The sequence below is a fragment of the Salvelinus alpinus genome, chromosome 19 (genome assembly GCF_045679555.1).
Source record: "Salvelinus alpinus chromosome 19, SLU_Salpinus.1, whole genome shotgun sequence".
Classification (NCBI taxonomy): Eukaryota; Metazoa; Chordata; class Actinopteri; order Salmoniformes; family Salmonidae; genus Salvelinus; species Salvelinus alpinus.
Window position 1 is genome coordinate 29,185,020 of NC_092104.1, and position 288,358 is coordinate 29,473,377.

General features: G+C 43.6%; 5 protein-coding genes and 2 pseudogenes across 8 annotated transcripts; 3 read left to right on the forward strand and 4 right to left on the reverse strand.

The window, feature by feature from the left end:
- Positions 1-14,797: 14,797 nt before the first annotated feature.
- Positions 14,798-20,283, reverse strand: plk2b (polo-like kinase 2b (Drosophila)). The gene is made up of 13 exons (XM_071352836.1): positions 20,042-20,283; positions 19,772-19,879; positions 19,534-19,650; positions 19,175-19,304; positions 18,806-18,989; positions 18,484-18,682; positions 18,157-18,304; positions 17,824-17,921; positions 17,426-17,639; positions 17,058-17,217; positions 16,625-16,754; positions 16,220-16,330; positions 14,798-15,885 (listed from the first exon to the last, which is right to left on the reverse strand). Exons 1-13 carry the CDS (start codon positions 20,231-20,233, stop codon positions 15,694-15,696), a joined length of 1,983 nt encoding a protein of 660 aa, XP_071208937.1. The 5' UTR covers positions 20,234-20,283; the 3' UTR covers positions 14,798-15,693.
- Positions 20,284-23,652: 3,369 nt separating this feature from the next.
- On the reverse strand, positions 23,653-26,691 carry LOC139545256 (adenine nucleotide translocase lysine N-methyltransferase). The gene is made up of 6 exons (XM_071352838.1): positions 26,556-26,691; positions 25,699-25,889; positions 24,742-24,846; positions 24,287-24,427; positions 24,157-24,207; positions 23,653-23,948 (listed from the first exon to the last, which is right to left on the reverse strand). Exons 2-6 carry the CDS (start codon positions 25,867-25,869, stop codon positions 23,778-23,780), a joined length of 639 nt encoding a protein of 212 aa, XP_071208939.1. The 5' UTR covers positions 25,870-25,889; positions 26,556-26,691; the 3' UTR covers positions 23,653-23,777.
- Positions 26,692-28,108: 1,417 nt separating this feature from the next.
- Positions 28,109-44,868, forward strand: LOC139545257 (ras-related protein Rab-3C-like). Of its 3 annotated transcripts, none has more exons than XM_071352839.1 (5): positions 28,109-28,306; positions 30,479-30,703; positions 33,877-33,995; positions 39,447-39,571; positions 39,875-44,868. In XM_071352839.1, exons 1-5 carry the CDS (start codon positions 28,289-28,291, stop codon positions 40,063-40,065), a joined length of 678 nt encoding a protein of 225 aa, XP_071208940.1. In that variant the 5' UTR covers positions 28,109-28,288; the 3' UTR covers positions 40,066-44,868. The 3 variants fall into 3 exon arrangements, with proteins under 3 accessions (XP_071208940.1, XP_071208941.1, XP_071208942.1); XM_071352840.1 differs by lacking the exon at positions 28,109-28,306 and adding an exon at positions 28,701-28,845; XM_071352841.1 differs by lacking the exon at positions 28,109-28,306 and adding an exon at positions 28,701-28,770.
- A 21,677-nt stretch (positions 44,869-66,545) lies between these two features.
- LOC139545842 (metaxin-3-like) lies at positions 66,546-74,882 on the reverse strand (annotated as a pseudogene).
- Positions 74,883-75,041: 159 nt separating this feature from the next.
- LOC139545843 (thrombospondin-4-B-like) lies at positions 75,042-78,839 on the forward strand (annotated as a pseudogene).
- Positions 78,840-79,528: 689 nt separating this feature from the next.
- Positions 79,529-139,266, reverse strand: LOC139545258 (serine incorporator 5-like). The gene is made up of 12 exons (XM_071352842.1): positions 139,089-139,266; positions 123,956-124,123; positions 108,905-109,083; positions 108,726-108,808; positions 99,538-99,631; positions 91,902-92,113; positions 91,710-91,802; positions 91,165-91,291; positions 90,408-90,477; positions 90,249-90,285; positions 89,471-89,615; positions 79,529-82,474 (listed from the first exon to the last, which is right to left on the reverse strand). The coding sequence occupies exons 1-12, from the start codon at positions 139,122-139,124 to the stop codon at positions 82,330-82,332; spliced, it is 1,389 nt and encodes a 462-aa protein (XP_071208943.1). The 5' UTR covers positions 139,125-139,266; the 3' UTR covers positions 79,529-82,329.
- A 56,451-nt stretch (positions 139,267-195,717) lies between these two features.
- Positions 195,718-275,728, forward strand: LOC139545259 (SET-binding protein-like). 2 transcript variants are annotated; one of them, XM_071352843.1, is made up of 6 exons: positions 195,718-196,433; positions 206,340-206,903; positions 256,614-259,048; positions 259,219-259,420; positions 263,879-264,920; positions 270,778-275,728. In XM_071352843.1, exons 2-6 carry the CDS (start codon positions 206,502-206,504, stop codon positions 271,245-271,247), a joined length of 4,551 nt encoding a protein of 1,516 aa, XP_071208944.1. In that variant the 5' UTR covers positions 195,718-196,433; positions 206,340-206,501; the 3' UTR covers positions 271,248-275,728. The 2 variants fall into 2 exon arrangements, with proteins under 2 accessions (XP_071208944.1, XP_071208945.1); XM_071352844.1 differs by having other exon boundaries at positions 195,718-196,104.
- The last annotated feature ends 12,630 nt before the right edge of the window (positions 275,729-288,358 follow it).

Genomic DNA, 288,358 nt, shown 5'->3' on the forward strand with positions numbered 1-288,358 from the left:
CTACGCATGTATGGCAATGAGCATTTGTACGCCCTTATTCTGCCTCTGGTGTGGTTTCTAAAAACACATTGCACGGTTCAGTGGCTGAAGGTATTATAGCTTATTAGTGAGACTGTTGGATGTCCAATCAAGTATCATTAATGTAACCTGTGTTGTTAGTGAGAATGTCCAATCAAGTATCATTAATGTAACCTGTGTTGTTAGTGAGAATGTCCTATCAAGTATCAGTAATTTGCATGTGGGGGCTGGGGAATATGTACTGTATTATACCTTATATCTTTAATCATTGAACATACACTGCTCAAAAAAATAAAGGGAACACTTAAACAACACAATGTAACTCCAAGTCAATCACACTTCTGTGAAATCAAACTGTCCACTTAGGAAGCAACACTGATTGACAATACATTTCACATGCTGTTGTGCAAATGGAATAGACAAAAGGTGGAAATTATAGGCAATTAGCAAGACACCCCCAATAAAGGAGTGGTTCTGCAGGTGGTGACCACAGACCACTTCTCAGTTCCTATGCTTCCTGGCTGATGTTTTGGTCACTTTTGAATGCTGGCGGTGCTTTCACTCTAGTGGTAGCATGAGACGGAGTCTACAACCCACACAAGTGGCTCAGGTAGTGCAGCTCATCCAGGATGGCACATCAATGCGAGCTGTGGCAAGAAGGTTTGCTGTGTCTGTCAGCGTAGTGTCCAGAGCATGGAGGCGCTACCAGGAGACAGGCCAGTACATCAGGAGATTTGGAGGAGGCCGTAGGAGGGCAACAACCCAGCAGCAGGACCGCTACCTCCGCCTTTGTGCAAGGAGGAGCACTGCCAGAGCCCTGCAAAATGACCTCCAGCAGGCCACAAATGTGCATGTGTCTGCTCAAACGGTCAGAAACAGACTCCATGAGGGTGGTATGAGGGCCCGACGTCCACAGGTGGGGGTTGTGCTTACAGCCCAACACCGTGCAGGACGTTTGGCATTTGCCAGAGAACACCAAGATTGGCAAATTCGCCACTGGCGCCCTGTGCTCTTCACAGATGAAAGCAGGTTCACACTGAGCACATGAGCACATGTGACAGACGTGACAGAGTCTGGAGACGCCGTGGAGAACGTTCTGCTGCCTGCAACATCCTCCAGCATGACCGGTTTGGCGGTGGGTCAGTCATGGTGTGGGGTGGCATTTCTTTGGGGGGCCGCACAGCCCTCCATGTGCTCGCCAGAGGTAGCCTGACTGCCATTAGGTACCGAGATGAGATCCTCAGACCCCTTGTGAGACCATATGCTGGTGCGGTTGGCCCTGGGTTCCTCCTAATGCAAGACAATGCTAGACCTCATGTGGCTGGAGTGTGTCAGCAGTTCCTGCAAGAGGAAGGCATTGATGCTATGGACTGGCCCGCCCGTTCCACCGACCTGAATCCAATTGAGCACATCTGGGACATCATGTCTCGCTCCATCCACCAACGCCACGTTGCACCACAGACTGTCCAGGAGTTGGCGGATGCTTTAGTCCAGGTCTGGGAGGAGATCCCTCAGGAGACCATCCGCCACCTCATCAGGAGCATGCCCAGGCGTTGTAGGGAGGTCATACAGGCACGTGGAGGCCACACACACTACTTGAGCCTCATTTTGACTTGTTTTAAGGACATTACATCAAAGTTGGATCAGCCTGTAGTGTGGTTTTCCACTTTAATTTTGAGTGTGACTCCAAATCCAGACCTCCATGGGTTGATAAATTTGATTTCCATTGATCATTTTTGTGTGATTTTGTTGTCAGCACATTCAACTATGTAAAGAAAAAAGTATTTAATAAGAATATTTCATTCATTCAGATCTAGGAAGTGTTATTTTAGTGTTCCCTTTATTTTTTTGAGCAGTGTATATCTCGTCATTAGTCTAGTCACAGGCAAATGGATAATCCAGAGCTCAATGCATCTGCTGAACACAAACCCTTGCGCACACACGCAAATACAGTACCTACTCACACACGTGACGGCACATCCAAACCGTGAGTCAAACAACAAGGTAATTCCACACACACACACACACACACACACACACACACACACACACACACACACACACACACACACACAGATATAGATATAGAGTCATCCTGACAAACCACTGTCTGGTGAGTAACCCTGTTTGTCTCAGAGTTCCCCTCTTCTCAGCATCAATCTGTCAGCATGGATTAGGGGTTCAGACTGTGGCGTAGCATCCAAACATTTACACAGGTGAGCATTGAGAGCATCAGGGTATGACAACAACACTGTTGCATAGAAGGTAGACTAGGCTCACCCGAGAGAAGAAGAGGAGGAGAGCAAAGTCCTTATATGGATGAAGATGAGACAAAACAGAGAGGAATCAAAAACTGCATTGCACCTACAGTGTAACAGTGTGGTTTGTATATGCATTTACTATTCTGTTCTATTATGTTCTGTTCTATTCTGTTCTGTTATATTCTGTTCTATTTTGTTCTATTCTATTCTGTTATTTTGTCACGCCCTGACCTTAGAGATCCTTATTTATTCTCTATGTTTGGTTAGGTCAGGGTGTGACTCGGGTGGGAGAATCTATGTTTTCTATTTCTTTGTTGTTTTTGCATAGTGTGGTTCCCAATCAGAGGCAGCTGTCTATCGTTGTCTCTGATTGGGGATCATATAATAGTTGTCATTTTCCGTTTGGGTTTTGTGGGGTGTTGTTTTCCGTTTAGTATCTGTGCCTGACGGAACTGTTCGGTTTCGTTTTTGTATTTGTTATTTTTGTTTGAGTGATTCTTGACAATAAAGATCATGAACACCTTCCACGCTGCGCTTTGGTCTCATTCCGACGACAGCCGTTACATATGTTCTGTTCTATTATGTTCTGTGCATTGGATGAACATCTCATTGAAGAAAATCAAAGCAGAGGGGGAGACAACATCTCACTGGGGAATTGGAGTCATCCTCCAATTCAAAAAAAATTCCACAGCTGTTTTGCTACTTTACGTTAAATGATGTATATGGTGTTATACTGCTCAGGTCAGACCAAAGGGCTAAAACACACACATCAACTAATAAGGATCATTAAAGACGTCACCACCAAGACACCAGGTGCGCTGCAAGTGTCTGTCATTCACAACATTTCCAGGATTAAATCTCTTCTTGTTCCTCTGGAGAATACACACCCTCTCACCTCCCCTTGCCCCTCAACCCTCTCTGGGAGCATTGTTCCCCTATCATCTGCCTGCCTGGCCAAACAGAGGATATCCACTGGGATGTGTGGCCTGGCTTAAACATTTCACACAGACAAACATTTACACCAAGCATTGTCAGCTTGCATGGTCAACAGTAAACTTCCAGTACTCTACTTATTCAGGTTAAACTATATTTATAAAAGTATGTGGAATCCCCTTCAAATTAGTGTATTTGGCTATTTCAGCCACACCCGTTGCTGATAGGGGTACAAAATCGAGCACACAGCCATGCAATCTCTATAGACAAACATTGGCAGTAGAATGGCCTTACTGAAGAGATCAGTGACTTTCAACGTGGCACCATCATAGGATGCCACCTTTCCAACAAGTCAGTTCATCAAATTTCTGCCCGCGTAGCACGTAAAAATCGTCTGTCCTCGGTTGTAATGCTCACTACCGACTTCCAAACTGCCTTTGACAGCAATGTCAGCACAATAACTGTTTGTCGGGAACTTCATGAAATGGGTTTCCATGACCGAGCAGCCGCACACAAGCCTAAGATCACCATGCGCAATGCCAAATGTCGGCTGAAGTGGTGTAAAGCTCGCCGACATTGGACTCTGGAGCAGTGGAAACTTGTTCTCTGGACTGATGAATCACACTTCACCATCGGTCAGTCCGTCGGACGAATCTGGGTTTGGCGGATGCCAGGAGAACGCTACCTGCCCGAATGCATAGTGCAAACTGTAAAGTTTAGTGGAGGATTTCCCCGCAGCAATGTTCCAACCTCTAGTGGAAAGCCTTCCAGAAGAGTGGAGGCTGTTATCGCAGCAAACGAGGGACCAACTCCATTTTAATGCTCATGATTTTGGAATGAGATGTTCGACGAGCAGTTGTCCACATACTTTTGGTCTTGTAGTGTTTATGGCAAGAGAGATATGTTAGTAGAGTTGTCAATACCAGGGGTCAATCCTATTTCAATTCCAGTGGAGGCTGCTGAGGGGAGGATGGCTCATATTAATGGCTGGAACGGAGTGAATGGACCATGTGTTTGATGTATTTGATACCATTCCACTGATTCCGCTCCATCCATTACCACGTACCTGTCCTCCCCAATTAAGGTGCCACCATCTCCTGTGTTCAATTCAGTCTGTTCTGAAAAGAAGGGGGCATAATTTATCTGTGTTCATCAATTGGTTTGACCATGTTTGATTTGGCAGTAAAGTAGAGCGACTAACAGAACCACCGGATGTATCCTTGTGCTGGGGGTGGGTGGGTGGAGAGTTGCTATGGAAACAGCAGTGCTTCTTACTCTCAGCTCGATGGCAGGCTGAGTGGAAACAGCCAGTCTATTATCGTAAACAATTTATTGATTGACTTCATCAATTGAGTTGTCAGTCTGACGCAAAAGCAGTGTCCTTCACAGTACTGGCCCATGTCCCTGCCAGCTACCCTTCACATGTCTCGCTCATTTCCCTTGACAGTACTAGCGCCATGTCCCTGCCTGCTACCCTTCACATGACTCGCAGGAGACTGCTGAGGGGAGAACAGCTCATAATAATTTAAATGTTTTCTTTTATTATTTCACCTTTATTTAACCAGGTAATCTAGTTGAGAACAAGTTCTCATTTACAACTGCAACCTGGCCAAGATAAAGCAAGCAGTTCGACACTTACAACAACACAGAGTTACACATGGAATAAACAAGCGTACAGTCAATAATACAGTAGAAAAAAAGTATACATACAGTGTGTGCAAATGAGGTAAGATAAGGGAGGTAAGGTAATAAAGTAGGCCATAGTGGCGAGGTATTTACGATATAGCAATTAAACACTGGAGTGTTAGATGTGCAGAAGATGAATGTGCAAGTAGAGATACTGGGGTGCAAAGGAGCAAAATAAATAAATAAATACAGTATTGGGGATGGGGTAGTTGGATGGGCTATTTTACAGATGGGCTATGTACAGGTGCAATGATCTGTGAGCTGCTCTGACAGCTGGTGCTTGAAGTTAGTGAGGGAGATAAGAATCTCCAGCTCCAGCAATTTTTGCAGTTCGTTCCAGTCATTGGCAGCAGAGAACTGGATGGAAAGGCGGCCAAAGGAGGAATTTACTTTGGGGATGACCAGTGAAATATACCTGCTGGAGCACGTGCTGCGGGTGGGTGCTGCTATGGTGACCAGTGAGCTGAGATAAGGCAGGGCTTTACCTAGTAAAGACTTGTAGATGACCTGGAGCCAGTGGGTTTGGCGACGAGTATGAAGCGAGGGCCAGCCAACGAGAGCGTACAGGTGGCAGTGATGGGTAGTATATGGGGCTTTGGTGACAAAACGGATGGCACTGTGATAGACTGCATCCAAATTCTTGAGTAGAGTGTTGGAGGCTATTTTGTAAATGACATCACCGAAGTCGAGGATCGGTAGGACAGTCAGTTTTACGAGGGTATGTTTGGCAGCATGAGTGAAGGATGCTTTATTGCGAAATAGGAAGCCGATTCTAGATTTATTTTGGGATTGGAGATGCTTAATGTGGGTCTGGAAGGAGAGTTTACAGTTTAACCAGACACCTAGGTATTTGTAGTTGTCCACATATTCTAGGTCAGAACCGTCCAGAGTAGTGATGCTGGGCGGGCGGGCAGGTGCGGGCAGCGGTCGGTTGAAGAGCATGCATTTAGTTTTACTTGCATTTAAGAGCAGTTGTAGGCCACGGAAGGAGAGTTGTATGGCATTGAAGCTCGTCTGGAGGTTAGTTAGCACAGTGTCCAAAGAAGGGCCAGAAGTATACAGAATGGTGTTGTCTGCGTAGAGGTGGATCAGAGAATCACCAGCAGCAAGAGCGACATCATTGATATATACAGAGAAGAGAGTCGGCCCGAGAATTGAACCCTGTGGCACCCCCATAGAGACTGCCAGAGGTCCGGACAACAGGCCCTCCGATTTGACACACTGAACTCTATCAGAAAAGTAATTGGTGAACCAGGCGAGGCAGTCATTTGAGTCTGCCGATAAGAATATGGTGATTGACAGTCGTAAGCCTTGGCTAGGTCGATGAATAAGGCTGCGCAGTATTGTCTCTTATCGATGGCGGTTATGATATCGTTTAGGACCTTGAGCATAGCTGAGTTGCACCCATGACCAGCTCGGAAGCCAGATTGCATAGCGGAGAAGGTACGGTGAGATTCGAAATGGTCGGTGATCTGTTTGTTAACTTGGCTTTCAAAGACCTTAGAAAGGCAGGGTAGGATAGATATAGGTCTGTAGCAGTTTGGGTCTAGAGTGTCTCCCCCTTTGAAGCGGGGGATGACCGCGGCAGCTTTAATGGCATTTAATGGCATTAATGGCCGGAATGGCGCAAATGGAATGGCATAAAACATCTGGAAACCATGTGTTTGATGTGTTTGTTATCGTTCCACCAAGTCCGCTCCAGTCATTACCACGAGCCCGTTCTCCGTAATGAAGTTACCACCAACCTCCTGTGGTTCACACAGGGAGCACCCAAAGCTTTTCGGTCAATGATTGAGAGTGGCCAGATGCACAATGGATACTGAAGTTCTGGGAGGAGGAACACAATATTGTAACTGACTGCCCAGTCTAGAGGGGATCTACGCAGGACAATGTTTCATTGGGTTATGTAAACATTTTTCTACAGCAATGACATCAGCAGGACATACAGCTATTTTAAAGAAAGGATGGTTAGACGTCAGCTCTTGTGTAACCCGAACAGCAAAGCTATGTTTCCTCTTCAAATCTCTTCTTTACCCCAAAACGACTCTACAGGAGAAGGCTACAGGCTTCCGTGGCTTATCCCAATGAAATGATTCAGAGAATTGATTGATGGGAACCTCTATCGCGTGTTTGTCTAAATGTGTGTGCATGTGCTTCTGTGTGTGTGTGTGTGTGTGTATGTGTGTCTTAGTGTGTGTGTGTGTGTGTGTGTGTGTGTGTGTGTGTGTGTGTGTGTGTGTGTGTGTGTGTGTGTGTGTGTGTGTGTGTGTGTGTGTGTGTGTGTGTGTGTGTGTGTGTGTGTGTGTGTGTGTGTGTGTGTGTGTGTGTGTGTGTGTCTAGCTCTGAAATGCCATATCTGTCAGGCCTCACCAGGATTTTGGAGGAAGCCTGAGGGGATCTCTCTCCCCAGATAGATGTCACCATGTGGAGCAGAGCTCTGGCCGTGTGTCTGTGCCAACTCCAGAGGGAGAACCACTGATAACATTTCACATGGCATTTCCCTTTACTAGTGCTGTGCCATGGGGTCTGAAGAAATGCCAGGGGAGCATTGGTTGTGTCAGAGATATTTAACTTAGCTATCAGTTTCTTTGATATGCCTGGCTGCTTTGAGTTGGCTCAGGAGTTTCTCATGACCATGTGACCTGCACAGGAAAAACCTAGGAAAAACTATGTTCAGGAAAAACTCCTGTCCCTAGTTCTAACTAAGTAGGATTGTAAATATACTGATGTAGACTTGCCTATGGTTCATGTTCTATAATTTACTGTAGAGAAGGTGAGTGTTGACATGTGCTCCATGGTTTCACTGGCTTGATGAAAACCACTGGGATGCGTTACAATGATTATATGTACACTAGATGACCTCTTTAAGGAATACCTTAAATACCTTAGATAAAGTAATCCTTCTACCCCCCCCCCCCCCTTAAAGAGTTAGATGCACTATTGTAAAGTGGTTGTTCCACTGGATATCATAAGGTGAATGCACCAATTTGTAAGTCGCTCTGGATAAGAGCGTCTGCTAAATGACTTAAATGTAAAATGTAAAAATGATAGGGGGCTCTGTGTTGAAGCCATCGTGTCTCCATCTTGGCACTCCCCCACCGTTGTAAAAAATATTTTGGAAGCTATAGAAATGCATATATTAATGTTTACATTTGTTTTTGCCACATATTCTATTACAGGCACCTTGATGCATACTTTTCATTTATATCATGTGAGCAAATACATTTTTTTTTAAATATATAAAATGAATTCTATGAATTCTATGAATAATTATTATTATATTATTATAGAATTATTATGGAGAGTTGCTCCTACTGGGGAGTGCCGATATGGCCGACCGGTGGCTTCAAAGCCTCTGGATGGCCGATACATAGCATCAGCAATCCAGAGGTTATATACATCATTGATGTGTTAGCGACTTGTTGTGGCTTTGTGGAAAACATGTGTGAAGGACCAAGGAGAGGGAGAGAGAGGGAGTGACGGAAGGAGAGAGAGAGGGAGTGACGGAAGGAGAGAGAGAGGGAGTGACGGAAGGAGAGAGAGAGGGAGAAAGAGATGCATAGAAATAGATGGAGACTGGGCCATATATCATCCAGTGTAACAATATCACCATGTTATTTAATGTACCCAAACCTTGTGCTGTGAAAAGAGATGTTACCTTGCAGAGTCATTTGTTAACATCATCATTGCAGCTAAGAATGACAGATAGGCCTATATCACATTGTGTCACTGTACTATAGACATATTTATCAGAGCATGAAATAGATACTTTCATCATAACTATTGTACATCAAAACATGAACTGTTACCATGGCAATTGAGTCACACTGACCTCCAACATCAATACACTGGAGGACAGTCAGGGTTGATATACTGAACACACTGAATGCTATATTATGCTTGTTTTTAAAGGCAGAGTCTCTGAAGTTATTGTGGAGTTACTCTGGACATTGAGCAGAGCAGAACCCAACATGCCTCAGAGGGAGGTGTAGTGTGTGTGTGTGGGTTGACCCACACCTTGAAAGCCACGGTGAGTCATGATATAGAGATCTCTGGTCCCCCACCTCCGGAGTTACCTCCATGTGTGTTGTGAAGCGAACCTCAACATGAAGCTGTGTATTTAAACCCTTGTCTCACTTGTAGCGTCAGTGTTAGATGCTCCACCAGTCTGTATTTAGCCACACTCACAACTGGCAGTGTTCCTCTGGAATGCCCACCAACCCCTTGCACATAGCTGCTCTGTTCGCTCCCAGCCAGGGGAAGATCATGTTGTTTCTCTCTTATTATCCCTCAGGCAGATGGAGGCTAATGAATGTGTGTTGGAGAAATTAGCATTAGCTGTAAACAGTGATACCTGCCACTGATAATTGTGTTTGCTGCGTAATTGTCTGGCCAGATATCAAGTTTGTCTCTGCTAGACAAACAATTTAATGCCAAAGCCAAATAGCTTTCAGCTGTGTGTGCTTGCTTAAAAACACCATTCATGTTTTGGGAATTAGAAGAAAGCGAGGGCGACTTGAGTTTGGCTTGACAGAACATTATTAAAACAAATGTAGATTTCATGATGACAAGCAAGAATGGAATGTCACTTCCACAATAATGGATTAACACATTAGAAGGTTGGTCTATCCACGCCCAGTAGTTGACTTTCAACCCTCCTAATTCCAATGTTGACTGTGACATTCACCCAGTAAAAACACTCCCACGTAGCTCATAAACACTGTTGAGTCAGAGAAACACAAGATAAATAAATAGATGATGGTTTTAGATCGATAATACACACTTTTGTCTCCCTGGGAATTTGACCTCAAACTGTCGCCATACTAATATTGCTGTGGCATTTCTATCCTGTTTAGTTGATAAGTGCCAGGCTGATGTGTTCAGCCTGATGTGTTCAGCCTGATGTGTTCAGCCTGATGTGTTCAGGCTGATGTGTTCAGCCTGATGTGTTGAGGCTGATGTGTTCAGTAGTGAAATACAAAAGAAAATGATGTGTGCTTTAATGATATTGTAGAGATTGAGGGGCAACAGCCAAAGTTTGTCCAAACCTATTGGCAAAGGCCATAGGGTGTTCACATGCAGGGAGGCTACTACAGCATATGTTGGAAGAACAGGCTTGTAACACACTGCTGTATAAGAACAGTAGCATATTTTCTCCCTGTTTTATGTATTGCTTTCTGAGGGAGAGAAGTTGACCTCTGTGTGGCATGCAGTAGCAGATGCCAGGCTGTTGCCTGGCATCTAATGAATGTCATTGATTGTTGAGATCCTGTGACAGCAGCAGAATCATTACTTGGGTGGACGGAGAGGAGGGGAAATTTCAGGCAAGTTGCAACTCAATGTGCTGCTAAAACACATCTACAGTATTGTGTTCATAAATCACCACCACAATGTATACAGCAAGCTTGTTTAACACCAGTAAATTAGCCTAACTTTAACATTTAGTCCAACTAACTATCAATACTAGGCTTAATCCTTGTGTTTTGTGCTCGTGTTGTTCACATTACAGATGAATCTGCCTCATTGACAGGAAAAGATAAATGCTAGCATGTGACAGATGTATGTCCTGGAGAGGGGAACAGGATATCCCTTCACTTCAAGGAAGTCTGCTCTGCCTCCTGACGTCATACAATGGGAGGAAAAGCAGACCCACCTCTGGAGAGCGGTGGTCAGCCTTGTGCACCTCTCACACCATACTGCTACATTATGCATATTTATGATGCATACATGTTAGATATCAGTCACGCCTGTCATCCGTCAGCCTACAAATACATTGATCTTCTTGTCATAAATACTCATGAACCATGACAGCTGTTACGACACTCCTACAACGCAGGTTGTGTACCAAGTCTTTTCAATTTATTAGTTTGTGATAGATTGTTTCATTCATCCACTACTGTGGATGAGCTGTCAATCATCATTGACTGAAGTGTCAGTCAATGGAGCGGACGTCATCTCTGGGGATACATCGGTTAGGCTGAAGTTACCCATATGCACAGATCTAGGATCAGCTTACACTGCCCAATCCTAAAGTTAACCAATAGAGGGAAAACTGAAAACTGACCTTAGGTCAGCGTCCAAGGGAAACTACATCGTACTCAGTTAGGCTCAAGGGATGCTGCCATTTTACTGGCTGGATTTAGCAAGAACTGATTGGCTGGGTATTGGCAGACTGTCATGGCATTGTGGGTACTCACGTGCATAAGCATACCCATTTTACTAGCCCTGGTTCTCGTTGCCAAGCAGGCCCAGAGGGTAGAGCCAAGCTGAACAGCCATCCCTCCTGCAGTGCCAAGCTGCATGAATGGGCAGGACTAGATACATCCATTAGCTCTGTGTGCCCTGTAAAATACCAGGAGAGAGTACAGTAGAGCTGAATTCTCACATCTAGAACTGTGCTCTGCTCTCTGACATGCACAGGCTTGCATGGAGAGTTTACAATATGCATGAGCCAGATTAAAACCTATTCACTTGTTTTCACTTTTATTATGAGTGGAATGGTTTATATTAACGGTTTGGGATTTGTGATTAAACAATATCAAGGTTAATGCAATATGATCAGAATGTGATTTTGAAAATCTTTTTTTGTTTATTGAGAAGTCTTAATAACTCACACAATGGAATAGGTACAAACTTACAGTTTCATGTCTGGTTCAAAGTTTAGCCTTATATTTATCATCTACATATGTGGCTCTGGTTCAAAGAACGTACAGTTACATACAGCAAAGAGGAACTTAGTAATTGCTTCCTTCCCTCAGTGTGCACTTACCAGTTTAAAAAAATGAGTGTACTGTGGGGAAGAAAGTTACTCCAACTGTGAACTGACGTAATGTTCCCCATTTGGTACTTACTGTTCAGTCTGTAACAATAATCATACGGTATAAAATCCAAGACTCAGAACTTGTGAATTAAACATTATCAAAGGCAGCTTTAATCTTGGAGTCAGGGTAGCAGCATATGAAAATACACTGTTCTATTTGTGGCACAGGCTACTTTAAAGAAGCTGTGAGTCATACTTTCGCCCAGAGAGAACTTTGTGACGATAGTTGAGGGAGAAAGATCCCCTTTGGCACCCTAGCTTAGAGATTCTCTTGCTAAGCCTGTGCACATGTTAGGATTTCTCTGCTGACAATGTGACATGAAGCAGCTTGTGTTTGAAGAAGCTGAAGAACCTGCATAATCTGAAGTGAACAGATTGTTGTCAGACACTGACACTCCCAAGAACATCTTCTGAGCTTAGTCTTTATGTTAGGACTGAACTCCACTATCTAAATGGATTTTTAAATGAGCTAGGCTGCTGTAAATTATTAATGTAGGTTAAGAAATCCTCTAAGATTGTGCAACTGGGCCAGTCTCTTATGCTGACTCAATAACAGTTGGATTAAGGTATCTCTAGAAACTGGTCAGTTTGTTATTTTACCCTCTAATTGTTGAGATTAGGATGGAAAGCCACTCAACTGATCCTAGATCTGTGTCAACCATTGAGGTGGTATCATGCAATCATGCATTCTATCCAACGTACTATTCCTTTTCTGCAGGATGTTCGACCTCCTGAAATGTGTTTGGATGTGGAGAAGAGGGGGTATATTGGTCTTGGCGTACATGGCATGCATCACATCATTTGATGTCAGCGTTTGGAGTTTATTTGTGTGACTCTGACCGAAGGAACCACCGACTCCAGAGGCTGTCGATGTCAAACCACATGAACTGAGACCTGGAAGTGTCATAAATAATTCCTGTTCCTTCCTCTTGTACTTCCTGCCTTGTCTCGTTGTGTGTTCGTGTTTATGTATGAGGAGCATGTATAATTTACATTCAAGACAGTCACTCAAGCATCCCGAGTGGCACATTGCAGTGCTGAGGTGCCTCTACAGCCTGAGGTTTGATCCTCCGACACAATGATGCGGCTGGCTTCCGGGTTAAGCGAGCAGTGTGTTAAGAAACAGTGCAGCTTGGCGCCTCTCCCAAGCCCATTGGAGAGTTGCAGCGATGAGACAAGATTGTAACTAGTAATTGGATATCACAAAATTGGGGAGAAAAATGGGGTACATTTTAAAAAGACAGTCATTCAAGATGGATATCCAAGATAATACATGTTTACCCTGTCTTTACATAATGCCTAGAGGGGCAAAGATATTCGACCACTGCAGATGACTCATCATGTACAGTAATTGAGGTTAGCTGTATACATATTTTCTCTTAACAAACACACGCACACGCACACACAGGATTCAGTGCCTTGGCTGACAAGGCAACCATTTTAAAGACACTCCACTTTCAGCTCTGAATACCTCATGGTTCACTGACGCTCTCAGGCTCTGCTGTTAATAACAGAACCTGTCAACAACAGACAAGTAATTTTTCAGGAAGGGAATAAATAAGTGGTGGGAAATGTAATCCAGCTCAATGTTAAAACACTATCTCAGTAAACGCTATTATTACGTTATCATTATCATCAATTCTATGCTATGCAATGCTGAACATCTGTGAATTGAAAATGGAGGGTGAGCTAGGGACAGGCCTCGTCAGAACAGAATGGGAAGATGAATAGACAGGCAGAGCTGAGGTCAGAGGCAGGCTGACGAGGAGAACCACGTCAAGGACCAGGCTGTCACTAGGACTGTATGTCTCTCTCTCTTACGTAACCAAAGTCTTTCCCATAGAAATAGAATTCTTGATCGAGCTCTACCTGTTTCTATGGATACGAAGTCAAACAAGGTGAAAGCAAATATCATACAATTACGAATGAGTAATTCAATAGGATCTCTATGGGAAAGATGATCTTAAATAGTCAAACAGGAACATCAAGCACTGATGCAATAATAACCGTGGCATAATTTTACTACATTGATTTTTATGAATTAATTTAACCGTTATTTTATCAGGGAGTCATAGTGACACCAAGGTCTCTTTTACAGATGAGCCCTGAATTACAGAAATGACAGAATATACACATATCAAAATATAAATACCACATGCAAGCAGAAAGAAAAACAGTCATAAAAAAACAAACTAATTTATCAGTAATAAGGTCCTCAATCAGCTTTCTGAATTGCCCTAGAGGCACTAAAACATCACATTTAAGAACATTTTGAAGATTGTTCCACAAATAAGGTGCAAGAAAACTAAAACCTGATTTACCTAACTCAGTAGAGACCAAAATAATTTCCAGAGTTAACATCCCTGAGACTGGGTGTGGTAACTCATAAGTCTAAAGTGTAGTGATGATGTTAGGTACAGTGGGAGTTTTTGTAAAAGGGGGGTTGTCCTTACAAAGCAACTTTGAACGGCTATCAATTGAGAAAGCAAAAGAATGGACAATCTGAAAGTATAAATTCAATATATTCTCAAGCATTACACTCATCCACCCTTACCTTCATATACCTTTACCATCCACCCTCACAACAACCAATTCAATCAGCTATTTCCGGTGAGGAAATAGAAGTATTGTGTTATTTTCCAGCTCCAATGTCAATGTGACCAATGCTGCACTCTGAATCATTGTCAAGCTTCCACAATTCACCAAAGTGCTTTAACAGACCCTCACATCCCTCCTCTGTTCCCTGACATGTGAATGCGCTGGAAACTGGTAACATGATGGGAAACTAGTAAAAATGTAACTGTAGGAATGTAAATGCAAGTGAGTTTAAAGTATAATGTATTGCCTGAGGCTTTGTGGAATTCATTCTGTCAGTATTTCAAAGTTCTTTATCAAAACACCCAGGAAACATTTTACACCTGGGGAGAGTTTCACTAAGACAGGTAGTTTTTTGTATCTCTAAGAATAGCAACCATTTCATAGCAATCTTTAAAACACAATTCAACCATAAACGCTTGAAATGAAGACAGACCATTTGATATGTGCAAACCCCAATAATGCAGTCATATCACAGAACATATTTTTTGAAAAAAAGTTGTAGATTTATTAAATACTTCACTTTTGTACACAATAAGTAATTTTTTTCCCAATGTCTAACAGTGTAATGGCTCTTCTTGTATGATCAACATCATTCTCCCCCTCCTTCACAGTAAAACAGCCATGTCCATCTGTCCTCACAGAGAATGAATCACAGTTTGAAGTTAGCTAGTGTTTCTCCCCACACACAGCCTCCCCTCCCTCTGCAGAAGTGCTGTGTACATTACAGTCCTCTAGTGTAGGGTTTCCCAAACTCGGTCCTGGGGCCTCCCCTGGGGCCACTGTTTTTTGCCCTAGCATTACACAGCTGATTCAAATAATCAAAGCTTGATGATGAATTGGTTATTTGAATCAGCTGTGTAGTGCTAGGACAAAAAAAAAAAAAAAAATGCTCCCAGGGGAGGCCCCAGGATCAGGTTTGAAGCATCCATCAGCCCTTATGGTTCTACTTTCATTAGAAAAATAACAATAACATAACAGTTTTATGTGGGTCCAGCCCAGTGTTACTGTCCTCTTCACTTCCACACTCTTCCTCAAAAACAGATGGTTTTCACATTCGTACCTCCATCCCCTCATCATAACATAACATCCAATCATCTTATCCTCCGATTATCAACATACACATCAGCCCTTTTCTGTTCAAAGTCCTTGTGCTCAATACACTGTCCTTTCCAGAGCCTCTCCATCCAGATTCAGCTGCACCTCTGCTGATAGATTGGCAAAGATTACCAATCAGTAGTCCATTGCTTTACACAGGTCCGACCCCATTCACTGTCCCACCACCTGCCGCTGCTACCTGGTTCAGTTTCAGCGCTGCAGTAGCATGTTGATGTCTGTCCGGCTGTATAAACGGTTCCCCGCGTGGTGCTGCTTCCTGGTTCAGTTGCAGCGCTGCAGCAGCATGTTGAGTGAGTACTCCATGCGTTGGCGCAGGTCTGCGGGGCAGCCGGAGGTGAGCAGGGAGCTCAGTCTGAAGGTGGAGGACACACGCTCCTCGTTGATGTATGTCAGCATGTACTCCTCCCTCTGGGTGCACAGGATGATCTTGGTGTGGTCGTGGTAGAAGTTGACCTGTTAGAGAAAGATATGGATATATATGGTTTAATAAAGTACTGAAAATACAACAAATAGCATAATACCAACATTACTGTAGATTGTCTCATATTTGACCCCCCTGGGAAACTGATGAACAGTGTGCCTGAAATGTGGAATAAGTACATTTGGGTTCTTATCTGAAAATATATCTATGAGTCTATAGAAGACAATAACTGATTTGAATATTTAGCTGATGTATGTGTTATGCATTTACATTAAGTGTTCTGTGGATTTACCATAGCTGCACTGTGTCATGTGTTTCTTGGTTGAGAGTAATGTCTATTTTGGCTGTGATGATGTGTGCGTTTACCTGAAACGTGCCGTCGTTGAAGAGCATCATGAGGGCACGGTCAGACTTGAGCCACTGCAGCAGGTAGAGTCTGGGCATGTGCGTGTCTGGCTGGCTCACCAGGTCTCCACCCTACACAGCAAACACAGGAACAGGTTTAATCATTAGACTGAGAGAAGACTAGGAAAAAGGAAAGAGGAGGAGGAGAGAAAAGACGACAGAGGGAGAGAGCAGTACAGGAAAGGAGAGGGGGCAGGAAAGGAGAGTGGAGTGGAGGACAGGAAAGGAGGATTTTTTGGGGAAATGGTAACAGTAGGAAGAAATTACTGAGAGGATAGATAGAATAGAGAGATTGTCAAAGATAGGATCATCAGGAAAGGAAAAGAGGAATAGAGGATGAGAGGAGAGGCTAGAGGCTAGACTTACATCCATCAGGTTCTCTTCCATGTAGTGGGCAAAGTACTTGAGGACGGTCACCTGACCTACAAAGTGCTCAGGCACGTCAGATGTGGAGAACACAGAGCACTGACCCAACTCAGCATAGTAGTGGACAGTCCTACAGATAGAGAGAAGAGACAGAGGGAAAAGAGGGTTAGCAACCAAAATAAACACGTGCAGGTTTCTGAAGGACAAGATGCATGCCAAACAGATGTATTTATCAGTATGACCTTCTCTGTCGCTTACTTTTTGTTGACTTTTACATCTGAAGCCGGCAATACTTTCCACTTCTGTTTATTTACACCCATCAAGCACTTTGATGTTCAATCTGACAGCTGAATGTTAAAACCCATAGAGCCTAAACAATCTCCAACTAAGGTATGAGTGATGTGTTGTGTAATAAAGAGAACAGAGTACGCACTTCTTGTCTGCGAGGAGGCTCATGTGTGTCCCGTTGTTGAACAGAACACCCACTATGTGGTCTGAGAGCTGGTAGCCAAAGCCATACTTGTTGGAGTAGTCCACCCACTTAGTGACCCACTGCAGGTTACTGCACTCTGTCCCTTTGGGGATGTCATCCGCTAGAGACAGAAAGGTAGTTGTGATTAAAACACAATTCAACCATATGCAATAACAAAGGGAGTCCCACTTTATCATATTAAGTTACATTGTTAATGTTGGAATCATTTCTTTACATGGTAGTAAGTACTACAGTATAATTACATTGTACCTGCCTTATATCAACAAAATCATGTCTCATCTCCAGGAATATAAGTGCATTAGGCTTACCTTTGGGCATGTTTTCCAGGCATCCTCTGAGAACGCTGGTGATTGTCTCAGCCACACTGCCAGTGGTGCTGTCCTCAAGACATTCGCTACTGCTGCTGCAGCTACCCAGACTGCCCCTGACAATAAGCCGGATGGTGTCTCGCGTCGTCGGGGGCAGGCCCTCTGTTGCCGGGGCGACAGGCCTCCCATTAGATGGTGACGGTGGCCTTCCATCCTGAGGTGAGGAGAATGAGGGATGGGTCAAATAACATGGCCTCACACTTTCCTTTATCATGATTCTGTATTTCCTCATAGAATTGCTTTTCCATAATCTGACTTTTCACTACTCCCCTAACTTCACTTTCTATTTGATTTCATCATGACTACCATGGTCAAATAGAGAGTGATGAGCTTCTCACCTCAGTCATCTGTTTGCTCTGCTGCTGCTGGCTGATAACCGTCTTCTTCAGGTCATGTCGAAGCTTGTAGATCTCCTCTTCCTCTTTGGTGAGTTTATCTACCAGAGACAACACACAGTCAGCAAATATTCTGGATGGCCTCACTCTGCAGCCTCTCATTCATACCAGATGTGTGATTAGATAGTAAATATGCCAAAAACGCTCATGATACATCAGTGGATTTACGACACCACAGCTTTAATCACCACTTGTTAATTAGCAAATTTGAACTGATTTAATAATTGGCGACATTGGCTAAGGCTGTCTTATGAGGAGAATGATTGATATACTCACTCAGAGTCTCGTAGTATTTGACCTTGTCTCTCTTCCCGCCGAAGAGGGCAGCCGCAGCCTTCTTGAAGAAGCTCTTGGCAGGGCTGGAGACGTGGAACTCTGGAGCGGAGTGGCAGCAACTAGCAGGAAGACGCTCTGGCACAAAACCCTGGAAGGACGGAGAGGGGGAGAGCGAGATGTTAGGAGAATGAAAAAGTGCAGATAGACGAATAATCATATCATAAGTAGGAAACAGAATGTTAAAACAAAATGTGATTTGCAGTTTCATGCTCCATACAGTACAGAGAGAGCAAGAGAGAGAGGCTGAGTGAGGGCTCGCTAACTCACCTGTGAGAAGAAATCATGGCGCAGTATGTGGTCCAGGTGAGGTCGGTCCTCCGGGGCCTTGGCCAGGAGGCTGGAGATGAGCTGTTTGGCCTGGGGCGACAGGGAGGAGGGCAGGGAGTAACGCGCCTCCCGGATACACCTGTACGTCTCCTTCAGATTGGTGGTCTCGAACGGTGGTCTGCCCAGGAGCATGGTGTACCTGGAGAACGGAGGGGAGATTTAGTTGGTGACTGGTTGTCATAACAGTGTATTTACATATGGAATGGAATTTTACAGAGCAGTCTATTGACAAAAAACTCTAAATAAAATAGAATGTACTCACATGACACAACCCAGGGCCCAGACGTCTGATTCACAGCCGTGGCCCTGCTTGTTGAGCACCTCAGGGGACAGGTAGTTGGGTGTCCCACAGATGGTCTTCCTCCTGTTACCAGCAGGCTCTAGCTTGGCAGCCAGCCCAAAGTCTCCCACCTTCAGCTCCATCGACTCACTCACAAAGAAGTTACCTAGGAGGGGAGAAGACGATTACAAATATTATACCATTTACTGAGTCATCAATAACATAAATTGGTTGGTTTACAGATTGACAGGTGAAGGTTGCAGGTTTGAATCCCTCTGCACAGTGCTTGGCAAAGCCAATTGAATGATAATGACTCTGGCTTCTATTGTGTCTCTTGCCATAGATGCTTACCAAGTTTGAGGTCTCTGTGTAGGATATCTTGTTCATGCAGGTACTTCAGCCCTGAGACGATCTGACGGAGGTAGTATCGCACTTCAGGCTCTGTGAGCACTTTGCGTGCCTTCAGGATATGTGCCAAAGACTGTACAAAGATAACATGGGAATAAATATTAGATCAGTCAAGGCAGTCTATGGAAAATAAGAACATCTCTTTCACATTAGCCAGAGATGGTATTATTTTTTGTTTCCCCATTTTATGTCTGCTGCCCAGTAAGGGCTGTAGTTTTGAGGTGCTGCTACTGTATGCAGGAATTTCTCAGTCCAGTTCAGTAATAAAGGCTTAGTATTCAAGTGTAGCAGTTAACACTCACTCTTCTACTGCAGTATTCCAGGAGGATGTAGATGTTATCTTTATCCTCGAAATGATGGTAAAAGTGCACGATGTGTTTATGGTGGAGAACTCTGTGTAGCTCGATTTCCCTATCAATCTATGGAGAAGATATATCATAGTGATTATTAAAAGCAATTAATTAACCAAAAGTCCTGGACATTCAGTTTCAATCTATATAGACATTATAATACATGATGAATAGTGGTGCGCGCTCTTACCTTTTCCCGTTGGTGCGGTTTGGAGACGCGCGTGTGGGGAATAATTTTCGCTGCATAAACTTTACTCGTGGACAGGTCGGTCATCTCATAGCACTTGGCGAAACCTCCCTGAAAATAAAATAACACAATCATATTGATAAGCATATTTACCAGGTTCCTTTAAAGTGTCCATGCTTTGGAATAACAGTGTACTATTCCCAAAGTAGACAGTTATAAAGAACAGTTTATCTTTGCGTAATTTGCGTGTTTCTGTAATTCACTGATGGCTACCTTTCCCAGAACTTTCCCACGGCAGTAACATTTCCCGGTGGCAGGATCCGTGATAATCTTCGACATCTCTGCAGGTGCATGACCGTGGTCCTCAGTTCTCTTTCTCCGCAGTTCACAGGAACCGGGTTGGTTGGGCTCGTACATCCTGTTGCTATTCGTCGGCTGTTGAGAGATATTCCTCAGTAATTCCATAGTGAGGTGATGACTTCGTTGCTCGTACTCTGAATGCAGTCAAGAGTGCTTGGGTTTATATGCAGCCTGGTCTCATTGACTAGCCAGAATGACATCGTAGGCCCCGCCCCTTTGTCTGGCTGGCTCTACGACGTCACTCTAGAGGTCAGGTAGAGCTCCCTCACAGTCAGGACTGGCATGTCAATGACTGGTGTTTATATGCTAACGATAAAGGAAAAGGCTTGGATAAAATGAAAAATATTTACCCAATCTTGCAATGCTAAATATTAATAATCATCATCATTATAATCTTCATCATTACCATTACATCATCATCAACACCATATACTCAGTGTTAAGGTGTTTATATACCACACTTATATCAAGCACAAGCAAAATCTTGATAACAACTAATCAAATCTGATAGTTGGGTGAATCAGTGATGAAAACCAAATGGTTAAATCATGTGTTCTGTATGTACAGTATTAATCAATCAATCAATCAATCAATCAAATGTATTTATATTACCCTTTTTACATCAGCCAATGTCACAAGTGCTATACAGAAACCCAGCCTAAAACCCCAAACAGCAAGCAATGCAGAAGTTTATTTATTTATTTAACTAGGCAAGTCAGTTAAGAACAAATTCTTATTTACAATGACCGCCTAGGAACGGTGTTCAGGGGCAGAACAACAGATATTTACCTTGTCAGCTTGGGGATTCGATCTAGCAACCTTTCTGTTACTGGCCCAACACTCTAACCACAAGGCTACCTGTTGCACCATGTAGAAGCATGGGGGCTAGGAAAAACACCCTAGAAAGGCAGGAACCTAGGAAGAAACCTAGAAAGGAACCAGGCTCTGAGGGGTGGCCAGTCCTCTTCTGGCTGTGCCGGGTTGAGATTATAACAGTACATGGCAAAGATCTTCAAATGTTCATAGATTACCAGCAGGGTCAAATAATAATAATAATCACAGTGGTTGTAGAGGGTGCAACAGGTCAGCACCTCAGGAGTAAATGTCAGTTGGCTTTTCATAGCCGAGCATTCAGAGTTAGAAACAGCAGTATGTGTTGTAAAATCATATACATTGCTACAGCACATATAAATTCTACAAAATTGTGAGTGTAAATTAATACAACTGTGGCTTTCTGCCACTCTGATTTTAATTTGAGGTTCTAGCACCATCAGGTGGTTATTTTACAGTCCTCCAGGTTGGAATACAGTTTTACGATCTGCCAGTATGTCAGAGCAGATTACCATAGTTCCTGGGCACAGCCATGGGTACTCTGTGGTGTACAGCAGAGCCCTCTGCAGGCTTTAGATCTGTGGGTTATGATCACATTGACCCAGGCTCCCAGTGGAGACCGTGTGCCGCCTTGATTTCCAAATGGCACCCTATTCCCTACATAACACACTACTTTTGACAAGATACCGATGGGCCCTGGTAAAAAGTAATGCACTATATAAGAAATAGGGTGCCATTTGGGATGTACAACCTTCCCACCTCCTGTGTGACTGCTTCTGTCTGCTGACTAAGGGGGAGACATGCACAACAGGAGTTGGCTTAAGAATTTGCCCGTGCTTCCCTCACTGGTCTACTACTGTTCCTCTGCTCTCTCCTGCCTGCTTGGCATGTGGAAAGACAATACAATTAACGTGCCTTTTTAGTTAGAGGGGATGATATGATATGAAGTCAGACAAATGCTGTGCTCTCTACTGTATGTCCTGCTCTAATCTCTATATCATTGCGCACTGGCCAGTGCAGTGATCAGCTTGGATAACTAATGCTCTTCTAGCTTTTTCCATAGTAGCCTCCTGTAACTCAGTGGAAGTGAAAATGACTAGGCCAACAGAATGGACATTTTATAACACAATAACCCAGCTGGGAACAAAAAACATTGTCAACATCATCCAGAAAATAGAATTGTATTAATTTCTCTCAGTTTGCAACCTTACTTTCACACCACAGTGGGAAAGACTAATTTACATAATTACTTCAAATGCTCTGCATATTTGTTCTCACAGGACATACAGTATCTGGCACCTGGTTTAATTACAGTGTAAGGACATGTTTATAATTCCCTTCCTTTACATGTGACCAATGAAGCTTGGCACACACCTCACCCTTCATATATTGTTCAATAAATCAACAAACTGCTCTTGCTAGTATTACAATGTGTGGATGAAGCTCTTAATTTGGCATTAGTGAAAACACGAGATGAACTGCTACAAAAAAGACCCACTAAAGCTAAAGAACACTCTGTAATGTTCACCTCCACATATACTTTGAACTCGCGCAAAGTGGGAGATGCTGTCAAGAAACACGGGCATGTTTTATGATCAGACCCAGCTTTGCCAACTGAATTTAAGAATCCACGATTTATTGTATATAGGAGGTAGCAATTTACACGAGAAATTGGTCCATGCCAACTGCCAGCCACAAAAGAAAATGAGCCGGGCTCTTTAACGCCCTCTTCCGAATGGTAACTATAAATGCAGAGGTTGTGCACAGTGCAACAATATAATGAAGTGTGAATGTTTCTGCCACCCACATACAAGAAAACGGTTCCAAATAAATGACGTTATTACATGCTCTACCACCCATGTTATTTACCTTATTAAATGTCCATGTGGCCTGTGTTCTGTAGGTAAAACCTCTGGTTCTCTCAAACAGACAATTAGTGAACGTAATAGTTCAATCAGGAGAAACGACAGGTATTATCTAGTCACAGTACATTTTAAAGACCAAGAACATGACATTTCTACCTTTTGATTTTGTGGCATAGAGAAAGTTAAGATATCAGACATGGGCGGCGATATAAATAACACTCTGAGCAAAAGACAATGTTTTGGGATTTTCACCTTCCAGACATTATTTCCTAATTTCCTAATTTATGTTGTAAATGTGAACATGAATTAATGCCACCATTTCAAATTACTCTGATGTTTTTCTTGCGCTGTAACCAATGATTTATGAAAACTTGCTTGATGGGTTGATGTCCTCATTGTGGTTTTACAGACGTGTTTAATATGTTTTATGTAAACACTTAAGTAAGCGTTACCAAATATAACAATGTGCATTTCATAAATATTCTAATAATTTTCCCTCAACTCCAATCCCATTCGATGCATTGAACGGATGTCAGTGGAGCTATGTCTACATAAGGGTGTAAAAACATTTTTTTAACACAAAAGCTCTGAGGAAGGCCATGAGGCCGATATGTAGAACTTAGTAAAGAGCAGTGATACTATCAAGAGCAGTGGTACTATCAAGAGAAGTGATACTATCAAGAGCAGTGTGCGGGTTTCTTCTTTTTTCTCATCGTGTTCAACTGTTACCATGCCCCTGCAACAAAGACAGCTGAGATGTGCGAGAGCCTTTTGAATTTTGAATAAATCAAAAAAGAAAAAGTACACAAAGACAGAAGCAGTTGGCGATACTGGGTTTGTGGTTTGATTGGCATATATTGGCATCGTTAATTAGCATATATTGGGTTTGTTGTGAACCAGTGAATGACATTAGGATTAATCCAGTCATCGATGCACAGTATAAGGTCATAGGGTCATGCCTGGCCCAGGGCTGAGCGTACAGTGCTGATGTCATAGGCCCAGGCCTGGTCGAGGCCCTCGCCCTGCGATGCTTGGTGGGGCCACTGGGGGAAGGGGAAGCGGCAGGCGACGACACAAGCGTCATCAGGAAGCTCCCTCAGAAGCTTCTCACCCAGCACCTCCATCTGAGGACCAATCAGAGATGCTGGTTTTAGTCATCAACCAATCAGATCAATACTCTCTTGTCAAATGATCCAGCACACCCAATAATTTCTGAGTTAAGACTGTTTGAATATAATTTAGTTATTAAAAATCTAATTGTAGAACTAATCGTATTATAAGAGCAGGAATTGTTCTTTCTCTGCGGAGGCCTTGCATGGATAGAACGCTTACCAATCCTGGGGCTAGGAATACAGTCACGTTGTTGTAGTTTGACAAATCAGTCTGTCAAATGAAAGAGAGAAAACACATTTAGTAAAGAGTATGTGTCTAATAAACACAATGTTAAAGAACTATACTGTACCTTCCAGAAGTCCTTGTTGACAAAGTTTGCCTGGCTGGGTGCTACTCCTGTCCAGCGTGCCTTCACTCTAGCATATGCCAGCAACATGGAGTTGATCTCAAATCCAGTACACTGGAGGCCAACAGAGTAGGCAGCAAACACCTAAGACAAGAAGGTAGAGGAAAGTTGAGTCATACAACTACCTATAACTTCACTGCAGCAAAAGAGTGACTCCACTATAATTTGTCTGTTGCTTGTTGTTCTCGCCACACAAGATCCATTGCTAGAACAGAGAGAAAAGTGTCAGAGAGAAAAGTGTCAGAGAGAAAAGTGTCAGACTCGGAATGTGTCCCAAATGGCATCTTATTCCCTATATAGTCCACTAAGAAGTACACAATATAGGGGAGAGGGTGCTATTTGGAACACAGCTTCTATTGTTCATAGCAGAGAGTTTTAATTCACCAGAGCCAACTCACCAGTCTCCCGTCTCCTGATCCCAGATCAACTAGTTGGCCTCTGCGTCCCTCCAGCAGCTGCATGGCGTTTACGATCTGAGCTTTACTCGAGGGCAGGTAAGGCACCTGTATGAAAATAATATTGCCAGTCAATAATATTGGCCATAATATGGGAGACGGTTAGCCTGGTCCCAGAACTCTTTGTATTTTTTCTAACTCCATTGGTCATTGTCCAGCCAAACATGACATCGATTGACAAGAAGTTGGCATGTAGCACAAACAGACTGGGACTCAGGCTAGGGGACGGGGTATGTGGGAGACGCCACTGAGTTGTATATCTCCTTAATTGGTTCTAGGTAGGACATACTTATCCCTTGGGGTTTTACAGTTGTAGACTAATACAGCACTACTTAAAAAAAACAAAGGCAAGGGGATTGAATGGAGCCTGCCTAATGTCATCAATTCAGCTACATAGGTGGAAAAAGCCTTGCAAAGGGCCTTGCACATACAAGATGAGACATCAATGACCCAGCCAAGACCAAAACAAGACCCAGCCAAGACATTCATAAAAAGGGTTGTAAACATGTGGCAATCCAATCTATCTTCCATTCTTTATGGCCCTGACCGTCCGCCCCCCCCCCCCCCCCAATCCCTTGGTTTGTATTACCCCAATTCGTGATCAACTGTGCCTGACGATAAAGTGCTCTTGTCTGATGATGATGAACTGATGGTGAAGAGAGTAGCACAGTATCCATTAATCAAAAACACTGCATCATGGCGTAATTGGAAAAAACATCCAACAAATATTTAACTTACCAAATTGTTCTTCTAAAAATATTTGACACCCCTTTCTCAATTTGAAGGCACCATGAAACGACCATGGAGCATTCCAAGACAAGCAGCAAAGCATTCTTAAGAGTATTACTATTTGTTGATTTCACTGCCCTTCCTGAGCACATTCATGTGAATGAGATATACCTTGAGTCTTCTTGGCACTTTGCGGAAGCCAGGAAGGGCAAACATAGTCCACATCCCGTAGAGGCCAGCGAGCAAAGCCCCAGTAGCAACTGTCAGGATGGGGTTGTCCTTACTGCTATGGACCATCCTGGAGCCTTGATCCTGGAGAATGAATTCTGTGGAGTCCTCCATGATAAACTGTTTCTATTAGGCTACATAAAGCAGTGGTTAGCATCCATATTTGTACTGTACTAGGCCAATCAAAACAGCAGAGGCAACAGTCAGGTGGACAGGGATAGGCTTAATGTCTTGATTCATTGTTTATTTTTGACACAATCATAAATAAATACCTGAACACAAAAGTTGCTACCGGTATTCAAAGTAGTTGTAAAGCAATGCAAATAGTTTCTCTGATATTGACATTTGCAACATGTCATTGCCATCGACAATTAATAAAGTAATTCAATAGACATGCAAGAATTCAAGCCCCCAGCAGAGGGTGCAATAGTGTTATATGATCGTGCAAAGCACTTTCTAGAAAACTTTTGTTTACGAAACTCGTCATCAAAATCTTTTCAAACATAACAATTGTTCAAAGGGAACCTGCTACTATATCAATGCATGCGTTAATATTGGTGAGTTGATCATTACCCAAGATGTTTCGCAAGATATTCCCCACATATGTTATACACGTTGATTCTGTAAGCCTATGTATGTTTTATAGAACATTTTGCAGACACATTTGGAGACGAGAAAACATGTGTTGTAATATTATTGTACGACATAAATTGGTTACTTAAGATAATTGCACAAATTGTTGCACAAATAGGCTACAATTTAGTAAAACACGCACATTAGGCTTTGCAACTGCGACCTACCTGACGCGCCCCCGTCTCAGCAATCCCTTATTTTATAGGGCAATGAGCCATCCAGGCGGTCAGTAGACATCAATCAAAAGGCCAAACGCTTAATTCCCGCCCATGAGTCATTAATAAATAACACACCCAATCACATCCGTTCCCGGTACATGGATAGGTAATTTGCATTCCATAACTGAGGTTTCCAACAACTAAAGAATGGGTAGTGGCCACGCTACAGCCAATGAAATTGCCTGTCTATCTTATTATGTAACCGTTGTTGTGTCTGGTAGTGTTGTTAAGTAACCCAATATAAAATTTTAATCAGATATATTGTCTGAAACACTTATATTTTACATAACACAGTCTAGTCAGATGTTGGGCAAAATAATTCGGCTTTATAGGCAACATGGAAGACTTCAAAGTCATATTTATTTTCATAATGGCACTGGACGTGTCATTACTTTTTCCTGTTTCTCCAGTTTTGCCTTTCGTCTGCAGCACCTTCACAAATCAGCTTTGGGTGTGCAGTAGATTCAGCCTATTATCATAATGGCATGTGCAAAATACAGAAGGTTATTGTGACCAGACTAGTCTGACAACCTGATTCCTCCCAGCATTTTGTTCTCCTCAGGACTGTAAGAAATAGCAACATAGATTAGGTGTGGTCTAGTTGATCACAATAGTAACCATGGGATAGCCTGGTCCCAGAATGGTTTGTACTCTTGCCAACTCCATTGCTGGCATTGTTTGTCATGGCCATGAGTGACAGGGAGGTGGCATGAAAGCACAAACAGACTGACACTCAGGCGAGTCAGACCAGAAATAGCAACAGAGAACAGGTGCGGTCCAGTTGTCTAGAACAGTAGCCATGTGAGCCTGGCACAGATGATAAATGGGCTGAATGAAATGTGGAGGGGCTGTTGACTATGATGACATATTATTGTATATTGGTAATGGAAAGGGGGATACCTAGTTAGTTGTACAACTGAATGCATTCAACTGAAATGTGTCTTATGCATTTAACCCAACCCCTCTGAATCAGAGAGGTGCGGGGGGCTGCCTTAATCGACATCCATATATACACTACCGTTCAAAAGTTTGGGGTCACTTAGAAATGTCCTTGTTTTTGAAAGAACAGCACATTTGTTGTCCATTAAAATAACATCAAATTGGTCAGAAATACAGTGTAGACATTGTTAATTGTAAATTACTATTTACTATAATTACTATCCAAGTTTGTGTGACATTGGCACAATATTTCCCACATTTTCTAACATCCCCCATCCAAGGTTTAAAGTCAATATTGCAAATCTCATAAAGGCTATACCTAGATGTTTGAATTTGCTGTATTTTGCTGTATAGGCCTACCCCTATATAATTTTTTATATTATGATCTTATCTATTTTCCATAATGATGATAAAGGTATAATTGTAACTGACACATTGTTGCACATTTTGACTCCATCTGCTTAACCCCGGCACGCCGCTGCCAGAGAGACGCTATCAATCACGTGCACCAGCACCTCCTGTTCTGTTTACTGTTCTCTGAAGCGGAGCATGATTTCTGGGCGGGGGCTGAGAGACTGACGGCAGTGATGCTCAGAACGAGTAGCCATTATTGACTTCACAAATAATTAATTTCAGAAATAAGGTCTTGTAAAATCGGTCGAGGTTTACTGTTTTCATTAACATTTGGCTCATATCACAATACATTTTGTTTTATTTATTTATTATTGGGTAGCACAGCCTACATGGATTTATACGGAAAGGTAAGATCTTACCAGCATCTATCTGTATAGTATCCAGGTTTAATTAGGCTATACAGGACTCCAAATACACATCATCATTACATTGAACAAATTAATTTGTGAAATGTAATATTGTTTATTCTAAAAGCAAGCATAGTTAAATACTTCATTAAATACTTCATTAGTTAAATGAAAATGGTCACAATTTTTTCTTTTTAAGGTTTATGCAGTCTTCATACAGTAATGCAGGCCTACAGCTGTTGTCAAAGTGACTGTGTTGTATGCTGAATGATGTAGTCACATCGCTTTAATATTCCAATCTCCTGGGGCGCCTTTTGCATTATAAAGACTACAAGCCCCATATTGTGAACTTTGACGTCGTTGAATGTGCTTACTACGCTTTCCAACGGTTCAGCTTCGGGAAAACACGGGGACAGCTCCGAGGTGCTGAAATTGTCTCGGCTCAAACAGAACCGTCTCCTACAGTAAGAATTTATATAACAACAGTCTGATATATAAACTAGGAAAAGCCACTGACTGACACGAAGCCTTCGAATGAGGTTTGTTTGCTATAATGTCGTCAGATATGTTTTCTACATCATGTCAATTTTTCTAGACTGTGATATAATTCCGGAAAGAACTTGATTGACCTAGGGCGGCTACTATAGATTACAGTGTATTTGCGATTATCCAACATTCTGTGATGTTTTATCCAATTTAAGAGGACTACATCTGTGTAGCAAAATGGAAGAGAGTATTTTCGTCGTCATCATAACATTTTAAAATGGAAATTAGCGCATTAAACACCTAAAATGATGTGTCATTGTATAGCTTATTGCATAAGGTAAAATGACATTTCGTTTACGAAACATTGTACAGTGTTGTTAATAGTGCAATTGTAGACTTGCTTGATGTAAAACCGAAAGCGTGTAACAGAACAAACAGAACAGGCACATGCTTGACATGGCAGATTGCTGAGGCACAGTGAAAACATTAAGGCTATTAGGAACAAAGATGTCTGCTGTAGCCTAGTTGTATTTTTGTAGAATGCTGACAAATGATGACGAATTTTGCAAGAACGATTAAACATTCCACATTTTGTATTTGCTAGAGTCAGTAATTGGATTGTTGAATTGATTGGCATACCCCTTGATAAATCCAAGCCTAATTGATCAAACACCTTGTGAAGGATCTGATTGATGTTCATTGGCAGGCACATAGATGTGAGGATGTAGAACACAGGTGGACTCTTCAAATCCCCAGGGTGTGTAGTGCTTTTCTGGTTTATTCCACACAGCCATCTGCCATCAGACACACAGTCTGTGCTTTTAACACCTAACTGAGAGACTGGTGTGTCAATCTGGTCTCAGAGCATTTCATATTAGTCTTTACGTTAATCAGAGACACTCCATTTAGTATGAAATGTTACGTTTTGTATGGTATGTATTAATTTTGTGGTTGTTCACCACCCATTTCGTATGATATGTTACGAATTACAATTAGTATTATATGTTACGAATTTGCCAAATGTACAATATGTTACAAATTTGCAAAAGGTAGAATATGTAAACAATTTACAAAACGTATGATATGTTACTAGGTGGCTAATGTTAGCTAGCTGGCTAATATACCTAGGCTAGGGGTTAGGTTTAGAGGTTAGGGTTAAGGTTGGGATTAAGTTTAGGAGTTAGGTTAAAGGGTTTAGGTTAATCTAAAAGGGTTAAGGTTAGGGTTAGCGGAAGGTTTAGCTAACATGCTAAGTAGCTGCAGAGTAGCTAAAAAGTAGTAAGTAGTTGAAAAGCTAATAATTAGCTAAATGTTAAAGTTTACCCTGATGAGATTCGAACTCACTACCTTTGGGATGCTAGACATTTGCGTTATATGACCAACCACTCTACTTTTGTTTTTGCCTTAAGTAACCATCTGTCCTATGTAACCATACCAAACGTAACATCATATTAATTTGAGTGTCACAGGATTTACGTTTACTATGTTACGTCTAGTCTATGAAACCAGGCTGGGTGTGTGTGTGTCTATGTGTGATTATTTAAATAATTTATTCTTCTTTTACACGTCCTTGACGTCCCTCCTCCATGCAACATTTCTAAACCTTAAATAGTACCATTTCTAATTCCAATGAGTTGATTTTAAGTTTGTCATGACCTTTTACACTGCAACTCCTGATGTTACCAGATGGCTGCCACTCAGGGGACCACTCAAGGGAAGGAGGGCGCGGACCAGAACTTTGATTACATGTTCAAGCTGCTGATCATTGGGAACAGCAGTGTGGGTAAAACCTCCTTCCTTTTCCGCTACGCTGACGACGCCTTCACCTCAGCCTTCGTCAGCACTGTGGGCATCGACTTCAAAGTCAAGACTGTCTACAAGAATGACAAGAGGATCAAATTGCAGATCTGGGTAAGTCTGTCTCTAAAGTCCAGGGTACTTACTATTGTAATAGATCATGTCTAATGTAAGTATAGCTTTTCAACTACAGTGTGCACAAATATCAGCTATTCATTCAACTGCAATATTGATCTTATCTTGCCTTGGTTAAGGAACAGTAATTTTGATCATTTGATCTAAATACTCAACAGTATTAAGCTTAAAATGTCAATGCCAGTTTTAGTAGATTACCAGTGCTGTAAAATGGCTACATTCAAAACAGTTTAACAATGGCCAGAAAAGCCATTAAGCAGTGCTGAGCTTTTCAAAATGATTCTGCCTTTGCAACCACACACCAACTTACTTTTTTGCATGACATCATGGAGAAACTCAATATTTTGTATCTCTCATTGAAATCTATTTTGATATCACCAGCGTATTGCCGCTAGCTCATAAGTAGTATGCATATGAGGAGACATCCTGACCTACAGTAGTCATAGGAACTAGCTCCTGTTAGAAGTTGTCCGCAGGCACAGATCTAGTTTACATTACCCCAACCCTAACATTAACCATTAGAGGGAAAAATACATAAGAGACCATAAATCAGCCTCTAGAGGCAAATTCATTCTTCTCCTACAGGGGCTCGGCATCAGCCTAGAGTAGTCAATCTATTTCAGACATTGTCAGTCTATCTCATCATTACAATTATGCACTCTCATTCATTCCCAAGGGGCTCGTAACTATTGAAATAATCAGTGTCTTCTCATGTCATTTGTATTCTAGCCTCCCAAGGAGTTTTTGGAGGACTAACCTAACAGTGGGCTAATGGAGGTTCTATTGAACATGAAACAAAAGCCTTTACTAATTATTAAGGGGGGTCTGGAGAAATAAACTCCCCTGTCCAATCTCCCTTTCTTTTAACCGAATGACCCTGGTCTGTAAACCACATTAGACTATCAATCCATAGCCAGGCCCCTTCCCCTGTCCCCTACTCTTGATCAATAACTATCTAGCACTGTGACAGGTTGGAACTAGATGGCTCATGGTTGGCCAAGCATTCATTCCCTGCTTGGCCAACCAAACCTTTTTGTCCATTCCTGTTACGTTTACCAGGCAACTGGTATACTGACTTCTACATTGTTATAGATTTCTATGAGCCAACTAGGATCCAGTCACAATTACATTTGAGGTGGCTTGTGCCGCTTATCTGTATGAACAAGGCCTAGAGTGATTGAATGCGAGACAGGGCAATGTAGAGAACAGAGACAGATGGATGTGTCATCGTTTGCAGGATGCTAGTAACCCTTAGCTGAAGGACATCATCACTGAATAACACTCCTCTCAGACAGTGTGTTCTCCTCCTGTGCTTGGCCGACTTCGCCTAAGGCTCTTTTAATTAGGAGGTTCGGAGATGGAAGAGTTTGTTTCTGAGCAGCTCTGAGGCAGCGAAGGCTTCAGTTTAAAGCCTGCTTCCTCCAAACACCCACTCTTTCTCTCTCTTAGAGAGGCAATGCTGTTTGCTGTCATATTTACTGTCTGTTCCACCAATTAATTGGTCCCAGACAGTACTGTAGCAGTTAATCAGCTGATTTGCATGGGACACAAATCACACACACTTTAACAGGAAGCAGAAAAGCAGGGTTGAATGTAAACAGTTTAAATTACGAGTAATAAGGGTAATTGTTTTTTGTCAGTGAAGGAAAGACACGGAGGTTCTAACAGAGGCAGAATTGCCAGAGAGCATTCAAATGAATAGCTCTAGGTTGTCTAATTGGGCTTTTTGAGAGAACTGTTCCTTCAGTGTTCATTTTATAATAATGGATGTTTGAGTACTGTACTATTCCTGACGAGCCACAGTATACCAGAATTGACCAGTAAGATTCAATCCCTACTGTCACTCTGCACTGACTGTACTAAATGTTCTGTCCATTTCTTGGGCTTATTCACACTGTGGTCCATGGTGATGCATAAACAAACTCAGTCAGTTAGTTTCTAATGGAACTCCTGTTCACTGGACTCAGCAGAATTTTTCTGTCTTGCTGTGTCTTTTAGCAAAGAACAAGCAAAGCTGCACACTCAAATAACCCAGAGATAAAAAAGGTAATCGTCAAGCACTTTGCCCTGAATCGATAGTGTAATGAAGTGTGTGGATGCATACAGTATGTCCTCAGTATTCAGCCAAGAGGAAAGTCAGCAGTCAAAGCATTGTCTAGATTCATGCTAATGTAATGTCAAACAAGAGAACCATTAGCACAATGTGTGAAAAATGCTCAAATGATTTCCTTTCAAAACATTATATAGACTCAGTAATTATATAGGCCTACTGTGCATATTGTATTGTACAAAAAAAGAACACATCTGTACACCCTCATGCATGTGTATATGCAGGTGCACATACAGTTCATCAATGTGTTAGTGTGTATTATTGTGGGTTTCCATTGCTCAGCCCAGCTGCTGTATGAAGGAGATGGAGGGAGGCAGCCTTTGAGCTGTGTGTGCTTTTGAAGGTCAGAGATGTCCTCTGGCTACCACACAGACACAATTATAGCCATATTCACAGAGCAGAGCAGGCCTCTCTGTAGCTAATGTAACCCAGCACTGTTTTGGCTTAGAATCCCCTACAGAACACAGATGACAGATAGTTTTAGTGTTTTCGCAAAAGGACAATGGGATTTTATCCCCTCCAACGACCTACTTCAAACATGAGTTGGAAATCAGACAAAATGTCCGTTTGCCATTTTCCTTTTGATGAATCAGACAGTTTGCTACATGACTGATATGCTATCTGGAGTACCAGCTATGACAGTCAATAGCCCCTATACAATATGTTTACTGTAAGCACATAGACATTACATAATACAGTATGGCACTTCCAGTAGGCCTCAGCCACCACAGTGGCTTTACTGGGGAGACTTGAACCTCTAGAATCTGCGAATAGATAATGACCTTCCTATCAATGACAGCAATGCAGCATACATGATAATCACAGCCAGCCAAACCAGTCAGCGATGCATTATGCATATGATAATCACAACCAGCCAAACCGGTCCAGAATAAATACACACATGAAGGATGGGAGACTTTCTCTGTGACTAACTGTTAGTTATCTGTATGACTGTGTGTGTGTGTGTGTGTGTGTGTGTCTGTGTGTGCATGCACGTGCATTTGTTTGTGACCAGCAATAATAATGTTCTGTATCTCTCCAGGACACGGCGGGACAGGAGCGGTACCGGACCATCACCACTGCGTACTACCGCGGAGCCATGGGCTTCATCCTTATGTATGACATCACCAACGAGGAGTCCTTCCATTGTGTGCAGGACTGGTGAGTTTTACTGGGGTACAAAACATTTTCACCCTCTAGAAGGAAAATGGGTGCCGAATAGCATACGTTTCTTTTCTCATCGAAAACCAATACGTACCAGCAATACATCTTTCATCAGGACGTTGGTAAGATGGCAATGTTGTGTCAGTACATCATGCATCATGAAATACACGAGGGAAGGAAGCAACTTGTGTTATGTTATGTTATGGATTAAGTACTGTTTATCTTAACCACATTCTCAGAAAGACTACATATCTTTATGGACAAGGACAACAGAAGAGGTGTGTTGTTGTTGGGTTGTATAGAGACAGGATGAGTATAAGATATCTCCCTGTGAATTCTCCCTGTGAATTCTCCCTGTGATTTCTCCCTGTGATTTCTCCCTGTGAAGAAACAGACCCAAATAGCTGACCTTCATCCCTTTCTGTATCTCCTTATCTAAGCGTATTGATTAGAGCGCTTGTTGTCAGAGAGCCACTAGCCCACCTGTGTGGGGGTCCCTGGGAAGGTCGTGCAAAGTCATGAATCGCTGTTTTTGTAAACCACACAAGCTATTTCCATCTGAACACTGAATACCTACACTAACCTGCACTGTTTGTTTCCTGTACCCTGGATTCAACATGATTTATTCAGGACTAGAAATAAGAACACAAGAGGAGTCTATTTCATCAGTCACAAACAATAGGTTTCTGGGATAAAGTCTACCAGAATGTTTTGATGGATGCACTTGACAAGACTATGAACTGTCTCAAGGTGAAACAAAAAGAGTGTTGGCATTGTGTGTGGGGCATTGTGTGTAGAAATGAGACTGGTTTAACATCTCTTTTCACTTTGGTTGTGTACATGTAATATGAACAAAAATAAGTTACAGTTCATATAAGGAAATCAGTCAATTGAAATAAATTCATTAGGCCCTGATCTATGGATTTCACATGACTGGGCAGGGGCGCAGCCTTGGGTGGGCCTGGGAGGGCATAAGCCCACCCACTGGGGAGCCAGGCCCAGCCAATCAGAATTAGTTTTTCCCCAGAAAAGGGATTTATTACAGACAGAAATACTCCTCAGTTTCATCAGCTGTCCGGGTGGCTGGTCTCCGACGATCCCGCAGGTGAAGAAGCCGGATGTGGAGGTCCTGAGCTGGCATGGCTACACGTGGTCTGCGGTTGTGAGGCCTGTTGGATGTACTGCCAAATTCTCTAAAACAGCGTTGGAGTCAGTTTATGGTAGATGAATGAACATTAAATGATCTGGCAACAGCTCTGGACATTCCTGCAGTCAACTTGCCAATTGCTCGCTCCCTCAAAACTTGAGACATCTGTGGCATTGTGTTGTGTGACAAAACTGCACATTTTAGAGTGGACTTTTATTGTCCCCCGCACAAGGTACACCTGTGTAATAATCATGCTGGTTAATCAGCTTCTTGATATTCCACATCTGTCAGGTGGATGGATTATCTTGGCAAAGGAGAAATGCTCACTAACAGGGATGTAAACAAATGTGTGCACAACATTTGAGTGAAAATAAGCTTTTTGTGCGTATGGAAAATTTCTGGGATCTTTTATTTCAGCTCATGAAACATGGGACCAACACTTTACATGCATTTATATTTTTGTTTAGTATAGTTACAGTAGCTAATGACTGATATTATCCTGGAGCTGTTCAAATCAGTGAGCTTTTTCTCTAGACCAGGTATTCCCAAACTGGGGTACGCAATGCCGTCGGGGGTACACCAAATAAAAATGCTTTTTTCCTTCACATTTTCAAACAGTCCATTTATATTTTCCAATGGGGCTATACATTTAGGTGAGGTTCTCACCTGAGTAGCCTCGTTTCACTGCCAAAAATAAAATTAAACCATCTAGTGTTCAGCGAAATAACAACACAATGTCAAATACAGGTAGCCTAGTCATATAATTAACATCCAATCACATTAACCATTACTCTCTCACGGGAATTCCACTAACGGTCCGTATGAAGCCAAACGTAGCTGCTGCTCATTCCTTTTGCTCGAAAATTGATAAATGGTTTAAATCACCTGGCAAAAGCATGTAAGCCCCTACAGACGTAGGTTACATGCAGACGCTTTCTTCCGTCTTGTGTTCAGCAGCTGCCTTTGGTCAGAAGAAAACAAATCTTGACTGCCACACATAGTCCCATGTTTTGAAGACTGGTTAAGAACACTATCCTGTGGATATTTTGTCTCAAATTTCGACCAACTGAAGGACCCAACACCACAGACAATTAGCGGAGTTCAAATGAAGTTTATTCAACATTCTGACTTGTAAAGGGACAGTTTGGAATTGTTGAACATAAATGTGCATGGTGTTTCCTACATAATTTGAAAGCATCACCAAGTTTCGTACTTACATCGTGGCTAGTAGTGCTGAGCGATTAACCACCAGTAAGTATGGCCCGCGTCCATAGAGACACATACCAGCTCTACTGGTAGTACTGCTACTACCAGCAGTACTACACCTGCCGACGACACAAGTTGTTCTGCTTCCATGAGCACATCCAATGCTAGCATCAGTAATTCTACATTTGTTGTTAGCCCAGCTAGCATGGACACTGCCAGTTGTGAATCTGATGCAGCTGAAGAGCTACTGCCCCCTTACCCGGGAAAGAACCGAACAGACAGGGACGTTGGACCATCGAAGAGGCGCAAATATGATGAGAACTACATTGATTTGGGGTTCACTTATATTGGGAGTTGTGCCTCTCCTTAGCCACAGTGTATTATATGTGCAAAGGTACTATCTCACAACTCAATGAAACCTTCACTCTTGCGCAGACATTTAGAAACAAAACATGCCAATTTGAAAAATAAGCCACAGGAGTTTTTTGAGCGAGAATTAAGACGACTTTCAAGTAGTAAGACATGTATAAAAGCAACAGATACCATTAATAAGAAGGGGCTAGAAGCATCTTATATGGTGAGCTACTGAGTGGCTAGGACAGGCAAGCCCCATAATATTGTGGAGAACTTAATTCTTCCTGCTGCTGCGGATATGGCTGGGACAATGATGGAGGGGGGGAAGGCCCAAAAAACTATACAGACAATGCCTTCATCAAACAACACTGTTTCACGACGCATCAGTGACATGGCAGGAGATGTTTTGAAACAATTACTGCTTCGCATACAATCCAGTGAATTCTATGCGTTACAGCTGGATGAGTCAAAAGATGTCGCGGGCGTGGCACAGCTCCTGGTATATGTCCGTTATGTTTATGGGAGGTCAATTAAGGAAGACATCCTCTTCTGCAAACCACTGGAAACCAGGACAACAGGAGAGGATATTTTTAAAGTACTGGACAGCTTTGTGACATCAAATGGACTTTGGTGGTCAAGATGTGTTGATATCTATACTGATGGCGCAAAAGCCATGACAGGGAGACATAGTGGAGTGGTAAAGTCCGTGCAAGCAGTTGCTCCCAACGCCACTTGGGTACACTGCAGCATCCACAGAGAGGCTCTTGCTGCCAAGGGAATGCCTGACAGCTTGAAAGACACTACAGTGAAAATGGTTAACTTTGGTTAACTTTTTTTAACCTGATCTCTCGTATATTTTCTGCACTATGCAATGATATGGGAAGCGACCATGTACCGCTTTTACAACATACAGAAGTGCGGTGGTTATCAAGGGGCAAAGTATTGACATGTTTTTTTAAATTGAGAGATGAGCTTAAAGTTGTCTTTACTGACCATCATTTTCACTTGTCTGACCGCTTGCATGATGACGAGTTTCTCACACGACAGGCCTATCTGGGTGATGTTTTTCTCGCCTGAATGATCTGAATCTAGGATTACAGGAACTCTCCGCAACTATATTCAATGTGCGGTACGAAACTGAGGCTATGATTAAGAATTTGGAGCTCTTCTCTGTCTGCATTAACAAGGACAACACACAGGTCTTTCCATCAATGTAGGATTTTTTTGTGTGCAAATGAACTCTAGCTGACGGACAATGTCAAATGTGATATAGCGAGTTGGGTGCGCAATTACGTAGGTACTTTCCCGAAACGGATGACACAAACAACTGGATTCGTTATCCCTTTCATGCCCTGCCTCCAGTCCACTTACCGATATTTGAACAAGAGAGCCTCATTGAAATTGCAACAAGAGGTTCTGTGAAAATATAATTTAATCAGAAGCCACTGCCAGAGTATCCTGCCTTGGCAAATCGTGCTGTTAAGACACTGATGCCATTTGCAACCACGTACCTATGTGAGAGTGGATTCTCGGCCCTCACTAGCATAAACTAAATACTGGCACAGACTGTGTATGGAAAAAGACTGAGACTCTCTTTAATTTTTTAATTCACAATTTTTGATGAACAAATAAGGTTTTATATTTAAGATGGCTAAATAAAGAGCAAAATTATTGATTATTATTATATTATTATTTGTTCCCTGGTCCTATAAGAGCTCTTTGTCACTTCCCACGAGCCGGGTTGTGACAAAAACTCACACTCATTCTTATGTTTAATAAATGTATTGTATAGTGTGTGTGTGGCAGGCTTACAATGATGGCAAAAAACAGCATTTGAGAGGGTTGCTGACCCTGGTGCTAGAGGTGGTACGCAGCTGGAGGTTGAATGTTTGAAGGGGTACGGGACTATAAAATATTTGGGAACCACTGCTCTAGAGCATAGAGCAGACAGAGCACAACAGTGCTTTATCATTCTATCCAACAACCTAAACATACTTCTTCTAATGGTAGGTTTTTATTCCATTCTCTATTATTCTTCCTGGTTACAAGGTTTAGGGCAAATATGCATTGTTTCCATGGCAATGGCTCCTTCCCTGCCAGGCTTCATGTGAATGAGCTCCTGTCCTGACACAAACTAATTTCCTGTGTATGACACAATTGTCTCCTAATAGTGACGAAGCTCTATGCTCTTCACAGAAATAGACACTGCTGCACCTCTTCTCTCCTCTCCTGGTTATTGATAATTGAAACACAGAACTAATAATTGTGAGAGATAAACATAGACATCGGTAATCATTTTGACACTAAATATAGGCTAACCTAGAGGTCAAGTATATGTAAACATTCAATGCAAACCCCGGTTAAGAAAAGCTGTTTTTGACTGGGATGTCATTTTGTGTTATAGCAGTCAATAGCCAGATGTGAATTGACCTATATCTCCTATGACCAGTCTGATCTGGACTGAGCAGTACTGACATCACAGTACATTATTGTGTTCCGCTGGTGCTCTGGCCTGCTTTCTGTGTGGCCACAGGGGAAATGTGTTCCTGAAATGTTTCTCCCAAAATCTATTTAGCAGATTCCAGTCCTACTGTAGCACCTCATCGTCCTGATCTGATGATATAGGAGGTGTGTTGTTTTCACTGTATCAGCTTATCACTTATAGCTTCTAGTAGATGGATGCAGTGCTCTGTTTTGAGTTTTAGTTCCTGTTTTTTTTCTGTTTGTGTGTGCATGTGCAGGTCGACCCAGATTAAGACCTATTCGTGGGACAACGCCCAGGTGGTGTTGGCTGGGAACAAATGTGACATGCAGGAGGAGAGGGTGGTGGCTGCAGACAGTGGGAGACAACTGGCAGAACAACTGGGTGAGCTGCTGTCATTTCATTGATCAGGGACACTTTATATAAGCAGAGATAAAAGAATGAACACATTGAATCATCAACAGTCAGATACGAAGATCTATAATGCGTCAGCTCATACTGATTCGCAGCACCAGTGCCTACATGGGCTTCTGTAAGTCCATTGACTTATTGTAAGCATGACCTACAGTATTTGACAGCCTTACATTTCCACTAAGACATAACGTCAAGAGATTTCTGAATGTGGATAATTTACTTCTTGTAAACATCATCAACAATATATTATTTTCTCTCTCTATCCCTTCACAGGTTTTGAGTTCTTTGAGACAAGTGCCAAGGACAACATCAACGTCAAGCAGACCTTCGAGCGCCTCGTTGACATCATCTGTGACAGGATGTCCGAAAGCCTGGACACTGACACCGCCGTTACCATGGGAACACCCAGCGCCAAACTGACAGACAGCGCCCCGCCCCTCCAGCAGCCCGCCTGCAACTGTTAGTGGCTCCCCTCAGTTACTGTGTTGCCAAGATACCCAGTCCCTTAGATCTAGTCTGCATCCCAAATTACATCCTATTACCTATTTCAGAGTTTCTTTAATCTTAAACTATGGGTTGGGATGCAAAATGGGGCCTGGGCATGTGAGAGGTGAGTCGCATTATAGAATACATCTATAATCACACACAATTTCTTCTTAATATCGTTGGAGGACGATTTGGTTCACGGGATGATGGTACATTTTTTATTTGGGTCTCGAGCTGAAAAAGTTTAAGAACCCTTGCCTTATATAATGCACTACTTTTGAGCAGGGCCCACATAGTGCTCTTGTCAAAAGTAGTTCACTATGTAGGGAATAGGGTGCTATTTTGGATACAGACATAGTCTTAAAGGTACAATGCTGACATTTAAAAAAATCTTAATATCATATAATTTCTGGGTAACAATAAAATACCTTACTGTTAAAAATAAACAAAAATTGCTTCTTATCAAAGAGCAATTTCTCAAGCAAGAATTTTGCTCTGGCAAGTGGTCTTGGGAGTGGTCTGAGTGGGGAGGGGAAAACTGAAAACTAGCTGTTATTGGCAGAGAGGTTTGGAACTCTCTGTCTTATTGGTCTATTAACTAATTTAATGCCTGGTGTTGTCAATAGGCAGGCCAAAACTCCATTCCACCAAATCAGGCTGAAATTTCAGGCAGCCTTTTCAAACTGCTCTTACACTAAAAGGGCATTATCATAATTTTCCCAGTCACAGTATTATTCCAACCTCATAGTATGGAAATATATATAAAACACAGGAAATCACATTTTTTACTGTACTGGGCCTTTAAAGCAGGGGTGCACAACTACAGTCCTGGATGGCTGCTGTGAAGGCTGACTTTCCTCCTTGCCTTTTAGTCAGAGATTGACCAGTGTAGCTGCTGTAGGTGCACTGTCTGGCCAATCAGTGACAGTAGTTGATCAATTAAGTGCCAGGATGGAAGGAAAACCAGCAGGATTTCATCCCTAGTGGACTGGAGTTGTGCACACTTGTCTTTCTGTATCCTGCACTGTAACTGAAAACTGTAATTTATACAGTCATTTTGAGTATTATCATTAGTAAAACACTCTGAAACTTTTTACTACAGCATACTGTATATTATGGTACATTGTGGGAAAACGTTTTGGTCGGAGAAGTAATTGCTTTGTTTCGAATGGTACTGTAATTCCACCCCACAGAATAAAGCACCATACCGTATCTTTTGAGGGCCAAAAACCTTTTGACCACTAATGGGTGCATGGTATTGTTGTGCATCTCAAAAATGCTATTTTTGTTTTTGTTTCATTAGTCCACTGTTGAATCAGTCCCTAAATGTTCTGCATGTCAGCAATCAAGTTTAAGATATTGAAAACACATCATACTGTGACACTTTCAGTATTTTGAAAGTTCTATATGTTGAGAACTTGATTGCTGACATGCAAAAAAATATGGGACTGTATCATCGGTGGACTAATGAAAAACATACAAAAAGGTAATATTCCCTTTAACATATTTTGAGGCTTGCAGCTGCAAGTGAAAATGCTGTACCAATTTGACTGCTATGTGGTGATAGTGACCCATTCATTCATAATGTATAGGGGACAGATTAGAGTGGCAGCAAGTCAAACCTTAAATGGTTGAGCATTTTGCCAGGTCCTTTTGGTCTGTTTTGCCCTGTAGTCGCTGTCAGTTTGGAAACCTTGGTTAAGGCCTCTAGATGGGCAAGTGATACAAAACACCAAATATTAATTAATATGATATAATGTGTAAACACTTTACATAGCAGCCAACTTGCTTGCACCACTCCCTTCTAATTACAGTAAAATACTGTAAAGTACAAACCCCACCCCTCAATGAATTTCATTCATCCATTCATTCAGATTATGGTAGAATTAACTTTTTTGCAGTATAATAGGGTACATTTTACGGTATTGTACTGTATGCGTCATTACCAAGTACTTGCTTTGATACCGTATTTATATAATAGTAGGTGTACTGTAATATGAAATACAGAATTAGACTTGCCACTGAGCTGCCTGTAAGTTACTGTCAAATTCACAGCAACTCCTTTACAGTGTGGTGTGTTATCCGATCACTTTTATCATTGAACATCAATGGCAATCAACTAGCCTTGGTGCCAGTTTGTTTCTGCTCTCTTGCCAACTCTTTATGGAATTGTGGCGTTGGCAAGAGCACAGATCTGTGACCAGGCTAGCAACCAATGTATGTCCCTCTCCATAGCTGTGTTGAGGAACAGATACACACTTCACACCTTTACCTGGAAACACAGAGGGTCAATATAAGTCTGAGTCGATGTAGGCCTGTTATAGTGTGGCTGATAATAGGACATTTCAAACATACATTATTCTCTTTAGCTTACCATACAATATTCACAAAAATGATGCTTGTAAAGGCTTTTAGAATTCAATGTGTGGTCAATGCACGTACTGCACAGTAGCTTTCCAGCTGGCTTTAAAGACTTGTTATCAATTCTAATTCTGTGAGGAGAACCCATAGCTATCATTGTTTTTACTGTCCGTCGTAAAACTTGCCGGACACACAGATATAAATCAGTGCTTTAATTTATTTATCCTTCTATTTATGTATTTATTTTATATGTATTGTTGTTACATAGTCTTCTGCCACAGCCAAACTATATTATTAAGTGTACTGTATACAAACTGGTAGGTAGTAGTTGATTTCTGTTTGCAGTTTGTGTATGCGTGCGTGACCGTGTGCCTGTGTGTTTTAGGGAAAATGAATGAGTGTGGCTGTGTGAGTACTTTCAATCATCTACCTTGGATAAAAACAAATGTGGCCTTTTAGTATCTCCAACATGGCCTCTTCTCCTTTGTGCTCACTTGCCGCATTCATTTCATATTTCATGAATATACTATACATGCATTGTGTCTATGTGAGTACTGTATTATACTGTACATGTGTTTTGTAGTAGTAGTCCTGATGTGTGATCTGATGAGTGTCTGCATTTCTGCAAAACTGAATAGATCCTCTTTTCCTAGCCTTAATAAGACTATTACAAGTGTGCTGTCAAATAGCTAATAACCTATGTTGTGTTTTTATACCCAGACCCTTACATTTAGCTTTACCCAAACAATAAACCCTTCCCTCATTTCCAGCAGATTGACATTTATTGTCTTGAATCTTGCCCTGGATGCAGAACTGAGCGGTTTCTGCTAGATAGGCCAGCTGCAAAGTCAAAATTGTCTATGTCGTAGAAATTTATGAAAACAAAAATTTGATTTTTGGTCTTAATTTAAGGTTAGGGTTAGGCATTAGGCTTAGCAATGCGGTTAAGGTTAGGGTTAAGGTAAGTTTAAAATCAGATTTTATGAATTTGTGGCTGTGCCACCTAGTGACCACTCTGCAGAGCTGCCTCCAGCACATGATTTTTCAATAAATACCAACCTGCTCATTTCCACTTCTCAAGAGAAATGAAAACATATAATTCACAAATTAAACACAGCCAAGATATGATATGTTATGATTGATGGATACTGAAGCCATGATAGAGTCTGTCTGACTGGATAAACAGCAATATTCTATGAAACAGACAACACATCCATATTTCATATACCTGCTACAGTATATGGGTTCCCTTTTATAAGAAACTAATACACCTTTTCCACATCCCTGACCAGCTTAGGGATCATGTTATTATTGTCTCTCCATCCTTGGATGAAGCAAATTATCCTTTACATCGAGAATGTCCTGTAAATCCCAGTAAAGATAATCTCTTCTACATATTAAGTGAATAGTTACATTGATCCTTTAGCTTCAAATTACCTAGAAACAGAATAGTAAAAATATATAATTGTGCCAAAAACTGTCTGTAGTTTGTTTTGCACCGTCTAGAGTTTCTGCATAGAAAATGAAGGTTCAGAAAAGAAAAGTTGCATGAAGACATTGAATTATCTATATTTCTATCTATAAAGGTGTATATTGTCTATGTTTAAGTGCATCCTCATAGCTTTGTCTGTGGGGTGCAATGGGCCAACAAGTGCAATATTTTATGAATTATTTCCTGTACATAGTCCTCCTAGTACATTATACCTGCAGTAGAGTGACTGTTCTAATGTTCTTGTTGTACTGTATGGCACTGCAAGCATTACACACACACTAAATGTGTGTGTGTGTGTGTGTGTGTGTGAGACTTATTGTATGTGTTGACCTTTTCTACTGATGTATTCATGTACTACTTACTATATACTGTTCCTGTTAGCTAACTGTTGGTGAACTCGTACTATACGTCAAAATGCAGTGTTGTGAAAGATAGTCAGGGAAATTAGTATATGCCATATGCCGTACTGATATTAAGTCTGTGATAAAAAAGGGAAATATCTCAACTCAAACATGATGTCTGTGTGAGACATTTATTATTTACCTGTACATCAATAATAGGCATTATCCTGCTGAGTCTGAGACTACTGACATCGCTCCATTCAAATCCCCTGTCATCTACTTCATCTGTGATCATGTATATTCATGACCGCCACTGGCAGGTGAAAAGCCACTTCAACATGTCATTACTGATGAAGGCTTAAGATGATAATAATGAATAACAATAATAATAATAATTATTCATTGTACTTATGAAGTGCTTTTAAAGAACTTGAAGAGGCTTTACATGAAACTATAGTACACTCACGCTCTGGTCACCTCATTAAAGTGGACTGATATTAAATTGGATATATTATTTGTACCTTTAAGTGCAAGCAATGTACAAACTATGTTTTTGGGATGATAGGAAATAAACAAATTGTACTCATGTCATGTGTGTATTGTGTTTGTGTGTGGAGATCCATTGGCTACCTCTTGAGATCGGTGTTCAGTTTGTCAGTGTGTTTGTGTGTGGAGATCCATTGGCTACCTCTTGAGATCAGTGTTCAGCTTGTCAGTGTGATCACTCTATTTCTAGAGAAAGTATGCCTCCTAAGAGACAAACTGGGGAAGTTAATATTTTACAAGTTCTTCCCATTCAAGAAGAGTTCAACTGGTTTTGCTGCCCGTGTCCTGTATTACCTAACCTTGGCAAACTGAAAAAATGATTATTCTATGCCCAGCATAGGGTTATGGATATGACTATGGGTTGAGGTCAAGGAAAGGATTAGGGTTGTGATTGAGGTTAGGGTATGGGTTGAACAGGGATGTGAACATGAAGCTAGGGTTAAAGTTAGGGTTGTGATTGAGGCTAGGGTATGGGTTGAACAGGGATGTGAACATGAAGCTAAGGTTAAAGTTAGGGTTGTGATTGAGGCTAGGGTATGGGTTGAACAGGGATGTGAACATGAAACTAGGGCTAGGGTTTTGGCTACGGTTGAACCGGGGTGTGGACATGAAAGTAGGTTCAGGCTAGGATTAGGGTTGAACCGGGGTGTGGACATGAAGCTAGGGTTAGAGTTAGTGTTGTTGTGTTTGAAGCTAGGTTCAACTCTAACCCTCAACCCTGACTCTAACCCAAGCTTCATGCCCACCTCCCAGTTCAACCTAACCCTAGCCCAAACTACAAACAAAACCCTAACCCTAACCTCATGTGGTTTTGGTAATGTCCGTTTTCACCACTATAGGCCTGGCTTTCTCCACATACATCTAGTCTGAAATCAAACATGTACAGGCCGGGACAAGTCCTCCAGAAGTCCACTTACCACTGATCTAGACTACCCAAGCCTAAATCCTAACCTTATAGATGGACTAGGACATACACTATATATACAAACGTATGTGGACATCCCTTCAAATTAGTGGATTCGGCTATTTCAGCCACACCGGTTGCTGACAGGTGTATAAAATCGAGCACACAGCCATGCAATCTCCATAGACAAACATTGGCAGTAGAATTACCTTACTGAAGAGCTCAGTGACTTTCAATGTGGCACCTTCATAGGATGCCACCTTTCTAACAAGTCAGTTCATCAAATGTCTACCCTGCTAGAGCTGCCCCGGGCAGCTTTAAGTGCTGTTATTGTGAATTGGAAATGTCTAGGAACAACAACGGCTCAGCTGCGAACTGGTAGGCCACACAAGCTCACAGAACGGGACCGCCGAGTGCTGAAGTGCCTAAAAAACATCTGTCCTCAGTTGCAACACTCACTAGCGAGTTCCAAACTGCCTCTGGAAGCAACGTCAGCACAAAACTGTTCGTCGGGAGCTTCATGAAATGGGTTTCCATGGCCGAGCAACCGCACACAAGCTTAAGATCACCATGCACAATGCCAAGCATCGGCTGGAGTGGTGTAAAGTTCGCCGCCCGTGGACTCTGGAGCAGTGGAAACGCGTTCTCCAGAGTGATGGATCACGCTTCACCATCTGTCAGTCCGACGGACTAATCTGGGTTTGGCGAAAGCCAGGAGAACATTACCTGCCCGAATGCATAGTGCCAACTGTACAGTTTGGTGGATGAGGATTAATGGTCTGGGGCAGTTTTTCATGGTTTCATCCTTATTTCCTGTGAAGGGAAATCTTAACGCTACAGCTTACAATGACATTCTAGGCGATTCTGTGCTTCCAACTTTGTGGCAACAGTTTGGGGAAGGCCTTTTCCTGTTTCAGCATGAGAATGGCCCCGTGCACAAAGAGAGGTCCATACAGAAATGGTTTGTCGAGATCGGTGTGGAAGAACTGGCCTGCACAGAGCCCTGACCTCAACCCCATCGAACACCTTTTGGATGAATTGAAACGCCGACTGCGAGCCAGGCCTAATCGCCTAACACCAGTGCCCGACCTCACTAATGTTCTTGTGGCTGAATGGAAGCAAGCCCCCGCAGCAATGTTCCAACATCTAGTGGAATGCCTTCCCAGAAGAGTGGAGGCTGTTACAGAAGCAAAGGGGGACCAACTCCATATTAATACCCATGATTTTGTGAATGAGATGTTCGACGAGCAGGTGTCCACATGGTTTTGGTCATGTAGTGTGCTACGTAGATGGACCCAAAGACGCTACACAGGTGGAAGACACTTCACTGCCCAGAGTAAACAAACTGACACCACCTGATACCTTCTGGCTCAGACAGACAGACTACAGGCTTTATAAAATGCATGAACAGTGGAGTTGTTTATTCTTGACATCTCAGCTTGAGCCTTTCAAATCAAGTTTATTTTATATAGCCCTTCGTACATCAGCTAATATCTCGAAGTGCTGTACAGAAACCCAGCCTAAAACCCCAAACAGCAAGCAATGCAGGTGTAGAAGCACGGCGGCTAGGAAAAACTCCCTAGAAAGGCCAAAACCTAGGAAGAAACCTAGAGAGGAACCAGACTATGAGGGGTGGCCAGTCCTCTTCTGGCTCTGCCGGGTGGAGATTATAACAGAACATGGCCAAGATATTCAAAATGTTCATAAATGACCAGCATGGTCAAATAATAATAATCACATTAGTTGTCGAGGGTGCAGCAAGTCAGCACCTCAGGAGTAAATGTCAGTTGGCTTTTCATAGCCGATCATTAAGAGTATCTCTACCGCTCCTTCGGTCTCTAGAGAGTTGAAAATAGCAGGTCTGGGACAGGTAGCACGTCCGGTGACGGAATACATATTTTAATGTCTCTAGTAAACAGTTAGCAGTGCTGGCTTCATGTAAAAACCTCATCCCAGAACTATGCTAAGGACTTCTCTTTTCTTTCTCCAGAGGAAATAACTATTATCTCACTCCCAACATAATGACTGTTTTTTCAGGCACTGCACCACCTCTGTTACTTTCTTTCACAAAAGAGAGAGAAATTATTTATTTCTTTCTGCATTGTTTCCATGGTGCATGTGAAGTAGTGAAACGTGTGGCTGGTCAGAAAACAGTTCATGGCTTCAATGTGGAAGGCTAGAGCAGAAAGGGTTGAGCATGTGGAAGGCTAGTACAGGAACACACTGACACCAGGCTAGAGCAGAAACACACTGACGCCAGGCTAGGACAGAAACACACAGACGCCAGGCTAGAGCAGAAACACACTGACGCCAGGCTAGAGCAGAAACACACTGACGCCAGGCTAGAGCAGAAACACACTGACGCCAGGCTAGAGCAGAAACACACTGACGCCAGGCTAGAGCAGAAACACACTGACGCCAGGCTAGAGCAGAAACACACTGACGCCAGGCTAGAGCAGAAACACACGGACGCCAGGCTAGAGCAGAAACACACAGACACCAGGCTAGAGCAGAAACACACTGACGCCAGGCTAGAGCAGAAACACACTGACGCCAGGCTAGAGCAGAAACACACGGACGCCAGGCTAGAGCAGAAACACACGGACGCCAGGCTAGAGCTGAAACACACGGACACCAGGCTACAACAGAAACACACAGACACCAGGCTACAACAGAAACATGGACACCTGGCTAAAGCAGAAACATGGACACCTGGCTAAAGCAGAAACACCAGGGGCTGGAACAGAAACACAACGAAACCAGGCTAGAAAAGTCCTCTATCAGCCTAAATGACAGATGAATATGGTTATTTCCTAGGTCAGAGCTTTTTATCACTTTCATTTTCCAGACTGACAACCAAGACAAAACAAAGAGGACATTTACCCACCCACAACACAGACAGAGAGAGGAGGTGCAATTGGCAATTTTGTAAATTAGGTTGTTCTTCATTTCACAGAACAGACTCAAATGAAATAGGTGAGGTTAGATTAGACTTTTATTGAGTTGAAATGAAAGCATTAATTTGCAACCATGCACAAAGAATGAACCAGGAATATGATAATTTATTATAATTTCAATCTCGTAATGATATGTTTTTGATACCATCACAAAACCTCAGGAGAATGATCTTGCTAATGTTGCCTTAACTTGAAGTATTGACCAGCTAATGACAATGTGCCAAATCCTAACACCTAACTGTGACTTTCTGATCTTGGAAAAAGAGTCAATAGTGTTATTACAATTCCAAACATGAGCTTAATCTGAGTTAGTTGGTTACAGTTTACAGCTATACAATCCCGTGGTTTTATCAAGACACACAGTACCAGTCCCTCCCAATACTGTCTCCCTTTGTTCTGTCAATGCATTTCCCCCAAAATATGTTTTTTACACAAACCAACCACACACAATGGATAAAGTGCTAACTATTTATGTAGTGCTTAAAGGAAATGCATCCATGAATTGAATATGAGCATTGAAGAGTCCCTGTTAATCCTGTCAACAAAGGAAGTAAAAAAACTAAAACACCAGCAAAGGCACAGGACACAACATGGAACATGTAGGTGAATGGAGACAGTATTACAGCAGCTGATGTTGGATGTCACCAGAACCAGATAAATATATAGCTCTGGATTTCACTCTGAGACAAACATACAATAATGACATACTTCAAACATACAGAAATGGCATAGTTCTGACATCTGCAGACAGAGAGGAAGCGGGTGGGCGTACAGTATGTTAGCAGAGTTCCTTGCCATTAACTAATGCAAGGCATGTTCCTAAATATAATGTTCTTCCCAACTCATGACAAACAAGGCGACGGTGATGTACAGTGGCTTGCGAAAGTATTCACCCCCCTTGGCATTTTTCCTATTTTGTTGTCTTACAACCTGGAATTTAAATAGATTTTTTGGGGGTTTGTATCATTTGATTTACACAACATGCCTACCACTTTGAAGATGCAAAATATTTTTATTGTGAAAAAAACAAGAAATAAGACAAAAAAACAGAACTTGAGCGTGCATAACTATTCACCCCCCGCAAAGTCAATACTTTGTAGATCCACCTTTTGCAGCAATTACAGCTGCAAGTCTCTTGGGGTATATCTATATAAGCTTGGCACATCTAACTGGGATTTTTGCCCATTCTTCAAGGAAAAACTGCTCCAGCTACTTCAAGTTGGATGGGTTCCGCTGGTGTACAACAATCTTTAAGTCATACCACCACAGATTCTCAATTGGATTGAGGTCTGGGATTTGACTAGGCCATTCCAAGACATTTAAATGTTTCCCCTTAAACCACTTGAGTGTTGCTTTAGCAGTATGCTTGGGGTCATTGTCCTGCTGGAAAGTGAACCGCCGTCAGTCTCAAATCTCTGGAAGACTGAAACATGTTTCCCTCAAGAATTTCCCTGTATTTAGCGCCATCCATCATTCCTTCAATTCTGACCAGTTTCCCAGTCCCTGTCGATAAAAAAACATCCCCACAGCATGTTGCTGCCACCACCATGCTTCACTGTGAGGATGGTGCTCTCGGGGTGATGAGAGGTGTTGGGTTTGCGCCAGGCATAGTGTTTTTCCTTGATAGCCAAAAAGTTCAATTTTAGTCTCATCTGATCAGAGTACCTTCTTCCATATGTTGGGGAGTCTCCCACATGCCTTTTGGCGAACACCAAACGTGTTTGCTTTTTTCTTTAATCAATGGCTTTTTTTCTGGCCACAGTTCTGTAAAGCCCAGCTCTGTGGAATGTACAGCTTAAAGTGGTCCTATGAACAGATACTCCAATCTCCGCTGTGGAGCTTTGCAGCTCCTTCAGGGTAATATTTGGTCTCTTTGTTGCCTCCGATTACTGCCCTCCTTGCCTGGTCTATGAGTTTTGGTGGGCGGCCCTCTCTTGGCAGATTTGTTGTGTTGCCATAATCGTAAAAAAAAAAAATGTCTAATGGATTTAATGGTGCTCCGTGGGATGTTCAAAGTTTGGGATATTTTTTATAACCCAACCCTGATCTGTACTTCTCCACAACTTTGTCCCTGACCTGTTTGGAGAGCTCCTTGGTCTTCATGGTGCCACTTGCTTGGTGGTGCCCCTTGCTTAGTGGTGTTGCAGACTCTGGGGCCTTTCACAATAGGTGTATATATACTGAGATTATGTGACAGATCATGTGACACTTAGATTGCACACAGGTGGACTTTATTAATCTAATTATGTGACTTCTGAAGGTATTTGGTTGCACCAGATCTTATTTAGGGGCTTCATAGCAAAGGGGGTGAATACATATGCACGCACCACTTTTCCATTTTTTTTCTTGAATTTTTAACATAATTGCAAAAGGGTTTTCTAATGATCAATTAGCTAATCCAAGTTTATCATTTTAAAAGGCTAATACAACGTGCCATTGGAACACAGGAGTGATGGTTGCTGATAATGGGCCTCTGTACGCCTATGTAGATATTCCATTAACAATCTGCCGTTTCCAGTAACGTTAACAATGTCTACACTGTTTTTCTGATCAATTTAATGTTATTTTAATTGACAAAAAATTTGCTTTTCTTTCAAAAACAAGGACATTTCTAAGTGACCCCAAACTTTTGAACAGTAGTGTATATAAAGTAACCAAACTGTAGTGTCAACTCAATTCAGTCTTAACTAAAGAATGAAAACACAGGAGTTGAGCAGTACCGTTATAAAAGGTACAAGGCTGAATTAAATGCATTGGATTACAATTATACAAAGTTAAGATCACAACTACTTTATCTGTTAATGAAGAGGCAGGATTATAGCTAATTAAATGAGGTCATTTCTACAGAGATATGATAGCATACATACACTCACCGGTCAGTTTATTAGGTACACTACCCTGTTCACAAAAATGGATCGCTCCTACAGACAGTGAGTCATGTGGCTATATAAAGCAGGCAGAGGCATTCAGTTACTGTTCGATTGAATGTTAGAATGGGCAAAGCGAGTGACCTAAGGGATTTTGAGCGTGGTATGATCGTCGGTGCCAGGCGCACCGGAGCCAGTATCTCAGAAACTGCCTAGGGTTTACAGATCATTTTTATTTATTACATTTATTTAACTAGGCAAGCCAGTTAAGAACAAATTCTTATTTACAATGATGGCCTACACCGGCCAAACCCGGACAACGCTGGCCCAATTGTGCGCCGCCCTATGGGACTACCAATCACAGCCGGATGTGATACAGCCTTGATTCAAACCAGGGACTGTAGTGATGCCTCTTGCACTGAGATGCAGTGCCTTAGACTGCTGCGCCACTGGGGAGCCCAGTGGTGTGACAAACAAAAAACATCCAGTCAGTGGCAGTCCTGTGGGCGAAAACAGCTTGTTGATGAGGTAAAAGGGCAAGAATCGTGCAAGCTAACAGGCGGGCCACAAACAGACAAATAACGGTGCAGTACAACAGTGGTGTTCAGAATGGCATCTCGGAACGCATAACTTATCAATCCTTGTCACGGATGGGCTTTTGCAGCAGCCGACCACACCGGGTTCCACTCCTATCAGCGGAAAACAAGAAGGACCTGCTCCAGTGGGCACGCAATCACCAACACTGGACAATTGAGGAGTGGAAAAACATTGGTTGGAACATGAAAGCAAGTTTAGTTTACTTGAGTCGCCTGCGCAGTCCCCAGACCTCAACCCAAAATCTGTCATTCTGCACGAGCAAGGCAGTTAACTTCATTGGGATGGGGGCAGTATTTTCACATCCGGATGAAAAGCGTGCCCAAAGTAAACGGCCTGTTTCTCAGGCCCAGAAGCTAGGATATGCATATAATTGGTAGATTTAGATATAAACTTTAGAGTGTTTCCTAAAACTGTTAAAATCATGTCTGTGAGTATAACAGAACTTATTTGGCAGGCGAAACCCCGAGGACAAACCATCCAGGGGGGAAAAAAATTGAGGTCACTGTGTTTTCAATTCGTTTTCTATGGGAAACTATATTTATGAGGAACCTGGTTGCAGTTCCTATGGCTTCCACTAGATGTCAACATTCTTTAGAAATTGGTTGACGTTTTTCTTTTGAGAAATTAAGAAGTAGAGCTGTTCATTGTGAGTGTCAAGCCAAGTGGACTCTTAGGTTTGGTGCGCGTCACCAGGAGCTCGCTCCATGTTGTTTTTATCCGCTATTGAACACGGTATATTCCGTCTCAAATTTTATCGATTATTTACTTTAGGATATCTAAGGTTGGATTAGGAACGTTGTTTGAAATGTTTGGACCAAGTTTACAGGTAACTTATTAGATAATTTGTAGTCATGTTGGGCGAGTTGGAACCGGTGTATTTCTGAATCAAACGCGCCAAATAAATTGACATTTTGGGGATATAAAGAAGGAATTTATCGAACAAAAGGACCATTTGTGACGTTTCTGGGACCTTGGAGTGCCAACAGAAGAAGATCTTCAAAGATAAGGCATTTTTTATATCGCTATTTCTGACTTTCGTGTCGCACCTGCCTGGTTGAAATATGTTTTTCATGTGTTGGTATGCGGGGCGCTGTCCACAGATAATCGCATGGTTTGCTTTTGCCGTAAAGCCTTTTTGAAATCTGACACGGCGGCTCGATTAACTTCTTACGGCTGAGATCCTATTAACGGGATCGACTTAACAGCCAGTGAAAGTGCAGGGCGCCAAATTCAAACAGAAATCTCATAATTAAAATTCCTCAAACATACTAGTATTTTACACCATTTTAAAGATAAACTTGTTGTTAATCTCACCACAGTGTCCAATTTCAAAAAGGCTTTACGACGAAAGCACACCATCTGATTATGTTAGGTCAGTACCTAGTCACGGAAAAACAGCCATTCTTCCAGCCAAAGAGAGGAGTCACAAAAAGCAGAAATAGAGATCAAATTAATCACTAACCTTTGATGATCTTCATCAGATGACACTCATAGGACTTCATGTTACACAATACATGTATGTTTTGTTCGATAAAGTTCATATTTATATCCAAAAATCTTAGTTTACATTGGCGCGTTACGTTCAGTAATGTTTTGCCTCCAAAACATCTGGTGATTTTGCAGAGAGCCACATCAATTTACAGAAATACTCATAATAAACATTGATAAAAAAGATACAAGTATTACACATGGAACTTTAGATAAACTTCTCCTTAATGCATCCGCTGTGTCAGATTTCAAAAAACATTACGGAAAAAGCACACCATGCAATAATCTGAGTACGGCTCTCAGACACAAAAACAAGCCATACAGGTACCCGCCATGTTGTGGAGTCAAGAGAAGTCAGAAATAGCATTATAAATATTCACTTACCTTTGATGATCTTCATCAGAACGCACTCCCAGGAATCCCAGTTCCACAATAAATGTTTGTTTTGTTCGATAAAGTCCATAATTTTTGTCCAAATACCTTCATTTTGTTCGCGCGTTTAGTTCAAAAATCCAAATTCATGACACGCAGGCACACTTAGTCCAGACGAAAGGTAAATTGCAGTACAGTTCGTAGAAACATGTCAAACGATGTATAGAATCAATCTTTAGAATGTTTTTAACATAAATCTTGAATAATGTTTCAACCGGAGAATTCCTTTGTCTTTAGAAACGAAAAGAAACGCAGCTAGAACTGACTCAATCAGTTCTCATTCCCTCATCCTTCACAGTAGAAGCATGAAACAAGGCTCTAAAGACTGTTGACATCTAGTGGAAGCCTTAGGCACTGTAGTGACCCCATAGACACTGTATATTGGATAGGCAAACCTACAAACCTCAGATTTCCCACTTCCTGGTTGGATTTTTTCTCAGGTTTTTGCCTGCCATATGAGTTCTGTTATACTCAGACATCATTCAAACAGTTTTAGAAACTTCAGAGTGTTTTCTATCCAAATCTACTAATGCTATGCATATCTTAGCTTCTGGAACTGAGTAGCAGGCAGTTTACTCTGGGCACCTTATTCATCCAAGCTACTCAATACTGCCCCCAGCCATAAGAAGTTAACAAGTTAAGCTTTATTTTGATGTATTGCACTTGTGATTTTATGAAAGTTAAATATTTATAGTAATTTAATTTGAATTTGGCGCTCTGCAATTTCACCGAATGTCGTCAAGGTGGGACGCTGATCCGAAAGAAGTTAACCCACTGTTCCCCAGGCACCGAAGACGTAGATGTACGTAGATGTCGATTATGGCAGCCCCCCCCCCCCCACCTCTCTGATTCAGAGGGGTTGGGTTAAATGCGGAAGACACATTTCAGTTGAATGCATTCAGTTGTACAACTGACTAGGTATCCCCCAGTGATGCCAACTGCTGAGGGCCCAAAAAGGTAACACGGAAACATGCAAAAAATCTCTGTTTGGGGGAAATGCAGGTTTTAACTAACTAAACAAAGAATATGAGCTACATGATCGGTCTCTGTGTGTAAAATAAGTGGTTAATGTGAACCTAACTCACAACTAAAAAAAGTAAAGAAAGCAATCCAATGTTATTTGTTGCCAAGACTTTACTGCAAATGACACTCAAGTCTTGACAGAATAATACACTAATATTGCAGTTAGCCATGACAGCCTTTATAATAGAACGCTTGTGACCACACATGAATATTGAACTTGGGAAAAAAACATCTTAAAGTAGAATAGAATGAAATAAACAGGAATTCTATTTTTGCTCTATTATAGTGGCCACTATAGACGTCGATCAAGTGCACAAGGCTACATGTGTGCAAAAATAACATTCACTGAGTAAAAGAAAGTATAACCCCCCTCACACACACGCGTGTTACTGTCAAGTTCAACACAACAAAAACAATATATTTGGGCTACACTGCATATTATTACATTGTACACTTTCTGCCCGTGGACATCTGTTCTACAATGTGCCAGCAAAAATGAGAAAGAGGGAAAGTGTGTGGTGTTCCTTTCACCTCTATAGTGGCATCCAGCTTAAGCCAGGCCCAGCTCCAACTACACTTGATCCCTGAATCCACTTGTTTAACAAGCAACTAGAGGTCGACCATTATGATTTTTCAATGCCGATACCGATTATTGGAGGACAAAAAAAAAGCCGATACTGATTAATCGGACGATTTCTTAAATGTATTTGTAATAATGACAATTACAACAATACTGAATGAACACTTATTTTAACTTAATATAATACATCAATAAAATCAATTTAGCCTCAAATAAATAATGAAACATGTTCAATTTGGTTTAAATAATGCAAAAACAAAGTGTTGGAGAAGAAAGTAAAAGTGCAATATGTGCCACTTAAAGCTAACGTTTAAGTTCCTTGCTCAGAACATGAGAACATATGAAAGCTGGTGGTTCTTTTTAACATGAGTCTTCAATATTCCCAGGTAAGAAGTTTTAGGTTGTAATTATTATAGGACTATTTCTCTGTATACGATTTGTATTTCATATACCTTTGACTATTGGATGTTCTTATAGGCACTTTAGTATTGCCAGTGTAACAGTATAGTTTCCGTCCCTCTCCTCGCCCCTACCTGGGCTCGAACCAGGAACACATCGACAACAGCCACCATCGAAGCAGCGTTACCCATGCTGTTCCAAGATGGCGTAGCAGTCAGATGTCTTTGTCTTCGTCCTGTCGTGTCCCTTGTATATATCTTTAGATCTTTTTCTTCGCATATCTTTTAAAAATATTTTCCTAAACCTTAACTTCTAAATACTCTCCTGCAACCCGCATCACCCAATGTGGAGTGGATCTGCTTTTTTTCTGAAGTATTTCTATTTACTTCGGATCTGGAATCCCTCAACTGAAGCTAGCCAGCTAACTACCTACCAGCTATCAGTTAGCAAACCATTGCTAGCGGTCATCAGCTAACCTTTAGCTCGGGAAAGCGCTCACCAGTTCGAACAACGTGACTCAAACCAGAGCATAACGGACCGATTTCTCTCCATATCCTCGGATTCCTACCGCAAACTCTGAACATTTTCATCTGGATCTTTGCAACTAGCTAACCGCTATCCCGGGTGACCACTCCTGGCTAGCATTTCCATCATGGAGCAAGCACCAATTAGCCTGAAGCTAGCCCGTTCAGGGCTCCTGTGCTACCACCGAAGCCCACTCCTGAGCTACAATATCCGGACCCCTTCTACTGCTGGTACGGGGCACGGAACCCCGCCGATCCTCTACGACTGGGATATCGACAATCTGCCCGAGGACTCCAACAGGCCCGACGCCCGCTGAAGGTCCATTCTGCCTACCTGCTAGGCCTGTTAGCTACCTGTAACCCTACTAATTCCACGACTGGTCTATCGACGTCACCGCACGAAGAGGCAAAAACAGACTTACCCCCATCGCGACGTCCCCCATAGGCTAACTTGCCTTCCCCGGTCTGCTAACTTGCCTGCCCCGGTTTGCTAACTGCTAGCTTGCCTGGCCCGGTCTGCTAACTCCTAGCCCCTGCTAACTGCTTGCTTGCTAACCCGGTCTGCTAACTTCTAGCTTGCCAGCCCCGGTCTGCTAACTGCTAGCATGTTTAGCCCCGGCCTACTAACTGTTAGCTTGTTAGCATCGGCCTGCTAACTGTCTGAATCGCCGTGTCCCCAGTCAGCCCAACCACTCACTGGACCTATATGTTCACTTGGCTACGCATGCCTCTAATATCAATATGCCTCATCCATTACTGTCCTGGTTAGTGATTACTGTCTTATTTCACTGTAGAGCTTCTAGCCCTGCTCAATATTCCTTAACCAACCATGTTGTTCCGCCTCCTACATATGCGATGACATCACCTGGTTTAAACGTCTCTAGAGACTATATATTTCTCATCATTACTCAATGCATAGGATTACCTCCAATGTACTCACATCCTACCTTAGTACACAATAACTTGAATCTATGCTATCGAGCCCAGAAACCTGCTCCTTTTAATCTCTGTTCCCGAACGTGCTAGACGGCCAGTTCGTATAGCATTTAGCCGTACCCTTATCCTACTTCTCCTCTGGTGATGTAGAGGTTAATCCAGGTCCTGCAGTGGCTAGCCCCACTCCCCAGGTGCTCTCATTTGTTGACTTCTGTAACCGTAAAAGCCTTGGTTTCATGCATGTTAACATTAGAAGCCTACTCCCTAAGTTTGTTTTACTCACTGCTTTAGCACACTCTGCCAACCCGGATGTCTTAGCCGTGTCTGAATCCTGGCTTAGGAAAACCACCAAAAACCCTGAAATCTCTATCGTCAACTATAACATTTTCCACCAAGATAGAACTGCCAAAGGGGGCGGTGTTGCAATCTACTGCAGAGATAGCCTGCAGAGTTCTGTATTACTATCCAAGTCTGTACCCAAACAATCCGAGCTTCTACTTCTAAAAGTTCACCTTTCCAGAAACAAGTCTCTCACTGTTGCCGCTTGCTAAAGACCTCCCTCTGCCCCCAGCTGTGCCCTCGATACCATATGTGAATTGGTACGGAGCAAGCACCCAGAGGGTAGTGGAGCAAGCACCCAGAGGGTAGTGGAGTCTGCACAACGCGTCACCGGGGGAAAACTACCTGCCCTCCAGGACACCTACACCACCCGATGTCACAGGAAGGCCAAAAAGATAAAGGACAACAACCACCTGAGCCACTGCCTGTTCACCCCGCTATCATCCAGAAGGTGAGGTCAGTACAGGTGCATCAAAGCTTGGACCGAGACACTGAAAAACAGCTTCTCTCAAGGCCATCAGACTGTTAAACAGCCATCACTAACATTGAGTGGCTGCTGCCAACATACTGACTCAAATCTCTAGCCACTTTAATAATTTAAAATTGGATGTAATAAATGTATCACTAGCAACTTTATATAATGTTTACATACCCTACATTACTCATCTCATATGTATATACTGTACTCTATACCATCTACTGCATCTTGCCTATTGTTACGCACACCTCTAAGAAGAGGGAACGCAACACCCTGCTGCAACTCAACTCCCCGTGAAGCGAAAGAGGTATGGGACTGTAGGTACGAGTAAGGATGACAAAAGGCAGAGCATTACCATTTAATAGGAATTTATTCCATCATACGGTAATTTTGGGGAAAAGGGTCTGGATGGAACCAAAGCAAAGAAAGTAAATATCAAAGCCCCCTCTCCTACCTTACCTGCCTACCCACTACTTAACTAACACCACCTGGTGCGCTAACCAAAATACAGGGGGTGGTCCGCCCAGGTCTTACCTAGTGTGCCTAGACAGTGAATATACTACGGTATATGTATGCCCGCGGGCCTCTTGTCTAAGTAGTCCCTAGGTGACTTCCCCTTCCCCCGCTGGGAACAAATGAAATTGAAACAAATTCACAAACACACTGAGAAACACAGGACATCAAATAGGCTCTGACTGAGCAACAAACTCACACAGAACATAACAAAGCTGCTCCCATCAACAACTAACATAGTACATACCAACTGCCTGTCTCACTCTCAGCAATGATCTCTCTCTGAGAACAAAACCAGCATATGATATAACCCTCTGCAATGATCCTCTCTCTCAGCAAAGATCTCAGGATATACAATCAATCTCTCTCTGCATTCTCTCTCACCTGAACAGAACACTGGCTTATATAGCTTCAGAAGGAATGGGTAATTGGAGACAGCTGCGTCTTGATGAGGGGGCGGGATCAGCACCAATTAGCTATGGAGTTGACCAATCAGCTGCTTGGGGAGAATTCAGGAAGCCATCTCCTGAAACACACACTCAAATACACAAACTACAACACAGAAACTGGGGAACGTAACACCTATGCCGTTCGGCAATCGCTCATCCATATATTTTTATGTACATATTCTTATTCATTCCTTTACACTTGTGTGAATAAGGTTGTTGTTGTGAAATTGTTAGATTATTGCATGGTCGGAAGTAGAAGCACAAGCATTTCGCTACACTTGCATTAACATCTGCTAACCATGTGTATGTGACAAATAAAATTTGATTTGATTTGTGGTGAGCTTAGAGGGCACTATGGTATTGAAGGCCGAGCTGAAGTTAATTGACAGCATCCTCACATTGGCATTCCTTTTGTCCCGTGGGTGAGGGCAGTGAAATGGCAATTGCGTCGTCCATGGATCTGACAGGGCGGTAGGCGAATTGGAGAGGGTTGAGTGTGTCGGGGAGGGACGAGGTGATGTGGTCTTTGACTAGCCTCTCGAAGCACTTCATGATGACGGAAGTGAGTGCTACAGGTCGGTAGTCATTCATCTCAGTTACTTTCCTTTAATTGGGCACGGGGATGAGAGTGGACATTGTGAAGCAGGTGTGGATAAATGTCCAAAAACACAACAACTAGCTGGTCTGCACATGCTCTGACGGCGCGGCTAGGGATGCCTTCTAGGCCAGGAGCCTTGCGAGGGTTAACACGCTTGAATGACTTCCATACGTCCTCCGTGGAGACCGTCAGCACGTAGCCCTCATCCTCAGGGGCTCTCCTCGGCAACTCAGAGTCATTATGCTCGACGTGTGAGAAAAATGTGTTTAGCTCGTCCGGCAGGGCAGCGTTGGTGACAGCGACGTGACTGGATTTATTTTTGTAATCCGTGATCGTTAGAAGCCCCTGCCACATACGCCTCGTGTCCAACCTGCTGAATTGCTTCTCTATTTCGTCCCTATACTTGTGTCTCGCCATCTTGATCGATCTGCATAGGTTATAATTGTGTTGTTTAACAATGCAATTGTCCCCGGTCACCTTGCAGTGCTTATAAGCAGCATCTCTCCTCTTCTGGTTCCTGACAAGGCTGCCATCAATCCAATCAAAGTTTTCAAAAGCACCATCGATATCACATCATCAATGCATTTTTTTATGAATCCGGTGACTGTCGGCGTATTCATTTAGGTAATCCCCAGTGGCGCCTGGGAAATATTCCAGTCCATGTGATCAAAACAGTCATAGAGTATGGATTCTTTTTGAAATATTTTCTTTTAAAGGATTTTCTTTTGCAATTTTGTACAAAACAAAAGCACACAATATTTTTTTTAACAAAATAAAAACACAGCTGCCAGACTTATGAAATGAAGCATTGCTTAGGCAAGACATGGGATGAGAAGAGAGCAACAATGACAGTTGCAACAACAGTAAGTGTTCCTAGTCAGTGTTCACAGTCGGTCTCTGTCCAGACGGTCCAGAAACAGAACCCAAACCTTGAGAAATCTGCTGGAGGAGTTGGTCCTAAAAAACAAATATTTTCCAAGTTAATGGTGCCTGAAGCAAGGGGGAGGGGGTGACTTCCATTCTGTGAGCATAATCTTTTTTGCAGCCACCATTCCAAACATCAGAGCCTGTTGTTCATCATAGGACAATCTTAGAACAGACTCTGAGCAGCCAAAGAGAGTGAGTTCTGCATCAGGGTCAATGGCCCTCTCATATACCTTTGAGTACCAATCAAAGATGTTCCTCCAGTAATGATTGAGTAGGGGGCAGAGCCAAAACAGATGAGTTAAGGAACCCTCTGAGGCTTTACATCTGTCACACAGTGGGGAGGCCTGGGGGTAAATTCTATGTTATTTGGTTTTGGAGTAATGAAGTCTATGCACAACTTTGTATTGTATCAATTGATATCTGGCATTGATGGAACAGGACTGAATTCTAGACTGGGCTTCTCCCCATAGACATGAGATTTCAATATTTAACTTTTTACCCCAGGTCTCCTTGAGATGACTAGTAGAGGCCTCTGTGTAGAGGTGTTTTGAATTGGGAGGGCGCTGTAGCAAATCATAAAACTAATGTTGTACAGGGAGGGTGTCAGCATTTTTAATTTTCCCTTTGATATAGTGTCTGACTTGTAAGTAACGGAAAAAATGTGAATGGGAGCGATTGAATGTATTCTTTAATTGGATGAATGATGCTAATTGCTTATCTATGGATAAGTCTTCAATTGTGGCCAGTCCCTTCTCCCTCCATTCAAGAAACACCTTATCAGACCAAGATGGAACAAAATAATGATTAAAGCATATCAGGGTGTATACAGAGGTATCAGGCACCTTACAAACATGCTTAATATGGTTTAAAATTCTTAAAGAATTTCTCAAAGCAAAGCTGTTGCCTATCAGTTTGTTTGGGAACTGCTTAGGAGAAAAGCAAGGCTGGAAGAGATGAATTTGTGACAGACTTGAGTTCCATATTTAGCCACACAGGGGCAACAATGTCCAACGTATCAGGGAAACCCAGTTGCCAGTACGTAAATGCCCTGGCATTTGCAGCCCAGTAATAATGCTTAAAGATGGGTAGGCCTAAGCCGCCCCTTTCCTTGGCCTTTTGCAAGTGGGCTTTACGAATACGGTGGTTTCTGTAACCCCAGATAAATGACAAGATTGTCAAGTCCAAAGTCTTAAAAAAGTATTAAGAAAAATTGGGAGATTCTAGCAAAGATAAAGGAACCTGGCGAGAAAAAACATTATGGCATTAATGCGCCCCATCATAGAAAGAGACAATATTCTCCAGCTCTCTTAGGTACAGAGGCTACTGGGTCCGAGAGGTATAATGATACATCGTCTACATATAATGAAATGCGGCTTTCTATGTTTCCTACTTTAAGACCTTGGATATTAGGATGATCCCTTATTTGTGTCGCCAGGGGTTCAATGGCGACAGCAAAGAGCAGAGGACTGAGTGGGCAAACCTGATGTAGTTCAAAGGGACTGGATTTGTCGCTGTTGGTCAGAATAGAGGATGTTCGGCAGGCATAGCGCATTTTGACCCAGGTGATAAATGAGTCGTCAAATCCAAATCTAGTGAGTGCTTCAAACATATATGACCATTCTATTTGGTCAAAAGCTTTTTGAGCATCTAGCGATATAACAGCCGCCTTGGAGCCCTTCCCCTGATTTGCATAAAGAATGTTCAGCAGCCTGCGCACATTAGAAAAAGAAAACCTGCCGGGGATAAACCCTGTCTGATCCGGGTGAATAATGGTTGTTACATGTTTGTTCAACCTGTTAATAAAATTCACAACCCAAACCATCCGGGCTTGCAGCCTTTCCAGTTGGGAAAGCTTTTATTGCCTCGATTATTTCCGCTGTTGTTAAATTTGAGTAAAATTATTTTTTTGGCACTATCATCAAATTTTGTCAGGCTGATGGAATCAAAGAAGGCTGATACATCAGAACCAGAAGCATCGGATCTGGAAGAATATAACTGAGTAAAATTGTTTGAAGCAGTTGTTTATATTTTAGGGTCTGTCAGCAAAGTGCCCGCCTTAGACCGGATTTTATGGATTGCTCTATTTGCCTGTGCACTCTTTAGTTGTCTGGCCAGCAACCTTTCCGGTTTGTCCCCTAGTTCAAATTGTTTTTGTCTCAGCATAATTAGTAGAAGGTTGCTGACCTGTGAACCAAGAATAGAATTGTATTCATATTTTAATTTCAAAATATTGTTGTCGTCAACCTGAGAGAGTGAAGTTCTGTATGTCTCCTCCAAAGCTGGGAGTTTTCTTTTTTAGTCAGTTGTTCAGTTGTCAGTTGACTAAACATAGAATCCACTGTTTGCGCAGTCAATATCCCGGAAATGTATGGCGAGTGATTTCACCCTTTCAGAGGGTTTGCTGTAGTTTTGATAAGTAGGTTGCAGCCTCTTCGGGCTTGGTGAAGACTTTTGTCATGCAGTTGTGATGAACATGCAGCTTTGCTGGAAAACGCAGGCTGTATTTCACCTTCGCCGATCTCATGGTCTGCATCACAACTCGGAATGCGCGCTGTTGCTCCATCACCGACTACACCATCATCATGGTGTGGTCGGGGAAGATGGGAACCTTTTGGCATTTGTATTCTATAGGTCGCTGTCGTCCAAGTTGTAGAATTAGCTCCTTTTCCTGAAAGTGATGTACCCTTGCGATTATGGTGCGCGGCCTGGAACCTGGTGAGGGCTTCGCTTGTAGAGAGTGGTGTGCACGGTCAATGATGAGGTGCTTTGGGAAGTTGTCATCGCCCAGCAGCTTGGGAATGAGCTTGGACACGAACTCTGTGGGTTTACCTTGTTCTTCATCCTCCAAAATCCCCACAAGTTTGATGTTCAGCCTGCGACTTCTGCCTTCTAAGTCGAGAACCTTGGCTTGAAGTGCCTCGTTATTTTTTGAAAGTTGCGCGCAGGTGGTTTCCAGGCCTCCGATCCAGGTGTCATGGTCAGATAGGGGCTCATCCATGCGGCTCTTCAGTTCGGCCTGTGCTGTCTTTAGAGACTCAAACTTTGTTTCGAGCCTGTCAAAACGATCGGTGATAGTTTTTATTACAGCCTCTTTCATTTGTTGACACATTGCCATGGCAGAATCTTGTTGCTGGGTGTCTGAAGAGTTGTCGTCTTCAGTACTCAAAATGGCGCAAGCTGCAGCTTGTTGGGCCTGGGCCTTTGTAGACTTTGCGTTAGCTGTTCTGTTTGTTTTCGTCGCCATATTTCACTTTTTCGCTGTTAGTTAGTGCCTGGGTTATATACTAATTAACGTCTATATATACAGTGGGGAGAACAAGTATTTGATACACTGCCGATTTTGCAGGTTTTCCTACTTACAAAGCATGTAGAGGTCTGTCATTTTTATCATAGGTACACTTCAACTGTGAGAGACGGAATCTAAAACAAAAATCCAGAAAATCACATTGTATGATTTTTAAGTAATTAATTTGCATTTTATTGCATGACATAAGTATTTGATCACCTACCAACCAGTAAGAATTCCGGCTCTCACAGACCTGTTAGTTTTTCTTTAAGAAGCCCTCCTGTTCTCCACTCATTACCTGTATTAACTGCAACTGTTTGAACTCGTTACCTGTATAAAAGACACCTGTCCACACACTCAATCAAACAGACTCCAACCTCTCCACAATGGCCAAGACCAGAGAGCTGTGTAAGGACATCAGGGATAAATTGTAGACCTGTAAAAGGCTGGGATGGGCTACAGGACAATAGCCAAGCAGCTTGGTGAGAAGGCAACAACTGTTGGCACAATTATTAGAAAATGGAAGAAGTTCAAGATGACGGTCAATCACCCTCGGTCTGGGGCTCCATGCAAGATCTCACCTCGTGGGGCATCAATGATCATGAGGAATGTGAGGGATCAGCCCAGAACTACACGGCAGGACCTGGTCAATGACCTGAAGAGAGCTGGGACCACAGTCTCAAAGAAAACCATTAGTAACACACTACGCCGTCATGGATTAAAATCCTGCAGCGCACGCAAGGTCCCCCTGCTCAAGCCAGCGCATGTCCAGGCCCGTCTGAAGTTTGCCAATGACCATCTGGATGATCCAGAGGAGGAATGGGAGAAGGTCATGTGGTCTGATGAGACAAAAATAGAGCTTTTTGCTCTAAACTCCACTCGCCGTGTTTGGAGGAATAGAAGGATGAGTACAACCCCAAGAACACCATCCCAACCGTGAAGCATGGAGGTGGAAACATCATTCTTTGGGGATGCTTTTCTGCAAAGGGGACAGGACGACTGCACCGTATTGAGGGGAGGATGGATGGGGCCATGTATCGCGAGATCTTGACCAACAACCTCCTTCCCTCAGTAAGAGCATTGAAGATGGGTCGTGGCTGGGTCTTCCAGCATGACAACGACCCGAAACACACAGCCAGGGCAACTAAGGAGTGGCTCCGTAAGAAGCATCTCAAGGTCCTGGAGTGGCCTAGCCAGTCTCCAGACCTGAACCCAATAGAAAATCTTTGGAGGGAGCCGAAAGTCCGTATTGCCCAGCGACAGCCCCGAAACCTGAAGGATCTGGAGAAGGTCTGTATGGAGGAGTGGGCCAAAATCCCTGCTGCAGTGTGTGCAAACCTGGTCAAGAACTACAGGAAACGTATGATCTCTGTAATTGCAAACTAAGGTTTCTGTACCAAATATTCAGTTCTGCTTTTCTGATGTATCAAATACTTATGTCATGCAATAAAATGCAAATTAATTACTTAAAAATCATACAATGTGATTTTCTGGATTTTTGTTTTAGATTCCGTCTCTCACAGTTGAAGTGTACCTATGATAAAAATTACAGACCTCTACATGCTTTGTAAGTAGGAAAACCTGCAAAATTGTCAGTGTATCAAATACTTGTTCTCCCCACTGTATTTTTTTGCAAATTGGGAACTAAAATTGTAAAAATTAAAGATTTTTTTAAAAAGCGGACGAACGCTTCTACTCCATACGCATGCGCACTAGCACCCCCATGGAGCATTAATTCTGATTGGTCAGACCAGCATTGTACAGACCATTAAAATATAATCCATTTGTGGCCTCCTGAGTGGTATAGTGGTCTAAAGAACTGTAGTGCTAGCTGCAGTGCTAGCTGTGCCACTAGAGATCCTGGTTCGAGACCAGGCTCTGTCGCAGCCGGCCACGACCGGGAGATCCATGGCCCAGCATCATCCGGGTTAGGGGAGGGTTCGGCAGGCAGGGATCTTCATGTCCCATCGCACAATAGTGACTCCTGTGGCGGTCCGGGCGCAATGCACGCTGACACGGTCGACAGGTGTACTGTGTTTTTCTCCGACACATTGGTGCGGCTAGCTTCCAGGTTAAGCGGGCATTGTGTCAAGAAGCAGTGCGGCTTGGCTGGGTTGTGTTTCGGGGGATGCACGGCTCTCGAAAAAAATCTATTTTAGAATAAGACTGTAACGTAACAAAATGTGGAAAAAGTCAAGGGGTCTGAATACTTTCCCGAATGCACTGTACATGTACAGAATCTTAGGTATTGCTCCTGCTGAAAATGACAACCTGCCAAAAGTAACACATCCTGTGTTTATAAAAGGCTTTGCAGGAACAGATTTTCACCGCCATGTTCTATTAAAAACACAACAGGCTCTTTGTAACCCAAACCCCTGGACCTGAAGCAATCAACAATATATAAACAGCCCAAGCTGGCAATCACACACAGTATAGAATGCTGGTTTCACCCGGATGACTGCTGAAGTGAGCATCGAGTATGTGGTCACAGAAGCGTTGGAGGTTGTCCAGCTGTCTGAAGTGGCTCTGCAGAGGGCTGCTGGGTAGACTTGCCTTGTGGAGGGGAGCTACAGAGCCAAACACAAATGCATCCAGGCTGGACGGCCTGGAACAGAGAGAAAGACACATACATTAATACACCACACATAATATAATCATACCCAACCCAGCCCACTACGGTAGTCCAGAACTCACGTGTTCCCAAAGAAGTAGTAGTCCGTCCCCAATCTGTGGGAGAGAAGATTCAGACACTTCGCTTCACTGTAAATCTGATGAGAGGGGTGATGGAGAGAGGAGAATTTACTTAGAATGCAGGGGTGAGATATAATTTGGTATCAAGTAGTCCCCACCGTATGTGTTCGTGGCCTACCTTTCCCTCCACCTCAGTGATGGTGTGTAGAGGGGACTCTCCTATCCTTCCCTCCATCTCAGTGATGGTGTGTAGAGGGGACTCTCCTACCCTTCCCTCCATCTCAGTGATGGTGTGTCGAGGCAACTCTCCAACCTTTCCCTCCAACTCAGTGATGGTGTGTAGAGGAGAATCTCCTACCTTTCCTTCCACCTCAGTGATGGTGTGTAGAGGGGACTCTCCTACCTTTCCCTCCACCTCAGTGATGGTGTGTAGAGGGGAATCTCCTTTGGTCAGCAAAATACGGGACAGGTCTGTGTTGGCATGGCGACAAGGGACCAGGAAGTTGAGGCTGATGGGAGAGCGGGAGGCGAACCACGGCCGAGTCAGGTTAGCATAGTTCTCAGCGTCCACCCAGAACGTGTGTAACTACAGGACAACACACACACACACACTTAGAAAACAGTACATAACACAGAGCACATAACACTCACAAACAAAAACCATCTGCTGCACTTTCAAAATGTGTCTAAATGCAAAACAACATACACATCCACAACAATCTGTACACAGTACAACTACAGACACTACTGGTCGTAGTTTCTCCTCCAGCAGAGCAATGTAAGCCATGGTGCCTGCTCCCTGCCTCGTCGATAACTCCTAGTCTGTATTAAACCTCTGGTAGACAACACACAGGCCTTGTTGTTAGCTCTGCATAAATATAGTTCTTCAAAACTTAATTTACTGTGAAGGCAGGAAATGTTTTCTCAGGAAGTTGAGAATCTGAGCAGGTTCTGTTACTGTGGATCCCTGGCAAACCAACTCTGGAACCGCGCCTGTAGTGTTGGACAGAGGGGAAACTGAGTTTGAAGTGTGTCATATTGTGTTACTTCACCGTTCATAAGTGCAGCATGTGGTATATATGTACATTAGGCAGTAAATCTCATACTCTTCCATCAGATAGTCATCCAGACATAAAGTACTCTATCCCTTACTAGCTAGTATTTACCTTTTTTACAAGGTTAAATGTCATAATAATGATAATGTAATTACTAGTGTTAGTACAACAAAATTCTGTTTCTTTTGTCCATGTCCTCCACGTCCAGTCTATGGGTGTAAATGTGAGTTTGGCTCCAGAGAAATTGGCAGAGAGCAGAGAAGTTAGCTTTTCAGAGGAAATACAAGACATGAGACTATTGTACACTTTACTGAACAACACTACCATAAAGCCTACATAATAACAACCATGAGTGGAACACATGACGGAAGTGTCCCTTGCTCTAGCCAGGCAGGATCATACCAATGTGGTCAAAGCAGTACACTTTCTTGGTATCAGTATTGGGTAGCTGATTGGTAAGCACCAAGAACAACAATACAAATAGAGATAGGGCAGACATGACAAAATCATGACAAACTATTTTGTTGATACTGCCAGCTAGCAAATGAGCTGGCCGCTGCAAGCCATTTTCAATAGGAACGGTGTCACCTTGCAATTGCATGATTCATATAGTTGAAGCAGCTAGCCTATAGGGAATTCGATCATGCAACTGTATACTTAACTAATTAGCTAATTACGGATATGCTAAAATTTGCTACTGGGCTAGCTAGCTACAAAGCTAAGAACAAGAAGACAGGAGAGTGGTCGTACCGAGGTCAATAGAAGTAAATCGAAGGGGACAGACCTTGAACTTGAAGAAATGTTAGCAATGAGAATGGCATCTGACAGCTATTAACATTAGCCAGATTCAGCTAGACATACCAGACAGACCTACAGTGCATTTGGAAAGTATACTTTTTCCACTTTGTTACGTTACAACCTTATTCTAAAATAGATTTAAAAAATAAATAAATGTCCTCATCGATCTTTGATATGAGACTTGAAATTCAGCTCAGGTGCATCCTGTTTCCAATGACCATCCTTGAGATGTTTCTACAAGTTGAATGGCGTCCACCTGTAGTAAATTCAATTGATTGGACATGATTTGGAAAGGCACACACCTGTCTATATAAAGGTCCCACAGTTGACAGTGCATGTCAGAGCAAAAACCAAGCCATGAGGTACCAAAACATTTCTGCAGCATTGAAGGTCCCCAAGAACACAATGGCCCCCATCATTCTTAAAATGGAAGAAGTTTGGAACCACCAAGACTCTTCTTAGAGCTGACCGCCCAGCCAAACTGAGAAATCAGAGGAGAAGGGCCTTGGTCAGGGAGGTGACCAATAACCCAATGGTCATTCTGACAGAGCTCCAGAGTTCCTCTGTCTAGATGGGAGAACCTTCCAGCAAAACAACCATCTCTGTAGTACTCCACCAATCAGGCCTTTATGGTAGAGTGGCCAGACGGAAGACACTCCTCAGTAAAATGCACATGAAAGCCCGGTTGGAGTTTACCAAAAGGCACCTAAAGGCCTCTCAGACCATGAGAAATAAGATTATATGGTCTGATGAAACCAAGATTGAACTCTTTGGCCTGAATGCCAAGTGTCACGTCTGGAGGAAACCTGGCACCATCCCTACGGTAAAGCATGGTGGTGGCAACATCATGCTGTCAGGATGTTTTTCAGCAGCAGGGACTGAGAGACTAGTCAGGATCAAGGCAAAGATGAACAGAGCAAAGTACAGAGAGATCCTTGATGAAAACCTGTTCCAGAGCGCTCAGGACCTCAGACTGGAGCAAAGGTTCACCTTCCGACTGGACAATGACCCTAAGCACACAGCCAAGAAAACACAGGAGTGGCTTCGGGACAAGTCTCTGAATGTCCTTGAGTGGCCCAGCCAGAGCCCGGACTTGAACCCGATCTAACATCTCTGGAGAGACCTGAAAATAGCTGTGCAGCAACACTCCCCGTCCAACCTGACAGAGCTTGAGAGGATCGGGAGAGAAGAATGGGAGAAACTCCCCAAATACACGCGTGCCAAGCTTGTAGCATCATACCCAAGAAGTCTCGAGACTGTAACCGCTGCCAAAGGTGCTTCAACAAAAGGGTCTGAATACTTATGCAAATGTTATTTCAGTAAATTTTTTATATACATTTGCAAAAATGTATAAAACTGTTTTTGCATGGTCATTATGGGGTATTGTGTGTAGATTGATGAGGGAAAAAAAACAATTTAATAAGGCTGTAACATAACAAAATGTGGAAATAGTCAATGGGTCTGAGCACTGTATGTCAAATTTTATTTATATTGGATATTCTTATTATTATCCATAATAATGTCATCATGTAGACTAGCCTACCCACACTGTATCTCTGAGCTGTTGGCTAGAGCGCACGTGCCAAGACAAGAGCAGGAACATTTGCTATTTAACTCAACAGTTTGTGTGACAAAACTATCGGTATAGTTCAAAATGCAATGGAAACACATTGAACTTTAGATATTTATTCGGTACGTGAAAATTTAGACGAAAAAGTACATTTTGTGTGAACTACGTCATCACGCCCTGATGGTGGAAAATGTGCATATTTTCTTTATGCTGATTTTAGAATATTCGCATGAAAATCTGTCACCAATTGGATGGAAACCTAGCTATAGAGCCCCACAGTGGAGGTGTCATAATACCCATAAAACCTAGCGGTCAAACAAGAAAATCGTTCCAATCATTTTTACACGATTCATTTAGGGCAGGTATTCCCAAACTGGGGAATGCCGTCAGGGGTACGCCAAATAAAAATGTGATTCATTTTATTATAATAATATATATACAGTGGGGCAAAAAAGTATTTAGTCATCCACCAATTGTGCAAGTTCTCCCACTTAAAAAGATGAGAGAGGCCTGTAATTTTCATCATAGGTACACTTCAACTTTGACAGACAAAATTATATATTTTTTCTCTCCAGAAAATCACATTGTAGGATTTTTCATGAATTTATTTGCAAATTATGGTGGAAAATAAGTATTTGGTCAATAACAAAAGTTTATCTCAATACTTTGTTATATACCCTTTGTTGGCAATGACAGAGGTCAAACGTTTTCTGTGAGTCTTCACAAGGTTTTCACACACTGTTGCTGGTATTTTGGCCCATTCCTCCATGCAGATCTCCTCTAGAGCAGTGATGTTTTGGGGCTGTTGCTGGGCAACACGGACTTTCAACTCCCTCCAAAGATTTTCTATGGGGTTGAGATCTGGAGACTGGCTAGGCCACTCCAGGACCTTGAAATGCTTCTTACGAAGCCACTCCTTCGTTGCCCGGGCGGTGTGTTTGGGATAATTGTCATGCTGAAAGACCCAGCCACGTTTCATCTTCAATGCCCTTGCTGATGGAAGGAGGTTTTCACTCAAAATCTCACGATACATGGCCCCATTCATTCCTTCCTTTACACGGATCAGTCGTCCTGGTCCCTTTGCAGAAAAACAGCCCCAAAGCATGATGTTTCCACCCCCATGCTTCACAGTATGGTGAAGCATGGGTGTTAGTATGGTGTTCTTTGGATGCAACTCAGCATTCTTTGTCCTCCAAACACAACGAGTTGAGTTTTTACCAAAAAGTTATATTTTGGTTTCATCTGACCATATGACATTCTCCCAATCTTCTTCTGGATCATCCAAATGCTCTCTAGCAAACTTCAGACGGGCCTGGACATGTACTGGCTTAAGCAGGGGGACACGTCTGGCACTGCAGGATTTGAGTCCCTGGCGGCGTAGTGTGTTACTGATGGTAGGCTTTGTTACTTTGGTCCCAGCTCTCTGCAGGTCATTCACTAGGTCCCCCCGTGTGGTTCTGGGATTTTTGCTCACCGTGGAGCCCCAGATCGAGGGAGATTATCAGTGGTCTTGTATGTCTTCCATTTCCTAATAATTGCTCCCACAGTTGATTTCTTCAAACCAAGCTGCTTACCTATTGCAGATTCAGTCTTCCCAGCCTGGTGCAGGTCTACAATTTTGTTTCTGGTGTCCTTTGACAGCTCTTTGGTCTTGGCCATAGTGGAGTTTGGAGTGTGACTGTTTGAGGTTGTGGACAGGTGTCCTTTATACTGATAACAAGTTCAAACAGGTGCTATTAATACAGGTAACGAGTGGAGGACAGAGGAGCCTCTTAAAGAAGAAGTTACAGGTCTGTGAGAGCCAGAAATCTTGCTTGTTTGTAGGTGACCAAATACTTATTTTCCACCATAATTTGAAAATAAATTCATTAAAAATCCTACAATGTGATTTTCTGGAGAATTTTTTTTCTCATTTTGTCTGTCATAGTTGAAGTGTACCTATGATGAAAATTACAGGCCTCTCTCATCTTTTTAAGTGGGAGAACTTGCACAATTGGTGGCTGACTAAATACTTTTTTGCCCCACTGTATATATATTTTTTAAAATTGTTATCGCAGTCTCCCTTGGAGGCGTGGGTTCGAATCCCACTTCTGACACGAATGTAATGAAACAGCAGGGAGCAGGTCTCGAACCCTCGACCTTCTAGCCCGAGGTCCGGTGCGCTATCGACCCTGCCGCAAAAGCATGCTCGTGCGGCAGAGTCGTTTTCCGCGCTTATAAACCCAGGGTCGTTACACTATATTTGTCAAATGTTTTCCTTCTTCACATTTTCAAACAGTCCATTGGCAATACATTTGGGTGAGGTTTTTTTCTTGCCTGAGTGGCCTCGTTTCACTGCCAAAAATAAAATTAAACCATCTAGTGTTCAGCGAAATAACAACACAATGACAAATACAGGTGGCCTAGTGAAATAATTAACATCCAATCACATTAACCGTTACTCTCTCGCGAGAATTCCACTAACAGTCCGTATGTAGCCAAACGTAGCTGCTGCTCATATTGGTATCTGTACTGATGGCGCAAAAGCCATGACAGGGAGACATAGTGGAGTGGTAACGCGCGTGCAAGCAGTTGCTCCTGCCGCCACTTGGGTGGCGGCAGCATCCACCGAGAGGCTCTTGCTGCTAAGGGAATGCCTGACAGCTTGAAATATGTTTTAGACACTACAGTGAAAATGGTTAACTTTGTTAAAGCAGGCCCCTGAACTCTTGTGTATTTTCTGCACTATGCAATTGTATGGGCAGCGACCATGTAACGCTTTTACAACATTTTTTATTGAAAGACGAGCTTAAAGTTTTCTTTACTGACCATCATTTTCACTTGTCTGACCGCTTGCATGATGATGAGTTTCTCACACGACTGGGCTATCTGGGTGATGTTTTTTCTTGCCTGAATGATCTGAATCTAGGATTACAGGGACTCTATTCAATGTGCAGCAACTATATTCAATGTGCGGTACAAAATTGAGGCTATGATTAAGAAGTTGGAGTTCTTCTCTGTCTGCATTAACAAGGACATAATTGTATGATTTTTTGTGTGCAAATTAACTCAAGCTGACGGACAATGTCAAATGTGATATAGCGAAGCACCTGAGTGAGTTGGGTGCGCAATGACGCAGGTACTTTCCTGAAACGGAGGACACAAACAACTGGATTCGTTATCCGTTTCATGCCCTGCCTCCAGTCCACTTACCGATATCTGAACAAGACAGCCTCATCGGAATTGCAACAAGCGGTTCTGTGAAAATGTTTATTTAATCAGAAGCCACTGCCAGATTTCTGGATTGGGCTGGGCTCAGAGTATCCTGCCTTGGCAAATCGCTCTGTTAAGACACTGATGCCCTTTGCAACCACGTACCTATGTGAGAGTGGATTCTCGGGCCTCACTAGCGTGAAAACTAAATACAGGCACATACTGTGTGTGGAAAATTATTTAAGACTAAGACTCTCTCCAATACAACCCAACATTGCAGAGTTATGTGCATCCTTTTAAGCACACCCTTCTCATTAACCTGTGATGAGTTATTAACCATTTTCAATGAACAAATAAGATTTTACATGTAAGATGGTTAAATAAAGAGCAAAATGGTTGATTATTATTATATTATTCTTTGTGCTCTGGTCCTATAAGAGCTCTTTGTGTCACGCCCTGACCATAGAGAGCCCTTGGTTCTCTATGGTGTAGTAGGTCAGGGCGTGACTAGGGGGTGATCTAGTATATCTATTCTATGTTGGTGCTAATGTGGTTCCCAATTAGAGGCAGCTGTTTATCGTTGCCTCTGATTGGGGATCTTATTTAGGTAGCTATTTCCCCACATATGTTTTGTGGGATATTGAATGGTTGTTAGTGTGTTTGGGCACTACGTCCTCACGGTCTTTGTAAGTTTTGTAAGTTTTGTTATTTTGGTTTTGTTAGTTTCACTTAAATAAATATGTTGAACTATACTCACGCTGCGCCTTGGTCCGCTCATTTCCAAGATCGTGACACTTTGTCACTTCCAAAACAAAAACTCACACTCATTCTTATATTTAATGAATGTATCATATGTTTGGCAGGCTTACAATGATGGCAAAAAAACATTTGAGAGTGGGCTGACCCTGGTGCTAGAGGGGGTACGCAGCTGGAGTTTGAATGTTTGAAGGGGTACGGGACTATAAGAAGTTTGGGAACCACTGATTTAGCGGATTTTAGAAGCACTTAAAATAAGGGCTTTGTTTCATGTAGGCTTACCCTGCTGTTACATTTTGATAACCGTGTAAATCTCTCTTGGACAAGGTGACTTTTATCAATATATTCGGCTCTTTTAGCTAGTTAAAGCCTCTAAATGGCTAGATTGATAGATAGAATCTGTATTTTGTTTTAACACTAATATTTAGCTAGCTTTCCAGTTAGCTAGCTAGCTAAATACTGTAAGTAGCTCTGTCTTGTTGATGATTTTGCATGCATCTCTCATAATAGGTAAAGGTTGTCAGATAAAACAATGGAAAATGTAGCCAGCCATGCAACAGAACACTGGCGACACAAAGAACATATCATCATTTAGTTTTTCCTGAATGCATTTACCAGCACTATGAGGGACTATGTGTGGACTGAAGGCAAACCCCAATCACCTCCCCAGCATCTCAGATCCATGGAAGCCATCATGTTTGTTTGCTGTCATTTGGGGTGTAATCATTGCTCCAAACAGTTGCAAAAGTTCGAAAATTTGCATTTCTATTTGACAGATTCAGGTAGGTCATTCCCTGTTTGCTGAACCTGTCCAATAGAAACAATAGGAACGTTTAGCAAATGTTTAGGGTAATGATGACGCTACTAGTGACGGTACATACAGATACACAACTGTCACATTCCTCTCGGGTACAGTATGTTCACAAGCAGGTAGGATACATGTTGAACAGATGCAGGAACCCTGTCTCTGTGTGTAACTCAGGATAACTGTTGGCTGCATCCTAACGTGGACCAAAAGAACAGCGATAAGGATCTCCATGGCGATGCATGTGACAACTGTTTGACATCGGGGAACCCTGACCAACGGGACATGGACGGGCTAGGATACGACTGTGACGATGACATGGATGGAGACGGTGTGTCTGTGCTTTGACTGGCCTTCCCCAGGCTTTGGTCAAACAGACATCAATTCAACGTCTATTTCACATTTCTTTTCAACGTAATTTTGTTGAAATGACATGGAAACCATGTTGATTCAACCAGTGTGTGCCCAGTGGGTAGAGAGTTGTACCACAGCTAGTGATTTATTTTAAGTGACTGTAGAAGTACTTCTTCTCACTAAGATGTATTTATCCATGACGTTAAGATCTATTTTCCCAAACCACAGTCTGAGGTCAGTCTAGTTGTCTGGTTTAAAACCGCATGTCCCCTGTCTCTAGCCCTTCCAGACTTTATCATTGCTTCAACAGAGCAGAGTCATATCTAGAATCCATTCACATCCTCTCAGTCTGTTTCAGTCTGTCTTCCATCCAAGTCTTCTACCTGTTAGTTCATCTTTACAGGGAAACAGGTGCTGGGGTAGGGGTCAGCCTCATGAAGTTCAAAACACTAGTAAAAACACTTTTGTTTTATAAAGAGCTCTGATTCTGAATGATGTGCTCTTTCGTGTGTGTGTGTGTGTGTGTGTGTGTGTGTGTGTGTGTGTGTGTGTGTGTGTGTGTGTGTGTGTGTGTGTGTGTGTGTGTGTGTGTGTGTGTGTGTGTGTGTGTGTGTGTGCTTGCATGCGCATATCCAGTTTGAGTTTGATGTTTGCTGTCTGTGCACTGTGGCAGGCCTCCAACATCTTGATTGTTTGGTTATGTCTTTCCCCTCTAACCCTGGATCGCTAAGTGCTTGGTCATGTCTGTCTCCTCTGAAAACATTTTTCTATTCCATTATAATCCCTGCCAGCAGCTGAGAGCCAGTGGAAACTATTCACCTCTGCCTTAAACAAACCCTACCATCTGGGGACCGAAGAAACAAACAATTTTACCTGTGTATGTGTTTTTGTGGTCAGGCGTGAAGAACATTCTGGATAACTGCCAGCGTGTGCCCAACCCAGACCAGAGGGACCGAGACAACGACGGGGTGGGAGACCCCTGTGACATCTGTCCTGGTTACCTGGTGGTAACCGTAAAAACAACCACAACACAACTATAGCACATCACAACCACAACAAAACCCCTACAGAACCATAACTCAATTTCAACCGAAACACAACCACAACAAAACCCCTATAGAACCATAACTCCATTTCAACCGAAACACAACCACAACAAAACCACTACAGAACCAACAACTTCAACCATAACCATAGCACCACCCTAACCCCAAACTCAGACTGAAACTCTACTCAGACTGAAACTACTCAGACTGAAATGCTAGTGTAGCCAGCAGCAGGGTAGCATGCCTCATGAGGATATTGAATAATATCCCTCTTATTTCTTCTCCCACAGTCAAATGTTGATGATGATCTTGTATGAGACACGTGTGACACCAACATAGACAGGTAGAGCCTTCTATAAACACGTCCACACCTATAGAAGAGTTACTGAGTTGACTTCGCTCTCCCCTCTTCTCTGTCTGTGATGGGGACGGTCACCAGAACACTAAGGACAACTGTCCTACAGTCATCAACTCCTCCCAGCTGGACACAGATAAGGATGGACAGGGAGACAAGTGTGACAATGACAACGACGGTATCCTGGACGAGGCAGGCAACTGTAGACTGGAGGTCAACTCTGACCAGACAGATGAGGACAGTCAGTCACTCCACTAGTTTCATTCCTTACTGTGGGTGGGCTCTCTCAAGTAGATCCTCACTCTGTGGGTGGGCTCTCTCAAGTAGTTCCTCACTCTGTGGGTGTGCCATACCAAGAACCCACTGGCTAATCTCAGTGTGACTGTGTGTGTATTCCAGATGACAACATGGGTGACGTGTGTGCAGGGGACTTGGACCAGGATAAGGGGATTAGACAACTGTCTAGAGGATAGTCCAGTACTACCGTCACAGGATAGACAACTGTCCAGAGAATGCTGAGGTCACCCTGACCGACTTCAGAGCCTATCAGACGGCACTACTGGACCATGAGGGCGACGCCCAGATTGACCCCAACTGGGTGGTCCTCAACCAGGTGACCTCATCACCTTTTACATTCTGAAATCTCAGTCATCTAGCAGACACTGAGGAACATTGACAGTGCTAGAGTCAGAGAGTGCAAAAATATAAGTAAACGAGTTTGATCCTTAATTGAGTTCTTTGATTAAGTTTGGCCAATGATGTATAGGTAGTTGAGTATTCTGTACAATGTCTTCTGTAGTATCATAACTCTCTCTCGCTTTCTCCCCAGGTTATGGGGATAGTTCAGATTATGAACTCTGACCCTGGCCTTGCTGTAGGTAAGACAACTCTCATTCTCCATTTGACAGGCCACCCTCTCTGTGCCACTTACGGTGTGTGTGTGTGGAGGCCCCACATCGTTCAGTGTGTATATGTAATAAGCCTGTGTGTGTGTGTGTGTGTGTGTGTGTGTGTGTGTGTGTGTGTGTGTGTGTGTGTGTGTGTGTGTGTGTGTGTGTGTACAGTAGGCTACACAGCTTCAGTGGGGTGGACTTTGAGGGGACTTTCCATGTGAACGCGGTGACTGATGATTACTACGCAGGCTTGATCTTCGGCTACCAGGACTCCTCCTCTTTCTACGTGGTCATGTGGAAACAGACTGAACAGACCTACTGTCAGGCTGTACCCTTCAGAGCTGTGGCTGAGCCTGGCATTCAGCTCAAGGTGTGTGTGTGTGTGTGTGTGTGTGTGTGTGTGTGTGTGTGTGTGTGTGTGTGTGTGTGTGTGTGTGTGTGTGTGTGTGTGTGTGTGTGTGTGTGTGTGTGTGTGTGTGTGTGTGTTCTTCCATGTTTTTACAAAGTCATCTATCACAGAATGCTTAAAACAAACCCAACCCTGCTCTATCATTTTTTAGGACTTCCTTTCACACCTTCTCCTTTTTCTCTCCCTCTCCCTCTTCCAGGTAGTGAAGTCTAAGACGGTTCCAGGGGAGTATCTCAGGAACTCCCTGTGACACACAGGAGACACCAACGACCAGGTACACCTGCTGTGGAAGGACAAGAGGAACGTGGGCTGGAAGGACAAGGTGTTCTAGCGCTGGTACCTACAGCACAGACCACAGGTTGGATACATCAGGTGAGACACACACAACCCCCCACCCAACAAACAACCACGCGCACACACACACCCATTCTGAACCCTGTGTGTGTTGTGTTCAGGTCACGTTTCTAAGAGGGTTCTAACCTGGTAGCATACTCCAGTGTGAAGATAGACACCAGTTTGCGAGGAGGGAGATTGGCCGTCTTCTTTTTCTCCCAGGAAAACATAATCTGGTTCAACCTCAAGTACTGCTGCAACAGTGAGTGACAGTTTACTCAGCCAACCAGCAGACAGATAGAGAATAGCCCTGGTCACAGCACTCTGATAGGACAGAAGCTGTCTAAGATTGTCACTGCCTCAGTGTGTTTAAGTCAACACCTCTCTGTTGTGTTTGTCCCTCTACAGACACCATACCTGAAGACTACCAGGAGAACAGTGCACAGAACACTGAATAAACCCACCCGGGAGGGGAGGGGGGAGAAAGGGGGGGTTGAGAGGAAAAACAGAGGAGAATGGGACAGAGAAGAGAGGAGAGAAAGAGATGGAGAGGAAAAGGGAAAAAGAGGAGAGAGGAGATGAGAGGAGACTAAGCAGCATGGTGCATTTCAGTGGGCATTATTAGAGGAGTGAAGGGGAGGATTTTCACAAGCAAATATAAAAGCATTATTATTACTGCTAGACTTGTGCCTGGGGTGAGGACTGAGGTCTACTCATCAGGGCAACAGACTTCCAGACATGACTTGTTATGTGTTGACGTGCTCTGCAGTCTGTACATACTGTACTATTAGAATAGGTTCAACTAGAAGATTGATGATTGTAGTATTGTTGTAAACCTGTATGTGTGTTATCTGGGGAGAGGGTTGGTGTATCTAGGGGTTAAAACTGTAGTTAGGGTCTCCTCTATTATGGAGGTAACAGATTGTTGAACAACAATATATTCCGCTCGTCTTTTAGTTAATCTATTAATAAACATTCTGAGCATATGGTAAAATACCGTCTCTGGGTCTTTTGTTTGGTGTGTAACTAAATGGAATAGATTGCTAGTTCTTATTAAGTAGATTGCAGTGTGATTTCTTCCCCAAGGCACTGTATTTCAAGCTGAGGCTATAAGTGATTAGCTTTACACAAACACACAGACACAAAATCACAGGCTGTTCATATTTTATTTTTTGTTTAGGACAAACTCTAACTGTGTACAGAGAATTAGGGCTCTATTCAGTCTGTATCGCTGAAGAGTTGCAGATTGGGTGATAGAAATGTAAAGGTCATTTCCAATGGAGCCGACATATACAGCGTTTACTGTGAATGCAGTGAATGCTAACGTGGGAACATTGCCTTTAAATGTCAATCACGCTGTAATGCTGAACATCTGCCAAACGGATTGAATAGAGCCCTTAGTGTGAGCAGAGTGTGTTTGGAGACACATGCACGCACACACATACACACACACAAAATGTTTTGCACAGACCAAAACTCACTAACGCAAGTGCTCCTGTTAAATGAAACAAACACACTCACACTCCTGTGTACACACCTAGTGGTCATCTTAACAATGGAGAACAGAAAGGGACATCAACATATCAGGTATGGCAGCATACAGCCTAATCAGACTATTTTGATCCTAACGGTTTAACATGACCTTGACCTGATGGTGTAGAGCTGAGCTGTAGAACACCATGTCACGTCTATCTGGCTCCGTGGACAAACAACAACTTGTCTGAAATGACATGTGGACACAATCTGCTAATATCAAACATGTACAGGAACTGATTAGTAAACACATTTTACACCAGGCGTTCCAACTCACTAGGCGTCAATTCAGCATCATACAGTCAATTCAAGTGAAATTATATTTCACAAATCTATTTTTTAAACTGAAAATCTATGGCAACTTTTAATTGTTGAATTGAAATTCATATTCACTCCATGACATTACTAAATGGATAATGGATGGATCCCAACCCTATTGTTGACATCCGACCCTTCCAGATGGGTTTAACCCCTTCAGGACAATGGCTGAGGTGAAGAAACTAAAGTCACAGTGGGTACTTGATTATGGCATAAATATGCATGAACAAACTCATCAAACTGCTGGCTCATAGGGTTATGTGATTATTCTATTCAGCAATCTGAAATTGAAGGAGAAAGACTCAATCTTAAATAGAAAAATGTTTCAGTTGTTTTTCTTCAACAAATATCATTATATTAAAACAAAGTGTACATATATATAATATTAGTATCAAAAAGGTTATATACTGTAGGGTTGTAAGTATGACAACAGAATCATTTGGATTTCTGGAGAAAGTTTTTTTGCTCCCTGTCAGTCAAGTCTTGATCTGGGTTTGTTCAGTCAGTAACATCAACAACCAGTGTTAAGTAACCTACACTACACACTAAGGTCCCGGTCTGTTTTGAACCCTATCCCCTTATGTGTTCACAGTCCTGAAAAAGTCTCTGAAAGTGACCCTTCATCAGAGAGCACACCAAGCAGAGAGCATACTAAGCAGAGAGCATACTAAGGATCAGAGGTGTGTGGTAGTTCTAGAGGTTACTCTTGTGAAGAACTTTAGCGTGTCAATTCTTTGTTTCTGAGATCTACCTTTGGCAAATGTTTGAAATCAAACTGTTGATCTTCCCTCCATGATTGCCGCTCCGCCTCCCTCCCTTCATTAGTAGTGACTCTGGTCCCAGGGCAGTCCTCTACCAGCCAGGCAGCACTCTGCTAGTCACACAGGCTTATTTGGAAAACACAACACTACAAAAAAGTGCAACGAATTGCAAAAATCTCTGAAGTTGGAGACTTTTATCTCCCTCAACAACTTTAAAAATCTGCTATCCGAGCAGCTAACCGATCGCTGCAGCTGTACATAGTCCATCTGTAAACTACCCACCCAATTTACCTACCTCACCCCCCATACTGCTTTTATTTATTTACTTTTCTGCTCTTTTGCACACCAGTATCTCTTCTTGCACATGATCATCTGATGATTTATCACTCCAGTGTTAATCTGCTAAATTGTAATTATTCGATGTATTGCCTACCTCATGCCTTTTGCACACATTGTATATAGATTCTCTTTTTTTTCTACCATGTTATTGACTTGTTTATTGTTTACTCCATGTGTAACTCTGTGTTGTCTGTTCACACTGCTATGCTTTATCTTGGCTAGGTCGCAGTTGCAAATGAGAACTTGTTCTCAACTAGCCTACCTGGTTAAATAAAGGTGAAATAAAAAAATAAAAAAAATAAAAGTGTACAAATGTTGTCTGAAAAGGAGGGCGGACACAATCCATCATATCTACTCCTAATTAAAATGATTCACATGACCATGTGAAGACAGGCAAATCAAATCAAAACATTTTGATTCATTGCATAGAAAACTTCTTCTACAAAAGGGCGCAATAACAAGCAAGCAAGACACTTCCAGCTTATATGTGAGCCTGAGAAATGGAACTTCTCTTTATGGGAATAACAGAACAATATGGAGGTCTGGGTCCATCATGGGAAAACAGAGATGCTTCGCACACATAAAAATCACAAATGTAAGCAAACATGTAAAAGGGTTTAATTGACATTGGTGCTCAAAGGTGCTGGGCATCCCATAACAAAATCAGGGCACCACTATGATCATGTGGTCCCACATAAATTACTGTATGTACATTGGTCCAGCCCATTGTTTTAGGCACCCTGAAGAGTCCGTTTATGATTTTAACCCTGCATGTAACAGAAAACTCCATGTATCAAAGGTAGTAAACAAATAAAAAGACAGCAACTGCCTTCAAGGAAGCAATAGCTTAACCATGCAAAGTTTGACCACTTTGCATGGTCAAAGTAGGAAAATGTAGGAAAAAAAACTACAACAAAAAACAACTAAAAACAACACAAAAACCCCATGTAGAAAGCTGAAGGTAGTGTTGGGCTGTGTTTCAGTGTGTGTGTGTGTGTTAGGCCTCAAAGCGTTTGGGGCAGACCATGGGCGCGACCAGGGTACAGATGTAGAGGATGAGACAGACCCAGCACGACGCCATCTTGATCCAGAACACCGACCAGCTGCCATCCAGCAGCTTATCTCTCTTATGGTTGTCATAGCTACAGGAAAACAAACATATCACACTCTTAGTTTTATGCTGAATTTAAATTAATTAAATAACTACAGAGACACAAGCTAGTTAAAGTTTCCCTAGTAACTCTTCCACTTACTGGAACCTAGTGTAAAGTGTTTCCTCAGCAACTCTCCGAATAACTGGAACCTGGTTAAAGTTTCCCCAGTAACTCTACTACTAGTTACATTTATCACAGTAACTCTCCTACTAACTGGAACCAAGTTAAAGTTTCCCCAGTAACTCTATTACTTACTGGAACCTAGTTAAAGTTTCCCCAGTAACTATTCTACTTACTGGAACCTAGTTAAAGTTTCCCCAGTAACTCTACTACTAGTTACATTTATCACAGTAACTCTCCTACTAACTGGAACCAAGTTAAAGTTTCCCCAGTAACTCTATTACTTACTGGAACCTAGTTAACGTTTCCCCAGTAACTATTCTACTTACTGGAACCTAGTTAAAGTTTCCCCAGTAACTCTGCTACTAACTGGAACCTAGTTAAAGTTTCCACAGTAACTATTCTACTTACTGGAACCTAGTGTAAAGTGTCCACAGTAACTCTATTACTTACTGGAACCTAGTTAAAGTTTCCCCAGTAACTCTGGTACTAACTGGAACCTAGTTAAAGTTTCCACAGTAACTATTCTACTTACTGGAACCTAGTGTAAAGTGTCCACAGTAACTCTATTACTTACTGGAACCTAGTTAAAGTTTCCCCAGTAACTATTCTACTTACTGGAACCTAGTTAAAGTTTCCCCAGTAACTCTGCTACTAACTAGAACCTAGTTAAAGTTTCCACAGTAACTATTCTACTTACTGGAATCTAGTGTAAAGTTTCCACAGCAACTCTATTACTTACTGGAACATAGTGTAAAGTTTCCACAGTAACTCTCCTACTAACTGGAACATAGTGTAAAGTTTCCCCAGTAACTATATTACTTACTGGAACCTAGTGTAAAGCTTTCACAGTAACTCTCCTACTAACTGGAACCTAGTGTAAAGTTTCCCCAGTAACTCTTCTACTTACTGGAACCTAGTGTAAAGTTTCCACAGTAACTCTCATACTAACTGGAACCTAGTGTAAAGTTTCCACAGTAACTCTCCTACTTACTGGAACCTAGTGTAACGTTTCCCCAGTAACTCTCCTACTAACTGGAACCTAGTGTAAAGTTTCCACAGTAACTCTCCTACTAACTGGAACCTAGTGTAAAGTTTCCACGGTAACTATATTACTTACTGGAACCTAGTGTAATGTTTCCCCAGTAACGCTATTACTTACTGGAACCTAGTGTAATGTTTCCCCAGTAACTCTATTACTTACTGGAACCTAGTGTAATGTTTCCCCAGTAACTATCCTACTTACTGGAACCTAGTGTAAAGTTTCCCCAGTAACTATATTACTTACTGGAACCTAGTGTAATGTTTCCCCAGTAACTCTATTACTTACTGGAACCTAGTGTAAAGTTTCCCCAGTAACACTATTACTCACTGGAACCTAGTGTAAAGTTTCCCCAGTAACGCTATTACTTACTGGAACCTAGTGTAACGTTTCCCCAGTAACTCTATTACTTACTGGAACCTAGTGTAAAGTTTCTCCAGTAACTATATTACTTACTGGAACCTAGTGTAAAGTTTCCCCAGTAACTCTCCTACTTACTGGAACCTAGTGTAAAGTTTCCACAGTAACTCTATTACTTACTGGAACCTAGTGTAATGTTTCCCCAGTAACTCTATTACTTACTGGAACCTAGTGTAAAGTTTCCACAGTAACTCTATTACTTACTGGAACCTAGTGTAATGTTTCCCCAGTAACTCTATTACTTACCGGAACCTAGTGTAAAGTTTCCCCAGTATCTCTCCTACTTACTGGAACCTAGTGTAAAGTTTCCCCAGTAACTATATTACTTACTGGAACCTAGTGTAAAGTGTCCACAGTAACTCTATTACTTACTGGAACCTAGTTAAAGTTTCCCCAGTAACTCTGGTACTAACTGGAACCTAGTTAAAGTTTCCACAGTAACTATTCTACTTACTGGAACCTAGTGTAAAGTGTCCACAGTAACTCTATTACTTACTGGAACCTAGTTAAAGTTTCCCCAGTAACTATTCTACTTACTGGAACCTAGTTAAAGTTTCCCCAGTAACTCTGCTACTAACTAGAACCTAGTTAAAGTTTCCACAGTAACTATTCTACTTACTGGAATCTAGTGTAAAGTTTCCACAGCAACTCTATTACTTACTGGAACATAGTGTAACGTTTCCACAGTAACTCTCCTACTAACTGGAACATAGTGTAAAGTTTCCCCAGTAACTATATTACTTACTGGAACCTAGTGTAACGTTTCCCCAGTAACTCTCCTACTAACTGGAACCTAGTGTAAAGTTTCCACAGTAACTCTCCTACTAACTGGAACCTAGTGTAAAGTTTCCACGGTAACTCTATTACTTACTGGAACCTAGTGTAAAGTTTCCCCAGTAACGATATTACTTACTGGAACCTAGTGTAATGTTTCCCCAGTAACTCTATTACTTACTGGAACCTAGTGTAATGTTTCCCCAGTAACTCTCCTACTTACTGGAACCTAGTGTAAAGTTTCCCCAGTAACTATATTACTTACTAGAACCTAGTGTAATGTTTCCCCAGTAACTCTATTACTTACTGGAACCTAGTGTAAAGTTTCCCCAGTAACACTATTACTCACTGGAACCTAGTGTAAAGTTTCCCCAGTAACGCTATTACTTACTGGAACCTAGTGTAACGTTTCCCCAGTAACTCTATTACTTACTGGAACCTAGTGTAAAGTTTCTCCAGTAACTATATTACTTACTGGAACCTAGTGTAAAGTTTCCCCAGTAACTCTCCTACTTACTGGAACCTAGTGTAAAGTTTCCACGGTAACTCTATTACTTACTGGAACCTTGTGTAATGTTTCCCCAGTAACGCTATTACTTACTGGAACCTAGTGTAATGTTTCCCCAGTAACTCTATTACTTACTGGAACCTAGTGTAAAGTTTCCCCAGTAACTATATTACTTACTGGAACCTAGTGTAAAGTTTCCCCAGTAACACTATTACTTACTGGAACCTAGTGTAAAGTTTCTCCAGTAACTATATTACTTACTGGAACCTAGTGTAAAGTTTCCCCAGTAACTCTCCTACTTACTGGAACCTAGTGTAAAGTTTCCCCAGTAACTCTATTACTTACTGGAACCTAGTGTAATGTTTCCCCAGTAACTCTATTACTTACTGGAACCTAGTGTAAAGGTTCCACAGTAACTCTATTACTTACTGGAACCTAGTGTAATGTTTCCCCAGTAACTCTATTACTTACTGGAACCTAGTGTAAAGTTTCCCCAGTATCTCTCCTATTTACTGGAACCTAGTGTAAAGTTTCCCCAGTAACTATATTACTTACTGGAACCTAGTGTAAAGTTTCCCCAGTAACACTATTACTTACTGGAACCTAGTGTAAAGTTTCTCCAGTAACTATATTACTTACTGGAACCTAGTGTAAAGTTTCCCCAGTAACTCTATTACTTACTGGAACCTAGTGTAAAGTTTCCCCAGTAACTCTATTACTTACTGGAACCTAGTGTAAAGTTTCCCCAGTAACGCTATTACTTACTGGAACCTAGTGTAACGTTTCCCCAGTAACGCTATTACTTACTGGAACCTAGTGTAAAGTTTCCCCAGTAACTCTCCTACTTACTGGAACCTAGTGTAAAGTTTCCCCAGTAACTCTATTACTTACTGGAACCTAGTGTAAAGTTTCCCCAGTAACGCTATTACTTACTGGAACCTAGTGTAATGTTTCCCCAGTAACTCTATTACTTACTGGAACCTAGTGTAAAGTTTCTCCAGTAACTATATTACTTACTGGAACCTAGTGTAAAGTTTCCCCAGTAACTCTCCTACTTACTGGAACCTAGTGTAAAGTTTCCACAGTAACTCTATTACTTACTGGAACCTAGTGTAATGTTTCCCCAGTAACTCTATTACTTACTGGAACCTAGTGTAAAGTTTCCACAGTAACTCTATTACTTACTGGAACCTAGTGTAATGTTTCCCCAGTAACTCTATTACTTACCGGAACCTAGTGTAAAGTTTCCCCAGTATCTCTCCTACTTACTGGAACCTAGTGTAAAGTTTCCCCAGTAACTATATTACTTACTGGAACCTAGTGTAAAGTGTCCACAGTAACTCTATTACTTACTGGAACCTAGTTAAAGTTTCCCCAGTAACTCTGGTACTAACTGGAACCTAGTTAAAGTTTCCACAGTAACTATTCTACTTACTGGAACCTAGTGTAAAGTGTCCACAGTAACTCTATTACTTACTGGAACCTAGTTAAAGTTTCCCCAGTAACTACTCTACTTACTGGAACCTAGTTAAAGTTTCCCCAGTAACTCTGCTACTAACTAGAACCTAGTTAAAGTTTCCACAGTAACTATTCTACTTACTGGAATCTAGTGTAAAGTTTCCACAGCAACTCTATTACTTACTGGAACATAGTGTAACGTTTCCACAGTAACTCTCCTACTAACTGGAACATAGTGTAAAGTTTCCCCAGTAACTATATTACTTACTGGAACCTAGTGTAAAGCTTTCACAGTAACTCTCCTACTAACTGGAACCTAGTGTAAAGTTTCCCCAGTAACTCTTCTACTTACTGGAACCTAGTGTAAAGTTTCCACAGTAACTCTCATACTAACTGGAACCTAGTGTAAAGTTTCCACAGTAACTCTCCTACTAACTGGAACCTAGTGTAAAGTTTCCACAGTAACTCTCCTACTAACTGGAACCTAGTGTAAAGTTTCCACGGTAACTCTATTACTTACTGGAACCTAGTGTAATGTTTCCCCAGTAACGCTATTACTTACTGGAACCTAGTGTAATGTTTCCCCAGTAACTCTATTACTTACTGGAACCTAGTGTAATGTTTCCCCAGTAACTCTCCTACTTACTGGAACCTAGTGTAAAGTTTCCCCAGTAACTATATTACTTACTAGAACCTAGTGTAATGTTTCCCCAGTAACTCTATTACTTACTGGAACCTAGTGTAAAGTTTCCCCAGTAACACTATTACTCACTGGAACCTAGTGTAAAGTTTCCCCAGTAACGCTATTACTTACTGGAACCTAGTGTAACGTTTCCCCAGTAACTCTATTACTTACTGGAACCTAGTGTAAAGTTTCTCCAGTAACTATATTACTTACTGGAACCTAGTGTAAAGTTTCCCCAGTAACTCTCCTACTTACTGGAACCTAGTGTAAAGTTTCCACGGTAACTCTATTACTTACTGGAACCTAGTGTAATGTTTCCCCAGTAACGCTATTACTTACTGGAACCTAGTGTAATGTTTCCCCAGTAACTCTATTACTTACTGGAACCTAGTGTAAAGTTTCCCCAGTAACTATATTACTTACTGGAACCTAGTGTAAAGTTTCCCCAGTAACACTATTACTTACTGGAACCTAGTGTAAAGTTTCTCCAGTAACTATATTACTTACTGGAACCTAGTGTAAAGTTTCCCCAGTAACTCTCCTACTTACTGGAACCTAGTGTAAAGTTTCCCCAGTAACTCTATTACTTACTGGAACCTAGTGTAATGTTTCCCCAGTAACTCTATTACTTACTGGAACCTAGTGTAATGTTTCCCCAGTAACTCTATTACTTACTGGAACCTAGTGTAAAGTTTCCACAGTAACTCTATTACTTACTGGAACCTAGTGTAATGTTTCCCCAGTAACTCTATTACTTACTGGAACCTAGTGTAAAGTTTCCCCAGTATCTCTCCTACTTACTGGAACCTAGTGTAAAGTTTCCTCAGTAACTATATTACTTACTGGAACCTAGTGTAAAGTTTCCCCAGTAACACTATTACTTACTGGAACCTAGTGTAAAGTTTCTCCAGTAACTATATTACTTACTGGAACCTAGTGTAAAGTTTCCCCAGTAACTCTATTACTTACTGGAACCTAGTGTAAAGTTTCCCCAGTAACTCTATTACTTACTGGAACCTAGTGTAAAGTTTCCCCAGTAACGCTATTACTTACTGGAACCTAGTGTAACGTTTCCCCAGTAACACTATTACTTACTGGAACCTAGTGTAAAGTTTCCCCAGTAACTCTCCTACTTACTGGAACCTAGTGTAAAGTTTCCCCAGTAACTCTATTACTTACTGGAACCTAGTGTAAAGTTTCCCCAGTAACGCTATTACTTACTGGAACCTAGTGTAATGTTTCCCCAGTAACTCTATGACTTACTGGAACCTAGTGTAAAGTTTCCACAGTAACTCTATGACTTACTGGAACCTAGTGTAATGTTTCCCCAGTAACTCTATTACTTACTGGAACCTAGTGTAAAGTTTCCCCAGTATCTCTCCTACTTACTGGAACCTAGTGTAACGTTTCCCCAGTAACTATATTACTTACTGGAACCTAGTGTAAAGTTTCCCCAGTAACACTATTACTTACTGGAACCTAGTGTAAAGTTTCTCCAGTAACTATATTACTTACTGGAACCTAGTGTAAAGTTTCCCCAGTAACTCTATTACTTACTGGAACCTAGTGTAAAGTTTCCCCAGTAACTCTATTACTTACTGGAACCTAGTGTAAAGTTTCCCCAGTAACACTATTACTTACTGGAACCTAGTGTAAAGTTTCTCCAGTAACTATATTACTTACTGGAACCTAGTGTAAAGTTTCCCCAGTAACTCTATTACTTACTGGAACCTAGTGTAAAGTTTCCCCAGTAACACTATTACTTACTGGAACCTAGTGTAAAGTTTCCCCAGTAACGCTATTACTTACTGGAACCTAGTGTAACGTTTCCCCAGTAACTCTATTACTTACTGGAACCTAGTGTAAAGTTTCCCCAGTAACTCTATTACTTACTGGAACCTAGTGTAACGTTTCCCCAGTAACTCTATTACTTACTGGAACCTAGTGTAACGTTTCCCCAGTAACTCTATTACTTACTGGAACCAGTTGGTGACGGTCATCATGACATACAGTGAACCCAGGAAGAAGACAAAGTGGAAGTAGGTGTAGCTGTAGATGGTTCCCCCTCTCTCATCATACAGAACGTTTTGGCCTCCTCCAGTCTTCTCCTCATCATAGTCATCTGGACAACACAACCACAACATCACAGCAACATTATTACAACATTCCATCATAGTCACAACACAAAATCATCGCAGCAACATATACATAACACAACATGTATGATGCACAGAACATTTTCTACCCAATAACACTCTCACCATTTAATATTCCTGATATCTTTCCATTTTCCTGGTCTATGCTATATGTGTCTCCCTCCCCTTTGCCGGACAGGAAACTCCCTGAAAATCAGTAGGTTTCCTGAGAAGGGCTCCTGTTTTCTTAATCCATTGTAATGTTCTAAACTGTACATATGCTTATTTTAAATATGTTTTCTCTGTGTAATAAATTCCTAAATGAAATGACGTGCTGTTCTTTCCCTGGCTGCAGTGCTGCTATCTCCCACCAGAAGGCAGCTGTAGCCTTCTCTCAGGTCTACTGCTACCATCTGATTGGTCTAGCTCCACACCACCATAGTCCCCTCCTGGTAACACTGACATCATCTCTGGTTACTGACCAATGGTGTTCCTGCATCTTTACTGTTAGTATGTGTATGAGAGGACATACAGGAACACTGCCTCTTTCTGCTGGTGTTGAAGTAGGGAGATGATAGAAAGAGAACAGTGGGAGGGAGAGAGAATATGTGGGTATTTACCTGTGTCATCTCCAAAGCAGAAACAGCAGCGAGCTCTCTGAAGGAGAGAGGGGAGTTAGTACAACAGGAATGTACCAACCAATCAACTATACATCCCTATTTCACTAAACACACATGTACACACACACTAAGCTTGTGTGAGAGAGTAGGTCTTCTTACCTCAGTCTCAGGCATGCTGTTCCTACACACACGCAGTGCTGCAACGCTTCGTCTGGTGGTGGACGTCAAACTACACACACAAACACACACACACCAGTAAGCATTCCGTAGGACTGTGTATACCACTACATATGACTAATAAAACTTGAAACACACACACACACAGGGATGACAGAAGACATTTTCCCAGTAATTTGTGGTTGAGAATAGCTCTTTTACAGAGACGACCACAGGAGATATGTCTGAGCTTAATGTGAAACACATGTGGACACGCACTACAGATCCAGCCAATCACACACACCCACTAAACAGCACCAGCCAATCAAAAACACTTTCACATCTGCTCAAGCCAATAAGACATGACCTCACTGCAGCTACAGATCTGTAACCTGGAAGCATTCTAATAGTCCAAAGAGCACAGCCCCTATCCCCTCTGCACTGATCTAAAAACACAGGATAGGTGACAGCAACACGTGTGTGTTGTTGGGAATTTTAGGTTGTTCAGGTGTAGAAATGCTGAATTCAAAAGATAAGGGGAACCACAGAGTTATTTTGAAGGTTTATCACAGACAGTGTGCACACAGGGGTAGACAGAAACATTCTCCAAAGACTCAAGGTCTAAGCCCTCATTATATCCCCAAGCTGGGATCAGGCGTCACAGAGGTTGAGCATCCTTATCTGTTTGTTCTCTCAGGCCCAGGTTCAGGCTCAGGGTCAGTACCAGGCCAAGGCCATAACATAACTGTGTGTGTCTTACCAGGAGTAGAGCACACAGCCGAACATGATGACAGTTCCCACTATTGATACAATCCTCTTGTCGCTCTCTGATCCAGAGTTGAAGGGGAACACACAAACTGTCGTATTCACCCCATTAACCTCCAACACTAAACAGAAACAGGGAGAGAGAGAGAGAAAGGGGGGGGGGGGGAATGAGAGAAAACAGGAAAAAGAGGAGGATAATATTTATAAGTTTGTTAGTACTGGAGAGCTGCAAGGGCACATCGGGCCAGAACACAGTTTAAATGGAGGCATTTTAAGTGCAATTTAACAAAAAGCTCTAACGAAGGTCTTGAGGCCGATTCGTAAGTTTAATAAAGAAAAGTGATACAAGAGCAGTGTGCGGGTTTCTCTTTACTTTCATGTTATTCAATTGTTACTATGCACCTGCAAGAAAGATGTGCAAGTGCCTTTTGAATTTTAAGTGCAATTTAACAAAATGCAAACACATAAAACCTCTTAATAGGTCAATCAGATAGGCAATGAAACACTGGAGCTCTATGGCTGAGCCTCCAGTCTACTTACTCTCTTTGGGCTTGCTGGAGAAGGCTGAGAAGGTGAGGTACATGACATACACACTGATCACTCCTGGCTGGAGCAGGCCAGACTTAGGCTGGACTGGAGGGAGAACAGATAGACTGTTAAAGTGTGTGTGTGTGTGTGTGTCTGTGCGTGTGTTCCAGTGTGTGTTCCAGTGTTTGTATAGCCTATACTAACGTCTCTGTATGAAGGGCGATATAGCCAGCAGGGTGACTATGAGACAGAGGCTGCTGTTGACCCCCAGGAACACCTTGTTGAGCAGACAGGCCTGAGAGTGTGTGTAGAACAGAGCCATGAACACCACAGCTCCTACTGCCATACTGAACAGCACCAAGGTGACCATGGCCAGTGCTCCATACCACAGACGGTTGTCGTTCACACCTGAACTCCTATTGAGGGGGGAAGGATAGGAGGAAGAGAGAGATGGAGGGAAGGATAGGAGGAAGAGAGAGATGGAGGAAGAGAGAGATGGAGGGAAGGATAGGAGGAAGAGAGAGATGGAGGGAAGAATAGGAGGAAGAGAGATGGAGGAAAGGATGGGAGGAACAGAGAGATGGAGGGAAGGATAGGAGGAAGAGAGATGGAGGAAAGGATGGGAGGAAGAGAGAGATGGAGGGAAGGATGGGAGGAAGAGAGAGATGGAGGGAAGGATGGGAGGAACAGAGAGATGGAGGAAGAGAGAGATGGAGGGAAGGATAGGAGAAAGAGAGAGATGGAGGGAAGGATTGGAGGAAGAGAGATGGAGGGAAGAATAGGAGGAAGAGAGAGATGGAGGAAGAGAGAGATGGAGGGAAGGATAGGAGGAAGAGAGAGATGGAGGGAAGAATAGGAGGAAGAGAGAGATGGAGGGAAGGATGGGAGGAACAGAGAGATGGAGGAAGAGAGAGATGGAGGGAAGGATTGGAGGAAGAGAGATGGAGGGAAGAATAGGAGGAAGAGAGAGATGGAGGGAAGGATAGGAGGAAGAGAGAGATGGAGGGAAGAATAGGAGGAAGAGAGAGGTGGAGGGAAGGATGGGAGGAACAGAGAGATGGAGGAAGAGAGAGATGGAGGGAAGGATAGGAGAAAGAGAGAGATGGAGGGAAGGATATGAGGAAGAGAGATGGAGGGAAGAATAGGAGGAAGAGAGAGATGGAGGGAAGGATTGGAGGAAGAGAGAGATGGAGGGAAGAACAGGAGGAAGAGAGAGATGGAGGGAAGAACAGGAGGAAGAGAGAGATGGAGGGAAGAATAGGAGGAAGAGAGAGATGGAGGGAAGAACAGGAGGAAGAGAGAGATGGAGGGAAGGATAGGAGGAAGAGAGAGATGGAGGGAAGGATAGGAGGAAGAGAGAGATGGAGGGAAGGATAGGAGGAAGAGAGAGATGGAGGGAAGGATAGGAAGAGAGAAATGGAGGGAAGGATAGGAGGAAGAGAGAGATGGAGGAAGAGAGAGATGGAGGGAAGGATAGGAGGAAAAGAGAGATGGAGGGAAGGAAGGATAGGAGGAAGATAGAGATGGAGGGAAGGATAGGAGGAAGAGAGAGATGAGGAAGAGAGAGATGGAGGGAAGGATAGGGGATAGGAGGAAGAGAGAGATGGAGGGAAGGAAGGATAGGAGGAAGAGAGAGATGGAGGGAAGGAAGGATAGGAGGAAGAGAGAGATGGAGGGAAGGATATGAGGAAGAGAGAGATGGAAGGAAGGATAGGAGGAAGACAGAGATGGAGGGAAGGATGGGAGGAAGAGAGAGATGGAGTGAAGGAAGGATAGGAGGAAGAGAGAGATGGATGGGAGGAAGAGAGAGATGGAGGGAAGAATGGGAGGAAGAGAGAGATGGAGGGAAGAATGGGAGCAAGAGAGAGATGGAGTGAAGGAAGGATAGGAGGAAGAGAGAGATGGAGGGAAGAATGGGAGGAAGAGAGAGATGGAGTGAAGGAAGGATAGGAGGAAGAGAGAGATGGATGGGAGGAAGAGAGAGATGGAGGGAAGAATGGGAGGAAGAGAGAGATGGAGGGAAGAATGGGAGGAAGAGAGAGATGGAGGGAAGGATAGGAGGAAGAGAGAGATGGAAGGAAGGATAGGAGGAAGACAGAGATGGAGGGAAGGATGGGAGGAAGAGAGAGATGGAGTGAAGGAAGGATAGGAGGAAGAGAGAGATGGATGGGAGGAAGAGAGAGATGGAGGGAAGGATGGGAGGAAGAGAGAGATGGAGGGAAGAATGGGAGGAAGAGAGAGGGGGATATAGTTATATTTTATTCCTGAGGCTACAAGGAGTTTAGGGTTGTTGGCAAATCTTCCACATCCAGATGACTTTTACTCAGAGCTCCCCAACCCCATCGACACAGACACAAACACACAGATGCACTAGTACTGAGAGATTAACCGACATTTCGGTTACTTGTATTTTTTAAACAACTAATTGACCGCCGTCGGTTCAATTACTTGAATTCCATTTCCTTCAGTTTTTTTCTGTGAGCTCAATGTGCACATTCAGTTTCTCTAGAGATAAATCAGAGCCAGCCTGAACTGTGCGATGTAGAGTTGTAGTTTCCAACAGGCGAATATTCGACATAGTTTAGCTCATAAAACGTGGCAATTAACTACAATGACCATAATCGATTGCACATGTGCTTTTCCGGTCTGTGTTTCTTTTATGCCTGCTACTGAAGAGGCAGAAGAAGACTCAATCGTGAGGGGATATAGAGAGCCGCTGTTGCTTTGTGAGGTACACTATATATACAAAAGTATGTGGACACACCTTAAAATTTGTGGATTCGGCTATTTCAGCCACACCCGTTGCTGACAGGTGTATAAAATTGAGCACACAGCCATGCAATCTCCATAGACAAACATTGGCAGTAGAATGGCCTTACTGAAGAGCTCAGTGACTTTCAATGTGGCACTGTCATAGGGTGCCACCTTTCCAACAAGTCAGTTCATCAAATGTCTACCCTGCTAGAGCAGCCCCGGGCAGCTTTAAGTGCTATTATTGTGAATTGGAAATGTCTAGGAACAACAACGGCTCAGCTGTGAAGTGGTAGGCCACACAAGCTCACAGAACGGGACCGCCGAGTGCTGAAGCGCGTAAAAATCGTCTGTCCTTGGATGCAACACCCACTACCGACTTCCAAACTGCATCTGGAAGCAACGTCAGCACAATAACTGTTCGTTGGAAGCTTCAGGAAATCGGTTTCCATGGCCAAGCAGCCGCACACAAGCATAAGATCACCATGTGCAATACCAAGTGTCGGCTGGAGTGGTGTAAAGCTCGCCGCCATTGGACTCTGGAGTGATGAATCACGGTTCACTATCAGGCAGTCCGATGGACAAATCTGGGTTTGGCGGATGCCAGGAGAACGCTACCTGCCCCAATGCATAGTGCCAACTGTAAAGTTTGGTGGAGGAGGAATAATGGTCTGGGACTGTTTTTCATGGTTCGGGCTAGGACCCTTAGTTCCAGTGAAGGGAAATCTTAACGCTACAGCATAAAATTATATTCTAGACGATTCTGTGCTTCCAACTTTGTGGCAATGGTTTAGGGAAGGCCCTTTACCCCGTGCACAAAGCGAGGTCCATACAGAAATGGTTTGTCAAGATCGGTGTGGAAGAACTTGACTGGCCTGCACAGAGCCCTGACCTCAACCCCATCGAACACCCTTGGAATGAATTGGAACGCCAACTGCGAGCCAGGCCTAATCGCCTAACATCAGTGCCCGACCTCACTAATGTTCTTGTGGCTGAATGGATCAAGTCCCCGCTGCAATGTTCCAACATCTAGTGGAAAGCCTTTCCAGAAGAGTGGAGGCTGTTATAGCAGCAAATGGGGGACCAACTCCATATTAATGCCCATGATTTTGGAATGAGATGTTCGACAAGCAGGTGTCCACATACTTTTGGTCATGTAGTGTATCTCCACTTGAAAAGACATGATCTAAGTGATTGATAGTTTGTATTCAGCAGTCATAAAGGACTGCCTTATTTACTTTGAAGATCTATAAATTAGTGATTTTGTCAGAGAGCATATGCAGCAGCCCTATAGAGATGAGATGATGACTTGGAATGAAATAATAAAGTCATTAAATAAAACAAATGTAATATGTAAAGTGATGTGAATAACTGATGGTTAATAAGTGATCAGCAGTAATGAGCAGTCACGACCATCATGGGACTTTTATTCATAGTTTTATTCTGTGTTGTTACAGCATTCAACAGAAAGAATCGAAACTGAAATCGAAAACCGTGACTATTTTTTAAATAATTTAACCAAAACCGAACCACCCTCAAAAAGCACTAATCGCTCAGCACTAAGATACACAGACACAAACACAAAGATACAAACACACACACACACCCAGACACACAGCTGCAGGGTAATTGCAGTGACCTCTTGCCTTATATTACCAGTCAGTGAAAATGGACAAACAGACTCTAAAATGGTCCCCTGCCACCCTCATTTCTATTGTGAGTGTGTGTCTCAGAGGTGGAGAGGAAACTGTGGGTATACACTCCATTGTCATGTGCATCCTGTCTGCAACTTAAGACACTGACCAAACCCTCCTTTGTACTGATTACAACAAGACACAATAGCTCTCTCCCTCTGTTTCTCTTTCTCTCTCCCTCTGTTTCTCTCTCTCTCTCCCTCTGTTTCTCTCTCTCTCTCTACCTCTGTTTCTCTCTCTCTCTCTCTCCCTCTGTTCTTTCTCTCTCCCTCTGTTTCTCTCTCTCTCCCTCCCTCTGTTTCTCTCTCTCTCTCTCCCTCTGTTTCTCTCTCTCTCTCCCTCTGTTTCTCTCTCGCTCTCTCTCTGTTTCTCTCTCTCTCTCTCTCTGTTTCTCTCTCCCTCTGTTTCTCTTTCTCTCTCCCTCTGTTTCTCTCTCTCTCTCCCTCTGTTTCTCTCTCTCTCTCTACCTCTGTTTCTCTCTCTCTCTCTCCCTCTGTTCTTTCTCTCTCCCTCTGTTTCTCTCTCTCTCCCTCCCTCTGTTTCTCTCTCTCTCTCTCCCTCTGTTTCTCTCTCTCTCTCTCCCTCTGTTTCTCTCTCTCTCTCTACCTCTGTTTCTCTCTCTCTCTCTCCCTCTGTTCTTTCTCTCTCCCTCTGTTTCTCTCTCTCTCCCTCCCTCTGTTTCTCTCTCTCTCTCTCCCTCTGTTTCTCTCTCTCTCTCTCCCTCTGTTCTTTCTCTCTCCCTCTGTTTCTCTCTCTCTCCCTCCCTCTGTTTCTCTCTCTCTCTCTCCCTCTGTTTCTCTCTCTCTCTCTCCCTCTGTTCTCTCTCTCTCTCTCCCTCTGTTCTCTCTCTCTCTCTCCCTCTGTTCTCTCTCTCTCTCTCCCTCTGTTCTCTCTCTCTCTCTCCCTCTGTTCTCTCTCTCTCTCTCTCTCCCTCGGTTTCTCTCTCTCTCTCCCTCTGTTACTCTCTCTCCCCCGGTTTCTCTCTCTCTCCCCCTTGGTTTGTCTCTCCCTCTGTTTCTCTTTCTCTCTCCCTCTGTTTCTCTCTTTCTCCCTCTGTCTCTCTCTCTTTCTCCCTCTGTCTCTCTCTCTCTCTCCCTCTGTTTCTCTCTCTCTCTCCCTCTGTTTCTCTCTCTCTCTCCCTCTGTTTCTCTCCCCCTCTGTTTCTCTTTCTCTCTCCCTCTGTTTCTCTCTCTCTCCCCTTTGTTTCTCTCCCTCTGTTTCTCTCTCTGTTTCTCTCTCGCTCTCCCTCGGTTTCTCTCCCTCTGTTTCTCTCTCTCTCTCCCTCTGTTACTCTCTCTCTCTCTCGGTTTCTCTCTCTCCCCCTTGGTTTGTCTCTCCCTGTTTCTCTTTCTCTCTCCCTCTGTTTCTCCCTCTGTCTCTCTCTCTTTCTCCCTCTCCATCTCTCTCTCTCTCTCTCCCTCTGTCTCTCTCTCTCTCTCCCTCTGTTTCTCTCTCTCTCTGTTTCTCTCCCTCTCTCCCTCTGTTTCTCTCTCTCTCCCTCTGTTTCTCTCTCTCTCCCTCTGTTACTCTCTCTCTCTCTCCCTCTGTTTCTCTCTCTCTCCCCTTTGTTTCTCTCTCTCTCTCCCTCTGTTTCTCTCTCCCTCTCCCTCTCTCCCTCTGTTTCTCTCCCTCTGTTTCTCTCTCTCTGGTTCTCTCTCTCTCTCCCTCTGTTTCTCTCTCTCTCTCCCTCTGTTTCTCTCTCTCTCTCCCTCTGTTTCTCTCTCTCTCTCCCTCTGTCTCTCCCTCTGTCTCTCCCTCTGTCTCTCTCTCTCTCTCCCTCTGTTTCTCTCTCTCTCTCCCCCTCTGTTTCTCTTTCTCTCTCCCTCTGTTTCTCTTTCTCTCTCCCTCTGTTTCTCTCTCTCTCCCTCTGTTTCTCTCTCTCTCCCTCTGTTTCTCTCTCTCTCCCTCTGTTACTCTCTCTCTCTCTCTCCCTCGGTTTCTCTCTCTCTCCCCCTTGGTTTGTCTCTCCCTGTTTTTCTTTCTCTCTCCCTCTGTTTCTCTCTTTCTCCCTCTGTCTCTCTCTCTTTCTCCCTCTGTCTCTCTCTCTCTCTCCCTCTGTCTCTCCCTCTGTCTCTCTCTCTCTCTCCCTATGTTTCTCTCTCTCTCTCCCCCTCTGTTTCTCTTTCTCTCTCCCTCTGTTTCTCTCTCCCTCTGTCTCTCTCTCTCTCCCTCTGTTTCTCTCTCTCTCCCTCTGTTACTCTCTCTCTCTCTCTCCCTCGGTTTCTCTCTCTCTCCCCCTTGGTTTGTCTCTCCCTGTTTTTCTTTCTCTCTCCCTCTGTTTCTCTCTTTCTCCCTCTGTCTCTCTCTCTCTCTGTCTCTCTCTCTCTCTGTTTCTCTCTCTCTCTCTGTTTCTCTCTCTCTCCCCTTTGTTTCTCTCTCTCTCTCCCTCTCTCTCTCCCTCTGTTTCTCTCCCTCTCTCCCTCTGTTTCTCTCCCTCTCTCCCTCTGTTTCTCTCTCTCTCTCCCTCTTTCTCTCTCTCTCTCCCTCTTTCTCTCTCTCTCTCCCTCTGTTTCTCTCTCTCCCTCCCTCGGTTTCTCTCTCTCTCCCCCTCGGTTTCTCTCTCTCTCCCCCTCTGTCTCTCTCTCCCTCTGTCTCTCCCTCCCTCTGTTTCTGTCTCTCTCTCCCCCCCTCTGTTTCTCTTTCTCTCTCCCTCTGTCTCTCTCTCTCCCTCTGTCTCTCTCTCTCCCTCTGTCTCTCTCTCTCCCTCCGTCTCTCTCTCCCTCTGTCTCTCTCTCCCTCTGTCTCTCTCTCCCTCTGTCTCTCTCTCCCCCCCTCTGTTTCTCTCTCTCTCCATCTGTCTCTCTCTCTCTCCCTCTGTTTCTCTCTCTCTCCCTCTGTTTCTCTCTTTCTCCCTATTTTTCTTTCTCTCTCTCCCTGTTTTTCTCTCTCTCGCCCTCTGTTTCTCTCTCTCTCCCGGTTTCTCTCTCTCTCCCGGTTTCTCTCTCTCTCCCTCTGTTTCTCGCTCTCTCTCTCGCGCCTGTATAAATAACATTACACAGGAGTCCATCCTGGCATCCTCCCCTCCCCTCCCCTCCCCTCTCTCTCTCCCTCCTTCATACTCTTCCATCTCCAAAATAAGCAATCCTACATAAGGCTCATTCCTCCCTCTTTCTAGTCCTTCCTTCAACACGGCACAGGGATCCATCCTCTTTTCCTCCCGCTGTCCGTTTCTCCCTCCTTAGGTGCCACATTCCTCTCTCCCTTCTCAACAACCCTACGCATTATTCCCTTCCATATAACAGAAATACTGAAGTACTTTAGTCTTGGAGGATGTGTGTCTATCCTATGTAATGATGTAATTCTGTATTTATGTGTGACTGTTTTGGCTGAAGACATAAAGAAAAGCAGCAGGACAAAGAGAGCTTTATTAGAAGTATTGGTGTTGTTGTTCTCACCAGTTAGTGTTCCATCTGTGAGCAAATTCCACCAGCAGCATGAGCTGGATCAGCAGGAAGATGAACCCTCCTCCGGCTCCAACATACCTCCACACTGAGGAGAGACAGAGAGACAGAGAGGAGGAAAAGACAAGAGAGAGACAGAGAGAGGAGGAGAGAGGAAAAGACAAGAGAGAGACAGAGAGAGGAGGAGAGAGGAAAAGACAAGAGAGACAGAGAGACAGGAAAAGACAAGAGAGAGACAGAGAGGAGGAGAGAGGAAAAGACAAGAGAGAGACAGAGAGAGGAGGAGAGAGGAAAAGACAAGAGAGAGACAGAGAGACAGGAAAAGACAAGAGAGAGACAGAGAGAGGAGGAGAGAGGAAAAGACAAGAGAGAGGAGGAGAGAGGAAAAGACAAGAGAGAGACAGAGAGACAGGAAAAGACAAGAGAGAGACAGAGAGACAGGAAAAGACAAGAGAGAGACAGAGAGACAGAGAGACAGGAAAAGACAAGAGAGAGACAGGAAAAGACAAGAGAGAGACAGAGAGACAAGAGAGAGACAGAGAGACAAGAGAGACAGAGAGACAGAGAGGAGGAAAAGACAAGAGAGACAGAGAGAGGAGGAGAGAGGAAAAGACAAGAGAGAGACAGAGAGAGGAGGAGAGAGGAAAATACAAGAGAAAGACAGAGAGACAGAGGAGGAGAGAGGAAAAGACAAGAGAGAGACAGAGAGACAGAGAGAGAGGAAAAGACAAGAGAGACAGAGAGAGAGAGAGGAAAAGACAAGAGAGAGACAGAGAGGAAAAGACAAGAGAGAGACAGAGAGAGAGACAGGAAAAGACAAGAGAGAGACAGAGAGACAAGAGAGACAGAGAGACAGAGAGGAGGAAAAGACAAGAGAGACAGAGAGAGGAGGAGAGAGGAAAAGACAAGAGAGAGACAGAGAGAGGAGGAGAGAGGAAAAGACAAGAGAGAGAGAGAGAGAGAGAGGAGGAGAGAGGAAAATACAAGAGAGAGACAGAGAGAGAGGAGGAGAGAGGAAAAGACAAGAGAGAGACAGAGAGACAGAGAGAGAGGAAAAGACAAGAGAGAGACAGAGAGAGAGGAAAAGACAAGAGACAGAGACAGAGAGAGAGAGAGGAAAAGACAAGAGAGAGACAGAGAGACAGAGAGAGAGAGAGGAAAAGACAAGAGAGAGACAGAGAGAGAGGAAAAGACAAGAGACAGAGAGAGAGAGAGGAAAAGACAAGACAGAGAGAGAGAGGAGAGGAAAAGACAAGAGAGAGACAGAGAGAGAGAGAGGAGAGAGGAAAAGACAAGAGAGAGACAGAGAGACAGAGGAGAGAGGAAAAGACAAGAGAGAGACAGAGAGAGAGAGAGGAAAAGACAAGAGAGACAGAGAGAGAGAGAGAGAGGAGAGAGGAAAAGACAAGAGAGAGACAGAGAGACAGAGGAGGAGAGAGGAAAAGACAAGAGAGAGACAGCGAGACAGAGGAGGAGAGAGGAAAAGACAAGAGAGAGACAGAGAGACAGAGGAGGAGAGAGGAAAAGACAAGAGAGAGACAGAGAGACAGGAAAAGACAAGAGAGAGACAGAGAGACAGAGAGAGAGGAAAAGACAAGAGAGAGACAGAGAGAGGAGGAGAGAGGAAAAGACAAGAGAGAGACAGAGAGACAGAGGAGGAGAGAGGAAAAGACAAGAGAGAGACAGAGAGACAGGAAAAGACACAGGGAGAGAGAGAGAGAGAGAGAGAGAGGTCACGATCAGATGAGCTCCTGCATTTTTCTGCATTTTCTTTAAAAAAGATACATTTAGAGTTAGATAAACTTGGATTTTTTGTCAGGAACCCATACAGGATGCTACCCTCTACAACATAACCCTCACTTCAAATCAAAACTCAATACCTACAACCTGATTTTGGACGGATTTACGGAATCACCTGGAAGGTTCACATCTACCAAGGATTAATTATTCTATACAGCAAATCCTCTGGAAAACAACAGAAACCTGAGAACACCACCCAACCTGGAACTGAGTGAGTAATGTTTAGTCTGAAACTATATTTGATTTCCAAAAGCCAAGAAGAACAATACATGACACTACTTTATAAGGACTGAATAGTAACATATTTCTGCCAAGCTTGATACAGCTTCAACTAGCACTTAAGTGTCAAGTGAGAGGTGTCAAAGCCCATTAGCCCAACAATGGCAGGAGAGTCGAATAGTCTACCCCAACCAAATGGAGAGGCCTTAGAAGCTGCCTCCCGCTGTTCAGAAGTAATTAAAATACAGTACCCTGTGCATGTAAAAAATGACAAGACAAGAAAAGATCACAAAATGAAGCTCCTTATGGAAAATCAAGAGACACTTTTTGCTGACTATTACAAAAATGGGAACATCAGCAACCTTATCTTCCACACAAACCATCCCCAGGCATGGCACAGTGCTATATTAGCACACTACCCCTCTGTTAAGAGAGGGGGGGTTAACGAGGGGTGGAAACTCAGGATTCTTGACAACGAGGACGAGGAGTCAGCTAATATAAACCTATATAAGTCTGGAACAGTATTGGTACAGGGCAACCACAAACAGTTTCAGCTGGACTTTCACCTAATCAAAGAATTAGCCCAGCAGGAGAAGCTCTCCCTTGATAAAGATACCCCCACCCCAAGTGGGTCAGACCAAATCTCTTCACCATATAACCCCACAGACGAGCAACCCTCAGCAGACAGTCAACCTCCCAGTACAGAGTACTTCTCCCTCATTGAAATGAAGGATAAATTCACCCAGCTGGAGGTAAGGCAGGTGGAGCTGGAACAGCAGGTGATCACACTCCAGTCAACACAGACCCAGACAACAGTCCAGCACAACAACACCCCCTTAACCAGACCTGGAGAGCTGGAGGTGGAGAAAGACATATCTGCACTATGGACAGTGGTGAGACAACATCAACAGGAGAAAGAGCAGGAGCAGGAGAAGAACAGAGCACTAGAGGAGAGGATCAGACTGCTGGAGGAGAGGTTGAGGGGGATGGCATGTGACAGAGAACAACCCACTAGGGAGGTGGCCATCCCCACAGAGACGCCAGCAGAACAGCCCACCTCAGCACCCGACAAAAGTCTCGACACCACAGCAGAACAGTCCACACCAGACCCTGACCATAGAAACGATATCACAACAGAACAGACAAAAGAAAAACCCCAAGCCCAGCAGCTCTCACCCCCCCTGAGCACCCCCCCTGTCAGCCACCCTGATAGCCCTCCTGACAACCCCCCCACACCCACTGAGGACAAACACAAGACACAGATTGTCCTTCTTATGGACTCAAATGGGAAATATATAGAAAAAAAACAACTTTTTCCCAAACACAGTGTGTCTAAACTCTGGTGTCCAAACACCCAGCGCGCCCTAGACCTTCTGTCTGAGGACAAACTAGGCTCACCTAGCCACATAATAATACACACAGGCACAAACGACCTGAGAGCACAGCAGGAAAGGGTGGCCACAGCACTGAAGGGAGTGATTGAAAAAGCTTCTTCTACTTTCCCCAACGCACAAGTGGTTATCTCCACCCTGCTACCACGAAAAGACTTCCACCCTGCTACAATACAGCGGGTAAACGCAAGCATTTCCCGTGACTGTGCCTCAAAACCAAATGTTTTTCTGGCCCACCACTCCACCCTGGACTTGAACAGCCTCTATGACCAGGTCCACCTCTACAAGGCAGCAGTGCCCACCTTTGCCCGGACTCTAAAGGACATCGCTCTCAAACGAAGCCCCAACACTTCACACAGGAGCAAGAGATCAATAGACACCCCACCCAGACCAGCGAGACACCCTCCAAGACCTCCAGGACCCCCCCCTGGACCTACACACCCCCCCCACATCAACCATGCCCACACCCAATTTAGGCCCCCTCAGATCAGACCCATGCCACTCCTGCCCACCCCATGCACCCCACCCCCGCAAAGAGGGCATCAACATGGAAGTCACACATACGCCCAGGTAGTGAGCGGGCAAACAGGCCCAACCCCCACTCTTACACTCGCCCAAGCCAACGGCATGTACCAGATGCTCAGCAGGCTCTGCTCACACTTACTGGCCTGAGGCCAAACCCCGACCAACAACATTGGACACTTTATGGAACAAAAAGCCTTCACTATATCATCCTGGAATATCCAAGGCCTGAGGTCATCTGCCTTTGGCCTAAAGAGCAGGAACCCGGACTTCACCAAAGAAATCGGTAATGCAGACATTGTCATCCTGCAAGAAACATGGTATAGAGGAGACGGACCCACTGGTTGCCCTCTAGGTTACAGAGAGCTGGTAGTCCCATCCACCAAACTACCAGGTGTGAAACAGGGAAGGGACTCAGGGGGAATGCTAATTTGGTATAGAGCAGACCTAACTCACTCCATTAAATTAATCAAAACAGGAACATTTTACATTTGGCTAGAAATTCAAAAGGAAATTATCTTAACAGAGAAAAATGTCCTCCTGTGTGCTACCTATATCCCCCCACTAGAATCCCCATACTTTAATGAAGACAGCTTCTCCATCCTGGAGGGGGAAATCAATCATTTCCAGGCCCAGGGACATGTATTAGTCTGTGGCGACCTAAATGCCAGAACTGGACAGGAACCTGACACCCTCAGCACACAGGGGGACAAACACCTACCTGGAGGTGACAGCATTCCCTCCCCCATATGCCCACCTAGGCACAACTATGACAACATAACCAACAAAAACAGGTCACAACTCCTGCAGCTCTGTCGCACGCTGGGTATGTACATAGTCAATGGTAGGCTTCGAGGGGACTCCTATGGTAGGTACACCTATAGCTCATCTCTTGGCAGTAGCACTGTAGACTACTTTATCACTGACCTCAACCCAGAGTCTCTCAGAGCGTTCACAGTCAGCCCACTGACACCCCTATCAGACCACAGCAAAATCACAGTCTACTTGAACAGAGCAATACTCAATCATGAGGCATCAAAGCCAAAGGAACTGAGTAACATTAAGAAATGCTATAGATGGAAGGAATGCAGTTTGGAAACCTACCAAAAAACAATTAGGCAACAGCAAATTCAATCCCTTTTAGACAACTTCCTGGGTAAAACGTTCCACTGCAATAGTGAAGGTGTAAACTTGGCAGTAGAAAATCTTAACAGTATATTTGACCTCTCAGCTTCCCTATCAAATCTAAAAATCTCAAATAGAAAACCGAAGAAAATGAACAACAATGACAAATGGTTTGATAAAGAATGCAAAAATCTAAGAAATAAATTGAGAAACCTGTCCAACCAAAAACATAGAGACCCGGAAAACCTGAGTCTACGCCTTCACTATGGTGAATCACTAAAACAATACAGAAATACACTACGGAACAAGAAGGAACAGCACGTCAGAAATCAGCTCAATGTAATTGAAGAATCCATAGACTCTAACCAATTCTGGGAAAATTGGAAAACACTAAACAAACAACAACACGAAGAATTATCTATCCAAAATGGAGATGTATGGGTAAACCACTTCTCCAATCTTTTTGGCTCTATAACAAAGAATAAAGAGCAAAAACATATACATGATCAAATACAAATCCTAGAATCAACTATTAAAGACTACCAGAACCCACTGGATTCTCCAATTACCTTGAATGAGTTACAGGACAAAATAAAAACCCTCCAACCCAAAAAGGCCTGTGGTGTTGATGGTATCCTTAATGAAATGATCAAATATACAGACAACAAATTCCAATTGGCTATATTAAAACTCTTTAACATCGTCCTTAGCTCTGGCATCTTCCCCAATATTTGGAACCAAGGACTGATCACCCCAATCCACAAAAGTGGAGACAAATTTGACCCCAATAACTACCGTGGAATATGCGTCAACAGTAACCTTGGGAAAATACTCTGCATTATCATTAACAGCAGACTCGTACATTTCCTCAATGAAAACAATGTACTGAGCAAATGTCAAATTGGCTTTTTACCAAATTACCGTACAACAGACCATGTATTCACCCTACACACCCTAATTGACAACCAAACAAACCAAAACAAAGGCAAAGTCTTCTCATGCTTTGTTGATTTCAAAAAAGCCTTCGACCCAATTTGGCATGAGGGTCTGCTATACAAATTGATGGAAAGTGGTGTTGGGGGTAAAACATACGACATCATAAAATCCATGTACACAAACAACAAGTGTGCGGTTAAAATTGGCAAAAAACACACACATTTCTTCACACAGGGTCGTGGGGTGAGACAGGGATGCAGCTTAAGCCCCACCCTCTTCAACATATATATCAACGAATTGGCGCGGGCACTAGAACAGTCTGCAGCACCCGGTCTCACCCTACTAGAATCCGAAGTCAAATGTCTACTGTTTGCTGATGATCTGGTGCTTCTGTCACCAACCAAGGAGGGCCTACAGCAGCACCTAGATCTTCTGCACAGATTCTGTCAGACCTGGGCCCTGACAGTAAATCTCAGTAAGACCAAAATAATGGTGTTCCAAAAAAGGTCCAGTCGCCAGGACCACAAATTCCATCTAGACACCGTTGCCCTAGAGCACACAAAAAACTATACATACCTCGGCCTAAACATCAGCACCACAGGTAGCTTCCACAGAGCTGTGAACGATCTGAGAGACAAGGCAAGAAGGGCATTCTATGCCATCAAAAGGAACATAAATTTCAACATACCAATTAGGATCTGGCTAAAAATACTTGAATCAGTCATAGAGCCCATTGCCCTTTATGGTTGTGAGGTCTGGGGTCCGCTCACCAACCAAGATTTCACAAAATGGGACAAACACCAAATTGAGACTCTGCATGCAGAATTCTGCAAAAATATCCTCCGTGTACAACGTAGAACACCAAATAATGCATGCAGAGCAGAATTAGGCCGATACCCACTAATTATCAAAATCCAGAAAAGAGCCGTTAAATTCTACAACCACCTAAAAGGAAGCGATTCCCAAACCTTCCATAACAAAGCCATCACCTACAGAGAGATGAACCTGGAGAAGAGTCCCCTAAGCAAGCTGGTCCTAGGGCTCTGTTCACAAACACAAACACACCCCACAGAGCCCCAGGACAACAGCACAATTAGACCCAACCAAATCATGAGAAAACAAAAAGATAATTACTTGACACATTGGAAAGAATTAACAAAAAAACAGAGCAAACTAGAATGCTATTTGGCCCTAAACAGAGAGTATACAGTGGCAGAATACCTAACCACTGTGACTGACCCAAACTTAAGGAAAGCTTTGACTATGTACAGACTCAGTGAGCATAGCCTTGCTATTGAGAAAGGCCGCCGTAGGCAGACATGGCTCTCAAGAGAAGACAGGCTATGTGCTCACTGCCCACAAAATGAGGTGGAAACTGAGCTGCACTTCCTAACCTCCTGCCCAATGTATGACCATATTAGAGAGACATATTTCCCTCAGATTACACAGATCCACAAAGAATTCGAAAACAAATCCAATTTTGATAAACTCCCATATCTACTGGGTGAAATTCCACAGTGTGCCATCACAGCAGCAAGATTTGTGACCTGTTGCCACAAGAAAAGGGCAACCAGTGAAGAACAAACACCATTGGTACAACCCATAAATACAACCCATATTTATGTTTATTTATTTTAACTTGTGTGCTTTAACCATTTGTACATTGTTACAACACTGCATATATATAATATGACATTTGTAATGTCTTTATTGTTTTGAAACGTCTGTATGTGTAATGTTTACTGTTCATTTTTATTGTTTATTTGACTTTTGTATATTATCTACCTCACTTGCTTTGGCAATGTTAACACATGTTTCCCATGCCAATAAAGCCCCTTGAATTGAATTGAGAGGAGGAGAGAGGAAAAGACAAGAGAGAGACAGAGAGAGGAGGAGAGAGGAAAAGACAAGAGAGAGAAAGAGAGACGAAAAGACAAGAGAGAGAAAGAGAGACAGAGAGAGTGGAAAAGACAAGAGAGAGACAGAGAGAGTGGAAAAGACAAGAGAGAGACAGAGAGAGTGGAAAAGACAAGAGAGAGACAGAGAGAGAGGAAAAGACAAGAGAGAGACAGAGAGAGAGGAAAAGACAAGAGAGAGACAAAGAGAGAGGAAAAGACAAGAGAGAGACAAAGAGAGAGGAAAAGACAAGAGAGAGACAAAGAGAGAGAGAGAGAGAGAGAGAGAGAGAGAGAGAGAGAGAGAGAGAGAGAGAGACAGAGACAGAGACAGAGACAGAGACAAAGAGAGAGAGAGAGAGAGAGAGAGAGAGAGAGAGAGAGAGAGAGGAAAAGACAAGAGAGAGACAGAGAGAGAGAGAGACAGAGAGAGAGAGAGAGAGAGAGAGAGAGAGAGAGAGAGAGAGAGAGAGAGAGAGGAAAAGACAAGAGAGAGACAAAGAGAGAGAGAAGAAAAGACAAGAGAGAGACAAAGAGAGAGAGAGAGAGAGAGAGAGAGAGAGAGAGAGAGAGAGAGAGAGAGAGAGAAAAAGACAAGAGAGAGACAGAGAGACAGAGAGACAAAGAGAGAGACAGAGAGACAAAGAGAGAGAGAGAGAGAGAGAGAGAGAGAGAGAGAGAGAGAGAGAGAGAGAGAGAGAGAGAGAGAGAGAGAGAAGAGAGAGACAGAGAGACAGAGAGACAGAGAGAGAGAGAGAGAGAGAGAGAGAGAGAGAGAGAGAGAGGAAAAGACAAGAGAGAGACAGAGAGAAGGGAAAAGATTGAAGAGAGATGAGGGGAGAAAGAGAGAGAGAGAGGGAGGGAGGAAGAAAGGCAGAGATCATACATTTGAAATACTGCAAAGCTCTTGTTCCATATCTTCTGCAGGGTGTGTACACTTGACTTCTGCATAACCCCTTGTTTGTCGTCATCCCATAGACAACCCCAGGGACTAGATTATCACTGTACACACACATGATAACTAAAGCCTGCAGCTGCACCAGTCCTCTCCTCTGAAGGGAGCAGATAACACTACTTCCCCTCTCTTTCTCTCTCTTTATTCCCCCTCTCTTCTCTCAAAGCTGATTTAGGAAAGGCTTTAAAAAGACAGTCAAGCTGACCTCTACAGGTGAGTATAGGTGAGACACCCCAGTGTGACAGAGCAGTGTCTCTCCTCTCAGGGAGGAGGGGAAGGGAGGGACTGTATGGAGAGTATAAAGACTAGGGATAGTAAAAGGGACATAAGGGTCCATACCTTCCAGAAAGATGTCCTGCTCTGGCAGGAAGAATCCTCCAACACAGCAGGCCAACAAGGCTATGAACTTCAGGAACCAAAACCTGTCAGAGAGAGAGAGAGAGACAAACATCACTACACACACACAGATTAATAAACAGATTCACACACACACACGATACTGTAGACAGTGCACGTACCCGTTGTGTATGGCGGCGCGGCAGCCAGTGGCAGAGTTGACTCGTAGGGTGAAGATACAGAAGAATAAGAAGAAGCAGGCCATGCCGAAGCAGACCTTGTACACAGCAGAGTAACCCACCAAGGTAGAGCAGTTCTCACCAGCATTCAGCTTCTCACACAGGTCCCTGTATAACGGGATCTAAAACACAGAGACAGACAGAGAGACAGACAGACAGACAGAGAGACAGACAGACAGACAGACAGACAGACAGACAGAGAGAAAGAGAGAGACAGAGAGACACAGAAACAGAGAGAGAGGATCAAGCCTCTGGAGGATTGATCATTTGGTACAAATCCGAACTACAAAATCTAATTGATCCCCCCAAAATTGGTAAATATTACATTTGGTTAAAACTGAAAAAAGAACTTGTAATGACAGAAAAAGATGTGTTCCTTTGCGCAATACATATCCCCCCCTCAGAATCCCCGTATTACTCAGAGGAGATCTTCCCCACCCTTGAGGAAGAGACGTGCCATTTCCAGGCCCAGGGAAATGTGCTCATCTGTGGGGACACAAATGCGCGCAAGGGAACACTACCTGATCTAACGAGCACACAGGAACACTACCTGATCTAACGAGCACACAGGAACACTACCTGATCTAACGAGCACACAGGAACACTACCTGATCTAACGAGCACACAGGAACACTACCTGATCTAACGACCACAAGGGAACACTACCTGATCTAACGAGCACACGAGGGGACAGCTTTATTACAGGCCATACTGTTTCTAACTGCCTTCATCTCCCCCATAGAAACAACAGTGACAGCACCGTCAACAAAAACGGAAGGGATCTGTTGCAGCTCTGTAGAAGCCTGGGTCTGTACTAGAGGTCGACCGATTATGATTTTTCAATGCCGATACCGATTATTGGAGGACCAAAAAATGCCGATACTGATTAATCGGACGTTTTTTAAATGTATTTGTAATAATGACAATTACAACAATACTGAATGAACACTTATTTTAACTTAATATAATACATCATTAAAATCAATTTAGCCTCAAATAAATAATGAAACATGTTCAATTTGGTTTAAATAATGCAAAAACAAAGTGTTGGAGAAGAAAGTAAAAGTGCAATATGTGCCATGTAAGAAAGCTAACGTTTAAGTTCCTTGCTCAGAACATGAGAACATATGAAAGCTGGTGGTTCCTTTTAACATGAGTCTTCAATATTCCCAGTTAAGAAGTTTTAGGTTGTAGTTATTATAGGAATTATAGGACTATTTCTCTCTATACGATTTGTATTTCATATACCTTTGACTATTGGATGTTCTTATAGGCACTTTAGTATTGCCAGTGGAACAGTATAGCTTCCATCCCTCTCCTCGCCGCTACCTGGGCTAGAACCAGGAACACATCGACAACAGCCACCCTCGAAGCAGCGTTACCCATGCAGAGCAAGGGGAACAACTACTCCAAGTCTCAGAGCGAGTGACGTTTGAAACGCTATTAGCGCGCACCCCGCTAACTAGCTAGCCATTTCACATCGGTTACACCAGCCTAATCTCGGGAGTTGATAGGCTTGAATTCATAAACAGCTTAAAGCTTGAAGCACAGCGAAGAGCTGCTGGCAAAACGCACAAAAGTGCTGTTTGAATGAATGCTTACGAGCCTGCTGGTGCCTACCACCGCTCAGTCAGACTGCTCTATCAAATCATAGACTTAATTATAACATAATAACACACAGAAATACGAGCCTTAGGTCATTAATATGGTCGAATCCGGAAACTATCATCTCGAAAACAAAACATTTATTCTTTCAGTGAAATACGGAACCGTTCCGTATTTTATCTAACAGGTGGCATCCATCAGTCTAAATATTCCTGTTACATTGCACAACCTTCAATGTTATGTCATAATTACGTAAAATTCTGGCAAATTAGTTCGCAATGAGCCAGGCGGCCCAAACTGTTGCATATACCCTGACTCTGCGTGCAATGAACGCAAGAGAAGTGACACAATTTCACCTGGTTAATATTGCCTGCTAACCTGGATGTCTTTTAGCTAAATATGCAGGTTTAAAAATATATACTTCTGTGTATTGATTTTAAGAAAGGCGTTGATGTTTATGGTTAGGTACACGTTGGAGCAACGACAGTCCTTTTTCGCGAATGCGCGCTGCATCGATTATATGCAACGCAGGACACGCTAGATAAACTAGTAATATCATCAACCATGTGTAGTTATAACTAGTGATTATGATTGATTGTTTTTATAAGATAAGTTTGATGCTAGCTAGCAACTGTCCGTGGCTTCTTACTGCATTCGCGTAACAGGCGGGCTCCTCGTGAGGCAGGTGGTTAGAGCATTGGACTAGTTAACCGTAAGGTTGCAAGATTGAATCCCTGAGCTGACAAGGTAAAAATCTGTCGTTCTGCCCCTGAACAAGGCAGTTAACTTCTTGAGAATACAGGGGGTGCTATTTTCCATTAGCATAATTTGCTCTACAGATTAAACTGCCTCTTATTCAATTATTGCTCTTACTATATGCATATAAATAATACCATTGGAAAGAAAACAATCTCTAGTTTCTAAAACCGTTTCAATTTTGTCTCTGAGTGATACAGAAGTCATTTCACAGCACTTTCCATGACCAAGAACATAAAATCAAGATGTGTTATGCTGGCTTCAAAGCTCTGCCTATATATGGTCGTGCCCCCTATGACCAGAAACACACTTCATTCGCCTTCCTCTGGTTGTCAAGAGGACGTCAGAGGAGAAATTCTTTGTTTATCTGGGACTGACGTGAAATAGGACCCATTTCTTTGGCGTGACCGACAACTTCCGGTTTACTGAATCGCTCGAATTTGAGCTGCGATTGTGTACTGTTTTGCTGGCGTTATGTATGAAAACTATCTCCGTGTCGAATTTTGTTTGATACATGTGACCATATCATCGTAATGTATGTTTTTTCAATATAGTTTAATCAGATTATTTGAATTTTTCCGGGAGTTTTGCGGTGTTCCGTTGTCGGATTGTATTTACGTTTGAGAAATCCGTGCCACTCGACCGGTACCTGTGCTAAATGGAGTGGGAAAGGAACATTTCTGAACGGAACCAACGACTCATCTTGACAAAGGACACTTTGAGCAACATTCTGATGAAAGATCAGCCATAGTAAGACCCAATTTACGATGTTATATCATATCTGTTGTGCATGTGAACTGGCCGTGGGCGCCTAGCCGAATCTGCCTGGTATAGCTATGCTAATTTAGCGCAACATTTTGTTTTCGTTATAAAACATTTCATAAATCTGAAATATTGTTTGGATTCACCAGATGTTGGGCTTTCAATATCTGTACGCTGTGTATTTTTCTGAAATGTTTTAAAATTAGTAATTAGTTATATGACGTTGGTCTCTGTAATTGTTCTGGCTTGGTCGGCACCTTTTCAGATTGCAGCTGCAATGTAGAACTGTGATTTATACCTGAAAAATGCACATTTAAAAAAAAAAAACTATGCAATTCCATAAATATGTTATCAGACTGTCATCTTATGAAGTTGTTTCTTGGTTAGTGGCTATATATTTTTTTATTTCGTCGAATTAGTGATAGCTACTGACGCAGGAAAAGGCTGTTGGGAGTAAAAATATCGTGTCCTTTGCTAACGTGGTTAGCTAATAGATTTACATATTGTGTCTTCCCTGTAAAACATTTTAAAAATCTGAAATGGTGGCTTTATTCACAAGACCTGTATCTTTCATCTGGTGTCTTAGACTTGTGATTTAATGATATTTAGATGCTACAAGTTACTTGTGACGCTATGCTAGCTATGCTACTCAGTGGGGTGGGGGGTGGGGGGTGCTACCGGATCAGGGTTGGTGACTCGTGAGAAGTTAACTCACCGTTCCTAGGCCGTCATTGAAAATAAGAATGTGTTCTTAACTGACTTGCCTAGTTAAATAAAGGTGTAAACATTTTTTTTTAAATAATAATAAAAAAAAAAAAAAAATTGGCAAAATCTGCGTCCAAAATTACCGATTTCCGATTGTTATGAAAACTTGAAATCGGCCCTAATTAATTGGCCATTCCGATTAATCGGTCGACATCTAGTCTGTACTTTGTCAATGGTAGGTTACGGGGGGACTCTCTCTACTGCTCACCTCTTGGCCACAGTACAGTAGACTATGTGATCACAGACACTGACCCCTTCTCTCTCAGCTCATTCACTGTCAAGCCACTAACACCACTACATCACAGCCAAATTAGGTTGTATTCCTCAAAAGAACAGACATGGAAACAACCACACATTCACAGCCCAGTAAGCTGTACAACATCAGACATTCATACAGATGGGCCCAAAACAGCACAGAAGTATACCAGAAAGCAACCTGTAACCAAAATATCCAAACACTCTTAGATAACTATCTGGATACCACATTCACTCACAGTAAAGAAGGCATCAATCTAGCAGTACAAAACATCAACTATATATTCAGGCAAAAGAAGCACAATCGAAATTGAGAAAAAACAAAACAAAAAAGATCAGATTGTAACGGCTGTCAATGTCGTTCTCCTCCTCAGACGAGGAGGAGCATGGATCGGACCAAGATGCGGAGTAGGAGGTATTCATGATTTTAATGGCAAACCAACAAACACTACAAATAAACAAAACAACAAACGTGACTAACCTGCAACAGTCCTGTGTGGCCCAAACGCTAACACAGGAAACAAACACCCACAAAACACCAGTGAAACCCTGGCTGCCTTAGTATGACTCTCAATCAGAGACAAACGATACACACCTGTCTCTAATTGAGAATCATACCAGGCCGAACACAAAACCCAACATAGAAATAGAAAACCTAGACTGCCCACCCAACACTCACGCCCTGACCAATAAAGACATACAAAACAAGAGAAAACAGGTCAGGAACGTGACATAACCCCCCCCTTAAGGTGCGAACTCCGGGCGCACCAGCACAAAGTCTAGGGGAGGGTCTGGGTGGGCATCTGACCACGGTGGTGGCTCAGGCTCTGGGCGAGGTCCCCACCCCACCATAGTCACTCCCCGCTTCCGTATCCCCCTCCCAATGACCACCCTCCAACTCAACCCACCTAAATGAAGGGGCAGCATCGGGATAAGGGCCAGCACCGGGATAAGGGGCAGCAGCTCCGGGATAAGGGGCAGCAGCTCCGGGATAAGGGGCAGCTCCGGACTGAGTGGCAGCTCCGGACTGAGTGGCAGCTCATGACTGTAGGGCAGCTCATGACTGTAGGGCAGCTCATGACTGTAGGGCAGCTCATGACTGTAGGGCAGCTCATGACTGTAGGGCAGCTCATGACTGTAGGGCAGCTCATGACTGTAGGGCAGCTCATGACTGGAGGGCAGCTCATGACCGTAGGGCAGCTCATGACTGTAGGGCAGCTCATGACTGTAGGGCAGCTCCTGACTGGCTGGCGGCTCTGGCAGCTCCTGACTGGCTGGCGGCTCTGGCAGCTCCTGACTGGCTGGCGGCTCTGGCAGCTCCTGACTGGCTGGCGGCTCTGGCAGCTCCTGACTGGCTGGCGGCTCTGGCAGCTCCTGACTGGCTGGCGGCTCTGGCAGCTCCTGACTGGCTGGCGGCTCTGGCAGCTCCTGACTGGCTGGCGGCTCTGGCAGCTCCTGACTGGCTGGCGTCTCTGGCGGCTCCTGACTGGCTGGCGGCTCTGGCGGCTCCTGACTGACGGACGGCTCTAGCGGCTCCTGACTGACGGACGGCTCTAGCGGCTCCTGACTGACGGACGGCTCTAGCGGCTCCTGACTGACGGACGGCTCTAACGGCTCGGGACAGACGGGCGGCTCTAATGGCTCGTGGCAGACGGATGGCTCAGATGGCGTTGGGCAGACAGATGGCTCAGACGGCGTTGGGCAGACGGATGGCTCAGACGGCGCTGGGCAGACGGATGGCTCAGACGGCGCTGGGCAGACGGATGGCTCAGACGGCGCTGGGCAGACGGATGGCTCAGACGGCGCTGGGCAGACGGATGGCTCAGACGGCGCTGGGCAGACGGATGGCTCAGACGGCGCTGGGCAGACGGATGGCTAAGACGGCGTTGGGCAGACAGATGGCTCAGACGGCGTTGGGCAGACAGATGGCTCAGACGGCGTTGGGCAGACAGATGGCTCAGACGGCGTTGGGCAGACAGATGGCGTTGGGCAGACAGATGGCTCAGACGGCGTTGGGCAGACGGATGGCTCAGACGGCGCTGGGCAGACAGATGGCTCAGACGGCGTTGGGCAGCCGGGCAGTTCAAGCACTGCTGGGCAGACGGGCAGTTCAGGCACCGCTGGGCAGACGGCAGACTCTGGCCGGCTGAGACGCACAATAGGCCTGATGCGTGGTGCCGGAACTGGAGGTACCGGGCTGAGGGCACGCACCTCAGGGCGAGTGCGGGGAGGAGGAACAGGGCTCTGGAGATGCACTGGAAGCCTGGTGCGTGGTGTAGGCACTGGTGGTACTGGGCTGGGGCGGGAAGGTGGCGCCGGATATGCCGGACCGTGAAGGAGGACACGCGCTCTTGAGCACCGAGCCTCTCCAACCTTACCAGGTTGAATGGTCCCCGTAGCCCTGCCAGTGCGGCGAGGTGGAATAGCCCGCACTGGGCTATGCAGGCGAACCGGGGACACCACCTGTAAGGCTGGTGCCATGTACGCCGGCCCGAGGAGACGTACTGGAGGCCAGATACGTTGGGCCGGCTTCATGACATCCGGCTCGATGCCCAACCTAGCCCTCCCAGTGCGGCAAGGTGGAATAGCCCGCACCGGGCTAAGCACGCGTACTGGGGACACCGTGCGCTTTACCGCATAACACGGTGTCTGACCAGTACGACGCCCTCTCACTCCACGGTAAGCCCGGGGAGTTGGCTCAGGTAACCAACCCGGCTTCGCCACACTCCCCTTTAGCCCCCCCCCCAAGAAATCTTTGGGTGAGCCTCTCGGGCTTCCAGCCTCTCTTACGTGCTGCCTCCTCATACCAGCGCTCCTGGGCTGTGGCTGCCTCCTTCTCCTCCCGAGAGCGGCGATTCTCTCCCACCTTAGCCCAGGGTCCTTCTCCGTTGAGTATTTGCTCCCATGTCCATTCCTCTTCTCTCCATTGCTTTTGTTCCTGCCTTCCTTCTCCAATCCGCTTGGTCCTGGTTTGGTGGGTGTTTCTGTAACGGCTGTCAATGTCGTTCTCCTCCTCAGACGAGGAGGAGCATGGATCGGACCAAGATGCGGAGTAGGAGGTATTCATGATTTTAATGGCAAACCAACAAACACTACAAATAAACAAAACAACAAACGTGACTAACCTGCAACAGTCCTGTGTGGCCCAAACGCTAACACAGGAAACAAACACCCACAAAACACCAGTGAAACCCTGGCTGCCTTAGTATGACTCTCAATCAGAGACAAACGATACACACCTGTCTCTAATTGAGAATCATACCAGGCCGAACACAAAACCCAACATAGAAATAGAAAACCTAGACTGCCCACCCAACACTCACGCCCTGACCAATAAAGACATACAAAACAAGAGAAAACAGGTCAGGAACGTGACACAGATGACAACTGGTTTGATGCAGATTGTAAAATTATAAGGAAAAAAGAACACTATCCAACCAAAAGCACAGAGACCCAAATAATGGTGAATTACGCCTTCATTACTGTGAGACTTTAAAAGTCTATAAACGTACACTCAGAACCAAAAAAGCACAGTACAACAGCAAGCAGCTGACACTAATTGAGGAGTCCATAAACACAAACAACTTCTGGCAAAATTGGAAAAAACTAATTACAAAAGAAATCTGCGATACAAAATGGTAACATATGGACAACCCATTTTAAAACACTCTACAACACCGTTCAAATTGACAGAAACGCAGAACAATGCCAAATTCATGAGAAGTTGAATGGATTAGAAAAATCTATAAAGGACAATCAAAATCCATTGGACTCCCCAATTACTGACCAGGAGCTCTATAAGAAACTTCAGGCTCTCAAATAAAATAAAAAAAGCATGCGGACCTGATGGCATCCTAAATGAGATGCTCAAACTCACTAGTGCAAAATTTCAATTGGCTATATTAAAACTGTTTAATTTGATCCTGAGTGTAGGTTATTTCCCTGACATCTGGAATCAAGGACTCATAACCCCAATCTTTAAAAACGGAGACAAATTTGACCCTAACAATTACAGAGGCATTTGTGTGAACAGTAACCTGGGGAAGGTTTTCTGTAGTATTATAAATGTAAGAGTTCTAAACTTCCTTCATAAGCACAATGTCTTGAGTAAAAGCCAAATTGGATTTATACCAAAACATCGCACAACTGATCATATTTACACCCTACACACCCTGATAGATAAACATGTCCACCAAAATAATACCAAAATATACGCTTGCTTTATCGACTTCCAAAAAGCATTTGATTCTATTTGGCATACAGGACTGTTCTACAAAGTTATTGAAAGTGGTGTAGGGGGTAAAACATATGACATAATTAAATTAATGTATACTTGCAATATGTGCAGCATTACAATTGGCAAGAAAATAACAGAATTCTTTAACCAGGGGCGGGGCCTTCGTCAGGGTTGTAATCTGAGCCCTGCACTCTTCAATATTTACATCAACGAATTGGCCACTATTTTAGAAAAATTCTCGGCCCCTGGTGTTAGTCTCCACAATTCAGAGGTTAAATGCCTACTCTTCGCAGATGACCTATGCCTGCTGTCACCCACAGCACATGGCCTACAGCAGAGGCTGGACCTGCTAGAGCAGTACTGCCAGACCTGGGCCCTGGCAGTAAACCCCAAAAAGACTAAAATAATGATTTTACAGAGAAGATCCAGATCTCAGGGAATTAGACCAAAGTTCTCAATTGGTACAAAATATATAGAGTACTGCACACACTACAATTACTTAGGTATAAAAATAAGCTCAACTGGACACCTTAATGAGGCAGTGAATGAACTGAGAGAGAAAGCACGCAGGGCATTCTACGCCATTAAAAAGCAAATTCAAATTGAAATACCTATTAAAATTTGGCTAAAACTAATTGAATATGTCATTGAACCAATTGCACTTTATGGCAGCGAGGTGTGGGGTCTACTTGCAAAACAAGATTTCACCAAATGGGACAAACACCCCATTGAAACCCTGCATGCAGAGTTCTGTAAGATTATCCTACATGTCCAGAGGAAAACTACAAACAATGCATGCAGGGCAGAATTAGGCCAATATCCACTAATAATAAAAACTCAAAAAAGAGCAATTAAGTTTTGGAAAAATCAAAAATACAGTGACCCCATCTCATATCACTACCAAGTCCTGCAATGCCAAGAGCTGAGCAAAGAAAAGAGTCCCCTCATCCAGCTGGTCCTGTGGCTGAGTTCACAAACCTGTTCTACTAACACACTGAAGCCTCAGGACCAGAACATCCAATCAATCAGGATAAACTAAATTACAACACAGTCAAAACAAAACTATATTGCTTATTGGGAAACACAAGCACAAACACAAAGCAAAATGCAGTGCTATCTCGCCCTAAATCGACAGTACACTGTGGCTAAATATTTGACCATGGTTACTGATAAAAACCTTAGAAAAACCATGACAAAGTACAGGATCAGTGAGCACAGCCTTGCCATTGAGAAGGTGTAACGGTTTTCTTCCTGGGATGAAGGAGAGGACCAAAACGCAGCGCGGCTAGTGTTCAACATGTTTAATAAAGAATAATAACGTGAACACTACAAGCTACAAAACAATAAATGTGAAAACCGAAAACAGTCCTATCTGGTGCAGAACACAAAGACAGGAAACAATCACCCACAAACCAACAGTGCAAACAGGCTACCTTAATATGGTTCCCAATCAGAGACAATGACAAACACCTGCCTCTGATTGAGAACCATATTAGGCCAAACAACAAACCCAACATAGAAACACAAAACATAGAATGCCCACCCAGCTCACGTCCTGACCAACTAAACACAGACAAAAAAAAAGGAAATAAGGTCAGGAACGTGACAGAAGGGTAGACACAGGAAAACCTGGCTCCCTGTAGAGGAAAGGCTGTGCAACCACTGCTCAACAGCAGAACCTGAGACGGAGCTGCATTTCCTGACAAAATGTAAAAAATATAAAACAATTAGAGAGTGTCATTTCCCCAAATTTGAAACTCTTATTCAAGGTTTCAAAGACCTCTCTGATGAGAGTAGGCTACCAGTCCTGTTGGGGGAGGACGCAGAGAGCTGTGGGTTGGCAGCGCACTACATTGCTGCCTGCTATGAGTTGAGGAACAGTGTCTGACAAACCAATCAACCTGCACATGTACTCTACTGTATGTTTATTGTTATTGTTGAATGTATGGTTATTTTGACACTTGGTTATTGTTGTTACTGTTGTCCCGTTGACAATTTTGATTCTCATTTTTATATTTATATTGTAAATATCCAAAATAAGCTTTGGCAATATGTACATTGTTACGTCATGCCAATAAAGCAAATTTAATTGAATTGAAAATTGAGAGAGACAAACAGACAGACAGACAGAGAGAAAGAGAGACAGACAGAGACAGAAACAGAGACAGAGAGAGAGAGACAGAGAGAGAGAGAGAGACAGACAGACAGACAGACAGACAGACAGACAGACAGACAGACAGAGACAGACAGAGAGACAGACAGACAGAGAGAGACAGACAGACAGACAGACAGACAGACAGAGACGGAGAAAGATGGAGAGAGACGGAGAGAGACAAGGAGCCATGTTAACACTATAGGTATGGTAATATCACTATTATGGCGGAATGGATTTGTCAAGAAAAATAAATTGGTACAAGTGGCAAACAAAAATGCAGGCACTAGGGAGGAAGGTCTGGGCAGATGAGATGTAGTCATTGTTTATGTGTGTCTGTAAGTTGTTGTTCGTATGTATACGTTTGTATCTGGAGTGGGGAGAAACCTTTTGGGAAAAAATTGAGAAACAAATATTATTCTAATTAAAAAAGGAATGGATCACACAAATCACAGCACGTCTGTATGTGTGTGTGTGTTCCCCAGAGGACAGAGGAGCCCACAGTCTTCAGTCAGAGTAGAGTTAATAGGGTCCATGCTGAGCGTCACGCTTCTAAACAAGCTGCAAAAGGAACAGGCAGCGACACCAAACCCTCTTTCTCTCCACCAAGCCCTATTTCTTTCTCTCCATCAAACCGTCTTTCTCTTTCTCTTCGGCCTGTTACTGAGGCTGTCAGCCACAACAAACAAAGACAGGGATGAATAAATTACCAGCCTGCTTTCAGCAGAGAGAACAAATGACAGAAAGAGAGAAAGAGTGAGAGAGAGAGAGAGAGAGAGAGAGAGAGAGAGAGAGAGACAGAGGGAGAGAGACAGAGAGAGAGAGAGGAGAGAAAAGGAGGCAAAGGATGTAGGCCTATATAAAGGGACAGAGGGAGGGAGTGAGAACGCCTATAGAAAGTGGAAAGACCGAGCAAGAGTCACTTGAGTCATTTCTATAGGAAATAAAGACAGCTGCTTCAACGCTGGGCGCTGGGCGTCTCTATATAAAAGTGTTTTAAACCAGTGAGCGACTGGCTGTGTGTTGGAATGTCCTTTATAATGCTGCCCTGGAGCCATGCATCAGCTTTCACTTGTAGTAGCTTCCTGGTACATAAGTTCTGCTCTATCCAAACAAACTAACAAAAACCTCAAATGTCCTTTGGTCTACGTCACCTGACTGTTCCACTTTCTAGATTATTGGTTGAATCGGACACCCCTAACATGGCTGTAGTATAGTCGGCCAGTCACTGGATAGAGCTGTCATAGTTCAGTACCACAGCCACTATAGACACAGTGTAGTAGGATATAGAGCAGTTGGCTTGGCAGTAATATAACAGGCTGTTTTTGTAGTCTTTGTGTGTTGTGAAGGAGCTGATTAGCATGTCGATAGAGGTTTGATTAGGAGAAGGACAGCGCTGACTCTCACTGCTGTAAATCTACTGACAAAAGACCAACGCTCTCTCACACACATACACAATGACCGCGCTCTCATCTTTTAGACTGCCCACTGCGCTGTGTGTGTGTGTGTGTGTGTCTGTGTGTGTGTGTGCGTGTGCATCCACTGCGCTGGTGTTAGTGTTCATCATGTGTGTCTAACGGGAGCCATTTTGTGCCTGGATGTTCCTTTTACAGAATGTCTGTTTCATATGGAGCTAAACAGCAGGAAGTCTGCTCTATACAAAGAGAGAGGGAGAGTCTTTGACAGCTCTTTCAGTGGTAGAGTAGTCACAGTCAGTGCCATCCCACTGGGCACAGACGTCAGTTCAACGTCTATTTCCGCGTTGGTTCAAAGTAATTTCATTGATTCAACCAGTGTGTGCCCAGTAGGACAGTAACAGTCTGATAAATACAGTGACAAACGTTTTGTTGTTTTGGCTCTGTGCTCCAACACTTTGGATTTGAAATGATACAACGACTATGGGGTTAAAGTGCAAACAGTCATCTTTCATTAGAGGTTATTTTCATCCACATCGGGTGAACCGTTTAGAAATTACAGCACTTTTTGTACATAGTCCCCTCATTTCAGGGTACCAAAGGTATTGGGAATAATTCACTTATATGTGTATCAAAGTAGTCAACATTTTAGTATTTGGTCCCATGTTCCTAGAATGCAATGATTACATCAACCTTGTGACTCTAAAAACTTATTGGATGCATGTTCTGTTTGTTTTGGTTGTGTTTCAGATTATTTTGTTCCCAATAGAAATAAATGGTAATTGTGGATTGTTCCATTTTGGAGTCACTTTTATTGTAAATAAGAATATAATATATGTCTAAACAATTCTACATTAATGTGGATGTTACCATGACTACAGATAATCCTGAATTAATCGTGAATAATGATGAGTGAGAAAGTTACAGACGCACAAATATCATACCCCACAAATATGCTAACCTCCCCTGTTATTGTAATGGTGAGAGGTTAGCATTGTCTTGGGGGTATATGCTAGATTTAGAATTATTTGGAAACTTTAGATGTCAATGATACAAATGATAGAATGCCTTAGAAATGTAAAGATATATGGGCTGCATGATGTGACTATAGGCTATTGGTGACTTGAGAAAATCACAATAAAAGCTTTCCGCTGTGTTCCCTGCCTCAGGCTGCACATGCTGTTCTCTTATCAAGTGATCATATTTTCACCCATCAAACTATTCTCAATTTAATATTGTCTTTACTAATATGTAAAATTAGTTTCAATTTAGAATGGCCCATTATCAAATGGGCAGGAACAGGGGTAGGAGGGAAAATACATGTTATCCTTACGCACTGGAACTGCGGATGGAGGCCACTTTCCTGAAGGTTCATTTTACTGATGTTGGGTAGGCTACTCCATTTATTACACTACGCAACGGGTGATATTCCGCCCAAACTCTGTATGTCATGGGCTCTCCAACCCTGTTCCTGCAGCTACCCAGTCAGTACTTTATTTGGGAAACCAAGTGAAATCTGTTCATGAACATCGATAGTAACATGTTTTCACAACTAAACATATTTCTATTTAACTGTTGACAGCCCCTCTTTCTGCGCGCTGGTGAAAGGAATGAAGGAAAGAGGAGATGGAAACTCATGGTGGTGAGATATTACGTATAGCAGCTTAAGGTAATGTGTCAGCCTATTCATTATGAAAATATAAACAATTCCCTATTACTAGGATACTCAAAATCAAATACAGATTCACTATAGGCTAACTCTGGATTTGTTTAATATAAGCTAGACCAATTATGTATCTTAAATCTGTATTTTTTGTATGTCTTTCTGCCATGTGTACTATGTGGTAGGTTACGTATTGTATAACGGCACACTCATTATTTTAATTTAGTTTTTTTTTTCGGGCTTCAGCTCATATATAGACCTATGCGTATGCATAAGCTCTAATATGTATATAGAAAGCGTTGTCCATTTCATTGTTAGGCTTTGAAACCATCCACAACGACCATGTTTTCCACTCAGTTTCAACCTGTTCAAATTGATCAATCACTGTGTGGTGAGATTTAAAAGCACATACTGTTTTGAAGATAAGTGTTTGATGTGATTTCCAATAGCATTTGCATTGATGTCAGAGTGGTTAGAGGGACAATAGAGCCCTTAGAACCTGATGATCATTAGTGAGTTGGGTTCTACTAACACGTCCAGAGTACATAAGAGGAGAATACCTTGACTCAACGGTCACGTAGAATTTTACTACGGTCATGACTCATGACTGCCGGTGTGGTGGTAATACGGCCACCGCAACAGCCCTACACACTACCCTCTGTAGCGCCTTGCAGTCGGAGGCCAAGCAGTTGCCATACCAAGCAGTGATGCAGCCAGTCAAGATGTTCTCGATGCTGCAGCTGTAGAACAGCCCCGTCGATGTGAATGGGGGTGTGCTTGGCCCGCCGTTTCCTGTAGTCCACGATCAGCTCCTTTGTCTGACTGGCGTTGAGGGAGAGGTTGTTGTTGGTGATCAGGCCTACCACCATTGTGTCGTCGGCAAACTTAATGATGGTGTTGGAGTTGTGCGCGGGTGAAAAAGGAGTACAGGAGGGGACTAAGCACACACCCCTGAGTGGCCCCCGTGTTAAGGGTCAGCGTGGCGGATGTGTTGTTGCCTACCCTCACCACCTGTAGTTAATGTCTGTGTTAGCCCCCGTGGCAGACTGTACTAAACTAGGCTCTCCTAACTACCATACAATTACACACCCAGGAAATCACACCAGCAGCGTTTTCCATAGCTCTGCTCCACTCTGCTGTGCCAGTGAAGGCTTTATTACAGGGTTTATGTGGAGTTTAAAGCTTCCAAAACTATTCTAGAGCTCTACTATATCTCCAAGTATTAACCAACATCAAGGCAGGAAACAAGACAAGGTCAAACATGTAGGCCCCTATGTGTGTGTGAGCATGTGTGCATGTGTGTGTGCATGTTCCTTGTGTGTGTGTGGATGCATGTAAAGAAGAGTGTGTGTGTCTGTGTGTGTGCACACACGTGTGTACTCACATGGTCCCTCATCTCCTGTTCCACAGTAGGTGACATCATGACGACACAGACAATGGTGACCAGGAGGAAGTAGAGGACATACATGAAGCGTGTTGATGTGGACTGCTTGATCTTAGGACAGCAGCCACAGCAACAGGAGCAGGCTGCCGAGCCACAGCAGCACGCCAGCTACACCAGGACAGAAGAGAAGACATAGGTATTAATACCTACAGTATACTGTCATTATGCATGCTCAATAACAACATTATGGGCTGATTTCCTGGACACAGGGTAAGCCTCTCCAAGTAGGAGATTCTCCATTTAGATGTATGATTCTCCATTAAGATTTAAGATTATCCATTGAGATTTAAGATTATCCATTGAGATTTAAGATTATTCATTGAGCATGCTTTTTAGTCCAGGACTAGGCTTAATCTGTGTCTGGGAAACCAAACCGCCCCCTTAAGATCTAAACTAAAGCCAGTCACTGCTGCTAACAACTCAGGAAAATGCACAGAGAGAGAGAAGGAAAGTCGTTAAAGCAGCCAAAAAGTTGTTGAGTAGGAATCTCAGGAGCCTTGGCTGGTTGACAGGAGTTAGAGGACCTTGAGCAGATCCCTGGCTGGTAGTGTGTATTGTTGTGAATTGTTAGATACTACTGCACTGTTGGAGTTAAGAACACAAGCATTTTGGTACACCTGCAATAACATCTGCTAAATATGTGTATGTGACCAATAAAATGTGATGTGATTTAGAGGCTCGAGGAGCACGGGTCTGGAGCATACCACAGAGTACTGGCATTAGCACCGGAACAGAACACATCAGACCGTTACAAACACACACACGCTGAGACTGCGCGCACACACACACACACACACACACCCACACACAGACAATATCAAAGACACACTTTACTGTGGTATCATAGGGTTAGGGTTAAGCACTGGCTCAGACCATATCTGGCTTTACATCCATTACTGTATAATACACAGATTACGTAACAGACACAGGCCTAGAACACAATTTAGACCTCATCTCAGATGGTAGGCTTTACTGCCATATAACATACTATGTCACAAACTCTGTAGGCCTCTGTAGGTTTTAATCCTGTCTATCTAAAGGGTTTATCATGGTCCAAAACATGTACGTGTACACACAGCTTGGCTTTCATACTTTTTGAAATCTCAGTGCAGCTCAAGCAATTTCTCCAACTGTCAACACATTCAAATGAATATAGGATGCGTACCAGAACCGCGTTGGATGGGAATTTGGGGGAGGTGCGCGTTCGGGCTCTGGTCTCCTGCGGATAGTGGTCTCAAAGCCGGGTAGCTATTTCATGATGGGATGCCGGACTATTGCGTCTTAGCATCTGTGGACTATGATGGAACTGAACTAATGTTTTAGTAACATTAAATCTGATTCAAATCTGTTCATATAGACCCCCAGGAAGACAAGCAAGCACTTAGATATGGCCATTTTCATAGAATGTTTGGGAATGATGTAGAGTAAGGCATTTGTGAAAATTCTATAGCAATATAGAGTGGGAAAGCGGCTGTAAGTTTGGACAATTAATAGACTGCAGTACATAAAACCAAATAAAAACATCTCAGTCTTGTCCAGGATGGGACTCTACACAGACCGGTGCGCCATAGCCAATCAGAGATACAGTAGGCCTACAAATAAGCCATTTCCACACGGGCCTGCCATCGTTCACTTTGAACTGGACTGTGTGTTTACAGGCAGTAGCCTGTAAACACAGGTAATTAGAACGCATTCGCCAAAGCCACAAAATACACCTGAATGGATTCCGTCAAATATGTAAATCTCACGGGAGTCAGTTGAACGGAGTTTCCTCTGACACATTGGTGCGGCTGACTTCCGGGTTAAGCGGGCGGGTGTTAAGAAGCGCGGTTTGGCGGGTCATGATTCGGAGGACGCACGCTTCGACCATTCCCGAGCCCGTTGGGGAGTTGCAGCGATGAGACAATATCGTAATTGGATATTGGGGAGAAGAAAAAAAAATACTAAAATGTTTTATTTAGATTGACAACTAAGAGATATGCTAACTCTGAATAACAGTAACCAAATGACACCTGCATCTCTAGCTGTAGCCACCCAAAAATTATATGGGTGGGAAAAGTTGGCCACTCACCCACTCGTCCAATGACATGACATCCTCCCAGTGCTAGCTAACGTTAGGCTTTGCATTTTTAACTTGCTAAATAAATAGCTACATAAATAGATAAGCTAGTCTATCAGCCACGTTATGACTGACTTGTGATCATTGCCCTTGCTAGTTTGACTGTATTGAAATTCCCAGCCTTAGTTTGCTACATTTGTCAGTTTTTGTCCAAAATAGTAATTGAAACTGAAACTGTACATCCCGAATGGCTGGAGACAGAAAACAATGTACCAGGGCCTGGTTTCCCAAAGGCCTGGTCACCCAAAAGCATCTTAAGGCTAAGTTCATCGTTAGAACCTTCGTAAGAGGATCTTTACATTTCCGAGCCATTTCCTAAAACCTTTACTAACGTTGCATCTGAAATCGCTCGTAATCTAATACCTGCTTCAGACCACCCGTAAAACAGCTAAATGCGTCGCCCTCCCTTGTCACTTTACACACAGAAAATCTCTGCTAAACATAGAATGAAGATGTGTATCTGTCTCTCTGTGACCGCTGAAAACTTCAAAATTGTATACAAATAGCCTAAAAAGTTTGTAATGTTAAACAAGCGAAGCAAGGATACATTAAAAAAAAGAATACCGAGATAACCAAACTATATAATAGCTAGATTATTAGGCTAAATATTTACATCACTTTCATGTATGTGCAATCGATAGACCTACCTAGTATTAAGCCATTAGGCTACATCTGAGCCCCTTCAATATTCATATACAGTTGAAGTCGGAAGTTTACATACACCTTAGCCAAATACATTTAAACTCAGTTTTTCACAATTCCTGACATTTAATCCTAGTAGAAATTCCCTGTTTTAGGCCAGTTAGGATCACCACTTTATTTTAAGAATGTGAAATGTCAGAATAATAGTAGAGAGAATGATTTATTTCACCTTTTATCACATTCCCAGTGGGTCAGAAGTTTACATACACTCAATTACTATTTGGTAACTTGGGTCAAACAATTCGGGTAGCCTTCCACAAGCTTCCCACAATAAGTTGGGTGAATTTTGGCCCATTCCTCCTGACAGAGCTGGTGTAACTGAGTCAGGTTTGTAGGCCACCTTGCTCGCACATGATTTTTCAGTTCTGCCCACAAATGTTCTATGGGATTGAGGTCAGGGCTTTGTGATGGCCACTCCAATACCTTGACTTTGTTGTCCTTAAGCCATTTTGCCACAACTTTGGAAGGATGCTTGGGGTCATTGTCCATTTGGAAGACCCAGTTGCGACCAAGCTTTAACTTCCTGACTGATGTCTTGATATGTTGCTTCAATATATCCACATAATTTTCCTGCCTCATGATGCCATCTATTTTGTGAAGTGCACCAGTCCCTCCTGCAGCAAAGCACCCCCACAACATGATGCTGCCACCCCCATGCTTCACGGTTGGGATGGTGTTCTTCGGCTTGCAAGCGTCCTCCTTTTTCCTCCAAACATAACGATTGTCATTATGGCCAAACAGTTCTAATTTTGTTTCATCAGACCAGAGGACATTTCTCCAAAAAGTACGATCCTTGTCCCCACGTGCAGTTGCAAACCGTAGTCTGGCTTTTTTTATGGCGGTTTTGGAGCAGTGGCTTCTTCCTTGCTGAGCAGCATTTCAGGTTATGTAGATATTGGACTCGTTTTACTGTGTATATAGATACTTTTGTACCTCTTTCCTCCAGCATCTTCACAAGGTCCTTTGCTGTTGTTCTGGGATTGATTTGCACTATTCGCACAAAAGTACGCTCATCTCTAGGAGACAGAATGCGTCTCCTTCCTGAGCGGTATGATGGGTGCGTGGTCCCATGCGTACTATTGTTTGTACAGATGAACATGGCACCTTCAGGCGTTTGGAAATTGCTCCCAAAGATGAACCAGACTTGTGGAGATCTACAAATTTTTTTCCGGGGTTCATGGCTGAGTCTGAAGGTAGGCCTTGAAATACATCCGCAGGTACACCTCCAATTGACTCAAATGATGTCAATTAGCCTATCAGAAGCTTCTAAAGCCATGACATCATTTTCTGGAATTTTCCAAGCTGTTTAAAGGCACAGTCAACTTAGTGTATGTAAACTTCTGACCCACTGGAATTGTGATACAGTGGATTATAAGTGAAATAATCTGTCTGTAAACAATTGTTGGAAAATTACTTGTGTCATGCACAAAGTAGATGTCCTAACCGACTTGCCAAAACTATAGTTTGTTAACAAGACATTTGTGGAGTGGTTGAAAAACGAGTTTTAATGACTCCAACCTAAGTGTATGTAAACTTCTGACTTCAACTGTATTTTAGACCTATTGGCTACTATTATCTAAAAGCTCACACATTTCACTGTAGCCTAAGCAATAACCTAAAGGTCAACATATTAGGTCTATAGCAACGTTGCTTAACTTACTACTTCATGTTTAATTATTTTTATTGTTTAATTATTTAATTGTAGAATATCTGCAGGCCTACTTGAAGCCCAATTCCTGCCTGCCATTAGGCTACAATGATTTGTTGAGCGATTACAAAAACTATTGTCATCATATCCTACTTTTAGGTCACATTGATATTTTTTATGGCGAACGAGGGAATGAGCGTTTTTGACTTTGGCTTTATTCATTCTTGCTCACAGTTTACACAAACTGAAGAAATGCAGAATGTACATAATCAAACATTATATACAAAAAAGCATGATAAAACAGAATACATAACACATGGCAAACATAATACAAATATTTAAATACATAATAGGCTAGAGAACATTTCTTCTCTTGATGGGAAAACTGTATTGTGTAAAACATATGTATATTTTTAAAGATTACTTTGAGTGGCCATAAATCATTTAAGAGCTACAGCGTGTTCTTTAGCCTATATTGTGGAATCCTTTTCAGCACGGGACAGCTCCTGTAATGACACAGTTAAGTCTCACTGTATAACGAGTGCAGTGCGTGGTGTTTTAGGAAATGGGTGTGGCATCTTTGGCCGTTATTTTACGATGCATTGTTAAAACACTCGTAAGCCTAAATTCCATCGCTATCGGGAAACCGGGCCCAGGTCAGCTGTAATTTACAACCTGATAGCAATATTTGTTGGACTACCAAGAAATCTATTGGTGAATTATATGATTCATGCATTGAACTGCATCCATCTATTCTGCCAACAATGTCATAGATGTTTTTTGTCAAATAGAACCTATTTTTAAAACCTCTAATAAAATTGGTTTTGTAGCATAAAATGGGAATTTTATATTTTTTACTGATATTATGATTGTCTGTTTGTTTCATATCTGTAACGTAGTTAAAACACTGTCAGTTCCACTTTAAGATTGTATCATAATAGAGAGACAGGACAGGAGAGGACAGGCAAGGGAGGGGCCAAAGGATGTATATGCACAGAGAGGGAAGGAGAGTCTGTTTTTGTTCCCCTTACTGAAGCCAACTCAGACCCCGCTAACCTCACCACAGCTGTGTGTTCTGTATGATTTAGGGCCACTGGGAATCTTATGGATATGGAATGGCAAGGTTGGGGTGGGGTTCTACTAGATGGTTAAAGTATGGTGTATAATTATCCAGTTCAGAAATAGATGACAATGCCTCTGCTTATGAGAGCAGTAAGACAGATTCTCCGGAAGAACTGTCCATCTGTGTGGAGAATGATGGCTTCGGAGGCATCAGTGTCAACAGCGTGGGTATAAAATACATTGGAGAATCTGCGGAAAAACTACAAATGAACAGGCTGACAGTTTGACAGACACAGGCCATTATTTTAGTAAGCCTAAATTGTATTCTACATTTCTCACACCCACCAATCTAAGGCATCCCCCCGCACCTCTCTGATTCAGAGGGGTTGGGTTAAATGCATAAGACACATTTCAGTTGAAGGCTGCATTCAGTTGTACAACTGACTAGGTATCCCCCTTTCCCTTTGCCTTTCCCTTTCAGATGCAGGAGTGTAGGGCCAGTAGGAAAAATGTCAGGGAGGAGGGGCTAAGGGGAGTGTGTACTGTGCAGGGTATGGGGTAGAGGTAGGGAGTTGATTTGGGACTGGGCAGTAGGCCTATATCCTCTACTAAACTACACAGGCCTAAATGGGATTAGTTCCTCTCTTTCATAAGAATGAATTAGGCAACACTCAAGTAGTGGATTAGGAAAATGGTTGTGTGGGTGTTGGCTGTCTTTAGTGAGCGTGTATTTAGCTGTTCAGCTAATCTAATAGAGCCAGTGTGTGTAAACGCTCTAACACTAACACAGTGGACACACACTAAGGGGGCTAGAGGAGCTAACTGGGGCTAACTGAATAGCTAGCTACCGTGCTGAGGCATTCCACTGCACACAGAGACAATGGGGATGCCATGACAACCAACTCCGACCCTCCCCTCCCTCCCATGTCGACAGGTGGTCTGCCCTGCTCCCTTTCAAACAATATTAACACCATGCCTGCCAAACTACTAACCCCCAAATCTGTAGCCATCAACCCCTCATCCAACCCCCCACACCACACCCACAAAGGGTTAGGATTACATGGCAAGGCCACCAGCTCTCTACTATTAGCTACTACTATTATTATTATTATTATTATTACTATATAAAAAGCACAAAACCACCCTCCCCGCCCCTTCCTTCCACTCACAGCACACCAACCCCCACTGTGACTCAACCTTCGCTGGACCCTGGGGGCATCGAGAACTCTTTCCCTCTAGTTATTTGTTATGCTATCCCTCTCTCACTTCCTCCCCCTCTCTACCACCCTCTCATCCTGTTCCCTTTATTTGACCTCCCCCTTTCTTTCTCTATTCTTTATCCTCCTCATCTCGCTCTCTCGTATCCATCAGCTGTCCCAGGGGTTAGGGGTGAAAGGGGATACCCCCTCCTCAGTCTAACGGACTTGGTAAACTACAGACCCTGCTCCGTTGTGCTCACACAGACACAAACACACCATCTTTCACGCACCGCTGTGTACAACTAGTGGGCCACTCAGTCTCAGAACTGCAGTGTAACAGGATGTTTGGCTTCAGATTCCCTTCAGGAAATGAACACATCCCCATTGAGAAAGAGACTGAGAGAGTCAAACCACTTATTGAAAACAATGGGCTAGCAGTTCAATAACTGAGAGATTGAAAAGGAATGGATCAGCAGGTTGACACGAGTTGGTGAAGCCCACAGCTGGTCCCAGGTCAGGGGATATCTCTAACACTATGAGATAGGCTACAACTATAGAGTATCACAATATGAGTCATAATACTCATAAAACCTAGCGGTCAAACAAGGTTATAGTTCCAATCGTTTTTCCACCATTCATTTTTCCCATAAGGGATTTTAGAAACACTTAAAATAAGGGCTGTGTTTTGTGTAGACTAACCCCGGTGTGACGTTTTGATAACCGTGTAAATCTCTCTAGGACAAGGTGACTTTTATCAATATATTTGCTTGTATTTCCCCCGACAAAAAATGAATACTAATTAGCTGCTAATGTGGCTAACATAAAGAACTACAAATGCCATGATGATTTGGACTTGACTTCCAAATCGAGGCAAAGGTAAGAATCTCTGGATTAACTATCTAATATTAGCTAAATTTATTAATGAATAAATTAGCTAACTTTCTTTAAACTTACATTTTTGTGAACTGTCTTGTGCAAGTTTTAAATTGACACAATACCTGTTAGCAAAGGTGTCCTCTACCTAGAGATGATGTGCAGGAGTTTGCAGGGATTTGTACTCTTGCATGACGTATATTTTCATGCTAATTAGCATTTTCGAATCTGAGAGTAAATAGAGCCAAATACATTGATAAAAGTCACCTTGTCTGGGAGAGTACATGGTTATCAAAACATCACGCCAGGGTAAGCCTACAAGAAACACAGCCCTTATTTTAAGTGTATCTCAAATTATCTATGGGAAAAATGAATGGTGGAAAAATGATTGGAACCATTTCCCTGTTTGCCGACTAGGTTTTATGGGTATTATGACAGCTCCACTGTGGGGCTCTATTGGACTGAGATAAGAACAGTCCTATGATCAGTGTTAGAATGGGTTGTGTCTTTGAGGATAATAATGGTAACCACTAAAAGCTAATTCCCTTATACCCTGGGACACACACACACACACACACACACACGTGAGTCATTGTGATGCTGCTGACTCAGGGATGTTGCTGTACTCTTCTGCAGCCAACAAGACGGGGAGATGAAATTAACCCATTCCCCAGACACACCCTCTCAAGTTACACACGCTCTGTGTTCACAGAGAGAAACAGAAGGTACGGCAACATATATAAACCCAGGAAGACAAAGACAGAAGACTGAGGCACACACACACTAACACACATATTGGCCTACAGAGTTAGGAGCCAAAGCTAGGGTTGGTAAAGTGTAGAGATAACCTAGTGCCCGTTCTTCCCTGATTGACAGCAACTCTTTTGTTTTGTCTGTAAAGCTAGGCAGTTGCACGCACACTGCAAAAATGTATCACTGCACTGTTTCCTACACAAACATACACACACTTGAGAGGAAGGAAGGCCCTAAAAATTGTCAAAGACTGTTCTCTCTTCTACCGCACGGCAAGCCTTACCAATGCACCAAGTCCGGAACCAAGAGGCCCCTGAACAGCTTCTACTCCCAAGCCATAAGACTGTTAAATAGTTAGATAAATAGTTAACCAAATAGCTACTAGGACTATCTGCCAGAACCTTTTTTTGCAGTAACTTTTTTGATTCATCACATACGCTGCTGCTACTGTTCATTATCTATCTTGTTGCCTAGTCACTTTATTCCTAATTATATGTACACTACCGTTCAAACGTTTGGGGTCACTTAGAAATGTCCTTGTTTTAGAAAGAAAAGCACATTTTTTGTCCATTAAAATAACATCAAATTGATCAGAAATACAGTGTAGACATTGTTAATGTTGTAAATGACTATTGTAGCTGGAAACGGCTGATTTTTAATGGAATATCTACATAGGCCCATTATCAGCAACCATCACGCCTGTGTTCCAGCAAGGTCAGCATCCCGGAGTCGCCTCTTCACTGTTGACGTTGAGACTGGTGTTTTGCAAGTACTATTTAATGAAGCTGCCAGTGGAGGACATGTGCGGCGTCTGTTTCTTAAACTAGACACTAATGTACTTGTCCTCTTGCTCAGTTGTGCAACTGGGCTTCCCACTCCTCTTTCTATTCTGGTTAGAGCCAGTTTGCGCTGTTCTGTGAAGGGAGTAGTACACACTGTTGTACGAGATCTTCAGTTTCTTGTCAATTTCTCGCATGGAATAGCCTTCATTTCTCAGAACAAGAATAGACTGACGAGTTTCAGAAGAAAGTGCTTAGTTTCTGGACATTTTGAGCCTGTAATCGAACCCACAAATGCTGATGCTCCAGATACTCAACTAGTCTAAAGAAGGCCGGATTTATTGCTTCTTTAATCAGCACAACAGTTTTCAGCTGGGCTAACATAATTGCAAAAGGGTTTTCTAATGATCAATTAGCCTTTTAAAATTATAAACTTGGATTAGTTAACACAACGTGTCATTGGAACACAGGAGTAATGGTTGCTGATAATGGGCCTCTGTACGCCTATGTAGATATTCCATTAAAGATCTGCCGTTTCCAGCTACAATAGTCATTTACAACATTAACAATGTCTACACTGTATTTCTGATCAATTTGATGTTATTTTAATGGACAAAAAATGTGCTTATATTTCAAAAACAAGGACATTTCTAAGTGACCCCAAACTTTTGAACGATAGTGTACATATCTACCAATTACCCCGTACCCTTGCACTCGGTACTGGTACCCCGTGTATATAGACAAGTTATCGTTATTCATTCCTTGTGTATTTATTAGTACTTTTATTATTAAATGTTATTTCTTTATTTTCTTTCTCTCTGCATTGTTGGGAACGGCCCGTAAGTAAGCATTTCACTGTTAGTCTACACCTGTTGTTTAAGAAGCATGTGACCAATAACATTTGATTTGATTGATTTGAGTAACAACACCTTAATGGGGTAAATACAGCCCCTGGCATTGGCTACGCTAAATAAAGAGAGGGAGTGAAAGGAAGAGAAACAGAAAGAGAACAGGGGAATGTTGAGCAACCCAAGAGGCATCCATGACCCAAACAAACAGAGGAAATGGAACAAAAAGAAAAAAATGAGACCCGAGTCAGTGATACAGACAGACAGTAGTACACAGAGGAAGAATGTAGTCCAGCCATAACACAGTGCTATCTGATCAATACAATATATTATCTTACTCTCAGTAATGGAACATAGCCACTTCTGTTATACACAGCCATGTTTACCTTTGCCTCCAATAAAAACACACAAATAAAGCATTTAGCTTATAATTGTGTTATAGACAATGGAATACCTGTAGTTACATGGGAAACTTAAATGTGTAGCAGATCTTTTTTCATCCAATATTGGATATCAATTATCAAACACATGCATTCAGTTGTACAACTGACTAGGTATACCCCTTTCCCTTTCATTTGCTGACTGAAGCAGTGGGTTACACTCTCTCCTTGTCTTTCGATGTCGCTAGGCTGAACCCATTACCATCAAGCAGACAGACATTTCACAGGGTTTCATCATACTACCGTCTCTACACATGGAGCATCAGCCAGCACAGAGAGATAGATGCTCAACATCTAGGCGACACTCTTAGAAAAAAGGGTTCCAAAATTCTAGATAGCACCTTTTTTCTAAGAGTGTACACATAAACATACACACTAGACTAGGCCTACTAGCCTAGCTACAGCCCTAGCCAAACTCCCAACCACAACCCCAGGCTCTGTTTGTGACCCTCAACGTAGCCAGTAAAACATTTCAGTTTCAAACTTAATTCAAAGTTTGAAACTGTGTTTGAAATAGTTTGAAATAGTGGTTCACTATTTTACAACATGATAAAATCAAATCAAGCTTTATTTATACAGCACATTTCAGACATGGGATGGAACAAAATGTGCTTCACAGGAAAAAACGAATAAAACAATGAAATATTTACTACACAACAAACATAAGAGGATAAAAAAAACTAAAGAATAACAATAAAAACCGAACAACCAAAAAGCACCCTAAGGAAAAGCTAAACTAAAAAGGTGTGTTTTAAGATCTCTTTCAATATGTTCACAGTTTCAGCCCCCCTCAGGTTCTCTGGCAGGCTGGGGCATAGTAACTAAAGGCTGCCTCTCCATGCCTCTTGGTCCTAGGCTTCAGGATAGTTAAAAGACCAGTGCCAGAGGACCCGAGGGACCTACTGGGTACATAACTTAAAAGGATGTCTGACATGTATTGTGGTGCACAATCGTTGATTGATTTAAAAACCAATAGAATTATCTTAAAATGAATTCTAAAACTCACAGGCAGCCAGTGCAGAGACCTTAAAACCAGCGTAATGTGTGCTCTCCGTTTGGTCTTGGTCAGTACCCACGCTGCAGCATTCTGTATGTTTTGCAGTTGACCAATGGCTTTCTTGGGAAGACCAGACAGGAGAGCCTTACAGTAGTCAAGCCTGCTTGTAATAATAGCATGCATGAGTCTCTCTGTATCAGCCTAAGAGAGAAACGGCCCACCTTGGCAATGTTCCTCAGGTGGTAAAAGTCTATTTTGGCTACATTCCTAATGTGTGATTTGAAATTGAGTTCAGAATCTAAAATAACACCTAGGTTTTTTACATGCTATTTTATCTTCTTTGCCCTTGAATTCAAATGTGTGGCCAGATTCTCTCTCTGTGATTTGGCTCCAGCAATAATAAGTAAATACATTTACATTACATTTAAGTCATTTAGCAGACGCTCTTATCCAGAGCGACTTACAAAATAGCCACCACAAGCTAATAATCAATGGAAGTGATGGGGGAATGTGAGCATGTTTTTTATGGCCATATCACCTTTAAGTAACATCAAATATGGAGAGGATCTGAAATGATTTCAAGTGATTTAGACATTATTTTTTTTAAACATGCTCACATGCCCCCCATCAGTTTCATTGATGGTTAGATTGTGGTGGTTAAGGTTAGCTGAAGTTCATAGTGGCTGTTCAAAGAAAAATTAACCATGGACTACAGTTTCTCTTGGCCCATAGACTACTTTTCAGGGTGAGCAACCATCTAACACAGGGTTTCCCAAACTCCCCAAGGGGTTATGGTTTTTGCCTTAGCACTACACAACTGATTCAACTAATCAACTCATCATCAAGCCAAAACCAGAACGAGCACCCCTTGGGGTCACGAGGACCAAGTTTGGGAAACACTGATCTAACATCAAGTTGTAAAATAGTAATCTACTCCTTTAAGAAGCCAAGCCAATCAAAGGCCATAATATCCTGGTTTTGATCAGGGGTTTAGCTCAAGTCTCCCTCCTCCTGTGGAAGCCTGACTGTGTTCACAGCCAGAGGGGTTTTAAAGGAAGACCACCATAATCACTACATATGTTGTTTCCTAAACGTGACGCTATAGTCTATGAGCCAGGAGAGACTGAAAAACACACACTGTGGCTTTGTTTACGTAGCCATGTTGGTTCAGAGGGAAACCTTCTGAAACTGTTCCAGTGTCAGATCTCCCTGCCCCAGGGCTAACCTCAACTATTACAGGCTGAACTACCCAGCTGACCTGGGACCAGTGTCTGGATCTAGAGTGGGGCCATGTGGCAAGCCTGAAGTGACAGATGACTGGATGTTTATTTTAGTCGGCTGCAGGTGTGTGCAAGCGTGTCTGCCAGACTACTGCAGGTGTATGCTGAGTCAGTGTGTGACAACAGTGTGACCTGACCTCTCATTGTTGTGTTTGCCACCCTCCTGTTCTGTTTCCAGCATAGCTCAGAGTTACAACTACGTCTATCGGAGTCACCTCTCCGGTCCTGATTCTCTCTCTCATTCCACTGTTCCAGACCTGGACTACTTCCCTCCCTGTCCATCTACACCACTGTTTCTGGCCCTCTTCTGCGCAGCTCTGGCCAGTTTATCTCCGTCACTAATCTAATCCAAACAGCCAGCCCCCCACATTCAGCCAAAAAGGAAATGAACAGACCACCCGCCGATCACACATACAAATAAGATGGACACACACGCATAGACACACAGTCAAAACAAATACACACACACTCATACACATGTTGATGGGGACAACGCTAATGGGGGTCTGTGACAGACAGGATTATCGCATGGCCTGTGTAGCAAGACAATGTTGACTAAAGTGTTTGTGCTTCATTTCCTGCTAACATCAGCCACACACACCGCATGCATGTGCACACATACACCAGCCCGTATTTCCTTTTGATTCCATTCTTCATTGAGAGAACTGAAGGGATGGCCCCTGAATACATTGGATGAGGGACGTGTCCCTGTAATTAAATTCCTCTGGAGGAGAAACTATTCAGTGTGGTTAGTTAGACTAGCAGGCAGTTTTGGAACAATGCCAAAGACAAGGCCTATTCAATGGGACATTGAAGACCTCTGTATCACTGTGTTAAATCAGAACCAGTTTTCTCACATACCAATTGTTAAGAGAATTATGTTCTCAATGTTCATAAACTGAACTTCAATTAACTACTCAGTCTGTTACCAAGAATTTGTAAGATACTGGTTGAAATGAAAACAGACAGAGGCCCAGCCTACAATAGTCAAATGTTTATTCACGAGAGCGCTCTGAAGTCCATTATACAAAGACATCCATTTTATAGCTGCGCACATACTTCCACACAAACAGTAGATATCCACACAAACAGTATGTGAGTTTTATCCTTCTTCATGGTTCTCACCACTGTGTATGCCTACCCTGCCGACAGTTCCATTCCCCCCGAGATTAGAGAAACCTTGAGAAATCCTCCCTGTCCTCCTAAATTCTCAGTTCCTGCCAGGTCGGTTCAAACACAGTCTAACTGTTCTCGGTATCTTTCTTCGGCCTTCCCCCCCATACAAGTTCAAATCCTGAGCTACGCCTTGCTCAGACAGTATGGGTTTTTCCACTATACAGATACATTGTTTTAACCTAATTCTGACTAAAACTACACACATCATCAGAATATAATTTTATGATTCTAATCAATTTCATACAATAAATGGTTTCAGGGTGGAATATTCTAATCATTAATTTAAACATATAAATTCCATTATCACCAATATGAAGTTATATTAAACTAGATGTGTTAATGGACTTTGGCTGGTTGGTTTGACTTCTGCTGCAATGGTAATTTATACCTAAATTAGCCCCATAGTCTTTTCAGCCAGAGAAGCTCTTCTCATCACCTAATGGCTTGACCATATCATAACCAAATAACCTAAGCGAATAACTGAGCTTTATTGGATTAAGATCTGTGCTAGTCATGCGAACTCAATATCGTTCCACTGGGAAAGAAGAAATACAGCGACTTGCCCAAAACACAGCATTACGTCACTGGAAAACTGTGAGATAGTTTCAAAAAATTAATTGGATCAAGCCGGGCACAACCGCTAGGACGTTGGCAGAGGTAACCAGATAGGCAAATGTAGGGAACTGAAGGCAAATTAGTGTCACGCACGCCGTCACCGCATGTTAAACAGTGCGATGATACATTGTTTACAGTAGAAGTGACATCGACAACACAAGCAACAATGTTGCCAGTTTACACAAATGTTACAGCATCCGATTCAAATTATAACATCTTTGTAACTGCATCGCGCGCTACTACTCATTTTTTGGGGAAACTGTGGCTGGCTAGATTATCTTCGATGGTCATCCGCAAAGAATAGCTAGCTACAGTAACTAGCTAGCTAGCGTTTAGCCAAACAGTTGGAAGCCACACACATTTCGTAGAATACAAAAATGAATTGAAACCTTGAATACGAAATGAAGAAAAAAACAAAATTAGCTAACTAAATTCCGACATTTTACAGCAAATGTAGCCTAAGCTACTATACATTATGGAGTTCAATTTGTTAGAAAAAGCTATAACGTTCGCTGGTGGTAGTTTTTCCATAAACGAAGCCGAGTATAATATCAGTTATAACCACAATTGGTTATTACTCACCTGCCCTATACAGCACGGAGTAGGTCTACTACACATCTTGTTATGGTTGTCAAAAATTCAGAATTCAGCCCACTTTTCCAGTTCGGTACAGACGGACGTTCTCGCATAGAATTCTACTCAGAGCGACTGCAGTACGTGTACTTCCCCGTCTCTATCTCTCCCTCTTCTCTTTCTAGCCCCCTCCTCCCACTGTTTTTACCGTGATGGCGTTACTTGCCACAGGCAGGTGCTCATCGCACAGACAAAATGCCAATGGAGCGTGACTCAAAGCGAGTAAAATGCCATAGTAGAGCTACTGTGTAATAAATAAATATATGAAGCATTATAAACAGTTAATACGCACGACAAAAAAATATACTGAATAACTATGACACATTTAATTTAGAAGATTGTATTTTCTTCTTTTGTTTCTATCTCACATCCGTTTTCGTCTCGTTGTTGGGTTCATATAGTTTTTATTCATGATAGTTGTACACTATTCAATGAGGGGATATACCGTGCATTCAGAAAGTATTCATACCCCTTGACCTAATCCACATTTTGTTGTTACAACCTGAATTCAAAATATATTCAATATTATTTTTCTCGTCCATCTACACACAATATCTCATAATGACAAAGGGAAAACATATTTGTAGAAATGTTTCCAAATGTATTGAAAATTAAATACATAAATATCGAATTTGCATAAGTATTCACACCCCTGAGTCAATACTTTGTAGAGTGATTACAGCTGGGAGTCTTTCTGGGTAAGTCTCTAAGAGCTTTTCCACACCTGTATTGTACAACATTTGCCCATTATTGTTTTCCAAATTGTTCAAGCTCTGTCAAACCGGTTGTTGATCATTGACAACCATTTTCAGGTCTTGCCATATATTTTGAAGTACAGTGCTTTGCAAAAGTATTCATCCCCCTTGGCGTTTTTCCTATTTTGTTGCATTACAACCTGTAACTTAAATTGATTTTTATTTGGATTTCATGTAATGGACATACACAAAATAGTCCAAATTGGTGAAGTGAAATGAAAAAAATAACTTGTTTTCAAAAATTCTAAATGGAAAGTGGTGCGTGCATATGTATTCACCCCCTTTGCTATGAAGCCCCTAAATAAGATCTGGTGCAACCAATTACCTTCAGAAGTTACATAATTAGTTAAATAAAGTCCACCTGTGTGCAATCTAAGTGTCACACGATTTGTCACATGATCTCAGTATATATACACCTGTACTGAAAGGCCCCAGAGTCTGCAACACCACTAAGCAAGGGGCACCACCAAGCGGCACCATGAAGACCACCAAGGAGCACTCCAAAATGATCAGGGACAAAGTTGTGGAGAAGTACAGATCAGGGTTGGGTTATAACTTTGAACATCCCACGGACCACCATAAATCCATTATAAAAAAATTGAAAGAATATGGCAACACAACAAACCTGCCAAGAGAGGGCCGCCCACCAAAACTCATGGACCAGGCAAGGAGGGCTTTAATCAGAGAGGCAACAAAGAGACCAAAGATAACCTTGAAGGAGCTGCAAAGCTCCACAGCGGAGATTAGAGTATCTGCCCATAGGACCACTTTAAGCCGTACACTCCACAGAGCTGGGCTTTACGGAAGAGTGGCAAGATAAAAAGCCATTGCTTAAAGAAAAAAATAAGCAAACCGTTTGGTGTTCGCCAACAGGCATGTGGGAGACTCCCCAAACATATGGAAGAAGGTACTCTGGTCAGATGAGACTAAAATGTAGCTTTTTGGGAATCAAGGAAAACACTATGTCTGGCGCAAACCCAACACCTCTCATTACCCCGAGAACACCATCCCCACAGTGAAGCGGTGGCAGCATCATGCTGTGGGGATGTTTTTCATCGGCAGGGACTGGGAAACTGGTCAGAATTGAAGGCATGATGGATGGCTCTAAATACATGAAAATTCTTGAGGGAAACCTGTTTCAGTCTTCCAGAGATTTGAGCCCGGGACAGAGGTTCACCTTCCAGCAGGACAATGACCCTAAGAATACTGCTAAAGCAACACGTGAGTGGTTTAAGGGGAAACATTTAAATGTCTTGGAATGGCCTAGTCAAAGCCCAGACCTCAATCCAATTGAGAATCTGTGGTATACCTTAAAGATTGCTGTACACCAAATCAAATGATACAACCCCCCCCCAAAAAATCTATTTTAATTCCAGGTTGTAAGGCAGCAAAATAGGAAAAACACCAAGGGTAGTGAATACTCTCGCAAGCCACTAGATTTAAGCCAAGTTATCTACTATCTATGGTGGTGAAACGGACAGCACTCTCCAAGGTGCTAATTAATTCAAAGCATTTTAGACTTCACTGCAGTATGCACACATACTTGAGTATAACTGCGGGGCTTACACAAGTCCGAATTTCTTATAGCCTAATTTTCTAGACGTCAATGTACAGCAACATTTTTAGACAACACTTCAGAACACCCGCCATGTACACACATACTCAGCAGTGGGGCTTACAAGACCCGAATGTCACGATCGTCTATAGTAGAGAGTGAGGACCAACATGCAGCGCGTGGAAAGTAAGTCATCTTCCTTTTATTTGAAGAGAACGAACACCAAACGAAACCACTTTACAAAATAACAAAACAGACGAACGTGAAGCTAAACATGAACTAGTGCCTACAAGCAACATAGAACATCGACATAGACAATACCCCACAAACAGCTAAAGCCTATGGTTACCTTAAATATGGCTCCCAATCAGAGACAACAATAACCAGCTGTCTCTAATTGAGAACCCATTCAGGCAACTATAGACTTCCCTAGACAACTACACACAACCATAGACACAGCTAGATACCTATACTAAACATAAACCCAACTACTCTAATAAACCCCCTAAACCTTACAACCACCCTAGACACTACAAAAACACATACACTCCCCATGTCACACCCTGACCTAACTAAAATAATAAATAAAACAAAGAATACTAAGGCCAGGGCGTGACACCGAATTTCATATAATTTTCAAGACATCAATGTAGCAGTAGAACAAATATCCCAATATCGGAATATAACTTCAAATAAAATAGAACAATGTAGGCTACAGCAGAACACACATATGAGAATATTTAGGCCTCCTGCCTATGTGATAATATGAAGCACATATTCAATTACAAACTTGTTTTGTGCTGTGAAAGTAAATGAAAAAAAATGTCCTACCTTAGTTTTCCAAACCTTCCACAATGACTCTCCCCATGTCAAGGCCATTTAACTCCTGCGAGTCAACTTCTTGCTCAAAGCCAGGAGCGTGCATGAGACTGATGTTTAGCTTCCTTCTAAGGCTTTTTGCATATTGTACAGCCCAACTTTGAATTCTGCATGACAAGCCAGGGGTTATACGTTTGCTTGTTCTTGAACTGCAAATTACACCTGCTCCGACCACTTCGTCAGTGGATGCACTGGGGGGCGGGATAAATAAGGAGGAGGCAACTTGGTTTAATGCTGATCGCTTTTATTAGAATGTCTACAGTGCGAACAGTGAAATAAGTAAGGAATTATGCCGCGAGAGTTACCGGATCTAGGCAAATAGGTGCCGGAACAAGTCAAATCTGAGAGGTGCACAGGATCCGACTCAAAATAAGCACGGGATTTAAATCAAAACTGTAACTCGGCCACTCAGGAACATTCACTGTCTTCTTGGTAAGAAACTCCAGCATAGATTTGGCCTTGTGTTTTAGGTTATTGTCCTGCAGATAGGTGAATTCATCTCCCAGTGTCTGGTGGAAGGCAGACTGAACCAGGTTTTCCTATAGGATTTTGTTTGTGCTTAGCTCCATTCCATTTATTTTTTATCCTGAAAAACTCCCCAGTCATTAACGATTACTAGCATACCCATAACATGATGCAGCCACCACTATCCTTGAAAATATGGAGTGGTACTCAGTAGTGTGTTGTATTGGATTTGCCCCAAACATAACACTTTGTATTCAGGACCAAAATGAATTGCTTTGCCACATTTCTTTTCAGTCTTTCTTTGGTGCCTTCTTGCAAACAGGATGCATGTTTTGGAATATTTTTTCTTCTGTACAGGCTTCCTTCTTTTCACATTGTCAATTAGGTTATTATTGTGAAGTAACTACAATGTTGTTGATCAATTTTCAGTTTTCTACTATCACAGCTGTTAAACTCTGTAATTGTTTTAAAGTCACCATTGGTCTCATGGTGAAATCTCAGTTTCCTTCCTCTCTGGCAACTGAGTTAGGAAGGATGGCTGTATCCTTGTAGTGACTGGGTGCATTGATACATAATTAGTTAAATAAAGTCCACCTGTGTGTAATCTAAGTGTCACATGATCTGTCACATGATACATTGATACAAAGTGTATTTAGTAATTTCACCATGCTCAAAGGGATAGTCCATTTTCTATCATTTTATTTTTTTACCCATCTACCATCTTTTTTTACCCATCTTTGGGAGGCATTGGAAAACCTTCCTGGTCTTTGCGGTTGAATCTGTGTTTGAAATTCACTGCTCGACTGAGGGACCTTACATTGTATGTGTGGGGTACAGAGATGACGAAGTCATTCAAAAATCATGTTAAACACTATTATTGCACATAGAGTGAGTCCATGCAACTTATTATGTGACTTGTTAAGCACATTTGTACTCCTGAACTTATTAGGCTTGCAGTAACAAAGGGGTTGAATACTTATTGACTCTAGGTATTTCAGCTTTACATTTTCTATTAATTTGTAAATTTGTAAAATGTAGAAAAACATCATTTTACTTTGACATTATGGTGTGTAGACCAGTGACCCCAAAAAATCTAAATGTACTCAATTTTTAATTCTGTAACACAACAAAATGTGGAAAATACTTTCTGAAGGCACTGTATGTTGAACAAACTGTGTGTGTGTGTGTGTGTGTGTGTGTGTGTGTGTGTGTGTGTGTGTGTGTGTGTGTGTGTGTGTGTGTGTGTGTGTGTGTGTGTGTGTGTGTGTGTGTGTGTGTGTGTGTGTGTGTTTAAAGGGTTATTGTAGAGAAAGATTTGGGTGTTTGCTTTTCATAAAGTTCTCAGTTCCTTTGTCTTTTAGGTAACCTGGGTGATGACACTGACTTCCTCTTCTCAGACTCTTCTTTCTTTCTTTTCCACAGAGAAACGCAAACAAGATAGAGGGAGGAATGTTTAGAGAGGGGCTGGTTTTCACTCAGTGTGTGTGTGTGTTTGTGCATGCGTGTGCGTCACATGTATTTGTGTGTGTGTGGTACAGGACCTTCACATGGATACAGAATGGCATGTCTGAGCCCACTCACACAGGCAACGTTTTTTTAGTCTTTACGTTGGAAGTCATCTGGGAATCTGAGAGCCTGGGCATGTATTTATTTTGATATAATGTGATGCCGAGAACTAATATCATGTGATATTGAAGTGAAAGTCATATAAGGCAGCCAGTGGTGATTTTAGCATGTACATTTTGGTGGGCAAAACAAAAAAAAGTGGGATGCATGCCAGCAAAGACACTACACAACACAACACAACACTAAACAATACATGAATTGCACTATAACTGTCACGACTTCTAACGAAGTCGAAGCCTCTCCTTGTTCGGGCGGTGCTTGGCGGTCGACGTCACCGGTCTTCTAGCCATCATTGATCCATTTTTCATTTTCCATTGGTTTTGTCTTGTCTTCCTGCACACCTGGTTTCAATCCCATTCATTACCTGTTGTGTATTTAACCCTCTGTTTCCCCTCATGTCTTTGTCAGAGATTGTTTGTATTTCAGTGTTGTATATATTTTTGTATTGGTGCGCGACTGGTCCTCGTACCCATTTTTGTTAATTGTTACATTTAGTGTTTGGAGTATGTTTCGTTCATTGTTATTAAATAACTCCATTACAGTCAGTTTGATTCTCCTGCGCCTGACTTCCCTGCCACCTATACACACGACTCTGACAATAACAGTGACAGACAGTGCCCAAAAACTGTTAGGGCCTACATAAAGCTGTCCCAACACCTTACCACTGCTACACCTGGCTATCAGCTGAGCCTTTCTGGCAGTGAAACAGTTCATTCAACCTCATTTAATCCCTTTAAAAAAGCTGATATGGCTGACTTGCTTAAACAAATGTGGTTTCTAATGACAATTGAGATGTACAAACTATCGCATTAGGGGACGACAAGCAGATAAGAGGCAAAATAGACTAAATTATTAGGGTGAGGCACAAGGGCTACTAACAGCTTACTACACAACATACACTTAGTATTACTTTCTTAGCTACAGTATACATATCTACCTGGCATATTACATCATTTATGCAGCAGCAAACAATACATTTTTGGCCTCACTTTGTTGTGCTGGGCTCACTTGAACAGAAAGGTGGCGTGGCGGTCCTTTGTGGGCAAATTTTGTCTTCAAAGTCTGGCATTCTCTGGATTTATGGTGCTTTCAAAACAACTGGAAACTGGGACGATTGCGTCCCACCTACCCCAGAGAGGTTAACTGCTTAACGGTTAACTTCTCTGGGGCAGGTGGGACGCAAACGTCCCACCGGCCAATAGCCAGGGAAAATACAGAGCGCCATATTCAAATAACATGATATAAAAATCTAACTTTCATTAAATCACACATGTAAGATACCAAATTAAAGCTACACTCGTTGTGAATCCAGCCAACATGTCAGATTTCAAAAAGGCTTTTCGGCGAAAGCATAAGATGCTATTATCTGATGATAGCACAACAGTAAACAAAGAGAGTAGCATATTTCAACACTGCAAGCACGACACAAAACGCAGAAATAAAATATAAATCATGCCTTACCTTTGACGAAATTCTTTTGTTGGCACTCCAATATGTCCCATAAACATCACAAATGGTCCTTTTGTTCGATTAATTCCGTCGATATATATCCAAAATGTCAATTTATTTGGACCGTTTCATCCAGAAAAACACAGCTTCCAACTTTCGCCAAGTCACTACAAAATATATCAAAAGTTACATGTAAACTTTACCAAAACATTTCAAACTGCTTTTGTAATACAACGTTAGGTATTTTTAAACGTTAATAATCGATCAATTTGAAGACGGGATGATCTGTTTTCAATACAAAAAGAAAACAAACTGACGCAACTTTTTTCGTAACGTGACTCTCTCAAAAAATGTACTTCATGTGACCCTCATTTACGATAGCCCTACTTCTTCACTACACAAAGGAATAACCTCAACCGATTTCCAAGGACTGGTGACATCCAGTGGAAGCGGTAGGAACTGCAAGCAAGTCCATTAGAAATCTGGTGGCTCTAAGAAAACTCATTGAAAAGACAGTGACATCAAAAAAAATACAAATTCTGAATGGTTTGTCCTCAGGGTTTTGCCTGCTACATAAGTTCTGTTATTCTCACAGACATGATTCAAACAGTCTTAGAAACTTCAGAGTGTTTTCTATCCAAATCTACTAATAATATGCATATCTTATATTCTGGGGATGAGTAGCAAGCAGTTGAATTTTGGCATGCTATTTTTCCGAAAGTGAAAATTCTGCCCCCTGTCCTCAAGAAGTTTTAAGGGCTTGTAAGTAAGCATTTCACTGTAAGATCTACACCTGTTGTATTTGGCGCATGTGACAATAAACATTTTATTTGATTTGATTAAAAAGGATTTGCCAGTATATTGTCAACTTGATTCATGATAATGACTGCTGAAAAATGGCGCCGACAGACAGGGCTGCCTCGCTTCTAGTCCTTAGGAAACTTTCCAGTATTTCGTTTTATAATGTATTATTTCTTACATTGTTAGCCCAGAAACTCTTAAGTGTTATTACATACAGCTGTGAAGAACTATTAGATATCAGAGCTGCGTCAACTTACCAGCACTACAACCAGGAATACAACTTTCTCGAAGCGGATCCTTTGTCCGAGCTACCCAGGGCATTTGAGCTGATTCCAGAGGCTGACCGAATACAACGCCGCCAGAGAAGAGGTAGATGGAGCGGTCTTCTAGTCAGACTTCGGAGGCGCACACACCACCCACCGCTTCCGAGTATATTACTCGCTAATGTGTCTAGATAACAAAGCAGACAAAATTAGGGCAAGGGTTGCTTTCAAAAGAGACATTAGTGATTGTAACATACTCTGTTTCACAGTAACAAGGCTCTCTCGGGATATGCTGTCGGAGTCGATACAGCCACTTGGATTCTTTGTACGTCGCTCAGACAGGAATAAACATCTCTCCAGGAAGAAAAAGGGTGGGGTTGTATGTTTCATGATTAATGACTCATGGTGTAATTGTAACAACATACAGGAACTCAAGTCCTTCTGTTCACCTGACCTAGAATTCCTCACAATCAAATGCAGACCGTATTAAATCCCAAGAGAATTCTCCTTGGTTATTGTCACAGCTGTGTATATCCCCCCTCAAGCCGATACCACGACGGCCCTCAAGGAACTTCACTGGACATTATGCAAACTGGAAAGCATATATCCAGAGGCTGCCTTTATTGTAGCTGGGGATTTTAACAAAGCAAATTTGAGAACAAGGCTACCTAAATTCTATCAGCATACGAGACTGAAAAACAGCTTCTATCTGTGATGACTGTTAAACAGCCATCACTAACACAGAGAGGCTGCTGCCTACATACAGACTTGAAATCATTGGCCACTTTAATAAATGGATCACTTGTCACTTAATAATGCCACTTTAATAATGTTTGCATATCTTGCATTACTCATATCATATGTATATACTGTATTTTATATCATCTATTGCATCTTGCCTATGCCACTCTGTCATTGCTCACCCATATATTTATATGTATATATTCTTATTCCATCCCTTTACTTAGATTTGGGTGTATTAGGTAGTTGTTCTGGCATTATTAGATTAATTGTTAGATATTGCTTCACTGTCGGAACTAGAAGCACAAGCATTTCGCTACACTCGCAGTAACATCTGCTAACCATGTGTATGTGACCAATAACATTTTATTTGATTTAGCGAAGATATTGAACATATGATGTTGACGTGATCAGTCCAATCAAAGCTACTGTACATATAACATGATTTGACGTCATATTATCTGTGGCCAATTACCTTTAGCCTTCTTGGATGGGCACTTCTAATGTAAACTCTATGGCAGCACCCAAGTTGCTAGAATTTTCTAGCTCTACCCTTAGACTTGGCGGTGACGTAGTGTCCCCATGAGTGACAGAACACTGAGCCAATCATGGCGCAATGCTCCGTATTTTCTGCTGTATTTTCACCCTTTTGCCTTGATGGCAGCTTTGCACACTCTTGGCATTATCTCAACCAGCTTCATGAGGTAGTCATCTGGAATGCATTTCAATTAACAGGTGTGCCTTGTTCAAGTTATTTTGTGGAATTTCAAGACTTGCTTGGGCCAAGAAACACGAGCAATGGAAATTAGACTGGTGGAAATCTGTCTTTTGGTCTGATGAGTCCAAATGTTAAATTTTTGGTTCAAACTGCCGTGTCTTTGTGAGACGCAGAGTAGGTGAACGGATGATCTCCGCATGTGTGGTTCCCACCGTGAAGCATGGAGGAGGAGGTGTGACGGTGTGGGGGTGCTTTGCTGGTGACACTGTCAGTTATTTATTTAGAATTCAAGGCACACTTAACCAGCATGGGTACCACAGCATTCTGAAGTGATACACCATCCCATCTGGTTTGCGCTTAGTGGGACTGTCATTTGTTTTTCAACAGGACAGTGACCCAAAACACACCTCCAGCCTGTGTAAGGGCTATTTGACCAAGAAGGAGAGTGATGGAGCGCTGCATCAGATGACCTGGCCTATTTTTACCAATTACCTGCCACTGGCATTAAACAAAGCCTGTGTGTCCATGTATGCTGATAATTTGACCATATATGCTACCATTCAAAAGTTTGGGGCCACTTAGAAATGTCCTTGTTTTTGAAAGAAAAGCAATTTTTTTGTCCATTAAAATAACATCAAATTGGTCAGAAATACAGTGTAGACATTGTTAATGTTGTAAATGACTACTGTAGCTGGAAACGGCTGATTTTTTTCATGGAATATCTACATAGGCGTAAGTTCGGTTACAGGCTCAAAATGACCAGAAACAAAGAACTGTCTTCTGAAACTCATCAGTCTATTCTTGTTCTGAGAAATGAAGGCTATTCCATTCACAGAACAGCGCAAACTGGCTCTAACCAGAATAGAAGGAGGAGTGGGAGGCTCTGGTGCACAACTGAGCAAGAGGACAAGTACATTAGAGTGTCTAGTTGGCAGCTTCATTAAATAGTACCCACAAAACACCAGTCTCAACGTCAACAGTTAAGAGGCGACTCCGGGATGCTGTCCTTCTAGGCAGAGTTGCAAAGAAAAAGCCATACCTCAGACTGGCCAATAAAAATAAAATATTAAGATGGGCAAAATAACACAGACACTGGACAGAAGAAGATTGGAAAAAAGTGTTATGGACAGACAAACCTAAGTTTGAGATGTTCGGATCATAAAGAGGAACATTAGTGAGACAGAAAAAATGAAAAGATGCTGGAGGAGTGCTTGACGCCATCTGTCAAGCATGGTGGGGGAAATGTGATGGTCTGGGGATGCTTTGGTGGTGGTAAAGTGGGAGATTTGTACAGGGTAAAAGGGATCTTGAAGAAGGAAGTCTATCACTCCATTTAGCAACGCCAGGCCGTACCCTGTGGACGGCGCTTAATTGGAGCCAATTTCCTCCTACAACAGGACAATGACCCAAAGCACAGCTCCAAACTTTGCAAGAACTATTTAGGGAAGAAGCAGTCAGCTGGTATTCTGTCTATAATGGAGTGGCCAGCACAGTCATCGGATCTCAACCCTATTGAGCTGTTGTGGGAGCAGCTTGACCGTAGCTGCTCTTCCGTAGATGGCACTTCTTACGTACCGTAAGAAGTGCCATCAAGCCAATCCAACTTGTGGGAGGTGCTTCAGGAAGCACGTGGTGAAACCTCTTCAGATTACCTCAACAAATTGACAACTAGAATGCCAAAGGTCTGCAAGGCTGTAATTGCTGCAAATGGAGGATTCTTTGACGAAAGCAAAGTTTGATTATTTCAATTAAAAATCATTATTTATTACCTTGTCAATGTCTTGACTATATTCCTATTCATTTTGCAACTCATTTCATGTATGTTTTCATGGAAAACAAGGACATTTCTAAGTGACCCCAAACTTTTGAAAGGTACTGGAGCGACGAACCACCCTTGCTGTCTCTGCCTGGTCGGTTCCCCTCTCTCCACTGGAATTCTCTGCCTCTAACCCTATTACGGGGATGAGTCACTGGCTTACTGGTGCTCTTCCATGCTGTCCCTAGGAGGGGTGCGTCACTTGAATGGGTTGAGTCTCTGACGTGATCTTCCTGTCCGGGTTGGCGCCCCCCTCGGGTTCGTGCCGTGGGGGAGATCTTCGTGGGCTATACTCAGCCTTATCTCAGGGTAGTAAGTTGGTGGTTGAAGATATCCCTCTAGTGGTGTGGGGGCTATGCTTGGCAAAGTGGATGGGGTTATATCCTGCCTAGTTGGCCCTGTCCACAGTGTCTCCCGAAACCCTCCTGTCTCAGCCTCCAGTAATTATGTTGCAGTAGTTTATGTGTCGGGGGGCTAGGGTCAGTCTGTTATATCTGGAGTATTTCTCCTGTTTTATCCGGTGTCCTGTGTGAATTTAAGTATGCTCCCTCTAATTCTCTCTCTCTTTCTCTCTCTTTCTCTCTCTTTCTCTTCTCTCGGAGGACCTGAGCCCTAGGACCATGCCTCCAGCACGACCAGCTGTCACCAGTCCACCTGGTCGTGCTGCTGCTCCAGTTTCAACTGTTCTGCCTGCGGCTATGGAACCCTGACCTGTTCACCGGACGTGCTACCTTGTCCCTGCTGTTCTTGACTCTCTTTCTCTACTGCACCTGCTGTCTCTAACTGAATGATCGGCTATGAAAAGCCAACTGACATTTACTCCTGAGGTGCTGACCTGTTGCACCCTCTACAACCACTGTGGTTATTATTGTTATTTGACCCTGGTCATCTATGAACATTTGAACATCTTGGCCATGTACTGTTATAATCTCCACCCGGCACAGCCAGAAGAGGACTGGCCACCCCTCTGAAGCCTGGTTCCTCTCTAGGTTTCTTCCTAGGTTTCTGCCTTTCTACAGAGTTTTTCCTAGCAACCGTGCTTCTACATCTGCATTGCTTGCTGTTTGGGGTTTTAGGCTGGGTTTCTGTATAGCACTTTGTGACATCGTCTGATGTAAAAAGGACTTTATAAATACATTTGATTGATTGATTGATAGTGTACATGTCAGCAAACACAGCTAATGAAGTCACTGAAACCCATAACAAGGAGTTGCAGTCAGTTTTAGAATGGGTGGCCAGTAATAAACTGGTCCTGAACATCTCTAAAACTAAGAGCATTGTGTTTGGTACAAGTCATTCCCTAAACTCTAGATCTCAGCTGAATCTGGTAATGAATGGTGTGGCTGTTGAACAAGTTGAGGAGACTAAATTACAACTAAGGTAACACCAAGTAAACTGTCATGATCAAAAAAATATACATTCAATGGTTGTAAAGATGGGGAGAGGTCTGTCCATAATAAAGAGATACTCTGCTTTTTTGGCGCCACACTCCAAAATGAAAGTCCTGCAGGCTCCAATTTAGTCTTATCTTGATTATTGTCCAGTCATGTGGTCAAGTGCTGCAAAGAAAGTTAACCTAGTTAAGCTGCAGTTGGCCCAGAACACAGCAGCACATCTTGCTCTTCATTGTAATCCGAGGGCTAATATAAATACTATATATTTCAGTGTCTCTTGGATAAGAGTTGAGGAGAGACTGACTGCATCACTTTTTCTTTTTATAAGAAACAATGTGTTGAACATTTCAAATTGTTTGCATAGTCAATAGACACAGCTCTGACACACACTTACCCCACCAGCCATGCCACCAGGGGTCTTTCACAGTCCCCAAAACAGAACAAAGTCACAAAAGCGTACATTATTATATAGAGCCATTATTGCATGGAACTCCATTACATCTTATATTGCTCAAATGAACAGCAAACCTGGTTTAAAAAAAAACAGATAAAGCAACACCTCACGGCACCACGCCTCTCCCCTATTTGACCTAGATATTTTGTGTATATGTATTGATATGTAGGCTGTGTTTGCCGTTCTTGTCTATTAATGTTCTGTATTATGTAATGTTTCATGTTTGTGTGGACCCCAGGAAGAGTAGCTGCTGGTTTTGCAACAGCTAATGGGGTTCTTAATAGAACACTAAAAACAATGGCTCTTATAACTATTCTTGGAGTGAATTTGAGATCACAGTGTGTGCTGGCCTCCTGTTTTACAACTTCTGACACCACCGTCATAATTTCTCCAGGCTTGGCCGCCATACACAGCCATTGTGTCCCTGCTCTGCTGTTCCCGGTGCTGTATTGTATTGTGGGGCAGTTCTATAGACTTGAATCATTCAGCTTGCCCTCACCTCAACCCTGAGCCTTGGCCATGACTCAAATGGTTCTCTGTCTGTCTGGACTGAGTCCAGCTCTAATACTTAAAAAAATGTATCCTTCCTTCCTTTTCATTGAGACAACTGATCCAACACCATTGGATGGGTGAAACCAAGGGTCTCACTACAGTACAGGTGTAGCGGATGCCAGCTTTTGACCTGCTCTGACAGGGGACAGCTAAAGGTAGTCCCTGAGTCTGGTGAGAGAGACTAACTAAATCTGTCATAAGATCTGCTCTCACTTGTCAGGTTGTGTCAGATCAGTGTGGACAGAGGAGAGGACAGGAACAGGCCACTTTAGACTGCTGACATACAGCGCTGCTGGTGGAACAATGGTGTCAGAGCGGAGCGGAATTGAGTGGAGAGCCACCGTCTGCCCTGGAGGCAGCATGTCTCTTTCCCACACACACTAGGCAAGTTAGTTTCGCATGGCCCGGTGCCCCAGGTGGGCGGAGTTTGTTCATTTAAGTGCTCCCGAGGGGCGCAGCGGTCTAAGGCACTGCATCTCAGTGCTTGAGGCGTCACTACAGACACCCTGGCTCGAATCCAGGCTGTATCACAACCGGCCGTGATTGGGAGTCCCATAGGGCGGTGTACAATTGGCCAAGCGTCGTCCGGGTTTGGCCAGTGTAGGCAGTCATTGTAAATAAGAATTTATTCTTAACTGATTTGCCTAGTTAAATAAAGGTTAAATAATTGGTTAATAAACCCACCTGGGGCAGCAAGCCATGTAAAACGACCTTTCGCACTGTCCAAATCTGTGCAAACAGACTGGCACACACACAGTAAGACATTTTTTATTCTTCAGACGTGAGGTTATGTGAGGTTTAATCTCTGCTCATGTAGTGGGTGGGAGGTATATGTATTTATTCAGAGCACGAAGGGCTCTGCCTTCCATGTGAGGTGAATGCCACTTTAAACCAGTGTGGGAGTAGGTATTTTTATTGATTTTTTACTAACATTTCTCCACTTAATTGCATTCATATTTTTTGGGGGATAATTGATTAGATACTTCATGCTAAGGTGAGTCAACTAAGAGTTGAGGTGTTGCATTAATTCAGAAGTGTCAACCAAATGAACAACCACAACCACAATCTCAGACAGAATTATTTATTATCCTACATCACATACATCAAAACAAAAATAAATAACATACAATATTACATTACATCTAAATGTATGAAATGAATGACAAAAATACAGTCTTGCTGTTTTTTTCTTTCGTCACCTAAATAGTCGTGCTCTAGCAGGCACTTACAGAGCTCTGTCCAGAACCACTGTTAGACCACACTGGAGGTCTTCCACTGGACCACACGAGCCACACTGGAGGTCTTCCACTGGACCACACAAGCCACACTGGAGTTAGAAGTTGCCACTAACCACAGGTCTAGAATAACATTATTCAACACTAAACTTTAACCATTAGGAGGATTTAAAAAAACCTGACCATGGACCACTGTTTAGGGGCAACTTCTAGCTACCTAGTCCAATGAACCACACTGGAAGTTTAACAGCAAGACTGGTCATGTTTCTCCATTGAAGCAAATGCCCTCTATATCCCTATCAGAGTATCAATTTCTTCTTTATTATTATAATATACAACCCAGTCGACCTAAATAGTTCCCAAACCACACGTTGAACCTCCCAGTAACACTCGGTTTTTGTTGCAGTTAAACGTACCGCCATCTACACCTGTGTGTGTGTGTGTTAGTCCTGGGTTGCTATTGCGCTATTTTGTACCGCCTACATCCTTTTAATTACTGGGCTCTGATTCTAATGGAATTCCAGTTCTATACGAGTAGACCATGTTACTCTAACAGTGTGTGAGAATATTTGTGTTTAATTGACGAGGTTACTTCTGATAACATGGTCACAGTACAAAAATATGTTTGCATTCTAGGTACGGGAGGCCCTTGCTGGCCCAATCCAAAATTGGAAACCAGTCATTGAATCCTTTGTACAAGCGAAACCATCAGTTTAAATAAGCAAGCAGAATAATATTTACCATGTTGTTATTAATATCATGGTCAAACACAAACATGTCAATGAGGTATTTAACCTTCTAGCTCTGGTGTATGATGGAATAATGATGTCTGTGCTATTGATTCCAATGCTGAGATGTGCGTGTGTGTCTGTGTGTTGTTCATTCCTTGTCTCCAGACCATCTCGTTTCCTCTTGATTCTCTTTGAGAGGCTCGGATGAGGAGTTGTGCTGGGGCAGCTGGGGCTGTTAGTGATGTACCTCACCCTCAGAGGCTGTTGAGAGGAGATGGGGGTAGAGCTGGGAGAAACAGCACTGAATAAACAGACTGACTTCATCCGCAATGCCTCCTTATTTAGTGCACTGCTTTAAGCGCTGGTCAAAAGTAGTGCACTAAATAAGGAATATGGTGCCACTTCCAGAGAAAAGCCAAAGGGAGGTCGAGGGGGGCTCAGGGGTTCCTATAGCCTGAGGTAGTTCTGACACAGAACTGAACAGCAGGGGGGACAGGCTGACAAAGCCACACAGCAGCTGTATGTCTGTATGCCAGATCACCCTCCCACACAGGACCAAGGGACCCCTTGTTTGTGTGCTGAACTGTGTATCACATTACAGTCCCTAAAAACAGGTATACAACCAAGCGAGAAACAAAGTAACTTGTGAAAGATACTAAGTGCCATAGCTTACTAGCATACCTGTGTAGCTGTAAGGCGTGTGGAGGGGTTGAAGGTGAATAGACCCTGTAGTCGTTCGAAGAGGTCGTCTCCTGCAGCACTGAAGATATGTTCCAGGGTACCAGAAAACTATTTAAACAACTACTCATCCCCTACAGAGAGAGAGAGAGGCACAGAGTTAGAGACATGAAGGCATTATTTAAATTCACAATGTATTATTGAGGACCCAGATATTTTCAAGGCGTTGCTTAGTCTTAAATTAACCACACATGCAGACACAGAAAAGACAGACACTCACAGGCCAGGAGTGTCCTTCTAGGAATGGTAACAAGAGAGAAACAGAGGGTGTTACACCACAGACATGTAGTGAACATGGGTGGAGTCTCAAATGGCAACCACATTCCCTACATATTGTACAAATTTTGACCAGAATCCTTGTGCCCTGGTCAAAAGTAGTACGCTATACAGGGAATAGCTTGCCATTTGGGATGCAGAATTATGTATACAGAAAGGTGTGTGTCTGACAATACAGTAGTCTGAACCTTGATGCTCAGTCTAGATTTCTTTTTAAATCACAGAGACAAGACAATTTCAGAACAAAGTTAAATTGAGCTGCCTAGTTTCAGTGCCATTCTACAGACACACTTGTTTTGTCTCGTCTCAATGTTTAAATTGGCCTGAGCTTATGGTGTGTGTACCTGCAGAAGCTCCGCAAGGACGCAGCCCACGGCCCACATGTCGACGCCCTCCCCATACATCCTGGCACCGAACAACAACTCTGGAGAACGACACCACCTGAGAGAGAGCAAACATTGTATCAAACACAGTGAGTGACACATGAAATGCTATTTAAAAATATATAAATAAATGTACAATAAAGACTTTGAAATGGAGTTTGAGAGTGACACCTACAGGTGAGTGTAGACTGTAGGGCTGCCCATAGTTTTAGTCAAACAAAAATCAGACAGCTTCAGCAGCCCATTCTCATCCAGCAGCCCATTCTCATCCAGCAGCAGGTTATTGGGCTTCAGATTGTACACAGTGTTTACTATGCAGAAATATACAGTTGAAGTCGGACGTTTACATACACCTTAGCCAAATACATCAAAACTCAGTTTTTCACAATTCCTGACATTTAATCCTAGTAAAAATTCCATGTCTTAAGTCAGTTAGGATCACAATTTAATTTTAAGAATGTGAAATGTCAGAATAGTAGAGAGAATGATTTATTTCAGCTTTTATTTCTTTCATCACATTCCCAGTGGGTCATAAGTTCACTTACACTCAATTAGTATTTGGTAGCATTGACTTTAAATTGTTTAACTTGGGAAAAACGTTTAGGGTAGCCTTCCACAAGCTTCCCACAATAAGTTGAGTGAATTTTGGCCCATTCCTCCTGACAGAGCTGGTGTAACTGAGTCAGGTTTGTAGGCCTCCTTACTCGCACACGCTTTTTCAGTTCTGCCCACAAATTTTCTATAGGATTGAGGTCAGGGCTATGTGATGGCCACTCCAATACCTTGACTTTGTTCTCCTTAAGCCATTTTGCCACAACTTTGGACGTATGCTTGGGGTCATTGTTCATTTAGAAGACCCATTTGCAACCAAGCTTTAACTTTCCGACTGATGTCTTGAGATGTTGCTTCAATATATTCACATCATTTTCCTTCCTCATGATGTCATCTATTTTGTGAAGTGCACCAGTCCCTCCTGCAGCAAAGCACCCCCACAACATGATGCTGCCACCCCCGTGCTTCACGGATGGGATGGTGTTCTTCAGCTTGCAAGCATCCACCTTTTCCCTCCAAACATAACGATGGTCATTATGGCCAAACAGTTCTATTTTTGTTTCATCAGACCAGAGGACATTTCTCCAAAAAGTACAATCTTTGTCCCCATGTGCAGTTGCAAATCGTAGTCTGGCTTTTTATGGCGGTTTTGGAGCAGTGGCTTCTTCTTTGCTGAGCGGCCTTTCAGGTTATGTCGATATAGGGCTCGTTTTACTGTGGATCTAAATACTTTTGTACCTGTTTTCTCCAGCATCTTCACAAGGTCCTTGCGGTTGTTCTGGGATTGATTTGCACTTTTCGCACCAAAGTACGTTCATCTCTAGGAGAAAGAACGGGTCTCCTTCCTGAGCGGTATGACGGCTGCGTGGTCCCATGGTGTTTATACTTGCGTACTATTGTTTGTACAGATGAACGTGGTACCTTCAGGCATTTGGAAATAACTCCCAAGGATGAACCAGACTTGTGGAGGTCTACAATTTTTCTTTCTGAGGTCTTGGCTGATTTCTTTTTGATTTTCCCATGATGTCAAGCAAAGAGGCACTGAGTTTGAAGGTAGGCCTTGAAATACATCCACAGGTACACCTCCAATTGACTCAAATTATGTCAATTAGACTACCAGAAGCTTCAAACGCCATGACATCATTTTCTGGAATTTTCTAAGCTGTTTAAAGGCACAGTCAACTTAGTGTATGTAAACTTCTGACCCACTAGAATTGTGAAACAGTGAATTATAAGTGAAATAATCTGTCTAAACAATTGTTGGAAAAATGACTTGTGTCATGCACAAAGTAGATGTCCTAACCGACTTGTCAAAACTATCGTTTTTTTTAACAAGACATTTGTGGAGTGGTTGAAAAACAAGTTTTAATGAATCCTACCTAAGTGTATGTAAACTTCTGACTTCAACTGTATTTTAGGCCTATTGATTTATGGCAAAAATACATTTATTAATTTACATAAAATACAATTACAAATATAATTTCTGAAGTAGAGACGAGTCTATCACGCCTAACTTTACCTCACACAAGCACCTATGAGAAGGTGTGTATTGTATGACTGTGCTTTGAGGCGTGTGCTTCAACTTCCCTGTGGAGAACCCGGTGCATGTACTCCAGGCCCAGTAGAGTCATCACTATGAAGCCTTTGATGTTGGCTGGAGTCAGCACCAGAATGGTATCTTTAATCATCACCTAGAACACAGGAGAGAGTTAGACCAGGAATTCAGCCAGTCTCTCAATAGTCTACCTTTTCTTAACTCCAAGGCTGAAGGTCCACAGACAACAAATCGCCTCTCAGGAAAGCACAAGCAGAAGAGAATGTCAGCTCATCATCCCTAAGTAGACACAGGCTATCAAATCCTCCTCATATTTCAGTATTCTGTGTCTGAGCTATTTATCTGTCTGTCTATGATTTGATAATTGTCATTACATCATCCTGAGAGCTACGGAGAGGGTGGTATTGATTATTTAAGAGCAGCTATCACTCCTTAATTATGGCTCTAAGGGGATCTGTTTTCCTACTCTCTAACTGAGTTTGATGTATTGGCAGTGAAACTGGGCACTCATCTGGAGCCATCCGGCAGACACAGACTCATAAATCCAGAGCAAATGGGAGAGACAAAGACAAGGAGAGAGAAATAGGGATGGGCAGAGAGAGCGAGAGAGAGGGACAGAGAAAGGCAGAGACGCAGACAGACAGATTCCCCAGGACCAGAGCTGGCCCTACAGAACCCCTAAGAGAGAGATAGAAGCGAACTAATACCATAGCTCTCAGGCTGCTCCCTCTCTCTCTGGGCACCAGCCAGTCTTTGATGTTCGGTATGACTGAACCCATATCTGTGCCTCAAGGAGGACATCACAGAGAGCTATCAGAATGAACAGAGTACTAGTCTATAAAGGGACCCTGTCGCATATCCAACAGAACCGTCATACTATGAATTACCCCATGAATCCCAAGCACTGGATGGAGTATCCCTCTAGTGGCCTCTAGTGCCCAAGGTCACTTTTAGACTAAAGCCGTGAACATCAGCATTTACTGGGGCCAGTTTCCTGGACAGAGATTAATCCTAGTCTTGGAGTAAAAAGCCATTTGGTGGAGTTTCTCCGTTGAGCAAGCTTTTTTTAGTCCAGGACTAGATTTAATCTGGGTCCGGGAAACTGGCCCATATGGCCAAAACCTACAGCTCAGTTTTACCTCCAGGTCTGTCTCCATGAAGTCAAACAACAAGCTGATGTTGAATTTATGCCCAAATACATCAAGGAGCTGAGAAATAGACACACAATGGACACACATTGATGTAAGTGTAGGGACATATGATACTGTGCTTTCTTTGAGAACATGACATAATTTCACAGTAAAGGTGATGGTGAGCAAGATAATTAGTATAGTTCATAAAGGATGCCTTGGTTAGTAATAATATCCAAATGAGCTCTAAATTATCATGAATGCAACTGATGATGAAACTGATGCAAAGCTCAACCAGGAAAGCATGAACATTACTTCTGACAGTTTCCATTTAAACAGTAGGAGTTTAGTTAGATTCTTACCCCGATAATGTTTGGGTGACTTAACTCCTACAGCAGTTTAATCTCTCGTAGGGCTGTGTTGATGCCTGAGAGACACATGATCAACAAACATGAGACAAATATACGGAATCAAATGTCATGGGGTGGTTTCCCAGACAAAGATTAAGCCTTTTCAATGGAGATTCTCCACTGAGCTTGCTTTTTAGTCCAGGACTAGTCTTAATCTGTGTCTGGGAAACCACTCCCATACATAGTTTTAACCTAAACCATTCTGAAGCTCCTGTACTGGGATCCACAGACACTCACCATCTGTAGCCTCTACTCTGTGTCCAACGTTGATCTGTCAGGAGAATCAGCACACACTATTAATAGTGTACAGCTAACATTATGATCACATCAAACCAACATAGTGTGGACATTAAATCAACAACAGTTTCATTAATGGCATGGTGTAGCTCAGTTGCATATTTTGTTCAGAGTGTATTAGTGTCCTGTTCTCCCCGCAAGGTTATACCAAAGATTGTTATAACTAACCCAAGATAGTCTTGTCTATCGTTTCCAATGGGAGAAAATTAATCAAAGTGAGCAGAACAAGCAAGGAGGTGGGCAGAGCCAAGCACAACCTAGCTAGATCCTATTGGCACATTCTAGCATGTATTTGCATATTTCCGTTAGGGAACGCCTACTCAGTGAAGTGTGTTCGCCCTTGCACTCCTTCTCAACAATGCCTTTTTAGATAGATGAGTTTATTAGTCATATGCACAGGGACGCAGATGTAATTGCAGGGTACAGTGAAATTCTTCAACTCTGAGCTCTAACAGTGCAGGTCCAAAAGAGAAGTGTATGAAACAATAATAATAAAAATATATACTTATTTACAACTCTGGGGGGGGGCTATTCAGCAGTGTGATGATCTGGGGGTAGAAGTTATTGGCCAGTCTCACAGTTTTTGCCATGATGCTCCTATACTACCCGAGTCTGAGTGATGGACGTGGGGAGAACATACTGTGTCTTGGGTGGCTGAGGTCCTTGATGATCTTCTTGGCCTTCCTGCAACACCTGGTGTTGTAGGTGTCCTGGAGGGCAGGCAGTGTGCACCCAATGATGTGTTCAGCTGATCGTGCCACCCTCTGTAGAGCCTTGCAGTCAATGGTGGTGGAGTTGCCGTACCAGGCTGTGATGCAGCCCGACAGTAAGCTCTTGATGGTGCTCCTGTAGAACACGGAGGGCCTTCAGGGCCAGGCCGCTCTTGCACCTTCTTCACCACGGTGTTCATGTAGTTTGACCATTTCAGCTCTTCAGATGTGTACGCTGAGGAACCGCCGTCTCTACGGCGGCCCTGTTGATGAGGGTGTGCCCAGCCTGGTTCCTCCTGAAGTCCAAAATCAGCTCCTTTGTTTTGCTGACGTTGAGGTAAAGGTTGTTTTTCCTGGCACCACACCGTCAGAGTGCCTACCTCCTCCATGTAGGTCGTCTTGTCGTTGTTTGTAATCAGGCCTACTAGTGTCACGTCGTCAGAAAACTTGATGTTGGAACTTTGTGAGGCTACGCAGTCGTGGGAATACAGGGACTTTGGCAAAGAATAGTCTACAAAACTTAGTCTACAGAAAACTGTACTGCGATCAAATGTTTCATCAATGAGATAATGTGCTAAATGTTGGCCAAAATCCATCTCCTCCCACTGCCACCACTGGGCTTCCTCTCATAACTATGGTGAGTGGAAATGCCAACCGGATGTTTCAGGTGCATACGTCCAGTGAAACATCTGGCTCAATGTTCTGTGGTTATACTTCCCAGGTTTTACCCATTCTGGGCATGTGTTAGGCCTACACAAAAACCCTAAAGGAAAAACAGCTGCTCCTGGCAATTACTTTGAAACATTTCTCACAGACTTTAGAGACATGCCCTTACCTTCTTGATGGCAACTATCGTGTCGTTGGTATTGTCTTGTACACAGTGGCAAACTGGGAAGGCAGGAAAAACAACCATATTCGTTGGTAAGTAAAACAGAGAGAAACACTAGCACCAACTTTAAAAGTGACAAGCAGATACATGCAGCTAGCTAACTTGTCAACAAACCGAGCTAACCTTAGCGTTGCTAGATAATTAATTACTCTCATTTTGAAGGTGTTGCCTTTGCAGCAACCGGATAATGTTAGCCCATTCATTGTGCTAACTAGTAATCAAGCTGTTCTCTTAATTTATACAGCGCTAACCTTAACAAAGCGGCTCATACGAAAAACCAAACAATTGCAATATTATCATGTTTCTCATTACCTAACCCTCTCCCAGAGAATCGAGTTTTCATATATTTTTTCTCTGGACTTTACGCCAAGCGCCATGATTTCAAACTGTAATTTATCCAACTTCCGGCTTTGTTAAAGGTCCGTACGTATTTCCGGGTGAAAGGATCTACGTGTTGAGAGTTATGATTTCTGAACAACGGCGCCATCTGTTGATTACTGTAAACCTGAAGAATGTTATATCGATGTGATTATAATCTAACCTTCAAAACAGAGCAACGACAGGTTGGTCGATAGGTTATGTCCGTTTGTCAAATTGAGAAAAACATGTACTTGTAATATGGCAAATTATTTGATGAATGTATATCTTGTAATGACTGTTTTATACAAAAATCGCTATGTTGAAGGTTACAATTGATGATCATATTTTTTTCATACATCTATTTATGTTATACTGCTTTAGTCTATTCATTACTTAAAACAGTTGGTGCCAGTCACACTCTTTCTAAATATTTGACAGGGATCCCCGAGACATGTCTCTTTCAGAATGGAAACCTGTGTGATATACGCACCAGTGAACACACACACACACACACACACACACACACACACACACACACACACACACACACACACACACACACACACACACACACACACACACACACACACACACACACACACACACACACACACACACACACAGCTCCATGGCTTCTTTCAGTTCAGTCATATACTGTATATGCATCAGTGAACACATCTCCAGTCTCAAAATTCCATCTTCTACATCCCATCCCAGAGGATTAGACATGGGCCTGCCCCCCTGACCCTCACAAAGATAGATTGACATACCCCCCCCCCCCCCCCCACACACCACACACACACTCCCACACACACTTTACACACCCCCTTCATGTTTATGTAGAGCTTTGTGAAATATCCTGCCTCTAGCTCCCCCTTATATGCATGCATAGACTCATCCTGACAGCTAATTTCTCTCTCTCTCTCTTTCTCTCTCACTCTCTCTCTCTATCTCTCTCTCTCTCTCTGTCCCCCTCTCTCTCTCTCTCTCTCTGTCCCTCTCTCTCTCTCTCTCTCTCTCTCTCTGTCCCTCTCTCTCTCTCTCTCTCTGTCCCTCTCTCTCTCTCTCACTGCCCCCCCCCTCTCTCTCTCTATTTCTCCATCCTAACTCTCTCAGACACACACATTCAAATTCATGCAGACTCTTTGGTCCTTATGTATGCGTATAGTTGCCTCATGTTAAAGCTACATGACAGACATGTGACAGGAGCATATGTGCTCAAGCAGCTGGGATGGGGTGGGGGAGGAAAGAAAGAAAGAGAAAGGAAGAAGAGAAGGAGAGGAAAGAAAGAGACTAGAGAGAAAGTGATGCATGGAGGATGTAGAGAGGGAGAGGAGAGGAGGAAAAAGTGAAAAGTACCAGAACATCAGCATCTGCTGCTACACCCAAATATAATAGCTAGAATGGTGCTGGAGGGAATAGCAGCCATTTTACGGGCTCTTGATCAATTGTGCTATTTTGTGTGTGTTTTTTGACCGAAAAAAGCTTCTGGACGTCAGAACAGCGATCACTAACCTCGATTTGGATGAGGATTTCTACTTCAATGAGTCGGTGGCAAAGGACATACTGCTCATCCCGAACCAGGCCCAAATCCCCGACCTTCGAAAAAGGATGAGGCGGCGTTATAGAGGTCGGCGTGCGGGATACCTGATGAGACTACGTCGGCGAGTAGATAAATCGCCTCTACCCTCCGTTCTATTGACGAATGTGCAATCACTGGAGAATAAACTGGGACCTATCATGGTCCAAACATACCAACACAGTCGTGAAAAGGGCACGACAACGCCTCTTCCCCCTCAGGAGGCTGAAAAGATTTGGCATGTGCCCTAAAATCCTCAAAAAGTTCTACAGCTGCATCATTGAGAGCATCTTGACTGGTATGGCAACTGCTTGACATCCGACCGCAAGGCGCTACAGAGGGTAGTGCGTACGGCCCAGTACATCACTGGGGCCGAGCTCCCTGACATCCAGGACCTCTATACCAGGAGGTGTCAGGGGAAGGCCCGTAAAAATGGTCAAAGACTCCAGCTACCCAAGTCATAGATTGTTCTCTCTGCTACCGCATGGCAAGCGGTACCGGAGCGCCAAGTCTGGGACCAAAAGGCTCCTGAACAGCTTCTACCCCCAAACCATAAGACTGCTGAACAGTTACTTCCCGTCCAGAATCCGTCAATTTAAGCTATAGATATCTCTTAAGGGGTTAAATATGTGTAAAAAAAAAAATGTAAACTATATTTCCTGAGCTTTCTTATATATCCTAGATATAGGACATACACTTAAAAACCATATTCCTTATGATTCATTTTTTTAATGTCTCATGCCATTTATGAATGTGTTATTCAATGCATTTCTATGGGCTATAGTAGTAGAGGCCAAATTCAATATTTTATCAAATCATTTTTTCATACATTACCATTCAAAAGTTTAGGGTCACTTAGAAATGTCCTTGTTTTTGAAAGAAAAGCACATATTTTGTCCATTAAAATAACATCAAATTGATCAGAAATACAGTGTAGACATTGTTAATGTTGTAAATGACTATTGTAGCTGGAAATGGCTGATTTTTAATGGAATATCTACATAGGCGTACAGAGACCCATTATCAGCAACCATCACTCCTGTGTTCCAATGGCACGTTGTGTTACCTAATTTAAGTTTACTGATACCTTTTTTTTTATACCTAAAGGGTTCCTAAAATGTAATATCAAATAGCTAAATGATCCACGTGTTTGGTAGTTTGTAAATCTAAATTGAATTAATGATGATAGATACATAGGATGTTTCTGCATGAGTGCTTTGTAAATGACCACAAGAAAATGCCACTCTCTCCTTACATACAAAGAGGCCCAACTCACTTTTTGATACAAAACACAATGGTGAGTTCTGTAACCATCGCCAGTAATAAACCTAAGGGCACAATGGAAAACAGCATCTAGTGGGTTAAGTGTAGATTCTGCCCGCATGCATATAGATAATATCTCCAAAATCTAAAATAGACATAAAAGTGGCCTGGACAATTTCCTTCCTATTAACAAAAGTCAGACATGATTTGTTTCTGTAAAAGAAATCAACTTCAACTTCTTCACCAGCTCAGTGACATGTTTTTTAAATGACAGTTTGTCATCAAGCCAGATGTGAAAAGGCTTTGCCAACCGATGGAGCAGTTGAGTACAACACAGTATCATCAGCAAACAAATTAATATATATATATTTTTCCAGCATTACCAATGTTATTTATATAGATTGTAAACAGTAGTGGGCCGAGTATCGAACCTTGGCAGCCTTTTATGTAACTCAAGGAACTCAGATTTGACCCCATCTACCCTGATGGCCTGAGTTCTGTCATTGAGATTACTATGAAACCATCGGCAAGCATCAGTACCCAACTCTATGGAGGACAACGTATTCAACAGAAGAACATGGTCTACACTACAGTAACAAAAGCTTTTGACAAGTTTACAAACATGGCAGCACAATTCTTTCTGTCCTCTAAGGCATTTACAACAAGCATGGTAGCTGTAGTGGTGCTATGTTTAGGTCTGAATTCGGTTTGTTTAGCATTAAGAATACCATTCATAGATAGAAAATAATGTTGCTGTTTGTTGACCAATGGTTCTAGTATTTTCGCAAGACAAGGGAGTCTGGAAATGGGTGATAATGATCAAGATCACTACTATCCCCACCCTTAAGCAGCGGTAGCACAAAAGCTGCTTTCCACACTTTTAGATTATTTCCTGATACTAAAGTTAAATTTAAAAATGCATGTTACTGAGCCAGCAATAAGGGGAGCTGCATATTTAAGCAAAGACGGGTCCAAATTGTTAGCCCCTAATGACTTCTTGGTGTTAACAGATAATAAGGCAGCAAGAACTTCTGTTTCTGTGAGTTGCCAAAAATAAAAATCCTGACTACCATTTCCCAAGTCACGTGAGGTTGACTGATCATCCATCAAGGCAACTGGAGGCTGTATGTGGGAATTACAGTCAACTGACTGGCTATGACCAGTATGAGCACCATTTCTTTCAAATAGGAAACCAGCTGAGATAAAAAGCTGACTAAAAGCATCATCAATCTTAACTTTTTCAGTAATGATGGAGGAGTCTAAAACTACTTCCTTAGGCAGGGAAGTTAAGGATTTTTTTTATTTTACTAGGCAAGTCAGTTAAGTAAGAACAAATTCTTATTTTCAATGACAGCCTAGGAACAGTGGGTTAACTGCCTTGTTCAGGGGCAGATCGCCAGATTTTTATCTTGGGGATTCGATCTTGCAACCTTTCGGTTACTAGTCCAACACTCTAACCACTAGGCTACCTGCCGCCCCACAATTACCCTGCTTCAGTGAATTAATGTTTTTTTAACGAATTTAGAGGGATCACTAACAGAGTCTGTCGTAGTGCTAAGGAAGTAGTTTGATTTGGCCTGTTTAACCAAGTCAGTGCACCTATTTCTCAATTGCCTAAATAGCTGCCAATCAGCTAACGAGACAGTTTCTAGCCTTGGCCCCAGGCTTGATTTCTTATCAAAAAGAGGTCTGAGTGTACAGGAGTGTACCATGGGTTAGTTTGGTTTTTGACTCTGAGTCTCTTGAAAGGGGCATGTTTAATAGTGAGTAGCAGGGTTGATTATTTAGGCTCCAGGGCCCAATTTCCCAAAAGAATCATAAGGCTAAGTTCATCGTTAGAATCATATGATTCTAACAATGAACTTAGCATTAACATGCTTTCATCGTTAGAACCAAACTATTCTAACGATATACATAGCCTTGAGATGCTTTTGGGAAACCGGGCCCACTAGTCTTGGTGGGTTAATGAGCTAAATTACTTATTGGATAACACATCATGGCCGATGCAGCAGACACGGTAGTGGCATCACGTTAGACCGGGTGGCAGGCAAGACTAAAATTAGGCCGAATAAAATTAATCTTGTCTGTATGCTATTGGCAGGTTATCGGCAGGTTAATGTATTTCGTTTTCACGTCCCCATTTTATGACCCAAATTCATTTGTAATCTACATTTATGTGATAAATGTTGGCTCCTGTGACCTGTAACTAGCTAGCTAGCTTAGTGCTAACGTTAATGGTTGACACATGTCAGATGTTGACACTAGCCTTCTATGCCCAAGAAACTGCTACTTCATCGCCTTAGAATGCAGATTTCGTGGAATGCTATCTGACACAAACTGGATCATGACAATTAACATCAGCTAATATATGTTGATTAGCTAGCTAGCTAATCATGAAAATTAATTTGTGTTCATAGAGCTCTGGTTGCTCTGGTTGCAGTCCTCAGGGAAAGTTGCGCCCCAGTGTAAATGTGATATTTCTGGGTTTAAAAATAAATACATTTGCAAAAATTTCTAAAAACATGTTTTTGCTTTGTCATTATTGGGTATTGTGTGTAGATTGATGAGGGGATTTTTTAAAAATTCCATTTTAGAATAAGGATGTAACTTAACAAAATGTGGAAAAAGTCAAGGGGTCTGAATACTTTCCAAATGCACTGTACATCAGGCCTTTGAACACATTTTACATGCTGTAGGGTTTGCCATAAGGTTTTATAACATTGACAATGCATACAAAATACCTACAGTGCCTTCAGAAAGCCTTCACCAACCCTTTACGTTTTACACATTTTGTTGTGTTACATCCTGAATTTAAAATGGATTCCATTTAGAGGTTGTGTCACTGATCTAAACACAATACCCCATAATGTCAAAGTGGAATTTTGTTTGTAGAAAATTTGAAACGCTGAAATGTCTTGAATCAATAAGTATTCAACCCCTTTGTTATGGCAAGCTGAAATAAGTTCAGGAGTAAAACTGTGCTTAACAAATCACATAATAAGTTGCATGGACTCATTCTGTGTTCAATCATAGTGGTTAAGATGATTTTCACTGACTACCCCATCTCTGAACCCCACACATACAATTATTTGTAAGGTCAGTCAATCGAGTAGTGAATTTCAAGCACAGATTCACGGATTACAAAAAGAAAGATTACAAAAAGAGAGCTAGAGTGTCACGCCCTGACCATACAGGTCGGGGTCGGGGTGTGACTAGGGTGGGTCATCTAGGTAATTATATTTCTATGTTGGCCTGGTATGGTGCCCAATCAGAGGCAGCTGTTTATCGTTGTCTCTGATTGGGGATCATATTTAGGCAGCCATTTCCCCTTTGTGGGATCTTGACTGTATGTATAGTTGCCTGTTAGCCCTATTGTTAGCTTCACGGTTTGTTTAGAGATTTATTGTTTTTGTTTTGCTGTGAGTTTCACCTAGAAATAAAAAGATGTGGAACCCAGATAACGCTGCGCTTTGGTTCACTCATTATAACAATCGTGACATAGAGATACATTTTCAATCTCTCTCTAGCTCAGGCCTTTATCCCCACCTGCTTCAAGAAAGTAACTGAACTGAATGATAAATCATTTAATTTCCTCATGTTTGGCCTTGCCAAGATGAAAGGAAATATGAATTATCCATAAGCACATGGACCCCCGTAGCACTCACTTCCGTCATCATGAAGTGCTTCGAGAGGCTAGTCAAGATCACATCACCTCTATGGAAGCATTTAGCTGCCAAACCTCAATTGGAAATGCAAATGGATAAATTATAAATCAATATTATGTTTGCAAAATGGGTATGCATTTTTTTGTGACAAAATTGAAATGCAAAAAATATATATTTCATTATCATTTTCATGATTGAATATGCATAATGTCTGCTAAGTGTGTTTGATATTTAATTTCTATGGTACTAATTTCCAGTACAACACTGACACATTTAAAAATCTAATGTAAATGCTTTAATGACAAATCATTTCTCATGTTTTCCATTTAATTTCCTTGTTGTGATCGCATGAATTGTGACAAAAAGGAAAAGAGTTAGCAATTTCCAATTCCTTTCGATACTCTTTGTGGTTTGTCACAAAGTGCTTATACTGAAACCCAGCCTAAAACCCCAAACAGCAAGCAATGCAGATGTAGAAGCATGGTAGCTAGGAAAAACTCCCTAGAAAGGCAGGAACCTAGAAAGAAACCTAGAGAGGAACCAGGCTTTGAGGGGTGGCCAGTCCTCTTCTGGCTGTGCCGGGTGGAGTTGATAAGAGTACATGGCCATTAAGGTCATTGTTCTTCAAGATGTTCAAACGTTCATAGATGACCAGCAGGGTCAAATAATAATCACACTGGTTGTAGAGGGTGCAACAGGTCAGAACCTCAGGAGTAAATATCAGTCGGCTTTTCATATCCGAGCATTCAGAGGTCGATACAACAAGTGCGATAGAGAGAGAGAGAGAGAGAGGGAGTCAAAAACAGCAGGTCAGGGACAAGGTAGCACGTCCTGTGAACAAGTCAGGGTTCCATAGCCGCAGGCAGAACAGTTAAAACTGGAACAACAGCACGACCAGCTAGACTGGGAACAGCCAGGAGTCATCAGGCCAGGTAGTCCTGAGGCGTGGTCCTAGGGCTCAGGTCCTCCGGGAGGGGAGGGAGAGAGGGAGAGAGAATTAGAGGGAGCATACTTAAATTCACACAGGACACCAGATAAGACTATAGAAAAGGCACATAGACTATTGCAACATAGATACTGGAGGCTGAGACAGGGAGGGTCAGGGGACACTGTGGCCCCGTCGATACCCCCGGACAGGGCCAACCAGGCAGGATATAACCCCACCCACTTTGCCAAAGTACAGCCCCCACACCACTACAAGGATATCAATGGGCCACCATCTTACTACCCTGAGCCCACGAAGATCTCCTCCACCGCACAAGCCCCAGGGGGCGCAAGACCGGACAGAAAGTTCAAGTCAGTGACTCAACCCAGTCAAGTCGAGTATAGCGCAAAAAAGCCTGGCACGGCGTGACACACCCCTCCTAGGGACGGCATGGAAGAGCACTAGTAAGCCAGTGACTCAACCCTAGTAATAGGATCAGAGACAGAGAATTCCAGTGGAGAGAGGGGAGCCGGCCAGGCAGAGATTTCTGTGGTTCGTCGTTCCAGTGCCTTACCGTTCACTTTCACACTCCTGGGCAAGACTACACTCAATCATAGGACCTACTGAAGAGATGAGTCTTCAGTAAAGACTTAAAGGTCGAGACCGAGTCTGCATCTGTCACATAGATAGGCAGATAGATAGGCATAGATAGGCAAAATGTAGCTCTATAGGATAAAGCCCTGACTCCGGCTGTTTGCTTAGAAATTCTATGGACAATAAGGAGGCCTGCGTCTTGTGACCATAGCATAGGTAGGAGCAAGTCCATGTAATGCTTTGTGGGTTAGCAGTAAAACCTTGAATTCAGCCCTAACCTTAACAGGAATCCAGTGTAGATAGGCTAGCACTGGAGTAATATAATCAAATCTTTTGGTTATAGTCAAGATTTAGTTCTTTATCCGGGTAGCCGGTTAGTAGAGCATTGCAGTAGTCTAATCTAGAAGTTACAAAAGCATGGATTAGCTTTTCTGCATAATTTTTGAAAAACGTTTCTGATTTTTGCAATGTTACGAAGATGGAAAAATGCTGCCCTTTAAATATTTTTTATATGTTCGTTAAAAGATCAGGGTCCAGAGTAACGCCGAGGTCCTTCATAGTTTTATTTGAGATGACTGTACAACCATGAAGATTAACTGTCAGATCAAACAACAGATATCTTTGTTTCTTGGGATCTAGAACTAGCATCTCTGTTTTGTTCAAGTTTAAAAGTAAACATTTGCTGCCATCCACTTCCTTATGTCTGAAACACAGGCTTACAGGGTAAGCAATTTTGGGGCTTCACTATGTTTCATCAAAATGTACAGCTGTGTGTCATCCGCATAGCAGTGAAAGTTGACATTGTGTTTGCGAATGACATGACCAAGAGGTAGTATATATAGTGAAAACAATAGTGGCCCTAAAACGGAACCTTGAGGAACACCGAAACTTACAATTGATTTGTCAAAGGACAAACCAACCACAGTGACGAACTGATATCTTTTCGACAGATAAGCTCTTAACCAGGCAAGAAGTTGTCCGTGTAGACAATCATTGTTTCCAATCTCTCCAGAATAATGTGGTGATCAATGGTGTCAAAAGCGACACTAAGGTCTAGGAGCACGAGGACAGATGCAGAGACTTGGTCTGATGCCATTAAAAGGTAATTTACCACCTTCATGAGTCCAGTCTCAGTACTATGATGGCGTCTAAAACCAGACTGAAGTGTTTCGTATACATTATTTGTCTTCAGGAAGGCAGTGAGTTGCCGCGCAACAGCTTTTTCTAAAATCTTTGAGAGAAATGGGAGATTCGATATAGGCCAATAGTTTTTTTTTACATTTTCCGGGTCAAGGTTTGGCTTTTTCAAGAGAGGCTTTATTACTGCCACCTTTAGTGAGTTTGGTACACATCCAGTGGATAGAGAGCCATTTATTATGTTCAACATAGGGGGACCAAGCACAGGAAGCAGCTCTTTCAGTAGTTTAGTTGGAATAGGGTCCGGTATGCAGCTTGAAGGTTTAGAGGCCATGATTATTTCCATCATTCTGTCAAGAGATATAGTACTAAAACACTTGAGTGTCTCTCTTGATCCTAGGTCCTGGCAGAGTTGTGCAGACTCAGGACAACTGAGCTTTGGAGGAATATGCAGATTTAAAGAGGAGTCCGTAATTTTCTTTCTAATGATCATGATCTTTTCCTCAAAGAAGTTCATGAATTTATTACTGCTGAAGTGAAAGCCATCTTCTCTTGGGGAATGCTGCTTTTTGGTTAGCTTTGCGACAGTATCAAAAATAAATTTCGGATTGTTCTTATTTTCCTCAATTAAGTTGGAAAAATAGGATGATCGAGCAGCAGTGAGGGCTCTTCGATACTGCACGGTACTGTCTTTCCAAGCTAGTCGGAAGACTTCCAGTTTGGTGTGGCGCCATTTCCGTTCCAATTTTCTGGAAGCTTGCTTCAGAGCTCAGGTATTTTCTGTATACCAGGGAGGTAGTTTCTTATGACAAATGTTTTTAGTTTTTAAGGGTGCAACTGCATCTAGGGTATTGCGCAAGGTTAAATTGAGTTCAGCTGGAAGGTTTAGAGGCCATGACTATTTTCGGGAATGTCTCAAGAGATACAGGATTAAAAAACTTGTGTCTCCATTGACCCTTGGTCCTGGCAGTTCTGTGCAGACTTAGGACAACTGAGCTTTGGAGAAATACGCAGATTCAAATAGGAGTCCCTAATTTGCTTTCTAATGATCATGATCTTTTCGTCAAAGAAGTTCATGAATTCCTCATTGCTGAAGTGAAACCCATCCTCTCTTGGGGAATGCTGCTTTTTAGTTAGCTTCGCGGCAGTATCGAAAATGCATTTTGGATTATTCTTATTCTCCTCGATTTGGTTGGAAAAATAGGCTGATCGAGCTGCAGTGAGGGCTCTTCGATATTACACACTACTGTCTGTAACGATGTGCACTGAGAGTCGGGAAGCAACTTCAGGGAGTGAATGTTTTAATAAATAAACACAACATAAAACAAGAAACACAAACAACGCACAGGCTTACTGGAACAGAAACAATAACGCCTGGGGAAGGAACCAAAGGGAGTGACATATGTAGGGAAGGTAATTCGGGAGGTGATGGAGTCCAGGTGAGTCTGATGACGCGCAGGTGCTCGTAACGATGGTGACAGGTGTGCGCCATAACGAGCAGCCTGGTGACCTAGAGGCTGGAGAAGTAGCACATGTGACACTGTCTTTCCAATTTGGTGCAGTGCCATTTCCGTTGCAATTTTCTGGAAGCTTGCTTCAGGGCTCTGGTATTTTCTGTATACCGGGGAGCTGATTTTTTGTTAAAAAAAAAAGTTTTTTGGGTGCGACTGCATCTAGGTTATTACGCAAGGTTACATTTAAATTATTAGTTAGGTGGTTAACTGATTTTTGTACTCCGAAGTCCTTCGGTAGGTGGAGGGAGTCTTTTAGGGCATCTAGGAATCTTTGGGTTGTCCGAGAATTTATAGCACGGCTTTTGATAATCCTTGGTTGGGGTCTGAGAAGATTACTTGTTGCGATTGTAAACATAATAAGATGGTGGTCCGATAGTCCTGGATTATGAGGAAAAACGTTTAGATCCACAATATTTATTCAGAGGGACAAAACGAGATCCAGGGTATGTCCAATGCGTATGTCCGGACACATGTTGGACAACCCACTGAGTCGATGATGGCTCCGAAAGCCTTTTGAAGTGAGTCTGTGGACTTTTCCATGTGAATATTGAAGTCACGAAACATTTGAATATTATCTGCCATGACTACAAGGTCTGATAGGAATTCAGGGAACTCAGTGATAAATGCTGTATATGAACCAGGAGGCCTGTAAACAGTAGCTATAAAAAGTGATTGAGTAGGCAGCATAGATTTCATGACTAGATGCTCAAACGACGAAAAAGCTGTCCTTTAATTTTTTGTAAATTGAAATTTGCTGTTATAAATGTTAGCAACACCTCTGTCTTTGCGGGATGATCGGGGGATATGGTCACTAGTGTAACCAGGAGGAGAGGCCTCATTTAACACAGTAAATTCATTAGGCTTGAGCCATGTTTCAGTCAGGCCAATCACATCAAGGTAATGATACAATTTTATTTGTCACATGCGCCGAATACAACAAATGTAGACTTTTCCGTGAAATTATTACATACCAGCCCTTTCCCAACGATGCAGTTTAAAAAGTAAGAAAATTAGCAAATAGATAAAAGACAATAGTAACACAATAAAATAACACAATAAAATGACAATAATGTAGCTATATACAGGCTATGTACAAGGAGTACCGGTACCGAGTCAGTGTACTGAACTACAAGGTAGTTGGAGTGATTGATTTAAGTACTATGTACATGTAGGTAGGGGTGAAAAGCAGAAAGCCCGGGTAGCCATTTGATGAACTGTTCAGCAGTCTTATGGCTTTGGGGTAGAAGCTGTTGAGGAGCCTTTTGATAAAAAACTTGCCATGCGGAAGCAGACAAAACAGACTGTGACTTGGGTAGCTGGATTCTTTGACAATTTTCAGGGCCTTCCTCTGACACCGCCTGGTATGGAGGTCCTGGAGGACAGGGAGCTCGGCCCCAGTGATGTACTAGGCCATACTCACTACCCTCTGTATCGCCTTGCGGTCGGATGCTGAGCAGTTGCCATACCAAGTGGTGATGCAGCAAGTCAAGATGCGCTCAATGGTGCAGCTGTAGAACTTTGAGGATCTGAGGGCCCATGCCAAATCTTTTCAGCCTCCTGAGAGGTAAGAGAAGTTGTTGTGCCCTCTTCATGACTGTATTGGTGTGTTTGGACCATGATAGGTCCTTAGTGATGTGGATACAGAGGAACTTGAAGCTCTAGACTCGCTCCACTACAGCCCTCTTGGTGTGAATGGGGGCGTGCTCGGCCCTCTCTTTTCTGTAGTCTACGATCAGCTCTTTTGTCTTGCTGACGTTTAGGGAGATGTTGTTGTCCTGGCACCACACTGCCAGGTCTCTGACTTCCTCCCCCTATGCTGCTTCATCATCGTTGGTGATCAGGCCTACCACCGTTTTGTCGTCTGAAAACTTAATGACGGTGTTGGAGTAGTGTGCGGCCATGCAGTCGTAGGTGAACAGGGAGTACAGAAGGGTGCTAATCACGCACCCCTGAGGGGCCCCCGTGTTGAGGGTCTGTGTTTTTGCCTAACCTCACCAGCTGGGGGCGGCCTGTCAAAAAGTCCAGTATCCAATTGTACAGGGAGGTGTTTAATCCCAGGGTCCTTAGCTTAGTGATGAGCTTGGAGGGCACTATGGTGTTGAACACTGAGCTGTAGTCAATGAAGAGCATTCTCACGTACAGTTGAAGTAGAAAGTTTACATACACTTAGGTAGGATTCATTAAAACTTGTTTTTCAACCACTCCACAAATGTCTTGTTGAAAAACTATAGTTTTGACAAGTCGGTTAGGACATCTACTTAGTGCATGACACAAGTCATTTTTCCAACAATTGTTTAGACAGATTATTTCACTTATAATTCACTGTATAACAATTCTAGTGGGTCAGAAGTTTACATACACTAAGTTGACTGTGCCTTTAAACAGCTTGGACAATTACAGAAAATGATGTCATGGCGTTCGAAGCTTCTGATAAGCTAATTGACATAATTTGAGTCAATTGGAGGTGTACCTGTGGATGTATTTCAAGGCCTACCTTCAAACTCAGTGCCTCTTTGCTTGACATCATGGGAAAATCAAAAGAAATCAGCCAAGACCTCAGAAAAAAAATTGTAGACCTCCACAAGTCTGGTTCATCCTTGGGAGCAATTTCCAAATGCCTGAAGGTACCATGTTCATCTGTACAAACAATGGTACGCAAGTATAAACACCATGGGACCACGCAGCCGTCATACCGCTCAGGAAGGAGACCCGTTCTGTCTCCTAGAGATGAATGTACTTTGGTGTGAAAAGTGCAAATCAATCCCAGAACAACCGCAAGGACCTTGTGAAGATGCTGGAGAAAACAGGTACAAAAGTATTTAGATCCACACTAAAACAAGTCCAATATCGACATAACCTGAAAGGCCGCTCGGCAAGGAAGAAGCCACTGCGCCAAAACCGCCATAAAAAATCCAGACTACGGTTTGCAACTGCACATGTGGACAAAGATCATACTTTTTGGAGAAACGTCCACTGGTCTGATAAAACAAAAATATAACTGTTTGGCCATAATGACCATCATTATGTTTGGAGGAAAAAGTGGAAGAAACCCATCCCATCCGTGAAGCACGGGGGTGGCAGCATCATGTTGTGGGGGTGCTTTGCTGAAGGAGGGACTGGTGCACTTCACAAAATAGATGGCATCATGAGGGAGGAAAATTATGTGAATATATTGAAGCAACATCTCAAGACATCAGTCAGGAAAAAAGCTTGGTCGCAAATGGGTCTTCCAAATGGACAATGACTCCAAGCATACTTCCAAAGTTGTGGCAAAATGGCTTTAGGACAACAAAGGCAAGGTATTGGAGTGGCCATCACAAAGCCCTGACCTCAATCCCATAGAAAATTTGTGGGCAGAACTGAAAAAGGGTCTGCGAGCAAGGAGGCCTACAAACCTGACTCAGTTACACCAGCTCTGTCAGGAGGAATGGGCCAACATTCACCCAATTTATTGTGGGAAGCTTGTGGAAGGCTACCCTAAACGTTTTACCCAAGTTAAACAATTACATTTACATAAGTATTCAGACCCTTTACTCAGTACTTTGTTGAAGCACCATTGGCAGCAATTACAGCTTCGAGCCGTCTTGGGTATGGCGCTACAAGTTTGGCACAACTGTATTTTGGGAGTGTCTCCCATTTTCTCTGCAGATCTCAAGCTCTGTCATGTTGGATGGGGAGCATCGCTGCACAGCTATTTTCAGGTCTCTGCAGAGAAAGTCCAGGCTCGGCCTGGGCCACTCAAGGACGTTCAGAGACTTGTCCCGAAGACACTCCTGTGTTGTCTTGGCTGTGTGCTTAGGGTCGTTGTCCTATTGGACGGTTAACCTTTGCCCCAGTCTGAGGTCCTGAGCGCTGTGGAGCAGGTTTTCATCAAGGATCTCTCTGTACTTTGCTCCGTTCATCTTTCCTTCGATCCTGACTAGTCTCCCAGTCCCTGTCACTGAAATAAATCCCCACAGCATGATGCTGCCACCACCATGCTTCTTTGTAGAGATGGTGCCAGGTTTCCTCCAGATGTGAATCTCAGACCAAAGGATCTTGTTTCTCAATGTCTGAGAGTCCTTTTGATGGCTTTTGTCCAACTCCAAGCGGGCTGTCATGTGCCTTTTACTTTTACTGTCATGTGCCTTCCGTCTATCATAAAGGCCTGATTGGTGGAGTGCTGCAGAGATGGTTGTCCTTCTGAAAGGTTTTCCCATCTCCACATCTCCCTGACTAAGGCCTTTCTCCCCCGATTGCTCAGTTTGGTCGGGTGGCCAGCTCTAGCAAGAGTCTTGGTAGTTCCAAACGTCTTCCATTTAACTTCTTATGGCTGGGTGGCAGTATTGAGTAGCTTGGATGAAAAGGTGCCCAGAGTAAACTGCCTGCTACTCAGGCTTAGAGGCTAAGATATGCATATTATTAGTAGATTTGGATGGAAAACACTCTGAAGTTTCTAAAACTGATTGAATGATGTCTGTGAGTATAACAGAACTCATATGGCAGGCAAAAACCTGAGAAAAACCAGGAAGTGGGAAATCTGAGGTTTGTAGGTTTGCCTATCCAATATACAGTGGGATATTGGTCATATTGCACTTCCTAAGGCTTCCACTAGATGTCAACAGTCTTTAGAACCTTGTTTGATGCTTCTACTGTGAAGAGTGAGGGAAGGAGAGCTCTTTGAGTCAGGTGTCTGGCATGAGATGAACATGCGCGCTCACGTGAGAGCGACCTGCTTTCCATTGCATTTCTGAAGACAAAGGAATTCTCCGGTTGAAACATTATTGAAGATTTATGTTAAAAACATCCTAAAGATTGATTCTATACATCGTTTGACATGTTTCTACGAACTGTAATGGAATTGTTTGACTTTCCGTTTGACCTGTGCGTCATGAATTTGGATTACTGGACTGAACGCGGAAACAAAATGAAGTTATTTGGACATAAATGATGGACTATATCGAACAAAACAAACATTTATTGTGGAACTGGGATTCCTGGGAGTGCATTCTGATGAAGATCATCAAAGGTAAGTGAATATTTATAATGCTATTTCTGACTTCTGTTGACTCCAAAACATGGCGGATTTGGGCTCTGAGCGCTGTACTCAGATTATAGCATGGTGTGATTTTTCCGTAAAGTTTTTTTGAAATCTGACACAGTGGTTGCATTAAGGAGAAGTTTATCTAAAGTTCCATGTTTAATACTCGTATCTTTTATCAATGTTTATTATGAGTATTTCTGTAAATTGATGTGGCTCTCTGCAAAATCACCGGATGTTTGGAGGCAAAACATTACTGAACATAACGCGCCAATGTAAACTAAGATTTTTGGATATAAATATGAACTTTATCGAACAAAACATACATGTATTTTGTTTAACATGAAGTCCTATGAGTGTTATCTAATGAAGATCATCAAAGGTTAGTGATTAATTTTATCTCTATTTCTGCTTTTTTTCTGTGACTAGGTGCAGACCTAACATAATCGTTTGGTGTGCTTTCGTCGTAAAGTCTTTTTGAAATCGGACACTGTGGTGGGATTAACAACAAGTTTATCTTTAAAATGGTGTAAAATACTTGTATGTCTGAGGAATTTTAATTATGAGTGTAACGGCTGTCGTCGGAAGAAGGTGAAGACCGAAACGCAGCGTGGTAAGTGTTCGTCATATTTAATAGAAACTGAAGACTAAAAAGCAAAAACAACAAAGTGACAACCGAAACAGCTCCGTCAGGTGCAACACACACTAAACAGAAAATGTATCACCCACAACACAAAATGGAAAACAGGCTACCTAAGTATGGCTCCCAATCAGAGTCAACAATAGACAGCTGCCTCTGATTGGGAACCACACCAGGCCAAACACATAGAAAACCAACAACATAGAAAAAAGAACATAGACTTCCCACCCTAGTCACACCCTGGCCTAACCAAAATAGAGAATAAAAAACCTCTCTATAGCCAGGGCGTGACAGTACCCCCCCCAAAATGTGCGGACTCCGGCTGCAAAACCTGACTCTAAAGGGGAGGGTCCGGGTGGGCCTTCCTTACGGCGGCGGCTCGGGTGCGGGAGGTGGACCCCGCTCCACCTCAGTCTTGGCCCACTTAGGTGGCACCTCTGGAGCGGGGACCCTCGCAGCGGGCCCCGGACTGAAGACCCTCGTAGAGGGCACCACTGGACTGAGGGGCGCCTCTGGACTGAGGGGCGTCTCTGGACTGAGGGGCGTCTCTGGACTGAGGGGCGCCTCTGGACTGAGGGGCGCCTCTGGACTGAGGGGCGGCTCTGGCAGCTCCGGACTGAGGGGCGGCTCTGGCACCTCCGGACTGACGGGTGGCTCTGGCACCTCCGGACTGACGGGCAGCTCTGGCAGCTCCGGACTGACGGGCGGGTCTGGCAGCTCCGGACAGGCGGGAGACTCTGGCAGCGCCGGACAGACGGGCGACTCTGGCAGTTCCGGACAGGAGAGGGAACCTGGAGGGAGGAGACGGAGAGACAGCCTGGTGCGTGGGGCTGCCACAGGACCCCCCAGGCTGTGGAGACCTACAGGAGGCCTGGTGTGTGGAGGAGGCACCGGATGGACCGGGCTGTGGGGGAGCACTGGAGCTCTGGTGCGCAGCCTTGGCACCACTCCTCCAGGCTGGATGACCACTTTAGCCCGGACCCTCCAGAGTGCAGGCACAGGTTGAACCGGGCTGTGGGGGAGCACTGGAGATCTGGTGCATACTACTCGCACCTCTCCCTTAGGCTCAATGCCCACATTCGCCCGGGCACGGGCGGAGTGCAGGCATAGGACGCACTGCACCCTCACAGCGCCCCGGAGACACAGCACGCAGAGCCGGCGCAGGATACCCTGGGCCGAAACGGCGTACCGGAGACCAGACACGCTGAGCCGGCACAACACGCCCTGGCTGGATGCCCACTCTCGCATGGCACTTGCGGGGGGCTGGCCTATAGCGCTCCGGGCTATGAGCGCGTACTGGCGACACCGTGCGCTTGACCGCATAACACGGTGCCTGACCAGTACTGCGCTTCTTCCGGTAAGCACGGGGAGTTGGCTCAGGTCTATCGCCTGACTCCGCCAATCCCCCCGTGTGCCCCCCCCCCAAACAATTGGGGGGCTGCCTCTCGTGCCTGTCGCGCTGCCGTGCTAACTCCTCATATTGCCGCCGCTCAGCTTTAGCTGCCTCCAGTTCTTCCTTGGGGCGGCGATATTCCCCAGCCTGTGCCCAGGGTCCCTTACCATCCAAAATCTCCTCCCATGTCCATGAGTCCAGATAACGCTGCTGCTCGATACCACGCTGCTTGGTCCTTGGTTGGTGGGTGATTCTGTAACGGCTGTCGTCGGAAGAAGGTGAAGACCAAAACGCAGCGTTGTAAGTGTTCGTCATATTTAATAGAAACTGAACACTAAAAAGCAAAAACAACAAAGTGACAACCAAAACAGCTCCGTCAGGTGCAACACACACTAAACAGAAAATAATCACCCACAACACAAAATGGAAAACATGCTACCTAAGTATGTCTCCCAATCAGAGACAACGATAGACAGCTGCCTCTGATTGGGAACCACACCAGGCCAAACACATAGAAAACCAACAACATAGAAAAAAGAACATAGACTGCCCACCCTAGTCACACCCTGGCCTAACCAAAATAGAGAATAAAAAACTTCTCTATAGCCAGGGCGTGACAATGAGATTTCTGTTGTTTTGAATTTGGCGCCCTGCACTTTCACTGGCTGTTGTCATATCGATCCCGTTAACGGGATCTCAGCCGTAAGAATTAAGAATGATGGAGGCCACTGTGTTCTTGGGGACCTTCAATGCTGCAGACATGTTTTGGTACCCTTTGTCAGATCTCAGCCTCGACACAATCCTGTCTCGGAGCTCTACGAACAATTCCTTCAACCTCATGGCTTTGTTTGTGCTCTGACATGCACTGTCAACTGTGGGACCTTATATAGACAGGTGTGTTCCTTTCCAAATCATGTCCAATCAATTTAATTTACCACAGGTGGACTCCAATCAAGTTGTAGAAATGTCTCAAGGATGATCAATGGAAACAGGATGCACCTGAGCTCAATTTCGAGTCTCATAGCAAAGGGTCTGAATACTTATGTAAATAAAATATTTTAATGTTTTAACATTTTTATACATTTGCAAACATTTGTATTTATTTAATCCATTTTAGAATAAGGCTGTAATGTAACAAAATGTGGAAAAAGGGAAGTGGTCTGAAAACTTTCCGAATGCACTGTATTAGTGTTTTATTTTTAATACATGTTAGAATTTTTCTGCCACTTTGACATTACAGAGTATTTTGTGTAGATCATTTACGCAAAATTACAATTAAATCATTTTTAATCCCACTTTGTAACACTTTGTAAAAAAGTCAAGGGGTCTGAATACTTTCTGAAGGCACTTTATGCTGTGACCTTTAGGCCTAAGATAATGTATAAAATAGCTTGGATGTCATCAGGCTTTAGAATACACTGTATGTATTGTTTAGTCTACAAACCCGTACAGAGAACCATCCAGGACCCAGTTGCACGGGTGGGGTTCAGACCCAGGGCCCCAAGCTTACTGATGAGCTTGGAGGGCACTATGGGAAAGGCGGAAAGGGGATACCTGAATGCATTCAACTGAAATGTGTCTTCTGCATTTAACACAACCACTCTGAATCAGAGAAGTGTGGGGGGCTGCCTTAATCCACGTCCACATCATCGGCGCCTGAATGAATGTCAGAAACTCGGCGCCTTACCACAGTGAGCTGAGCTGTAGTCTATGAACAGCATTTCTACATAGGCATTCCTCTTATCCAGATGGGAGGGCAGTGTGCAGTGCGATGGTTATTCTGTCATCCGTGGATCTGTTGGGGAGGTATGCAAATTATAGTTGATCTAGGGTGTCGGGTAAGGTGGAGGTGATATGATCCTTAGCTAGCCACAAGCACATCATGATGATAGAAGTGAGTGCTACGGGACAATAGTCATTTAGTTCAGTTACCTTCGCTTTCTTGTGTACAGGAACAATGGACATCTTGAAGCATATAGACCAGCACGTGGTCATTGCAACCGTCCTGATCAAGTTCAACACGTGTGTGAAAGCCACAGACAAGTGGGCCTTCAACCCGCTCAGAAGGGAGGAACTCCGCTGTGTGCTCTACTGCTAGCACACGGAGCTGATCCTACCATGAAGAACCAGGAGGGACAGACCGCTCTTGACCTTGCCATAGTACACATCCTTCCTCTGCTAGTGTTAACAGTAGATAGCATGAAGATGTCTTCCCCTGCTAGTGTTAACAGAAAGGAAAAACCCGCACTCACTGAAATATACTTTAAAGTTTTAATGTATTATTTTATAGCAGAAGATGTAAAAACAAACGGATGCATTTCGGCAGCATTTGGAGAACAGCAGACATCCACTCATATTTATAGATGACGTCACATCACACTTCTGAGGGAATTGTTTTTGCTGTTACAGAGAGAGGCATATTATATCCACGCCTTACAAACAGAGAGGCCTTAATGAAGAACTCTTGTTCGGTTGCTTCCTGTGAACAACAGATGCACTTTTCTTTTTTTATTATTATTTATATTTTGAAGCTCTTGTGGAAAACAGTAGAAAATCTATGTAAATAATGTACAATAAGTAAATAATGAATGTAAATAATGATTGTGAAAAAAGAGAGAAGCAGTACTACAATGTGACGTCATCTATAAAAATGAGTGGATGTCTACTTCTTCTCCAAATGCTGATGAAGGCTGCCGCCAAAATGCATCTGATTGTTTTCACATCTACTGCTAAAAAATAAGACATTAAAACTTAAAGAATATTTCAGTGAGTGCAGGTTTTCCTTTCTGCCAGTATATGCCTTTTGAACACGGTACCCAAACATTTTTGGGGACTACAAACATTTGAGCTGAGAACGCCAAATTCTCTTTTTCTTTTCAATGAAGAGTGTTACCATCAGTATTCTCTGATAATTCTCAACATAAACGGGAGCTCTCATGTTTTTTATACAAAATGGTAGTGAATGTATACATGTGTTATATTTTTCTAGTTGCACAACTGTTTCTGACTTACAGTGACGTAGTCGGCTCACAATAATTCCCTTTCAATATATTTTGATACACATGTCTAGAGAAACCCATTATCACCCTGTTACTCTCAATCTGACCTCATCCTACTCCTTCAAAGAGCTGATGATATCCGTTCCCTGTTGATGGACACTATGCCCCCAGACACAGAGAAGACGGATCACCAGCTTAGCTCATCAAACTGTCAATTTTCGGGAGGGGACAACAGACATTGCTCAGTCGGCGCTTGATTCGACCCATTTGCCACCCAGCCGAACAGACTGACGTTATAATGCATAAATAGTTATTGTATTTTAACATTTTGTTTGTATTTCTTAGAAGCTGGCAGGTTAGTGGGGGGCTGTTCTGAGGTGCAAACTGTTCCATTGTGTTTAATATCTTCTCATAATCAGTTACTACGTATGGAAAGATTAGCTGTGGAATTTTCCACTCTATTATGATATTATTGCTTTATAATTCTCCGACAAATCTGTAATCATATCCTGTAGTCGTGTAAAGTGGAGTGCCTCCTCCACCAGTTCCTCAGGACTGCAATGTTAATTCTCTTATAAACTGAGGTGAACTTATGGACAGTGGACCAGCAGCTGCAGTCAGTATGTAACCTGACACCACTGGAGGTCTTAGTGATATTTGTGTAGAACAAGAAAGAAAAGTAGAAGGCCAGTACGATGCACTTTAGTGAACTATTTACAGATAACATATACAAAATAATACATAGAAGTAGGAGCAGATCAGCCTATAGTTTACATCAGGATGTACAATTCTCCACTTCTGTAAGGGGTTCTTTGTCTTGTCTCTGTGCGGTTGGGTGGAGATATGCTTGGCGTACTTATTCTGACACAACGAGGACTCTTTGTACAGCGGTTCTAGTTCCAAATAAAGTAGTTAAGTGCCACTGAAAAACCATGTGGGTGGCAGGTAGCCCAGCGGTTAAGAGAGTTGGGCCAGTAACCGAAAGGTCGCTGCTTCGAATTCCTGAGTCGACTAGGTGAAAAATCTGTCTGTGCCCTTGAGCAAGGCACTTAACCCTAATTGCTCCTGTAAGTCACTCTGGATAAGAGCATCTGCTAAATGACAATAAAGAACTCCTGGAGGTGAATGAAAGTGTCTGCCAGATACCATTGTTTTAAAATTCCCTTTTGTGAAATGTTTTAATAAAGCTGTCAATGAGAAATACTTGTGCCTCTTGTTGGTATGTGTGTTCTTATTTGTTGATTTTGGTTGAAATAGAACGAAAGCCTTCATCATTGCGATGCTTCAAATATTCACCCCATACACAAGCACTCAGTTGATATAATAGAGAACAATCATAACAAATCAGACAATATTAATCAGACATAAGGGCACCTACTGACCCAGTAGTAAGAAGTTTGAAAATCATATCATATGATTGCAGTGTGCAATGTTTAAAAGAAAATAACATGTGGGGGGAATGACCTTGGTCAGCACTTGCTGATTGTTTTGAATAGCAGGGTAGAAATAAAGTATCTCATGTTGTACTCATGTTGAAAAGAGAGGTCCAAGAGATCTCTTGGCAGGGGTTAGAGTACCCCATTCAAAGATGCTAACTACCTTTAAATGTTGTTATACAAGGCAACTTTATTGATTAGTTGGCTGATTCACTGGGACAAGGCTCAAATTATTAATAGATATGTCATAACTGCATAGCTTTTCTATCCTTTAGATTTACATATCTTTAAGACACACTTGGAGCAAGGTGGATAGACGGATTCAGATGCTATACTTCTCCAATACAGTATTCAAATAAGTCAAATACATTTTGGTTTAAATTCATTCATTCGTTTGGGTTATAAAATAAATACCCCAGACAAGTCATGAATTACCTTGATCCATAGCAGCAAGCAACTTTTAATTTTGAAACAACAAGAGTTGTTGTTGGCGGCAGGTAGCCTAGTGGTTAGAGCATTGGACTAGTAACCGAAAGGTTGCAAGATCATATCCCTGAGCTGACAAGGTAAAACTCTGTCATTCTGCCCCTGAACAAGGCAGTATCACTGTTCCTAGGCCATCATTGAAAATAAGAATTTATTCTTAACTGACTTGCCTAGTTAAAAAAAGATACAATTGTGAATTTGTATTGGACATACATCTTCATCATATTTGCACACACAAGTAATTACCTTCCATGTCACTAGTGGTGGTGAAGTGTGATTTCCTCTCCCTAACTGGTGTTAGGCTTGCTGCAAATTAAGTCAAGGTACCCCTTTTAAATATTATTATGTATTACAATATGTCCTTTCTTTTCTACCGTTGTAGAACCACAATCTACAGTTATTCATTGATGTCAGAGTTGTGTCAGCTGTGTGTGTGTGTGTGTGTGTGGATTCTTCCTGTCAATTAAACCCCTTTACCTGGACATTCTGACTCCTCGTTGTTCTGGACTGACTACCGGCCTAATACCAGCATCTAAGTTTTCCCCTAATTTGAATGGTCCTTCGAATCTACAAACCTAGCAATATTTTTCATGGTCCTTGGAGCCAGATCCAGTAACTGCTACAGCCCAAGGATGCCAGTTAACAGGTCCATCTGTGCCGATCAGCTCACCTGCCACAATATATCGATAATTACGGCAATGGCTACGAGTCCACATACCACTGCTATGAGGGAGAGCAGCTAGAGGGTTCTCTTGAGCATTTGAGACGTGACATACTGCAGTCAAAGTGTCCTTTTTCCCTTTCAACAACTCATCACCAATCCAAGTCACCACCCAGGCTGACCAGCAGAATAGAGGAAAGAGCCTCAGCCTTTTCATCGGTTGCTCATTCACCAGGTTCCCACCTCAGGCTAACCTCAACCAGAGATGTCCAAAATCAGCATCGAACCTCGACCAGTGATCCTCAGGATCAATGTAAAACCTTGACCAGAGATCACCGGGATCAGCATCTACCTGAGCGTGGACCACCAGTAACAACCTGAGAGGACTCAGTTTACACAGCCAGCATGATGAAATTAATGAGCGCTTTTAAAGCGTTTACACAGCCAGCATGATGAAATTAATGAGCTCATTGAAGCAGAATAGAGGACAGAGCCTCAGCCTTCTCATCGGTTGCTAATTCACCGGGTTTCCACCTCAGGCCAGAGATCGGCAAGATCCGCGTCAAACCTCGACCATAGATCCTCAGGATCAGCACCGACCCTTGACCAGGGATAACCGGGATCAACGTGGACCGCCAGTGACAACCAGAGAGGACGAGATTGATGAGCTCATTGAAGCAGTCAGGAAGATGGAAGGTTCCTACAGTCCACCGACCACCATCACCAGTAGTTACCTGGACACTGAGCGTCTCAGTCAGTCCTTCAACAGTTCTCTCCTCTTACATCTGAAAGATGTCTTAGAGGGGAAGAACAGGGACCTGTGCCACCAAGCTGCCCAGCAATTGACAACATCATCTCAGAGATCGTCATGCAACAGATACTACACCAGAAGCGACAGAATAAGGTTCTGTGGTGCCAGCGTGACCAGCTCCGCAACCCCAGATGTCAGAAGATGCTCGAGACGTTACGCCCTTCCACATCAACTTCACCATCAGCCCCGGTATCAGATCCGACCCCTGCTGTGAAGCCCTTCCCAGCAGTGCTACAGCTTTCTCCAGAGCCAGAGGAGCTACCAGAGCTCACCCTGGGGGAGCACCCCACCACTGTGCTCCAGCCCCAGCTGTGCCGATCTAGCCTGCTCCGACCATGGAGCGCAAGTTCGTAGTGGCGCCTACTACAGCCGCTCCTGCTATGTAGCTTTAGCTATACACTTCAACTGCTGTGCTTCAACCAGCTGCTGCCATGGAGTCTCAACTGGTGCACAATGGTGCCATCGGCATCTCCAATGACAGAGGTTCTGCTGATCCCCATTCTGTATCCAAGATCTATCCTCACCTCCCTGCTTGTTCGTGAGCAGGAAGACCTACAGCCTTCTCCAGGGACAGAGGAGCTGCCTGAGCTCACCCTGAGAGAGCACCCTACTCCTACTCCTGCCGACACCTCTGAATGTCAGTTGGTCCATAATGCGGGAGCCCTTCCTGCAGCTGCTGTAGGCGACAAGTCCAGCCCTGCCACTCAGACCTCTCCGGTCCCTTTCTGGTGTAATCTGCCTAGTCCAACCTTCTACATCCAGCCTACTGCTGTCCAAAGAAGTCTCCCTCCGACCTGTGACATCCAGCCTGCTGCTGTCCAAAGATGACTCCCTCCTACCTGTGACGTCCAGCCTGCTGCTTCCCCCCTGGGAGCCCTCTAAAGTCTCTGCTGCAGTGGCTTGGTCCATGTTTGCTGTCCAGGCTCCAGCCTTAGGGGCCCCTCCTGACGTCCCTGTGGGGGACCCTCCTGACGTCTCTGTGTGGGACCCTCCTGACGTCTCAGTCGGGAACCCTCCTGACATCTCTGTGGGAGACCCTCCTGACGTCTCTGTGGGGGACCCTCCTGACAGCTCTGTGGAGGACCCTCCTGACGTCCCTGTGGGGGACCCTCCTGACATCTCTGTGGGGAACACCACACACCCTGGTCTGGTGACCTCAAGCACCTTTGTGAAGGGGCGGCCAGACGCACAAAGAGACAGGACTTCTGTTTGACCGGTTTCCATCTTGTCTACGCTTCTGCCTCGGTGAATGATCCCAAGTCTTTACTTTATCCCTCTCAGTGACTACTTGCCCTTGCTGCCCTTTGCAATTGTTTGCAAATCTGTACAACACCTTTGGTGGCGGCTGTAAAAATAAAGTTCCTCACTGGTTCTAACTAAATAAAGTACCGGTTCATATTGTTCCTTTCTGTTTATTTTTAAACCTCTGATATATATATATTTTTGTACATTTAGCTTGACATTAAATTACTTCACCAACCAGTTCGGATAGAGCTGCTTGTTGTGGAGCGGGTAAGCAATCTAATCTGTATAGGAAAGTCGTTACGAGCAAATTGTATTTTTCAGTAACAGCATGGTGTAATCATAATGAAAGACAAACACACACACTGTGCTGCCAGTCACAGTATAGGGTGCGAGATGTGACATTTTGAGGGTGGGGAGAGAGCGAGAGAGGATGGAAGAAGCTTGCTTTGATGCGCTGGGCCTCTTGTTATGACATGCATTATCTGAATTAGACCCACAGAATTATACCTATGGAGGTGCGGCTTCTTTGGAAGAACTTTGAATGTCTTTGAACTTCCGAGTTGGTTTAATGTTGGACCAGAGCAAACGCTAGCTAGCTAGCTAGATACCAAGCTTGTGTGTGCAGAGTAGCACTAGAATTAAAACACGTCTTACCTTTTTGTAGTTAATAAATCCAATAAAATCAAACATTATTTGTCACATGCGCCGAATACAACAGGTGTAGGTAGACCTTACCGTGAAATGCTTACTTACAAGCCCTTAACCAACAATGTGGTTCAAGAAAGAGTTATTAAGAAAATATTTACCAAATAAACTAAAGTAAAAAAATATAAAAATGAACACAATAAAATAACGAGGCTATATACATGTAGGTAGGGGTAAAGTGACTATGCATAGATAATAAACAGCGAGTAGCAGCAGTGTAAAAACAGTCTATGACTTGGGTGACTGGAGTCTTTGACTATTATTTGGGCTTTCCTCTGACACCACCTAGTATATAGGTCCTGGATGGCAGGAAGCTTGGCCCCAGTGATGTGCTGGGCCATATGCACTACCCTCTGCAGCGCCTTACGGTCAGATGCCGAGCAGTTGCCATACCAGGCGGTGATGTAACCGGTCAGGATGCTCTCGAGGGTGCAGCTGTCGAAAGAGGATCTGGGGACCCATGCCAAGTCTTTTCAGTTTCCTGAAGGGGAAAAGGTGTTGCCGTGCCCTCTTCACGACTGTCTTGGTGTGTTTGGACCATAATAGTTTGTTGGTGATGTAGACACCAAGGAACTTAACTCTCGACCCGCTCTACTACAGCCCCATCGATGTTAATGGGGCCTGTTCAGCCCGCCTTTTCCTGTAGTCCACAATCAGCTCCTTTTGTCTTGCTCACATTGAGGGAGAGGTTGTTGTCCTGGCACCAAGCTGCCAGGTCTCTGACCTCCTATAGGCTGTCTCATTGTTGTCGGTAATCAGGCATACCACTGTTGTGTCAACAGTAAACTTAATGATAGTGTTGGAGTCGTGTTTGGCCAAGCAGTTGTGGGTGAACAGGGAGTACAGGAGGGGACTAAGCATGCATCCCTGAGGGGCCCCAGGGTTGAGGATCAGCGTGGCAGACATGTTGTTACCTACCGTTACCACCTGGGGGGGGCCCATCAGGAAATCCAGGATCTAGTTGCAGAGTGAGGTGTTTAGCCCCAGGGTCCTTAGCTTAGTGATGAGCTTTGTGGGCACTATGGTGATGAACGCTGAGCTGTAGTCAATGAACAGCATTCTCACATATGTGTTATTTTTGTCCAGGTGGGAAAGGGCAGTGTGGAGTGCGATTGAGAAACTTATTCCAGCTTCTGCCTGCCAGCTGGAAATCTTTGCCAGTGGGTGTGCCTAATAACTATAGTATCTTTAACTAGCATTGACATTGTAAATCCATTCTTCTATAATTCAACATCTCTCCCTAATTTCTGAATTACGCATCTAATGTCGTCAGTAGGCTACAGTAACCTATGTAACTTCGTCAGTAGGCTACAGTAACCTATGTAAAGTCGTCAGTAGGCTACAGCAACCTATGTAACGTTGTCAGTAGGCTACAGTAACCTATGCTTCAGAGGGGAGGGGAGGGGCAGGTAGTCTTCACACATGCACACCCACTGGCAAAGATTTCCAGCTAGCAGGCAGACGCTGGAATACGTTTCTGAGTGACAGAGTAAGGGCTTTGCATATGCGCTTTGTTGTAATTTTTGAGGGACCAGAAAAAAATGCCTGTGTGTGTGTGTGTGTGTGTGTGTGTGTGTGTGTGTGTGTGTGTGTGTGTGTGTGTGTGTGTGTGTGTGTGTGTGTGTGTGTGTGTGTGTGTGTGTGTGTGTGTGTGTGTGTGTGTGACTCCTTCCTGTCAATTAAACCCCCTTACCTGGACATTCTGACCGCTCATTGTTCTGGACGGACATTCTGTAGTGGTTACTACCCGCTTAATACCAGCACCTAAGTTTCTCCTATTTGTAATGATCCTTCTACAAACCTAGCCATATTTTTCATACATAATGGCTTTCCATCACTGTATAAGATGAGGGAGGTGTGTGTTTATTTAGTCCGTTTCTTAGAAGGACAGTAAAAACAGAGTACAAAGACATCTTTTAGTCCATCAGACAGGCGCATACACACACACACACACACACACACACACACACACACACACACACACACACACACACACACACACACACACACACACACACACACACACACACACACACACACACACACACACACACACACATCTCTCTGTCTGGGACTAAAGCAGCCACTTCCCTGGCCTAATGAGACAGATAATGTCTGAGAGGTAAATACCAACAACGACAACACAGTCAGGAATAAACAGTAGTCTCAGTAGTCTCAGTCTGGACTCCCTGCTGTGTCTGTCAAATAGAGTATATAATTCACCCATCCCCCTCGGTGTTTACTGCTATAACAGTATTATCATCATGTTTATATTTTCTCTGTATGAACCTGTCATGCGCTGTCATTAGTGTGCTTGTCATGTCGGACTGTTAGTGTGTGTATTTGTGTGTGATATTGAGATGTTTGTGTGGGCATGTGCATGCGTGTGTGTGTGTGTGTGTGTGTGTGTGTGTGTGTGTGTGTGTGTGTGTGTGTGTGTGTGTGTGTGTGACTGAAACACAAGCACATGGTACCACAATAATAACTCCCTCTGACAGCCTGTCATCAGAGTGAGGGAGACAACTGTGCCACTACACCCGTCACACACTCAAACATTACAATAACCATACTGTGGCATCCTGTTCAGGATTGATTATTGTAACTACATGGTTTACACACTTCAGATATAACACGATCCAAGCAACGGTTAGCAGTGGTGGGCCTACTGTAGCCTAGTATGTATGCACAAACTTATACACACTGTCATCATAACTACAGATATTAATCCGAACTCCAGATATAACTGTCAATTATAATTAGACTGAGTAATATCTGAATTATAAGTTCAGAGAACCATCACACCCCAAACGACCCCATAGCTTCCTGATATTCTACAGCTGTGAATGTGGCGAGGTAGGTGATTTCTGTGTGTGTGGGAGTTTAGTTCTAGTTTTGATGTGTGAACACAAGTTAATAAATCACCTTTAGAGAATGGGGAGGTGGAAGAAAGAGGAAATGAATTTAATCACCTCAACGTTCCCCTGACTAGTAGCAGCTAGAGAGAGAGAGAGATGAGTGTCGACTCAGTTCTCTACTACAGGTTTGTTCTCTGTATGACCCTTCACTGACCTGGCCCAACCCTGATTGTGAGTAAACAAACCTCTCTGACAGTTACACATCATAAACCACATCCAGCTTATTTCACAGATGAAGAACATTTATTTAACCTTTATTTAACTAGGCAAATCAATTAAGAACAAATTCTTGTTTACAATGACAGCCTAGGAACAGTGGGTTAACTGCCTTGTTGAGGAGCAGAACGACAGATTTTTACCTTGTTAGCTCAGGGATTTGATCTAGCAACCTTTCAGTTTCTGGTCCAATGATCTAACCACTAGGCTACCTGCTGCCCCAGAGCAACAGGTGGAATAAATCACCCCAGACACTTGAGTTGTATCTTCTAAAGATGTTGAGATTTTTGACCAGAGGTGTTATGTTTCTGCTATTCTTTGAAGTAGAGAGTCTACTGCTATGAGTGGTGGTGTGAAGAACATGGTAAATCTGCAGGTGCTAGGTTCTTGGCCGAATGCTCTGACCACATTACACACACACACATACACACCCTTTTGCCACCTCTGTACAGTCAAGGTAGACTGTGGCATCCCGGCACAAGTTGTTCTCTCAGCATGCAGCAGGATGTGGTCTCAGAACATCCTCTCAGAACAACACCTACTTCCTGTCACTTTGATAAATAAACATGTTGCTTCGCACTCCAGCCCCAGAACACACACACACACACACGCATACATGTACTGACACAGCCCTTGAAACACTGTCAGTAAGAGATACGATCAGCTCTAACGGTTTCTAGTATGCCATTGTATGTTTGTATTTATTGAACACAAATGTGAAACAGTTGCATAAGGTGGCCAGCTCATTAAAGTCTTCTAATGTCGAGATTAATCCATGTCCTATAAGCCACATGAAGCAATAGCTCAATCCCAAATGAATGAATGGGAAATATGAAATGGGCGAAATCAGATGGTGCCTTGATCCTTACTCTCTCCCCCCTTCCTCTCCTTCTCTCTCCCTCTCTCTCTCTCCCTCTCTGCAACCACAGAGGAACGTTTGCTGTTTCCACATAAAAGCTGAAGCGTTTGGTAAAGTGGTTTAGAATAAGATTCACTTTCATCTCCTACAGATCTGGCCTGAGGATACAGACATTTACTTCCATGTTATACTCTAGAGAATGGAGAGACAGGGGAGGGAGATGCACACACACACACACACACAGACACACACATGCAGTTCTTGGCTCTGTGGAGTTATTTATGGAGTCCATAGTGTGTGTGTGTGTATGTGAAGTGATTTATCCTCAGAGTGTCAGTTTGAGTAGTGAGTGAGGAAGCAGAATTTCAGCGCCTCTCACTAGTCAGTCTGACAATGACAAGTACTGTAGATACATCTTTACATTATTATTTTTTTTTTTACCTTTATTTAACTAGGCAAGGCAATTAAGAACAAATTCTTATTTACAATGACAGCCTAGGAACAGTGGATTAACTGTCTTGTTCAGGGGCAGAACGACAGGTTTTTTCCTTTTCAGCTCAGTGATTCGATCTAGCAACCTTTTGGTTACTGGTCCAACGCTCTAACCACTAGGCTACCTGCCACCCAAACAGACATCTATAGTCCAACTGGTTCACAATAATCAATAAAACACACATTCAAGCTATGTAAAAGTATATCATGTTCAGGAAATACAATGGTAACACTTGAAACAAACATGACTAGGCACCACTTAGAATCAATTCTTATCCCAGTCTGCTGTTCCCACATGCTTCAAGAGGGCCACCATTGTCCCTGTTCCCAAGAAAGCTAAGGTAACTGAGCTAAACGACTACCGCCCCGTAGCACTCACTTCCGTCATCATGAAGTGCTTTGAGAGACGAGTCAAGGACCATATTATCTCCACCCTACCTGACACCCTAGACCCACTCCAATTTGCTTACCGCCCAAATAGGTCCACAGACGACGCAATCGCAACCACACTGCCCTATCCCATCTGGACAAGAGGAATACCTATGTGAGAATGCTGTTCATCGACTACAGCTCAGCATTTAACACCATAGTACCCTCCAAACTCGTCATCAAGCTCGAGACCCTGGGTCCCGACCCCGCCCTGTGCAACTGGGTACTGGACTTCCTGACGGGCCGCCCCCAGGTGGTGAGGGTAGGTAACAACATCTCCACCCCGCTGATCCTCAACACTGGGGCCCCACAAGGGTGCGTTCTGAGCCCTCACCTGTACTCCCTGTTCACCCACGACTGCGTGGCCATGCACGCGTCCAACTCAATCATCAAGTTTGCGGACGACACTACAGCTTGATTATCAACAACGACGAGACGGCCTACAGGGAGGAGGTGAGGGCCCTCAGAGTGTGGTGTCAGGAAAATAACCTCACACTCAACGTCACAAAACAAAGGAGATGATTGTGGACTTCAGGAAACAGCAGAGGGAGCACCCCCCTATCCACATCGACGGGACAGTAGTGCAGGGTAGTAAGTTTTAAGTTCCTCGGCGTACACATCACGGACAAACTGAATTGGTCCACCCACACAGACAGTGTGGTGAAGAAGGGGCAGCAGCGCCTCTTCAACCTCAGGAGGCTGAAGAAATTCGGCTTGTCACCAAAAGCACTCACAAACTTCTACAGATGCACAATCGAGAGCATCCTGTCGGGCTGTATCACCGCCTGGTACGGCAACTGCTCCGCCCACAACCGTAAGGCTCTCCAGAGGGTAGTGAGGTCTGCACAACGCATCACCGGGGGCAAACTACCTGCCCTCCAGGACACCTACACCACCCGATGTCACAGGAAGGCCATAAAGATCATCAAGGACAACAACCACCCGAGCCACTGCCTGTTCACCCCGCTATCATCCAGAAGGCGAGGTCAGTACAGGTGCATCAAAGCAGGGACCGAGAGACTGAAAAGCAGCTTCTATCTCAAGGCCATCAGACTGTTAAACAGCCATCACTAACATTGAGTGGCTGCTGCCAACATACTGACTCAACTCCAGCCACTTTAATAATGGAAATTGATGGAAATTGATGTAAAAATATATCACTAGCCACTTTAAACAATGCTACTTAATATAATGTTTATATACCCTGCATTACTCATCTCATATGTATATACTGTACTCGATACCATCTACTGCATCTTGCCTATGCCGTTCTGTACCATCACTCATTCATATATCTTTATGTACATAATCTTTATCCCTTTACACTTGTGTGTATAAGGTAGTAGTTTTGGAATTGTTAGGTTAGATTACTCGTTGGTTATTACTGCATTGTCGGAACTAGAAGCACAAGCATTTCACTACACTCGCATTAACATCTGCTAACCATGTGTATGTGACAAATACAATTTGATTTGATGTAAAAACGTAAATTAATGAAAAGGCCTCAATCCTCTCTGTCTTTGGCTAGTATTTACAGTTTAAGCTGGAAACGGCTCCCCTTGGATATGCCGGTATCTGGTATCCATGGTAACACATCCAAAAGCTACTCTGTGTGTGTGTGTGTGTGTGTGTGTGTGTGTGTGTGTGTGTGTGTGTGTGTGTGTGTGTGTGTGTGTGTGTGTGTGTGTGTGTGTGTGTGTGTGTGTGTGTTGGTGTTCTGCTGTGTGTATGTAAGAATCATACAATGTGCATTGATTGGTTGTCTGGGGAGCAGCTGTTGACCTCTTATTCTCAGAGGCCTGTCTGTATCCTTACACACACCAGTGCTATAATACTGGCCCTCCACCCATAACCAGAGAAATTAGCTGATGCTGGACCATAAACAGTTCTGCTTTAGCATCGTTATGACAACGCTGCCAATAAAACATTTATAGAGGGAGTGAATGCACAAACACAAACAGTCAGTCTGTCAGACTAGGGTGAGATTTACACATTTAGTTTGAGATATAGTGACACTGAGCGAGGGAGGAAAAGGTAATTTGTCATTTGCATGTTAGTTAATGTTAGAGGATGTTTTCCATAGGTCAGAGCCAACTTGCAGGATGTGTTTTGCATTGAATAACTGTACACAAAGAGCATCCCACTTTACAGCATCTCACTATGTCAATATGTTAGAACATAAGAGTGAGTAACTGTCCCTATAGCTTATAACTACCACAAAAGAGAAACAGCAATAATAACTAATGCAGCATAAATGTATGTTTATGGAAATATCAGCACTGGTTGGGATGCTATCATGGCAGCAAAAACACACACCAATATGCAAACGCATTGTCCAGTTGTTCTGCAGTGGATGCGGCTAACCTTCCTTTCTGTCTGCGTCATTATTCAGCTCTATGTTTTCTCTGTCAATATATTGTCCTTCTAGAAGAACAGGATGCACATACTGTTGTTAATGCATTAAACATAGCACAGACACACAATGCAGTGTTTATGCATGATCAAATAAATCCAGTTTGATGTTGCCCCAATTCTGAAAGAGGAGGATGCTTTCAGAATAATAATATGACTGGCTCATTAAAATAACTGTGTAGCCTATACAGTGTGTGACACCAATTGACATAACATGTATAAACATCCGACATGGTAGGACATCACATACATTAGATAGTGAAGGTTGGTTTGTGAATAAAGGAAACTCCCCTGGAACTGACCAGTGATCTCCTGTCCTGTTATAAAACTGGTTAAAACGAACTGGGAGGGATATGTCCTGTGTTTCTGTAGTAGCCTAAGCTAGTCTACCACCCGCTACCGGGTGGAGGCGACACTGCGCTCTTCTCCTCTATCAGAGCGCGAGCTGCATCTATAGTCCTGTCTCTCTGAGATCATTATCAGTCACGGCAACGGGTCGCAACACACACGGATCTAGAGCGAGCGAACAGAACACCCTCTAATTTCGACCCACCGCCAACCGGGGAGGGGAAACGATCGAAAACACCAGTCTTCTGCTCAACAACACGTCTACCATTTTTACGCATGTAACCACGATCTCTCCAGTGACGTTACCGTTGGATGTGGGGTTGGAGGCTACTCGGATACAATCTGCTAGTTTATTTTCACTGCAGTAAAACGGTTTGCTCCGATCCTCCCCCCGAGTCACGGATTTGAGAGGGAAGCAGCACTATGCTGCTGGCCGACTGACCAGCCACTGATACGGCGAGGGGATCTCTGCAGTGGACCTGTGAATGTGCGTAGTTTACCCGCATGCAAAGTTTAGCCTATTAGCATCACGCGCTATATTTCACAGAAAAAGGAAATCTTCTATTTTTGTGAACATGTTCATTTGATTATTAGATCGGCTATAATTATTTTTTGGGTGTCTGTTTTCAGCGCACTGTTGTGTTGACGCCATTTTCCTCGGGTTTTTCTATAAAAATATTCTTGCACCATTTGACAGCTATCCAGGACGCTGTCAGTGCATACGGCAGGTTCTGTACATGTGACTACATGGATTTTAAATGATCTTGATAACATATTTACACGATAGACTCGAGTGTTCGAAAACATTGGACATGGGTAAGTAGGCTAGCCTAGTTCACTATCATTTCTTACCACCTTGAATTCTTGCAGTCTAAATGTGAATTGAACATGATTATATGTAGGCCTATTTATTATATTTATTTGCGGTTGACTGTAGTTTAAAAAAGTGGACACATCCAAATAAACTTTTAATGTGTAGCTTGTTTTGACTGTATAATGTTTCAAACATGTAACTAAACTACCTGCTACAATGTTTCTCTGTAGCCTAGTAGGTGGATGTTCTCCCATACAGGATTATACACTTCCAGAAAAGCATTGGAGGAATCTCTGTCTAGCCATAGCTGTTACCACGATTAGGTACAGCAGCCTACTAATACCTACACTTGGAACATAGCCTACAAGCACATTTTAGCAAATATGTTTCCTTCATTGCCAACTGGATTGTTTTAGCAGCGGCATATCACAGCTTGGTTGGTCAACAGCACCAAGGAGAGGGGCATGGATTGGTGACTGGTTGTAACTATGGTACTACTGTGTGTGTGTGTGTGTGTGTGTTTCTGTGTCTGTGTTGTGGAGCAGGTGGAAGGCATAGATATAACCCTCTGACCACTGGTCTAGGCCAGGTCTTGAACCAGTAACCCTTTGCCAAGTGCATTGTGTCCTGTGCCATTAAAGGAGTCCAGACCTCTGAGATGTTCTAGGAGTTGTAGTGTAAGACTATTCATGGTCCCAGTGTGGGTGGTGGTGTGAAGGGTTATACACGTATCCTAAAGGCAACTGTAGATTGATGAAATCACTGTAAATACAATATGAGAGCATATCATATTTCTGTCATACTCTGAGAGTGTATAACAACCCATTACACCAAGAGGTCTAAACCTTCAGAGAAGGTCCCATGGTGTTGTAGCCTATAAGGACACTTCCACCCTCCCCTAGGGTGTGTGAGACCCTGCTGGTATGTGAGAGAAAGCCAAAGCAAGCAGATTACTGCATCACCAGTCTGTCACAAATGGCCATGATCTAATCTCAGGATGGAGTTACAGTTCACTCTATAATTGGCTAGATATAAGCGCAAAGTAGTCATTTCATAGCAAATTACTTTCCAGTGTCTTTGCGATTCACTGAAACAAGCACCACTTTTTACCATTTGGTACCAGCTAGGTAGTTACTAACTGTGGAGTTGTTCAGAGTACCCAAAGGTATTGTACGCTGTTACCATAGCAGCTGAAAGAGGACTGTCAAATAGAGCACTCCACTTTAGTGTCAGGGTCAGGGCAGGTATGCTTTGAGCTTACTTCAAGAAACCAGTTACAGGCTAAACCCATCAACCTCTTGCCCCTGGATTATTTCACTGAGTGTATGTTTTATATAATACAATGTTAACTTGTATGCTCTGGTAGTAGGCTAATTTAAAGTGTGACCCATTAGGGAAATTAGACCAGGTAGATTTGAACCAGTGTATGTGTAGGTGTGTATGTGTAGGTGTGTATGTGTAGGTGTGTAGGTGTAGGTGTAGGTGTGTAGGTGTAGGTGTGTATGTGTAGGTGTGTATGTGTAGGCTGTAATTATATGCAGTGCCTTCTGAAACTATTCCTACCCATTGATGTATTCCACATTTTTTTGTGTTAGAGCCAAAATTTATTAAGTAGATTTTTCTCACACACAATACCTCATAATGACAAAGTGAAAACATGTTTTTAGAATTTTTTGCTTATTTATTAAAAATGTAATACAGAAATGTCTAATTTACATAAATATTCACAACCCTGAGTCAACACCTTTGGCAGCGATTAAAGCGGTGAATCTTTCTGGGTAAGTCTCAAAGAGCTTTAAACACCTGGATTGTGCAACATTTGCCCGTTATTATTTTTATAATTCTTTGGTTGTTGGTCATTGCTAGACAACCATTTTCAGGTCTTGCCATGGATTTTCAATTAGATTTAAGTCAAAACTGTAACTCGGCCACTCAGGAACATTCACTGTCTTTTTGGTAAGCAACTGTAGTGTAGATTTGGCCTTGTGTTTTATTATATTATTTATTATATTATTATTATTAGAATGCTTAAAAGGCCGCTAACATTTTTATATCGGTTATGGGTATCAGGGTTTTTTGGCAAGGAAAATATCGGATATCGGTATCGGGCAAAAAAATGATCGGTGTATCCCTAGGTTGAATACTTATTGACTCAAGACATTTCAGCTTTTCAGTTTATATTAATTTATACCATTTTAGAAAGACATGATTCCACTTTGACATTGTGGGGTATTGGGTGTAGGCCAGTGACAAAATCTAAGTTTGATCAATTTAAAATTCAGGCTGTAACACAATAAAATGTGGAAAATCGAGGGGTGTGAATACTTTTTGAAGGCGCTGTATCTGATATGTGTGGTGTGGGGCTTCTTGTTGTCATGGCAACTGGAAACATACTGGATGGTGGACTACAGTAGCGTACTAACAGAGGCTCTTACCATTTGGAATTAGTTTGGATTCCTGGAGCAAATTCAAAGCCCATGATGTAGGCAGGCTAACTGTTAGGGCCAGTGTTGGAATCATAGGGGAACCTAGACTAGGGACAGGGCACTCTTTAAGAGTTCATGGGTACTCTCTCTCTCAAATGTGAAAATTGTTAAGGTTGGTCCAGCTGTGATGGTAATTCTGGTTTGAGACCTGAGCCAAAAGCAGACCCATCGACTGTACCTGCCAGTGCATAGGTTTTAAGGACACTCATTGTAAAGTGAGACCCAATCGGCTACACTGGCTTTCTCTGCTTGTTTCTTCTAAAACTGAAATGATGTGAAACAGAGGAGAGGAGTGTGGCCAGATCTCCCCTGTCCCCTGTGTTCCCTCTCCTCTGGGTAACACTGGACCCCAGCCAAGACTGGAGAGAGAGAAGATAGGGAGGGAGGCAGAAAGATGGGGGAGGGGGGGTAGAGAGAGGGGGAAGAGAAAGAGCTGGTCAGAGGGGCAAGGGAGAGAGGGGGAATAGAGGAAAGAGATCCAAGGACAAATCTAACTGTTGGCGGACTCTGAGCTGCGTATCAGTACAGGAACACATTCTGGCAGAGAGGGGGGAGGCAGACAGAAGGGAGAGAGAAGGAGAGTGGGGTGAGGTAGAGATGAGGGGGGTGAGGTAGAGGGAAGGGAGAGAGGGGGTATGGTAGAGGGTTAGGTGTTTTCGCTTACAGCCATTTTGTGTCTCCTGCTGCATTTGAAGTGGTTTAACATTCATCTACTGTCCTACCAGCCATGCTCATACAGCAGACTAATGCAGAGCCTCAATGACAATGTGAATGTTGAGGACCTGTCTGTCCTTTGGTTCTGTGATCAGGGATAGCAGAGTAAGCCATGTCGCACGGATGCCCGCACGCTTGCAAAAACACACACATACACACACAGGGTTGGGGGGTCTCAGCAGGAGCTCAGACTGCTAAAACATCAGGAACTGCTTTAGTCTATTAGATTAATGCTGGGTGTGTGACTTTATCAGGGGCATTATGCAACCACAGCCACTCAGACCTGTGTTATCTTACTCTCACATGATGTCTAAGAATGTTTTAACCAGCTCAGTCTCTCTTTGTGTGTGTTATGGGGACAGATCACACCGTATCTTAAAACATGGTTCAACTAGTTAACAGAATCAAGGTTTTTAGCCAGGATACAGTCTCATAGCAGCAGCCAACTGTTAGGGAGCCACTGGTTTATACAGATCAGTCTCTACAGGCAGTTCCATCCTTTTATCCTCATCCACCTATCTCTGATAAGGAGACAGTCGGGAGTAGGGCGAGAGAGAGAGTAGCTGGCATCAGATGTATGAGTCTCTGCAACACTTCTACACCAAAAGACACCAAATCTTCTACAAGAGCAATCATACTCATTCTGTGTGTGTGCACATACGTGCTTGCGGGAGCTATTTCTGAGTCCGCCTAAGGCTGCTGGGTTTGCAGCCTTAAAAGGTTGTGTTTCGGCTGGGCCTCTCTCTCTCTTTCTCCCTCTCTCTATCTTATACCCATATGCACAAGGAAGAAGATCATAGCTTTCATCAAAGTGCTCTTCAAGTACGTGTTGGGAGTAGTAGTTGGTGAAAATGAAAGATTTTAATAGTCTAAATTCTGTCCTATTACTGCCAAAGACTGTCCATTTTCTGAAACTGTATAGTCCAGCGCAGAACGTATTTCAGTTATAGTGACACCACACACACACACACACACACACACACACACACACACACACACACAGTGAAGGAAAGGCCTTATGCTGGTTAGAGGGAAACTGTGGGTAGAGCTGGCAGCGTTAGGAACATAATAAAGCTATTTATGCAGCCAGTCTGGCCTCTCACAATCACCCTGCTGTCTACACGGCATACAGAGAGGTGTGTGTCTGTGTGCGTGTGAGAGTCTGAGGCTCAGAGCGAGAGAGGCTCAGGAAGGGTCATCCTAACATAAACACAGCCTCATTTCCAGTAACAGAAGCATAGACATTAAATCATAGACCAGTACATAGTGATAGCGCTGACGTCATCCACGTATTCCTATGGAAACCTCCCGATGGCGCATGAAGCTGTAACTATTTGAATTTGAAGCGCACCATATTGCTCAATGTGGTTGAATGGCACCCCAAAAAATTGTAAGGATCATGGTGAAAGTGGCTATAACTAGCAAAGGATCATGGTCGATGTAGTCATTTTCATCCTGCTACGACAAATGTAGCAGTCAGAAAGTGTCACGTTCCTGACCTGTTTTCTGTTGTTTTGTATGTGTGTGATGGTCAGGGCGTGAGTTTGGGTGGGCATTCTATGTTGTCTGTTTCTATGTTGGTTTTGGGTTGCCTGGTATGGCTCTTAATTAGAGGCAGGTGTTTTGCGTTTTCCTCTAATTGAGAGTCATATTAAGGTAGGTTGTTCTCACTGGTTGTTGGTGGGTGATTGTCGCTGTGTCTGTGTTTGTTGCACCACACGGTACTGTCTCGTCTCGGTCGTTCCTGTTCATGTGTTCTTCGTTTCATGTAAGTTCGTAGTTTAGGTCTGTCTACGTCGTGTTTGTTATTTTGTAATTTCCAAGTGTTTTCGTATTTCGTCTTCGTGTTTCAATAAATATCATTTATGTCTAATTACCTCGCTGCATATTGGTCCACCGATCCTTCTCTCCTCTCCTCTTCCGAGGAAGAGGAGGACGACACCCTTAACAGAATCACCCACCAACAAAGGATCAAGCAGCGGGGAGGAGCACAGCGACAGCTGCAGCAGAAATCCCAGGACTCCTGGACTTGGGAGGAGATCCTGGACGGCAAAGGACCCTGGACTCAGCCAGGGGAATATCGCCGTCCCAAGGCGGAGCTGGAGGCAGCGAAGGCAGAGAGGCGCTGGTATGAGGAGGCAGCGCGGCGACGCGGTTGGGAGCCCGAGAGTCAGACCCAAAAATTTCTTGGGGGGGGCACACGAGGGGAGTGGCAAAGCCGGGTAGGATACCTGAGCCAACTCCCCGTGCTTACCGTGGAGTGAGAGGGCGTCGTACTGGTCAGACACCGTGTTATGCGGTGGAGCGCACGGTGTCCCCAGTACGCGTGCTTAGCCCAGTGCGGGCTATTCCACCTTGCCGCACTGGGAGGGCTAGGTTGGGCATCGAGCCGGATGTCATGAAGCCGGCCCAACGTATCTGGCCTCCAGTACGTCTCCTCGGGCCGGCGTACATGGCACCAGCCTTACAGGTGGTGTCCCCGGTTCGCCTGCATAGCCCAGTGCGGGTTATTCCACCTCGCCGCACTGGCAGGGCTACGGGGACCATTCAACCTGGTAAGGTTGGGGAGGCTTGGTGCTCAAGAGCACGTGTCCTCCTTCACGGTCCGGTATACCCGGTGCCACCTCCAAGTACCAGTCCACCGGTGGCAGCCCCCCGCACCAGGCTGTCTCTCCGGGTTCTCTCTCCAGCTGCTCCCACCTGTCCAGCGCTGTCAGAGCTTTCCTCCTCTCCAGCGCAGCCAGTGCCTATACCACGCACCAGGCTGTCTCTCCGTCTCCTCCCTACAGAACTGCCCGTCTGCCCAGCGGCGCCTGAACTGCCCGTCTGCCCAGCGGCGCCTGAACTGCCCGTCTGCCCAGCGGCACCTGAACTGCCCGTCTGCCCAGCGGCGCCTGAACTGCCCGTCTGCCCAACGGCGCCTGAACTGCCCGTCTGCCATGAGCCTGCAAAGCTGCCCGTCTGCCATGAGCCTGCAAAGCCGCCCGTCTGCCAAGAGCCTACAGAGCCTTCCGCCAGACCGGATCAGCCAGAGCCTTCCGCCAGACCGGATCAGCCAGAGCCTTCCGCCAGACCGGATCAGCCAGAGCCTTCCGCCAGACCGGATCAGCCAGAGCCTTCCGCCAGACCGGATCAGCCAGAGCCTTCCGCCAGACCGGATCAGCCAGAGCCTTCCGCCAGACCGGATCAGCCAGAGCCTTCCGCCAGACCGGATCAGCCAGAGCCTTCCGCCAGACCGGATCAGCCAGTGCCGTCCAGCCAGGACCAGCCAGAGCCGTCCAGCCAGGACCTGCCAGAGCCGTCCAGCCAGGACCTGCCAGAGCCGTCCAGCCAGGACCTGCCAGAGCCGTCCAGCCAGGACCTGCCAGAGCCGTCCAGCCAGGACCTGCCAGAGTCCCTCAGCCAGGACCTGCCAGAGTCCCTCAGCCAGGACCTGCCAGAGTCCCTCAGCCAGGACCTGCCAGAGTCCCTCAGCCAGGACCTGCCAGAGTCCCTCAGCCAGGACCTGCCAGAGTCCCTCAGCCAGGACCTGCCAGAGTCCCTCAGCCCGGAGCTGCCCCTTATCCCGGTGCTGCCCCTTATCCCGGTGCTGGCCCTTATCCCGGTGCTGGCCCTTATCCCGGTGCTGCCCCTTCATTTAGGTGGTTTTAGTTGGAGGGTGGTCATTGGGAGGGGGATACAGAAGCGGGGAGTGACTATGGTGGTGTGGGGACAGCGTCCGGAGCCTGAGCCACCACCGTGGTCAGATGCCCACCCAGACCCTCCCCTGGACTTTGTGCTGGTGCGCCCGGCGTTCGCACCTTGAGGGGGGGGTTCTGTCACGTTCCTGACCTGTTTTCTGTTGTTTTGTATGTGTGTGATGGTCAGGGCGTGAGTTTGGGTGGGCATTCTATGTTGTCTGTTTCTATGTTGGTTTTGGGTTGCCTGGTATGGCTCTTAATTAGAGGCAGGTGTTTTGCGTTTTCCTCTAATTGAGAGTCATATTAAGGTAGGTTGTTCTCACTGGTTGTTGGTGGGTGATTGTCGCTGTGTCTGTGTTTGTTGCACCACACGGTACTGTCTCGTCTCGGTCGTTCCTGTTCATGTGTTCTTCGTTTCATGTAAGTTCGTAGTTTAGGTCTGTCTACGTCGTGTTTGTTATTTTGTAATTTCCAAGTGTTTTCGTATTTCGTCTTCGTGTTTCAATAAATATCATTTATGTCTAATTACCTCGCTGCATATTGGTCCACCGATCCTTCTCTCCTCTCCTCTTCCGAGGAAGAGGAGGACGACACCCGTAACAGAAAGGATCACTATTTAATTAAATATCTCGATTTGTAACAAACTTTAAAATAATTCACTGTGGGGATCGAACTTGATAACTATAAACAAATTTTAGAGCCCAAACATCTGTCTAATTTTTTGTTCTGGCGATCGTAATTGACAGGGCAGACCAGGGCTTTTGGCATCGCTAGGTTGCTACTCAGTAGCCGCCCAGCAGACCTTGTGACTTCATGCTCCAGACCGGACACTGAGAGCCTGAACAGAAGTAAATAAGAGCAGGGTTGGTAAAACTATACTCTATTCCATAGGTCTTATTAGTTGTGTATTAATGAACGTCAAGTGTAAAAAAACAATACTTTTTCCTAAGTCTATTCAAAGCTACATGGACATGCAGCTGGAGCTGGAGATGTGGAATCATCTAGCTGTTTGATATGGTTTTGCCTCAGTTGTAAATGTCTTCTTAAGGTCTTGTAAATGATACCATTTAGTGTAGAAATAGAGCAGTGTAGAGACTGCTGTGGTGTCCTCCTCAGAGGATCTGGTTGGTCACTGGATTTGTTGCTATGTGGTTGGACTTGGCAGCTGTCCTTGTTTTCCTCTCATTGTTCTAAGGGAGAGTCCTGGTCCATGAACACAGACACATTTGGGGTGGCTTTAACACATGCCTTAGGGCCCAGTCACTGCACACACACACACACATGCACACACACACACAAACAGGGGGGTTTAAAAGATGCCATTGGGCCGAGTCACAGTCCTGGCATTAGGGAGACCCAACAGAGAGGACCAAACAGGGACATACTGCCAGAGCTGTGTGTCAGCAGACCTGTGTGTGGAAGGCATCTATTTGTGTGTGCGTGCGTGCGTGCGTGCGTGTGTGCGTGCGTGCGTACAATCCTACTCTGATAGTCTGTTGAAACTCTATAGTGTATTATGCTTGTTATCCAAACCCACTGTGAGCAGAGCATTTAAGACCTCCAAGGCCTGTTGGCTAACATGACTACAGGGGATCAGCTGTACAGGACGGGAGGCTGATCCAGGGGCTAACACACACACATACAGGAGCCTGAAGCACACGCTAACCCAAACCCTAAGTACATAAACTCTCAGTATGAAATGTCCAGATGACAAGTGTAGCTGAGGTTTATTTCAATAAATTCAAATCGTGGATTACAGTTTCTCCTGACCCATAGATTACTTGTAAGGTCAAAAAAAGAGTTAATGTACACAGAACATATCCTTTGAAACAATACAATGTTGTGTTAAACGTGGCTCATGTCGGTGTGAGGGATGGGACTCACAGGAGCTGGAGTGTGAAGTGTACTGTTTGTTTTGGTCGATGTTTTTGTGTGTATTTGTTCATGGAAGAAAAGTGAGTTTGGACATGTGCCTATGTAAGAGTGTGTGTGTGTGTGTTTAGGCTTTGTACATACACATCTCTCAGTTGGATTAGACATGTCTACTGAGAGATGGATGTAATACTGGTGGTAGTCTGACTGGCTCACTGAGTGACAGGACTTTGTGTGTTTGTGCTGAGTCTGAGACAAACACACCCTCTTCCCTAGAGAGCAGAAATGGCATTATAGGTGGACAACTCTGATCCTCGAGTGCCGCAGTGTCTCTATGCATGCGTGTGTGTGTGTGTGTGTGTAACAGGTCAGACGCAGTTTTTTTCGAGATCAGCTCGTAAACCACATCTGGAAAAATAATGTACCTTCCCCCTCTCCCTCTCAGTCTACGCAATTCCCTCCCTCTGCTGAAGGAGAAAATAAAAAAGAGCCGTCAGCCTTTTCATCTCAATCTGCAGTTTTTGTTCTTGTGTCCTCAGGCTAGCTTCACCCTCCCTTTAGAGAGCTGGAGAGGAATGTCTTCATTTTACATTGAGAAAGCGAAGGAGAGAAAGAGAGGGTGGGGAGAAAGAGAGAAAAAATGTGTGTGTGTGTGTGTGTGAAATGTTGTTTACACAGTGTAAAATGCAAATGAGTGTGTATGGCATGCCTGCACAGCTCTCTGCCTGCTCATGCACCAGTCTTAAACTCTGAGACACTAAAGCGTAATTCAGAGTCCACAAACGCAGAGCCGCGATAGTCCGGCGGCCCATTGTGACATAGCTATGAGGCTCTGAGACCACCGTCCACGGGGGATGCACAGCCGACCGCTCACCTCCCCAAAATTCCAAACCAACGCAGATCTGCGTGCACGTCCTGTATTCATTTGAATGTGTTGACATTTGGAGAAGTTGCTTGAGCTGCACTGTGAATTCCAAAAGTATAAAAAAAGCCAACAGTTCAATTTTCTAGAACACTGCTGTGCGGACGTGTACACGTTTTGGACTCGTTTTGCAAAAACACACACACGTTTTGGACAAAACCTTTACTGTCACTACAAATTGTATGTTTCAATGTTTTGATAGTAATTTCTCTCTCTCCTCTCCTCTCTCTGTAGTTTGGCCTTGTTGGATTACATGTGTTCCTGTGGGAGAACCAATCCAGAAGCAGTAGCTAACGTTCCTAAGGCAACCCACTCTGACGGACAGCCACTCTCTGCAAACCTATTGGCTAGCTGCCGCTGCTCTCTGGATCCTGACTGGTTCTGGCGGGAGCGTGGATGGAGTCTAGGGTTCTGGTTAGCTCAGCCCGACCTAAGGAGGTGGAATTAGGAGGTGGAAGGGCTGAGCCTGAAGAGCAAGAAGAGGAAAGGGCGGGTCTGGGGCCTGCGTTGCGGGGTGATGAGGTCATTGGTGATGTGATGGGTGAGCGCTGGGGGTCCCAGGGGGAAGGGGAGGGGCTAGAGGAGCAGGAGTTCTCCATTAAAGAAGCCAGCTTCCAGGAGGGGAGTCTGAAGCTGAAGATCCAGACCACCAAACGCACCAAGAAGCCCCCCAAGAGTCTGGAGAACTACATCTGTCCCCCGGAGATCCGGATGACCATCAGGCCCCCCTCAGGGGAGGGCCGAGGGGGCCGGCTAGGGGGCCGTGCAGCACAGGACAAGGGACCCCCTAGGAAGAGGGTAAGGATGCCTTTTAGATACGTTACTGGTATGAATACACTGTTGCTAATGTAGCTTTAAATGATGCTGAAGCATTTTGAAATGTTAGTTAGCATTTTAGAGCTGATTGTTTGGTTGTGTTGCCCAAAGAGATGATCAGTAGGGATGTAACAATTCACGGATACGCATCAAATGTTTAAGATGTTCAAATGTTTAAGATGCAAGTGCATCGGTCCAAGGGAATCCAAACCAATCCAAATGAAGCGTGCATCGGTAAGGAAACAGACTCAAACGTTACTAATCTCAAGTTCACTGATGTTTTTTAATCTTATTTTTTTCTGCCTTATTCTGAAAATACCTCATCTGTTGTGACTGAGTTGATGCATCCTCTCCTTCAGGATATCAAACGTTTATGCATGTAACTGCGTATAACATTGATCTACAAATCAGATAATAACTGTGCGCACCGTGCAGGAGACGCAGCTGCTCGCGCCAACGAGAGGTAGGGCTACCCTATCTCTGTTCTAATATACGTAGGCTACATCTGCGTGGCAACTTCAGCATTCAGACGTTTGTAAAATAGCTTTGGCAATATTAAATCACTCCCACTCCATCCACTTACTGAGTTGTTAGGTAGTCAGAACACAAGTAGACCTCTTGACCTTTTCCACATTTTGTTACGTTACAGCCTTATTTTAAAATGGATGAAATAAAACATTTTTCTCAGCAATCTACACACAATACCACATAATGACAAAGCAAAAACAGTTTTTTTGATTTTGCAATTTCATAAAAAATATAAAACAATACCTTATTTACAGAAATATTCAGACCCTTTGCTATGAGATTTGAAATTGAGCTCAAGTGCATCCTGTTTCCATTGATCATCCTTGAGATGTTTCTACAACTTGGAGTGGCAAATTCAATTGATTGGACATGATTTGGAAAGGCACACACCTGTCTATATAAGTTGACAGTGCATGTCAGAACACAAACCAAGCCATGAGGTCGAAGGAAATGTCCGTAGAGCTCCGAGACAGGATTGTGTCGAGGGGAAGGGTACCAGAACATTTCTGCAGCATTGAAGGTCCCCAAGAACACCAAGACTCTTCATTTTAATCTGCTATACAATGTTCCCTCTAAGCTGCGTGACTGCCACGCAGAAGAAATATCAGCAATATGAACTTCACTTACATTTTTAGAGTTTTCCCCGTTAGTTACGTTTCCCTTTACTGTGGGAAATGTGATCGATTCACTGCAATATTAGCCACTTTCAATGCCACATACCGAAACAAAACGAGCTATGCAAGACTTAGTATGCAAAACTAAGTATGCAATAGATTTTGTTGTAGGCAGAACGCTTTGAGGTAGGATTCTATTACATTGACAGGCACGACTGAGGCCCATACGCTACTCAGACCGGTACGCCATAACCAATCAGAGCTGTAGTAGGCCTATATGCAAATAGACCATTGCCATATATGAGGTCTGTGGACTGTTTTTACAGCATGAGCGGTCGTGAGTAGATGCGCTTGTTTTAAGATCAAAGCGAGAGCAACATGTCGTGACGTGTACATTTGTTCATATCCTTTGCTAGTTAGAGTTATTAGCCCAGTTATAGATCATTTGTTGTCAGCAATGGGGGAGTGATTGCTTACTACATTTCTAGACATCTTTGAAAAGTGAGTCAGACAAATAACTATTTTTTTGTCTTTTGAGACAGGCTTGAATAAGCTAAGTAGTCAATATGCAGAGGGTAATGTAATTTGTCTGATGGTAATAATGATGCATTTTATTTTGTGAAGTAGTGTCTTGCATCAAACAACACAACAACATTTTCAGTCACCTTGTCTGAAGGACAGGTGGATGAACAGGTTAATGCCAAGCCCTGCATGCTTTTTCAAAGGTCTCATGGAATGTAGGCCTATATTGAACACCACACATTGGCTGCTACTGTAGGCTGAATGATAGAACAGCTATTTCCATGTTAAAATATTATGGGATGCATTTTCTCCATTGTTTTTGATCGTAGGCCACTGGTAGGTCTACATTTTGATCAAATAGTAGCCTACTTGACTACTGTTAAAACTGACTTAAAGCGGGTACACAGAATACTGTTCACAGTAAACGCGTGGTACACAGAATTTTCACAACGTTCAAGTTTGTGCTCAGCAGACCTGAAATTTTACTCAGTTATGAAAAACATATCATATCGAATTGAACCTAATCACATCGGTTCGTTCCACTAATCGAATCGTTTCGAACTAAAAGTCTCATTCCTGCATCGTATCGGAGCCCATGTATCTAGATGCTTATCAAATTGTGCTTGTAAGTAGAGATCCCATCCTTATTGATCAGATCAGATTCTGATAGTTAAACATAGTTTAAAATATGTTGTTGAATAGTTGTACTGTAAATGTCCTTTAAACGTTAGCTGTGTTGGATTGACTGTTTGAGGGTTTCCTTGTGTGATGAATTTGGCTCTCGTCTGCTGTTGCCTATAGCAACTGAGAAGGTAAGTTTATGTTGATGGATATGTTCTGATTGTATAGCTATTGTTATTTTTTATTTAACTAGGCAAGTCAGTTAAGAACACATTCTTAATTACAATGATGGCCTCCTGTGGGGACAGGGGCTGGGATTAAAAATATAGGACAAAACACACATCATGACAAGAGAGAACACAACACTACATAAAGAGAGACCTAAGGCAGCAACACAGGACAACACAGCATGGTGGCAACACAACATGACAACAACATGGTGGCAGCACAAAACATGGTACAAACATTATTGGGCACAGACAACAGGTAGAGACAACAATACATCATGCAAAGCAGCCACAACTGTCAGTAAGAGTGTCCATGATTTGAGTCTTATTGTGGGTGTATATAGATAGATATATTCTGGGTTGATTGTCCATGTCTTAACAAACTTCCATAGACCGAAAGTTTGAGGAGTAAGTAATTGATAGAAAGACCAGTATTGCTGTTTAAATGAGATACCATCACCCCCCTACAACACCACCTAATGGGTTTGGGTTTTCTGGGTTTTCTGACAGTGTGTGTATAAATACATTTTTGTGTGTGTGTGTGGCAGTCTCTTCTAGAGTCATTAACCTGTGTTGACTTGCTGTGTGCTCAGCTCTTCTCATACACTATGCAGCTTGCTGTGTGTGTGTGTGTGTGTGTGTGTGTTTGTTCGTTCCTTTCATACACCCAGCACCTCACTGACTCGCTCTTTTCCCTGGAGAGCAGCCATCTTGTACCCAAGCATCTCATTATGTGAGCAGTATTGAGTGTGTGTGTGTGTGTACTAGTACAGAAGTGAATGGATCTTAGGTAATCGGTATATCTCTCCCTCTCGCTCTCAGCTCTCTCTCAGTAGCTCCTTTGCTTCCTTGGTTACAATACATAGGGTCGAAGTTTATATGTAATTGAAACCGGTCATTCAGCGGCACACACACACACACACACACACACACACAGGCTGATCCTCAACACAGGGGCCCCACAAGGGTGCGTACTCAGCCCTCTCCTGTACTCCCTGTTCACCCATGGCCACACACGCCTCCAACTCAATCATCAAGTTTGCAGACGATACAACCATAGTAGGCCTGATTACCAACGATGACGAGACAGCCTACAGGGAGGAGGAGAGGGCCCTTGCAGAGTGGTGCCAGGAAAATAACCTCAACGTCAACAAAACAAAGGAACTGATCGTGGACTTCAGGAAACAGCAGAGGGTGCACACCCCTATCCATATTGACGGGACCGCAGTGGAGAAGGTGGAAAGCTTCAAGTTCCTCGGCGTACACATCACTGACGATCTGAAATGGTCCACCCACACAGGCAGTGTGGTGAAGAAGGTGCAACAGCGCCTCAACTGAAGAAATTTGGCTTGGCCCGTAAGACCCTCACAAACCTTTACAGATGCACAATTGAGAGCATCCCATCGAGCTGTATCACTGCCTGGTACAGCAACTGCACCGCCCACAACCGCAGGGCTCTCCAGAGCGTGTTGCGGTCTGCCCAACGCATCACTGAGGGCACACTGCCTTCCCTCCAGGACACCTACAGCATCCGATTTCACAGGAAGGCCAAAAAGATCATCAAGGACATCAATCACCCGAGCCACGTCCTGTTTACCCCGCTACCATCCAGAAGGCGAGGTCAGTACAGGTGCATCAAAGCTGGGACCGAGAGACTGAAAAACAGCTTCTATATCAAGGCCATCAGACTGTTAAATAGCCATCACTAGCCGGCTACCACCCGGTTACTCAACCCTGCACCTTAGAGGCTGCTGCCCTATGTACATAGACATGGAATCACTGGCCACTTCAAATAATGGAACACTAGTCACTTTAATAATGTTTACATACTGCTTTACACATCTCATATGTATATACTGTATTCTATTCTACTGTATTTTAGTCAATTCCACACTGACATTGCTCGTCCTAATATTTATATATTTCTTAATTCCATTCTTTTACTTTTAGATTTGTGTGTATTGTTGTGAAATGTTAGATTTTACTGCACTGTTGGAGCCAGGAACACAAGCATTTCGCTACACCCGCAATAACATCTGCTAAATATGTGTATGTGACCAATAACATTTGATTTTGAATAGAGCTGACATCAACCACTGACAGCTGGCCTCTGCTCTCCATTTGTGGTCACAGACCTCTCTCTCTCTCCTCCGTCTCTCCTCTAATGAAATCAGCACGTGGCCTCTGCTGTCTCTCTAACCCTCCTCCTCTCTCACACAGCCACCTTTACAGTTTTGTGTCACAGTAGTGCTCTGTGTGATGTCTGTTCAGGTCCCTAGGGGTGTAGTGTTTGCAGTGTGTGTGTGTGTTTAGAGCAAACTTGCACTTTGACCCTCTGATCCAGAGCGATCTCCCTCTCATCCTGTCTGTCTCTCTGCTAAGATTGGAAGTTGCTGCCGTGGTGTCAGGGACAGGAGTGAGCATGCTCACTAACTGGGTTGCGGTGGGTTGTTGTCATCTTCTCCCCCTCTCTCTCTCCTTACCTCTAGTCTATTCCACTATTTCTCCCTTCCCTTCTCTCTCTTTTTCCTATTCTCCTTTCTCCTCTATCCCTCCATTCAGCTATTAGCTATCAGTGTAATAGAGACTGGTCCTGTGTGTGTAAGAGAGGCAGTTTGGGGCTGCCCTCTCTCTTTCTCTCTCTCTCCCTCCCTCCCTCTTTCTTTCTTTCTCTCTCTGTGTCTCTATCTCTCCAACTACCTCTCTCTTTATATCTTTCCCTGTCTCTCTCTTTCATCTCTCTGTTGTGAAGTGGCAGATGGTGACAGAGAGTAGAGGAGAGGCCAGAACGTGAGCCATAGAGCGAGGGGGGAGACGGGCATATGGAGAACCTGGTTAAGGGGCCCCTTCAGGGCGGGAGGTGTGTACGAGGGGGAGGGTAGGGGGGAGGAGAGAGAAATAATTATTATCAGATACACAGTCATCACAGTGCACAGTAAGTGATGTGGTGTATGTTCTGTCACACAAACCAGTAAATGGTGTGTGTGTGTTAGTAGTGGAAGATGAATGTGTGTGTTCTGGTATAATGAACCTTGGGTCAACCCCTGCATCACTCTCCCTGACACATTCAGTTAGCAGTCCAACACACACACACAGAGCCGGGATTGTGGTCAGAGTGTGTGTGCCAGATTTAGCTGTTAATCCATCTCACTATCTGTGGACAGAGATAAGGAGAAGCTGTTAAAGCAGTCCAGTCTGTCTTTGTGTGTGTGTGTGTGTGTGTGTGTCTCTCTCTCCTTGTGTGTGTGTATTTTGAGTGCCTAAGTGTGTCCTGGCTTTGGACATAAACACTTATCTCGCCTCGGCAGCCTCTATGCTTAGTGGTCCCCTGAGCACTGTGTGTGTGTGTGTGTGTGTGTGTGTGTGTGTGTGTGTGTGTGTGTGTGTGTGTGTGTGTGTGTGTGTGTGTGTGTGTGTGTGTGTGTGTGTGTGTGTGTGTGTGTGTGTGTGTGTGTGTGTGTGTGTGTGTGTGTGTGTGTTGTGCCTTTTGAGCCTTTTGATGTGTGAATTTATCCCAGGCTTGGGTGGCGGTTGGTGACCTGAGGGATTTGATGAGTTCATAAAAGCTGTGTGTGTTACTTAAGAAATGTAAATGAGCTGTTGGCTGTACCCTGGGCAGTGTTTTCCAGCCTGTCTTTTATCAAATCAAATCATATTTTATTGGTCACACCCACGTTTAGCAAACATTTCTGCCAACGGTCAAACCTGTGTACCGGCCGGTCTCTTCATGTGTTCTAGCCTGTAGACCAGGGTTCCCCAACTGTAGGCGGTGATTTTATTTGGCCCCCCAAGTTTTCTGACCAAATAAAATATGCATTTGAAGTCGGAAGTTTACATACACTTAGGTTGGAGTCATTAAAACTTGTTTTTCAACCACTCCACAAATTTCTTGTTCACAAACTATAGTTTTGGCAAGTCGGTTAGTACATCTACTTTGTGCATGACACAAGTAATTTTCCCAACAATTGTTTACAGACAGATTATTTCACTTATCATTCACTGTATCACAATTACATACACTAAGTTGACTGTGCCTTTAAACAGCTTGGAAAATTCCAGAAAATGATGTCATGGCTTTAGAAGCTTCTGATAGGCTAATTGACATAATTTGAGTCAATTGTAGGTGTACCTGTGGATGTATTTCAAGGCCTACCTTCAAACACAGTGCCTCTTTGCTTGACATCATGGGAAAATCAAAAGAAATCAGGCAAGACCTCAGAAATATTGTAGACCTTCACAAGTCTGGTTCATCCTTGGGCGCAATTTCCAAACACCTGAAAGTACCACGTTCATCTGAACAAACAATAGTACGCAAGTATAAACACCATGGGACCACGCAGCCATCATACCGCTCAGGAAGGAGACGCGTTCTGTCTCCTAGAGATGAGCGTACTTTTGTGCGAAAAGTGCAAATCAATCCCAGAACAACAGCAAAGAACCTTGTGAAGATGCTGGAGGAAACTATATCCACAGTAAAACGAGTCCTATATCGACATAACCTGAAAGGCCGCTCAGCAAGGAAGAAGCCACTGCTCCAAAACCGTCATAAAAAAAGCCAGACTACGGTTTGCAACTGCACATGGGGACAAAGATTGTACTTTTTGGAGAAATGTCCTCTGGTCTGATGAAACAAAAATAGAACTGTTTGCCCATAATGACCATTGTTATGTTTGGAGGAAAAAAGGGGATGCTTGCAAGCCGCAGAACACCATCCCAACCGTGAAGCACGGGGGTGGTAGCATCATGTTGTGGGGGTGCTTTGGTGCAGGAGGGTCTGGTGCACTTCACAAAATAGATGGGATCATGAAGCAGGAAAGTATGTGGATATATTGAAGCAACATCTCAAGACATCAGTCAGGAAGTTAAAGACTGGTCGCAAATGGGTCTTCCAAATGGACAATGACCCCAAGCATACTTCCAAAGTTGTGGCAAAATGGCTTAAGGACAACAAAGTCAAGGTATTGGAGTGGCCATCACAAAGCCCTGACCTCAATCCCATTGAAAATTTGTGAGCAGAACTGAGGCCTACAAACCTGACTCAGTTACACCAGCTCTGTCAGGAGGAATGGGCCAAAATTCACCCAACTTATTGTGGGAATGTGGAAGGCTACCTGAAACATTTGACCCAAGTTAAACAATTTAAAGGCAATGCTACCAAATACTAATTGACTGTATGTAAACTTCTGACCCACTGGGAATATGCTAAAAGACATAAAAGCTAAAGTAAATAATTCTCTCTACTATTATTCTGACATTTCACATTCTTAAAATAAAGTGGGGATCCTAACTGACCCAAAACAGGGAATTTCTACTAGGATTAAATGTCAGGAATTGTGAAAGACTGAGTTTAAATGTATTTGGCTAAGGTGTATGTAAACTTCTGACATCAAAACTAAATGTTTTGAAGTTTGACACCAGCAAATCAGCTCCAAGTGATTTTAATGTTGGAAATCTGTTCCAAAGTATTCCCACACATAAAAGAGAGATACAGTATACACTATATATACAAAAGTATGTGTACACCCCTTCAAATGAGTTGATTCGGTTATTTCAGCTCTACCCGTTGCTGACAGATCAAGCACACAGCCATGCAATCTCCATAGACAAACAGTGGCAGTAGAATGACCTTAATGAAGAGCTCAGTAACTTTCAACGTGGCACCGTCATAGGATGCCACCTTTCCAACATGTCATTTCGTCAAATTTCTGCCCTGCTAGAGCTGCCCTGTTCAACTGTAAGTGCTGTTACTGGGATGTGGAAACGACTAGAGCAACTACGGCTCAGCCGCAAAGTGGTAGGCCACACGAGCTCACAGAACAAGACCACTGAGTGCTGAAGCACGTATCGTGTAAGATCGTCTGTCCTCGGTTGCAACACTCACAACCGAGTTACAGACTGCCACTGGAAGCAACGTCAGCACAATAACTTTTTGTCGGGAGCTTCATGAAATAGGTTTCAATGGCCGAGCAGCCGAACACAAGCCTAAGATCACCATGCGCAATGCCAAGCATCGGCTCTAGTGGTGTAAAGCCTGCTGCCATTAGACTCTGGAAATGTGTTCTCTGGAGTGATGAATCACTCTTCACCATCTGGCAGTTCGACAGACGAATCTAGGTTTGGCGGATTTCCCTAAGAACACTACCTGCCCCAATGAAAAGTGCCAACTGTAAAGTTGAATAATGGTCTGGGGCTGTTTTTCATGGTTTGGGCTAGGCCCCTTAGTTCCAGTGAAGGGGAATCTTAACGGTACACCATACAATGACATTCAAGATGATTCTGTGCTTCCAACCTTGTGGCAACAGTTTGGGGAAGGCCCTTTCCTGTTTCAGCACGACAATGCCCCCATGCACAAATTGAGGTCCATGCAGAAATGGTTTGTTTTGCGATCGGTGTGCAAGAACTTTATTGGCCTGCACAGAGCCCTGACCTCAACCCCATCAAACAACTTTGGGATGAATTGGAACACCAACTGCGAGCCAGGTCTAGTCACCCAACATCAGTGCCCGACCTCACTAATGCTCGTGGCTGAATGGAAGCAAGTCCCCATAGCAATGTTCCAACATATATTGGAAAGCCTTCCCAGAACAATGGAGGCTGTTATAGCAGCAAAGGGGGGACCAACTCAATATTAATGGACATCATTTTGATTGGAATGAGATGTTGGAGGAGCAGGTGTCCACATACTTTTGATCATGTAGTGTATGTGATCATATACAAATGTAAGCAGAGTTTTAAATTATTATGTTTAAGTCAAATGTTATATCTGTTTGTCCTTCTTGCGGTCAATTTGCGATTTACAAATTATTTGTAATTAGGTTCCAGCCCCTTACCATCCGCTCAAGAAAGAATTGGCCCGCAGCTGAATCTAGTTGATGATCCCTGATATAGAGGAGCACTTCTCTGTGTGAGGGAGGGGGGTGGGGCCAGAGTTGTGTGTGTTTCGGGGGGGGTGTCTGAGTGATTTACCATCAGAGAAACACCAGCTGTCCATCTGTGTTTACCCCACCCCCCTCTACCTCACACACACTTCCCTGCTCTTCTGAGGGGATGTATGACCGTGCAAAATGGCCAAAACAACGTTTTATACACGCACACACACACACACATACAAACACAAACGCTTCTGCTTCCTAATCCGAACTGCTGGTGCTGCAGTGCATAACCTCAAATGGAAGGAACGACTGCAAGGTCACTCCCCCCCCCCCCCCCCCCCCACACACACACACTGGTAGGCTGGCTGCACAGAAGCGAGGCGAGGTGAACTCTGACCCTGCCTGACCTTCTGGGGTCGCAGAGACAAGAGCAGGCTGGGGAATGTTGACTAGACCAATAGTGTGTCTTTATGTGAAGGAGTCAGGGTTGAGACAACAGCAGTCTGGCCTGGCGTCCACTCCCTCAGCTGTCTTGCCCTGAGGGATGGACTATCTGTATTAGGGCTGTGATGATACCAGTTAGGCAATATTTTTGCCATGGCAAATAAAGAAAACACAAAGCAGACAAAACTCTTTGGTCCTTTAAAAACCTGCTGTATGCCAAATATTGTGTGATATAGCTTGGAGAATAAACAAATGTGACTTGATGACAACAATGATGTTTGTTTCCAACATTAGGGCAGGTTTTCCGAAGTTAAACCTGCTTTGTGTTTTGTTTCCTTGCCACAATACTAATGAGTATCGCGATTAGTGATGGGGGGGGGAATCGATACAGTTACATATCGCAATAATATTTTTGGACGATATTGTAACGATATTTGACTCCAATGATCTATTTGTAAAAAAAAATATCTAAAAAAATACTGTAGGTAGTGTGAGCTAGCGCTAGTCGGCTGTACCTGCGCCAAAACTCCACACTCCAGTCGGTTTCATCCTATAGCTTGTTCTCCATCTTCGTTTTACATAGAGACAACATGTTTTCAGCACTTTTATTTCCCTGACTGATCAAAACTAGTTTTCTCATGCTCTCTGTTTTCTCTCTGCAGCAGACCTACGGAGTGTACAAAACATTAGGAACACCTTCCTAATATTGAGTTGCACCCCCTTTTGCGCTCAGAATAGCCTCAATTCGTCAGGGCATGGACTTTACAAGGATGTTCGAAATCGTTCCACAGTGAAGCTGGCCCGTGTTGACTCTAATGCTTCCCACAGTTGCGTCAAGTTGGCTGGATGTCCTTTGGGTGGTGGACCATTCTTGATACACACGGGAAACTTAAGCGTGAAAAACCCAGCGGCGCTGCAGTTGTTGACACACTCAAACCGGTGCGCCTGGCACCTACTACCATACCCCGGTCAAAGGCACTTAAATCTTTGTCTTGCCCATTTACCTTCTGAATGGTACACATGCACAATCCATGTCTCAAGGCTTAAAAATCCTTCTTTAACCTGTCTCCTCCCTTTCATCTAAACTGATTTGAAGTGACATCAATAAGGGATCAGCGCTTTCACCTGGATAGTCTATGTCATGGAAAGAGCATGTTTTTGTACACTCTGTGTATAGTGACCAATATGTTTGGAACATCAAATCGCAATACAATCGCAGTCCCTGGCAATTCCCAGCCCTGATTGTGATACTGGTATTGTCCCAGCCCTAGTGTGTGTGTGTGTGTGTGTGTGTGTGTGTGTGTTTTTTTCTTGGCCAGCTCTGTGTGTGCGTTTTGCTGGTGACAGAATGTGAAACTCTAGCCCCCTAACACATCGTCTCTGCTGTATGGCGACTGCTCACCTCTGACCTCGCTATGGAAATGGTAGCATTGTTCTGGCACACTTGTTGAAGGTGCCTCAGCTAACAAGCTTCAAGGCTACAGCACAGAGACAGTTAGGTGTGGGTAAGACTACCTACAGCACAGAGACAGCTAGGTGTGGGTAAGACTACCTACAGCACAGAGACAGTTAGGTGTGGGTAAGACTACCTACAGCACAGAGACAGTTAGGTGTGGGTAAGGCTACCTACAGCACAGAGACAGTTAGGTGTGGGTAAGACTACCTACAGCACAGAGACAGTTAGGTGTGGGTAAGACTACCTACAGCACAGAGACAGTTAGGTGTGGGTAAAACTACCTACAGCACAGAGACAGTTAGGTGTGGGTAAGACTACCTACAGCACAGAGACAGTTAGGTGTGGGTAAGACTACCTACAGCACAGAGACAGTTAGGTGTGGGTAAGACTACCTACAGCACAGAGACAGTTAGGTGTGGGTAAGACTACCTACAGCACAGAGACAGTTAGGTGTGGGTAAGACTACCTACAGCACAGAGACAGTTAGGTGTGGGTAAGACTACCTACAGCACAGAGACAGTTAGGTGTGGGTAAGACTACCTACAGCACAGAGACAGTTAGGTGTGGGTAAGACTACCTACAGCACAGAGACAGTTAGGTGTGGGTAAGACTACCTACAGCACAGAGACAGTTAGGTGTGGGTAAGACTACCTACAGCACAGAGACAGTTAGGTGTGGGTAAGACTACCTACAGCACAGAGACTGAGTCGATTATTGTGTGTTAGTGCCGATTTAGGGGGGACATTTGGGATCAGTCCTCTGGTTGAGTAACCTGTGTGTGTGCGCGTCGGGGGGGATCTGGTCTACCCTGGAGAGGCAGGGGAGATGTGGGGAAGGGAAGTGGAGACATGGGAAGTAGGGAGATGGGCGGAGGTGCAGAGGGTGAGGTAGGGCAGGGAGAGGGGAGACATGGAAAGGGGCAGAGAGGAGGCAGCGCGGTAGAGTATTGGTTTTCACTGTTTCTCACTTGAAGCTTAAGTGTGTTTGTCAGTGAAATGAGATCTCCCCATCAGCTGTCCTCTAGAGCCCGCATGTCAGAGTGTGTGTGTGTGTGTGTGTGTGTGTGTGTGGTGGGAAGATCTGCTTTCAACACTGCACTATCAGCCCTTGAACCTGTCCCCATACTGCTACCTTTCCCTCCACTCTCTCCCCCTCTCTCGTTCCACCTCTCTGTTTTTATTTACTGTATGTTCTTCTCTCTTCTTTCTTTCCTTCCTCTCTCGTTCTTTCCATCTTTCTATTCTGTCAGTTAGTCTGTAAGTCCGTCTGTCTTAGAACAAACAAACATCTGTTTTATGACTACAGTCACAAGGGTCTTCTCTAGTGGTACACACATACACAGCTCAGCGTGTGTTGGTGGCTCTGTGGCAGTATGAGAACCCATAATTTCTCTCTTCTGTAGTGCTCTGTCTCTTTTCTCTTCTCTGTTCTCTTCACTGCTCTGTCGTTCTCAGTGTGGAATGTTGCTGTGCGTGACCTCTCACCTACAGAGAGGGTGAGAGTAGGAGAAAACGAGATGGGGGAGGGGGAAAGAAGGGGCAGCTGCAGTCATGTGCCCAGGTGGACATACACACAAAGGCAAGCACCCACATGCACTCTCTCACACACAGAAGACCAGTCCTGTGTCCAGAAATGGTGTTTCCTTCACTGCAAGATGCTGGGGTGTGTGTTTGTCAGAGAGAGAGAGAGAGGAGTGCTGCCTGACACAAAGGCCTTATTGTTGGTGTGTGGGGGCTGGAGGGCAGGGAGTTGTGTGATTGGTTAAAACCATTGTGTCTCTCTCTGCCCATTTTCCCTCTTTGTGTGTGTGTGTGTGTGTGTGTGTGTGTGTTTCCCCTTTTAGGGTTATCAGGTCATCTAGGGACAGAGAGTAGACAAAGATGACACAGTGATAGAGGGGCGTGCTCCCTCTGCTCCCTCTGCTGTTTCCTGAAGTCTACCACCATTCCACACAGGAAGTCATCCTTCTGGTTCTGAAGCAACTCAGGGGTTAGGCATTGCTTCCTGTTGTACTTGAGACATTTTATTAACCTTATGTAGCCCTGACCACTTGACCCAATTTCTGATCGAATGCGATTGTTTTTCTTTGACAAGCAAAATCATTGTTAAATACAGGGCATTCGGAAAGTATTCAGACCCCTTGAATTTTTCCACATTTTGTTATGTTACAGCCTTAAATAAATAAATGAAATATCACATTTCTGCCTGGGCCACTCAAGGACATTCAGAGACTTGTCCCGAAGCCACTCCTGCATTGTCTTGGCTGTGTGCTTAGAATAGTTGTTCTGTTGGAAGGTGAACCTTTGCCCCAGTCTGAGGTCCTGAACACTCTGGAGCAGGTTTTCATCAAGGATCTCTCTACTTTTCTCCGTAAATGTTTTCCCTCGATCCTGACTAGTCTCCCAGTCCCTTTCACTGAAAGGAATCCCCACAGCATGATACTGCCACCACCGTGCTTCACCGTAGGGATGGTGCCAGGTTTCCTCCAGACGTGACGCTTAGCATTCAGTCTATAAGAGTCTTGTTTCTCATGGTCCTTTTGGAAAACTCCCAGCGGGCTGTCATGTGGCTTTTACTGAGGGGTGGCTTCCGTCTGGCCACTCTACAAAGGTCTGATTGGTGGAATGCTGCAGAGATGGTTGTCCTTCTGGAAGTTTCTCCCATCTCCACAGAGACACTTTGGAGCTCTGTCAAAGTGACCATCTGGTTCTTGGTCATCTCCCTGACCAAGGCCCTTCTCAGTTTAGCCGGGCAGCCAGCTCTAGGAAGAGTCTTGGTGGTTCCAAACTTCTTCCATTTAAGATTGATGGAGGCCACTGTGTTCTTGGGGACCTTCAATGCTACAGACATTTTTTGGTAACCTTCCTCAGGTCTGTGGCTCGACACAATCCTGTCTCGGAGCTCTACGGACAATTTCTTCAACCTCCTGGCTTGGTTTTTGCTCTGACATGCACTGTCAACTGTGGGAGCTTATGGCTTTCCAAATCATGTCCAATCAATTGAATTTACCACAGGTGGACTCCAATCAAGTTGTAGAATCGTCTCAAAGATGATCAGTGGAAATAGGATGCACCTGAGCTCAATTTCGAGTCTCATAGCAAAGGGTCTGAATACTTATGTAAATAATATCTTTTAGTTTTTTTAAATAAATTTGCAACAACTTCTAAAAACCTAATTTTCACTTTGTCATTATGGGGTATTGTGTGTAGATTGATGAGGAAATGTTTTTATTTAATCCATTTTAGAATAAGACTGGAACATAACAAAATGTGGAAAAAGGGAAGGGGTCTGAATACTTTCCGAATGCACTGTATGAATTAAATTTGTCAAAATGAATTTAAAAAAATATTATTTTAAAGACATGTTAATTCTCTGTTGAGCAAAATTCATGAAAAAATAAAGTATATTTTTTAACCTTAAACATTTAACATTTATGAACATTTATGGTTAGCTAGCTAGCGTATTTATACTAGCAAATGGTCGTTATCCACAAAGGCTATTTACCTTTTCAATCAAAGAGCAATACTTGAAAGGGTGAAGTTGTTATACACAGAAAACCATTGACAAAGGACAGAAACAATGCTGAGGTGTTTTATGTAGATAAAATTAGGACATTTGCAGTCTTTGGTGCCACATGGCTAGGTAGCTAACCAGCCATGTTTAGTCTAATACTAACGACTGCGTACTATTACATGAAAGCAAAGTTGAAATTTTTTCAATCATTTCCCCCAACAGAGAATGAACATCTCTTTCAAATTCGATGCACGTTATTAAATATATTTGACAAATGCAATTTATATTTAACGAGATCACCAGCTGTTTGTCAATGCTCCAGAAGCTGAAGACAACCGCAAAACAATTGTCTGCGCCCTTGTTGCCAGGTTGACCAACTCAGTGGCCTCATGATTTGAGTGTCCGCCCTGAGCTTGGAAGGTTGAGAGTTCGTCCCCGGCCGGGATATACCATAGACTCTAAAAATGGTACCCGGTGCATCTCTGCTTGACACTCAGCATTAAGGAGATAGATTGTGGTAAGGTGCTGCAATAGACTAGCGTCCTGTCCAGGGGGTGTACTTGTAGGCTACATCAAGCTGCCTCACTACAGAAACAGGAGATGGGCTCCTGCTCCTATGAGCCGTTCCGGCTCGCACAAGCCAAAGCTCGCACAAGCCAAGGTTACTTGTTGCCAGGCTGCATGAGGTGATTTGGTCCTGTCCATGGGAAAATCAAAAGAAATCAGCCAAGACCTCAGAAAAATTGTAGACCTCCACAAGTCTGGTTCATCCTTGGGAGCAATTTCCAAACGCCTGAAGGTAAGACGTTCATCTGTACAAACAATAGTACACAAGTATAAACACCATGGGACCACACAGCCGTCATACCGCTCTTTCCTAGAGATGAGTGTACTTTGGTGCGAAAAGTGCAAATCAATCCCAGAACAACAGCAAAGGACCTTGTGAAGATGCTGGAGGAAACAGGTACAAAGGTATCTATATCCACAGTAAAACGAGTCCTATATCAACATAACCTGAAAGGCCGCTCAGCAAGGAAGAAGCCACTGCTCCAAAACCATCATAAGAAATGTGCAACTGCACATGGGGACAAAAATCATACTTTTTGAAGAAAAGTCCTCTGGTCTGATGAAACAAAAATAGAACTGTTTGCCCATAATGACCATTGTTATCTTTGGAGGAAAAAGGGGGAGCCTTGCAAGCTGAAGAACACCAACCCAACTGTGAAGCACGTGGCAGCATCATGTTGTGGGGGTGCTTTGCTGCAGGAGGGACTGGTGCTCTTCACAAAATAGATGGCATCATGAGATAGGGAAATGATGTGGATATATTGAAGCAACATCTCAAGACATCAGTCAGGAAGTTAAAGCTCGGTCACAAATGGGTCTTCCAAATGGACAATGACCCCAAGCATACTTCCAAAGTTGTGGCAAAATGGCTTAAGGACAACAAAGTCAAGGTATTGGAGTGGCCATCACAAAGCCCTGACCTCAATTCTATAGAAACTTTGTAGGCAGAACTGAAAAAGGGTGTGCGAGCAAGGAGGCCTACAAACCTGACTCAGTTACACCAGCTCTGTCAGGAGGAATGGGCCAAAATTCACCCAACTTATTGTGGGAAGCTTGTGGAAAGCTACCCAAAATGTTTGACCCAAGTTAAACAATTTAAAGGCAATGCTACCAAATACTAATTGAGTGCATGTAAACTTCTGACCCACTGGGAATGTGATGAAAGAAATAAAAGCTGAAATAAATAATTCTCTCTACTATTATTCTGACATTTCACATTCTTAAAATAAAGTGGTGATCCTAACTGACCTAAGACAGGGAATTTTTACTAGGATTAAATGTCAGGAATTGTGAAAAACTGAGTTTAAATGTATTTGGTTAAGGTGTATGTAAACTTCTGACTTCAACTTTATATAGCGAAGCAGCCTCTAAGGTGCAGGGTTGAGTAACCGGGTGGTAGCCGTTTAGTGATGGCTAATTAACAGTTTGTTGGCCTTGAGATAGAAGCTGTTTTTCAGTCTCTCGGTCCCAGCTTTGATGCACCTGTAACAACCTCACATTCTGGATGATAGCGAGGTGAACAGGCCATGGCTCGGGTGGTTGATATCCTTGATGATCTTTTTTGCCTTCCTGTGACATCGGGTGCTGTAGGTGTCCTGGAGGGCAGGCCCCCGGTGACGCGTTGGGTAGAACGTACCACCCTCTGGAGAGCCCTGCGGTGCAGTTGCCGTACCAGGCAGTGATACAGCCCGACAGGATGCTCTCAATTGTGCATTTGTAAAAGTTTGTGAGGGTCTTAGGGTGTGAGAGATGGGCTGGGGGCCGATGATCAGTCAGTACTGGGGGCAGAGGCAGTGCTGGGGACTGATGAACAGGCAGTGCAGGGGCGCAGAGAACAACACCTGATGCTGTCTTCATTCACTTGTGTTTGTGCCTTGAAAAATAAAAAAGTAGAGGGCTATTTTGTACACGTATCCAAACCATCCAAAACGATCAATGAAAATCATATAAAATATCATAAAACCGAGACTACAATAGACTATACTGTTGCAAATGTTTGAGCAGTGTTTAGTAGGCCTGGCCTAGCTCCTCAACTTTGCTCAAACGTTTGCAACATTTTAGCTAGCTGGACCATGCTACTAAACTTTTACTTCGGTGTTACCAATGTGAGAAGCTTATGATTTTCTTTCTCTGACAAAATTATGTTTGATTAAAAAGTTGTAAAGATCTATAGTTTAGTTGATTGCCTTGCTTTCTCTGCACGAGTATGTTACTAAGCTAGCTAGCCACTAGCTAGCCAAGTAGCTAGTGCAAGCGGGCTAGCTATTGTTAGCAAACATGGGTACTGTTTTCGTTGACTACAATAGAAAATTCAACAACATACCTCATCCTCTGGTGAAGACGGCATGTTGCTTTCAGTCTTCCCATGCTTCACATGCCAAACAAACCAGGGAAGTTGCAGCAACATTTCTGGAGTAGCCTTTCCACCGGCACCTCCACTGCAGTCCTCGGTTCTTTTCTTTGCCTTGAGGAACTTGTCACATGCTACCCCACTTTTTCGAACATTAATTGGCCTTTACATGCTGGTCTTTATATAATTGTCACGTTCTGACCTTAGTTCCTTTTTTATGTCTTTATTTTGGTTTGGTCAGGGCGTGAGTTGGGGTGGGCATTCTATGTTGTTTTTCTATGTTTTCCATTTCTGTGTTTGGCCTGGTATGGTTCTCAATCAGAGGCAGCTGTCGATCGTTGTCTCTGATTGAGAATCATACTTAGGTAGCCTGTTTTCCCCATTTTGGTTGTGGGTGATTGTTTTCTGTTTTGTGCGTATTCCTTACAGAACTGTTTCGTTTTCGTTCTCGCTCTTTATTATTTTTGTCATTTCAGTGTTCAGTTTATTTTGTTTATTAAAATGAACACTTACCACGCTGCACCTTGGTCCTCTTCTCCTTCACCAGACGAAAGCCGTTACAATAATGCATGGCTAGAATCGTAGAGGTGCAGGTACGTCTGTACCTCCTCATTCAATCGATGCTCTACGTCGTCGTTCGCCATGTTGAATCCATACTGAGTTTTTGGCTGAATCGAGAAGAAGAAGAAACTCTTGTCACCCCTACAGTTGACCAATCACAGACGAAGGAGCATAGACTTCGGCTACCGAAATTCGTCTTGCCTCTGAAAAATGATTTGCGTGCATGAAAAGCCGAAAAAACCTTGACAAAATGTTGTCTTAATATATACACAAACTCTTTTGAAAGGGAAGCTTTTAGCCAACGTAGGTTTTCAACGGCCTTGCTTTAGTATGTAGGGCACTGTCCTTGGTGCAGATAGAGATTGGAGATTTTGTGCCAACCTGTCAATTCTTGGTCAAAAGCACTCAATTGTCTTGTAGCCTATTGGTTTTCATGGTTGTAAATTGAACTGTATGTATTGGAAATGTGTTTATGGTAGGCTGGCATTGCTTAATTGATTACGTGGGTGGAATTTGTTCCACAGAAGTGTATTGTGCCATATCACAATGTGTTTCTGTTCTCCTGAGCGGCATGATTTTCCATGTTTGAAGCCGGCCTATAGGCATATTTGTTTGGTAAAATAGCTGTGCGTGGCTGCATCTCACAGTAGTAGACTGTAGGCTATGTTTTGGTTATTTGGATCTCCTTTCGCCTTTTGTTTACTGTTAATGTAACTAACTTAAATATAGATTTTCATGCCTTTTATCAATCTGATATTTTGTTTACTAGGCCTACTTGGTTACCGCTGTTTTGTTCTGTTCACTTTCATTCGTTCGCATTCACAGTTGTGTCGGTACTCTAAGCCAAACTGATATTCCGTATTTTTGTTTGCTTTAATGAATAACTAGGCTACTACTTTCAGCATTTAGTTTGTATTATTTTGGTAAGATAGGGTGCAGCCGTGCACACAGCTATCTATCTTGTAGCCTATGTTCATTACCAAAACGGCCTTGCATTAGTGTGTAGGGCGCTGTCCATTGTTCTGATGCAGCGCAGGGGAAATGTTACTCGCCAACCTGTCACTTCAAAAGCACCTAATCAATGGTCTCAGCATCTAGGCATTTGAACTTTATGTTTATTGTGGTATAGTGTGATATAAGCAGAATTCAATATAATTCCAATGCAAGAACCCCTTCACCAATTTCAACTGCCTCCTTAGTCACCTTATCCTGGCGCCGGGTCTGCTGCGCTGGGAGTCTGGGCTGCATCATGTTTAGCTCCCCAGTCATGTTGCACAGAAGTTAACACACTTGAATAATGTGACATGGCATGTAGAAATGTTGAAACTGTTAATTACTGTTCCCAAAACAATGTCCATACAGGCTAGAACACTTTACAATGCAATAAGATACTGGTAGCTTCCTGCTTTGTAGGCTAACTTTCCGTGCTAGCTTACAGCTGAAGCTAACATCAATTCACTACCCGAGTACTTTGTTTGTGATAATATGCAAACCATAACTCAAAATATGTTGATTTCAATGCTGATTGCCACCAAAACTTTATTCATTCACTTAATCGGCCTCTCTCACGTCTCTCCCAAAGATGATCTATTGCCTTAGCGAACTGACTGTGTGTGAATAAGGCTCAGACGGACCGCCCCCCTCTTGCCTCGTGAATGATGTCATTAGCGGTTAAAGAGACGGCGCACACTTTTATAAAATAAGTTACTTCTATGCAAATGTTGTTGACCAATACAATAAAATAGTCCCAAATGGAAGAGAAACAGAGTTTTTCATCTGTAGCCCCATGAAATCAGCCAAAACAAGCTCAATTTCAAAATTCATGCACACACTTTTTTATTGAATATTTATCTGTATTGTGAATAAGCCTAGGCTACATCTTGATTTACCCAGTTTATCAATAGAGATTTACCATTCAAATAAATTATTACCATTATGTAGTTAGATAGGTAAAAACAAAGTCAAATTGATTGTATGATTTTTATAATTGATTCTTTAATACATACATGGCTGTCTGAAGAATGGTGATGTAAAACATTTGAATATTGAACTCAAAAGATGTTCAACAATTGAACAGAGCAGTAGCTGAGTTTTTATCTTTCTGGATTTAAGTGCTATTCTGTGACATTGGCTAATATGCCTTTTTTTTGTGGTATTGTTTTGATAACGTTTTGGTATTGAGTATCGTGATGGTATCGAGTATCATAATACTAAACCTGGTAAGTTTTCGGTATCGAAGTCTAAATTCTGGTATCGTGACAACACTAGTGTGTGTATGTGTGTCTGCATCTGTGGGATATTTTCTGTGTGTAGTGCATCTGCTCTGGCTTTGTTCCTCTCATGTAGTGGTGTGATACTATCAGCACATAATCGCCGTAATAATCACTGTAATTGCCTTCCTGAAGCAATGCTCTTATAGCTATTCACCACACACACATACACAGTCAGTAATGGTAATGACAGGCATTAGACGTATGCTTTGTATAGCATGTAAATGTGTGTCACGTTCCTGACCTGTTTTCTGTTAGTTTTGTATGTGTTAGTTGGTCAGGACGTGAGTTTGGGTGGGCAGTCTATGTTTTCTGTTTCTATGTTGGTTTTGGGTACCTAATATGGTTCTCAATTAGAGGCAGGTGGTTTTCATCTCCTCTGATTGAGAATCATATTAAGGTAGGTGTTTTCACATTGTTTGTCGTGGGTGGTTGTCTCCTGTGTCTGTGTCTATGTTGCACCATACGGGACTGTTTTCGGTTTGTTTGTTCGTTTCATGTAGTCATTTTTCCTGTTCGTGCGTTCTTCGAGTTACATGTAAGTTCTTACGTTCAGGTTTGTCTACTCCGTTTGTTGTTTTGCTTAGATTCAAGTGAAGTTCGTGTTTGTCGTCTTTACTTAAATAAATCATGTCAAATCGCAACGCTGCAGTTTGGTTCAATCCCTGCTCCTCCTCTTCGGATGAAGAGGAGGAGGAACGCCGTTACAATGTGACTGTTGTTCAGCAGGGGACCCTCTCCATTCTGTTGTAATAACACACTCCGAGATCGAGTCGTCTCTGTAGGATAAAGATTAATTCATGCTAGTAGTCGCTATTTTTAATACCACACATATCACTCGCGTTCTAAGAGTTACACTTTTAAATGTATGAGCAAGCCTTGTGTAGCACTGTGCATTACATCCATGGTTGCCTTAAAGAAGTCATGTAAAGCATAACTCTCTCAAGCTCAGTGGGGAAAGGGAAGAAGACACCTTCAATACGGCAGTTTTTCCAGAGATGGCATATTTTATTGCACACTGTTTGAACTCGTTTAAATACCTTGTTTACACACACACACCGATCTCGACAAACCATTTCTGTATGAACCATGCTTTGTGCACAGAGGCATTGTCATGCTGAAACAGGAAAGGGCCTTCCCCAAAATGTTGCCACAAAGTTGGAAGCACAGAATCGTCTATAATGTCATTGTATACTTAAGATTTCGTTAAGATTAAGATTTCCCTTCACTGGAACTAAGGGGCCTAGCCCGAACCATGAAAAACAGCCCCAGACAATTATTCCTCCTCCCACCAAACTTTACAGTTGGCACTATGCCTTGGGTCAGGTAGCTTTCTCCTGGCATCCGCCAAACCCAGAATCGTCCGTCGGCCTGCCAGGTGGCGAAGCATGATTAATCACTCCAGAGAACGAATTTCTACTGCTCCAGAGTCCAATTCCGGTGAGCTTTACACCTCTGCAGCTGACGCTTGGCATTGCGCATGGTGATCTTAGGCCTGTGTGCATTTTGTGAAGCTCCCGACAAACAGTTATTGAGCTGACATTGCTTCCAGATGTCAGTACAAGAACTCTGTAGTGAGTGTTGCAACATTGCTCAAGCACTCAGCGGTCCTACTCTGTGAGATTGTGTGGCCTACCACTTCGCAGCTCAGCCGTTGTTGCTCCTAGATGTTTCCACTTAACAATAACAGCACTTATAGTTGACCAGGGCAGTGCTAGCAGAGCAGAGATTTGACAAACTGACTTGTAGGACCTTGACTTTTTCCACATTTTGTTACCTAACAGCCTTATTCTAAAATGGATTAAAGAACAATCCTCATCAATCTACACACAAAACCCCATCATGACAAAGGGAAAACAGGTTTTTAGAGATTTTAGCAAATGTATTACAAATAAAAAACAAATACCGGTGCATCCTGTTTCCATTGATCACCCTTGAGATGTTTCTACAACTTGATTGGAGTCCACTTGTGGTAAATTCAATTGATTGGACATGATTGGAAAAGGCACAAACCTGTCTACAGTTGAAGTCAGAAGTTTACATACACCTTAGCCAAAAACATTTAAACTCAGTTTTTCACAATTCTTGACATTTAATCCTAGTAGAAATTCCCTGTCTTTATTTTAAGAATGTGAAATGTCAGAATAATAGTAGAGATTTGATTTATTTCAGCTTTTATTTCTTTCATCTTCATTCCCAGTGGGTCAGAAGTTTACATACACTCAATTAGTATTTGGTAGCATTGCCTTTAAATTGTTTAACTTGGGTCAAATGTTTCAGGTAGCCTTTCACAAGCTTCCCACAATAAGTTAAGTGAATGTTGGCCCATTCCTCCTGACAGAGCTGGTGTAACTGAGTCAGGTTTGTAGGCCTCCTTGCTCGCAGACGCTTTTTCAGTTCTGCCCACACATTTTCTATGGGATTGAGGTCAGGGCTTTGTGATGGCCACTCCAATACCTTGACTTTGTTGTCCTTAAGCCATTCTGCCACAACTTTGGAAGTGTGCTTGGGGTCATTGTCCATTTGGAAGACCCATTTGCGACCAAGGTTTAACATCCTGATTGATGTCTTGAGATGTTGCTTCAATATATACACATAATTTCCCTATCTCATGATGCCATCTATTTTGTGAAGTGCACCAGTCCCTCCTGCAGCAAAGCACCACCACAACATGATGCTGCCACCCCGTGCTTCCCGGTTGGGATGGTGTTCTGCGGCTTGCAAGCCTCCCCCTTTTTCCTCCAAACATAAAAATGGTCATTGTGGCCAAACAGTTCTATTTTTGTTTCATCAGACCAGAGGACGTTTCTCCAAAAAGTACAATCTTTGTCCCCATGTGCAGTTGCAAACCGTAGTCTGGCTTTTTTATGGCGGTTTTTGAGCAGTGGCTTCTTCCTTGCTGAGCTGCCTTTCAGGTTATGTCAATATAGGACTCGTTTTACTGTGGATATAGATACTTTTGTACCTATTTCCTCCAGCATCTTCACAAGGTCCTTTGCTGTTGTTCTTGGATTGATTTGCACTTTCCGCACCAAAGTACGTTCATCTCTAGGAGACAGAACGCGTCTCCTTCCTGAGCGGTATGACGGATGCTTGGTCCCATGGTGTTTATACTTGCATACTATTGTATGTATAGATGAACGTCGTACCTTCAGGCATTTGGAAATTGCTCACAAGGATGAACCAGACTTGTGGAGGTCTCCAATTTTTTTTCTGAGGTCTTGGCTGATTTCTTTTGATTTTCCCATGATGTCAAGCAAAGAGTCACTGAGTTTGAAGGTAGGCCTTGAAATACATCCACAGGTACACCTCCAATTGACTACAATTATGTCAATTATCCTATCAGAAGCTTCGAACGCCATGACATCATTTTCTGGAATTTTCCAAGCTGTTTAAAGGCACAGTCAATTTAGTGTATGTAAACTTCTGACCCACTGGAATTGTGATACAGTAAATTATAAGTGAAATAATCTGTCTGTAAACATTTGTTGGAAAAATTACTTGTGTCATGCACAAAGTAGATATCCTAACTGACTTGCCAAAACTATAGTTTGTTTACAAGAAATTTGTGGAGTGGTTGAAAAACTAGTTATAATGACTGCAACCTAAGTGTATGTAAACTTCCGACTTCAACTGTATTTAAGGTCCCACAGTTGACAGTTCATGTCAGAGCAAAAATTAAGCCATGAGGTTTAAGGAATTGTCCGTAGAGCTCCCAGACAGGATTGTGTCGAGACACAGATCTGGTGAAAGGGTACCAAAAAATGTCTGCAGCATTGAAAGTCCCCAAGAACACAGTGGCCTCCATCATTCTTAAATGGAATAAGTTTGGAACTACCAAGACTCACTCTCCTTGGAGTTGGCTGCCCGGCCAAACTGAGCAATTGGGGGAGAAGGGCCTTGGTCAGGGATGTGACCAACATCCCAATGATCACTCTGACAGAGCTCCAGAGTTCCTCTGTGGAGATGGGAGAACCTTCCAGAAGGACAACCATCTCTGCAGCACTCCACCAATCAGGCTTTTATGAAGCCAATCCTCAGTAAAAGGCACATGACAGCCCGCTGGGAGTTTGCCAAAAGGCACCTAAAGGACTATCGGACCATGAGAAACAAGATTCTCTGGTCTGCTCTTTGGCCTGAATGTCAAGCGTCACATCTGGAAGAAACCTGGCACCATCCCTACAGTGAAGCATGGTGGGGGGCAGCGATGTGCTGTAGGGTTGTTTTTGAGCGGCAGGGACTGGGAGACTAGGATCGAGGGAAAGATGAACGGATCAAAGTACAGCGAGATCCTTGATGAAAACCTGCTCCAGAGCGCTGAGGACCTCAGACTGGGGTGAAGGTTCACCTTCCAACAGGACAATGACCCTAAGCACACAGCCAAGACAACTCATGAGTGGCTTTGGGGCAAGTCTCAATGTCCTTTAGTGGGCCAGCCAGAGACCTGAAAATAACTGTGAAACGACTCTCCCCATCAAACCTGACAGAGCTTGAGAGGATCTAAAGAGAACAATGGGAGAAACTCTCCAAATATAGGTGTGCCATAATTGTAGCGTCATACCCAAGAAGACTCGAGACTGTAATCGCTGCCAAAGGTGCTTCAACAAAGTACTGTGTAAAGGGTCTAAATACTTATGTAAATGTAATATTTCCGTTTTTTTATTTTTTATGAATTTGCAAAAAAAATCTAAAAACCTTTTGTTGCTTTGTCATTATGGGATATAGTGTGTATATTGATGAGGAAAAAACAAACAATTTAATTAATTTTAAAATAAGGCTTTAACGTAACAAAATGTAGAAAAAGTCAAGGGGTCTGAATACTTTCCGAATGCACTGTATATATTTTTTATATACACACACAAACACACATGTTCTTCTATCCTCTTGGGGACCTAAAATTAATTTCCATTCAAAATCCTATTTTGTCTAATCCCTAACCCTAAAACTAACTCCGAACCCTACACCTAACCACTAACCCCTTACCTTTACCCTAAACCTAATTCTAACCCTAATTGTAACTCTAAACCTAACCCCTAAGCTCAAAATCGTGTTTGTAGTCATGGGGGATGTGGGCAATGTCCCCACGCAGCATCATTTTCCTTGTTTTAGGGATTTTAGGTCCCCACAAGGATAGAAGAACAAACCAACACACACACATAGAGAGTTCCATAGACTGTCCCACCTTGAGCCTCCCTATGCCTCCCCTTCTCCCCCCTGCTGTGTCTCTCCTCAACCAGATGAATGGAGGTCTTTATTCCCCAGAGAACTGGTGGGAAGAACGAGAAAATGAGAGAGGGGGGAGGAAGGGAAGGGGTCTGTGAGAGTAGCCACAAGATCAACACTATTACAGCTCCTCTTTTCATCCTCGCTTTCTCTCCTTCACCTTCCTCTCTCCCCCACTTTACGTGCGGCGCACACAAAGACGTGTTAGTATTCATGGTGTTTGTTTGCTGAGGAGCTGTGTGGTGTGTGTGTGTGTGTGTGTGTGTGTCAGAGTGTGGTTCCCACAGGGGGAGAATGGTCCTCTCCAGAACAGAGAAAGAAAATGAGGGCATAGATAGGAGAGGGGGAGGGAGCGAAAGAGAGAACTGCTTGTGTGATCATATCAATCACTGTGTTTTGGAGGGAACTGATAATAAGAGGGTCTGGGGTCTTCATTCTCTTTTTTTCATTCTGTTCATCTTTCCATCCCTTTCCCTGCTCTTTCATTCTTTTACTAAATCCTCTCTCTCTCCCTGCTCTCTCTCTCTCGCTCGCTCGCTCTCTCTCTCTCTTTCTCCCCCCTCCCTCTCTCTTTGTCTGTCTCTGGACAGCTGCCCAGTTCTTTACAGGGAAAATGAAACACTCTAACCACCGGGCACACTGCCAAATAAAAGGCTTCAAAAAACTATTTGAAGGGCAGTGAGTGTGTGTGTGTGTGTTTGTTTGTTTGTGCATTCCTGTGCTTGTGTGCGTGGCTGCGCGTACACATGTGTGTGAGAGTGTGTGTGTGTGTGTGTGTGTTTTTTTGTTTAGCTATCCTTGTGGGTACCAGAAGTCCTCACAAGGACAGTAAAACAAGGAAAATTCGGACAAGTCAAATCAAATCAAACTTTATTAGTCAACTGCGCCGAATACAACAAGTGTCGACCTTACGGTGAAATGCTTACTTACAAGCCCTTAACCAACAGTGCAGTTCAAGAAGAGTTAAGAAAATATTTACCAAATAAAGTAAAAAATTATAAAAAGTAACACAATAAAATAACAGCAAAAAGGCTATATACAGGGGGTACCGTTAACGAGTCAACGTGCGGGGTTAAAAGTTAGTCGAGGTAATTTGTACATGTAGTTAGGGGTGAAGTGACATTTGCCTGTCCCCACGAGGAAAAATGCAATTTTAGGGTTAGGTTTACGGTTAGCGTTACAGTTAGGGTTAGGGTTAGGTATAGTTTTAGGGTTAGGGATTTGGGTTTAAGGTTAGGGTTAGGGTTATGGTTAGGGAAAATAGAATTTTGGATGGGAATCAATTCTTTGTTCCCCACAAGGACAGCAATACGAAAGTGTGTGTGTGTGGTGTGTGTGAGACATGGAGAGAGAGACAGAGATTTGGGTGGGGAAATGTTAGTGTTGTGGAATAATGTTCCAGTATTTCTATTCCCTCCAAGCTTGAGTTTGGTGAGTTTCTCCACAGTGAGACAGTTAAACTGAGAGAGGATATGGTCAGGGTCTAATGTTGAATCTGCAAGTATACCTAGTGTGCAGGAGTACCAGTTCCTGTCTGTTCTATTTTCACTAATTTGATGTACACTCAGGTGTGAAAGGAGGGTGGTACGGTCCGGTACGGCGTCCCTGCAAAATAAAAAGTGGGGTACGCTGTACCGGTAAAACGTGAGCCTATCACAATAATTAACACAAAATGCCAAGAAAACTATAGGCTATTATACCATTATATAACATTACTACATGTCAGCCGCATGAAACATTTGCGAATTGACTTGAAACCGGGTGGTATACTCTCCGCTGTGCTGTGCTGTGAACACGAGAACACTTCCATTTTGCCAAGGCGGAGATGAGTGGCCGAGACCAAGGGGCGCGTGGACAACAGTGGATGCATTAATTCAGGCTACATGTGTATATGCTGTAAGCCTAATGCCAACTGCAGAATGTCATTACAGAATGTCATTACTGTTTTGTAACAGATGTCTCTTTCCAGTCATCAAATTGAGGGTGCACATTGCACTGGATACTGGAATTATTTTGGGAGTGGACAAACATGCGCAGGTAGCCTACAGCAGTGCCTTTTTGAAGCGATTGTTTGACAATTAGATGAAAACATCACGTCAAAAGGTAAAACATGTTAAAAGTTATGACAATTCTTGACTAGGCCTACTAGGCCCACAGAGATCATATGAAATGAATATGGATTCTATATGTAATTCTATGATTAAACCTAGGATATGAAAAAAAAAAAAAAATGTGCACGCACACATAGGGAGTCTCGTACCGGTAAGAAACTACGTCTACTTTTACCCCTGTGTACACTACAGTAAGACCTCAATCTTAAGTTCTGTCTAGTACCTCTCCTATACAGGTGTCTGCAGAGTGTGCTTGTTACAGAGTAGAGCTATCCTCTGTGGGTAGAAGATGACAACAGGAAGTGGTCTAGGATCAGCTGTCCCTCCTTGCATTTGAACCGCAACCATCAGCAGGGGGAACAAACTGACCTCACTGATAAGCAGGTCTTTGCTGATGTCCTTAGATGTCAGGGGGTGGGGGGGTCTTTGCGTGTGTCTGCCTATGTCTGTGTGTGTATCTATGTGTGTGTATCTATGTGTGTGTTTGTGTTATCCCTTGAGCCCGACCAATAAATCAGCTGATATTAGCCTTTCACAGAATTATTTGTATCGATCATTATCGATCACAGATAAAGTGCCGGTATTGACTTTTTCAACATTTTGTTTTTACAACATTTTGTTTTTACAAACTGGGATTAAAAGGGATTTAATTGTATTTTTTGTCAACAATCTACACAAAATACTTTAATGTCAAAGAGGAAGAAAAATTCTAGCATTTGTCAAAAATGGATGAAAAATTAAACACCATCTTCATTAGATAAGTATTCAACCCCCTGAGTCAATTCATATTAGAATCACCTTTGGCAGTGATTACAGCTGTGAGTATTTCTGGATAAGTAAGTCTCTAAGAACTTTGCACACCTGGATTGTACCATATTTGTATATTATAATTTTTTGAATTCTTCAAGCTCTGTCAAATTGTTTGTTGATCATTGCTAGACAGCCTTTTCAAGTCTTGCCATAGATCTTTAAGCCGATTTAAGTCAAAATTTTAACTAGGCCACTCAGGAACATTTAATGTCATATTGGTAAGCAACTCCAGTGTATAATTGGCCTTGTGTTTTAGGTTATTGTCCTGCTGAAATGTGAATTTGTCTCCCAGTGTCTGTTGAAAAGAAGACTGAACCAGGTTTTCCTCTTTTTATCATTAAAAAACACCCTTGTCCTTGCCGATGACAAGCATACTCATAACATGATGCAGCCACCACCATGCTTGAAAATATGAAAAGTGGTACTCAGTAATGTGTTGTGTTGGATTTGCCACAATCATAAAGCTTTGTATTCAGGACATAAAGTTAATATATTTGCCACACTTTAATGCAGTTTTACTTTAGTGCCTTATTGCAAACAGGATGCATGTTTTGGAATATTTTTTATTCTGTACAGGCTTCCTTCTTTTCACTCTTGTCAATTAGGTTAGTATTGTGGACTAACTACAATGTTGTTGATCCATCCTCAGTTTTCTCCAATCACAGCCATTTAACTCTATAACTGTTTAAAGGTCATGATGAAATCCCTGAGCAGTTTCCTTCCTCTCCGGCATCTGAGTTAGGAAGGATGCCTGTATCTTTCTTGTCAAATTTTGATAGATTTACAGTTGAAGTCGGAAGTTTACATACACCTTAGCCAAATACATTTAAACTCAGTTTTTCACAATTCCTGACATTTAATCCTAATAAAAATGTCCTGTCTTAGGTCAGTTAGGATCACCACTTTATTTTAAGAATGTGAAATGTCAGAATAAAAGTGGAGAGAATGATTTATTTCAGCTTTTATTTCTTTCATCACATTCCCAGTGGGTCAGAAGTTTACATACAGTCAATTAGTATTTGGTAGCATTGCCTTTAAATTGTTTAACTTGGGTCAAATGTTTAGGGTAGCCTTCCACAAGCTTCCCACAATAAGTTGGGTGAATTTTGGCCCATTCCTCCTGACAGAGCTGGTGTAACTGAGTCAGGTTTGTAGGCCTCCTTGCTCACAGACGCTTTTTCAGTTCTGCCCACAAATTTTCTATAGGATTGAGGTCAGGGCTTTGTGATGGCCACTCCAATACCTTGACTTTGTTGTCCTTAAGCCATTTTGCCACAACTTTGGAAGTATGCTTGGGGTCATTGTCCATTTGGAAGACCCATTTGCGACCGAGCTTTTTTCCTGACTGATGTCTTGAGATGTTGCTTCAATATATCTACACAATTTTCCTTTCTCATGATGCCATCTATATTGTGAAATCCACCAGTCCCTCCTGCAGCAAAGCACCCCCACAACATGATGCTGCCACCCTGTGCTTCACGGTTGGGATTGTGTTCTTCAGCTTGCAAGCCCCCCCTTTATCCTCCAAAGATAACGATGGTCATAATGGCCAAACAGTTTCTGTTTGGTCACATTTCCCCAAAAAGTAAGATCTTTGTCTCCACTAGCAGATGCAAACCGTAGTCTGGCTTTTTTTATGGCGGTTTTGGAGCAGTGGCTTCTTCCTTGCTGAGCGGCCTTTCAGGTTATGTTGATATAGGACTCGTTTTACTGTGGATATAGATACTTTTGTACCTGTTTCATCCAGCATCTTCACAAGGCCCTTTGCTGTTGGGATTGATTTGCACTTTTCGCACAAAAGTATGTTCATCTCTAGGAGACAGACCGCGTCTCCTTCCCGAGTGGTGTGACGGATGCGTGGTCCCATGGTGTTTATATTTGCATACTATTGTTTGTACAGATGAACATCGTACCTTCAGGCATTTGGAAATTGCTCCCAAGGATGAACCAGACTTGTGGAGGTCTACAATTTTCTTTCTGAGGTCTTGGCTTATTTCTTTTGATTTTCCCATGATGTCAAGCAAAGAGGCACTGAGTTTGAAGGTAGGCCTTGAAATACATCCACAGGTGCACCTCCAATTGACTGAAATGATGTCAATTAGCCTATCAGAAGCTTCTAAAGTCATGACATAATTTTCTGGAATTTTCCAAGCTGTTTAAAGGCACAGTCAACTTAGCTTGTGGTTGAAAAACTAGTTTTAATGACTTCAACCTAGGTGTATGTAAACTTCCGACTTCAACTGTAGGTATTGGCGGGTAAGAATGTCTATTTCACCAGCCACGTTGGCGGTTGGTCAATTTGCAGGGCTCTACAGTGTGAGCATTACATTTGCATTTGTGGCAAAAAAAAATAGAGTCAAACGTCAAGTATGAGCATCTGTGCGAGTTGCGAGTTCGAGCAGAGAAATGCTGATGTAGCTGTTTTCCAAGTATTTCTGCTGTTTTGTTTCATAGCTGCACAAAGAAATACGAATCCTACCTCCCGCCTCGCGCAGCAACAGCTTTGCGCACTGTGAGTGAAGCGCTGATCAATTCATTTTTGGAGGCACTGGCATAGGCATAAAGGTTGGGTCTTATTTACTTGAGTCAGCAAAGTGAGTCTTTGTCCTCTTGTTTCTTGGCTATTTACATAGTCTTGTTCACAAGCTTGGTTGTTTTTCAATGTTTTTTTTTAAATCTGCTGCTTCAATTGATAGCGAAGCGATGCTGTAGATGCTGTCTACTACTAGTCACATCCCAAATCTCACACACAGACACACTGACATGACTCGAGTGTCCCCGTTACCACAGTAACCTCCAACCTTAAAATGGACAGCTGAACATTTTGTTTCATCTGATATTTTGGGTAAAAGACTCAACCACATAATGAGATGAAATTGAGCAATATACCACATTACTTCTTACTAATACATGTATTGTTTTAAAAACAAAGCATGGCCATGGGATGTTCAATCGGATATTCAACATCTGTTTTTAGTTTTATTTTTTATTTCCCATTTACCTATAGGTGCCCTTCTTTGCGAGGCATTGGAAAACCTCCCTGGTCTATGTGGTTGAATCTGTGTTTGAATTTCACTTCTCGACTGAGGGACCTTACAGATAATTGTATGTGTGGGGTGTAGAGATGATGTAGTCATTAAAAAATCATGTTAAACACTATTATTGCACACTGAATGAGTCCATGCAACTTATGTGACTTGTTAAGCAAAATGTTATTCCTGAACTTATTTAGGTTTGCCGTAACAAAGGGGTTGAATACTAATTCACTCGACATTTCAGCTTTTCATTTTTTATTTCATTTGTAAACATTTCGAAAAACGTAATTTCACTTTGACATTATGGGGTATTGTGTGTAGGCCAGTGACAGCAAAATTGTATCGATTTTAAATTCTGTATGTAACACAACAACATTTGGAAAAAGTGAAGGGGTGTGAACACTTTCTGAAGGCACTGTACATCTCTGCTCATTGCGGTCATTTAAAAAAAAAAGTTCAATGGTTGCCTGAAGAGGGCACTCTACGAGCTGCTCATTGAACATCATTCAGCCCTAGGTCACAACGTGAGAGAGAGTAGGCATTGTGGTTTGATGGTGAGTAGCTTGCCATAGCCAGCGTATTTGATTAAGTAAATAATAAAAAGTACACCACCAAGCAAGTAGCCCTGTCCTCATCACATTCTCACTTAGTTAACGTTAGCTGACTAGCTAGCCAGCAAGATAGTTAGCATAGCTAACTAGCAAATTGCAATCTGTGCTACTTATGTGCTAACACTGGACTAGCGCCAAAGTGAACACTGAAAAAGAACACTGTTACTGTCTGGGCCTATTATGTTAGCTAGTGGGCTTATTTAATTTGTTTTCCGAAAAATGCAATCAGCAAAAAGCAAGACATTTGGCACAGATCTATCATTCAGGCCATGTGCTTGCATTCATGATGAGATAAGTAGCTAGCCAACTAAATTAGAACGTGTGACTAGTGCATGCCATTTTCAATTAAAATGTATAGCCAATAAATGTTTTTATTAAGTACATATGGTTTCTGTAAGAAAACGTTGTCGTAATGAACAATTAGCTTGTGCTTGTCATAACGTACCCTCATTGCATACGTATTTTGCTCTTCATAGGCCATCATTGTAAATAAGTGGCTTGCCTAGTTAAATATAGGTTTAGGGCTGTCCCCGACAAAAAAAATATTGGTCAACCAAGAGTAGTCTCAATCAACTGGTAGTCTCAATCAAACTTTGACCAATTTTTTTTTTTTAAATTTCCCTTAATTTTTTTTCTCCATATATAGACACACCCTATGTGTAGGCTACTGAGCTTGTCTGATGCTTTAATGCTGTGATTTAATAATTCAGACACACAAATTACTCAAGAGGAAGCCAGAGACCAAGATAGCCAAACCGAATCTCCTCCCACTGCTGCTGGCTTTCGCAGATTATGCCATTACGCTCCCGAAGTTGCCAGTTATAAGCTGCACCAGGAGTTGGCAACCGTTTCCATTTGGAGTGCCAATTCATCTTACCATTTCTACTGATCTGCATGCCAGTTATGATTTTCATATGCACATTTTCGTGGAACAGTTTTATTTATTTTATAAAAAAGTCTTTGTATCTCAACATCATTGTTGTGATTAATATAAACCTAAATGAAAATTATACACATCTAAAAGTAACTTCTATTGCCATTGCCAACTATGTAAAATAGCCTACATAAATCCAACAAATAAAAACATTGCAGCCTGCAGGTAGAAAATATCCTGATAAAAATAAATCACATTGGATAATCATGGACTGTCTGCAAGGAACTTGAAACATTGTATCAACAATCTACTTGGTCTAGCCCAAAGCTTGGGCCCCTCAGAGTTTCCTTCCTCAGTGAGCTCTGGACAGACACAGCTGTAGGCTATTTGCGCAAGGGATAAGAAGCAATCAGGTAGGCCTATTTTCTGATGTTTCCACTGGATCAGAGCATGACATTTTTTCCCCTTTCATTTTTGAAATAGGCTACATTTTCTCAATGGATGTAAAAACGGACTTTGTTTACTTTCTGTTTGAGGTGAAGAATAAAATTACTTTGAGAGGCTCCACAGCTCATTAGTAGTGGTGAGTTAATCAGAAATACTATCAGATCCCCAAATGGGCACATTTATAAGCCCACATTTGCGCGCAGGTCAGGTAGCCTAGGCCTACTTCTATGTGTAGTCAGGTGCACATCTTTACTCAACAGTAAACAGTGAAGATAATGTGAAGACAGTGAAGACAATGAATAAATTGACAAATCGTAAATGGAATGAAATAAACCAAACTTGTTTCTCACAAGTGTAGCCTAGGTTGTACGCTCTGTAAACAACGTGTCCACTCTGACAATGAGAACTGTAAAAGACTGTAATAATAATACATTGAATGCATTAACATAAATTACAGTAATCGAACAAACATTGTAGATTAGAAATTATGGGAATTAATGGTACATGTAATACTGGTGTGCCATCCCCGCGGCCTCCGCAATGGATTAGTCCACTGAGACAGGCATCAATCAAGACGTGCCGAAACAGCCTATCAACCAAACAATCGAGCAGTCGACTAAATGGGGTCAGCCGTACAGTATAAAGGTTCAATTAAAAAAGTTATAAAAATTGCTATATTTGTTTACATGACCTTTGACTGTTGTAAACACTGTAGTAAATCTACTCAACAAATGCTGACGCTGACACCTAGTTGTGACATTACGAACGGCATGTTACTGCATTCAATGCTTATTTGTGAACATGTGAACAGTGCAGTTTCAGATTTACTTTGAGACAAACTGTAATAAATTCACCCAGCCACCCCTTCTGGTGGTTTAGCACAAACACTTCTGCGTACTTCTTATCCACTGCCATAGATAGACATCTTTAAGTTGTAACTAAGAAGGTTAACTAATTATGTTTTACTGTCGTGTTTATAGAGAATATACAGTTGAAGTTGGAAGTTTACATACACTTAGGTTGGAGTCATTAAAACTCATTTTTCAACCACTCCACACATTTCTTGTCAACAAACTATAGTTTTGGCAAGTTGGTTAGGACATCTACTTAGTCCATGACACAAGTCATTTTTCCAACAATTGTTTACAGACAGATTATGTCAATTATAATTCACTGCATCACAATTCCAGTGGGTCAGAAGTTTACATACATTAAGCCTTTAAACAGCTTGGAAAATTCCATAAAATTATGCCAATGCTTTAGAAGTTTCTGATAGGCTAACTGACTAAATTTGAGTCAATTGGAGGTGTACCTGTGGATGTATTTCAAGGCCTACCTTCAAACGCAGTGCCTCTTTGCTTGACATCATGGGAAAATCAAAAGAAATCAGCCAAGACCTCAGAAAATAAATTGGAGACCTCCACAAGTCTGGTTCATCATTGGGAGCAATTTCCGCCTGAAGGTACGATGTTCATCTGTACAAACAATAGTATGCAAGTATAAACACCATGGGACCTTGCATCTGTCATACTGCTTAGGAAGGAGACGCATTCTTTCTCCTAGAGATGAACGTACTTTGGTGCGAAAAGTGCAAATCAATCCCAGAACAACAGCAAAGGACCTTGTGAAGATGCTGGAGGATACAGGTACAAAAGTATCTATATCCACAGTAAAACGAGTCCTATATCGACATAACCTGAAAGGCCGCTCAGCAAGGAAGAAGCCACTGCTCCAAAACCGCCATTAAAAAGCCAGACTACTGTTTGCAACTGCACATGGGGACAAAGATCGTACTTTTTGGAGAAATGTCCTCTGGTCTGATGAAACAAAAATAGAACTGTTTGGTCATAATGACCATAATTATGTTTGGAGGAAAACGGGGGATGCTAGCAAGCCGAAGAACACCATCCCAACCAGGAAGCACGGGTGTGGCAGCATCATGTTGTGGGGGTGCTTTGCTGCAGGAGGGACTGGTGCACTTCACAAAATAGATGGCATCATGAGAAAGGAAAATTATGTGGATGTATTGAAGCAACATCTCAAGACATTAGTCAGGAAGTTAAAGCTTGGTCGCAAATGGGTCTTTCAAATGGACAATGACCCCAAGCACACTTCCAAAGTTGTGGCAAAATGGCTTAAGGACAACAAAGTCAAGGTATTGGAGTGACCATCACAAAACCCTGACTTCAATCCCATAGAAAATTTGTGGGCAGAACTGAAAAAGCGTCTGCGAGCAAGGAGGCCTACAAACCTGACTCAGTTACACCAGCTCTGTCAGGAGGAATGGGCCAAAATTCACCCAACTTATTGTGGGAAGCTTGTGGAAGGCTACCCTAAATGTTTGACCCAATTTAAACAATTTAAAGGCAATGCTACCAAATACTAATTGAGTGTATGTAAACTTCTGACCCACTGGGAATGTGATGAAAGATATAAAAGCTGAAATAAATCAATCTCTCTATTATTATTCTGACATTTCACATTCTTAAAATAAAGTGGTGATCCTAGCTGACCTAAGACAGTGGAAGTTTTACTAGGATTAAATGTCAGGAATTGTGAAAAACTGAGTTTTTAAATGTATTTGGCTAAGGTGTATGTAAACTTCTGACTTCAACTGTAGTTGCTTTTTGGTGGATATCCTGTAAACTGCAAATAAAATGTTGTTAAGAAATCATCATTTGAGTATCTGTTAATCCTTTGGACCACAATTTATGCTAAAAAAACTAGTTTGTGACTTTTGCCTCCCTAACATCAGTATCAGACCCAAAAATATACTTACCTACCTAACCCTTTCAGATATACACTGCCTAGGTGTAGAAAACGTTTTTGGACAATGTAATGTCAATGGAGAATAAGAGCACCTCCTCCCAGCTGCCCACTGCACTGAGGCTAGGAAACACTTTCACCACGGTAATCGAGAATTTTAATAAGCATTTTTCGACGGCTGGCCATGCTTTCCACCTGGCTACCCCTACCCCGGTCAACAGATCTGCACCCCCAACAGCAACTTGCCCAAGCCTCCCCATTTCTACTTTACCCAAATCCAGATAGCTGATGTTCTGAAAGAGCTGCAAAATCTGGACCCCTACAAATCACCTGGGCTAGACAATCTGGACCCTCTCTTTCTTAAATGATCCACTGCAATTGTTGCAACCCCTATTACTATCCTGTTCAACCTCTCTTTCGTATCATCTGAGATCCCTAAAGATTGGAAAGCTGCCGCGGTCACCCCCCTCTTCAAAGGGGAGACACTCTAGACCCAAACTGTTACAGACCTACGTATATTTATCCTACCCTGCCTTTCTAAAGTCTTCGAAAGCCAAATTAATAAACAGGTCACTGACCATTTCGAATCCCACCGTACCTTCTCCGCTGTGCAATCCGGTTTCCGAGCTGGTCATCGGTGCACCTCAGCCACGCTCAAGGTACTAAACGATATCATAACCGCCATCGATAAAAGACAATACTGTGCAGCCGTCTTCATCGACCTGGTCAAGGCTTTCGACTGTCAATCACCGCATTCTTAACTTCTCTGCGCTATGGATCCCTTTAGCGGGATCATTTTCCTAAACAACCGCTGAATTGCAGGGCGCAAAATATTACAAAAAATATTTATAATCATGCAATCACAAGTGAAATATACCAAAACACAGCTTAGCTTGTTGTTAATCCACCTATCGTGTCAGATTTTGAAAATATGCTTTGCAGCGAAAGCAATCCAAGCTTTTGTGTGTGTATCAATCAATGCTAGAACAGCTAGCCCCAAATTAGCATGGTCACGAAAGTCAGAAAAGCAATCAAATTAATCGCTTACCTTTGATAATCTTCGGATGTTTGCACTCACGAGACTCCCAGTTACACAATAAATGTTATTTTTGTTCGATAAATATTACTTTTATAACAAAAAAACGCCATTTGGGTTGCGCGTTGTGTTCAGAAAACCAAAGCCTCGTTCTGTTCGACGAAAATTCCAAAAAGTATCCGTAATGTTCATAGAAACATGTCAAATGTTTTTTATAATCAATCCTCAGGTTGTTTTTAACAAACATAATCAATAATATTTCAACCGGACCGTAACCTATTCAATAAAAGAGAGAAAGAAAATGGAGAGCTACCCCTCTCGCGCGCAGGAACTAATCAAAGGACACCTGACTACTTTTGAAAAATCTCGCTAATTTTTCAAAATAAAAGCCTGAAACTATGTCTAAAGCCTGGTCACAGCCTGAGGAAACCATTGGAAAAGGAATCTGGTTGATACCCCTTTAAATGGAAGAAAGACGGGCAAGGAAACACAGTTGTTAAAAAAATACAGGGTTCAATTCTCGGGCCGACTCTTTTCTCTGTATACATCAATGACGTCGCTCTTGCTGCTGGTGATTCTCTGATCCACCTCTACGCAGACAACGCCATTCTGTATACATCTGGCCCTTCCTTGAACACTGTGTTAACAAACCTCCAAACGAGCTTCAATGCCACACAACACTCCTTCCGTGGCCTCCAACTGCTCTTAAATGCAAATAAAACTAAATGCATGCTCTTCAATCGATCGCTGCACACACCCGCCCACCTGTCTAGCATCACTACTCTGGACGGTTCTGACTTAGAATATGTGGACAACTACAAATACCTAGGTGTCTGGTTAGACTGTAAACTCACCTTCCAGACTCACATTAAGCATCTCCAATCCAAAATGAAATCTAGAATCGGCTTCCTATTTCGCAACAAAGCATCCTTCTCTCATGCTGCCGAACATACCCTCGTAAAACTGACTATCCTACCGGTCCTTGACTTCGGCGATGTCATTTACAAAATAGCCCCCAACACTCTACTCAGCAAATTGGATGCAGTCTATTACAGTGCCATCCGTTTTGTCACCAAAGCCCCATATACTATCCGCCCCATATACTATCCACCACTGCGACCTTTATGCTCTCGTTGGCTGGCCCTCGATTCATATTTGTTGCCAAACCCACTGGCTCCAGGTCATCTATAAGTCTTTGCTAGGTAAAGCCCCGCCTTATCTCAGCTCACTGGTCACCATAACAGCACCCACCCGTAGCACGCGCTCCAGCAGGTATATTTCACTGGTCATCCCCAAAGCCAACTCCTCCTTTGGCCGCCTTTCCTTCCAGTTCTCTGCTGCCAATGACTGGAACGAAATGCAAAAATCACTGAAGCTGGAGTCTTATATCTCTCTCACTAACTTTAAGCATCAGCTGTCAGAGCAGCTTACCAATCATTGCACCTGTACAAGCCCATCTGTAAATAGCCCACCCAACTACCTCATCCCCATATTGTTATTTATTTTTTGCTCCTTTGCACCCCAGTATCTCGACTTGCACATTCATCTTCTGCACATCTATCACTCCAGTATTTAATTGCAAATTGTACCTATTTCGCTACAATGGCCTATTTATTGCCTTACCTCCCTAATCTTACTACATTTGCACACACTGTATGTAGACTTTTCTATTGTGTTATTGACTGTACGTTTGTTTATCCCATGTGTAACTCTGTGTTGTTTGTGTCGGACTGCTTTGCTTTATCTTGGCCAGGTCACAGTTGTAAATGAGAACTTGTTCTCAACTGGCCTACCTGGTTAAATAAAGGTGAAATAAAAAATTTAAATAAATAGGTGGTAGGGGTCAGTTTGGGATGTGCAACAGTGTCTCACACACACAAAGAGAGAGACAGGCTGATAATATAATATATGTCATTTAGCAGACGCTTTAATCCAAAGCAATTTATAGTCATGAATACATACATACGGGTGGTCCCAGGAGTCGAACCCACTACCCTGGCATTACAAGCACCATTCTCTACCAACTGAGCTACACAGGACCACATGATGTAACACTCGGGGTCAAAGCGGAGGGTCATGTGGAAAGTGTGACTCACTCCTCTGTGGTCACTGTGACTCATCAAGTTGTGTGTGTGTGTGACTCTTCATATGACTCAACACTCCAAATGAGTAGACTGCTGTTGGCATTTTGACAACAGAAATAAGCAGTTAGACATGTGACCTGGGACCATGTAGGCTATATGTGGAATTGTAACCATGTTTATGATATGGTACACAAAGTTAGGATTAGGCTTAAAGTGTGTAGTGCCTAGGAGCCGGGTGCTAGGGTAAATGTCTAGGTGGGTAGGGGATAGCGTAAATGTCTAGGTGGGTAGGGGCTAAGATAAGTGTCTAGGGCAGGGATCTCCAATCCTGTTTCTGGAGAACTACCGTCCCGTAGTTTTTCACTCCAACCCTAATCTAGCACACCAGATTCTAATAATAAAATGGCTGATAAACTGAAGCAGGTGAGTTACAACTGGGGTTGGAGTGAAAAAGGGTAGCTCTCCAGGAACAGGGTTGGCTAAGGGAGGATTAGGGAGTTCAGGGTTGAGCTGGCTCCCACCCTCTACTGTCAGCTAGTGGTACTTGCACACCACTGGGTCGGAGGAACATTGGGACTGACAAAATAGAGGTAAACTAAAGAGAGCGTGATGGGAAATGGAGATAGTGGGTAGTAAGGACAGAAATAGGAGGGATGGGGGAGAGGGATGAGGGAGGGGGAGAGAGGGAGAGAGATTTCTATGCCATCAAAAGGAACATAAAATTCAACATACCAATTAGGATCTGGCGAAAAATACTTGAATCAGTTATAGAACTCATTGCCCTTTATGGTTGTGAGGTCTGGGGTCCGCTCACCAACCAAGAATTCACAAAATGGGACAAACACCAAATTGAGACTGCATGCAGAATTCTGCAAAAATATCCACCATGTACAACATGAAACACCAAATAATGCATGCAGAGCAGAATTAGGCCGATACCTGCTAATTATCAAAATCCAGAAAAGAGCCGTTAAATTCTACAACCATCTATAAGGTAGCGATTCCCAAACCTTCCATAACAAAGCCATCACCTACAGAGAGATTAACCTGGAGAAGAACCCCCTAAGCAAGCTGGTCCTAGGACTGTTCACAAACACAAACAGACCCCACAGAGCCTCAGGACAGCGACACAATTAGACCCAACCAAATCATGAGAAAACAAAAAGATAATTACTTGACACATTGGAAGGAATTAACAAAAAACTGAGCGAACTAGAATGCTATTTGGCCCTAAACAGAGAGTACACAGTGGTAGAATACCTGACCACTGTGACTGACCCAAACTTAAGGAATGTACAGACTCGGTGAGCATAGCCTTGCTATTGAGAAAGGCCGCCGTAGGCAGACCTGGCTCTCAAGAGGAGACAGGCTATGTGCACACTGCCCACAAAATGAGGTGGAAACTGAGATGCACTTCCTAACCTTCTGCCAAATGTGTGTGTGTGTTAGAGACACATATTTCCCTCAGATTACACAGACCCACAAAGAATTCTAAAACATACCCAATTTTTGCAATATTTGTGACCTGTTGCCACAAGAAAAGGATGGTGAACAAACACCATTGTAAATACCAATATTTATGTTTATGTATTTTCCCTTTTGTACTTTAACTATTTGTACATAATATGACACTATGGCATTTGAAATGTCTTTATTATTTTGGAACTTTTGTGAGTGTAATGTTCACTGTTAATAAACAAAATGATCTATTTCACTTACTTTATCAATGTAAACATATGTTTCCCATGCCAATAATGCCCTTGAATTGAATTGAGAGAGAGAGAGAGATATAGATAGATAGATGGAAGAAAGAGAGAGAGAGAGATGGAAGACTGGGAGAGAGAGAGAGAGAGATGGAAGAAAGAGAGAGAGAGAGAGAGAGAGAGATGGAAAAGAGAGAGAGAGCTTTCATTATCTCTCCCTCTCAGGGGAAGTGGCCATGCATCCTTCCTTTATTATCTCTGTGGTGAGTTTGTGGTTAGAGGGACTCATGTCACAGCTCAGAGAGCGAGAGGCAGGAGAATAGATAGAGAGAATAATTGGGGAATTATCTGGTGTTAGATTTAAAACGCATGTTTATTTTAGTATTTGGGACTATTGACTGTGTGTGTGTGATGTAGAGAGAGGGTATTGGCTCCTGCCGGTCATTTCTAAGATATTCTGTGTCATTTGAGTTACCGTGTCTGTATCAGGTGCCTGTCATTCTATCTCACTACATGCCGTCTCCTCTCCAGTGTCACCTTACACACACACACACACACACACACACACACACAGCTCTCTCTCCAGAAATCTCTAAGCATCCTGTAAATGATGGCCATCCGTGACTCTGCAGATAAACATTTCTGTGTGTCCCTATGCATGTGTCTTTGTCCATGCCTGTATGTCCCTGTGCATGTGTCTTTGTCCATGCCTGTGTGTCCCTATGCATGTGTCTTTGTCCATGCCTGTATGTCCCTGTGCATGTGTCTTTGTCCATGCCTGTGTGTCCCTATGCATGTGTCTTTGTCCATGCCTGTATGTCCCTGTGCATGTGTCTTTGTCCATGCCTGTGTGTCCCTATGCATGTGTCTTTGTCCATGCCTGTATGTCCCTGTGCATGTGTCTTTGTCCATGCCTGTATGTCCTTGTGCATGTGTCTTTGTCCATGCCTGTATGTCCCTATGCATGTGTCTTTGTCCATGCCTGTATGTCCCTGTGCATGTGTCTTTGTCCATGCCTGTATGTCCCTGTGCATGTGTCTTTGTCCATGCCTGTATGTCCCTGTGCATGTGTCTTTGTCCATGCCTGTATGTCCCTGTGCATGTGTCTTTGTCCATGCCTGTATGTCCCTATGCAAGTGTCTTTGTCCATGCCTGTATGTCCCTGTGCATGTGTCTTTGTCCATGCCTGTATGTCCCTGTGCATGTGTCTTTGTCCATGCCTGTATGTCCCTGTGCATGTGTCTTTGTCCATGCCTGTATGTCCCTATGCATGTGTCTTTGTCCATGCCTGTATGTCCCTATGCATGTGTCTTTGTCCATGCCTGTATGTCCCTGTGCATGTGTCTTTGTCCATGCCTGTATGTCCCTATGCATGTGTCTTTGTCCATGCCTGTATGTCCCTGTGCATGTGTCTTTGTCCATGCCTGTATGTCCCTATGCATGTGTCTTTGTCCATGCCTGTATGTCCCTATGCATGTGTCTTTGTCCATGACTGTATGTCCCTGTGCATGTGTCTTTGTCCATGCCTGTATGTCCCTATGCATGTGTCTTTGTCCATGCCTGTATGTCCCTATGCATGTGTCTTTGTCCATGCCTGTATGTCCCTATGCATGTGTCTTTGTCCATGCCTGTATGTCCCTGTGCATGTGTCTTTGTCCATGCCTGTATGTCCCTATGCATGTGTCTTTGTCCATGCCTGTATGTCCCTGTGCATGTGTCTTTGTCCATGCCTGTATGTCCCTATGCATGTGTCATTGTCCATGCCTGTGTGTCCCTATGCATGTGTCTTTCTCCATGCCTGTATGTCCCTATGCATGTCAGTGTTTCCACAAGCACATAGAGTAGCCAGCCAAATAGAAAAAGTAGCCATCCAGGCTCCCCTGTACAATATGATATAAAACACAGGAACAACTTCATTTTGACAGTATTGGGCCTTTATAGAATGCTGTAATAGTCTGCTGACTTCCACAGGCTTCAAGCTTACTGTTAAGAGGCATTTTCTCAGCTATCTACATGGGCTTTGCTACACAGAAAGCAGCAGATGACTGTTTCATTGTCAAAACTTTAACTAAATCAGTAGACCTATATCAATATATTTGGAAATACCATATAAGTATCATTAGCATTTAAAACAATTACATTTGTTTTCTTTTATCATATTTTGGACCAGAGTGAGGCTATCTCTCCACTAACCTACCTATTGTCCCTGCAGTGAGGAGGATTCACCATCTTCATTAAAAAAAACATTATTTATCTGCAGATAAGCCAAATGACCAGCTCTCTTTCGGATGCAATTCGGTAGGCTACTGATGAGTCACTCACTTTAACGTCACTGTATGGCAAGTCCTGATTGACTTCATATCGAAAATACAAACTATATGTTTAGTTTATTGTCCGAATACGAAACCATGGACATAACTACGTTGTAGGATTTACAGTGCATTTGGGAAGTATTCAAACTTTTCAGACTTTTTCTACATTTTGTTACGTTACAGCTTTATTCTAAAATGGATTAAATGTTTTTTCCCCCTCATCAATCTACACACAATACCCCCATAATGGCAAAGCAAAAACAGTTTTTTAGAAATGTTTGCAAATTCATAAAAATAAAAAAACTGAAATATCACATTTACATACAGTACCAGTCAAAAATTTGGACACGTCTACTCATTCTAGCGTTTTTCATTATTTGTACTATTTTCTACATTGTAGAATAATAGTGAAGACATCAAAACTATGAAATAACACATGGAATCATAAAGTAACCAGAAAAGTTTTAAACAAATCAAAACATATTTTAGATTATTCAAAGTAGCCATCCTTTGCGTTGATGACAGCTTTGCACACTCTTGGCATTCTCTCAAGCAGCTTCAATTTGTTTTCAATTTAACATTATGGGTTATTGTGTGTAGATTGATGAGGGAAAAAATGATTTAATACATTTTAGAATAAGGCTGTAACGTAACAAAATGCGGAAAAAGTCAAGGGGTCTGATTTACTTTCTGAATGCGCTGTATGAATAGCAAGGCTATATGAGATTGACTATATTCAGTCAGTTCGACACCTTTGAAAAACTCCTCAAGCTTGCTGTTCGTCAATCAAAGCACAGTAAATAGCCTATGTGCCATCACTCCGTGACTGCATATGAAACACAACAGGGTCCAATGTGGCTAAAAATCTACTGTCCCAAACAGAATTTCTACTGGCTCGGATCTGGTGTAGTTCTTAAATGCATTGGGGTCATGCAGGGCTTATAGGTTGGCATGCTTTCTCTCTATGTTCAGCTATTAGTAGACTACATTTGGTTATTATGATATGCATTAAAAAGCTGTATAATATAATTTAGCAATGCCGGTCATTACTCTATTCTTTATAATTGCATGGTATTAATTGCGGTATAAAAAAAAAATCTAAATTATGTCATTTTGAGAAGATTTGAAAATAGGATGCTGCCCCTTTAAGACAAACATTCCAAAATAGACATTGACTGGCTACAGTAGACTAGCCAAGACCAATGCTAGGTGTCTTTTTGTATCTTTCTTTACACAGACTATCAACAGTAGCCAGCATATTGCTAATATGTTCACTATTGAACGTTTACTTTTGTAAATCACCTTCCCAAAAATAAATAAGCTCAGCGAGTAGATTGATGGGCGCTTCTTTTTGCTCTGGACAGCTCGCGTGTGCTGTGTGAAGGCATCAACTCATGCACTGCTCGAGAGGTTGTGACTCGCGGGAGCGTGGTGGTGCTTGAATGAACGGCCAATCATATTGCTCAAATACAAATAGCATGACATTTACATGTGAGTTTTCAACGTTTTTCAATGGTAGACTGTGACTGATCAAGTCAAATCAAATTGTATTTGTCACATGCATCAAATACAACAGGTGTAGACCATACTGTGAAATGCTTACTTGCAAGTCCTTAACCAACAATGCCGTTTTAAGCAAATAGAGTTAAGAAAATATTTACTAAATAAACTAAAGTAAAACATTTTTTTCAATGACTATAAAATAACAATAATAGCAGGTAAATGTTGAACTGGAATGCAAAAAATGCACTGAATAGTCGTTAAAGTTGGACCCTGCACACAAAACTAAATGAATGTGTCAGAAAACAATGGGCTAAGTGGATTTCAACTCATCGTTACCACATTATGTGGAACGTACATATTCACTCACATTAGATGGGACATGCAAATTCATGCTCTTTCCCTCCGTGTAGAAATTCGGCTGCAACCACAGCGCACACGACACACACGCACTCAGGTACCAAGAGGCGGGACTGACAGAAGACTGTCAGAGAAGGGTGCATTTGCAATTCGGGTTGTTCCTGCATGTGGGCGTTCCTGCATGTGGGCGTTCCTGCATCTGCAGGAACCGCTCTTTATACTTCTATTGGTCCATTTTTAAGTTGGGACAGGCAGGAGGCAGGGGTGCTCCAGTACAGTAGGTGGCGTTAATGAACAATAACTTTGGATGCCAGCCAGCGATAAACACCACAGAAGAAGGGGCGGAGGCGACAACGGTAGCTAGCTAGCCGTACACCGGTAGACAGTGTCCGTCACCCACACCTGTCTGGCACTGTTTTCCCACAGTTCTGTTAACGACGACAAGGGCAGGTGTTCGGGAGGCAGGGGCAAAGGACACTGCAATCTTAGCCAGCTAGTCCTGAGGACGACTCTGGTAACCAGCAGGCGGGCACGCTAGCTAGCACACGTTGTCACTAACTATCAAGCTAGCTAGTACATGGTGTCGCCCTGGCCTCCCGTCTGCTGTGCTAGTGGGAGGCAGGGACGACCGGTAGACAGTGTCCTTCGTCCCCGCCTGTCGGGCATGGTTTTCTCTGGTACACAGCAGGCGGGAGGTGGGGGCGACACCGTGTGCTAGCTAACTAGCTAGTTAGCTAGCACACTTAGCTAGCTAGTTAGCTAGCACACGGCGTCGCAGCCTCCCGCCTGATGTGCTAGCGGAAGGCGGGGTAGACTGTGTAGACGGGGGCGAAAACTCTAATAATACTTTTATTTCCCTTTTGACCCACATTCAAAAGTGTCACACAAGCATAAAGACGTCTTGCTCGAGGGGGAGGGGCATTCATGCAGGAACCAATGCGATGCTCGAAGGAGGGTGTTCATGAAGAAACCAATGGGATGCTCGAGGGGGGCCGTTCCTGCAGATGCAGGAATGCCCACATACAGGAACGCCCTGAATTGCGGGCTGCAGTTGCACACTATTGGACTGGCAAACCAGCACTGTTTCCCTGTTATCTCTCACTTTGTGACTGACAGGCACCTGGCCTATCAATAGATCGCTAGAAGATGCATATCGCTCATTCTAGAGGGAGAGGGCTCGGCAGACTTTTTTTCTGACTAGCGAATTGAAAAGTAGCCTAGTTAATTTAAGTGGAAAAAGTACCCAGCTAAAAATGACTCTGTAATCAGCTGGCATGTATGTCTCTGTGTGTGTGTGTGTGTGTGTGTGTGTGATGCGCATCTCTCCCCCTCCTCCCCCCTGTTCCTCCCTCCCCCTCCTCCCCCATGTCTCTCCCTCCTCACCCTTGTCTCTCCCTCCTCCCCTGTCCTCCTCTCTCTCCCTCCTCCCATCTGTCTCTCTCTCTCTCTCCCTCCTCCCCATCCCTCCTCCCCCTGTCCCTCTCTCATCCTCCTCCCCCTGTCTCTCTCAACCTCTTTCCCCCTGTCCCTCTGTCTCTCCCTCCTCCCTCCTCTCTCATTTTTAACCCCACTCTCTCTCTCCCTCCTCCCCCTGTCCTTCTCTCACTCCCTTCTCCCCCCGGTCCATTTCTCTCCCTTCTCCCCCCGGTCTCTCTCTCTCTCTTCCTCCTCTCCCTCTCACTCTCCCTCCTCCCCCACGTCCCTCTCTCTCCCTCCTCCCCCCTCTTTCTCTCCCCCCCTCCCCCTCATCCCCTGTCCCTATCTCTCTCTCCTCCCCCTCTCTCCATCTCTCACCCTCCTCCCCTCTGTCCCACCCTCTCTCACCCTCCTCCCCCCTGTCCCACCCTCTCTCATCCTCCTCCCCACTGTCCCACCCTCTCTCATCCTCCTCCCCACTGTCCCACCCTCTCTCATCCTCCTCCCCACTGTCCCACCCTCTCTCATCCTCCTCCCCACTGTCCCACCCTCCCCACTGTCCCTCCCTCTCTCATCCTCATCCCCACTGTCCCTCCCTCTCTCATCCTCATCCCCACTGTCCCACCCTCTCTCATCCTCCTCCCCACTGTCCCTCCCTCTCTCATCCTCCTCCCCACTGTCCCTCCCTCTCTCATCCTCATCCCCACTGTCCCACCCTCTCTCATCCTCCTCCCCACTGTCCCACCCTCTCTCATCCTCATCCCCACTGTCCCACCCTCTCTCACCCTCCTCTTTAAGGAGAGAAGCAGAATTAGTCTCACTCACTGACTACTGATGGGATGATGAGGAGAATGAGAGTGAGGACAGAGACAGGAAATGAGAGAAAGAGGCAGAGTGGTAGAAGAGATGTGACTGTGTAGCAGAGTGGTAGAGGAGATGTGACTGTGTAGCAGAGTGGTAGAGGAGATGTGACTGTGTAGCAGAGTGGTAGAGGAGATGTGACTGTGTAGCAGAGTGGTAGAGGAGATGTGACTGTGTATGGCTGTTATGCTTTGTTTCCTGCAACCACTGAGCAGAGTAAGAGCAGAGCCTGTAAAATGGCTCTCATAGGCTCTTGTCTTGTTCGTGCTGCTGTGTGTGTGGGGGGGGGGGGGGGGATGTACCTGCTGAAAAGCAGAGATGTGGTTAACTGCATCTCTGTAGCTCATTACATCAGGCAGGTTCTTGCATTATAGGCTGAGCCTGCTAATAACAGACAAAACCACACACACACATCCGCTTCTTTACATTTCAGCCCCTTAACATTCTGTTACTGAATGTCTAGTGGTACACACCACAGTGTTTAGACTAGTGTGTGTACTGTATTTATGTTTAAACTGAGAACAAGGAGTTAGGGGTTGTGTGATTCAGTTATCCAGACGTCCTCCGCTGACTGGTTGAGCATCCTGACATCCTGATAGAAGCTCTTCTGTTTTTACCCCCTTCTCTTCCCCTTGTCTTCTGCTAGTGTATTCTACTTTCTCCCTCACTCAATTAAATTCAATTCAATTCAATTGACTTTATTGACATGGCAAGTTATTATTACTTACATTGTCAAAGTATACATATCGAAAAATTTAAATAAAATATATATGTATATATATACACAAAATATATATATATTTATATATAAATAAATGGTGGGATTAACAGCAATAATAATAGTAGTAGTGGACATGGGATTACCATTAATAACAGCTACAACAACAATATTAATCAGAACAACAATACATTAAAGCAACAGTAGTAGACCAGTGTCAACATGACTGAGAAGACACATGACCTGGTACGAAAGACAAAACAAAACTAAGCTAAATGGGAAATATTATCAACGTTACTTTGCATTTTTCACTGGCTGTCCCTCAGGCTGTGGCAGGAGGACACATATTTGGCTGCCAAAACTGCACATTTTAGGTTTTCACCCAATAAATATTTGAATTTTTCTTCATCTTTTATAGTTTCAAATTCTTTGTATTGAATTATAATTTTGGGAAAGAAATATGCTCTTAGGTCTGAGTATTTGTCACAGTGTAGTAGGAAATGCACTTCTGTCTCTACCTCTCCCCTGGAGCAGAGTGAGCACAGCCTGTCCTCCCTGGGCAGCCAGGTTTGTCTGTGACGACCGGTCTCTATAGCCAGACTGTGCTCACTGAGTCTGTACCTAGTCAATGTTTTCCTCAGTTTTCTATCAGTCACAGTGGTCAGATAGTCTGCCACCATGTACTGTCTGTTTAGAGCCACTCTCTCTCTCTCCCTTTCTATATATCTTTCTCCCTCTCTTACTCTCTTTCGCTCTCTCTCTCTTTCTCTCTATCTCTCTGTGTCTCTCTCTCTCTTTCTCTCTCTCTCTGTCTCTCTTTCTCTCTCTTTCTCTCTCTCTCTGTCTCTCTTTCTCTCTCTTTCTCTCTATCTCTCTCTCTGTCTCTCTTTCTCTCTTTCTCTCTCTCTCTTTCTCTCTTTCTCTCTCTCTCTCTCTTTCTCTCTCTCTCTCTCTGTCTCTCTCTCTTTCTCTCTTTCTCTCTCTCTCTCTCTGTCTCTTTCTCTCTCTCTGTCTCTTTCTCTCTTTCTCTCTCTCTCTCTCTCTGTCTCTTTCTCTCTCTCTGTCTCTTTCTCTCTTTCTCTCTCTCTCTCGTTGTCTCTCTGTCTCTGTCTCTGTCTCTCTCAGCATGGAACATCTTTACCACATTGTTTTGTTATCCATTCAAAATGCTTAAACACCAACAGACAGACTTTGGATATAATCTGTTGTCACATATGTTGATGTTTCTCCATAAAGAGCAGCTGTACTGATCTTTCTCTTCTTTGTGTTTCTATCTTCAGACCTATGAGAGACCCTTCAGAGCAGCAGAACCTAAAGAGGGGGGGCTACTGCAACTACTTGGGGATGTCACCCCCCCGAAACACCAGTCCAAGCCCTCTATCCTGCACACCACACCACTGCCCCCACACACACTCACACACCAACCCCAACAGCAACACACAAAGCCACCACAACTCACTCACCAACATACACACAGTCCAGCCTGGGCCACACCTCCCTCCGCATCCCCAGCCAATCCAGTGCATACTGAGTCTAGCAGAGAACCAGCGGGAGCCAATAGGAGCCCTCTCTCTGATCTGGCCCCTTCCTTCCTCAAACCTCCAATGAAGAGAGTCCCAGGAAGCCCCTCCCCTCGCTCTTTCAGCCCCTCTCCCCAACGACCCCTGAGCCCTGATCCCGTGTTGCCTGTAGTAACGGACGCCAGCATTCTGAACCTGACCTCTCTCTCCAGAGGACGGGGCTTACAGGAGGTCAGTGAGCAGCTATTTGGAAACATCAAGAGGAAGTATGGCAGGAAGGACCCCCAGAGGACTCTGGGTAATACCCACAATGCTGAGTTGCCATGGGGGAGGATGGCAGAGAAAGATGCGGAGAGTCTGATAGTTCTGGATGAAAGGCAGAAGTACAGGAGGGAGGAGACCCCTGAGCTGGAGAGAGAAGAGAGGGAGAGCATAGGGAGGACAAGAAAGGAGGAGGAGAGGGAGATGCCAACGCTTGGTGCTCCTGAGCTGATGGAGGAGGGAATAGGGAGGAAAAGGAGGAGGAGGCGGTGTCTCCAGGAGTCACTCACCCAGGAAGACCAATCAGAACAGCTGCAGGGCACTGACATCACAGAGAGGAGCAAATCAGGGCCTCCAGAGCCCAAAGTGGCCCACAAGATGGAAGGCAACAAGATGGAGTTTCATAAAAGAGAGTCCCACAAGATGGACTCCCACAAGAGTGAATCTCGGTCAGGACGGGGTGAGGAGGGTGGCCAGCTTGAGGCAGACGGGGACAGAGGAGAGAGAGGGGAGAAAGGTGAAAGAGCAGATAAGGGAGAGAGAACAGAAATAGGAGAGAGAACAGAGATAGGTGAGAGAGCGGAGAAAGGAGTGAGGGTGATGAGTGGGGCCAACATGGAATCAGCCATGATCCAGAGCTGGGTGAGGAAGAACCCAGTTGGCCATCCTAGATCAGCCACAGATCCCCACAAACACCCTGATCCTAACCCTAGCCCCAGACTGCCTAGCCCTAACCCCAACCATATCCCTAGTTCAAGATCCACTCTCAACCCTAACCCTAGACCGCCCAACCTAAGCCCCATATTTAACCCTAACCCCAACACTAGCCTAAAACCCAGCCCTAACCCCAGCCCCAGCCTCCCCAAGACCAAGGACCGGTGGTCCTACCTGAAGTCCCGAAGCCCCCCCAACCTAATCCAGAGGGAGAGTGGCCGCAACCCCCTGTCAACTATGTGTGAGCCCCCCTCTGCCTTCCCCATCACCCCCTCCAGCCCCCTGTACACCAACACAGACAGTCTGACTGTCCACACCCCCGCCAAGCGCAAACGAGGTCGTCCCAAAAAACAACCCCTGCTCACTGTGGAAACCATCCATGAGGGCACCTCCACCTCCCCCCTGAGCCCTCTGGCCCGGGACAGCCCTGCTGGGCTCAGCCGTAGGAGAAAGACCACGCTATCCCAAATCGCATCTGGTTCCACTAGCCCCAATGCTAATGAGTTGAAACTGAAGCGTGGTGAGGGTGCCCATGTCAGGCCGGTGAAGAGGCTGAAGCTGGGGAAGGTGCAGAGCATCCTGAATGAGATCCTATCATGCTCCAGCCAACATGGCAGCCTGGCGCTGAAGTCCGCCTCGGCTCCGATCTCTTCCGCCATGACGGTCATGGCCTCTACCATTGAGGCTCGTCTGGGGAAGCAGATCAACGTCAGTAAAAGAGGAACCATCTATATCGGGAAGAAGAGGGGGAGGAAGCCGCGCTCTGACACCCAAACCCTTCCCCCCAGAGGTGGGGGGGCCAAGCCCCCTGTGCCTGCCTCCATGTCCAGCCTGTACAACAGACTCCTAGTGCCTTCCTCCCCCCCTCTCAGCTCCAGTACCCTCCTCCTCAGACCCCACACCCTGTCCTCTCTGTGCCACCCCGGCGCTCACGGCCCCCACTCTGACGCCACCATGCCCAGCCTGCAGCCCATCAGTGCCCTGCCCTCTAAACCCCCAGGCAGGGGGCTACTGGGGGCCGGCTGGAAGCTCTCTCCCCCGCGCCTCCTGGCCAACTCCCCGTCCCACCTATCTGAGGGGGCGGCGTCCATCAAGGAGGTGACGCTGTCACCCATCAGTGAATCACACAGCGAGGAGACTATTCCCAGCGACAGCGGCATAGGGACGGACAACAACAGCACCTCTGACCAGACAGAGAAGGGAACCAACGCACGACGCAGGTATCTATCTCTCTGTTAGTTTACATGGTTAGTTATTTAGCTAAAAGTGACAGAGTGAGTGAGTGAGATAGTATGCTAGTTAAGTGAGTGAGGGAGGGAGAAAGTGAGTGAGTGAATATTGCCCAGCGACATTGTACATCCAGTTGACAGGTTTTTGTTTTGTGTTGCAGGTACTCGTTTGACCTGTGTGGGTTTGAGGCTGCGGAGTCTGCCGTTCTGGAGGCGTCCAGTCGCGGCAGTAGGGGTCGCTGTGAGCAGCCGGCAGTGGTGGACAACTTCCTGTCCCAGCAGGAGAAGAAGCAGAAACACCGCAGGAAGAGGAAGTGCCTGCAGAGCAGAGACCACCTGAACTTCCTGTCTGAGCTAGAAGAGGTATCAAATCCAACTTCCTATTAAAATTTCATAAAACTTAGTGTAGGAGTAGAATGAAGTTGCCACTAGACTTATTGTATATGATGTCACAGAGATATCAGAGGACAGGTTCATTGTAATGGCTGGAATAGAATAAATAGACTGGTATCTAACAAATGGAGAAACCATGTGTTTGATGTGTTTGATACCTTTCCTTTAATTTAATTCCAGCCATTACAATGAGCCCATCCTCATATATTTTTGCCCACCAGCCTCCTCTGGACTGTATGTATTATCCAGTACTGATATGGCCTCTCCTCTGGACTGTATGTATTATCCAGTACTGATATGGCCTCTCCTCTGGACTGTATGTATTATCCAGTACATTTACATTTAAGTCATTTAGCAGACGCTCTTATCCAGAGCGACTTACAAATTGGTGCATTCACCTTATGATATCCAGTGGAACAACCACTTTACAATAGTGCATCTAACTCTTTTAAGGGGGGGGGGGGGGTTAGAAGGATTACTTTATCCTATCCTAGGTATTCCTTAAAGAGGTGGGGTTTCAGGTGTCTCCGGAAGGTGGTGATTGACTCCGCTGACCTGGCGTCGTGAGGGAGTTTGTTCCACCATTGGGGTGCCAGAGCAGCGAACAGTTTTGACTGGGCTGAGCGGGAACTGTACTTCCTCAGAGGTAGGGAGGCGAGCAGGCCAGAGGTGGATGAACGCAGTGCCCTTGTTTGGGTGTAGGGCCTGATCAGAGCCTGAAGGTACGGAGGTGCCGTTCCCCTCACAGCTCCGTAGGCAAGCACCATGGTCTTGTAGCGGATGCGAGCTTCAACTGGAAGCCAGTGATATGGCCTCTCCTCTGGACTGTATGTATTATCCAGTACTGATATGGCCTCTCCTCTGGACTGTATGTATTATCCAGTACTGATATGGCCTCTCCTCCTCTTCTCTGGACTGTATGTATTATCCAGTACTGATATGGCCTCTCCTCTGGACTGTATGTATTATCCAGTACTGATATGGCCTCTCCTCCTCTCCTCTGGACTGTATGTATTATCCAGTACTGATATGGCCTCTCCTCTGGACTGTATGTATTATCCAGTACTGATATGGCCTCTTCTCTGGACTGTATGTATTATCCAGTACTGATATGGCCTCTCCTCTGGACTGTATGTATTATCCAGTACTGATATGGCCTCTCCTCTGGACTGTATGTATTATCCAGTACTGATATGGCCTCTTCTCTGGACTGTATGTATTATCCAGTACTGATATGGCCTCTCCTCTGGACTGTATGTATTATCCAGTACTGATATGGCCTCTCCTCCTCTCCTCTGGACTGTATGTATTATCCAGTACTGATATGGCCTCTCCTCTGGACTGTATGTATTTTCCAGTACTGATATGGCCTCTCCTCTGGACTGTATGTATTATCCAGTACTGATATGGCCTCTCCTCTGGACTGTATGTATTATCCAGTACTGATATGGCCTCTCCTCTGGACTGTATGTATTATCCAGTACTGATATGGCCTCTCCTCTGGACTGTATGTATTATCCAGTACTGATATGGCCTCTCCTCTGGACTGTATGTATTATCCAGTACTGATATGGCCTCTTCTCTGGACTGTATGTATTATCCAGTACTGATATGGCCTCTCCTCCTCTTCTCTGGACTGTATGTATTATCCAGTACTGATATGGCCTCTCCTCCTCTTCTCTGGACTGTATGTATTATCCAGTACTGATATGGCCTCTCCTCCTCTCCTCTGGACTGTATGTATTATCCAGTACTGATATGGCCTCTCCTCCTCTTCTCTGGACTGTATGTATTATCCAGTACTGATATGGCCTCTCCTCTGGACTGTATGTATTATTCAGTACTGATATGGCCTCTCCTCCTCTTCTCTGGACTGTATGTATTATCCAGTACTGATATGGCCTCTCCTCCTCTTCTCTGGACTGTATGTATTTTCCAGTACTGATATGGCCTCTCCTCTGGACTGTATGTATTATCCAGTACTGATATGGCCTCTCCTCCTCTTCTCTGGACTGTATGTATTTTCCAGTACTGATATGGCCTCTCCTCTGGACTGTATGTATTATCCAGTACTGATATGGCCTCTCCTCTGGACTGTATGTATTATCCAGTACTGATATGGCCTCTCCTCTGGACTGTATGTATTATCCAGTACTGATATGGCCTCTCCTCCTCTTCTCTGGACTGTATGTATTATCCAGTACTGATATGGCCTCTCCTCCTCTTCTCTGGACTGTATGTATTATCCAGTACTGATATGGCCTCTCCTCTGGACTGTATGTATTATCCAGTACTGATATGGCCTTTCCTCTGGACTGTATGTATTATCCAGTACTGATATGGCCTCTCCTCCTCTTCTCTGGACTGTATGTATTATCCAATACTGATATGGCCTCTCCTCTGGACTGTATGTATTTTCCAGTACTGATATGGCCTCTCCTCTGGACTGTATGTATTATCCAGTACTGATATGGCCTCTCCTCCTCTTCTCTGGACTGTATGTATTATCCAGTACTGATATGGCCTCTCCTCTGGACTGTATGTATTATCCAGTACTGATATGGCCTCTCCTCCTCTTCTCTGGACTGTATGTATTATCCAGTACTGATATGGCCTCTCCTCTGGACTGTATGTATTATCCAGTACTGATATGGCCTCTCCTCTGGACTGTATGTATTATCCAGTACTGATATGGCCTCTCCTCTGGACTGTATGTATTATCCAGTACTGATATGGCCTCTCCTCCTCTTCTCTGGACTGTATGTATTATCCAGTACTGATATGGCCTCTCCTCCTCTTCTCTGGACTGTATGTATTATCCAGTACTGATATGGCCTCTCCTCTGGACTGTATGTATTTTCCAGTACTGATATGGCCTCTCCTCCTCTTCTCTGGACTGTATGTATTATCCAGTACTGATATGGCCTCTCCTCTGGACTGTATGTATTATCCAGTACTGATATGGCCTCTCCTCTGGACTGTATGTATTATCCAGTACTGATATGGCCTCTCCTCCTCTCCTCTGGACTGTATGTATTATCCAGTACTGATATGGCCTCTCCTCTGGACTGTATGTATTATCCAGTACTGATATGGCCTCTCCTCCTCTTCTCTGGACTGTATGTATTTTCCAGTACTGATATGGCCTCTCCTCTGGACTGTATGTATTATCCAGTACTGATATGGCCTCTCCTCCTCTTCTCTGGACTGTATGTATTTTCCAGTACTGATATGGCCTCTCCTCCTCTTCTCTGGACTGTATGTATTATCCAGTACTGATATGGCCTCTCCTCTGGACTGTATGTATTATCCAGTACTGATATGGCCTCTCCTCCTCTTCTCTGGACTGTATGTATTATCCAGTACTGATATGGCCTCTCCTCCTCTTCTCTGGACTGTATGTATTATCCAGTACTGATATGGCCTCTCCTCTGGACTGTATGTATTATCCAGTACTGATATGGCCTCTCCTCCTCTTCTCTGGACTGTATGTATTTTCCAGTACTGATATGGCCTCTCCTCCTCTCCTCTGGACTGTATGTATTATCCAGTACTGATATGGCCTCTCCTCTGGACTGTATGTATTATCCAGTACTGATATGGCCTCTCCTCCTCTTCTCTGGACTGTATGTATTATCCAGTACTGATATGGCCTCTCCTCTGGACTGTATGTATTATCCAGTACTGATATGGCCTCTCCTCTGGACTGTATGTATTATCCAGTACTGATATGGCCTCTCCTCCTCTTCTCTGGACTGTATGTATTATCCAGTACTGATATGGCCTCTCCTCTGGACTGTATGTATTATCCAGTACTGATATGGCCTCTCCTCCTCTCCTCTGGACTGTATGTATTATCCAGTACTGATATGGCCTCTCCTCTGGACTGTATGTATTATCCAGTACTGATATGGCCTCTCCTCCTCTTCTCTGGACTGTATGTATTATCCAGTACTGATATGGCCTCTCCTCTGGACTGTATGTATTATCCAGTACTGATATGGCCTCTCCTCCTCTTCTCTGGACTGTATGTATTATCCAGTACTGATATGGCCTCTCCTCTGGACTGTATGTATTATCTAGTACTGATATGGCCTCTCCTCTGGACTGTATGTATTATCCAGTACTGATATGGCCTCTCCTCCTCTTCTCTGGACTGTATGTATTATCCAGTACTGATATGGCCTCTCCTCTGGACTGTATGTATTATCCAGTACTGATATGGCCTCTCCTCCTCTTCTCTGGACTGTATGTATTATCCAGTACTGATATGGCCTCTCCTCCTCTTCTCTGGACTGTATGTATTATCCAGTACTGATATGGCCTCTCCTCTGGACTGTATGTATTATCTAGTACTGATATGGCCTCTCCTCTGGACTGTATGTATTATCCAGTACTGATATGGCCTCTCCTCCTCTTCTCTGCCAGGTGGTGGTAAAGCTGCAGCAGCTACATGTGTCTCACCGACGCTACGCCTCCTGCTACCCCCAGCACCCCTACCCCTCCATCTTCCGCCTCAACTTCCACCATCACTACTACCCCTTGACCTATGACCCCTACCCCTGTGATCCCGCACCGTACCTTCGCAGGACCGCCGAGCTCAAGGCCAAGAGGAGGCGCGGCCGGCCCGCCAAAACCAGCGAGCCAATCACATCCAAGCTGCCTTTTGTCCAGGGGTTTGGGTATCCGCTGGCGGGGGGGAACTACTATGCACCATATGCCATGCCTTATGCCCCGCCTCTGAGCCTGGGCTACTACGCCCCATCACCCTACCTTCCCCACCATCCCCACGGTCCTTCACCACCCTCCCCCTTCATGAGGCCTGCCGTCCCCCCTCCGAAGTTCCACTCTGGGGGCCACTCCAAGCTCCAGGCATCTAGCGGCCCACTGCAGGGCTCCTCTGGTCGGGGAGAAGGACTGGGATCACTGGGTGGTGGAGGTCTTGGAGGGGTGAGGCTCCACAAGAGGAAACACAAGCACAAACACAAACATAAGGAAGAGACCAACCTCCTCTCACCCCATGACAGACAGGAGCTGGGCGGGCTCTTCAGCGGTGCCAAGACCAATGGGCTGCTCAACCTGCTGACTGACAGGTGGGAGATGACCAACCAGAAGCGTCAGGAGAAGCAGAGGGGGGGTGGGAGAGGCTCTAGAGGGGGATCCAGGGGAGCGATGTTTGAGTCGAACCCTCTCTCTTCTCTCTCTATGGACCATGTCCAGTTCCGCCAACGCACACCCGGAGAGCCAGTGAGCAGCTTCGTGAGCAACTACAGCAGCCAATCACTGCGGCCAGATTTGACCTCTGACCTTTTCAGATTGCGGGAGGAGAAGGAGGAGGGCAGTGGGCATGGCAGAAGGAGGGGCTTAGCAGTGTTCGGAGAGGAAGGGGTGATGTCGTTCCACAATGCCAGGAAAGAGAAGATCCATGAAAGAGAAGAGTCCTTCCACAGTTCCAGCCCCACTCTAACAGGTAACACCGTATTACTATTCTATTAGACTTATTACCATGTTATAACACAGCCCCACTCTAACAGGTAACAACGTGTTACTATTCTATTAGACTTATTACCATGTTATAACACAGCCCCACTCTAACAGGTAACACCGTATTACTATTCTATTAGACTTATTACCATGTTATAACACAGCCCCACTCTAACAGGTAACAACGTGTTACTATTCTATTAGACTTATTACCATGTTATAACACAGCCCCACTCTAACAGGTAACAACGTATTACTGACAGTAACAGGCGTATTACCATGTTATAACACAGCCCCACTCTAACAGGTAACACCGTATTACTATTCTATTAGACTTATTACCATGTTATAACACAGCCCCACTCTAACAGGTAACAACGTGTTACTATTCTATTAGACTTATTACCATGTTATAACACAGCCCCACTCTAACAGGTAACAACGTATTACTGACCGTAACAGGCTTATTACCATGTTATAACACAGCCCCACTCTAACAGGTAACAACGTATTACTGACCGTAACAGGCTTATTACCATGTTATAACACAGCCACACGTATTACTGACAGTAACAGGCGTATTACCATGTTATAACACAGCCCCACTCTCTCCAGATATCTGATATTTCAGATTTAGCTCAAAATATATTGTTGTACTGAGGCAGTGGATGCATTCATTCTTGTCCCGATAGTGGAAAACAACATCAGTAGTTGCTTATTATTCTGTTTTTACATCAAATGTATATATATGATGTGGATAGTGTTTAAGGTGTCTTCCCAGTTTTCGAAGCAACCAGATGAACATGTGTAAGCCTATAGCAGACAAAGAGGCAGTCAGCTCCTAAAGCACCAAATACTGAACAAATGTGTTTGTGGTACATTCTGTATTCTGAGTGCAGCGAGCACATCTGGCCAGAGAGAGAGAGAACGAAACGCATGGGTGGAGAGGTCTATAATTCACCAATCTCTCCCTCCCTCTCTCTCAGCCTGCCAATGGTTGGTCCCAGAGATATATGATTCCCAGGTTGTGATTTATATTCTCCAGACAGGCAGTAAAAGGCTGTGGCTGTGTTAACAGAGCTGGTTACCAGCCAGGACTTTAATGAGTGGGGCCTAGTCCAGCGGAGGGGGAGAGAAGCCAGGGGCTCACTTAGATTACATCCCCCTCCCCAGGGATCCCATGGGAGATGACTCACGCACACACTACCCCCCTCTCTAACCCCCTTCTTCTACCCCTTTTTCTCCCTCTCCCTTCCTCCATCTCTTCTACTGCTCTAGACAGGGTATACCCCTTCTTTCTCTCTATTCCCTCACTCTCCTCTCCCTGTTCCCCCTCTTTCCCTCATCTTCCCCGTCTCTCCTCCCTCCCTCTCCACTCACTCATCTCCCTTTTTCTCTCCTTCCTCTCTCTCTACTCCTTCTTCCCTGTCTCCCTCTCCTCCCTCCACCAGCATGACTTACTGCTACGTCCACAGACCAGCCCTAGCCCAATTAAAACACACGCACACTGACACACACACAGACACACTGATCTGAAATGTACAGTGGGGAGAACAAGTATTTGATACACTGCCGATTTTGCAGGTTTTCCTACTTACAAAGCATGTAGAGGTCTGTAATTTTTATCATAGGTACACTTCAACTGTGAGAGACGGAATCTAAAACAAAAATCCAGAAAATCACATTGTATGATTTTTAGGTAATTATTTTGCATTTTATTGCATGACATAAGTATTTGATCACCTACCAACCAGTAAGAATTCCGGCTCTCACAGACCTGTTAGTTTTTCTTTAAGAAGCCCTCCTGTTCTCCACTCATTACCTGTATTAACTGCACCTGTTTGAACTCGTTACCTGTATAAAAGACACCTGTCCACACACTCAATCAAACAGACTCCAACCTCTCCACAATGGCCAAGACCAGAGAGCTGTGTAAGGACATCAGGGATAAATTGTAGACCTGTACAAGGCTGGGATGGGCTACAGGACAATAGCCAAGCAGCTTGGTGAGAAGGCAACAACTGTTGGCACAATTATTAGAAAATGGAAGAAGTTCAAGATGACGGTCAATCACCCTCGGTCTGGGGCTCCATGCAAGATATCACCTCGTGGGGCATCAATGATCATGAGGAATGTGAGGGATCAGCCCAGAACTACACGGAAGGACCTGGTCAATGACCTGAAGAGAGCTGGGACCACAGTCTCAAAGAAAACCATTAGTAACACACTACGCCGTCATGGATTAAAATCCTGCAGCGCACGCAAGGTCCCCCTGCTCAAGCCAGCGCATGTCCAGGCCCGTCTGAAGTTTGCCAATGACCATCTGGATGATCCAGAGGAGGAATGGGAGAAGGTCATGTGGTCTGATGAGACAAAAATAGAGCTTTTTGCTCTAAACTCCACTCGCCGTGTTTGGAGGAATAGAAGGATGAGTACAACCCCAAGAACACCATCCCAACCGTGAAGCATGGAGGTGGAAACATCATTCTTTGGGGATGCTTTTCTGCAAAGGGGACAGGACGACTGCACCGTATTGAGGGGAGGATGGATGGGGCCATGTATCGCGAGATCTTGACCAACAACCTCCTTCCCTCAGTAAGAGCATTGAAGATGGGTCGTGGCTGGGTCTTCCAGCATGACAACGACCCGAAACACACAGCCAGGGCAACTAAGGAGTGGCTCCGTAAGAAGCATCTCAAGGTCCTGGAGTGGCCTAGCCAGTCTCCAGACCTGAACCCAATAGAAAATCTTTGGAGGGAGCCGAAAGTCCGTATTGCCCAGCGACAGCCCCGAAACCTGAAGGATCTGGAGAAGGTCTGTATGGAGGAGTGGGCCAAAATCCCTGCTGCAGTGTGTGCAAACCTGGTCAAGAACTACAGGAAACGTATGATCTCTGTAATTGCAAACTAAGGTTTCTGTACCAAATATTCAGTTCTGCTTTTCTGATGTATCAAATACTTATGTCATGCAATAAAATGCAAATTAATTACTTAAAAATCATACAATGCGATTTTCTGGATTTTTGTTTTAGATTCCTTCTCTCACAGTTGAAGTGTACCTATGATAAAAATTACAGACCTCTACATGCTTTGTAAGTAGGAAAACCTGCAAAATTGTCAGTGTATCAAATACTTGTTCTCCCCACTGTATATTATTCTCCACTCTTGTGTGATTGAATGTTTCTAAATAATTTCCTCCTGTGATTGAATGTTTCTAAATAATTTCCTCCTGTGATTGAATGTTTCTAAATAATTTCCTCCTGTGATTGAATGTTTCTAAATCATTTCCTCCCTGTGATTGGGTGTTTCTAAATCATTTCCGCCCTGTGATTGGATGTTTATCTGAGCCTGAATAGAACTGTGTGTCTGCTCCCACTAATCAGCAGGTTCAACTGCACCTGACAGCAATCTCTCACCATAATTTGCATAAAAGCAGGTCATCCTTTTTACGGAGTTAATGAAAGTGATTTTCTCTGTGTGTGCGTGCACACCCACACCCACACACAATATAATTCATCCTCCTGCAGTTGGCTAAAAGCTCTGGATAGCAGTGTACCTTAAACACAGGTCTAGGATCAGCTTACCATACCAAAATCATAAACAGTTAAACAGGACACAAAACTGATCTCAGACCAGTAACTTTATTCTCCACTGGACTGAGACAGAGCTATAGATACTGAGCTATAAGTACTGCTGAAGGTAATCATTTTTATGATGCTAATACACTGAGTGTACAAAACATGACAGGTGAATCCAGGTGAAATCTATGATCCCTTATTTGATCCCTCAATCAGTGTAGATGAAGGGGAGGAGAGAGGTTAAAGAAGGATTTTTAAGTCTCGAGACAATTGACCAATTGATTGTGTATGTGTGGCATTCAGAGGGTGAAGGGGTAAGACAAAAGATTTAAGTGCCTTTGAACAGGGTATGGTAGTAGTTGCCAGGCGCACCAGTTTGAGTGTGTCAAGAACTGCAACGCTGCTGGGTTTCTCACGCTCTATAGTTTCCTGTGGGTATCAAGAATGGTCCACCACCCAAAGGACATCCAGCCAACTTGACACAACTGTGGGAAGCATTGGAGTCAACATGGGCCAGCATCCCTGTGGAATGCTTTCGACACCTTGTAGTCCATGCCCTGATAAATGTAGGTAGTTCTGAAGGCAAAATTGGGTGCAACTCAATATTAGGAAGGTGTTCCTAATGTTTTGTACACTCAGTGTATGCAGCTCATAAATTCCTATCCCTGTGTGTGTGTGTCCGTGTGTGTGTCCCCGCGTGCTTGTCTGTGTGTTTCTGCGCCTCACAAATTGCTACTACTCAGTGCTAGTGTATTGTCTCAGTAGAAGAGAAGCTATGAACAGGAGGCTTTATACGTTATCATGATCGTATTATGATGCAGATCTTATATCAATACCATTGGGCATGTTTACAATACTAGAGTCTGGACTAAACGTTTTATGTCTTTTAAAATCATCAGCAAGCATTTGATAGCTATGAAGACCAATGACGGATTAAATATGAATTCATTTGTGTGTCATTCAAATGTATTTTGGTCTAATTATCACTTTGTTAGCCTTAGTGGTTAGTTAGTACTGTTACATTGTCACAGCTTAGAACAATGTGGAGGAAAACCCTGAAATACTGAGAAACCACACTGAATAGGAGAGAAGGAGGTAGAGAGAGGAAGAGAGCAGGCGCGTTTAAAGGCGGCTGTTTTGGGGCCTGTTGTGTCTGATTGTGCTATTCCTCCATTTTGGCTTTGGTTCAATCTGGGAACACTGCCCAGAGAATAGGGGGTGGGGCTGTGAGAGGAGGGAGGAGCTAGAGAGGGAGAGAAGATCTGAATTGCATACTCCTCACATCCTCTATCCTCGTCTCCTTCTCAAAACCCATTGAACGAGGAAGCCAGAAGTCCTTCCCAGACAGCAAGAGTGAGATAGGGGAGAGAGAAAGAGGAAGGGGGGGGGGGGGGGGGGGTGGAGAGAGAAAGAGCTGTGTGTATGAAGGGCAGAGTTCCCAGTTCATCAGCACGAAGGAAACAATATGGCTCCAGTTTCCTCTGCTCAGCCAATCGTATGCTGAATTTGTGTGTGCCTGCTTGTGTGTGCATTTGTGTTATTATCTGTGGTGCGTGTGCGTGTGTCTGGTCTGTTTGCCAGCCGGTGCTCCAGATGTGTAGAAACACTGTTGTATAGCGACACATTTAATGGCTGGACACATTTCTGTGGGTTTCCTGCTAGCAGAATGGAAGCTCCTCTCTCTCTCTCGCTATTCATCATTCTCTTTCTCTCTGTCTCTCTCACTATCCATCTCTATCTCCTCTCTTTAGCACAGGATGGAATCTCTACTTCTGTTTCAGCTGCAAGGCAGGCCTGAATATGGCGGAAATTAGCAGGAAGGAGCTCAAACAAAAAACGAAATATTTCAATGAGCAGCAATGTGGGCTTTTTGTTGGTATTCAAGACTATTCTTTCTTGGTAACATTGTCTTGTGAACCCCCTAATTTAGCTTTCGTTTCATTCACTGTTAAACAGCTGATATATGTCTTGTAAAATCCCCCCCCACTCTTCTCCATCTTACATTGTCAAAGTGCGGTCACACATCTAACTCTCTTCTCTCTCTCTCTCTCTCTCTCTCTCTCTCTCTCTCTCTCTCTCTCTCTCTCTCTCTCTCTCTCTGTCTTTCTCGCTCTCTCTCTGTCTCTCTATCGCTCTCTCTCTCTCTCTCCTCTGTCTGTCTGTCTCGCTCTCTCTGTCTTTCTCTCTCTCTCTGTCTCTCTATCGCTCTCTTTCTCTCCCTGTCTCTCTGTCTGTCGCTCTCTCTGTCTCGGTCTCTCTCTCTCAGGTGTTCCAGGTAAGAGGAGGTATAAGCGTCATGAGGTGGAACAGATCCACGGTGAGGTCAGGAGGATGTGTTCTCTCAACAATCAGAGGAGCTTTGAGCACGTGCAGAAGATCCTGCGTGTGAAGCGTCTCCAGCGCCAGGCCAAGACCGGCAACAACGTTGTCAAAAGGCGACCTGGTCGCCCCCGGAAACACCCCATTGATGAATTTGAACCCAACAATTACGGGAGCGACATAGGGAGGGGCTTCGGGATGCCGGTGCTGGAAAGGTGTGTGGACCTACCGGGCAAGCGGAGCTTAAGACCAAGTCCCGCCCCCCAGCCTCTGGAGTTTTCCAATCACGACTCAATCTCAGTGGCTATTGAGACGGTAGTTCACAGAGCACGTTCTCTGGCGCCCCCACCGACCAGAGGAGGGAAACGCAGGGGTAGACCCAGGAAGGAAGAGGGAGGGGATATGGCGTTTCATTAGCTAATCAGACAGCAGGACAGTTGCAGATACAGATGAGCTCTGACCTATCAGAGAGCTGGTAAGAGGAGCTAACACTGGCCTTAGCAGCCAAAACAGACGTCAATTCTGGGACCTCTGTGCACTTTGACCTATTGGCCTGTCTGTTTCTCTTCTATGATTGGATGTAAGGAGTGTGACTGCAGTAGGTCTCTGGAGTAACATTAGAAGAGCAACAGTGTTGCACTCTGAACGAGTGTTCCTTCTGAAGACGGACAATGACACTTACCATACATGTATGTGAAACAATGATGCGTATGGTACTTTAATATGATACTGTATGGTACTTTATGGTACAATATCTGATACTATATGGCACTATTTGATAAGGTACTGTATGATACTATGGTACTATACGGTATGAAATACAATGGTACTTTATGATAGTCTTTATCTGAATGTGGCATTAGCTACACCTTTACCAGCAGACGGGGGGTGGTGATTGGTTAATATGATATTGTGCAGCTCTGCTTAGTTTTGCCCCCCCTGCCGCAGAGATACTATAAAGGCAATATGCTGTACTGAGCCTCCCTGGCCTTTACAGCTATGATCTAACTGTACATAGGAACATACTCCACTTTTACCCGCCTTTTACCCCGCAGAATACAGTCCATTTACATGTATTGGCTCATATCAAACTGAAATGTTGTACCATAGGCCATAAACGTTGGGATTGTGGTTTTATAACCAAAAATAGACCTGGATGTGACTCAAGACATGTTTGTTTTCAGACTGAAGGAACCACATCTATTCATTCATTTATTCTGTGTATATAAGAAGGTGATCACATACATGGGAATATCAGGGGTGTTTGGTGAAACCTTAAAGGTCAACTTTGGGCAAAAACGCAAAGATAACAGCTTTTAACTGTATAACTGATCAATGCTCCATCATACCAGGTCATTTAATGCAACAACAAAAAATATATAGATAAGATATTTGGCTAAATAAGTGCCATTTCCTACCGATCTCTACAGCTTCTGTCCAAAAACAAATCCTGTGAAATGACTTCTACACATGGAGGAGATACTGGCTAGCTACAGTGGCTAGCTTAGCTAACAAACTAGCTACGTCGGTCGCAGCGTAAGAACAGAATGACAACCAAACCACCAGATGAACAACCAAACCACCAACACCCCATTTCTGTTTGAAAATTGAGAAAGAGGCAGGGTTGGACCATTTTTTTGTGCCCAATGTCGACCTTTAAAGTTGGTTTTAATTTGCTATATAAACATTCACTTACATTTAATCAAAGTCAGCACTTACATGCTTGTTCTAGCCTTACAATTTGGCCTTGACTTCATTGGTGGACATCCATTCAGAAACGTCCATTATTTTAAACTATTTGAATATGCAGGATGCTCAGCCAATGGCGTCAAACCTAAGCCCAAGCCTGAGATTTGATTGGACAGTGAAGATGGAGGAGGACTAATGATCAGTGTGTGGTACTCTGATGGTTTCTATCTGAGTAGTGGTAGGAAAACAACATGAGTAGTGGTAGAAAAACAACAATTCATTATTGGAATAGGGAACCAAAGCCTCAGAGTTATATGTGTTTCACAGACTTGTCAGACAGGTGTGGGGTTGTCAGTGTTCTCATTCTGCAGCTAAACACACAGGACATTAGATGCTAGCTAGCTAGAATGTTTTCAATATTTCCTAAAATAGCAGTAGGTACGTATTTCATTGGGACCTATGTCTACTGTAAACTTGGGAAGCCTCTCCTCTCTCTGTGAGGGTATTGTCAGCTCCAGCAGTTCTGCACGTGCCTTATGTTTGTTTCTTAAACCATCACATCTCATTCTGTGGGAATTAAAAATGGCAGAGAAGTCACTGAGATTGAAACCAAGTACTAATGATTGTGCATTTTCGACACGTGTGTCTTAGCCACCACAACACGGACACTACCTATGTCCCTTTGCAGCCATACGTACAAATGGCCTGATTCCATTTCAGGTTCCACGCCCCTTATGCTCACCCCTGGCTCTTTGGATTGAACAGATAAAAGAGCTCTGTTATGCACTCTATTAGAGAGAAAGGTGGATCCATCACCATGCAGTCTTTTCATATCTGAGCTGTGAGGAGCAGAGGTGGTAGGAGCCAGGGAAAGTGGACTTCAATCTAAATGGAACCAGGCCCCCCGGGCTGTGGGCGTGCAGGCTGTGCCAGGGGAGTTCTGGTGGGAACCATGCTGTCTTACGTAGTTTGCTATGCATCAGGTCTGGCCTGAGCTGTCTGAGGAGTCCACCCTTCCACATAGACAAATAAGTGTCTTATTTACCCAATAAAACATGCAGTCATGTATCCAGAAGTGTGAATAATATCAGTACTCATTTGTAAAGCGTTGTGCAGAAAGTGACTATCATTTCATGTCAACTTTAGTGGCTGCAGCTCCCTGCAGTGCTGCCTTAATCAGAAGCTCCAGTAGTGAAGTGTTTATCTGTTGTAAATAGTCTGTTCTGTTGTGTTCTGCCTGCATGGATACAAACTGGCCCCAGCTACATATGCTGGCATATCCCCTCAGACCAACCTAAGCCCATCCTAGAACACAGACCCATCTTAGTCAACATTAGACATTAGAACCAGCAATACCCCTTTAGTCAGTCTCTATCCATCAATTAGAATTTTCATCAAACAGTCATAGCAAGGTTAAGATCCCAGGACCTGTGCCAGCCTATGATAATGACTCTTGTTGCACTTCAGCCAAGACCAAGAACCCCCATTGGCTAGCAGCTATACTCCCCTCAGCCAATGGGTGCCTAGTGCAGAAGTGTGTGTGTGTGTGTGTGTGTGTGTGCACAGAGGGCATTACCAAACCACGTACTCAGACCACGTGCTCAGAGGGCATTACCAAACCACGTACTCAGACCACGTGCTCAGAGGGCATTACCAAACCACGTACTCAGACCACGTGCTCAGAGGGCATTACCAAACCACGTACTCAGACCACGTGCTCAGAGGGCATTACCAAATATACACCTGTTCTTGTCAGTGTGTGTGTCAGTTCTAGGCCACTTAGAGAGAGCAGAGACTGAACTGGATCTCATAACCTTTCACAGGAGGCCTGGATCTCTCTAACCGGGTCTAGGGTCTGGGTGTCTGAGTGTGGTCTAGTGGTAGTCTAGGTTTGGTCTAAGGGGTCTAGATGTGGTATAGTTGCGGTCTAAGGGGTCTAAAGACTTCAAGCTTGGCAGCTCAGTATTCCATGGTTGGTCTCTGATGTTGGAGTTAAGCCACTGGGATCTGTCTGTTTCTCTACCAGCCGATGTTCCGGTGCCTTCTACAGCTGACTAGTATTGTCCTGATCCTCTGCTTAACTACACACAGAGACCGACCGCATGGTCCAGTACGGTCAAGGTGGGTTTTACAGTCCCTGTTGTGTACTGGATTCTGTATTCACTCTGGTCCAACTGTATGGCTGGTATGACTACAAGTAGAAGTTGCCCTTAACCACAGATCCAGGATCAGATCACCCAACCCTAAATCATAACTTTCATTATCAGGGGAATGAAAGAACATCTGGTCCTGGATCAGTGGTTAGGGAAGAGTTCTACCCCTCCACACTCAGACCAGTCTGACTAGTCCAATACAGCCACTGGAGCTGAATCATACTGCATGCGTCTCAAATCACTCCCTACACCCTAAGTAGTGTACTACTACAGAAGACTATATGGAAAATATGGAGTTATGTGAGAAGCAGCCACGGTCTCTACTAATATGTGTAGTCATTAACATATATGTTATGTTTCTACGCTAAAATGTTGTTCAAAGCTGAACATGCAGATGAAGCGTCGATGAGGAAACCAATAAATGTACTTTGCAAGAGCACAAAGTGAGCTCTTAACTGTGTTGGCATATTTGAGTTTGTATACATAGTGTATGTGAACCTTTTTACTAGAGTGGCTTTTCTTTTATTTGCATGCTCCACTTGATTGTATTCATCAATATTTTAGACAAGCGGAGAAGTTGAATTTCAATTGAATTTGGAGCAAGACTTGTACATTGTTTGATATGTTTCTTTTTGTAATGGATTTTTAATTCATAAAGCATTTTTGTACATTGTATGAATATAAAAAATTGCAAATATTTGACATATAGAAATAAGTAAATACTTAGATGGGCATGCATATGCATATATCCTTCTTAGTATGTATGTGTAAATGTACACATATTTTGTATTTGCCTTTGCTCATATACAGATATATGTCATATGCACATATACATGCAATGTATATGTATATCCATGTCTGCTGGCATGCTTCTGGTCATGTTTACCTATCATGATCTTGTAGTCTATTTTTTTTATTTCTTTTCTCTGAGGAAAAGCTTGTTCTTTTGCTACCGTTTTCCTGGCTGGCAGCATTGGGCACTTATTAAGATGAAATACAGTTGAACTTGTTCATGTTATTCATTGTGTGAAATAATAAATGAATTTATTGAAAGCTGATGATGTCATTGATATGTTTGTTCTGACCTCTTATTGAGGTCACCTTCCACAGGGGGACATCGTGTCTGTTCCAAGTGCACCCTGTTCCTATATAGTCTACTACTTTTGATCAGTTATCTGCGTGCGTGCGTTCCTGTTAGATGGCTGCAGTAAGCTGTGCAATGCTGCAGAGACCCACAACTCTGTCACACTTACACACACATGCATACACACACATTTTCTCACATATTGTCACGTTATTTTCACACTACTAGCTTGCAGAGGATCACACACGCACACAGTCTCACACTTACATTTCACTCTCACACCTACATTACAACACACACACACGCGCATTATGTCCTCGCTATTAGCATAACCTACAGAGTAGATACCCTCTACTTTCGCCCTCTGTTAGTTCATCAAGAGCTGTGCAGGGTAGGCTGGGCTGCAGGCCACTCTGTGATTGGTGTAGGCTAAGAGGGAAGTGCTTTACCATTGGCCGCTGCCACCTTGTAAAATTCTCCTGTTGCCATGGTTGCAGTGTGAACTGCCCAAATGTGTGTCTGTGCGTTTGGTGTAGTGCTGATGGAAATGTTGGCACTGGTGTTATTGCGCTAAAATCTTTCCTCTTTGATGGAACTCTGGAATGTAGTGCTGTCACAGTGCTGTCACACTTAAATCTCCCCTCAGGAGCCCATGTTTGACTGATCACAATGCTTGCACTGGTCAGTGCACTCCTCTTTACCCTAGGGGTCAGGCACCTAACACATTTAAAACATCAAATCATAACTCTACCAGCAGATAAATAACACATATAGCTCACCAACTCAACAATTTGTATTTTTTCGTAACAGATGAAGTGATTTCTAGCATTGCCATCTATTGACTACCACAACTCTCTCCACAGATCTAATCTGTCTTTATGAAAGGTTACAGGGTGAAAGGACAGATCTACTAAACATTTGCGTCTTTTTTAGAACTGAAAAGTGAAGGTCAAAACACCGTAATAATATACTCCATCACCACAGACTGTTGAAGTCTGGTCAGTACTGGGTGTTGGGCCTGTTCTCTAGCAGAGTGCATCGCAAATGGCACCCTATTCTGTATATAGTGCACTACTGTTGACCAAAGCCCTATAAGACCTGTTCAAAAATAGTGCACTATATAAGGAATCACAGGAGGTTGGTGGCACCTTAATTGGGGAGAACGAGCTTGTGGTAATGACTGGAGCGGAATAGGTGGAACAGTATCAAGTACATCTATGACATGGTTTCAATATGTTTGATGTCATTCCATTGGTTCCGTTCCAGACATTACTATGAGCCGTTCCCCTCAGCAGCCTCCTGTGTAGGGAATAGGGTGCAGTTTGGGATGCACACCCTTTTGACTCTGGCTTTCCAGTTCTGTGGTCCACACAGCAGAGAGACTGGAGACGACCTCTGGTGGTAAGAAATTGAACTATACCCTGACCATCACTGTCCACCAGGCAGATCGCTCAAGATTGACTTTGAAATTGGATGTCAGTCCATGTCCTGAGGACATCAGGAAATGCATTCGAAACTGGCCACTATGGGCAACATTGAGCGCTATCAATATCAAGTAGTCTTGGACTTTGCTAAGGTGTGGTGGATAATCCCATGACTCTGGATCCGAGGTCACATATTCAATCCCAGGGGTAGACACTAATGATCTTTTTTTTTGTTATAACCCTATCCCAAACCTTAACCCTTAACTATTCGGAATGAATGCCTAAACGTAATGTTTTAATTGTATCCAAAACCTTTACCCTTAACTTCCAAATTTGACATTTGGAGAAAAGGAAAGATGCTGAGCAGGAGGAGTCAACCTAGGGTGTGAAAAACATTTGACCAGAAAACATAGGATTGGTGAAAGTAATGTGGTGGATGCTCACTGTGGAGCTATCTGCTTTTACCTGTCCTGTTCTGATCTGGAGCAATCTGCTCTGCATAGTGATGGCTACTGTTGCCACGGTGACAGCATGACTCATGGCAGTTTGGTGAGTGGAGTCGTCTTTTTGGTGAGTGTGCACGTGCATGTGTGTGTTGTGCATTTGTTGAGCCTTCATGAGCAGATCCATTTAAATTATATTAGTAGAATACTTCATATTTTCTCTCTCTCTCTCTCTCTCTCTCTCTCTCTCTCTCTCCGATCAGTTCTTCAGATACGTTAATCAGCTGTCTTTCTGTCAGTGCTAAACGTCCTAGCAAAACCCTACTTGCTGGTAATAGTGCTCACTGTTGCCCATAGTGGCAACAGTGAGTGCATTTCCAGACGTCCTCAGGACATGGTTAGATGTCCAATTTCGACTTCTATCTTGAAAGACCTGGCTGTGTTTGCAACACTTTAACTAGTTGCTTTGAACGCAACTCCTCAACAAACATCAGCTGCTTCTCATTGCTAATCAGACGCCACACCTGTCCTCACTCTCCTTAATCACCACTGCCACCACTACTTAAACCTGACCAGATGCATGTTCCTCCTCTTTGTTCTGCAGTGCATGTTGTGTTGCATGGCACTGTGTGCTACTAGCCTTAACAAGCTTTGCATCCCTCCACATTCTATCTATAGGTTCTCTCAGTTTCTTCCAAGGATCTCCTGGGGGGGATTCCCATCACCACAGCAGCCTAACTACCATGGCCTGATGACTCCAAGCCACAACTACAGTCCACCCCTGGATCCTTCATCTGCAGCCCTTGGCTTCATCTGGTCCATTCTCATTTCCCCCTAATCTGAATTCTCACATCAATTACATTTCCTCAAATATTCTAAACCCATTTCAATGTCTGGTCATTAAACTCGGGAATAACACCAGTCATATTATGAATGATCCCCCTCAGGGAACACCCATACAGGAGGCTGCTGAGGGGAGGACAGCTCATAACAATGATTGGAATGTCGTGAATGGTATCAAACACATGGAAAGCATGTGTTGGATACCTTTCCATGTATTCCGTTCCAGCCATTACTATGAGCCGTCCTCCCCAATGAAGGTGCCACCAGATGCTTTTTGTGTTTGCTCCTATCTCCTTATATTAAGGACGTAAGATCATTGTAGGCCTAAGCAGACCAGAGGGAGTTTCCACCATATTTTGTAGACCAGTCAATTCCTTTTAAACTCACAAGAGTGGGAGAATATCTATACATTTTGGGCGGAAGAGTAAATATTTGGTCATGTCAGAGGGCTGCATTCCCGCAGGTTACCCGCGGGATCTGCAGGTCCTGAAAGAGGTAATTGCGGTGCATGTCTGTGTTGTCGAAAGAGGTCATTGCGGCGCATGTCTGTCATTGCGGGTTAACATGCGTTTTTTTTCCAGGTTAACGTTTGCTCTTTTACTATATAATTTCTTACATTTACATTTGAGTAATTTAGCAGACGCTCTTATCCAGAGCGACTTACAGGAGCAATTAGGGTTAAGTGCCTTGATCAAGGGCACATCGTCCGTTTGTTCACCTAGTCAACTCAGGGATTTGCTAGGCTAGAGATGCCGGTCCAGACGGCATCTCTAGCCGAGTCCTCAGAGCATGCACAGACCAGCAGGCTGGTGTGTTTACGGACATATTCAGTCTTTCCCTATCCCAGTCTCCTGTCCCCACATGCTTCAAGATGGCCACCATTGTTCCTGTACCCAAGAAGGCAAAGGTAACTGAACTTAATGACTATCGCCCTGTAGCACCCACCTCTGTCATCATGAAGTGCTTTGAGAGACTAGTCAAGGATCATATCACCTCTACCTTACCTGCCACCCTAAACCTACACCCCAATAGATCCACAGACAGTGCAATCACATTCACTCTGCGCTATCCCATCTGGACAAGAAGGATACCTACGTAAGATTGCTGTTTATTGACTATTGCTCAGCATTCAACACCATAGTACCCTCCAAGCTCATCATTAAGCTCGAGGCCCTGGGTCTGAACCCCACCCTGTGCAACTGGGTCCTCATCACTGGGGCCCCACAAGGGTACGGTCACCCATGACTGCGTGGCCAAGCATGCCTCCAACTCAATCATCAAGTTTGCAGACGACACAACAGTAGTAGGCTTGATTACCAACGATGATGAGACAGCCTACAGGGAGGAAGTGAGGGCTCTGGGAGTGTGTTGCCTGGAAAAACATCTCTCACTCAAGGTCAACAAAACAAAGGAGATGATTGTGGACTTCAAGAAACAGCAGAGGGTGCACCCCCCTATCTACACTGCTCAAAAAAATAAAGGGAACACTTAAACAACACAATGTAACTCCAAGTCAATCACACTTCTGTGAAATCAAACTGTCCACTTAGGAAGCAACACTGATTGACAATAAATTTCACATGCTGTTGTGCAAATGGAATAGACAAAAGGTGGAAATTATAGGCAATTAGCAAGACACCCCCAATAAAGGAGTGGTTCTGCAGGTGGTGACCACAGACCACTTCTCAGTTCCTATGCTTCCTGGCTGATGTTTTGGTCACTTTTGAATGCTGGCGGTGCTTTCACTCTAGTGGTAGCATGAGACGGAGTCTACAACCCACACAAGTGGCTCAGGTAGTGCAGCTCATCCAGGATGGCACATCAATGCGAGCTATGGCAAGAAGGTTTGCTGTGTCTGTCAGCGTAGTGTCCAGAGCATGGAGGCGCTACCAGGAGACAGGCCAGTACATCAGGAGACGTGGAGGAGGCCGTAGGAGGGCAACAACCCAGCAGCAGGACCGATACCTCCGCCTTTGTGCAAGGAGGAGCACTGCCAGAGCCCTGCAAAATGACCTCCAGCAGGCCACAAATGTGCATGTGTCAGCATATGGTCTCACAAGGGGTCTGAGGATCTCATCTCGGTACCTAATGGCAGTCAGGCTACCTCTGGCGAGCACATGGAGGGCTGTGCGGCCCCCCAAAGAAATGCCACCCCACACCATGACTGACCCACCGCCAAACCGGTCATGCTGGAGGATGTTGCAGGCAGCAGAACGTTCTCCACGGCGTCTCCAGACTCTGTCACGTCTGTCACATGTGCTCATGTGCTCAGTGTGAACCTGCTTTCATCTGTGAAGAGCACAGTGCGCCAGTGGCGAATTTGCCAATCTTGGTGTTCTCTGGCAAATGCCAAACGTCCTGCACGGTGTTGGGCTGTAAGCACAACCCCCACCTGTGGACGTCGGGCCCTCATACCACCCTCATGGAGTCTGTTTCTGACCGTTTGAGCAGACACATGCACATTTGTGGCCTGCAGGAGGTCAAGGTACACATCACTGACAAACTGAAATGGACCACCCACACAGACCGTGTGGTGAAGAAGGCGCAACAGAGCCTCTTCAACCTCAGGAGGCAAAAGAAATTTGGCTTGTCAACTAAAACCCTCACACATTTTTACAGATGCACAATTGAAAGCATCCTGTCGGGCTGTATCACCACCAGGTACGGCAACTGCACCACCCGCAACCGTAAGGCTCTCCAGAGGGTGGTGCGGTCTGCCCAACGCATTCCCGGGGGCAAACTACCCGCCCTCCAGGACTCCTACTGCACCCGATGTCACAGGAAGGCCAAAAAGATCATCAAGGACATCAACCATCTGAGCCACTGCCTGTTTACCCTGCTATCATCCAGAAGGCGAGGTCAGTACAGGTGCATCAAAGCTGGGACCGAGAGACTAAAAAACAGCTTCTATCTCAAGGCCATCAGACTGTTAAACAGCCATCAGCACATTAGAGGCTGCTTGCATGCGCCTCCCCTATATCAAGGTGTTTTGCTACTTCCCTTATGCACTACGCATTTTCCATGCGCTAACTTTTACTATACCACAGGTCAGTATAGTCTACCAGTCAACCGGTCTATCCTGCCCTCTACCCACCATTTATAGTGACAATAGTGGTAGGTGGATTGTTTGTCCAGATCTGCAATAGGCTAACTAGCAATCATACCACACATACAGTGCATTCGGAAAGTACTCAGACCCCTTAACTTTTTCGCATTTCGCATCGCATTTGCATACTGAAGGTATTCAGACCCTTCTGTACTTTGTTGAAGCACCTTTGGCAGCGATTACATCCTCGTGTCTTCTTGGGTATGACGCTACAAGCTTGGCACACCTGTATATGGGGAGTTTCTCCTTCTCTGCAGATCCTCTCAAGCTCTGTCAAGTCTGAGGTCCTGAGCAGGTTTTCATCAAGGATCTCTCTGTACTTTGCTCCGTTCATCTTTCCCTCGATCCTTACTAGTCTCCCAGTCCCTGCCGCTGAAAAACATCCCCACAGTATGATGCTGCCACCAACATTCTTCGCCGTAGGGATGGTGCCAGGTTTCCTCCAGACGTGACACTTGGCATTCAGGCCAAAGAGTTCAATCTTGGTTTCATTTGAGCAGATAATCTTGTTTCTCATGGTCTGAGAGTCTTTAGGAGCCTTTTGGCAAACTCCAAGTGGGCTGTCATGTGCCTTTTACTGAGGATTGGCTTCCGTCTGGCCACTCTACCATAAAGGCCTGATTGTTGGAGTGCTGCAGAGATGGATGTCCTTCTGGAAGGTTCTCTTATCTCAACAGAGGAACTCTGGAGCTCTGTCAGATTGACCATTGGGTTCTCAGCCAGCTCTAGGAAGAGTCTTGGTGGTTCCAAACTTCTTCCATTTAAGAGTGATGGAAGCCACTGTGTTTTTGGGGACCTTCAATGCTGCAGACATTTTTTGGTACCCTGTGTGTCTCGACACAATCCTGTCTTGGAGCTCTACGGACAATTCCTTCAACCTCATGGCTTGGTTTTTGCTCTGACATGCACTGTCAACTGGGGGACCTTATATAGAAAGCTGTGTGCCTTTCCAAATCATGTCCAATCATTTGCCACAGGAGAAATCCAATAGGGTTTTAGAAACATCTCATGGATGGTCAATGGAAAAAAGATTGAGAAGTTTTTACATTTAATATTTTAGAATAACGCTGTAACATAACAAAATGTGGAAAAAGTCAAAGGGTCTGAATCCGAAGGCACTGACAAAGCATTCAAGCTGCATCAATTTTCAATATGAATCGACAAGAACAAATAGGAATAGCTGCGGACAGTCAGGAATATCATGAAAGAACAGTGAATACATGGAACTCAGCTCAAAAACTCCCCTATTGATATTGTTTAGGGGCAATACAACTATCCTACATAGACTATAGTAGCCTACAATGTAATGAATAATTGCATTATTGTTTTCAATTGAGTCCAAAATTCGATTGGCTGCAGTAGAAATGTCGTTTGAATGTCGTTTGAATTGGATCCGTTGTTGGTCTAATCTTGACAGTTGATATGGTCTAGACAGGCACAGTAGCAAGCCATTCTGGCTGCATTTTTACTTCTGATACTGAATGCGCTGTATGTTTCGAATTATCATTCTCCCAAGTCGTCCTATAATAAATGTGGCCAGATATGCTCCAAGCAGGCCCAGTTACGGGCATGATACACCAGCACAGAATGCTGCGTGGTGAAACAGCGCTTCCCATTCATTTCAATGGAAGGTGAAGCGGAGAGGGCGGGGGACCTTTGGGTGGTGCGAAGGTGGCGTGGGAGGTGGTGAAAAATATAAACCTTTCCCAACTTTATGTAAATCACCAGCGGCGACCGCTGGGCAATGACCAATCATATCGAGTGGTTCCCATGACGAATTTGACGCTATGCAACCCAAGGCTGGAGACTTTCTTCAGCAAAGATGGCTGATAAAAATACAAGGATGGAAGCAAATGTAAGTGATTTATAACATAACGAATCGTACAAAAAATTTACAGTTGACAGGAATATGTTAATGTACAAACAAACGATTATGCATATTTTTTTATCATAGTTAATTTACAAAAATCGCAATTTAGCAAGCTAGGTGACTAGCTAACATTAGCCTGCTAGCTGGCTAGCTTTATGGGTGTTGTGACATGAGTATGACATTGTAATTCTGGTTGTTTAATGTTTAGGGACTTCTGAAACAACCAGCAACCCAGGCTGTCGTCTTGTGAAACAGTGGATGTAAAGAAACTAGCAAGCTAAAATATTTACTGCAAATCCAATGTACAAATTTGTAAACTTGCCTTGCTGATATTTTCCATGCAATGCAGATAGATGAAATAACATAGCTAGCTATGTTCTTGCTTATTGTGCAGGGGAGGATTAAAAATACCTGTACGATGTGTAGCTAGCTATCTAGCCAATCTGCGATTGGACCAAAACGTTTGGTATACATATTAGTTCAGAACCTAGCTATGAACCTCAGCTATCATAGCCAGTTGTATCAACTTCAAAACAGTCTGAATAACAATAATGAAGCCTATGGATTGAGTAGAATATAATATAACTTTGTGCCAAGGATGCAAGTCATACAGTTGAAGTTGGAAGTTTACATACACTTAGGTTGGAGTCATTAAAACTTGTTTTTCAACAACTCTACAAATTACTTGTTAACAAACAGATATCTACTTTGTGCATGACACAAGTAATTTTTCCAACAATTGTTTACAGACGGATTATTTCACTTATAATTTACTGTATCACAATTCCAGTGGGTCAGAAGTTTACATACACTAAGTTGAATGTGCCTTTAAACAGCTTGGAAAATTCCAGAAAATTGTCATGGCTTTTGAAGCTTCTGATAGGCTAATTGACATCATTTGAGTCAATTGGAGGTCTACCTGTGGATGTATTTCAAGATCTACCTTCAAACTCAGTGCCTCTTTGCTTGACATCATGGGAAATCAAAAGAAATCAGCCAAGACCTCAGAAAAAAAATTGGAGACCTCCAAAAATCTGGTGCACCCTTGGGAGCAATTTCCAAACGCCTGAAGGTACCACGTTCATCTGTACAAACAATAGTACGCGAGTATAAACACCATGGGGCCACGCAGCGGTCATACCGCTCAGGTAGGAGACGCGTTCTGTCTCCTAGAGATGAACGTACTTTGGTGCGGAAAGTGCAAATCAATCCCAGAAGAACAGCAAAGGACCTTGTGAAGATGCTGGAGGCAACAGGTACAAAAGTATCTATATCCTCAGTAAAACGAGTCATATATCGTCATAACCTGAAAGGCCGCTCAGCAAGGAAGCGGCCTTTCAGCTCCAAAACCGCCATAAAAAAGCCAGACTACAGTTTGCAACTGCACATGGGGACAAAGATCGTACTTTTTGGAGAAATGTCTCTGGTCTGATGAAACAAAAATAGAACTGTTTGGAGGAAAAAGGGGGAGGCTTGCATGCTGAGAAACACCATCCCAACCGTGAAGCACGGGGGTGGCAGCATCATGTTGTGGGGGTGCTTTGCTGCAGGAGGGACTGGTGCACTTCACAAAATAGATGGCATCATGAGGGAGGAAAATTATGTGGATATATTGAAGCAACATCTCAAGACATCAGTCAGGAAGTTAAAGCTTGGTCGCAAATGGGTCTTCTAAATGGTTTAAATGCAGTTTCTGCTTGTATAACTGTGTTCTGTGGGGTTAACATGGAGACAAGTGATTACTTTTTTTTTGTGCTTTAAAAATTGGCTTCCGACTTCAACTGTATTGCCTGATGTGAACCATGCCTTGAACAAAAGAGATCTTAGAAGACCAATTAAGAATTGTTGACTTGCATAAAGCTGGAAAGGGTTATCAGTCATCAGTCCACAGTAAGACAAATTGTCTATAAATGGAGTAAGTTAAGCACTTTCCTTAATGGAAAGATGACTGCAAGAGCACAGCGAAGAATGCTAAATTAGGTTAAGAACAACAGTCAGCTAATGACTTACAGAAATCTCTGGAACATGTTAACATCTGTGATGAGTCTACGATACATTAAACAAGAATGGTGTTCATGGGAGGACACCACGGAAGAAGCCACTGCTGTACAAAATAAACATTGCGGCACGTCTGAAGTTTGCAAAAGTGCACCTGGATTTTCCACAGTGCTATTGGAAAAATATTCTGTGGACAATGAAACTACAGTTGAGTTGTTTACAAGGAACACACAACACTATATGTGGAGAAAAAGGCAAAAGCACACCAACATCAAAACCTCATCCCAACTGTAAAGTATGGTGGAGGGAGCATCATGGTTTGGGGCTGCTTTGCTGCCTCAGGACCTGGACAGCATGCTATCACCAACAGAAAAACGAATTCCCAAGTTTATCAAGACATTTTGCAGGAGAATGTAATGCTATCTGTCTGCCAATTGAAGCTTAACAGAAGTTGGGTGATGCAACAGGACAACGACCCAAAACACAGAAGTAAATCAACAACAGAATGGCTTCAACAGAAGAAAATACGCCTTCTGGAGTGGCCCAGTCAGAGTCCTGACCTCAGCCCGATTGAGATGCTGTGGCATGACCTCAAGAGAGCAGTTCACACCAGACATCCCAAGAATATTGCTGAACTGAAACAGTTTTGTAAAGAGGAATGGTCCAAAATTCTTCCTGACTGTTGTGCAGGTCTGATCCACAACTACAGAAAACATTTGGTTGAGGTTATTGCTGCCAAGGAGGGTCAAACAGTTATTGAATCCAAGGGTTCACATACTTTTCCCACTACGCACTGTGAATGTTTACACAGTGTGTTCAATAAAGACATGAAAACATATTGTTTGTGTGTTATTATTTTAAACAGACTGTGTTTGTCTATTGTTGTGACCTAGATGAAGATCAGATCACATCTTACCACCAATTTATGCAGAAATCCAGGTAATTCCAAAGGGTTCACATACTTTTTCTTGCCACTGTATTACAATTACACTGCTCAAAAAAATAAAGGGAACACTTAAACAACACAATGTAACTCCAAGTCAATCACACTTCTATGAAATCAAACTGTCCACTTAGGAAGCAACACTGATTGACAATAAATTTCACATGCTGTTGTACAAATGGAATAGACAAAAGGTGGAAATTATAGGCAATTAGCAAGACACCCCCAAAAAAGGAGTGATTCTGCAGGTGGTGACCACAGACCACTTCTCAGTTCCTATGCTTCCTGGCTGATGTTTTGGTCACTTTTGAATGCTGGCGGTGCTCTCACTCTAGTGGTAGCATGAGACGGAGTCTACAACCCACACAAGTGGCTCAGGTAGTGCAGTTCATCCAGGATGGCACATCAATGCGAGCTGTGGCAAAAAGGTTTGCTGTGTCTGTCAGCGTAGTGTCCAGAGCATGGAGGCGCTACCAGGAGACAGGCCAGTACATCAGGAGACGTGGAGGAGGCCGTAGGAGGGCAACAACCCAGCAGCAGGACCGCTACCTCCGCCTTTGTGCAAGGAGGTGCACTGCCAGAGCCCTGCAAAATGACCTCCAGCAGGCCACAAATGTGCATGTGTCAGCATATGGTCTCACAAGGGGTCTGAGGATTTCATCTCGGTACCTAATGGCAGTCAGGCTACCTCTGGCGAGCACATGGAGGGCTGTGCGGCCCCACAAAGAAATGCCACCCCACACCATGACTGACCCACCGCCAAACCGGTCATGCTGGAGGATGTTGCAGGCAGCAGAACATTCTCCACGGCGTCTCCAGACTCTGTCACGTCTGTCACATGTGCTCATGTGCTCAGTGTGAACCTGCTTTCATCTGCCAGTGGCGAATTTGCCAATCTTGGTGTTCTCTGGCAAATGCCAAACGTCCTGCACGGTGCTGGGCTGTAAGCACAACCCCCACCTGTGGACCTCAGGCCCTCATGGAGTCTGTTTCTGACCGTTTGAGCAGACACATGCACATTATGTGATAAACACCCCAGATCGAAGGCGTTCTTCCCGTGTGTGTCATGTTAACATGTTTGGCGGTGGGTCAGTCATGGTGTGGGGTGGCATTTCTTTGTGGGGCCGCACAGCCCTCCATGTGCTCGCCAGAGGTAGCCTGACTGCCATTAGGTACCGAGATGAAATCCTCAGACCCCTTGTGAGACCATATGCTGACACATGCACATTTGTGGCCTGCTGGAGGTCATTTTGCAGGGCTCTGGCAGTGCACCTCCTTGCACAAAGGCGGAGGTAGCGGTCCTGCTGCTGGGTTGTTGCCCTCCTACGGCCTCCTCCACGTCTCCTGATGTACTGGCCTGTCTCCTGGTAGCGCCTCCATGCTCTGGACACTACGCTGACAGACACAGCAAACCTTTTTGCCACAGCTCGCATTGATGTGCCATCCTGGATGAACTGCACTACCTGAGCCACTTGTGTGGGTTGTAGACTCCGTCTCATGCTACCACTAGAGTGAGAGCACCGCCAGCATTCAAAAGTGACCAAAACATCAGCCAGGAAGCATAGGAACTGAGAAGTTGTCTGTGGTCACCACCTGCAGAATCACTCCTTTTTTGGGGGTGTCTTGCTAATTGCCTATAATTTCCACCTTTTGTCTATTCCATTTGCACAACAGCATGTGAAATGTATTGTCAATCAGTGTTGCTTCCTAAGTGGACAGTTTGATTTCACAGAAGTGTGATTGACTTGGAGTTACATTGTGTTGTTTAAGTGTTCCCTTTATTTTTTTGAGCAGTGTATATACTTCAACAGTGTTTACCAATCTTGGTCCTGGGACATCAATGGTTACACATTGTAACTATGCAATAGACTAGAAACATGATTTAACTAGTTAAAGTTAAATTTGTAGTTAATATATACAGATTGTTTGTTTTTTTAAACAGTGCACTACATTTCATATGCATCATGTAAATACT

Excerpts from the sequence above, each read along its gene's own strand:
- plk2b (XM_071352836.1), bottom strand. The coding sequence starts at position 20,233 with ATGGAATTACTGAGGAATATCTCTCAACAGCCGACGAATAGCAACAGG. Across the intron at positions 18,990-19,174 it reads ACACAGAGACCTCAAACTTG|GTAACTTCTTTGTGAGTGAG; the intron begins GTAAGCATCTAT and ends CTCCCCTCCTAG. Across the intron at positions 16,755-17,057 it reads AGCCTCCTCGCAGACAAGAA|GACTGTCCACTACTATGCTG; the intron begins GTGCGTACTCTG and ends CTCTATCTGTAG.
- LOC139545256 (XM_071352838.1), bottom strand. The coding sequence starts at position 25,869 with ATGGAGGACTCCACAGAATTCATTCTCCAGGATCAAGGCTCCAGGATG. Across the intron at positions 24,428-24,741 it reads GATCAGGAGACGGGAGACTG|GTGTTTGCTGCCTACTCTGT; the intron begins GTGAGTTGGCTC and ends TTCTTGTCTTAG. Across the intron at positions 24,208-24,286 it reads TCAACAAGGACTTCTGGAAG|ACTGATTTGTCAAACTACAA; the intron begins GTACAGTATAGT and ends TTCATTTGACAG.
- LOC139545257 (XM_071352839.1), top strand. Across the intron at positions 30,704-33,876 it reads GGATCAAATTGCAGATCTGG|GACACGGCGGGACAGGAGCG; the intron begins GTAAGTCTGTCT and ends GTATCTCTCCAG. Across the intron at positions 33,996-39,446 it reads TTCCATTGTGTGCAGGACTG|GTCGACCCAGATTAAGACCT; the intron begins GTGAGTTTTACT and ends GTGCATGTGCAG.
- LOC139545258 (XM_071352842.1), bottom strand. The coding sequence starts at position 139,124 with ATGTGTAGTAGACCTACTCCGTGCTGTATAGGGCAG. Across the intron at positions 109,084-123,955 it reads AACAGGAGATGAGGGACCAT|ATCCCGTTATACAGGGACCT; the intron begins GTGAGTACACAC and ends TCTGTGTTTTAG. Across the intron at positions 99,632-108,725 it reads GCAGGACATCTTTCTGGAAG|TGTGGAGGTATGTTGGAGCC; the intron begins GTATGGACCCTT and ends GTCTCTCCTCAG.
- LOC139545259 (XM_071352843.1), top strand. The coding sequence starts at position 206,502 with ATGGAGTCTAGGGTTCTGGTTAGCTCAGCCCGACCTAAGGAGGTGGAA. Across the intron at positions 206,904-256,613 it reads AGGGACCCCCTAGGAAGAGG|ACCTATGAGAGACCCTTCAG; the intron begins GTAAGGATGCCT and ends TTCTATCTTCAG. Across the intron at positions 264,921-270,777 it reads TTCCAGCCCCACTCTAACAG|GTGTTCCAGGTAAGAGGAGG; the intron begins GTAACACCGTAT and ends TCTCTCTCTCAG.